At 40.6% G+C, this 231095-nt stretch overlaps 18 protein-coding genes across 34 annotated transcripts; 11 read left to right on the top strand and 7 right to left on the bottom strand.

Moving 5' to 3' along the window:
- Positions 1 to 1258: 1258 nt before the first annotated feature.
- Positions 1259 to 30188, bottom strand: msi1 (musashi RNA binding protein 1). 3 transcript variants are annotated; one of them, XM_023343689.1, is made up of 15 exons: positions 29554 to 30188; positions 29185 to 29225; positions 27954 to 28035; positions 27732 to 27816; positions 18994 to 19035; positions 16728 to 16820; positions 13820 to 13868; positions 13238 to 13320; positions 13028 to 13145; positions 11198 to 11278; positions 8094 to 8150; positions 7698 to 7757; positions 5968 to 6122; positions 3848 to 3893; positions 1259 to 3740 (listed from the first exon to the last, which is right to left on the bottom strand). In XM_023343689.1, the coding sequence occupies exons 1-14, from the start codon at positions 29829 to 29831 to the stop codon at positions 3852 to 3854; spliced, it is 1266 nt and encodes a 421-aa protein (XP_023199457.1). In that variant the 5' UTR covers positions 29832 to 30188; the 3' UTR covers positions 1259 to 3740; positions 3848 to 3851. The 3 variants fall into 3 exon arrangements, with proteins under 3 accessions (XP_023199457.1, XP_023199456.1, XP_023199458.1); XM_023343688.1 differs by having other exon boundaries at positions 1259 to 3745; XM_023343690.1 differs by lacking the exon at positions 8094 to 8150 and having other exon boundaries at positions 1259 to 3745.
- A 92-nt stretch (positions 30189 to 30280) lies between these two features.
- Positions 30281 to 42250, top strand: hnf1a (HNF1 homeobox A). 2 transcript variants are annotated; one of them, XM_005815757.3, is made up of 10 exons: positions 30281 to 34938; positions 37671 to 37870; positions 37987 to 38167; positions 39138 to 39340; positions 39572 to 39714; positions 39794 to 39935; positions 40026 to 40214; positions 40289 to 40404; positions 40485 to 40569; positions 41589 to 42250. In XM_005815757.3, exons 1-10 carry the CDS (start codon positions 34652 to 34654, stop codon positions 41717 to 41719), a joined length of 1677 nt encoding a protein of 558 aa, XP_005815814.1. In that variant the 5' UTR covers positions 30281 to 34651; the 3' UTR covers positions 41720 to 42250. The 2 variants fall into 2 exon arrangements, with proteins under 2 accessions (XP_005815814.1, XP_023199702.1); XM_023343934.1 differs by having other exon boundaries at positions 30409 to 34938; positions 39788 to 39935.
- c12h12orf43 (chromosome 12 C12orf43 homolog) lies at positions 41932 to 43883 on the bottom strand. Of its 2 annotated transcripts, none has more exons than XM_005815760.3 (6): positions 43756 to 43883; positions 43517 to 43550; positions 42989 to 43087; positions 42838 to 42908; positions 42656 to 42743; positions 41932 to 42558 (listed from the first exon to the last, which is right to left on the bottom strand). In XM_005815760.3, exons 1-6 carry the CDS (start codon positions 43865 to 43867, stop codon positions 42237 to 42239), a joined length of 726 nt encoding a protein of 241 aa, XP_005815817.1. In that variant the 5' UTR covers positions 43868 to 43883; the 3' UTR covers positions 41932 to 42236. The 2 variants fall into 2 exon arrangements, with proteins under 2 accessions (XP_005815817.1, XP_023199703.1); XM_023343935.1 differs by having other exon boundaries at positions 42989 to 43398; positions 43756 to 43814.
- A 680-nt stretch (positions 43884 to 44563) lies between these two features.
- Positions 44564 to 49909, bottom strand: unc119b (unc-119 lipid binding chaperone B). Its single transcript, XM_014475207.2, has 5 exons — positions 49416 to 49909; positions 47964 to 48077; positions 47066 to 47174; positions 46807 to 46979; positions 44564 to 46709 (listed from the first exon to the last, which is right to left on the bottom strand). Exons 1-5 carry the CDS (start codon positions 49648 to 49650, stop codon positions 46597 to 46599), a joined length of 744 nt encoding a protein of 247 aa, XP_014330693.1. The 5' UTR covers positions 49651 to 49909; the 3' UTR covers positions 44564 to 46596.
- An 86-nt stretch (positions 49910 to 49995) lies between these two features.
- pop5 (POP5 homolog, ribonuclease P/MRP subunit) lies at positions 49996 to 52294 on the top strand. Its single transcript, XM_005815758.3, has 5 exons — positions 49996 to 50107; positions 50180 to 50322; positions 51564 to 51713; positions 51796 to 51879; positions 51957 to 52294. Exons 1-5 carry the CDS (start codon positions 50013 to 50015, stop codon positions 52061 to 52063), a joined length of 579 nt encoding a protein of 192 aa, XP_005815815.2. The 5' UTR covers positions 49996 to 50012; the 3' UTR covers positions 52064 to 52294.
- Positions 52295 to 53622: 1328 nt separating this feature from the next.
- On the top strand, positions 53623 to 65239 carry rnf10 (ring finger protein 10). Its single transcript, XM_023343731.1, has 17 exons — positions 53623 to 54185; positions 55743 to 55927; positions 56031 to 56236; positions 56386 to 56476; positions 56588 to 56772; positions 59488 to 59624; positions 60361 to 60515; positions 60677 to 60802; positions 61685 to 61913; positions 62092 to 62225; positions 62376 to 62493; positions 62604 to 62705; positions 62779 to 62916; positions 62997 to 63082; positions 63157 to 63214; positions 64006 to 64170; positions 64256 to 65239. The coding sequence occupies exons 1-17, from the start codon at positions 54023 to 54025 to the stop codon at positions 64327 to 64329; spliced, it is 2352 nt and encodes a 783-aa protein (XP_023199499.1). The 5' UTR covers positions 53623 to 54022; the 3' UTR covers positions 64330 to 65239.
- A 1538-nt stretch (positions 65240 to 66777) lies between these two features.
- Positions 66778 to 100789, top strand: LOC102218735 (titin homolog). 2 transcript variants are annotated; one of them, XM_023343130.1, is made up of 13 exons: positions 66778 to 67005; positions 70192 to 70285; positions 72078 to 73283; positions 73420 to 73492; positions 74404 to 77370; positions 80393 to 80518; positions 94104 to 94204; positions 96887 to 97049; positions 97186 to 97348; positions 97896 to 98029; positions 99023 to 99165; positions 99272 to 99359; positions 99453 to 100789. In XM_023343130.1, exons 3-12 carry the CDS (start codon positions 72079 to 72081, stop codon positions 99345 to 99347), a joined length of 5151 nt encoding a protein of 1716 aa, XP_023198898.1. In that variant the 5' UTR covers positions 66778 to 67005; positions 70192 to 70285; position 72078; the 3' UTR covers positions 99348 to 99359; positions 99453 to 100789. The 2 variants fall into 2 exon arrangements, with proteins under 2 accessions (XP_023198898.1, XP_014328838.1); XM_014473352.2 differs by lacking the exons at positions 66778 to 67005; positions 70192 to 70285 and adding an exon at positions 70582 to 70656.
- A 1291-nt stretch (positions 100790 to 102080) lies between these two features.
- Positions 102081 to 105724, top strand: LOC102216437 (beta-crystallin B3). 2 transcript variants are annotated; one of them, XM_023343131.1, is made up of 6 exons: positions 102081 to 102171; positions 102983 to 103080; positions 103652 to 103770; positions 103880 to 104012; positions 104125 to 104267; positions 105230 to 105724. In XM_023343131.1, the coding sequence occupies exons 2-6, from the start codon at positions 103006 to 103008 to the stop codon at positions 105495 to 105497; spliced, it is 738 nt and encodes a 245-aa protein (XP_023198899.1). In that variant the 5' UTR covers positions 102081 to 102171; positions 102983 to 103005; the 3' UTR covers positions 105498 to 105724. The 2 variants fall into 2 exon arrangements, with proteins under 2 accessions (XP_023198899.1, XP_005811190.1); XM_005811133.3 differs by lacking the exon at positions 102081 to 102171 and having other exon boundaries at positions 102978 to 103080.
- Positions 105725 to 108737: 3013 nt separating this feature from the next.
- Positions 108738 to 110457, top strand: LOC102237981 (beta-crystallin B2). The gene is made up of 6 exons (XM_005811131.3): positions 108738 to 108831; positions 109053 to 109140; positions 109378 to 109496; positions 109597 to 109729; positions 109857 to 109999; positions 110120 to 110457. The coding sequence occupies exons 2-6, from the start codon at positions 109078 to 109080 to the stop codon at positions 110286 to 110288; spliced, it is 627 nt and encodes a 208-aa protein (XP_005811188.1). The 5' UTR covers positions 108738 to 108831; positions 109053 to 109077; the 3' UTR covers positions 110289 to 110457.
- A 2204-nt stretch (positions 110458 to 112661) lies between these two features.
- On the top strand, positions 112662 to 115435 carry ctu1 (cytosolic thiouridylase subunit 1). The gene is made up of 3 exons (XM_005811132.2): positions 112662 to 112813; positions 113698 to 114198; positions 114824 to 115435. The coding sequence occupies exons 2-3, from the start codon at positions 113703 to 113705 to the stop codon at positions 115357 to 115359; spliced, it is 1032 nt and encodes a 343-aa protein (XP_005811189.1). The 5' UTR covers positions 112662 to 112813; positions 113698 to 113702; the 3' UTR covers positions 115360 to 115435.
- Positions 115436 to 117966: 2531 nt separating this feature from the next.
- Positions 117967 to 142556, top strand: LOC102237725 (paxillin-like). Of its 3 annotated transcripts, XM_023343685.1 has the most exons (14): positions 117967 to 118105; positions 131080 to 131288; positions 131370 to 131455; positions 131542 to 131681; positions 132212 to 132386; positions 135068 to 135179; positions 135308 to 136579; positions 137604 to 137870; positions 137967 to 138368; positions 138516 to 138677; positions 139355 to 139528; positions 139613 to 139694; positions 139796 to 139944; positions 140041 to 142556. In XM_023343685.1, exons 1-14 carry the CDS (start codon positions 118093 to 118095, stop codon positions 140305 to 140307), a joined length of 3510 nt encoding a protein of 1169 aa, XP_023199453.1. In that variant the 5' UTR covers positions 117967 to 118092; the 3' UTR covers positions 140308 to 142556. The 3 variants fall into 3 exon arrangements, with proteins under 3 accessions (XP_023199453.1, XP_023199454.1, XP_023199455.1); XM_023343686.1 differs by lacking the exon at positions 135308 to 136579; XM_023343687.1 differs by lacking the exons at positions 135308 to 136579; positions 137604 to 137870; positions 137967 to 138368.
- Positions 142557 to 143273: 717 nt separating this feature from the next.
- Positions 143274 to 145422, top strand: rnf181 (ring finger protein 181). 4 transcript variants are annotated; one of them, XM_023343263.1, is made up of 6 exons: positions 143274 to 143351; positions 143817 to 143938; positions 144023 to 144159; positions 144317 to 144432; positions 144544 to 144618; positions 144979 to 145422. In XM_023343263.1, the coding sequence occupies exons 2-6, from the start codon at positions 143853 to 143855 to the stop codon at positions 145036 to 145038; spliced, it is 474 nt and encodes a 157-aa protein (XP_023199031.1). In that variant the 5' UTR covers positions 143274 to 143351; positions 143817 to 143852; the 3' UTR covers positions 145039 to 145422. The 4 variants fall into 4 exon arrangements, with proteins under 4 accessions (XP_023199031.1, XP_014328839.1, XP_023199032.1 ...); XM_014473353.2 differs by having other exon boundaries at positions 143288 to 143351; positions 143833 to 143938; XM_023343264.1 differs by lacking the exon at positions 143274 to 143351 and adding an exon at positions 143363 to 143534.
- Positions 145423 to 145732: 310 nt separating this feature from the next.
- Positions 145733 to 159416, bottom strand: tmem150a (transmembrane protein 150A). Of its 2 annotated transcripts, none has more exons than XM_023343993.1 (8): positions 159346 to 159416; positions 154942 to 155226; positions 154348 to 154395; positions 153216 to 153302; positions 152809 to 152876; positions 150251 to 150378; positions 149883 to 150060; positions 145733 to 149078 (listed from the first exon to the last, which is right to left on the bottom strand). In XM_023343993.1, exons 2-8 carry the CDS (start codon positions 155004 to 155006, stop codon positions 148780 to 148782), a joined length of 873 nt encoding a protein of 290 aa, XP_023199761.1. In that variant the 5' UTR covers positions 155007 to 155226; positions 159346 to 159416; the 3' UTR covers positions 145733 to 148779. The 2 variants fall into 2 exon arrangements, with proteins under 2 accessions (XP_023199761.1, XP_023199762.1); XM_023343994.1 differs by lacking the exon at positions 159346 to 159416 and adding an exon at positions 157923 to 158037.
- Positions 159417 to 163254: 3838 nt separating this feature from the next.
- On the top strand, positions 163255 to 166911 carry LOC102233036 (potassium voltage-gated channel subfamily V member 2-like). The gene is made up of 2 exons (XM_005816320.2): positions 163255 to 164694; positions 165610 to 166911. The coding sequence occupies exons 1-2, from the start codon at positions 163351 to 163353 to the stop codon at positions 165862 to 165864; spliced, it is 1599 nt and encodes a 532-aa protein (XP_005816377.2). The 5' UTR covers positions 163255 to 163350; the 3' UTR covers positions 165865 to 166911.
- A 1546-nt stretch (positions 166912 to 168457) lies between these two features.
- On the top strand, positions 168458 to 173495 carry LOC102232330 (purpurin-like). 2 transcript variants are annotated; one of them, XM_023343245.1, is made up of 8 exons: positions 168458 to 168612; positions 169157 to 169211; positions 169777 to 169875; positions 169967 to 172287; positions 172472 to 172608; positions 172707 to 172819; positions 172899 to 173111; positions 173197 to 173495. In XM_023343245.1, the coding sequence occupies exons 4-8, from the start codon at positions 172174 to 172176 to the stop codon at positions 173205 to 173207; spliced, it is 588 nt and encodes a 195-aa protein (XP_023199013.1). In that variant the 5' UTR covers positions 168458 to 168612; positions 169157 to 169211; positions 169777 to 169875; positions 169967 to 172173; the 3' UTR covers positions 173208 to 173495. The 2 variants fall into 2 exon arrangements, with proteins under 2 accessions (XP_023199013.1, XP_014330916.2); XM_014475430.2 differs by having other exon boundaries at positions 169967 to 172033; positions 172173 to 172287; positions 172899 to 173495.
- On the bottom strand, positions 173472 to 186146 carry idua (iduronidase, alpha-L-). Its single transcript, XM_023343244.1, has 14 exons — positions 185852 to 186146; positions 184647 to 184787; positions 184429 to 184511; positions 184237 to 184344; positions 183762 to 183857; positions 183402 to 183604; positions 182257 to 182436; positions 176111 to 176327; positions 175146 to 175355; positions 174952 to 175073; positions 174702 to 174827; positions 174145 to 174221; positions 173916 to 174016; positions 173472 to 173800 (listed from the first exon to the last, which is right to left on the bottom strand). Exons 1-14 carry the CDS (start codon positions 185980 to 185982, stop codon positions 173700 to 173702), a joined length of 1896 nt encoding a protein of 631 aa, XP_023199012.1. The 5' UTR covers positions 185983 to 186146; the 3' UTR covers positions 173472 to 173699.
- A 233-nt stretch (positions 186147 to 186379) lies between these two features.
- On the bottom strand, positions 186380 to 204342 carry LOC102226607 (tankyrase-1). 2 transcript variants are annotated; one of them, XM_005814362.3, is made up of 28 exons: positions 203827 to 204342; positions 201561 to 201785; positions 201198 to 201293; positions 200115 to 200151; positions 199812 to 199887; positions 198002 to 198022; positions 196022 to 196116; positions 195880 to 195946; positions 195549 to 195735; positions 194643 to 194764; positions 194352 to 194443; positions 194169 to 194247; positions 193913 to 194084; positions 193679 to 193758; positions 192624 to 192769; positions 192364 to 192529; positions 192037 to 192256; positions 191808 to 191917; positions 190627 to 190815; positions 190271 to 190517; positions 189347 to 189429; positions 189130 to 189250; positions 188948 to 189045; positions 188765 to 188839; positions 188559 to 188664; positions 187865 to 188051; positions 187626 to 187782; positions 186380 to 187541 (listed from the first exon to the last, which is right to left on the bottom strand). In XM_005814362.3, the coding sequence occupies exons 1-28, from the start codon at positions 204275 to 204277 to the stop codon at positions 187455 to 187457; spliced, it is 3792 nt and encodes a 1263-aa protein (XP_005814419.1). In that variant the 5' UTR covers positions 204278 to 204342; the 3' UTR covers positions 186380 to 187454. The 2 variants fall into 2 exon arrangements, with proteins under 2 accessions (XP_005814419.1, XP_023199220.1); XM_023343452.1 differs by lacking the exon at positions 198002 to 198022.
- A 3004-nt stretch (positions 204343 to 207346) lies between these two features.
- Positions 207347 to 226220, bottom strand: piwil2 (piwi like RNA-mediated gene silencing 2). Of its 3 annotated transcripts, XM_023343296.1 has the most exons (26): positions 226168 to 226220; positions 225303 to 225356; positions 222800 to 222854; positions 221122 to 221532; positions 220948 to 221041; positions 220505 to 220616; positions 219768 to 219931; positions 219551 to 219641; positions 219091 to 219201; positions 218800 to 218917; positions 218118 to 218242; positions 217822 to 217902; positions 217630 to 217743; positions 215984 to 216172; positions 215740 to 215824; positions 215200 to 215292; positions 214310 to 214450; positions 212982 to 213095; positions 212701 to 212889; positions 211816 to 211917; positions 211561 to 211677; positions 210371 to 210459; positions 210091 to 210196; positions 208516 to 208769; positions 208330 to 208437; positions 207347 to 207768 (listed from the first exon to the last, which is right to left on the bottom strand). In XM_023343296.1, the coding sequence occupies exons 4-26, from the start codon at positions 221530 to 221532 to the stop codon at positions 207612 to 207614; spliced, it is 3165 nt and encodes a 1054-aa protein (XP_023199064.1). In that variant the 5' UTR covers positions 222800 to 222854; positions 225303 to 225356; positions 226168 to 226220; the 3' UTR covers positions 207347 to 207611. The 3 variants fall into 3 exon arrangements, with proteins under 3 accessions (XP_023199064.1, XP_023199065.1, XP_014330151.1); XM_023343297.1 differs by lacking the exon at positions 222800 to 222854; XM_014474665.2 differs by lacking the exons at positions 222800 to 222854; positions 225303 to 225356; positions 226168 to 226220 and adding an exon at positions 224431 to 224515.
- Positions 226221 to 231095: the final 4875 nt, after the last annotated feature.

The following is a 231095-nucleotide window of genomic DNA, read 5'->3' on the forward strand; positions in this document are numbered from 1 at the left end:
ATGTGTAAATGGAACAGAACCTGTTTCACCGCTTCATGATGCGATGTGAAAATTGCTTCACTATTACTGTATCAGTGGTCTGTGACACTTACAGTTTAAATGAAAGTTATAATTAGGAAAATGGCGAAGAAACAAAGACGATGGTCAGAAAAGCACAAAGCAGCTGAGAGATGAAGAACAAAAGTGGATAAATAAAGTTAATGTTCTACAATGGAAGGCCTTGCAAAAGTATTATTTTAACTCTGTATTTTTTCACTCTTTATTTTGGCTACCATTACAAACATGAATATGTTTTATTGGGACTTAATGTGATAGATGAAGTTGTGTGCATGGAGGAAGATGAAAACAAAAACTGAAAAGTGTGAACGTCTGCTGCTTCATCTGGACCAGAAAAACTTCTTCCACGTTTACTGCGTCCCGCTTGGCTGCCGTCTTTCCATAAAAGCCAGTTTTGTGCACAGCTAACAATTGTCACATTCACCTGAGCTGAGGATATATTCCACTGTGAAATAACATTTAACAAATCATACTCTGAAATACACTGCCTATAAAAATTGTGCACCCCCTCGGCCCGTTTTCACCTTTGTATTGCTCTTACATCTATGTAGTCACAATATGTTAACTACTTTTGTCTTTGTGTAGTTTTCACTTTGACATTAAGTTTATTTTTTGTCAAAAAGCCAAATTTTGTTAATAACTAATTTTTAAAAGTAATAAAACAGCAAAATGTCAAGAGTAATTTGTTTATATAGGTATTGGAAAGTAGAATGAGCCAGAAATAACTTCAGTCCCTCTGATTTTTTGTCTTACTCAAAAAGAAAATAATCAATCTAAAAATGTTCGAATGGAGCTTTTTTTCATAAATCAGCAACCCAAATCGGCCAATGAATATCAGTGATGAGCTTCAGCCCAGTGACTTTCTGAGATTCTGAATTCTGCGTTTTAGCCACATTCATCAAGTACATAAGAAATAAATGAATGTACATACATGGAAAGGATGTAGAAAGAAAAGATAAAGAGTAAACTAGACACCAAGGTGGAATGTTTTAAAATAATTTATTAGGAATATTAAAAAGTTCTTTTCCCCCCCCCCAAAAGGAATAAAATGACAGGGGGAAAAAAAATCAGAAAGTTACAGTGTTGACAAGAAAGTTTTTTTTTTTTTTTTCAATGGAACATTTAAAATTTCCGCAGCAGGTACAGCGAGCGTATCGAAATGTAAAACCTGGTTATTTTGTAGATCAAGAGTGCTCTTTTTTTTTTTTCTTCAGCTAACATTTAAAGGAAAACGTAAGTTTATGGTGAACGGCCAGTGCAGCGTCCTAGTAGCTCTCGTTTTGGTCTACAGACAAAAAAGAAAAAGAAAAGAAGAAAAGATGTCACGTTGCTACGGACTGAGACCTCCAGTGGATATGCAGTGCTGGAAGGTGCGGACGGCGCGGTTTACTATCCGCACCCTGATATAGATGTTAATGTACTACTAATAATAAAAAAACAACAAACAAAACAGAAAATCAGATTAATATTTCACATTTTGCAAATGCCCCCCAAGAAATACAGCACATGGCACACTGGAGACCAATGTGTATCAAACCACATGACACATTCACATGAAAATCACGGAGCGGTCCCCGACTCACGACAGCTCCTGCATGCAAAGTCCTTAATTTTCCTTCACAAAACAAATTATTGGATATTAAAAATCAGGTAAAACATGATAACATAAGAAAACGGCACGTTTCCTGACAGAGGAGTGTTTTCACACCCTCACCTCCCAAAAGCGGAAGGTGTTGTTCCAGACTCAGGCTCTTTTCCTGCTGAACTCAAAGTAAAAGCGTCTCATCTCCAAGGAAGTTGTCGTCGACCTGACACACAATTTTTACAAATGTCTGGAGAGAAACGCCGTGCAGTGGCTGGTCTCACGTTGACAGACGAACTGAAATGTTCTTGACCTCCAGGCGGGCATAAAACACGTAACAGGTAAGATTCCCCCCCACACACACACTTTCTCCAAAAGCCTCCAACCTCCCGGACACTAAAGTCGGCAGAGCCCTGCTACCTGGAAATTAGTCGTATTTACAATATTTTACAAAATATTACAGTTCCTGAAGGCTAAAGAGAGTACAGATGTAGCCATGTTTTTGGCAACCCAGGTAAAAAATATGTAGAAATCCTTAAAATAAATTCATCTGTTGTGGCAGAAAAATATTCTCACGCTGAAGAACAGAGAAAAATCCAAAAACAAAGAATGTTTTGAATGAAACTGACGGAAACATACGTAATTACTTCTAAATCTGAAAATGCCATTTAATAAATGTATCAGAAACATTTTGAATGAATATTAATTAAAAAAAAAAAAAAAGAAAAGTTGATCAGTGCTTTTTTTTGTTTTTGTAAATATTTTGTGACAGAGTTTTGTTCCTCTATGCCACTCTTCAAAATGGGAAAGACAAAAGATAAAGTACACTCGGAGTAGGGCGGATGTGTGGCGACACGAGTCAGGAAAAAGAGATAAGAAAATGTTTAAACAGGAATTGTTGTTTAAGACTAAAATTCAGAGCATCTTGGCATCACCAAGTCTCCATAGCAACCACTAGACCAGGGGTCGGCGACCTTTAAAATCAACCTAAGAGCCATTTCTGCCCTCAGTCCAGCTGAATACATCGGGTTTAGATATTACCTGACCTTATTTAATAAACACATTTGGCAGCTTATGATAAATATCTACTAAAGAAAATTTGTAGTAATTCCTAAAGAGAAACCATTTAATTCCTGTTTTTTAGTTTTAATATAAAGAAAAACATCAAACTTTGTCAAAAAGAGAATGGCTACATTTTCTTACATGGAATGTTGATATTTTGCAGTTTCCAGCTCAACAATACGAAAAATGAATCTAAATGAAAATAAGTACGAACTTCAGTCATTCTGTTGAGGGAATCAAATGTAATTATTCCATGAAAAGAAAATGAAAACTCGCTAAAACCTGCATTTGTTTACATATATTTTTTAAAACTTCAGTTGTTTCTTTACCCTGAACTAGACGCTGTCGACATGCGTCCTGCTTGTTTGGTCGATGCCCTTTTTATTCCCCACCCAACAAATAGACGTACTCAAATTACAAGTTGGATTTTTCTACATTCTTCAGTGTGAGATGATACCACCGCAATAAAAGATGACTATAATTTAAAGCTTTTTAAATACTTTCACTGGGGCCCAATAAGTCTGTCGGCGCTGTTCGACGGTAATTAGTGTAACAACTCATGGTTAAAACCTACCAAGATATACAATTCCTGGCGTTATTTCAAAAATTAGTATTACGTGTTGACATTCAGTGTAAAATAGAGAAATGTAAAATCATTTTACAGCTTCAAAACAAGCAGGTTGGAGACCTAACTAGCCTTCTCTCAGAGAGATCACTGTTTGGAGAGGACAAATAGCTAAATAAAATACAGCTAAAACATAAAAACAGCATGACAAAAACAACAACAAAAATACAGCATTCGAATGTGTTGCTATAATATGTAGTGATAAGTTTCTTTTTTTTCTTTAGTTTGCTTCATTTGCAAAAAAGGTGGAGTTTAGTGAGGTGTCAGTAAGGTGGGCAGGATGCGGCTGACACCAGGCGAGGCGGGGCGAATGTCCGGCCGCCCGAACGCAGCAGAGGAGACGCGGACTGGACAGAGACGGACCAGATCAGCTCCGACGTAGCTTCAACTCCGTCCAGCTGTCAGTCTACGGCTCTGCACTGACACACAAAGCAGCCGGATTACTCACAGGTCGGCCGAACCGCAGCCGTGTAATGTGCTGCGCCTCGAGAGGCGGAAGCCAGCGCGGCGGACCGACTCACACTCTCAGTGATAGCCGTTCGTGAAGGCGGTGGCAATCAGAGGGCCCTGTGGGAGCAAGCAGGCCAGGTTAGAGTTTGCTGTTAGACAAAATGCGCACTTTGATTTTAATCTCTTCTAATGTGTCAGATTATTAAAACAGCTGCTGCACCGGAACAAAAGACAACCCGCGCTCTTTGGTTGAAGAGGTGGTGGTGTTAAACAGAAAACCAGGGGTGCACCGATTGCAGCTGTCAGGCCGATCACCAATCTCTAAAAAGCCTCACCTGCCGATTGAGATTCTGGCAAATTTATTTGTCTGAAATATTGTAGATATAGCAACAAAGTTGGTAAATTGGCAACTGTAGGGTGACAGTTGTTAACCATGCATATAGTAGAGCTGGACGATGTGACTGAGAAACATATCACGATGTAAGGGTTTCATATCAGTCAATATCGATGATTATTGGTTAATATTTGTTTTAAATATCTAAAAGGCTGCCAGACCATTATTTATTTTTAGGTAATTTTGAGGGGCAGTAACAAAATCTTAAACTGCTGCTGCGCAAGTTACTCTACAAGCTGTTGCTAGGTAACCAAAGAGTGACTTAGCCGATACCACCAAGCTTGCTTAGTTAGCCACGAGAGGTTGAGCGGCTAAAGTTTTTCCCCCCGGCCAGCACATTAGTCAACAGCTATGCTAAGAGAAAAGTTCTGGAGTAGTTTAAAACGGGTTAGGTTATCAAACAATATCCTAAGCCAGTGGTTCCCAAAGAGTGGGGGGTGCCCCCTGGGGGGGCGCAGTGCCATTGCAGGGGTGGGGGGAGTGGGGACCAGTATGGATGAATGAAAAAAAAACAACAAAAAAAAACAGATACACAAAACTGTTTCACTGTAAAGATGGTTTGTAGTTTTGTTGCAACCTGAAGTGTGAAATAAACCTCAATGGAGTTTGACAACAAAATATGTGTTTAGGTTAATGTCTGGTTGATTTTGTTTTCTTTTTGGGGGGGTAGGGGGTATTGTAATCCATACGGGGGCCCAGAAAATCTTTGGGAACCATTGTTCTAAGCTAACTCGCAGAGCAAAATGAAAAAGGTTTGGCACAACTGCAAGCCTGCCAAGATATGGACATCCATCCAAGAACTGCATCAATCAGAGAAGCGGCTAAAAGGCCCACGGTGATCCTGGAACAGCTGGAGAGGTCCATGTGGAATGGTCCACTCCAAGTCCAGACTCTGGGTTACCACAGTTTTCTGATACTCTAAATTCAACCCGATTTGAGTTTGAGCTATTTTTGCAATGAAGAATTGGCAAAAAGTTTGGGTATGCAAAGCTGGTCAAGACATACCCTGAAAGACTGGCAGAGAAAGGTGGAGAGGAGACGCATGTTTTCACTTTTGTTTCTTTTTGAATTGAAAACCGTATGCTACTTCCTTCCACTTCGCCTTCACACACCACTTTCCATTGGTCTGTCAAGTAAGATCCCAATAAAATACACTGATGTTGGAGATTTTGCTGTAATAAAAAATACAAAACATTTCACAGGACATGAATGCGCTGCAGGGGCTTCTATTTCTGTCGAGCCTTTTCCAAAACGCACCTATCTATTTTTATGGCAGAACTTAGCAACCAGTGCTTCTGTAATTTCAGTCCATTCGCCAGCAAACAATTTGCTCGGCAGCAGTCGACCCGTTTGGTCTGTCGAGCGAAGCAGCACCCTGCAGGGCTGAAAAGTGATGCAACCTCAGAGCCAAGGACTATGGCTTCTCAAAAAAAGGCCACTTGAATCTGTCTCACCACACCCTTCCAACAATAGCAGTGGACAAGTCCGACCGATTACACGTTTGAACTCATAATAGGCAATTAAAAAAAAAAAATTAAATGTCCACAAGTCATGCATTTGGATAGATATTTTTTAACTTTTTAGCATAACTGTGTCCAATTATTGTGGCTTTAGTTTGGTATTTAATGGTTTTGGGTTGGACGTGTTAAACAGGTCACAACAATGATGTCGCACCGTGAAACAAAGAAACTGTAAACGGTGTGGATTTTCGGAAGTTTACCAAGTTATGTTTGGTACCTCTGAGCCACTTTCACAGCATGCTGAGCAGAAATTGACCAGTGAGTCGTGGTAACTCACCCCCAAACTGTGGCTGAAGCCGGTGCTCGGGGCCGGGCTCGCAGCGCTGAGGTAGCTGCTGACAGCCGACTCCTGGCTGGCCGTCCCGTAGAGGTCGGCCATCGGACCCGGGCTGCTCGTTCCTAAAAATCCTGCGGTGCGAGAAGGGGTGGAACCTGGAAGGGAAAGAAAGCAGCTTCACTGACGGACGATCCGCTGATCACTGCAATCGTCGTTCAATGTTAAAAAAACGGAAAGAGTGAAATAAATGCTCTGCCGTCTTAACCAGAGCTGAGCGAGAGTTCTGACGAGAGACGGTTGTTCAGATGAGGAGAATTTATAACTCAGTGCCTTGAAAATGTTATTACAGCCCTTGAACCTACTTCACATAAATTCGTATTCAGCCTCTCTAGCAGGAAATCCAGTTTAGCTATTTGACTCCACCCTATTATTTTGCTCTTTGTTCTTTACAGATAAGGTCAAGCTCAATCAGACAGGACGGAGAGCATCTGAGAACATCAATTTTTATGCATTTTGTATTGGGTGGAAGTCTGGACTTTGACTAGGCCATTGTCACCGTTTTTAAGTCTTTTGCAGCATCTGCCAGGTTTTCTTTCATGACTGTAATGCATTTAGCGCCACCTATCTTCCCATCAACACTGATCAGTTTTACTTTTCCTGCTGTAGAAAAGCATCACCACAGCATGACGCTGGCATCACCGTGTTTAGCTGAGGGGTTGCTTGTTCAGGTGGATGTAAAGTGCTGGCTTTCTGCCACTGAAAGGTTAGAAGTTAAATTTTGGTCTCATCCTACCTGAGCACCTTCTCCCACATGTTTCACACACAGGTGGAGTGTGTTTAGCAATTTATTAATTAAAGTTAATCAATAACTTGCATATGCACGATTGCTTTTCTAATATCTCTCTACAAAAGACTGAACGACTAACGTTTTCTGTGTGGGGTTTTGTTCTCAATTGGCCACTTTTTCGAAGAGCAATTTTGTTCAGAAACCTCAGTACCCATTTTATTTGGTGTTTTGTTTATTTATTTTATCCCTCCATCTATTTTCTAACACCCTTGTCCCTAGTGGGGTCGGGAGGTGCTGGTGCCTCTCCAGCTAACGTTCCGGGCGAGAGGCGGGTTCACCCTGGACAGGTCGCCAGTCTGTCGCAGGGCAGGATAAACCACCATACACACACTCACACCTAGGGAGAATTTAGAGAGACCAATTAACCTGACAGTCATGGTTTTGGACTGTGGGCGGAAGCCGGAGTTTATTTATTTTAGATATTTAAAATGTCTCCCAGTTTCAATGTCAAATATTCAATAGAAATTAAAGTTTATTGGTCTTTAAGAGGGTGCACTTGCATTGTTATGCCATAACTATTATATTATTTGAAAATAGTCTCAAAACAGTAACATTATCATTACCTCTGGTACAATTTATCATCCACAAAATGTGTCATCCTGACAGGCCATTGCAGTGGTTTGTGCTTAGGGGGCCACTGGGTACAAATGAACACTACGCCTTGAAAGTTTCTACTTGCACAAACTTTTGAAAACCTTGAATCTTTTTTTCCCACTTCATAATTAAGCACAACTTAGCATTGGTCTATCGCATAAAACCTCCATAAAACACGCTGAAGTTTATTGCTGTAACATGAAAGAATGTGAAAAATTTCAATGGGTGTAAAGTCTTTTACAAGGCACTTTATTTGGACTTCTGTGTTCTAGGAAATACAATGTTGTACCTCTAACGACTGCCGCTGCCGCCGCCGCCGCCATTGGTCCGTACGCTGTGAGAGGAATGGCTGAAAAGGCAGAGGTGGGAAAAAAAAAAAAACAACAACAAGAAAATCAAGGTTATACATCCCTGGTTCTGAAGAACCTGACGTGCAACTGCAGCATTGCCCACGGATCTCACTCCAGTGACCACAACATGTCATTTAGTCACACAATACATCATTTTAGCAGAGAACAATGGAGGCCATCTCGGTAACTGTCACCAATCCTGCCTTCAGATGGAAACCGAGGAGGATCGACAAACACAAACATGCAAACCAGAAGTGATGAGGTGATGTGCCGACATGTGGAGTAGCAGACTGAGAAGATGCTGCTTGTAAAGTCCAGAGGAGGGACTGACTGACCTGTGAGCTCAGGGGGGTGGGGTGAAGTCAGAAGGGGAGTCCTCTCTAAGTGGAACTCTAAAACAGAAACATCAGAGTGCTGTTGAGACACACACCGTCAACAACACGCCAGCAAGGACAACACACACACACACGTACGCACGTTAAAGGCGAGGGAGAAGCCTCGGAGGTGAGGAGCTGAATAAACAGGACGTCAGGAACAAACGCACAAAGCAACTGAAGGACAGAACTGAACCCCCCCCCAAAAATGAAAATAAAATTTCTCCCAGTAATTATTCTGAAACGGCAGGTAATAAAATAAGTGTCACAAACGCCGTCACCCAAACTAGCGACTCCAATCGGAGTGAGTGATTTCATATTTAAAAAGCAAGAGTTCTAATTTTCTTTGGTGGAAATCTAATTTTTAGGGTTATTTCCCAGATGATCAGCACACATTCTACTGTAACACAAAGCCACGCCGTCTTGAACACACACACACACACACACACACACACACACACACACACACACACACACACACACACACACACACGCCCACACACACACACACACACTCACGCACACACAGATCCACAGAGCTAAGCAACGCCACTCCCTGATATTTACAAGCAGCCATTTACACTCACAGTGTTTCATCTGTGGAGACATGTTTGTATTTGTGACAGTGCGTCTGCTGCCGGTTGCGATATGAAGAATTTAAAATGTGATCACGCAGCGCTAACACCTGGGATGAGGTGTGAAAAAACATTCAACTTGCTCTTACTGAATCACATGCAGAAGGTATAGCAATTATTAGGAGTGCACCGATTGCAGTTTTCCAGCCGATCAATCACCAATCTTCTAAAAGCCTGGAACGCCGATTCCGAATTTGATCGATTACATTTTTCCTGAAAAGTTGCTAAATGTAGCAACAGTGGGATGACTATTGTTAACCGCGTAGAAGTGACCCAGTGGTAAACCCTTTCTCACAGCAGAGCACAATGGGGCTGATTTTACAATCTTTGCGTAGATGGATAGGAGTCAGATGTCAGCCGATCTCTCAAAATGAAGGAAATCGCGACCGATTTCTCAACCGGCCGACTTATCGGAGCACCCCTAGAAAGTATTTTCCGAAAAGCTGATTTTTTTTTCTTAGCATCTGGTATTAAGGACTAAGAATTCCCTCATGTATGATTTTAAAAGCTAATCACACTGTGTGTGTAAATAAAACATGATCCTATAGCAGGGCTCTGCAGCCTGCAGCTCCAGAGCCAAGAGTCTCTTTGGACCTCCTTCAATCGCTCTTTAAAAGTTAAAAATGATAAATATCTAGCTAATGTTTTGGTTTTTGATGTAGATACTAGCAAGTGCTGGTTTTAGTAGTTTTTCAACTTTTTTAATGAAATAAGTGCATTACACTACAACAGAATGACACTCAAGGCATCGAGTGTCATTCAAAATAAAGATATTTTTTATATCTATTTTTCTTATCACGAGGTTGATAAGACCTCTTATATACTTTTATTTTTACATAGTTATATCAACATCAAATGCATCCATCCTCTTTTTGCAAAGAGTTTCACATTTTAATTTGTTTTAAAATCCAAAAATAGGAAACTAAATTGTGGCGCTTTAAGAATAACAACAAATTTCCTGCAGCAGTGAATGTTTATCACAAATGAAAGCTGTCTTTTTGCGACTAAAGACGAGTTTTATTTAGTTGGAATGAGGGCAAAAAAAATTGCCCTTTTGATTGTTAAGATTGCAGACTCCTGTCCTAAAGTCATGTTGTAGTAATAATGCAGGATATATAAATATACAGACACTCTGGGAGCAATGTTAGCAAAACAAAATGTGTTTGTGTTGTCTTACACTTATAAATCAGGACTATAGTTGCTCTACTGCTGGAAATAAGCTACACCTTAGTGATGCACTGAGAAATCAGCTGGTGGCTGGGATCGGGTGATTTTCCGCTAGATTGATCCTGAGCAGATGTTTTTCTGATCAGTGAACGCCCCGGGCTAACAGGTCAACAACGTTATTCATGCTACTGAGAGAAGAAGAGTCAAATTATCCAAATGCACAAAGATATATGAACAAAAACCATATTTTTCCATGACCTATTTGCGGTTTATTCTGGCTGTGACAGAGTGAGTTTACGATTTAAGGCAGATAACAGGAAGGCTGAACATATTACAACCAGTTTGCTGTTCATCCTTTGAGCTGTGTGGTCGCTGATCACGTCAAAAATATCGGAAGCCTTTTTGAAATTAAGTAACAATCTGCAGCCTTTACAACACACACAGCTATTAACATAAGATGCTAATTCCAGTTTAACGTGTCAGATCTGTAATCATTTGGTTTGTATTTTAATAAAACAGATTTACAGCAACTGCTCTGTGACACACACACACCCACACACACACACAGCTTTACTAACATGAATAATTAATGACTGCCAACAGCAGCAAGGCCACAAGAACTGTTTTAAATGCAGTTCTTGTATGTTATAGTTTTTAAAGAGGTCAAATAATTAAAAAACGTGAAAATCACCACTAATCTGATCAGTGCCTCTCTATACATTTGTCTGTTTTAAACAACTGCTGAAACAGACAAAATATGACAATTTTCACTGGATTCTTTTAAATGACAACAATTTTTACTGATTACCTAGGAAACATAATGAAGCCACAGCCTGGTGTCTGGTAGCATTAACTAAATGATGTCTCTCACGTTCACATATTCAGTAAAGTGAATCTAGTTGCTTGACATTTCTTCCCTTCTTTCACTTTTGTCCAAATGACTGCACATCTCCTTTGTAGTGGTAAACACTGGGAAATGTTACGCCTTTGTTCTGCACCAGGTGTTTATATTGTCATTATATATACAATGAATCACAATAATCTGAGTTTTTGAGCAGCAAATTACATAATAATTTACATATACACAGCAACGTAGCAGCTATCTTACTGTTATTTCTCTTTTAGATTTTACATAAACCAATTTTCTGAGTACTGTTTTTTTTTTTGGCTTGGATTCTCCAAACTATGCACCGCTGTTTCTTTGATTTATTTTATTTCTGAGTTATTACGAGATGGAAACGTGTGTGAGCGTGCTGTGATTACCAGGGAACTGATAGGTGTATCCAGGAGTGATGCCCGCGTAGCTCCGGCTGGTGTAAGTGGCAGTCTGGAAGCCGGGATAACCTGCAGGGCGCAGAAAAACCAGCGTAAATATCCGGATCCCTCCACAAAACAATGAAACGCACCGGAAACATTAGCACTGGCGTTAAAGACTCAGAGGACGCATTGACTCAACGCTGACGCCTTCATGAGTCTGTGGATGTAATTCCACTCTTGTGCTCCGGATTTCTTTACAAGAACTGGAACGGCGAGCTCACCGGTTTAGGCTTCGGTTTCACTCTCAGCTGAACTCACAAAGCGGAGATTTTCACTGGAGGCAACCTGAACTCAACGCCTTGGCTACAAGAAACACCAGTAGGCACAAGAAGGTGTTATTTATTTTTCTCCAAACTGTGACTAAGCGTAACTTCTTTTAATGTTCACTTGCTAATTAATGAATGAGCTGAAAGACAGAAAGCACTTCTTAGTCTGAACAGCAGGTGGTGGCATTGGCATGGTAACTTAAGTTTCTGGTGCTGTACTATAAAAGAGGAAAATTCTAAGATTAGAAAAGAATATTTGAATGAAGACGTGACAAAAAGTCTTAAAGAGCATCAGCAACAATAGAGAGGTTTTAGGGAAAATTCCTTCAGTCTGACGCTTAAGTTGAACTAAAAGTCAATCGGAGCTCTTAATAAGTGGCATTTCAACATGAAAAAAGTGAAAAGCAGGTGACATGACAGCAACATATACAAGTGGAGGGGAAAAAAATATAGCTTTTGACATTTATTTTTAGAAAAGTACTGCAAGCACATGTAGATACTTTCCTGGTGTTTAGTTGCCCCGTTTCTAATTTTCTTAAGCTTCTGACAAGTTTTATTTCAGGATCGTCCTGTATTTACCACCATTTAGCTTCCTCTTCCACTCTGACTAGCTGCCATCGCCCTACTGAAGAAAAAAATCCCCACAGCATCATGCTGCCACTACCGTGTTGTACTGCAGCGACAGTGTGTTCAAAGCGATAAGCAGTTAGTTTCCTGCCACTGTAACAATTCCCACATGTTTTGTTGAAACACATTTTGAAAATCATTAGATCACCTTCGTGCTAGCTTGGGACTTTCCACAATGGCTCTTTGGCTAAAAACGATACTAACTAACGTTTTTAAATACAGATATATTAGTATATGCAAGTTTAAGTAGATTTTTTTCCATTTAGCAGACTCCTACAATTGGAGTGACACTAAAATTCCCAGTTATATCCTTTATATGTTTTTTTCTTGTCATTTGGTTGGAAACTATGTGCTTTTTAAAACGATTTTTTACATAGATTTATCAATATCCAATAGAAGAAACTGTGTCCATCCTCTTTTTGAAAAGATTTTCAAGTTTTAGTTTCTCTTCAAATTTAAAAACAGAAACAAAATTGTTGTTCTTTAAAAATGACAGCAAATATTTATAAAAAATAAAAGTGGAGGGTTTTTCTAAACTTCATTTTAACATTTGTAGCTCTAAGCTAGTTTTATTTAGCAGGACTCCGGATTGTTACGTTTCTATTCCATAGAAGTTCAAACAAATTACCCTGGAGATGATTGCTGCTGTGGCTAATTTCAAGGAAAGTGAATACTTATACAGCAAGGTTGTGTTACTTTTATTTCTTTTCCACTGGTGGGCACAATTAAATGTAGTGCACACAGCTACAAGCTGCTGAAGGCAGCGGCGGACATCATCGCTCAGCTCCCGCAGAGACGTCATGTGACCTTTAAGGCCGCGGAAACGGTCAGCCTCACGTGAGCCGCCACCACGTCTTTCCTGTCCCGATCGATAGCAACTCACCCAGCATACCGATTCCTAGCATGAAGGCGTCCATCCCGTAGGGCATCACCCGAGAGCGCCCCCTGGCCGAGCCGGTGGGAGACATCACCTCCTTGGGCTGAGCTTTCTTACACTCCACCTGTTTTGTTGGGGATGGATGGGGGCAGAGGGGGGCGCAGGATTTAATCGGCGCCGCTCGTTTCTCTGACCGCCGCGGGGCGAGCCGCTCACCATTTTGTTGTTGATCTCGTGGAAGTGGATCTCGCAGACCTTCTCGACCACATCCTCGTTCTCGAATGTCACGAATCCGAACCCTGACGAGAGGAGGAACAAGAACTTGTAAAAACACACTCTCACAGACACACTAGGCCTCGCTAGTACAGTAGCGAGGCCTCCTGTACAGTAGGAGAGCTAATAGCTTGCAGTAATTAGCGCTGTAATAGCCGCTTAACACATTGGCCCCCCTCCCCCACTTTCAATGCTGCTATTTTGCACTCATCCTTGACCCCCATCTCCCCCCCTTCCTGAGCCAGAAGGACTGGGCAAAGCTGGTAGGTTGTCATAATCGATCAATCCCAGGGTGGGGAGGAGGTGCTTAAGGAGGCTTTATCCTGATCCCGATTAACAGACTGGCTAATTAGACTAGCCCCGTTTGTCTCCTCCAGCTCAGCCCACAGGAAGGAGACACTTGTGGGGGGAGGGAGGGGGATCAATAGCCACCCAGGAAGGGCTTGGAGGAAGAGCGGTAAATATGGAGAGCAAGAAAGGAGCACAGGAGAAACGAGCGAGCGGATAAGGTCGGCCTCGTCTCACCTCTGTGCCTGTTTGTGGTCTTGTCGAACATGAGCATGGCGTCGTCGACCTGGGTGGGAGACAAACAACACAGGGTTTTTTTAGCGAGGCTCTCCGTCCTGCCACGCGGCATATTGCCTGACCTCAGCCCTTCTCAAGTTCTGCAGGGAGGCTCAGCAACAGATGGACAGAGAGGAGGAAGACGGGTGGGGGGAGGAGGAGAAGAAACAGGTTACAAAGTGGTGGTCCGGGGTGGGAGGGAAAAGACGGGAAAATATGTTCCCAACAGTTCCCAAAACGTATGGTTAAAAAGTTGGAAGTGGCGTCGTGAAGGCCCCCCCCACAAGTGCCTCTCTTCTCCCTGCTAAAGTTTTAGATCTCCATAGAAACTGTAACAACAAGGTCCTGTAGAGAAGAACTGAATAAAAACAAAATCCCCTTCAACCAACATCAAATATGCTTTTATGAATGTCGGGAGAGAGCCAGAGAGACGATGAGGGCCGCAGAGAGAGAGAGAGAGAATCGATGCAAACAAGTAGCCAGTCACAGACAGAAAGGTGAATCCGGCAGGTGGAGACTCGATGAGAGCAGAGAGAGCTGATAGCAAGAGGAATGGCAACAGGTGGAGATACGGTGAAAGAGAGTACAGAGAGTCCTGTAAGAGGGAGAAAGATTGGGTCAAAGAGGGAAAAAAAGAGTGAAGAGACAAAGGCAGAGGGAGAACAAAGAGGCCTGCAGGCTTTGTTTGTTGGCACAGTCAGCCAAAAGTCCTCCTCCTCTTCTCCCTTTGACCTCTCCCTTCGGCCCGGCCTCCCTTTATGGAGCAAAGACACAGGTGTCTATTCAATACACACACACCCCTGCACACACACAGAATCTTATGTCAGAGTTGACCCAATCTTTCTGCTGACAGGTCTATGCTTCATGCTGGACGCAGAGGTACTTGTAAACATTTGGTAAATTCATTTGCGCTCCTGCTCTATATTAAGTTTACTGGATAAGTTCCCCCAGAATAATCTGTCACAGTCACATAAGAGTGTTAGTGATAGGACACTGTGTATGTGTGCGCGAACCCCTGAGGACATTTTGCCCACAGAAAGGTCAGAGGTGAGTGAAGAGTGTGGTTGTGAAAGGGGACCTTTCAAGCAGCCTCTCAAGTCAGTGTTTGCCTCCATCCTGATGGTTGCTCATTACATCCAGGTCCTCCTGTTTCGTCTGGTTTTGATTCAGCGGGGAGAAAAATCATCAGAATTTGGAGCAATCAAAACTGGCCCAGAGAGTGCTGACTAATGCACACTTGCTGCTTAATAGGGAGAGATAACGTAGCTAGAATAAATCCAAGCCTAACAAGGTTTCTCCTGTCTCCTGTGAAGTAAGAACTTGAGCTGAGGCCTCACACAAATCCCCCTGAAGGACGTAAACAACAACATTAAAAAGCCGCAAATAGAGTCGATTCCACCTCCCCGGCTATACTTTTTATTCTTCAAATGGCGTACGGCCAAACAATATTCCCTCTCATCCCCTTTTCTTTTTTCCCTCCCCACCTCTCATCTTCCCTGCCCATCCCTCTCCGCGCTCCTTTGTCCTCACCAGGACGGGACACAAAAGGTCCAGTGAGGCAGTCTAATCAGGAACTTCCATGGATGGCTGCAGCCCACATTTCACCGGCCATCCCTCGATATCCCTCTCGGCGAAAATTCATCTCGATGTTATGATTGAGGAGGGAGCGGCGAGGAGCTTGAGGCCGTATAGCTTCTGGCAGGGAAAATAAGGTGGCGCAACAAGCCGTGCTGCCTAAAAGCGGCCCCTGCGTCTAGGCGTTTAAAAAGTTTGGATGACTTTTTCAGTCAGGTTTAGTAGCGTATCATCAGCGTGGAAGAGTATCCCATCACCATCGACTAATCTGTTGATGGTCATGCTCGATGTAGGAGGGAGAACGATTAGGAAAGTGGCGTCCCGTACGCAGATAACTTCTGAACAAACTAGCAAAATACTTGCATTGCTTTGTTTAGAGGTATAATAGCCCTAGCTGCACCCCCCACCCCCGAACCCCACCAACACACAGTCGCCCCATCTTTGCCCCAGTTCCCTCTCCTACGCCTCTCCAAAGTAAGGCCCTCCCTCCCCGGAGCCTTTGTGAGTCCATCATCCATTCTCTGCCTTGCACAGTTGAACTGAATTTCGATGTGAAGTTCAGAAAAAGTTCAACTAAAACCCAGATTTCCAAAAGCATAAATTTGGAATCTTAAGAGAAGTTTGTTGAGGTCAATTCAACTTGGTTTTTTTTTGTTTTTTATATATATATACATATAAATATAAATATGTTAAAAGCCCACCCCTAACTCAGCCAGCGGACTGATCCTAACACCCACCTCATCCCTTCTCCTTCAGAACAAAAAGCCCCTTACCCACAGAATTACTTGGGGACAATGGGCGAGCCAGGTCACCACGGTAACGGGCCAGAAGGGGGTTGTGGGTAGTAGCAGCTGTTACATCAGATTAATTCAGATTCTGATAATCCCCCCACTTCTTCTTCACCATCACCACACGCTCTGTACAAAACTTTCCAAGCCCCCCCGTCCCCGTCCAACTCCCTCTGCTGTTGCCTCTTTCAGCCCCCTAACCCCCCGCCTACCCCTACATTTGCCCGTCGCCTCATTATTTCTTCCTTTCCCCATCCTTTCGCGCCCTCCTCGTACTCGCAGTAACTCTTTCCTCTCCAGGCACCTGCTTGATTCGAAGTGAAGTTTTTCTCAGAGCAAACTGCCAAATTGCTGTGATGTGCTTCGACTTTCTAAGCTGTTGATTTGTTTCTGTGCTGATGCCACAGAGAAACACTTGGAAAATGTTTGGGGGTTTTTTTTCCTGGTATTTGAAACAACTATGGCTTTCAAGACCTAAAAAGAAAAATTAAATAAATGTCCTTCACCTTGCCAAACTGATCAAAGTATTGCTTCACGTCTTCGATGGTTGTGTTCACTGACAGGCCGCCCACAAAGATCTTCTTGGTTCGAGTCACCAGCTGAAGAGAAAAAGAACAACAAATCACAAGTTAGGATTGTTAAGAGTACATGGATTTCTACATAAATTTACATATTTCATTTTGAGATTGCATATTCTTCCATACATCTGGTAGTTCCTCTAACATTAAAGCTGCAGGATGGAACTTTTGCAAAAATATGTTTTGTCCCATATTTCTAAAAATTGTCACCATGTCAAGACAGAATGATACGAGACATTTGAGTAGAAACTTGACAAGACTTTCACAGCTGTCAGCTTTTTTAATAGAGTTATTCTGCGTCTTCAAACCAAGTCCTAATTAAGACTCAACACCAGCTCTTGAAAGTATATTTTTTAATCTTTAATAATAAAAACAGTAGCAGTTGTAAAATTTTGGTTGCTGGCATTTAAACTAGACCTAGTTTTAAAAACTAATGGTGCTGTTGCTGTCTCAAGAACCCCAGTTTTTTTGCACTTTTTTGATTTGAGTGTGCACATAGCCTGTTGCATATTATCACAAAATATCAATGGTTAATATATTAAACTCAAATTGTGATAAAAATCTAAAAAAGTGAACTCATTGATGTAAAATTGTTCTACAATCGATGCGCAGTGTTTTTAGAAGAAAAAAATATATGTTTTATAAATAGAATAGAATAGGAAAACTCAAAACTTTTTCCACATTTGGGTTTAAAACATTTTTATGAAGACTTCCAAAATTATAAACTTTTCCAGACAGCATAGGAACGCTTTATAAGAATGTTTTATTGGACTCTGCTGGACTTGGATATTTTGGTAGTCTGTAAAACATGTGGCGTTCCTTCTATGTCCACGGATCTTCAAAACAGACTAAAACAAAAGAGAAAGTTTGTTTATCCAATTTAAACTTATGGGTAGACCAAAGAGTTCTATATTCTTTTATAAAAGACTGACTAAACAAGCCAACAATTCAGAATATGTAATAGAGAAATTTTTATTTGATAGAAAAAACAACAACATTTTAACAAGACAGAGACCAAAGATGTGACAAACACTGCAGCAATAACTTTGAAAGTGTCATTCTTCTTTTTTGAGTTGTTTTACGTGTAATGCACCAACCTACACTCCCATGTTGGACTGGACATTAGCAGGTCCGTTTTTGGCTGATTTTTTAATCTGGAATGTTTTGATTTAAAGCCCAAAAATTGTTGCACATTTGATGAGTAAAATCCGGGTGACATAAAGTGGAAACGCGCTCGTTGAGCTGGGTCAGTGGGTCTGTTAGCTATAGAGACAGAGCAGTCTGCCACTCAGTGGCACCTTCTGTTGGATAGTTTAATGAAAGATGAGTTTTATGTACACAAAACAACTTTTGGATGATTGTTGCAGGAATACTAACCGAACAGAGCACTCTATATACCCGACACTCTACAGAGGACGAAAAAGGAGTTTCTCCTTCAGCAGAAACAGGAAGGCTAACTGCAGTACAGGAAGTTACATTATATTTAACTTTCAACCTCCATCTGTCAATCCGTGTATAGGATCTGGAAATGTTGGCAGCCTGTTGAAACACTCACGCAAAGTAGAAATAATTATATGCTAGAAAATACTCTGTTGCGTTTAGCAATGCTAATTGTGCTAACAGGGCTAGTTGCTGACCAACATTGTAATAGTTTTAAAAAATGTTCACCTCAAATGTTCTTGACTTGATAACAATGTTACTGAACATTTTTATTGCTGGATGTAGTGACTTTCCACCATTGTATACATTAATAAAACCACAGAGTGGACAACAAAAATGTTTAATTTTAACTGTTGTTTTGAAAAATTCCAGTTTACTTTATAGTTCACTTATAACTAAAGTTGAGCTGTTATTCCATTTCTGTTTCCATCATTGTAAACCCCAAAAACAGTCAAAGAATAACCAAAAAGATTACGCCTGACACAGTTTCGGCTCGACTACGAGTTACAAAATTATGAGTTACGATTAAGAAAAAAATTGTTGCCGTGAACAGAACACAGCTGACAAAAGATTACAGACGAGCATTTAAAACAGGAGTTGAGAAGGTTTTTGTTCAGATAAACTGTTGTGCGAAGGCAGCGGTGCTCATGTTGGTCAGATTATGCCGCATTAGCTCTGGTAAGACACTTGAAGTACTCAACACACGCTAACCTGCTGGAAACTATTCGCAACAGGAGGAGACATTTCAACTCACCTTGGGCTGAGCTCTCCGAGGGAACGCCACCTTTGGATCGATCTATCGGAGAAGATACAGAAAAACAGGGAATTGCTTAACCATGGCCCACAATACAGAATCCTCTGGCATCAGAACGCCGCATTCCCGTCTTTATAAACAATTCTACATAAAATTGTAATCCATCTTATCCCTTTTGCTTTAATTTCTGATTTGTCTTTGGTCAAAAGCACCTGATTTTTTGGACTCATCATGCGCTCCATTAAAAATTACGCCATGAGTGGATCTTGATTTACAGCATTTAAGATCATTTTAACAAATTAAGTTGTTGGGAATATTATTTGAAATATGTCTGTGACACACTGCCTGGTTAATTCTGAGTTCTTAGCTCAAGAACAAAGCAAACGATTGAAGCAAGAAGCATTTTCTCGACATATTAAAGAGAGTAACTCCTCCTGTCAAAGTAATACTTTCTGACACATGAATAAAAACAATTAAGAAACGTGTGTGTGGTTAATGCCCCTTTGAAACACATTATTAATGATTGAAAACATGTAAATAGTGCAAATCTCTTCTTAATTTGAAGTGATTACAGATCTGTAGTAATTTGTGATTTTTTTTTTGTCTTTAATCTTTTCTCCCTCTATCATCAGAAAATGCACCATAACATCAAAAAATTAGCCCAGAGTTTATTTTAGGGCTTATGAAAGACTTTTTTTAATGCAAGCTTGGAAGCAGCTCAATTCAAACTTGACTGCTTAAATTATTGTGAAAATTATAAAATGCTTGAAATAAAGTTTTTCTTGATAAATTCCTGGAGTGTGTTTCTATTATTTTTATTTATTTGATAAATAAATCAAATCGGACGGTGAAACCTATCTGAGATTGTTTGCTTCATTAAGCCTACACATGTTAATTTCCCCTTTAAATATTCATAATTTTGGAGAATTTGTGCACACATGTGGGCGCTCAGGTGGATTGCTGGGAATGTCGGCCTCTCTCATCGCCACCGTGTGACATGTGATCTCATGGAATCTCACACGGGCGCCACAAACACAAACGCGCCTCACCTCCTCGGCGAGGAGGGCCCAAAGCGTGTCAGAGGGAGGGGGCTGGGAGGAGAAGACGGGAGCTGCCAATCACGCCACGCTGACAGTAGAGCAACGAAGTTTTGGGGTTTGTTCGATTTTTCGCAACAACAACATTATTATTGATTATTCTGCTCATTTTCAGGTGATCCAGATCCTCCTCTGTCTTGTAGTTCCTACTCATTACTCCCAGAACAGTGGACAATTAAAGCTGCAGTATGTAACTTTTATAAAAATGCATATTTTTTTACATATTTGTTCAAATTGTCAACATGTCGTGAGAGTATAGTATGGGATAGGTAATCGGTGAAAGAACCGAGCTCCTCTGGCTTCTCCCAATCCTAAATACAGAAATACACAGCTCAGACAGAAACAACCAATCACAGCCAGAAGGAGGGTCTTAACGCTGTCAATCATGCTTAGCCCTTGCAGCCTGCTACGCTACAATTTCTCCCCGTCAGCAGAGCCTGTCGTGAATGCTAAGACCAGTTAGCATGGCCACCAATGATGGCAGATAAAACAGTTTTCCTGTAACAGTGAGTTAGTTGTTTATCCTCCTTTAACAGAGAGCGTACACGAGTTTGATTGACAGCGCTAAGATCTTCCTCCTGGCTTTGATTGGTTGTTTCTGACCAAGAGCGGCACATTTCTTCAGACGGCATTAGTAGAACTGGGAAGAGATTATCTGTCTCATATTATACTATCACAACAAAGGGACATTTTTAGCATATATATAAATATACAGTACAGACCAAAAGTTTGGACACACTTTCTCATTGAATTCAATGAGAAGGTGGCTTCTCATTGAATTCTCCCCTGTGGCTTCTCATTGAATTCTCATTGAATTCAATGAGAAGGTGTGTCCAAACTTTTGGTCTGTACTGTATATATATAGATATAAAATAAAAGTTGCATAATTTTTATGTCACTTATCTAAACATTTCAATCTTAAAGTCACAACAAGCAGCAGAGAGGCCCACTGATTGGAGAGAAAACCACACCATGCCTTGAAGATGCAATCACAGACAGTCTGTAAAACTGAAATTTGAGACCTCTATATTAGTCTATGCTGGTCTAATAGAGCTAGAGAACAACTAGACTACGCCACACTGTACTGCTGTTACACTAACAGACGGTACAGTACAGTGCTATGATTAGTCCTTAACCATGAAGAGGGTAGAGTTGAACTACAACAGACTGCTAGAGCCTCTATGGTAAACCGCATGCGTTTACCAGAGTGAGGGGCATCGGTGATGCTTCTAACCAGAGCTGACGACACCGCGAGTTGTCAAACAAACAAAACAAAAGATTTTCTCTTTTCTTACTTTTGTTCTAGACAGCAGAGTGAAAACCACTAGATGCTAATTACTTTAGGATCAGATGCAGAGTCTACTGTTTAGTCTCTATTGGTGTCTAAACTAGTCTGATAGTCACCTCCGGTCACCAACCCTTCCCGATGTCCAACACTCCTGTGCGCACACACACACACACACACACACAAACAGAAGTCAAACAGGTGGCAGCGCACAACACATCCGAGGGCTGGGGATAATGGTGGACATGAAACAGATACAATAAACTCCTGAAGGATATCGGTTTGTTGTGTAGAGAAAAAAAAAAGACATGATTGTCTGCATATCTGTCTTCTTAGAGCCGCATTTAACCCTTATCATCGTCTGCATTTGTACTTACCAACAATGTTTACATGCAAACAATTAACATCAACTTGCTTTAGTTGTTTGTGAAAATATGTTTTCATGTATTTGTTAAAGCTGCCACTATGTCCTGATGGTATTATATGAAAATTACTGAGGTAACCTTGTTTCCTCCCTGTTTTCCTACTGCCATCTGCAGAAATACACCACTCGGTCAGAAACAACCAATCAGAGCCAGGAGGAGGCTATTAGCATTGTCAATCAGTTCGTAAATGTGCTGCTCACACCCTCGCCCTTGCTCTTTGCTATGCTAGAGCTCCTTCCCTACACCAGAGCCCAGTGTGAATGCTAAGGCTGGTTAGCATGGCCACGAATGACGGCGGATAAACAGCTCCAATGAACTGGCAATTGTGAGCAGCACGTACATGAGCGTGATTGACAGCACAAAGATTTGTCCTTAGTGCTCTGAGTGGTTCTTTCTGACTGGGTGTGGTGTATTTATGCAGATTGCAGAGGGACCACAGAGCGGAGGAGCTTGAATTTTTTCATTAATCCTCTGTATCGTGTGACACTATCACAACATTCACTGTTTTAACAAATATGTAAAAAACATTTTTACAAAAGATAGCTGCTGCAGCTTTAAGAAAAATAAACAAAATATATTCAACTTCTTGAATACTTGAATGTTCCCACAATTTATCATCTGTCGCCAAACGTTTGTGCATTTTATTGGGATTATATATGACACATAAATAATCACTGAATAAAATAAAAACATGTTGAATGCATTGATATTCTTTTATGCCGATTCAACTACAAAAAAAATTAATTGCCTTCAGAAGTCACATAATTATGAAGCAGAATCCATCAGTGAGTGAGTTAATCTGAGTAATAATATTAAATATGGCTTTTCTGTGAAGCCCTTCAAGGCTTGTTGGAGAACATTAGAGAACAAAAAAGCATCAAGAAGACCAAGGAACCCAGCAGAAGGTTATGGATGAGCTTAAAGCAAGATTTTGGTCAAAGACCAAAACAGAATTTTCTTTGGGCCCAAAAGCAAAATGTTAGGTTTGGCAAAAAAAAAACCCAACAAGAAACACACTATTCCCACAGTGAAAATGTGGTGGTAGCATTATGCAAGCATGCAAAGGGACGCTAATCAGAGTTGATGGAGCTAAATGCAGGTTAATCCTGGAAGAAAACCTGTTAGAGACTGCTAAAGACTTTCAGACTCACCAGCTACAATGAACCTAAACCTTCAACAAAGCCTATAGCGGAAAGATTTAGATCAGTGGTGTCCAAACTTTTTTCCCCTGTGGCCAAAACTGGTTAAATCAAACCACAAAATTCAGTAAATTTAAAGTTTATGACGTAGTGATATTTCTTTCTTTTTTTATTTACTTGCACAATAATACAATTTTCATGAAATCTATTACTGCTGCTCCCAATGATTAGTTTAGTGATGAATTATTCTATCAGTTATTCTCATAATCAAATAATTGAAAAAAAAAATTGACAGATTTTTCATTTAATCTGAAATAAAAAATTCTGATTTTTCACTTAATAATAATAATAGTTAAGCTTATTTTATTAACTATAAAAAACAAATAAAATGACATTAAAACAAATAATTAAATGTCATTAAAAAAACATTGTATTACCTAAAATGTAATAACGGTATGCATTGAGTGAACTCCTGACCATTTGAAGCAAAGGAGATATATTTACATATAGATTTTTCATCTGAAATGAAAACTGTATATTTTTGTACAGTTTTGGTTTAATTACGACTCTGAGTCTGTTGCTTTAGGAAATGTCCTGTGTCAGTTCACTTCAGTTAATGATTCATCGATTATGACATTATTTCAATAATCAATTAATCACAATTAATCTGATTAATCGTCTCAGTCCTAAAATCCATTAATCCTTGAAGATCCAAAACATAAAAAAAGCCTTGCAAAAACAAAAAAAATTATTAAAAATTCACATTTTGGTGGTCATCAGTTGTTTTTCATTTCGTTGACAAAATTGTTGCTGTTGTTGATTTGTGGTGAAGGGGAAGAGTTGGGTGGGGAGCGATCATCAAAATCATTTCAAGGGGCCACAAATGGCCCCCTGGCCATTAGATAAAAGGGTTGTAATGGCCTAGTCAAAGTCCAAACCTAAAATCTATTCAGAGTTTGTGTTTAGAGACGATAATTTTACAAATGAGAATGGGCACAAAAACAAAAGAAAGAAAGTTTTTTTCCAGATACGCAGAACAAATCAGTTGCAGTACACTTGCTAAAAGAAAATTGGGGGGTTGGAAGCAGCATAATATCCCCTCCACTTTGTCAGTAGTGCTTTGTTCCTGAAGTAAACAGAAGTTTTACTGAAAACTAAATGTTCACAGCATAACGTCATGAAGACCTTACTGCGTTTAAACCTGTGTGCCAAGTTAGCAGAGAAGGAGCTGAAGCTAAGTCCAAGAGAGGTTTATGAAATCAGGGCAATCCCCTCTGACAGGCTACATCCCGGCTATATGCAACAGTTGGCCCGCGGTGTCGCCTGCCACGGCCCGGGCTGGGAACGCACTCCGCGCAACCTGCCGATTGGGCAGCAGCACTCAACATCTCCGAGGAACAACTCGAGCTTGATGACTCCAATCCTATTAGTGAGGAGAGCTATAGTAATCACAGATGGGGTCATCCCACTCATCCACCCCCACTAGCAGCACTTTTTTTTTTTTCTCCTGCTCAGCTCGGTATGGGAACAGACTGGGGGGTTGGTTGTTACAGAGACACTGATGTGTCTTTGTGCTAAACTCTTAACTGCGCAGGAAACTTTGTCCTACAAAGATTTAACTCTGCAACGGTCGTCTCTGACTTTACAAACAGCGGGAAGCTGCAAGGACGCCCCCCCCCCCAACCTCCCAAAAGGGCAACAAGTTAGTTGCATAAATCACAGCAGACCCGGCCCGCCGTATAGCACACTGGTCAGAACCGGTCCGCATCTGTCCTCCAACACAATAAGCCCCAATAAATTCCTGTGCAGCACTGTACTTGCTCTTTAGCCTCGCGGCTGTGCAAAGCTCTTTTAATTCCAGCGCCGGAGTGGTTCACTCGGTCACAGCGTGGCACATTCTTTCTGTTGCCACTGGAGAACTTTTCTCTCTCTCCTCCCTAACAGGATAACCTGCCTGCATTGGGAGTGTGGGGCGGGGGGGCAGCGCAGGGTGAGCGGTCTAAAAAGACCTACTCTACTCACCATCCAACCCCTGTGATTGATCACTGAGCCTTCTCCTCGCCCAGCTAACGGAGGCCACTGCAGACCTCCCGGCACACTTGAAACACAAAGCGGTCAAACTTCTTTTCCCCCCACATTTTGTCAGGTTATAACCACAAACTTTGACGAACTTTGTTGGAATTGTGTGCAACTGACTAACACACGCGGTAAATTTATGCATTTCTTTACAAGCAAAGACTAAATAGAGACGCTTTCGCTCGAATACATCCAAACAAAACGAGTTGTCTGGATGAAAAAGATTGTCCTGCTCAGATGGAACTAACACTTTTTTACATGTATCGAAAATTACAATGGATTTTACCGCCATCTCGCCATCCTCACTAGGAGCTGGACTGGGCAATTATCGTATCGTTTATCATTTATCGTGATAAATTTCTTGCTGTGATAAGATTTTTTATCGTTTTATCGATAAGATTTATCGTTGTCACGATAAATTCGGCTAATGTCAAAAAAACAGACTAAGATGTTATTGTTAGCATTTTCTCCACTACTTTTTCCACCAGAGGATCAATAAATATTGATTTATTGATAAATTCAAAAATATGACTAAATGAAGTCTCTATAAGCAGTTTAGTGACATAAACCACACTTCTTTAAGTATGTGGTGTCCTATTTTAAATAGGAATGTTTTTCACAAAACAAAATGAAATAACATGCATTATTTTTCTTTAATTACACATTTATGCACTAGTTTGTGTTGGGATAAAACAGTGGTGTCCAAACCTTCTGGTACATGACCTAAAATTGAAACTACTTGTGGGCCGGCATTTGTGTTTAATTAATTTTGTTGTATTTTCACCTGCACAACAATAAACTAAACATGAAATATGTTAATGTAAGGAACCACAGATCCATTTTTTATGGAAAAGGAGCAATAAATCATTATTGATCCAAAACTTTAACAATGTCTTGAATACAAGTTCCCAAATTATTTGGGTGGACTATTTTCTTTTTTGTAGAAAATCTTTGGTTTATTTTCAGCAACAACAACTGAGTATGGAATCACTTTTTCTCTAAAAAAAAAAAGAAAAAAAAGAAAAGAAAAGCTGTGCCTTTAACTCCTTTTCAGTAAAAGTTGCTGACAGTTTATGGTCATACTTATTACGAACTTAGAATAAGAGCAAAAAGCATGTTCAATAAAAGATAAACACTAACATTTTTCATTAAAAAAAGCAATTGAGATGACGGTAATATCCCGAACCCCCCCCCCCAAAAAAAACAGTAAAACTTGCCCATTTACATGAATTACTAACTTAGCAGACGCACGTTTGGGTCACACTTTGACGTACACTGAAGTTTGTGATTGTCATGCAGCAAAATGTGGAAAAGTGCAAAAAGAATGAAATATACAACACACTACAGGTGGGAGACGTCCTGGCACAGAGATGGAAGTTTTTGTTGCATCTCTGTGATTTAACTCAACATGGCGAGAGGATAAACTTTCAGCAGCGTGGCCTCCAGTGTTTAGGGACTCAGTTCCTAGTTCCCAAGAAATGACTGTAAATCATGCGTATTGGTATCTTTTGTCTTTGGTGACAGAGCTGTTCTTCAACTGGAAGTGGGAGCGAGAGGAGGGGGTGGGGGCATCACTATGGTAATGAGCCCCATGGTGAGTTAGTGGCGTCCAAACATGATGGCGCTACTTGTCAGAGCTGTCGCGCCTAAAGTAATACTTAGCAGCTAGAATCAGTCAGAGCTCTCAATCAAACTGCTTCTGCTCCCCTCACTTTTAAACCCGACAGACGCAATCGCTCGTCTTTTGTTAAGTTTGCCACTGTCGCCTTCTTTTGTGGCTCGCACTTATCTCCCAAAGACTCATGAAGGTGAGTCGCCCAAAGCACAAAAGGGCAAAGCAGAAACTAGCCTGCGCTCATTTCAATACAGTGACCAACCCGCGACCAATCACCACTCCCAACTCAGGCAGGGAGGCGGGGGCTGTGGTCCCTATGGTGACCAACAGGCCACATTGTTCCCAGGCCAGCCCACATTCATTACTGACAAAAAAGACACACACACACACACACACACACACTCACAATCAGTCTGCAACACAGTCCATTAATACATTTTAAGTTGCAGTTTGTGCGGGTTGAAAAGAGCCCTGAATGAGCGGCGGTGACTTTTTTTTCCCCCCTCCATCGCTAAACTCGCAGCTTTACTCCGGCTGAGACCAATGGGAAGCTCGCAGGAGTTTTGATTGTCGCTGCTTTCACACCTTGATGGTTTCAGGTTGCATTCACTTGTTCCATTGAGAAACTTTTTGTTAGGTCAATTCCACCCCTTGGGGACAGGAAAAGGGAAAAAAAAATACAAGTCTTGGTTTAGTGTTCTGAGAGGCTCAAAATCAAAGAGTGGCAGAGAATGCAACCCTGTCCCGGTTCCCTTGTTTCTATGGAAATTGACACTGGGTGACATTTTCTTGCCTTGTTTGGCAGAAGAGAGACGAGAGAGCACTTTCTCCCATGTGTCGGCTAATGACTTTATCATGTAAAGTGCTCCCATCTGAGGTGCGGCAGCAGATGCAAGCATGGGACCCGGACTGTGTATTAATGGCACAGGAGGAGGAGAAGAAAAAAAATAAACCTCATCAGAACACTGGAATCCCACAGTGAACACACCAATATTGTAGGAAAAGTTGCACCTTTCAGGAAGATTACTGGAAAAATCCACTAATCAAACATTGAGCCATGGGATTAGCCAGTGCTGGGAAGGAAACACACAGAGAACTCACTGTTTTGGAGTCCAGTTCATGTCTGCTTTGGGCCAAAACTTTGTCCACGCCGGCCTGATCGACGAAGGTGACAAATCCGAAACCCCTGCAGAGATCACGGAGGGAAGAAAGCCGTTACTGACGCAGGGACCCGATGTGGCTGTCTGATGGTGCTTTTATGAGCAGAGAGGAATCAGATAAACTTTCAGCTCTTTCGGCGGGTTGAAGCCGGGGCTCCCTCACCTCGAGCGCTTAGTAACCGGATCTCGCATCACCATACACTCTTTCACCTCGCCGTACTTGCAGAAGTACTCCTTCAGGCCCTCTGAGACAGAAACAGAAACAGGACGAGTTTGGGAAGGAGCAGACATGCTGCGAATGAGGTCAACAAGTAGGAGGAGAAGTTTGGGAAATTCAGAAGAGCGAGTCGTACGTCTCTCGAGCCCTCGCATGCTTCCTGATCGGATTGCTCTCGAGCTGCAGATGCGATAATCTCCGGTATCCGGCTGATACGCATTTTTTATTTGTTTTCTTTTCTTTCAAGTCTGACCTGCCAAGTCTCTTATTTTCTTAAAAGCAAAAACACGTAAATATGTGTGACCTGAGAGATGTGGCAGTTTCGAATCCTTTGGAAAATGAAAGAAGTTACTAGATTCTCTTAAGTTGTGAATCAAAGCATATTTCCTCAACAGGAGGTGCACCGATCACAGTTTTCTAGGCCAATAACAACTGTTGATTTTCCCCCCCATCCCCAGATCTGACCTGCCAAATTCATGAGTGATTACTTACATTTATTTTTTATTTTACACATATAAGAGAGAAAGTGTTTCAATGGAAAATGACAGCATTTTGAAAGTTATTTCCATTCGTAAATCAAGGCATCCATCCTTAACTCTCATCTGATTTTTAATTCAACTCAAAAATGTGACTATAGTTTATAGGCCAAAAAAAGTAGAAGTTTTTAACTTTGACGCACTAAATGAATGGCACAAACATTTTAAATCACCAATAATAAAACCACATTTTAGTAAATCAATGCTTTTGGTTAAGGCATTTATAGACTGAATATAGCGGGAGAGCTTAGTTTTTGTGCATTCATTAAAAAGGGAAAGAAATTATATTTTTTAGAATTTGATGTGATAATTACCAGTCAGAGCTGATCAAGGAAACAATGGCTGATTCCAGTTTCCAGCTGAGTAATCGGTGCATCTCTGCTTTAAATAAAACTTTCTAATGACCTTTATGAATCATGCAGCCTTTGCTAACTCTGAACGGGAGTATTCATTCAAGAGAAAATATGAAATGTAAAATTCATTGTAAACACAACTATAAGCACATCCCGCTTTCGAAAACAAAAATACACTGCATTGACTTAATCAAACCTGCGCAGTAACTTAAACAAAAAAAAAAAAAAAAAAAAAAAACAGAAAACACAGTGACTTTTGAGCAGACGTGGAGGCAGAAAAAGATTTACCTTGTGTAGTTTGCCAGCTGAGTCCACCTATAAACATTTTGCTGTGGAAAAAGTGAGAAAATATGCAGATTAACAGGGTCAACAAAGCAGCATTCAGAGATCTCAGGGCGCCGCTGCTGCTTTCACAGCACCGACAAAGTTGTTGCTGGGCTTTTCAGAGGGATCCCGGAGCTGCAGATGGATTTTCAGAGAGAAACATCTCATTTAGCACGGATCCTCTCTGCGTGGAGGTGTGCGAGTCTAACTCCGCACCTCGGAGCTCTCACGGAAAGCCGCGCTTGTTTTCACAAAGTTTGAAAAACAAAGTTGTCGGGTTTTGTTTTTTGTGTTTTGTTTGTTTTTTGATTTTTTCTTTTTTTTCTCCGTTACCAGGGGTCGTGAGGGGAGTCCGCGGCGGACAGGCTGCTCTGGCTCCCTTCCGTGTCCATTCCGAGTCCTCTCGGTGTGTGTGAGCCTGCCGGTGTGGGTGGATGGGTGGGTGGGTGGGTGTGTGTGACCGGGCCGAGCCGTGCGGGAGGACAGGCGGAGAGCGAGTGAGAGGAGCTGGGCGGGTTTGGCCCGGGGTGACAGAGAGGGGAGCGGGCCAGATGCAGGCTGGGACAGACTCCACCTCCTTCCCTCAGTCCCCGCTGCGGTCCCTCTCTCATCCCACCACCGCTGCCGTCGAGGCACGCGGCTCCGGCGTCAAGTTAGAGGGAACTAACCCCGTCACTTCCGGCGACGCTTTTCAAAGTTAAAGCAAAGTTGCAAAAGTCTTACCACTTACAATGTATTTGTTCTGCTCAGATGCTTTATTTTATGGAGATTGATGCCATTTTACAGCTTAAGAGGAAAAGATTAGTCACTCCTCACAAAAACCTGCTTGTCGATAATATCTCCAGTTGGGTATTAACTAGTTACATTTATCCAGTTAAAATTACTTGAACTTTTTGGAAAATAAATACTTTTAGGTTTATACACCGTACTTTTTACTTGCATCATTTTATTATGAAGTATTTTTACTTGCATCATTTTATTATGAAGTATTTTTACTTGCATCATTTTATTATGAAGTATCGCTCTTATTTGAGTAAAATGTCTGGATGGTCGACCCACTGCGAGTAACTTCACTGAATTAAAAAACGAGCTCATTTTAAACCAAAATTCACCTGATACAGACATACACCTGAAGTTTTTGTCAAAGTTGCAAAAGTTTTATAATGAAAGAAATTGATTTGGAAATATATATATAAATTCCATGCTTTTGTTATATTATATGAATAATTTAATTTTTTATCCTTAAGCTACCAAAGCTTAACATAACTTTGTATGTTGTTCCGTCTGGGGAAGTCATTTTTAAATATTAAATGATTGATGTTTTGATCAGTTACGTGCGTGAGTATACCTTTTTACCAAATACTCTTCTTACTCAAGTCATTTTTGGATGGCTAGGTTTTACTTGAGTAAAATGTGTTAAAGTAGTGCTACTCTTACTTCAGTACAATTTTGGGGTATTCTACCCACCTCTGGTATCCAATGTTATGAGACAAGGGGCGCTGCACTAGAGAGGGCGCCATATTGATGGTGAAAAAGATGTTGACCGCATTTTACATCTGTTTGTGTGCGCCCATACTGTGTACACCTCACTTGTGCCCTGTCTGCACATATGGCAACGAAATGAATGGCCAGCATCACGTTTTCGTCAAATGTTGTCAGAGGAGATGCAAAATTTAAACAAACATGTACATGACCTAGTTGCATTTATACAAAAACTTAAAAGCCACACTTGTTCCTGTTCCTGCTGAAATAATAGAAATTTCTTTAATGTGCCACAGAGAGAAAAAGTAGGTGCAACAACAACCAAGTGAAAGGCGATCACAGTACGTTCACACCAACATAAAAAGTATAAAAAGAATAGAATGCAGTATAGTAAGAGCAAAATTTTAATATAAATATACTCTGCAGTATTTTTATTGCTTTGTATACTCCGGTCCAAAGAAATGTGCAATTGGATAGGTTAACTAAAAATCAATATACAAAATTTGCATGTGGATAATAAAAGAAAGGAAGGAATCTATCTGTAAACATAGCATTGATGTTATGTTTTACAGGAAGCCTTCTAAGTCAAGGAAGTTGGGCCATTAATTTGAAGAGACGGTTTCCTAGCTTCCTGTCACTATCTTGCTAATGCTGACCACTTTGCCCAAAACCCACTTCAGTTAAGATAAAGAGTTATCAGAAATGATTTGAAGATAAAGTAACTGATTTATGATAGAGTCTTCACTTGGTCTTTAATGTTGCAGAAACAGGAAGGGAAACGGCTCACAGTTTAGAGGAAAAACCTCAGGACTGCATGAACACGTAGTTTAAAACACACCTGAAAAGCTTGAAATACACCTCACAGCTCACTATGTACTTATTCAATGATATCCTTGATTTTTACTTGTGTAATAGCTGGTGTTTAAGCTCTACATGCCGTCTAACTGCATCAGTTTAGCGCTCTGTGAAGGGTAGACGTGTTTCAGAGTCCATTATTGCGCTGTCTGCCTCCACATTGCAAACCGGTTTACGCAGTGTGGGACAACAGAAGGTTTGTGTGCTGCGTGCTCATTCATTGCTGAGGTTTAAGCATTTAATTAGTAGCTACTAAAGCCAGCTCCCGCTAATCTTCTCAACACTGACTCAACATGTGACCTGGTAACTAATGTTAAGGCCGATCAATAGCCCGTCCAACTCAAACAAAGGGAATGACAGCTTTGACTTAAGGTGGGTGTAAAACTCATTGCTGCCTTACAAGAGGCTTGGAGTTCGAAGAAAGTTTGGAGGTGCTTTTTTAAAAAAAAAAAAAGAGTATGTTACCGCTGCCATTTATTACAGAGGGGAACAATACAGGGACAGATTGTGCCCCCACAATGGTAACTTACAGTGTGCTCCATCCTCATTGAGCGACGCAGTCAGTGTCCTGACTGCAAGCAGGTCTACTGACTGATGATGGAGCTCTGGAAGTGGGACAGGGGGCCATTTGGACGGGAATTGAGGGGTGTGTTAAGTTTCTGCATGCATGATCAATGGGATTGAATAGGTTGGGATGGGGTAGAGTGAGGAGGGCAAAAAAAAAAGGCAGGCCAGACCAAAGCGGCGATGGAGTGAGAGAGGTGTTTGCAATGGAAACACACACACACACACACACACACACAGAGGTGGTGAGCAATGGTTTGTTAATGAGATGGGCAGTGCGGATTGTGTCTCATTACCAATCAGCACAGCTTTGAGTTCTCTTCGGAGAGGACCAAAAACATGCACGCTCCAGTGTGTGCCGCATGTGTTTCTTTTCGATAAAACCTGGCTGTGTGGCGCGGCATTAGTCACAGCGGTATCTGAGCTGTTGGAAGTCCACACACACTGCCTTCTGTCCGTTTGCGTGAGGAGTTTCCTCTCGGTAGTACAATGAGTCTTAATTACAGGTCAGTGGCATGTCTTAGGGAGATAGAGGGAGCTCTGTTACCCTTCCAAATACTGTATAATGCCATCATCCCAAGGGTGGGGTGGGGTAACAAGAGCTGGACACAAAAAGGTGCTGATAGGCTGAACATGAGAACGGTATAATGCGATCGGGGTGGAGAAAATGAGCGTTTTACACTGAAAAGAGAGTGGAGGGGGGGAGCTAAGATGGCACATTACCTCTCAAAGGATTTTGCCCATTTCGTTTGCTTTACAGTTACCCCACAACTAATTCCAGCCAACTTTCTTTGACAAAAAAAAACAAGAGATGGATTAAGGACAAAGACAAGCTGGATTGGGGTGAAACAAATCTGCAAAGGGAAAATCTGTGGTTACAGTTACAGCGACGCATTTTCTACCACCTGTTGATGCTGCAAGTTCAAACCTGCTCACTGTGCCTGATGAATACCTAAATAAGTCTTACACGTCTCTACTCTGAGATACCGTGATGTACGTAGTTTGTGAAGCAGATCTTTTTTATGCTATTTTATTTCAAATAGAAGCTAAATGCATGCATCCAAGACCAATGCTTATAGGTCTTCTGAAAGAAAGAAATTGTATCACCCTATCTGAAAAGTGCGGCCTTTTTAATCTCATCTTACTCTGACACCACTAATTAAAATTTCACACAACCGTGCCTTCACAGGTCACCTGTATATAATTTAATCTCAGCCAAAGGTGAAGGGTTAGGTAGTTTTTTTAACATCGCACCTCACCATGAACTCATCACCCCAATGGTGAAACACGGTGGTGGAAGCATCATGGTGTGGCAATGTTTTTCCCAAGCAGGAGCAGGGAAGCTAAACAGAGCTAAATATTGGAGAATCCAGGAAGGAAACCTGCTGGAGGTTGCAAAAGAAGCTTAATATCCCAGCAGGATTACCTTTAACATACAACCAGAAAAACATTATGTTGCAGTGGTCCAGTCAAAGTCTAGAAATCTAACAGAAAATCTGCAGCAAGGCTTGGAAATTGATGTTTTACACTCTCCACTAAATGTCACTGAGCTTGAGCTGTTTTGAAAAGAATTGGAAAAGACTTCAGTCCCTGGAAGTGAAAAGTTTGTTTTCGAGTGCCTCTTTCAACAATACAAGTTTAGACATTTTATAGTAAATAAATCCAAAATAATTAATTCAAAAATAACAGATATATATATATATATATATATATATATATATCCACCTCACCTCATATATACCTCACCTTTTTGTTGTTGTTGTTGTTTTGGTTTTGAAGAGACCCGAGTCACTGAAATACATTTCTACAGAACTGGGTCAATTCAAAGCATAGATGGCACAACAGCGCCCTCTACTGGCACAGGTTACTCATCAAGCTGTGCTTGACCTACAGTAACTTATAGCGCTTTGAATCACTAGAAGCTCACTAAATAATCAAGAGTCTGGTATGCAGGCATTCTGAAATAAAAAGAAGAAAATCTCTACTGTGAAAAAAAACCCTGATTTAAAAATAGATTATCTGTCCTTAAAGTGAGTTTTACATTAAAAATAAGAAATGCATGTGATCTGCAATCACATCTTCTCATTTATTGGCTCGTTCCCTGACTTGGCAGACAGCTTTTGTCAGAAGTCTCAGCAAATGCAACTTTGCTCATGTTTGGTTATTGTTCTTAAATTGTACTTTGGTCACTGTTGGGGACTGAGGGAGAGGGGACAAAGTTCACAGGGCGCTCGTAAGGAGGAGGGGGTGAAAAGGAGGAAGGTTAAAAAAAAGAAAAAAGAAAAATTGACCTTTGAAAGGAAAACAGCAGGTGGAGTGCAAAAACCAGGCAGCTGAGGACGCATCGGGAGGAAAATCAGTGGAGGAAAATTAAAGCGCTCTGGTTTTTCATTTAAAGAAGAGCAGCTCGTATGAAAAAAAAAGAATGAGGCCCAACGCAGGCCGTCCGGCTGCTATTTGAATGCGACAGGAAGAGCACATGCGAGCAGTGTTTGTTTGTGAGGCAGCAGCACGATAAGACACCAGACCAATGGAGGGAGAGGAGAGGGCAGCCATGGCGAGGCCAAGTCGTCTGACCGCCCTTCAGGAGCAGCTCATCTGGGCCCTGCTGGAATCCGGACTGTCCCGGGATGTCCTAGTCCAAGCCGTGGGCGAGCTGGAGCGCAGCAGGGCCGGAGCAGAGAGGGGAGACAAGGGCGATGGAGAGAGCTCCGAGGAGGGAGAAATGGATTTCCCTCCGCCTATATTCCGAGAGCTGGAGAAGCTTCCTCCGGAAGACGCGTCCAAGCTGAGGGCCGAGGTCGACCGGCTGCTGCAGTGAGTACATCCCAAGGTTTTCTGGAGATTCCATGGCAATGGCAAACTCATCTTGATGTCTCGTTGAAGTCGTTATTCCAGCAAATTTTTCTACCCTAAAGGAAGTAGGTTAATTTTTTGTAAATTTAGAACCTCCTCATCAAATGAGTCTGTTCCTCCGTGTTCTGGCCAAATCTATTTTTCTGTCTAAAACATTATTCCTCACTTCGGTTCTCCTCTCTTTCCTAAATCCTCCCTCCTTCACATGCTTCTCTGTTTCTCTCTCTGCAATCTGGCTTCTGAGGCAAATTTAAAGAGGGTTCCTCCTTTGCTAGTTACTAATTACCCACCCCCATCATTATTCCCTTGCCATTTCTTAATAAATAAGCTCCATGCATACAGGTAGGTGAAGATTAATGGAGTGGGGCTGGTAACAGGAGACCGTGTTTGCATAACGCTTAAGCAATATTTCGGAGCGCGCCTTTAAGAGCAGATTTAGAGAATTTAAAAGACAAGCATTCCCTACAGACACACTTGATACATAAAAACGTGATAAAGCATCCGTCATTAAAAAGGTTTTCATTTAGTGCTTCATTTAATTGAACTTATATTTGAATATTTGCTGCTCCAAATGGAGTCTTTTAAGGTATCGTGTATTTTCAAGCTTTCACACAGAGTCCAAACGTTAAATCAGGCCTCATAAACCTTTTACACGTTTCTTCCCCTCCAGTGATCCGAAAGGGCTGGACTTTGCTCCCGTGTGCTTTCTCTTATCTCTCTCTGTCAATAGGCCTCTATGCGACTTCCCGGTGTGTGGAAACACATTAAGTCCAATGTTTTCACTGCCTGTACCTGCTTGACACTTCTATAGAAACTATAGTAGCTGTCGCAATTCTCACATTCTATGGAGAAAAAGAAAAAATGAGTAAATGAAAACTATTTGGACGTGGCTAACAAATTTTCAGCAAATTAAGAAAAGGGAAAATGATGGAAACAATATGCGTTTGGTATTGATGGTCACGTGTGCAGGTCATCAAACCCGTTTTGATTACCTGTATATTTGTACAGAAATTTGCATTTATGGAGGTAAAAGTTACAAACGTGAACGATAACATGGAGTGAAGAGTGCCAAATTACAATAAATAACTTATAAAATATTTTTTTAATGTGTAATGAATTTAATAAAACTGGAACTACAGAGAATTTATTCAATATAGAAATAACTATAGTCAATAAAATCATTTAAATGTAATGATTTTTATTGTAAAAACATAGTTATTTCATGATTTAATAAATAATTTCATGCTCCAAACTGTCAACTTCACCCATCAAACTCAGTGGGTGGGGTTAGAGGAGATTCTGAAAGTCTGATTGGCCGGTGCAAACTGCAAGTTAAGACAACTTCTTCTAACTCTGAAATGACACTCGGACAATATTTTAACTAGAACTGTGAAAATATTTTGGAGGCACATATAATTAATTTTATATTTTATCAAAAATATCGGACAGGGATAGGAAAACACTGCAATAAAGGTTCCATTGATGAGATGAAATGTTTTATCATGAAATGGTAATGTTGAAATGAATAAAAATGCGAGCGGATTAGCTTGTGTATGTTAGCTACTTAAACATTAGTCTCTGTAACTAAATTTTTACTTTCATGAAATATTTATATCTTTGTACTCCATTAGATACAACTGATATTTTTAACAACCATGTGTTCAAGCCTCAAATGCAACTTTGCAAAATATCGCCTCCGTCATCCCTCTGTCTTGTTACAATTTGACTGAAATTTTAATCCAAGTCTTTCTTTTCTAATCAGAAAAATCAGCCAAAACTCTCCCCAAAATCAGACTCCCAAATCAATCTCAGACCTGAATCATACAAAGACAAAAAGTGAGGGCCCAGCCAACAAAGGCTGGATGATCTAGCAGGGGTGTCAAACTCCAGTCCTCAAGGGCTGCTGTCCTGCAGTTTTTAGATGTGCCACTGGAATGAAATGAATTAATTACCTCCTCCTTGTGTAGATCAGTTCTCCAGAGCCTTGCTAATGACCTAATTATTCTATTCAGGTGTGGTGCAGCAGAGGCACATCTAAAGGTTGCAGGGCAGCGGCCCTTGAGGACTGGAGTTTGACACTTGTGATCTAGAGAGATAAGCAAAGAGGAACATTTAAATGTCCTCTCTTATGTTCTCTAACTTTTTAATACACTAGGAATGCCAAAAATATAGTGGTAAACGTTAGTTCTCATAATAAATGTCATTTTGTGGGAGCTCTTCCCACTTCATAAACAGCTTTTGGAAAAAATAAATAAATAAAATGGTTGAAGTTAGATTTCATGCATGTCATGTTCTGTGACCAGACCAATTACTATTAGCAATACTGTCAGATAGCAGTTTTTATATGTGTAACCAATAAATTCACATGTTAAGCAACAGATTTCTCTTAACTATGTGACTAATTTTACAAGACACAATTCAATAAACGTGTAAACAAACACAAGTTTTAGTAGCTCTACAGCTATATTGGATTGCTCACAGGAGTCGAACTCATACAAGACATGATTCTGACTTCAGCTGACATTCCAGTAGATTTTTCCTGGAACCCAAAAGTCATGACTTCTGAATACAAATGGTATTTACAAAGAAAATCCCAAGACTTTTACTGCAATCAAAGTGCTTTATAAACTAAGTAGCTGTGTGGTGTTAAGCCTGTGTAACCAGTTAAGTGTTTTGCCCTCTCTGCTGAACAGGGAGGACCCCTGGCAGGTTGCAAAAATGGTGAAAAGCTACATGCAGCAGCACAACCTACCTCAGAGAGAGGTGGTAGAGTCCACAGGCCTCAACCAGTCCCATCTCTCCCAGCACCTCAACAAAGGCACACCCATGAAGAACCAAAAGAGAGCCGCTCTCTACAGCTGGTATGTCAAGAAGCAGTGCGAGATCAGTCAGCGTGAGTACAAAACCTGCACAGAAGCACCAACCTCTGCTTGATTTAAACCCAAAGCTAGCAGCAGTCCTAGGAGATGGAGACACATTGGTAATAGAAACTATGTTTTTTTCATCTAGAATTTACCAATGCCAAACATGGCCTTGCACCGGTGGAGGAACAAGGAGAAGACACCAAAAAAGGACGGAGGAACAGGTTCAAGTGGGGCCCAGCATCCCTACAGATTCTCTTCAATGCCTATGAACGTCAGAAGAACCCCAGCAAGGAGGAAAGAGAGGGATTGGTAGAGGAATGCAACAGGTGTGGCAAGATTTTAGATGATCCATTTTTTATTTTGCAGATATGCAACGATAGGGCAAAACGTGATCGTCACAGACAGATGACGTGAATAACACTGCTTCCCTCCTTTTCATGGCACCTTTTCATGGATGGAGTACGTTAGGAAGAAAACTGAACATTTTATCATCAAAGTTGAAATGTTAACAGCACAAAAATGGGAACGAATAAAAACTTGAGGAAATCTAACAAGGGTTGAATTGTCAAGGATAGAAGATTGGGCCAGAGTATCTCCAGAAATATGGGTTGGTGTCTATCAAAGATGGTCAAGTAAGTGAACTAGCAGTAGCTATATTGGATTGCTCACCAGACTCATAGGCAACAAAGGCTCATAAATGCATGTGGGCAGCAAAGGCTGGTTCCTTTCATCGGATTCAACAGCTGAGCCACTCTTACTCATATAGCAAAAGAACTTAACGGTCTTTCTGATGGGGAAAAAAAATTACACGCACTGCCTGTAGATTAGTCTGAATTGGAACAGTATTGCCTGATGGCTGTATACTCTTTCAACAGAACAAGTCATGCTGCCACAAAGCAAAATTCCTTCAGGAATGGTTAGAGAAGCTTTGTGTTAGCTTCAAAAATGTTCATCTCTCAATCCAGTCAAGCATCAGTAGGGTGTACTGGACAAACAAGTCCAATCCATGTAGTTTTGCAACTTACAGGACTTAAGATGGCCTGTCACGATCTTGGTATTTAGTACGTAAGCAAACCGTCAAGGGTTTACTGGAGGTCATTACTTCAACAAGTCAGAGCTGCTTTGGGAACCAACAAACATGATGTTATGCCACATGCTATGAGAATCTCATGATATCCTATTGGGAAATGAAGCACCACTAATTTTATTATTGCATTTGCTTCTTATTTAGTCAATGACTTCAGTTCATATCTTTCATTTGTTAACTCATCTGTAAGTGTATTTCTTATTTTTCAGAGCCGAGTGCCTCCAGAGAGGGGTGTCCCCTTCCCAGCTTGCTGGTCTGGGTTCAAACCTAGTTACTGAAGTCAGGGTGTACAACTGGTTTGCCAACCGGCGAAAAGAGGAGGCTTTTCGTCACAAGTTGGCCCTTGACACATCTTTCAACAGCCAGTCAGCTTCCTCCTCTAATGCCACCCTTCCAACAAGTCCTGAGCATGGTAATGCGCCACAACTGGTTAAGCAAACCTACAGTTTCTATTCTTTGTAGATAAAGTTAAAAACAGGACATTTCTTGTAAACTGAGATTAGGGATTAAGCTGTTACGACTAAGGTGGTCTTGCAAGTACCACAGATTTTGGTAGACATGACTGTGCAGGTTCGGAGACTGATGTGTGTAAACTAATCACCCTGGATATTGTCCTGAAACCTGATTCACACTGCTTTCCTAGGTGTGAAGTACAGCCAGCAAATCTCCTGTGACACAGGGAGCACAGCAAGAAGCAGCATAGGGGACCGTGTGGGACGTCTCGTGGTCAGCCCTATGCAACTAGAACCCAGCCATACACTCCTTGAGTCTCATAACCCCAAGCTGGTGAGTGTTTGTCCTGGTGTTTCACTAGTCCACTCTGAGAATTCCTACCATTGTGACTATACTTTCCCCCTAGCTGCAGGTGTCTGGCAGTGGACCACTGCCCCCAGTAAGCACGCTGACATCCCTGCACAGTCTTTCAGCGTCTCCAGCCTCCTCACAGAGCCTCATCATGGCCTCGGTGCCCAGCGTCATGAGTTTGGGCGAGTCCTCGCTTCTAATAGGTACCCCAGTCTCTCGATTTACTCTCCATACTCTTGAATGGAAAATATAAAAATACAAAGCGTGAGGTCTATCCCTGATGTTTTTTACAGGTTTGGCCCCTACGCAATCACAGACCGTCCCCGTCATTAACAACATGGGGGCTGGTTTCACCACTCTCCAGCCAATTTCATTCCAGCAGCAGCTTCACACACCCCACCAGCAGGCAATACAACAGCAGCTTCAGGGTCACATGGCTGCCAGTCCGTTCATGGCAACCATGACACAGCTGCCATGTCACAGTAAGGCTACAACAGCATATAAGTTTAACATCACACAGAAGGCAAACACTCATTCATCTCTTCCCCCATGACAGTGTACAACAAGTCAGAGTCGCCTCAGTACCATTCGTCCAGTTTGCTGTCTCAAGCCATGGTCATCACTGACAGCAGCAGTCTGGGGACCCTGACCAGCCTCGCTGCGGTCCGACAGGTATGCCTCTGATGACTTTATTGGGCTGGTAGATCTTCAGTAAGATTTTAAACCTCAACCTTAAACTTTGTTTCGAGTAGATCCTCACAGCAGATCCTGAGGAAGAGACGGAGTCCCCTTTGCAGGAAGATTCTTTACACCTGCAGCCACACACACCTGTCCCAGGTAGAGTACCAGAGCAAGCAAAGCCTCACCACTCATTGTCCAAATATATTTGAGAATCTCCATGAATAGTGATTTTGAAAATACAAAAGCTGAATTGTTACAAGCATGACTAAGATTAGGCCTAAAATGATATTCGATTAGATGATGTAAACACAAATTCTGCCAAGCTTTAGTTGTCAGACAGATGGCTTGATTTGGCACTAGAAAGCTCTGATCTTAAAAGTGCATGTTGGACTAATGTTCAGTGGCTGCAATACAAGTCTAAACCATCACTCTGCCACCAACGTGTTTGGAAATCAGCTTGGGGTGAGGCTCTCTTAAATGTCTTTGTAGTTTTGGTCTCGTCATAACCACGGTTTTTTTTTTATATAAAATGGGAACGGTTTGCTGAAGAACGTTTTCCATTGGCCATGCTAAATTCCTATCCATCCAGGAGGTGGTTTCACTTGACAACCAACAATTTAAAGTTTACTCTGTGACAATTGATTACAGTACCTAACTATAGAAATAAATGAAGACACACACAGGTATGAATTGGAAGGGTTCAAAACTGTTTGGAAACTATCCCATAATTCTCTTCAGACTTATTGGCAGAGGCGATTCTTAGCCAATCTGTTGTTGATCTCTATCCTTCTGGGCAGTGTTAGGATTGTCCTTCATGCTCCAGACCAATAAACTGCCTAAACTCCTGCTCATACACACTGAGTCAGATTTACTCATGATCAGCTAATCAAGTCCATTTAAATCTCATAGAGCATTTCTCTTGCTTCCGTTTTTCACTCACCATCATAAAGATGCAATAAGCCATTATAAAATGGGTTTTATTTCTGTACTGCCAATATTTTTCACATTAATTACTGAGTATGCATAAATGCTGTTTTAAAAAAAAAAGTATAAATAAAAACAAATTGCATTTTCTAATGTGATGCTCGTGTGGGTGGGTGGTTGAGTAGAAGAAACTAATTTTGCCAGAAACTTCTAAGCTGAGTCTAAACTGATTTTATCACTCTTCTGAACAGCGTCTTCTGAGAGCCTGGAGCTGTATCCTTCCTCCCAGACGACAGAACGCCATCAGTCTCACCTCCTCTCCCCTTCACCCACAGACATCGGCTCCTATATGCCTACACAAATGGTGTCCACAGCCCAGTAACACCTCCCTGGCTATGTAGCGGCTCCGGCCTGTCAGCTGGACTAAGGAGGTGTGGGGATGGACAGCTAACACTGGGAGGAGAACCAGGAGACCGGAACCAGTGATGTCTGAGAGTAAAAACTGACTCAGCACAGCTTTTACAGCTTTTACCTAGAACTAATATTAGAGGGGGAAAAAAATCACAACTTAAATAGCAGAAATATCTCTCAAGATCAACACCAAAAATATTTTTATTAAAATATTTAGTTTTTCTTGGAAATTGTAACTTCAGATGAAACTTGGCAAACCAATGTTACCTGCACTGTTTTTAATTTGCTTTCCTTAAATGCTTTTTTTCCCTTTTGATGAGAAGTTTTTAAAAAAAAATATGTATAACCATCAACAACGGATGTAAAGTTATTTTATAAACAAACTAGATGCCTTGTCTTATCGGAGAAATAATTGAGTGCTCCACACCACTTGATCAGTTCAACACAAAACACAGACAGCCCGAATGAGTAAACACTAGATTAAAAACTCAGTTCAAAGCTTCTTCTTCTGCATTTCTTTTACGCTTCTTTTTCTTTTTTTGTTTTATGTTGACTACAGAGTGTTCCTGCTCACCATTGCCTTGGTGATGAGCAGAGGATACAGAGTCCTGCTTGTTCTCTTCTTTTTTCCGTTTCGTCTTTTTCTTGACGACACAATGCTCTTCTTCCTCTTCCACCTTCTTCTTTTTTGCTCCAACTTCTGAGCCGAGAGGCTCTCCTGAGGAAGATGAGCGCATGGCTAAAGGTAACAGGTCACTGATGGACACCGCTGCCTCCTTCAGTCTGGTTTCCATCTCGCTGTCGCTGTCACTGCAAGCAGCACAGAAAGGTAGAATGTTCTGTGGAAGGTGAAAAACTGCCAATCAAGTGTTTGAAATGAAAGGGAAGGAGAAAAAAAAGAGAAAACCTTGAGCTGGGAGGAGGCCGACGCCTGGGTGCTGACGAAGGCTTGGCATCTTCCTGTCCTGGGACGGATGTAGAAAACAAACGAAATCCTGCAAAAATAAAAAATAAAAAATTATAACATTAAAAGAGGTCAAGTCAGTTCCTCTAATAGCGAATCTGCTTAAAGAAAGAGCAGACATTTACCCTCATCTTGACCGTCATCACATTTTGATTCCAGACATTTTGAGGCTATGTGCTGCGTTTCTGAAATGCAACTGAAGAACAAAATGCTGCTTAAAAATTGGAGCCCAGAAGAAATAATGAGACTCTTCTGTAAATGACAACTTTTCCCTACCTGTCCAGAAGATTCTCCAGCTTTCTAGCGACATGTTTCCGAAATCCTTGGGTGACCTGGAGCTCATTTCCGTCATGCTCATGGTCAGCGACCACAACGCTGTTGCACAACAGAATGTATACACTTTGCCCCTCAGTTTTAATTAAGTGTCTGCAAGATGCATAAATTTTCATTTTCTCCACAGCATAACGATTATAGTATAAAAACCATTAATCTACATCTAAAATTAGTTATTTAGAAATTGACCAGTTTAAAGTGTTGGGCTGTTTTGGAGTAAAAAATCTTGTTTTGCAATAAACATTTTTATCATAAAGATGGTTGGTCAGAGCTTTACAGCATTCAGAGATCAACCACAACGTCTCTGATTGGTGCGTGATGCATCCCAGATTCAGACTTCCTCCCTTATGGCTCTGTAAAATTAAAAAATAAACGTCCACACTTTCTTTAATTTAATGTGGAAGACTTCAGCTCTGCACAAAGTCCATTGAGTTTAACTGCTGTGAAATTGGTAAATGTGACAACACTTACCGCTTAGACTCCTGTTTAACACTGCCATCCCCATCTGAAATAAGAAACAGAAGTGTCAGCCTCCTGATGTGCACGGCGACCGTCAAACTCACGAAAATCTAGGGAACTAAAAATTATTAGTCGTCCAACGTATTTCACATGAACACACAAGTCCTAGCTCTGTCGGTATGTGTATTCAGGATTAATTACTAAAACGGTTGCAAATGTAAAAATGGCGCATAAATACTAGCATCCTTTACCTTTTGCGTTAAATGTTTGGCTTTCCCAAACGGCCTCCCGGCACTTTTTAAGCTCTTCGTCGTCACTGCTGCTGGAGTCCTTAGAAACTCTCCTTCCAGCGCGGGACGCCATCTTAACACCACGTGCTGCTTGAGTTTCTCTGTTTTCAACTGAGAATGCTGGGTAATGTAGTCCCTTGTTTCATTGCACACAAAAAAGAAATGACTGCCACTTTTATTATTTCGGTAGGCGAGAAATATATAAGCCTAACAAAAAAAATACTATTTATCTAATAGTAGAGTAATTAAACACCATATTGCTATTTCTTTAAATTGTAATAAATTGTAATAATTGACACTGCACGATTAGTTGATGGCGTTTAAACCTGAATTTCAGTTTCACTCTTAAATTGATTGATTTTTTTTTTTTTGTTGCTTTTAATTGTATTAACAGAACCGTCACTCTGAAGTCTGGATAAAAATGGCAGAGCTGAAGGTTTCATACCAGCCCAGATTTTTAAAAGCCGGCATGGGAAACTTGATCTGAAACATGTTGATACCAGAAGTGCTCTTCAGATGATGTGAATCTTATCAACCATTCACAAAATGCAGAAAAACGCATTTTAATTAGCTTGAATTGCTAAAAGTGGTTAGCCGGCTGAATTTGCAAAGATCCAAGTTTGTAAATTCAACTGGTTTTCCAATGTGGAACTGGTACACGGTTAAGTTGAGTTTTGTGCCATTCTAACTCTTAGGTCAATGATAAAAATAAGTAGTAGTAGATGTCACGCTCCTTTTAATGTAGTCATATGTACAAAACGAGCCAGACGAAGTGCTGAGCGCAGGTACTGTTTAATACATGACAATATGTTTTGGAAGATGGAGATTTCTGTACTGAAAATGCTATTTTTTAATTGTATGAATTTTTCAATTTGTTGAAAAACTCAGATATGGCGTTTGGCTGTAATATATTCCTCAAAATTAACTGTAGCACATGCTTAAAATATATATTTCTATTTGGGTAATGAATCCAAATAGGTTTCACTTTCTGAATTAAATTAACATTTTGCTAATATTCTAAATATGCAGACGCACCTTATTAATTGATTCAAAATGTCTTCTAAACAGAAGAAATTTTGGCTATGGTTTAAGAATGATAAAATTAGACAACAATGAGAAACAAGATGCCGATGAGAAAGCATCTTGCAGTCTGTCTTTCTTTTATTTATTACAATATTAATCTAATTTAAAAAGTGGATATTATGCAACAGTGTAAAGAGATACAATCAAAACTGAGAGTGCTCCTGCACTTCTCAATGCATTTGAGCAAAACAACAACTCCCATACTGGATGACAAAGAAAGCAGGACAGGTCTCCGCGGCAACCACAGTAGTGCTGCTCCTGTGTGTAGAAACCTTAAATGCATCGAACACCAAAGGCCAGACACAAAGGGTCAGAATGAGACGGTGCTAAAGGCATCGCATGGACAAAACTATTAACGGCTTTCTTCATAATCCCCTAATAGCTTCTAAAAATGAACGACTGCATGAACTGTAACACGCTAGAAAACAAGACGGCAGTAGAAAAGGTTTTTGTGGAGAATAATAAAAAGACAGTAGAGCAAAATTAACTTCCATTATTCTTGCTGAATTGTTCAAATCTTTCTTATACAAGTTTTTTTTTTTTTTCCACTGACACCAGATTCTAAGGCACTTTCCTGCTCTACAGGTGGGAGTTTAGTTTGTCACAACCTAATAATTTATAGGCACCCTAAATTTTTAAAAGGCCACCAATAGTTTCACAATAAGCACAATCAAACAAATGTTTCTCTTTTAAGGTACAAACCGAGGAGAAATGACATGGCTGTTGAGTAAAAACGTAAGGGATGTCCAAGCATTTCTACACCGAGTTGTACATGGAGGGGTTCTTGCTTTGTTCCCTTTAAGTTTTTAATGGAAATTAATTAAATTAATCCTCCTTGTTGAACCAGAAGGATGGATTTCAAGGAACTAAACAGGTAGAACCACATCAGAGTGAATTTAAACGTGCAACTAAGCGGTAATTGATGTATTATGTGCGAGTGACCGGAAATGTAGTCTATCACCATCTCACCTTCTTCGATTCTGCCAGTTTTCATAGAACAAAAGGAAACTTGGTGACACAGTTTCACAGGACGTAATCATGAGAAGTTCATGTTTTTCCTCAAATGGAGTGAAAGTTGACCAAAAAAACAAACAAAAAAAACACTAATCTACTCTGAATCAGGAAGAAATGATCCCTAAACAGACACAAACAGTTCAAATAACTCAGAACATTTCAAGCCACAAGTCGATAACAAAAATCAACACAATTCATGCTATCTCTTCAACAAACGGCAGGTTAAAAACGCTTGAGAAATATTAAGCTTGCTTTTCCCACTCGGGAAATCCAACTGTCAGTAGAAACGTGTCATTTAAATAAACATGAGTGTTTAAGTGAATTACATTGCTAACAATCTGCTACACAAAGCGTCCCCTTCCAGCAGAGACAGCGTGAACTCTTATGGTTGAAGGGTTCAAGCAGAAACGTGACACCTGGCTGACAAACCAAAACACAGAACAGAACAAACACTTCAGTCAGATATACAGAATTCATGAGCAAAGTTATTGTGAGTCCACGAAGCTGAGCTTCCCCGAGGTACTTCCGTATGGATCCGTGTTTTTCTAGTAAGGCAGAGTTGGTCCAGTTTCTAACAATTTCAACAACAACAACGACGACAACAAAAAACCACTTCTGCACCCTGTTTTGGAAGGAGTTTTAGAAATGTATAATCTAGGAAATTTTTCAGCTAAGAGATCCTAGACCCATTTCTTCTGTCAGGTTTTAAAGCCCACCGTTGTAGGCATAGTCTGCCTTGTTGTGCATGATCAGTTTGTTGTCCACAAAATAGAAACTGTCTGATTTGGTCTCATATGGGTGCTCCACCATTTGGCGAACTGAAACAGGAGAAAAGAGACACAAAGAGAGTCAACGTGGTGATAAGTGTAGGAAGGGCTGTGATCTGCTATTTCTGAAGATGGGACGTAAACTCACTCAGGTCTTCGGGAAGCTGTGGGAACTCGTAAATGTGTTCGCACGTGTTGCGGCTGTTGGGTATACAGAAGCCAAAGTCGAAGTCGAAGTTCTTGAGGAGCCGTCCCTGGAAGTAATGCCTCTCGATCATACGGAAGCTGTTGATGGGTCGGTCCCCCACTGTAAACTCAACGCTGCAGTTGGACAAAGAGACAGCAGAGATCCGTTTTTAAGCGGTGAGGAATGATGACTGTTTTAGGCCGAGAGTCCAGGCACTTACGTCGCCCCAACAGTGCGCAGTTTTAGGAAGGCTGGTGTGAACTGGTATCTGACGAAACGCCCCGCGCTGGAGTCTGCATCCCCGCTCTCTTCGTCTTTCTCCACATTACCTAAAGCAGAGAATGAATTCACTGGAGGCCATGCAAACATCATTCACATCGCAGAGTGGAACTGGTCAGATATACGGGGGAAAAGGACGGAGTTAAATGCAGGGCAACCCTGGGGGAGAACCTGAAAGAGGTCACTTTCAAGTAGCACAACAACCCTGCACACTCAGCCAGAGCTTAATTACATTAAAACATATGAATTTATTAAAATAGGCTGTCGTATAAAAATTGGGCACCTCCAGATGTCCAACTCTGGCAGGTATTAAAAATCTGGTGTTATTGCAGCAAAAGGTGGTTCAACAAAGTATACACACAAATAAATGCCGTCTTTTTGTTATTTGAGGGAATAATAATCTGAAATTATTCCATAACCGATTCACAATTGTGAACTAATCTGTGTCAGCCTGTCACGTAAAATTTAAGGGACAATTCTGGAAAGTGTACACTCGTTCTGTTCTAAGGTTCTACATTTCACCATATAATGGACCAAAAAATAAGAAAATATCAAACCTTATGTGCAAAAACTAAGTACATCCCCGAAAAGAAACAAAAAAACAATAGGTGTCTGTAGTTCGTTGATGGAAAAAAACAAACACTGAAAAACTTTTATGCAACATTTAACAGGGAACACTGCTGTTTTCATGTTTGTTGACCTCATAGAGACACATGTAGATGCAGCTCGCTCTGTAGGAAAGCCCCTCAAAACGACTCCATAACCTTTGGTTGTAACTTGCACCTAGCATTTAGGAGTAACAAGCTGTCCATGGTGGGTAAACTGAATGCACCACTTACCACTGTTTGGAGGTTTGGCTATCTCAAAAAGAACCGTTCCGGTTTCGAGGTCTCTGATTTTGAACCGTGTGAAGTCAACGCTGTAGATGTTATCCTCAGGTCTGCACAGGTAGTCTGAAACACAGGAGAAAAGCTGAATCAGAACCACAGTTGGGAAATCCCATTTTGTCCTTAGGAATTAGCTTTATTTTTTTTCCTTTCTTGAGAAACCCACAAACAAAATGTTCAATCATGTTTTTACTTTGAATATTGAGATAGTGGTTAAAGACCTCTGCACCTGCTCCCGCAGGGCAGAGAGACTATGCAACACCTCCAAAGTGCAGAAAGAGAGGAGGAAAGCAACTCGTTGTGTGGTCCGGGAAAAGCCCCCAGATAACAAGAAATGCCGGATTAAAATCCAGTCCAATGAGCACCTGATGACTAATGGAAGGATTTACCGTAACTTGGAGGGTTCTTGCAAAGACTCATGATGTGACAGGGTGGTCGCTGCTTGAGGAGGAGATTGGAATAAATCCAAGCAAATCTTTCCCATTTTTGTAGTTCATTTTAACCATGTTTTAAAAGATTTGAAGCAGATGGGCTGTAATTCATATGAGATGCTAAATAGAATTATGCAGGAAAGACAACGTAGAGCACAATAACTAACTAAATAAATAAAGGCGTTTTATGGGGTCCCTGGTGAGGATGAGTTAAAAAAAAACATTAAAATAAACTTTGTTTTAGAAAACTAAAGATTTCTGTCTCCTGAGGAACCACTTCTTCTGGTCACTGAACTGTAAATTGGACAAGGACCCATAATTATCTGGCTTGTCAAAAATAAACTGTAAAATAAACCTAAAGCTAATGTTAGAAAAAGCCATACTTGGGTCAGCAAGTCTTCATAACAACCACCAGACATCAAATGACTGCATATGATGCAGGAAACCCCCCCCCCCCCCAAAAAAAACAAACTTTTTCTGTCTTCATGTCAAATACTCTGACCACAAAGACGTTCAGTCTGATGCTGCGGAGACTATTGGAATATATATCTGCTGCGGAGAATATTAACCTTAATATTGGTTAATATTAATCAATATTAATAGTTTCAGCAAAACAAAAAAACTCTTCAAGTGGGTTTGCCGTGAAAGATAAGCACTTCATACACAGTGTTCAGCATGGTGGAGGATCTATGAGGCTGTGGGACTGTTTTGCCAGAGGCTCAGATGGGAAAAAAAAAAAAAAGTCCAAACCCCATACTAGCAGTAGTTATAAAACTCCTAATTACTACATTACCTTCTGGCAATTTTAAGCGAATAACAAGATTGTGCCCAATACAAATTGTTAATATGTCTACGCTTTCAGAGACGACCAGAGGTTCACTTAACATTAGCAAGTAACAATTAGCACATTTTTTTTATAAGCCTACTATTATCAAACTTTATAAAAACCACGTTTATTGGGCTCATAGGATACCTTCCGTGACAACCCGCAGACCCAGGACATGGTCCGGGGAGATATCTGTTCCTAAAGCCCGGAGCTCATCCTCTGTGACCGAAGGCCACTTATCCGTGTGGCTGCGCCTCGACTTCAGCTTCCTCAGCATTCCTCCGCCGGCCTTTCTGTCCCGGTTGCTGCTCTCCACCGCTTTGCCTCCGTCCTTCTGCCCCTTCCCGGCTGCCTGTGACGGTTTGTTTCGAGAACTGCTCATATCGCCCACGGAGGCGACAAAAGGAGCAGTTTTGTTGTATTTCAGGCACTTTACAAACCGAAGCCGTAATTTCAAGATGGCGTAAAGCGTGAGGGAGATGGAAAAGTCGAGGCTGGGATTGGCTGGAAGCGATTGAGGCTGCCATGGTTACCAAAAGGGGTGTGAATGGTTTTAATGTTCAGATCGCCCCGCTTGTATTTTGACTCTGTATACTGAGAGTTGAGATAACTAATCATATTCTACATGTTTTGACACAAGTTTAGCGTTCGCTTCTCGTCTGAATATGAGCTCAGACGGTTTTTAGACTCCTGGCCGCCTATGAATGGTCTCAAAGGCATCCGACATTTCCCAATGATGTCCACATGGTGGCGCTCGCGCGACGGCTTGACGCAAACGTTTTGTTGACGGAAGTTCCTGCGGAAAAAATAGAAGCAACGATGGTGCGGGTGAAGTCGAGGTAAAACACGTGCTTTTGGTTGCCTTTGTGTGTTTGAGATACGTCTCTGATGTTCTCTGTTTATACCGGCAGGCATTTGTTGTGTGAGATAAATGTATCTGACAGGCGCGACCTGCTGAAGCTGGACGATCGAGCTGTAAAGGGGACCGTGAAGGCAGCGGTGGCCCGCACTCATGGTGACTATGGGGCAGCTCTTTGCAGCATCCGATTCTGCGGTAAGCTGTCAGTGCATGGAGGGGTCGGACTATTTCCTTGATTTAGACCGCGTACTGCAGTAAAATAGCACTTAACAGTGACCGTTCATTGTAAATGTGAAATCCTCGTCAGTAGGGATTGGTAGGTCAGTGCGACGGGATAAAATTGACACAATTGAAATCAGGATTCGTATCTTGCTCTTAACAGGAGCTGTTCAGCTTAAGAGCATCAAAATGAGCAGAGACAAAATAGAGCTCAGGGGCTCTGACCAGCATGTGGTTTTTACTGTGCAACTAAAATCCACGAACTGTTTGAGATCATCTGTTTCTTCGCCAGAATCAAAAGTGAAAACAGAATTAATGAAAGTACCTAAACCAATTGAAACGGTTAGACAAGGATACTTGGAAGGCAATGTTTGGTCAGATTACTGAAAGGATGAACAGATCAAAATGGAGCTCACCACAGCATTTATATGCCATCAAATTTAACACTGCAACATGTAGCATTGTATTCTTTAAAGCATTGAACAAACAAGACATTACAAAAGGTCAAAAAGTTCAAATCAGCAATAAAAGAAGTCCAACCAATAAACCATTCCATATGGAGGTATAGACAAGAATTGGACTTGTTAAGTATTAAAGAAAACATTAAACTTTGTGTCTGATGAGTTGGGGCACTGTGCACAGCGATCACAGCAAAAGTAAAACCGGTTGACTGGTGAAAAGGGCCAGCATCTGGTGGGTAATATTTTTCCAGTATCAGAATGAACTAAATTGTCTTTCAAATTGTGATTTAATGTCATTAAAGGGGATATACAGATGATATAACTGAAGAATGGCTTTCTTTTAAGGGTGCTAGTGTTTTTTAGCACTAGCACGAATTTTCTGCAATTCTGAAAATGTACAAAAACATCTGCAGATGATTTTAAGTTTCCTTGAGATTTTTTTTAAAGACTTTGCAAAACACTTTGACAGTGTGCTTTGCATAATGAATTTGAACTACACACATCTCTCTCTGCTGTCAGACAAGAGTGAACAAAAGAGGAACAGCTTGTTCATCCAGAAGAGTTGGAACATTTGCTTGCCTTAATGCTTTTTTCGCCTTTGATATATGAAGGCACTCCTGAACTCGAAACATTGCGTGTGTATTGTCACCGGTCTAAATTTGAGATGGTAGTTTAATTTCCTGGTGCTGGAATTTGATTCACTGACACTTTAATCATTTCTCTCTGTCTTTTGTTTGTTTGTTTTTTTTTCTTCAGTGAAATATCTGAATGCCCACACTGGAATTGTATTTCTCCGTTTCCCGAAAGACTGTTACAAACTCCTCTGGTCTGCTCTGCCATTCATTACAAGTATTGAATGTCGTGGACGAATAATCCCATGTTTCTTCAATTGTTTGCACGTTGGAGGTGAGGTGTAAAAAAACAACACAAAATAGCACTGAAATACATTAAAATCTCCATCGACTTTAGAGTGGTTACTTTTCTACAGGGACAATCAGAACATGTCAGAAGTTTTTGATCCGATACAACACCCGGCAGCTCCATCGAATGCTCCCTAAATGTAAAAATGAAGGTAATGAATTAATGAAATTGATCAATTTTTTCTGGAAAATGTTGGTTTGATCCGATGTCTTTCTTTTTTTTTTTCAGAGGAAAAAAGACAGATTCAAAAAGCAATTCTAAGCTGCTCTCTAACAGGTAGAGGCGACGAAGCGTTGGAGGATGAGCTTGAGAGTGAAGAGGAGGATGGAGAATAAGAAACCAAGAATCTCTCTTTTATTTCGTTTTGTAGGATTTCTCAGTGGCTATGTAAACATCGAACTTTGAATAATTATGGAGACCTAACAGCAGCACGGCTAATATTCTACAATTTCTCTTGAAAGTATGTCAGCATAAAAATATCAGTTTTGTGGCATGTTAAAAATAATATTGTAATCTAATTTGAAGATTGACATTTTTAAGTAATAAAGGTATTTATGTTTTGTCTATGACATTTTTTTTTTCTTTAAAGAAGAGGCTTGTCATAGTATGTAATTATTTATTTTTTACATTATTTTTTGCACAAACTCACAAAAAACAGCTGTAGATTCAGTGGTGTTTACTGGTAAATACATCAGTAAAAGCAAACGGCTAGATTTTGTTATACCAATAGAAAACAACATAATATTTATTATTACTGGCTTTTGTTCAGAAGGACAGTACACTTCAGATTTTGGCATTCCTGGACAAAAATTACAAAAGTCTTAACGCGGATTTTACATAGATTTATTATGCCTTTGTACACATTCAGATCTGGGACATGGCCGGTTTCTTTCTAGAACAGCATAATGGCTGGAGATTCCCACTGTGTTTGCATTTACAGTCATTTAAAATAATTGATTTTAATTGTAGATAGATGAAAGAAAAAACAAATCAAATCAGTGTGAGGACGTGTATTTACTGAGGAGAAACTACCATGACTTCTTTTTAAAATTCTATTTATTTATTTTTTACACAAAATCCCACATACTGCTGTAATTATTAACGCTACATCTGGTAGTAGAAGTAGTTTGTAGCAGTTCAAGTTGTTTGAACTTTTTTTGTTATTACACAGTAGATTCTGGCTTGTCTGAATGAGCTATTTTCCAGTGGAGATTTCCTGATAGGTTAATCAACATCTGCCCTAAAAAGCATATTCTCTTATCCTTAAAATTTTGCATAGGGGTAATTAAGAAACCTGACCTTCGTCATGCTAAATTTGTTAAAGCAACAGGAAGACATGCATTAGTGAAACTAGGTCTCCAGATGGTAATCACCTTAAAAAAGTAACACTGAAATTTACGAGACTATTCATTTTACAGGAATATTTATGGTTGCCATTAACATAGTGACAACTGTGGTTGTGCTAAAAACTATTCATTGATGTTTTATGTATTTATTTTTTTTACCTGTACTGAGTAAACGGACCCTGAATTAGGAGTTTTTAGGGGTTTGATTTAAATTTCCAGGCTAAAACTGTTCATACATATTTAACCAGTTATAACGGTGGAGGCGGTGTGTACAAATATTAACCAATCAAATCAAATTGTATTTGTATAGCACATTTCAGCAGCAAGACGTTTCAAAGTGCTTTACATCATATCAAACACAGAAAATGACAGAGAATTACAGTTCCTATGGGGGTCCGGAAGGTTAGGAAGTTTCTAAGCCTAACAGGTTTGTCATTTCTAAATTTTCTCAAAGACTGGGGGGCTTTCAGATCGTTAGTGGAGTTCTACTACATTTCCCAGAGTTGCTCGCTCTTATCTTTGCTAACTAGGCTGGCAGCGTTACAAGAAACATCCGGGTCTCTCAGGTTCCTGTCTGGCGACCCGTCGCCATTAGTGCACGCTCTTTACTACGGACCTCGTTTTTAGGCTAAAATTCCCAAATTGGGTTGTTTTCCAGCTTCTGGAAGACATTTAGCGCCTTGTTAGGGGCACGTTGTTTTCCTTAACGAGCAAAAACCCGACAGTCAGAGGGGGTTTTGGCCCCGTTTGGCGAGCTTTCGTCCTCTCCTCTGCCAGGCTTCACGACTTGAGACGCCATAACCGTGTCTCTTTATTTTTTCTCTGGTTTGTTTTATGGTCAAGATGTCGCCGTGATGGGGTCTCCGCGTTTGACAGAAATGAATCAGGGCCTTCGCCGCCTGACCCGCACTCACTGCAACCCGTTATTGTCCCCCGTTTCCCCGTTTAATGCTAGAGAGCTCGGCGGCTCTCTGCCAGAAGCTCGGCCCGAACAGCGCTCACTGCACGGAGACAAACATGGAGAAAAACCCCAGCAGCAGCACCAGCAACAAGGTTCCGCCCCGTTCCAGCTCCACAGGCCCGCCGCCTGGAGAATCTAAGCCCAAAACAGGTACAAATACACTCAAAAATTCGTCCTTGTGTTTGTAAAGCAGTTGGATGTTTTGCAGCTAAACCCCATCGCTCCCCGCGGCCTGTTGGGGCCTAGCAGCAGCAGCAGCAGCAGCAGCAGCAGCAGCGCTGCACAGCTTGTTTATCCGGAGCGACTGACGTCGCCATCAAAACATTTGAGCCAACAGCAGCAGTCAGAGCTGCAGCTGACACAAGCAGACAGCTTTTCTACATGTAATATCATATACCCCGGATTAATATACCACAACTCTCCCACACGTGACGGCTAAAACTCACCAGTTCAACTTATTAATCACTGAAAGTTCATTTTATTTTGAATGGAAGCCAGTATAAATTAACCTTTATTCACGGTGCACTTTACACACCCAAGTGACCTGAAGGGCTGTACAGGTCCATAAAATAAAACATAACCAATAAAACACAAACACCTAGAATAAAACAGACAAAAAAAGAGAGAAAAAAATTTTTTTTTACCTTATATATTAATATTTATTTATTTTAGTTGAACATTTTTTAGCCAATCTTTGCTTCATTAAATGATTAGCGGCTTACAGTTACCTGGAAAAAAAAATCCAAAGTACTGTAGGTCAGCAGCTTCCTTAATTAGCTACATTAAAAATAAATACATTTGAGCAACAATGACACGACTTAATTTATTTTAGAACAGTGACAGCAAATTGCATGTTGCTCGTGCTAAAATATTGATTATTACAGTTAACTTTTTTAAAATGGTGTTTGTTATCCCAGCATTATTGTATTCAATATTGATATGTATTAAGCTACTGCAGCTTAGTTGTAGTAGCTTTTTTCAGTAAAGCCTCTTTGTTGACACAAAAATAATGATTTTATTTTTAATTTTTCATTTTTATTTACTCACTATTTTGGATCTGTTATTTTAAAGGAACCCAAAACAGAAAGATATTAACTCAGTTCTGTTAAGTGTTTGTCTCAAATCACATTGTCACGACAATGCTCAGCCACATTTTTGTATTTTGGACATTTTGCTGATTTTGTGAAGTGGTTATAAATTTTTTTGTAATTTTCTAGATTGGTAATTTGTTTGCCATTCAGCTCTTTAGAGAGAAACAAGTGTAACTACCTTGTAATAGCTGTAAAATGATCTGCTTTTGTTGGTTGAGTGGTAGGGCTATCTGCTCCTGCAGTCGGAAAATGTTTAAAAAAAGAGATTAACTTAATAAGACTGATTGGTGGTGCTCTTTTAATTTCAATGCTAAAACTTGACATTTTTAGCATTGAAAAATTCTTATCGTACATTAAGGAACCAGCTGAGCAGTGTGCAGCAAGAGGTGGGGAAGGAGCAGGTTGACGAGAGCGTCTCAATTTTTTATTTTATTTAGTTTTCTTTCGTTTCTGCAGACATTGAGGTCCTCTAAATTGATGATGCCACCAGGAGTCCAAGCAAAAAGCAAAAAGGGAGCTTGAGACATTAAGTCGCCCCAGGGTCAAAATGTACTGCGGCTATGAAAATAACTCTTTACATTGCCTCATCTAACCTATTTTATTATTTCTGTCTCAGAAGGTAAAAATAATGGGGGCTCTAAGCGCTACAACCGGAAGCGAGAGCCCTCCTTTCCCAAAGCTGAAAATTTCCCCGGCCCTCGCCGCACCAATTCACAGAAAAGCAAGAATTTCGACAAGAGACCTCCTCAGAGAGGCGGAGGACGACAGTATGGAGTCATGGGCGGAGGACGACGTGAGGAGGTTCGTGTTCTCCATCCTCATCTTCTCTTTGTTGGGGAGAAAACCCCCCCCCCAAAAAAACGCAGATTCTTTGAGCCTAACTTTCTCATTTGCGCGTCTGCAGGTAGCAGAGACCCGCCGGGCCGAGTTTAGCCCGGCTCAATTTGCTGGACCCAAAAAAATCAGCCTGAATCACCTGCTAAATTTCACCTTCGAGCCTCGCGGAGGCAACGACGGCGTCGGAGACGGCGGCCACTCCTACTGGGGCCGCAGGAACAAGTGGGGCCACAAGAACAAGCCCTTCAACAAGGAGCTTTTCCTCCAGGCCAAGTAAGCAGACCTTGAAGTAGTCAAGTAGAGTTGAAAATTATTTTAGTTATCGATTAATCACAATTAATCAGATTAAACGTTTCAGCCCTGCAGTCAAGAGGTTAGAACTAGAAAACTAATGTTGAACTTGTGATGTATTTGTGTTTCAGCTGCCAGTTTGTGGTGACTGATGACCAGGACTACAAGGCTCACTTCACTGACCCAGACACTCTGGTCAACTGGGACTGTGTACAGCAAGTGGTAAGTATGGATCCATCCAAGCGTTTTGTTTACATCAAACTCATAATGTCGGCCGCTTATGTCCACAAGAGGTAAAGTGCGTAACGGCGGATATTTTCTGTGCGTCGGCAGCGCATCTACAGCCATGAGATGCCGTCTTGCCCCATCTGCCTCTACCCTCCTGTGGCAGCTCGCATCACACGGTGCGGACACATCTTCTGCTGGCCGTGCATGCTCCACTACTTGTCTCTTAGCGACAAGAGCTGGTCCAAGTGCCCCATCTGCTACGAGGCCGTGCACACCGCTGACCTGAAGAGGTAAACGAGGAGAGAGAAGCTGCAGAAGGGATGCAGTTAATGTTACTTTTGAAACAATTAAGTAGTTGTTAAATCACAGAAGTAGCTTAGCGTGTTCAGACAGTGTCGATATGTAAGCTGTTTTTGGGGCCTGCCATGCAAAGCAATGGCAGGAACCTATTGCTATTCTCCCAAGAAAAGTTTCTTTATTATTATTATTCTTTATTTTTCATCCGTAACCGTTAATGCGGCTCATACCGCTGCGTGCACACCTACAAAAGAGGTATCAAAACGTGCAGAAAATTCACGCCATTCCAGCTATTACTTTTGGTGGGATTCGGGATTAACATGGCGACATAATTCGCAAAAAACTACGAAAAAAACCCCATTATAACTCAATGGGAAAAATCCTAGAAATACCCTATTTTTGAGGATTTGCTGTGTCGTCACAAATTCACCTAGAAATGCCATTCAAATTTCATTTTGTAGATACGTCTGTGATCTCTTCGAAAGTGAAGACGGCTCGTCGATACCAGTTATGGTTTGTCCACAATTTGCCTCTAAGCGACCCAAAGTTTCTCATTTTTGCTCATATTAGAGTGACAGCCGACCTCGGTTCATATCTGGGCACAACATTTCTTTCTCTCATCACTGTAAATGCTCTGAGTGAGGTACAGATATGAATCTCGGGACTATCGCAGAAGACACATTGAACTGTCATACGCTTAAAACGCTTTTCGAATATGTATTACGGTTCCCGAACAAGAAGGATTTGTTTCCAATGCTTTTTTTCAGTAAAGTGTGTTTGCTCAAACACACTTGTGTGTTTGAGAGCTCACAGCTCAGAGCTCACACCTGCTGAGACCATTATTTGCCATAGCAACGGAACTCAAGAGGCTATTGGCTGCTGGTTAGGACTACGAATACGCATCGTTGTAGTTCTATCTATCCTCAGTTGAAACAGATCAGGACTGAGAACTGGCCTTTACAACTACTTGCTGCTTTGGGCTGTATATAACTGATTTAACTCAGTAACTGTTACACATGGGATTAGTTTTACACTTTAAAATTAAGCATATTGAAAATTTCACAATAAAAGCCCTGAATATTTTTACATGACGTAATTGCTCTTTTTTGGCTTTATTTGACTTTTTCATCCAAAGCACTGTTACACATGGTATTAGTTTGGCCCTTTAAAATGAAGCTTAACAAAAATTTCAAAATAAAAGCCTTGAATATTTTTACATCAGCTACTTGTGTTTTGAGCATTATATAACTATTTTAACCGAAGGACTATTACGCATGGGATTAGTTTGGCCCTTTGAAATGAAGCATCCTGCAAATTTCAAAATAAAAGCCTTGAATATTTTTACATGACGTAATTGCTCTTTTTGGCTTTATTTGACTTTTTCATCCAAAGCACTGTTACACATGGTATTAGTTTGGCCCTTTGAAATGAATATTAACAAAAATTTCAAAATTAAAGCCTTGAATATTTTTACATCATGTAATTGCTCTTTTTGGCTTTATTTGACTTTTTCATCCAAAGCACTGTTACACGTGGTATTAGTTTGGCCCTTTGAAATGAAGCTTAACAAAAGTTTCAAAATAAAAGCCTTGAATATTTTTACATGACGTAATTGCTCTTTTTGGCTTTATTTGACTTTTTCATCCAAAGCACTCTTACACGTGGTATTAGTTCAGAACTTTAAAATGAAGCATACTGAAAATTTCAAAATAAAAGCCTTGAATATTTTACATGAAGTAATTGCTCTTTTTGGCCGTATATGACTTTTTCATCCAAAGCAATGTTACACATGGGATTAGTTCGGAACTTTAAAATGGAGCATAATAATAATTTCAAAATAAAAGCCTTGAATATTTTTACATCAGGTAATTGCTGTTTTTGGCTTTATTTGACGTTTTCATCCAAAGCACTGTTACACATGGGATTACTTTGGAACTTTAAAATGGAGAATAATAATAATTTCAAAATAAAAGCCTTGAATATTTTTACATCAGGTAATTGCTGTTTTTGGCTTTATATGACTTTTCATCCAAAGCACTGTTACACATGGGATTAGTTTGGAACTTTAAAATGGAGCATAATAATAATTTCAAAATAAAAGCCTTGAATATTTTTACATCAGGTAATTGCTCTTTTTGGCTTTATTTGACTTTTTCATCCAAAGCACTGTTACACGTGGTATTAGTTTGGCCCTTTGAAATGAAGCATTCTGAAAATTTCAAAATAAAAGCCTTGAATAATTTTACATGACGTAATTGCTCTTTTTGGCTTTATTTGACTTTTTCATCCAAAGCACTGTTACACGTGGTATTAGTTTGGCCCTTTGAAATGAAGCATACTGAAAATTTCAAAATAAAAGCCTTGAATATTTTTACATCAGCTACTTGTGTTTTGAGCATTATATAACTATTTTAACCCAAGGACTATTACGCATGGGATTAGTTTGGCCCTTTGAAATGAAGGTTAACAAAACTTCCAAAATAAAAGCCTCGACAACATTTTAAATCGTACTGAATGGTGCACGTCCGCCTCGCTTAACGTTCTTGCGGTTCTCCGCGTGCCACTGATCACGTCGCGGCGTCCTTTGGCGTCGACGCCGATTTGTGGCGCGACGACGCCGGGCCCATGCCCGACGGGCGCGCCTTGGCAGGCCCCGGCTAAATTTCTTCCGAAATTTTCTAGTTTTTTGTTGTTGTTGTTTGTTGCAGTGTGGTTGCCATGGAAACCAAGCAGTATGTGGTTGGGGACGAAATCACCATGCGTCTGATGCGGAGAGAAAAGGGGGCTCTGGTGGCTATGCCAAGCTCCCAGTGGGTGAAGGTGGAGGAGCCTGTCCGCTTTGGAGGCAAGTGGCTTTTCTTAGGGTGTTTTCACTCTTGATAGTCCCGTAGACTCGGTCCAGTTGGGGATCAAAGTTGCAACATTTGTTGCATTTTCAGCTGGTGGGATCTGCTTTCACTCTGCTCTGTGTCAAACAAACCAAAACCCTTTGAAAAACTTGTTCATCTCCTCACCTGTGGTGGCGCTGCACCGAGAGCTACTGAAGGAAACGACATAAAAACCTTGTTAGAAAATATAAGTGCAACTTCCTTCATCATTAAATGTAAACAAAACTGGAGTAGCATCAGATTTTAGCAGTTGTAGGATTTCTCTTTTGTCTTTGTTAAAAGATCTCAAGACATTTCTCCCGCTCATGCTAGAGCATGGGTTTGTTTTGGCAGCATTTACCCAGAATGCTCTGCGCTGTAGTCCGCCTCCTGCTTTTGGAGCGGCCTCCGGTCCTCCTGGCGATCACATATGCATTTTAACCGCGCTGGAGTTCACTTCAACCAAACCGAGACCAAGGTTTTTATGTTCGCTGTTCTGACCCGCGTCAGAGCACGATTACACATCCACTCCTTCCCAGACGAATCGGACTTAATAAATAGTTTAAATTTCATTCTTAGTGCAGTCTGGACTGAGAGAAACTCTTCTATTGTCACTAACTTCATAGCAACACTTGTGATGATTGAACAGGTTGGAATGTTTCTTATTTGTCATCAGAGAATGATGGTAACGTCTTTTTATCTTTTTCTTTGTAGATGCTTCTTTGAGTCAGTATTCCAAGCTGCTGCTGACGTCCCCGTCGCAGGTCCTGAATTTGGTAACCGAGGAGAAGGGAATCCTCCAGGCTCAGCTCAGCCTGGAGGAGGAACCTGAGGGCTGCTTCATCCAGAGCGCCCTCTGCCTTTTGCAGGTAGAACCGTTTTCCTGCCCGTACCGCCAAGGACTTTGTAAAAAGCTGTATTAGGGATTGCATGAAACAAACAGATGATGCGTTTCAAGGAGCAGCAACTAAAGGATATAAAATTCTAAAAGCACACACGCACATAATTGTTTGAATGTTCTTGATGATAGGAACAAGAGGAAACTCTGCTGAAGCATCAAGTGGCTAATGCAGAAACCCCTGACCTGTCCTCACTGATTCTGAACGATCCTCCTTCCCCTCTGGAGGAGGTGGTGACCACTACCATCAGCGCCAAGGTAGCTCTAGAAACGCCTGTCTTGTGATAGATCAGAATATGTGCCTTACATTTTAACTTTCTTTTATCTACAGTTCTTAGTCGGGTTGCAAGTTATCGATAAATGAGTTAATCTAAAGTCGGTCTTATCGATCGACTAATGATGAAATGAAACCTGAGTTTTGTCCTGCATCAACAGAAGGGTTACATTTTTCTTAATATGCGTAATTTAAAACAATAATAATTAAATGTTATTTTGTATCAGCTGTATTAAATACTAAAACAATTTTATATTTTCTCACATTATTAAGCTTTTACATTTATAAAATGTAACAAAAAAGGAACTTATTTGGGTGCTGAATAGAAAAATAAAAGATGAAAAGAATAAAAGGTGAAACACTTAATTCCCCAACAAGCGAGAGATGTTCATAGAGAAGTACTGTCTGTGGTTCTTCCAGGAATGTTAAAACTTCGCTCCATGAAAAGTTTTAATGGACTAATTCACGACAGTCCTCAGAATCACCTGTGCTCATTGCCGCAATGGGTTTTTTTCCCCAGCAATTTTTCATGCAGAAGTTGAGCTGCTCTGGCTTGCAGCTTGCCTGAATAAAGCGTTATTCAAGAGAAACTTCAAAAGCTTATCAAGTTTTTATTTGGACTCTGTTTGTACCGTTTCTCTTTCCCGTTCTGATACGGTTTGCCATCTTTAATCCTGTGTCAACGGCTCCGCTTAAAGATGACCAGCATTGCCCTCTGCTGGATGTCAGCCAGAGGACGTTATTAGTTATTTGATTGGAACTAATTTTAATCTAATAAACCCTTAACTGACAATTAATCACAAGTTGATTAATTGTTTGCGTCTGTAAATTCTACATTAAGACTCCATCCCTCATTTCTCTTGCAGCCTGTGCTGCAGTACTCCTCAGCGTTTGACGAAGAGGTGGCAGAGTTCCCAGAGGACACAGCTGCAGAGCTGCCAGGCTGTCCCGACGCCATCCAGGAGAGCGTCCTGGAGGAGCCCGCCGAGGCTGAGCCGGAGCCCCAGCTGGAGGAAGAGAGCCCAGCCAATCAGGCGGAGTCCGGTCGCCCCTCTGCTGCTGTGGTGCACGGACCGTACTACTATTTCTACCAAGGTGTGCAATTCCCTCTCCTGTCCAACAGCATATGTGTAGAGATTATCGTCATCATTTGTTATCATTGTTTTTCAAAATTTTGTAAAAAAAAAAAATCACAGGAAATTAGATTGTGTGTTTTAAAGTTTGGTTTTAACTAATTGCGTTTTTTTTGTGTGTTTTTTTCTGCCTCTTCCAGCTGACGACTGCCAGCAGATGTTCCTGCATCCCATCAACGTGCGCTGCCTTCTGCGTGAGTACGGCAGCTTGGAGGCTTGTCCCGACTCCATCACCGCCACAGTGGTGGAGATAGTAGGACACACAGTCAATGAGGTCAGCAAAAAAAAAAAAATTAAGAAATACTTGTGGAAAATAAGTTGATTTAAAGCTCTTCTTTTCTATTTTCCGAAAAAGTGCATTTACTTTATGTCAACATGTTCCCTTTAGGTCTACAAATAAAACCGTTTCGTTGGTTTATTTCAGGAGATCCGTCGTCGGCATCGCTATCTGGCTCACCTGCCGCTCACCTGCGAATTCAGCATCTGCGAGTTGGCCCTGCAGCCGCCGATCCTGTCCAAAGAAACTCTGGACACGTTTGCTGGTTTGAACACTTCTTTTTTAAATTATTATTATTATTTACTGTTTTAACAGTCTTCACCCTCGGCTCTTTTTTTTTTTTTTTTACACCAAAGTTATCTGTCAAACTTTTAGATGACTTGGAGAAGAGAAGGCGCCTGAGGCAGAAGAAGGCGAGGGATGAAAAACGCAGGGAGAAGCGCATTGAAATGGAGGAGAACAAGAAGCAGGGGAAATGTAAGAGAAGCCACTTTAAGCCCGTAGAACTCGCTGCGTGATTCCGGGTTGATGTTTCTTTTTGTTCCTTCAGATCCCGAGGTACATATTGGACTGGAGAACCTTCATCATTTCCCGGCATTTGGCTCCCCCCCCCACTACAGCAGCCCACCAATCCAACCTGATTTTACTTTAGCTCCTTCATCCCCCCTCAGCACCAGCCCTTCCTCTGGTAAGATTCCCGTTTAGGTTTTATCCTTGTTATAAACGTTATAAAATTTCCTCTAAATTCCCCCTCCTCCTTCGTTTCAGATGGGACTAGATTCCCGAGTCTGAGTGTGTCTTCGCCCACTGTGGGTAGCGTGGAGGACGATTCCCACTGCATGTCCTTTGCACAGGTGTGTGTTCAGCGAACATTTGTAGATCAACCAATGACGATGAAGTACTTAACTCATGTGTTAATTCTGTGTAGATGCTGAAAGATGGGAAAGCCAGAGCTGATGCTGGGCTCAGGGTCACTCCAAAGAAAGGTGACACAAACCAAAGAATCATTTGTTAACCAATTATTGATGTTTTAAAAAAATAGTCATTTTAGCCCTTCAATTTTCCCAGTCAGCCATTTTGATTCAGGTGTGTTGGAGCAGAAGTGTATGAAAAGTTGCAGGAGTGGAGCTACAGACCCTCCCTGTGTTTACATTAATATAACCCAGTGCATAACTGTGAAGGTTTTGAACAAACTTTGCAGAACCAAGCAAACACTCCAACTCCAGTTGCAGTTAAAATTTTATTAAATAAAATTTAAGGCATATCTGTGTCAGTTTTTAGGTTTTCTTTTGTTTCTTTTTTAGAAAAATGTTATCGTTTTTCTAAAAAAAAATAATTAAAAAAAGATAATTATAAAATGATAAAATGTGATAATTTTTCTTCCAATTTGAAATGTTGCACTGCTTTTGATAGTTACTGTATCACATTCAATCCTAATGGAAATACATTGAAGTTTGCGGTTGGAAAAGGCAAAACATGAATCGGTCAAGGAGCTGAATTCATGTTTCGACTCATAGGATTGTTTCCAGCCAACGTTTTGTAATAATTTCACTAATATCTACGAATGGTAGGTCTGGATTTTTGTTGGTATAACTTATTTTAAATGCATCAAAAGTGGTTTTTCTTCAAGCCAAAACTTTTATACTTTAATTTTCTATAATAGATGGTTTGATGAGTTTGAGTTGAAGCACATCGGTGAAAGCAAAACGTCATGAGCTTTATATATGTTGTTTGTACATATCCTTTTAAGAGAATTTTTGCGTTTTCTCCCATGCAGACAAGCTGCTTGCCCCCCCAGCGGCAGACAGCGACGGTGAGAGCGACGGCTCGGATCGCGTTCCCGTGCCCAGCTTCCAGAATTCCTTCAGTCAGGCTTTCGAGAAGGCCCTTCTGCAGCTGGACAGCGGTCCCCCTGCCCCGCCACAGCCTGTGGTAGAACCAGGTCAGCAACCGTGCCATCGCCCGACGATCCGATTGGCTGTCGGTTGACGCGCATTCCCTCACTCTCTCGTAATCTTGTGTTTCAGATGAAAAGGGAGGGAAGAAGAAAAAGAGGAAACAGAAACTTCTCTTCAGCACATCCATGGTTCACACAAAGTAGAAAAAAAAAAAAAGTTAATTTGATGATTTTGTTTCTTCGGATCTTCCCGCTGCTTGTGTTTTATTTTCCTCCCCAGACATGTTGGAAATCTAAGCTATGAAAGTAGGATTTACCGAGTAGCCAAAGCTCACATTACTTCAGATCCCGTTTCTGCTGCTTTAGTTGTCTTCCCATCAGTTTCATTTGCAGTTTGTCTTTTTTTGTCCAACCGGACCCATCACACTGAAAGCTTTCCGGGTAACCCTGCAGTTCCGATGCAAAGTAAACAAATCTAACAAGTTGCTGTCTTCTAATATTTGTTCGAGCTTTCAGGCTTTTCATATCTTCCAAGTACATAGTTTGACACAGCTTCCAGAGTATTGCACCTAGGGCGTATTACTAATAATAATATAGGCCAGGTCATGCGGAGGTGCTTCATACTAGAGTAGCAGTCAGCCAGCTGCAGGTATGTTGCACCTACACCACATCATCCTGGACGCCTGCCTTCCAAACAGTTTTGGGAAAGATGGAGCTGTTGTATTTTCTAGCTCTATCATAAGGACATGTTGTAGTACAAGAAAGAAAACAGTATTGTTAATTAAAATAATATAAGTTCTGTTCACTCTATAAAGCGTCTCTGCTTGTAGAAGGCTGAAACACGCACTTTGTTTTTCCTTCAGTTTGTCCTGCTTCATTTTCTGATTGGGAATGTTTACCCCAACTTTATCATTATCCCCAGTTGAAATTAGTTTGTGTGTGTCGGAGGTTGTGCGGAGCTGGAGGATTGCTGAGATTTGAACTCGTGCTAAAGGTGAAATGGATTTTGTTTTCTTTGAGGGTTCTTCAATTCACCTATATTTTTGAGCAGGTTTATGGGGTAGACAGCATAATTAGTATGTTGTAATAAATAAAGATTTATGCACAATCATAACCGTGTGCTGTAATTTCTGAAATCATATTGATGCAGTACTGCTCTTGTTCCACACGAGGGCAGTGCTGATAACGCCCGCCGTGTAGCAGGCAAAGTTGTCACTGGCCGTTCACCGGTGAGTGGTAAACTGCTGCAAAGTAGTAAATTAACATCCAAGTTATTCTTTGAGACTTAATTTTTTGCGTACCATTGATGATGATGATTTTTTTTTACCATAGTAGATTGTTGATTTGTATCAAGTTTATTATCCAAATGTATGTAAAGTTATTTATTTTCCGTTCGTTGGAAACCGGAAGTTAGAAGCTAACACGTCACATTATTGGATGCGTTTTATTCACCTTTCTTTTAAATTGGGTTCTCGGGCATTCTTACTGTTTTTAATTTTGCATCACTTCCAGTAATGTGTTGAAGTTCGCCATTTTGTGGGGAATTCTAAAATTTTCAGTCTTTTGTATGCCTTTGAAAGAGAGAGGTATCTGTGTCACTTAAGATTTTTTTTTTTTTGCCATTAATTAGCCTATTATTCAAAATACATTTTCTTTTAGAAATACGTTATCACAAATGATTTGTTTTTTAAATCTGCTCCCTCATGATACTATTAATGTTTCATCGTTTTCCAATTGGTTCAAGATGTTTTCCTCTGTTCTGTAAATGTATCAATTTGAATTTATGTGAAGGTTTTTTTTTGTTTGTTTGTTTTTAAAAAAAAATAAAAATCCTTTAACACACACCGACCAAAAACACAACAACCCTGAAATTAATCACAGTCTCTGCTCTCAGCTTTAGGCTCACATAAAGTACGATTCCAGTATGTGTACATTAGGTGGGTAGTGTTATCTTGGATATTTAATGACTAAAATTGTAATCTTTCTGAAATATAATCTTTCAAGTATAATTTTTGTGTTTCCAAAAGTTAAGGTCAGTGGTGCACTGAATAAAACATTACATTTGCTAACCATACCTTTCTGGAAAAACAGCACAACTCACAGCTATAGCTTGTCAGCTGTAGAACATTATAGTGTTTTAGGTTTGTTTTTAATTTTGCTACAAGTTAAGATGAATTATAGCCCTCAAAATAAGCCTCTTCACTCACCTGGTTCTATGCTGACATCATAAAAGGCTTATGTGAACAGAACTTTTTCCAGTACTTCTGTACATTTCTTGTTTGTCCATAGCTTTGCATATTTTTACTCAACTTCCACCTTCACATGTGGTTATTTGAATTCTGCACTCCTGCAGCAAAACCTTTTCAGGAAAATGAAGCAATAAAGAGCAGACATGAAAACTGCTCGTCACCCAGGACAGACAGGAATGTATAGATTTCCCTACCAGAAATGTTCAGACTTCATTTACAGTCAAGTTATTTTAAAAATCATATGGATTTGATGAAGACGGGTTTTGACATCACAATAACCTTTCTTTTTTTTGCAGAAATGCTCTACTTTCATGGTCCTTTATTTTGAAAGTATTGACCGGAAAGGCGGTAGCCCGTTTGACCAAATTGATGGATCTTTGTAGCTAACCAGTCAGACTGCTTGTTGGCTTCTCGGCGCTGTCTGGTCGGTCCTGTCAACAACACTGCAACCTGAGACGGGATAGCCAGTCATTTGGCTAGCTGAGTAAACCAGCTAAGTTAGCCACACTGCTAGCCTCTGTATTAACTAACCACCGCAGCTCCGGGACTACCGTGCAAAGTTGGCTGAATATAACCCAGTTTGGAGTTGATTCGACGGTGGCAGAGGGGGAAAAACCAATTTCTCCGCTTGGTAAGTTGTCTCCAGAATGGATAAACCAGGCAGAGAAAAAAAAGACAGGTTCAGTCAGTGTTTCCATTTTGAAAGTTCAGCTTCTTGAGTTGTTAGCCTTTCGGCTGCTAGCGAGCGATCTGCTGATGCGGTTTATAGGTCCTCCTGTTTTAAGTCTCCATGGTTGCTCATGAGTCCGAGCTCTTACTACATGTGAACAAGTTGTTGTTGTTTTTCAGTGAAACTCTGTCCTGTTCGGTGCACGGCCAAAATGTGTGTTTCGGTCAATTCGACCGGATACGGTCCCTGCTGATCCAGATGGTTGGGATGAGCTGGGAGGAAACAAGGAAGAGATAACACTTGTTGAAATGTTTGGACTAAAACAGCTTTGGCTGACTTGTGCGCCGGTATTGACCAAAATATGACTTAGTAGGAAAGGTTTCTGAACGCGTGTCTCATAAAATCTGCATTCACTGGCTTTTTACTTGGAGCTGCACCAATCGGACTTTTCCCGACCGATACCAATTTCCTTTTTCTTTCTCTTCCTATTTCCTCCTCCCCGGTGTTTTGAGTTTGACATGGGCAGATTTTTTTTGTGCTCCATTTCTGGAATTAATCACATTAAATTGGAAAAAAAAAATACAAATAAATCCACGTCTCTTGATTGATTTGTTTGTTTGATTGATTTAACTAGAATTAATTTGATTTATTGTCCAAAACTTATGTTCTTAAACCTCTCTGAAATTTAAGAATTGTCTATTTAAATGTCTGACAGATTGATTAATGCAATTAAATCAACCCGCAACTTGCTTTCTCTTGCTGTTACCATTATGAACAGGTTGTACGCCTGTATTTGTATGTGAACAAGCATCTTAACGCATAAAATTAGCCTCTGACTATTTATGACTATGACTTGTTTACAGGTACATTTATTTATGTTGAAACTTGACAAATTTTTCCTAAGTTGACTCTTTCTTTGATCAACAAGACCAAAAATGTAAAAATCATATTATTTACATTTATTTACAAAAAATGTAAATAAATTGATTTTATTTATTTATTTATTTTTTAACTTAGAATATACCAAATATTAACTCATTTGTGGAAATTTTGTGAAAATTTATTTTGGAAACGTTTAAAGTTCAAATGTACACCAATCAATAATTATCTGGAGATTGAAATTGGCCGGTTATTTCTTGATTGGCCTGGGATTGGTAATCAGTTGGACAAATACCAAAAAGTCTTTGCTGTTAATGTTTTCTTGTTCACCAAATGCATCAGAATAAACTACAACCGCCATTTTGGCTCTACAGACAACTTTAAAAAAAACAACAAAAACCAGATAAAAGTTATAAAAATATGCTGTGCACTGGTCAGACTTCTTGTCAATGCCGATTACTCAATGCAGTACAAGTTCTTTGGTAGAGTTAGTAGTTTTTATTTCAACAACAAATGGAAAATAAAAAAATTCCCCATTTGAGCTGCTGATCCCAAATGAGAGAAATTTGGTAAATTTAGCTGCAATCATTTGTGTGAAGTTGCATCTTCAATGACTCTTCAATGACACTGCACACCTACATCAGAGAAATTACGACCGTGCTGCACCGCTCAATCTGTCATTTACCAATTTTTTCTCAGTCCGTCTTGATCGGGGATTAGCAGCTGCAATACTGAGAAATCTGTGGGATAAATTCTTATGTCAGCAAACGTCGCAAGTCACATAAACCAGAGAGCGATGAAACAACTTGACTTTAACTTATTAGTTTAGTTCAAACGTAAAGACAGCTGTGTTTGACTTTTGTATTGTTTAGATTAAATATCAAGTAGTTTTTGGCTAAAACACATTTACAGAGAAAGGTTTTGTAATCGTCAGTGTAGAAGGCATATTGCTTTTTTTGTACAGTTTTAGCTCGTTTATTGCTCTGAAAAGGTTTTTCTTTTCGTCAAATGGCCCGTATTGAGTTTGCAAACTCCTAGTAGCAATTCATCGATTACTCAGTCAATTGAAAACTATTTAAATAATCAATGAATCACAATTAACCCAATGAATCACGATTGAACGGATTAATAATTTCAGCCTTAATGATACTCACCACCATAAGTGCATGTTTTCCTCATATTGTGCAGGTCTAATCTAATCGCCTGTACCCTAATCTGTACAGACAAATGGCAGCCGCCATCTTTATTAGTCCTTATGGATGTTTCGTTATTAAACCTGATGCCTGGTCAGCTTCTGAAACTCTTTCAACATAAACGTCTGAGGGAAATTCCTTTGTGTAACCTTTGAATAAACCGGCTGAGCCACGTTACTGACTTGACATCCTTTGGTGTCAAAACAAAACAGACTCCCTGCAGGTTTACCCTGTGGCCCACTGGCCCACAGGAACTGCCTGCTAAATACCAAAATGCATTTGTGATCTCCCTCAAACTTAATGCCAAATGTCTAGATGAAGCTAGCTTTTATTTAAAAACAAAAAAACCCAAGTTTGTTACTTTCATTTTGTCGTCTGCATGTTTCAGTCATGGCTTGTGTGCAGAATAGTTGTCTCAGCCTATGTAAGACAGAGACTGGTCTAATCCCTGCTGGGCTGCCCGACCCCACCATCAGAGTAAATGTTTAGCATTCCATCCTGGCAGAGGCGTTTCCTGTCAACATGAAAAGGTCACTTTTTAAACAAAAAATAAAACTAAATAAACAACAACTGTGTAACGTCTTTTTTCCACGGTGCTTTCTCAGCATTGCTCTCTTTTCCTCCTTCCTCGTGTCATTACTGACTCAGCAGAAAAAAGGGAGTGTTAATTCCACTTCTGATACCCGCAGATTGATTTTGCATAGACGTACACGGGGTTAAAAAAAAAAAGCGTGGGGTATTAGGAGTAGCGATCCAGGCGTCGATGCAAATATTCGTACTACCGAGAGTCAACGGAGAGCCGTGCGGAGTTCCTGAATTTCCTGGAGCACTCTTTTTTTTTTTTTACATCCCAACACAGTTTGCCACAGTCGACTCAAATGCAGAGGCGTGACTGTGTTTACTCAAGTCTCTGTGAGTGTGCATTTTATTATCTATTTGCTTCAGTAAGGAAGGCGTGAGAACACCACAGTGACGCCACAGTTGGACTAATCCTTCTGTGGCTCTGCAGTGATTTTGTTTTTTGTTCCTACTTTGCTGTCTTTAACTAATGAAAAACCTGTGTATTTCTCTTAAGCATCTTCAACCCGGTCCCCCTTGTGTGCTATGACATCGTGGCTTGGCTACAACAAAGACCCAAGCTCTTCCGCAGACGGTTAACATCTGCCAAGGTAGGAGCCCGTGGTGGGATTATTTGTTGCAACTCAAAGAATCTACCAAGTCTGTGCTACAAAGTCAACGAGCGCAGGAACATGTGGAACGCGTTATCAGATGTCAGAGCCTCTTAAAGGGCCGGGAAACGACAGTCTTCATTTCAGTTTTGGCTCAAGTTGTCACTCTGGCGATGGTAGATGAATTATATTTAATCATTAATTTCAGTTGTCTAATTGCTTCATTATCCTCAAATAAGGGTCAAAGGTCTAAAATGACCGTGGACGTTAATAAATGGCAGAGCAGGATTGTTCCCAGCAGCTTGCTAAAAGTTTTCCACGGAGTCCCTCATTCGACGTAGACGGCTCGACACGCCTGAGTTACAAGGAAGGTAAACGGTGACATTGTACCGCTGTCCAACCCCCGCCTGTCCCGGGATTCACCTCGGACACGTGCGGTCGTTACTCGTGATCGTTGCTACACCAGTAATTCCAGCTTTGTGCTGCGGGTTTTTTATTTTTAATTTTGCCTTTCTAGTCAAACAACAATAAGAATATGTTTGAAAAAGCAAACAGAGGGACTTACTTTCTGGAGGTGTATCTGTACATGTATCGGTACCAAAGTAGTGCAGATCCCATGTTGGGGTGTGCAGTCAGGCAAGAAAATAAATAACTAAAAATGCACAAGTTACAAGTAATTGTTATTAGCCTTTGACTGTTTTCTGGTCTCTGGTTTTTTAAAAAAGTGGGAACATTTTCTGTCATACCATTTGTAAGATTTGTAACCTTTTTTTAATAAAATGCCTGAGAGAATTTTGCCACACTAGCGACACTCGTCTATTCATCTTTCACTTGCAAGAAAAGTCGTTGTCTAAAAGCCAGAAGGAGTGTCCTTCTGCTTTCATTAACCTAATGGGTTTTATTTGACTACAGTCGGCAAGACAAGCAGGAGACGCCAGAGTAGCCAACCACGTCAATAATCCAGTTCATGGAATGTAATAATTGTTGACTTTGTTTTGGAAAAAGAAAAGAAAAAGCTATTGTTTGAATGTTGCTGTAGGGTTTAGTGTCTCTTAGTGTGTCATTATCTAAGACATTGCGTACATGTGGAGTTATTTAAATGAGTGTTTGATAAATTCACTTATTTAATATTTTTTGTTTAATCTAAAGTCTACTGCTTAATCAAATATAAGCTGAATGTTTTCCCACTTCATAAATTAGCTCTCCTGGCTATAAAAATAGTAAATAAAACACCTTCCACTTTACTGCTGATGAAGATGTGTAAAACAACAACAACAAAACTTTTAAAATTACTACTTGTCATGAAAACATGACGACTAGCATGTCACTGTTTGCTTTAGTACTGATCAGTGAAATTAGGATAAGTTTTCATAATATTCCCTTTTTTCATCTGCCAAGATCAAGATCTTCAAAACTATAAGATATAATTGTAAATATAATAATAATTTTCCTAACTTCTGCGTTATTTAAAAACCTTTCTATATTTCTTCATCAAGCGTGTTCCTGAACAGACAATTCTCCAAAGAATAAACAGAGCACCTTTCAATTGCACTCCTTTTTAGTAATTTTACATTCTTTACTGACCCTAAAAATAGCTGTTTTCCAGTCAGTTGCGACATTCACACCAAATGATTTAGCAGCTAGAGTAGCATTTACTGGTAGGTAGTAGACTATTGGCAACTCTGAGGAAACATAATAGCATTTGATAGCATTTAAAAATTGATTATTGTGCGATTTAGAGATATTAAGAAGTTAAAAAAAGTCCTTTTCTTTTTGTGTATTTGTTGTAAAGCATGGCTGCTCAGGTGGAGGTTCAGCCCGGTGAGGTCGGGGGGACCGGGGCAGGAGGACGACTCCACCTCAGTCCCTTGACTGACCCCAGCAATAAGAACGTCATTGAAATGCCGTCTATCGAGTTGGAATCCAACAAACCTGCCCCAAACCCTAAGCCTCGGCTGACGCCCAAGCCATTCGTTGTGGAGAAAAACCCCACCATTAAGCCCATACTCGCCCCCAAACCCCGCCCGGAGCCCACTCGCATTTCTGGGTCCAAACCGGATCTGCCAAACACACCGAAACCAACAGCGAGGCTAGTGTCCACCAACCCCAACCGTCCTGCTGCTACTTCCTTCAGAACACCGAATTCATTGAAAACTGGCCAGACAACCAAGCCTGTGATCCAACCTTTTAAACCGGTCCCTCCTCTTGATCCCGTGGAGCCCAATAAATCAAGCCGCCCCATCCCGACCGGGAGGCAAAAACCTGCTGCGTCGAACTTGGCCTATTCCAAGAGTCTTAAAACATATTCGGCAGCTGAGTGGTCTGGAACCACTTCAGTCAAAAATGAGAGCGGTGAGAGCAAGGAAGGATCTATGACCAGAGCTAAATCGATGGAGTTCCTTGCTGCAAGAGGGCAAGACGAAGAAGCAAAAACCAAATCTCCTCCTGAAGCAGCCGTGCAACTGAGAACGCAGCCCAGGAAACCCAGACCCTTTTCGGCTATTTTTCCTGCTGCACCGGCTAAAACTGAGACACCCGTCCCTGCTCCTCGCTGGGTAGCGAGGCGACCCCTCTCAGCCGATCTCACGTCTAAGTTTGAGTCTATCGGTCTGTCTCTGCACCAGAAAAGCCCCAAAGCGAACACTCCACCGGATCAGGACCAAGAACAAGAGAAAACTCCTCCCAGCGCAACATCAGACAGTGCTGACGGCGTTGCTGATCAAACTCACTCCAAGCAAAAAGCGGAAGAAACTGCTGCGAAGGACGGTGAGGACGTTAAGCCGGTGGCGAGCATCAAGTCTCGGATAAGTCTCCTCCTCGATGCATCGTCCTCTCCAGGCGCGGCGGCCGATCCGGTGCAGCCGGTTCCGGAGGCGGAATCGTCCGTGGGCGTGAAGCAGCTCATCAAGCAACTGACCGTGGATACCACGCCGAGTCCGATCCCCGCTGTGAAGCCGGTGTTGAAGCCCCGCCCGTTGCCTCTGGATCGCACCAAAAAGTAAGAGCTCTGCCTATTCTCTTTCATCTGCTTGTTTCTGTTCAGTGTTTTTTTTTTTTTGTTCTTTTTTTTGTGTGTGGGTGCATGAGTTCCATTGTCATGCATGCTTTTGTCTCGTATGATGTATGTTCATCAGGTTTTCATCCGAGCGCTCACCAGACCCTGAGGGAACAGATCGACATGACATCAGCAAAGAGTCTCAGAGAGGGGTAAGAGAGGGGCCGAGCTTTGCCGCATCGGGGTTCTCGTTTTGTCCGATTTATTTTTAGCAGACCAGTGAGAGGTGTTTTTACAGCTCAGTTTTAGGAAACGCTTTTAGAGCCTATTGTGTGAAGAATGTAAAGGAATGGAGAAATGGCAGGATAAAGGGTTTACCATTTGAAATCTGGACATACAGTTGAGGTCAGGAGCTTTTATACACTCGCAATGATACAAATTACATAATATTTTGATTGCTCTTTGCCCCAGGGTAAATGATCATACAATATGTGGTGCACAAGTTAGAATTTATTGTAGGTGTTCATGACCACGCCCATTGCATTAGCCCATATTCAGAACATTTGGAAAGTCCAAGGAACTCCTTTGAGACCTGAATAAACCCCACAGCTGATATTGATTTGCACATAGGATCAGGAATGATTAATAAGAACTGACAGATTTCAACTGTTTCCTTGTCTTTCTATGTGCATTCTTTCCTTCATGTGTTCAATAGATTCCCCATAACTTTACTTTTATACTAGTAACAATGTTCATATCTGATAATAGGTATTGCAACAGAAAATGTAGGTCATAAATCAATGGAAAAAAAAGGTTAAACCTAAGACATCTAAATTTAATTCTTCCCTTTAAAAGTTAGTGGTGGAAGGCCATTTTAATAAGGCTTGGTTGCAGTTTCAGCAACTCATCCACTGTTAAGTTTACATACGTACATACATAGGAGGTCAAGTTAAACACTTGACCTCCTATGTTGCATCTTGTTCTGTTTGTCGTGTTCATTTCCTGGTTTAACTCTTGTTATAGCTCCATTGCAGAGTTGTGTTTAAACCGTCTCCTCTTCTTTTCTAAAGACTTTTGCAATACGGTTAATCTAACTTGTGTTTATCTTCTCTCGTCTTCCCAGGCCGAGGAATCAACAACCACTCCCAACGACCACAAGACGTTCCTGGATTTCAAGGATTCCCCTTTAGAGTCCAGAAAGGGTCTCGCACCTGAAGGGTCGGAAGCAGGACTGCCGTGGGCTCATCCTAAGGAAAGCAGTTCTGGTGCCGAGTTGCACACAGTGCGAGCTTCCTTGTTTGAGAACATTGTGGAGAGGCAGAGTGTGTTCCTGATGGACCAGGATGAATCACCCAAGGATGGTGGTGTGTTCTTCGCGAGAGGAAATGAAGAGGAGGAGGATGATGGATCCCTCGTTACGGCCACCTACAGGGAACTCGTGTCCCCCTCGGATTCGTTCCGGGTCTCACACGCCTTCGACACGATCCAGGCGGCTGAAGAGAACCGAGCAGTGAGTGAGAGCGTCCCGGCGGCCCAGTGGGAAGACAAGGCCATGACGCTCCGCACCAGGCGCTCAGAACGAGCCAGGCCGGCCGTACAGATGGCCGACACGTCGCCCCGGTACCTCAGAGTGGGGGCTTTGCACAAGTGGACCACTACCAGTTTCGATCAGGGGGAAGGTTCGCATAAAGGGATCCCGCAGGAATTGGAAAGCGAGGGGCGAGCAGGTTTGGAGAAAGACCAGGATGTAGCCGCCCCTAAACGTTTAAAAATACTGCAGGGAGAAGAGCCGCAGAAACCCAAGGCCACCTACTTCGCTTTGACTGGACAGATGCAAGATACAGCATCTCCCGGAGAGGTGGGATCAAGCCTCGCTGGTGCCAATCTGCACTTCAATGATCTACCTGTGAGGTCAGCTATGGGGGGCTCACAGGGACAAATCTATTCAGCCAGGAGGAACCCTTCTCTAGAAGAAGCGTTTGGGCAAATCTCCCCCACTCAAGAGAAGTTTGACGAATTAATGCAGAGGAACACCATCCCGTCCATGGAGATCAGCTCCCAGATGGAGGAACAAACCAAAGCAGATGTAATGGAATTAAAAAAGACAAAAGAGCAACAGGAGAGAGAAAGACACCTGGCTAAAATGAATGAGCACGAGGAGCAAACACAAGTAGACTTTGAAAGAATGAAGGAGTTGGAGAGACAGCGAGAGTTCGAACGACAAAGGCAAAAAGTGTTTGAAAGGGAGAAGAGAGAACTTGAGGAGGAGCGGCATAGACAAAAACTCGAGATGGAGAAACAGAAACGGCAAGAACTGGAGAGGGAGCGACAGCGTCAACTCCAAAAAGAACAAGAGAGGCAAAAAGAGATGGAGAGGGAGCGTGAAAAGGAGAAGCAGAAAGAAATGGAGATGCAGAGTCTTAGAGAAAAGGCTGAGAAGGAGGCCGAAAAATCGAGACAGATGGCGTTAGAGCAGGAAATGCTGAAGATGATAGAGCTTGAGAAAAGAGCTAAACAAAAGGAGAGGGAGATGGAGATGGAAAGGAAGAGAGAGCTGGAAAAACAGAGACAAAGGGAGATGGAAAAGGAGAAGAGACAGCAAGACTTGGAGAGACAGCAGTTGGAGAAAGAGAGACTGAGAAAAGAACAGGAGAACGAAAGGAAGAGGAAAGAGGAGTTAGAAAAACTCAAAGAGATGGAGAGACAGCAGCTAGTTGAGCTAGAGAAGCAGAGATCAAGAGAGAGGGCAGAAAAAGAGGCAGAGAGATTAAGACAGATGGCTCTGGAGCAGGAAAGTCTGAGAATAAGGGAGCTTGAAAAAGAGAAAGAAAGACAGCGTGAGTTGGAGATTCAGATGGAAAAGGAGAGGGAGTTGGAGAAACAGAGGCAGAAACAGCTGGACATGGAGAGAGAGAGGTTGGAGAATGAGAGGCTGAAACGAGAACAGGAGCAGGAAAGGAAGAGGAGGGAGGAGTACGAAAGGCTCAAAGAGATGCAGAAGCAGCAGCTAGTTGAGCTGGAAAAGCAGAGACTGAGAGAAAAGGAAGAGAAAGAGGCCGAAAAATTAAGACAGATGGCTTTGGAGCAGGAAGTGTTGAAGATAAAAGAGCTTGAGAAGGAGCGAGCGAAACTGAGGGAGTTGGAGATCGAGCGTCAGATGGAGATTGAGACGAGAGAGAGGGAGAAACGGAGGCAGAGGGAGGTGGAAAAGGAGAAGCAGAGGCAGCTGGACCTCGAGAGGCAGCAGTTCGAGCAGGAGCGGCTGAGACGAGAACAGGAGAAGGACCGGCAGAGGAAGGAGCTGGAGATAGAGAAACATAAAGCAAAGGAAAAGCTGGAAAAGGCAGAGGCAGAGAAAATTAGGCACATAGCCAAGCAACAAGAATTGGAGAGGCAGCGACTGAAGGAGAAGCAGAAGAAGGAGGAGCAGGAGAGGCTGTGGTTGGAGTCGTCCTCTCTGAGACCCAAAGTTCTGGACCTGGACTCTGTCCTCAGAAGTGACCTGCTGTCTCCGGCGTCTCCCCAGCACGGTGACGCCTCACCACGATGGAGGGAGCCATATAAACCTGTGATTCTTGACATCGACTCCTTCACGTCTCACGCTCAAGGCTCACCGAGCAAAGACTCGCTTCCTGCTTCTGGTATTACGGGACTAGATGCTGAGTTTGGGGTTTGGTTGCAACCCACGCCCGAAAGAGACGTCAGCTGGAAAGTTCCGGCGCAGACTTCAGCAGGTTTCTCGAGTCCGGTGTGGACAATGTCCCCTCAGGATCCGTGGGAGCTGCGGCCCGTTGAGATGTCGGTGGACAAACCAGTGATGGAACCCAAGAGAGCGTCCAGCAAGCTCAACCCAGAACAACTTCTCCTCAAACCTGAGGAGAGGCATCCCAGCCCACAACAGCACAGGCCCGCTTCCCTGGATGAGCCTCCCTTCTTGTCTCCTCTTTCAGGGAAAGAGCAACAATCGAGGAACTCTCTTTATGAACTTTCCCACAGTAGCCTCGGAGAGCAGATCTGGATCCCAAGAGAGCCCCAGCCTCCAAAAGAAAGGAGAGACGCCCACGGCCACAGGAGATCCCACGGATCCCAGGTGAGAGAGACTAATCTGATCAGGCAGTGGCTGCAGATGCAAGGTTTCTCCCAGAAAACTCACTAAGCCCGGTGGTTGGGCGCTAGGACAGTCATTCATCCAGCAGCACGTTGTATTTTTGAGCTAACAAAATGTTTAAAGTTGACAGGAAATTTGAAAATATCACTTGATAATCATGTGTTATTGAAAGATTGGAAGATTCACACCCGAACACCGACTATAAAGTCTTAAAAAATGCACACATTTTAAAAAGATTTAAATAAATAAGCAATGCTTAGCCTGGTGGGGCACAAGTAAAGCCTGGTGGCCCGCCAGGCTTATAATACACTGAGATGGACACTTTGTGAGTCATTTTTGGGGTGAAACTCACTCAAATTTAAGTCGATGTCAAGTTGATCTGTATCGTACATTTGATCACCAAGGTAGTTCAAAATGTTTTACGCTCTAAAGACATAGTACAGTAACCAAATGTGAAAGAGGCAATATTTTGTCAAATGCCATCGTCATTTACTGGCAATTTGGAAACTTCTTTAAAAGAAGATTATCTAGAACACATCTTATTCATCATCATCTTCCTCTTTTTTTTGCTTTCCTCTTAATTGTGTAGAAATTGGACAACAAACATCCTGCAAATTTTCTTTAAAAGCAGATTTAGGTGCACCTGTTTGTTAAACTTGATTAAACGGGAAGAGTAAAGAGTGATCCATCTTGTTGCTGAGCGTAAACTTACAAAAAAAATAAAACTAACCATAACAATCTACTAAAACAAAAGATTTAGGACGGTGTATCCCTTTCTTTCAACAAGGTAAGACAGGTACTTGAAGCGTTTTATCTTTTGGATCTTCACGGCTTTATGAATTCCTTATCTACAAAAAGCAGAAAACTTTATTCATTTCCTTGAAGTATTGCATATTTGGTTTGCTGTTGAACAGGTAAAAAAAATAGGGTTGGGACTTTATCACATTAATTTTGATTAATTAATTACTTACATTTTAATGTGTCAAACATTTAAACGCAATTAATCACTTTTTTTTTTTTTTTACATACAAAGTTATGTACACGGTAAAATTTTACATACAAAGGATCCTTTGTATTTGTGCATTTCCAGTAAACCCGTAAATCTGACGCACAAGCGATCATGACGCTGCCTCTCTTGTCCCATTTGGGTTCATTTTCGCTTGGAAAAAAACTATCTGATGCGATTCTGGAAAAGATTATTGTTGTGTTCAAGTTGTGCTAAAAGGAGTTAGCCTATCACTGAAACTATTCAAGCCTAAAATACTGTAGCTTCTCAATGCAAAACGGTCTGCAGCAGCACAGACGTCCTCAATGCTAAAATCAGCGTCGATAGTCCACATTTCTAAAGAAGTTACGCGAATGACTAAGGGTTCCTAAAGCACTTGAAAGCTGAATAGGTACAGTATAATAGGACTTTGCACCAATCTGATGGTTGAATAAAATATTAAAAACAATAAAGATATTTGTTGTTGAGCTCGTATGTCTATTTATTCAATAATTTAGCAGCAACAAAAGAGGGTTTTGATTTGAAAATGTTTAACTCTTTTGCTACTGGACCTTTCTCTAGCACTTTTTCCTTCCACTCAACTTTCCATTAATGTGCTTCTATACTCTGGTCAGCTTCTTTGGCAATGCCCCCGTGTAGCTGAATCTCCTGGTGGAGAGGGCTAGTTACCGTTGGCTTGACAACTGTTATGTCAGCAGTCCTGCAGGCCATTAGAGCTGAAATGATTAATTATGATGAATCAATTAATGAAATAGTGGGCAACTAATTTAGTAATCAAATAATTAACTGCCGTTTACAGACCCTGAAAAAAGGCCATTTGCTGAAAGAACGACATATTTTCAGCAGTAATGAAGCCAAAACTCTACAAAACAATGTATATTTTTTATTGAAGATATAAAAAAATCAATAATCACCAGATTAGCCCCTACTGCTAAATTGATGTTAAATCAAGCAGAAAGGGACGAGCTTTGCAAATGCAGATGCGACCTTTGCTACAAATCATCAAGTGCTCACTAAAGGAATGCTTTGTTATTGCATTTTAGGCAATAAAATGTTTGTTTTCTTAAAGGAATTAAATTATTTATTTCCACATTTGAGTGCATTTCTAATAGTATAGTGTCATTTAAGTGCTTAAGTGAAAAATCTGAAATATGTGCCAATTTTTTTTTTCTTCAATTAATCGTCAGAATAACTGATAAACAATTGCTAAAATAATCGTTGGCTGCAACCCAATAGATCAGGGGTGTCAAACTCCAGTCCTCAAGGGCCGCAGTCCTGCAACTTTTAGATGTGCCTCTGCTGCACCACCTGAATAGAATAATTAGGTCATTAAGGCTCTGGAGAACTGATCTACACAAGGAGGAGGTAATTAAGCCATTTCATTCCAGTGTTTTGTACCTGTGGCACATCTAAAAACTGTAGGACTGCGGCCCTCGAGGACTGGAGTTTGACACCCCTGCAATAGATCATAACGTAACATCCCTGTTCTTATGTTATTTCCCAAGACTCTTAAATTTGGGTTTTTATTAGCTATGACCTTCAATATTAACAGGAATAAGTCCTTGAAGTATATCACTTTGTGTGTGTAGTCATTCAGATTTATTAAATTAAAACATTTTTGAATTACTGCAATAAACCAGCTTTTTAATAAAACTCTATCATTTGATATAGAAAATATGACCACATGTTCATTTTAGACTTAGACTTAGACTGACTTTATTATCATTTTGCATGCACAGGGTTTATACAGAACGAAATTTTGTTGCATACGGCTCAGAACAATGTTTTGAGGTTACAATGATATGAGGTTACTCTGGAATATAAATCTAAATATAAAATATAAAGTGCAGGAATGACAGTAAAATATAAGTTATTTTAACTTCTGGGTTTAATTGAGAAGGGTTCTTCCACCAGCTGCTGGTTTGTCTTTATAGCTTCATACTTTGGAGCATCAAAGATGATTTCAGGCCTTTACTGTAGTCCTTGTTTGGCTGCCAGGAGCTGAATCGGATGCGCTCCCGGAGCATGTCGAGGAGATCGGCTCCTTCCAGCAGCGCCGTGGAGGGAAGTCTCCTCAGGATGAGGAGTCGCAGCGCCCACCGAGAGCTGGACCATCACAGTTCGGTGAGTACGCCTGAATTTAAAGACGAACGTATTTGGATGTGAGCACCGTCTCAAAGATCACTATTTTTAGCTCACCAGATGTGAGCAATGCTTTTGTGTTTGTTTAGTACCGTGTACCTTTGTGTTGTCTGAACACTAAAGACAATAGTCAACGGAGGTTAATTGCAGCTGAAATTTGCCGAATCAATGACTAACGTCGCAGGCATCGCCCGCGCCTGTGAGACATTATGGTCTTTGCAAAAGTGGGTCAGGCGCACGTAGCAGCCTGTTCCTCCAGACTGAAACAGACATATGATTATTAGCCGTATGTTATCAGCTCTAATTTATCAGGAAGCTGTCTGCAAACCTTTGAAGAGAAACGGCCAGTCACGATCATGTGTCCTAAACACTTTGGTGCGATTGTGTTCCTCTTCTGGTTCCACCTGTTTGACATCAAACCCTGTAGCTGCTGCTTTTTTTCTTTCCTCATTTAGGTCTCGGATGAGTAAACAATAGCTGCTCAGTTGGAGCTGTTCTCATTACCTCCACACACGTATCAGTTGATTGAAGCCTGCAGAGTGGTAACCGCCCGTAGATGGGTGGGTTTAGTTTTGCTCTTTGTTATCGACACTGTAATTGTATTCTCAGAGTGAAGGCCTCTAATGTACTGAGTGGCACAATGACACAGAGCTGCGACCCAGACCTCTGATCAAGTCAACAGCACCACCTAGTGGTTGTGGGTGGGAAAACGCGTTTATTGTAGTAGAGTTACAGGAATTTAGTTAAACAGAGTGTGTTGCTTGAATATTACTAATTGTTAAACAAATAAATTGTTAAACAAATAAATATATTTGTTTTTTATCTGCATTAAAGGGATTTCTGGAGATGCCCCTGTCAGTCAGACCAAAATCTGAATTTTCTCTTGAGCTGCTGGCAGATTGGCAGATTAAGTTTTGAAAATAGATATGATCAGATATGATTTCTAAAAACCAAAGAATGAGATCAGATTAAAGTGCAGATAAAGGCAAAGGACAAATGCTTTGATCCGTCTAATAACTTTATTTCCTTTGTGTTTTGCTGGTTTTAACACTACCGTCTCTGCTGAAGAACCTGCAATTTTACTCTTTTGTTTTCTTTCTGTTTTTGTTTTCAAATCAATACGTGACGTCGGTATTTATCACAGAGTACTACAAAAAAAAATTTTAATTACAAGAATAAAGTCTTAATACTACGAGAATAAAGTTGTACGACAGGAAATTTAAATAACATGAGAATAAACTCGTATTAAGTAATATGAGAAAAAAGCTTATTGCAATACAAGAATAAAATTATGGTATTACCAGAATAAAGTCATAATAATACAAGACTACAGAACTACAACAGAGTCATAATATTGAGAAAAAAGTCTTTACAATACAAAAAAAATGTCATAATACGAGTAAAAGTTGTAATAATACAACAAAAAGTCATTATACTATAAGCAGTAATGATACAAGAATAAACTCATAATATTATTCAAGTAAGTCGTAAAATATTTTAGTAGAATGAAGTTCTACTAATATATTGAATGAAGTATTTTTTAAAAAACACCTTCACAAAAAACGATAAATGAATCGATGTTGATTGTCTTGTGAAGTTATACTTAAGTGTTGGTTTTACAGATGGGACATATTCAATCTGTTAACACTTCAGCATCAAATTATTATCAGGACTTTGAAATGATTGTGCAAACTACTGAGTTTATTTTGAAGAAAACTAAACAAGCTAGTTACATCAGAACTTGATAACTATATCCAAGCTTTGCTCTTACTAAAACACAACTTTTTTCTAGTCATTTTAACAAGTTTTTTCTGTCTTTATTCCAAAAATATTACACCTTGATTGTCATATTATGACTTTATTCTCGTAGTTTCAACAAAACGAACAAAGACTAAATCTGTCCCTAACCCTCCATCGTAAATATCAGCCAGGAAAGACTGATCAGTGGCTCTTCTTTTTTTTAAGACAAGCTCTTATTGACTTTTTCCAAACCCCACATTTAGCATATTTATTAGCTCCTGTTATATATTATTAATCTTATTTTTACTAGCATTACTAGTAATATTATCACCCATCAGGTCAGATGATTTAAAAAAATAAAAATGTAGTCAGATGGGTTGCATGGTGACATCAGCTCTTTAAGTGTGGGTGCCTGAAGCTGGGGGTGCGGCAGAGCAGAGATGGACTCCGTGCTGAGAGCCCTCCTGTACGTGTGGTCATGCTGTCAGACTCCGTGGTCCCTCTGGGTAAGTCGCTGATCACTTCTCTTCTCAAAGGGGCTTCACTGAACACATTTACACACTGGAAACTACCCTAAATATGTGATGGCCGCATCATATTGCTGGTGCCGTTGTTGGCTTGAGTTTGTGGCTGAGATTGTGCTGAGTGTTGAGGTCAGAAGACTGAAAGCAGCGAGAGCAGCTGTGAGTCAGCGCCAAGTGGATGATGTCATCAGGAGAACGAGAAACACTGAAACTGAAAGTTGGCTGTGGTTGGATGTTACACCCGAAGAAGTTTCATATTTAAACTAGAAATCTTTGCTCATCTCATTTAATTGTAACACATGGATCGGAGATGCTCTGATCACAATGTTGTGGCTGACTTTTTTTTCTTTCTTTTTTTTTCTGTTAAGCTTTATGTTGCTTATGATAACTGCTGGATTCCCGTGCAGTCTTGAAAGCTATAGAGGTATTTTTGTTGTTGTTGTTTTTCCTACTTTGGATATGTGTGGAAAAAGAAAAAGAAAATCTAAATTGAAAATATTAGATTTTCCAGACTTTTTTCTTATTCTTTTGTCTCATAGAAACATACCAGAAGTATGGCCTCAAAAAAAAAGAAATTACATTTATATATTGAAACTTAATTTCTTTGTCCGACATGTTAACCAGAAATGAATGCACACTCATTTAGCAATGAATGTTATTTTACTGTTTTTCTGGGCTTAGCAAAAATAGTTAGAGTTGACATTTTAAATCGTCTTTTAACACGTCAAAGACAATTTAAACGATGGTTAACATGTTAACAACCGCCACCGCACACATAGCACTGCTAATTAGAGGAGGCCGTCTTTGTGTGTATATCCTAGAGAATATCTCTGATTTCCAAGTTCAAAAGGACGTAGCAGAAGAATTTTGCTGCGATGCATTCAGCCTTCCTGTTACCTGATTTGTCTTGATTTCTCTCACCCTGAAGAAACCATGAACATGTTATAAGATAGTATTTTCTTTTCCTTTTTTCCATTTTCATTTCCTTTTTCCGTTTGGACCTTTTCCCTTTTTTTAAAGCTAACTTTTAGCTGTAGCTATTTTGTCTTCTTCACTTGGTCAACAGCTTGGTCACTTGGTCTCTTCTTCACTTGGTCAACAGCATCCACACTGAAGAGTGTTGTTGTTTGCAGGACATGATGATCTCTTACATATGGTGTGTTCACTGATAAGGGAAAAAACGTTTTAGTTCGATTTTTTAGTTTCTTGCTCGCCGATCCCCTGATATGACTGATCCAGTTGGAAATCAACTAGTTCTGGTCACCAGTTAATTTGTTAGCGCCTCTTTAATATGAGATGAAGTGACAGAAAAAATCTCCTTGTCATGTATTTTTAGGTGTTTCTAAAAATTTTGTTTAAATTTAAAATTTTCAAGCAACCCCTGTTCGTTCTTTATAAGCGAAGTTCACGGGTTAACGATTAAACCATTCAACTTTTTTTTTAAATATTAAAAAAGAACAAGTGAAACACAAAATAGGAAATATTTGTATTATTTTGACTTTATATTTATTGGTAGTGTTTTGCTTCACAGTTGTGACAATAAAAAAAGCCAGCGAAAAATCTGATTATCAAAGCAGCTATGCAGCTATTGGAGCTGTTAGTTTATGTTTTTGTAAACTGAGAACCATCGCAGGTCTCTTTCTTGAAGCAAAGCACTTCAGAGAAATCTGATTTCCTGTAGAGGGCATATGTCGAGCTTTTAGAAGCCCTGCTGCTCCCGTTTGTTCAGAGGTTAACTCTGTTAGGTGGACTCGCCCTCTCTGGTTTTATGCACCGCAGCAGCCAGCTGCTCATTGGCAGATGCTCCTTGTCGGTTGTTTGCATGAGTTTTGACTCCGACTCGCGAGTTAAACAAACATTACTTGCCCTTGGCGATCTTGCCTTTTGTCTGTGTTGTGCTGTCAAACTGGTTGAGCAAAACGACAAAGAAAAAAAAATCAAATCTCCTTTTCATTCTTCACTTTTCAATCTCTTGACTTCACTCTTCATATTTTCTTTTAGTGATCAGGTTTTACCGCCATTCCTTTTCTTTAATGTATTTTTTCCTCTGCTTTCTAATGTTGCTATAATGAAGTCACATGTAGATCATTATCTGTTTCGTCCTATGTCTGGCTGTTTCCCTTCATTTGACTTCTGCTGAACCCAAGTGGAGTGGCTGAGCACCGCAGAACATATATCACCTCCTCCTCCCCCTCCTGCTCTGAATCAAGGACCTCCCATTCTCTCCCTCTCTCGCTCTCTCTGAATCCGATCCACACTCCCTCTCTCCACCCAGTTTCTCCTTGACAGTGAGTCCTGCAACAATCGGCACAGTGAGCAGGAAACATTGATGTGTTTTTCGTCTTACCTGCCTGTACCTGCCTGCAGAGTAAGTCAAGAGGGGAGCTAAAAGAAAAGGCCTTTCTTTTTTTTTCGATCGGACTTCAACTCCGTTTGCACTCTTTCCTGCTTTACCCGCAGTGGATGCCCTCTGGTTTTCTCCCTGTGGAATACGAATGACTACAGCAGCTTTTCCTTTCGCCACCAGCTGTCTTGCTCAGTTTTCTACGCAGCTTACATTAGCACTTTGAGGATGTAGCCTTGCCAATTGGACAGATTTTTCAACTGTGACTTTTTGGGGGGGATAAATAGATCAATATAACCTCTGGGCAATCATTCGATCAGTCGAAATTAAGAGCAGTCGCAGCGGCAGGATCATTACGGTTGTTACAGGGAGTTCAGTCAAAAAAAAGAATCTATCTGACAATGCCTTGGTAGTTTACTTTGCGTATTGAAACCGTGTCTTAGAAACCTGTTGGGGGACATTGAAGCAGTTGTTCCAGGGCGATCCCACAGTGCGGTGCCCTTCATAACCACTTCAAAGTTCTGGCCCTGTCTAACCTCTACATGCTCATCTGGGTGCTGTGCCAAGCACATCATACCGAGCATCGAAATAGAGGTTAGAGAACTCTGCAAATTCACTCGGGGCAGACGGCGTGGAGCCTGGACAGCGATGAGTTGAAACTGGAGTCCTGATTGCTCTGGTGGGACTAGACTGTGAAGAGGCCTCATAGAAGTCAAACAGGGGAGTGTCTTAACCCTGCAACAGTCACGGACCGACTCGCTCTATCTCTGCTGCATCCCCACTCGCCAGACGAGCCCTCTTGTCGTTCCGTCACCTTCCTCGCTGCTGCAGTGTCAACCCTGCAACATGCGTCAGTGAGTGTCGAGGACACCGTCCGTTGGACTGCCGTCTCCTCAGCGCGTCTCGGACTCTGATGACTCACAGCTGCTGCGGCGGCAAGAGGCACGGTTCAGCTCACGGGTTCGGCTCGGACGCCGCGGGCCGTGATGGAGTATCTCGGGGACAAGCTGTCGGTGGCTCACTCTCAGGTGTCGGGATGGATGGGGAACGTGCGCCGCTCCTTTCACGGAGCGCTCAGCTTCCTCTCCGGCTCGGCGGAGAGGGGAGGCGGAGGTGAGGACTTAGCCGGGGGGTTCAAGAGGACCAACTCCCTGCGCTCCCTGGCCTCGCGTAGCAGAGAGTCCATCCGCAGGTTCTCGCTGCGCAGCCAACAGCGTCTGTCCCTGCGCAGACGCACAGCGCCCAACACCCCAATCGCCGTAAGACCCCCAATCTCACACACACACTCAGTTATAACACAGAGAAGTTAACTTTTGGTTCCTGGTTACAGTAAATGCCATGTAGGACGTCAATATGACTTAGAGCTATTTAAATTAACGACATTTTGTCTATGTGACAGCAGTTGCACCGTCACAAGCTTTTTGATCTTTCACTGAGCATGCCAAGAACTTTTACATCTGCTGTCATCTGCTCCACCCTTCTGCTTGTCATCACATATTTCCTTTGCATCTGCTGCTTTCACTGCCTCTGGCTCTAACGAAACTTCATCTCTTTCTTACTACTTGGATTGTTGTCATACTTGCAGGTAGGAATGCACCGATTGCAGGTTTCCTGTCATTTGCCGATCATTGATTTTTTTAAAAAACCAACCTGCCGATTGCGATTTTGGCCAATCCCAATGTTTTTGTCCTAAATGTTGCTAAATGTAGCAAGAAAGTCACTGAGTTGGCAGCAGTGGTGTGACTGTTGTTAACTGCGAATGTGCAGACATGACCCGGTGGGCCGGTCTATCAATCAAACCTCTCAGCCGATCACCGATCTGTCAAAATTAAGGAAATCAGGGCTGATTTATCTGCTGGCTTATTTATTGGTGCACCTCTACATACAAATGCATCGATCAGAGCTTTGTGGCCGATTTCAGATCTCTGATTTTTGTAAAGGTCTGAACTGCCGATACCAAATGTAGTCAGTGGTGATTTTTGTTTAAAATTAGAATTATAGTCATTCTGCCCGTAGGAGTTAAAGGTTTTAACGCCATCTTTAGCATCTTATGTAAGCATTTAGCATAATTAAGCTACCACTGAGTTTTCTAAAAGACTGCTTTGGCCAGGTTGAAAGCAATTTTGATGATGTTTACACCTTCCTGTTATTTGCAGAAGCGTAGAGTTAATTTGCTCCTTCGCCACTGAAACATCCCAATGGCAGCCACAAATTGATGTCTCCTTTGGCAGAAAACCGCTTTTTATAACAAACAAGCTGGTTCCATAACAAGGAATGAACATGAAGTCTAGCTCTCTTGTTTTAAAAAGTCTTTCACAGCTTCTGTGTGTCTTTAGACTTCATTTTTAAGTACTTTGCTGATACATTACATTGAGTCCTCCTTCTTTAGTAACAGTTTCTTCACAGAACAGTGGTAGTGTTTATATATGGGATGTTTATTGATTGATTTTTTTTTTTTAGTTTATAACCAAATGGTCACCTGTTAGAGCTGGTCAAGCTAAAATATCATCCAATTTCGTTCACCAGATCATTTCTAGGTGCATCTACCGGCCCTCCAGGTCATTTTATTATTAGAAATTGCTTATTGATAGAAAAAAAAGAATTACTAATGACAGTTTTGCTTTTAAAGTTCCCAGAAATATAAAATTTTGTATTTCGGGCTTTCCTTCCCTGGGTTTCATTTCAACTATTCCCTTTGACAGGTCTATTTGGTGGTATATTTAAGTGAAACTACTGCTCTGTATGAGCTGGCACCTATTTATTCAACTGGTGCGCAAACCCAGTATGACTCACAGTTCCTAAAGATAAATGGTGTTTCCGTGGCTTAGTTGGTTTTAGTCATGAACAGCTGTTATTGTTATCTCTGGCCAAAACAGAGCTCCCCATCAGTAAGTGGATAATTTGACAGGGCCAGAGATTCAAACAAAGAAAAATAATTGCTTACTATTTGGAATGGATCCAATTGTGAGACTTTGAAGTCTTTTTCTTGTCCCATTTTCAGAGAAGTGTTTTATCCTGACATTTTGTTTGGTATTAATTCAGAAAAAGGCCCTTTGGGTTGTTGTAGTTACACTAACATACCCCCAGGATTTTGATATATGATTGATGTGACTTCTGTCTTGTTATCACACTATAAATTATCAAGTATTTATGTCAGCCAAACACTTTGACATGAGATAACCAGCTTGGCATGTTGTGCTGTAGGATGCACGTCTGTACAAGCGGTAGCTGGTGGAAAACTCTAATTAAAGTCACGGAGCAGAGGAAATGTAGCTGTAGCTGGGTGTAAAGAGTACAAACAGTGTTTAACCTCAAAGTGCAACTGGAAATTTGCAACAACTAATTATAGTTGGATTTAAAGGCTGTGACTGCATGTAAGGGAATGATGTACTGTTCAGGCTAATCCTGACTATGTCACTTGTTCAGTTTTGGAGCAGTATCAGGACTTTCAGGATTGTCTGAAAGTCCAGAAAGTCCTGATCCGCAATCCTTAAAAAGTCTTAAATTCATGTATAAAAAAAATTATGGTCTTAAAATGTCTCAATTTCCTTTTTTAAAGTAAATTGGTTTTAACTATATTAATCACAGGACTTAAATTTTGTCTCAGCAGGACTATATAAATACTCTGTTGTTTTTTCTCACAGGGCTTTTCTATCAGGCTAAAGGTTAAGTCACCCTCAGACATCTTAATTGTGTTCTGTAACTTTAACATATGCCAACGTACCTTTGCTAGCGAAATGGCTTTTTTATGTCTTTCTATGTCATTGGTAAGTGCAAATTTATTTCCAGTTGGTTGGATGACATTTGTACGTTTCTTTGGCGTTATAGGTTTTAAATTTGAGTTGGTGAAATCTGCAGAAACCCTGATGTAATGTACTGTATACTAATTAGTGAGGACACATAGATACATTGGCCGCAGTATCCTTAATTTTGGGATTTTGGTAATCGGTCAATATTGAAATGAGAAACCAGTCTAATCGACTGACATTATCGACCTCAACAGTCACTCCACTTTTGCCAACTTTGTGACTATTTAGCAACTTTTAAGACCAAAAAATTGGTATCTGCAGGTCAGGCAATTTGTGCATGCCAACAAACTAAAGTTTATTAGGTACCTCATCTGTTAGCATAGCTATCTCACCATCGGTCTTGCAGTTGTATTTGTATTTCTTGAACTTGCTCACATTTAGTCACATTAATTCACTGACCTTAAAGTAGCACATAATTGAGAAGTGAAAGAAAAATAAAACCTTGCTTTCCAAATATTCCAAATAATCTGAAAAGTGTGGCTTCCATTTATATACATCATCCCTTTACTTTGATACTTTGATCAATAAAACCTAGTGCTTTAAGTATCTCACAGTTAAATGATCTGAGAACAGAAAGAGTTTGGTAAATCTGCAAACCGGCAAAGATATGATTGTCTATCTAAGCTGACAAGGCGAGCATGCTTTACTTGTAATATATTGTAAAAAAATAAATTAATTAAAGGCCATTTCTTTGTCTATCACTACACAATAATTCACTACCTCCTGTAGGTCTACCACGTAAAGTCCCAATAAAATATTAAGTTTGGCAATGTGACAAATTTTAAGAAAAAAAAAAAGCAGTTCAAGGGCTACCAGTCCTTCTCGCAGGGCGCTCTGCCTGCGCCTGTTCTGTCCTAACATAATCAATAAAATCAGCTGCTGACTTCAGAACCTCCAAGTGACAAATATCTGATCTCAAACAACAGCTTTATTGGCAAAAACATGACGAACAAATCTCAGCCTGAAGCTAATCCGGTAGTTCAGGTCACCAAAAACAAAAAGCTTAAGCCCAGTCAGGTTCTTACATTCTTGCCTTCTGTTCTTCCTAGATACTTTGCTCAACCCTCAGTCTTTGCCTGCACTCGCCACTTGTGCTGTTCTTTCCTTATATAACGCAGTTCAGTGTCTTAATGTAACCTCTCCCGTCATGCAGCTAGAATGTCCATTTGTTGACGTGAGATTAGCTTTAGAGGGAGCGGTTGCTTAAAAATGTGGATATTGATTACTGCACTGAGCATATTTTCCAGATTTAGAGGAAGAGGGAATGGGGTGGTGGCTCACTGCAAATACAGCAATGTGGCTAAACGGCCTTTCACTACCAATAATAGGCTTGCAGTATATGAGGGCCCAATAGTCTATAATCTGGAGAAACTCGCTTGATGGCTCATTTAAAGTAGCTTTGGCTGCTTCACGGAAGCGTATAAACATCTTAGCAGATGTTGACAGTTTGTGTTACAAGCTCAGATTAAAAGACAGCACTCTTACCTAAAGCTAACAGCTCTAACAGGTGCACACACATTCCTCGACAGCGTCATAAACTGGGCCAGGCGCTTGTATCGCCGGTGCCGTTTTCGTGTTAACACATGCATCTTCCTGCTGTTCTCCGCTCACAGATTTAAAATCACCGGTCGGGCGCTCGGCGGCAGCGCCCTTCCTTTTTAGATCAGCAGCTGCGTGTTTTCTCACTTTCTCATCGGCTGGCCTTGCAGTCGTTGGATTATCAAACAGAAGTTTCCAAGACCTTGTTCCTGCCCTTTCCTCTGCAGATTGTCAGTCGGACCTTACCCAGTGATCGGCCCTTTCTCTCCTCCATCCTTCCATTCATCCACTCTTTGTCGAGCCGTTTTCCTTGACACACCCTTCCTGTTCAGGGGAAGCTGAACATTGCTAATGTTATTAAGGAAAAGCCTTCCTACTGATAGCTGTAAGTCATTGCTGCTGGCTACGTCAGTTCATTGGCCTCCCAAAGTGTTTGCGGATTGTTAAATGCAATAAAAATCTTGTTTTTGGGGGAGTTTGGCTGAGCTGTGGGCATGTAGATTAACATTGACTGCACAGAAACGGCGTCTAGTTAAAGTTCATCACTAAGGCTATTGTAAGCCCCTTTTGAGAATGACTGACAAAAAGTGAAAGATTACAAATAAGCTGCTATATAATGGAGCTTCTCTCCAACATGTTCCTGCAGAGGCAGAGCCCCAATGCTAAGCTGAGCAGGTATGGGTGTGCTGGGAGTGTCCAGGTTGAGTAACACAAACACACAGCAGTGGAATTTTTCTATCACTACATTTTTACGAGCTCTCATTTAAAGTTTATTTTCCACCACTGATGGCAGAATAGAATCATCGAAAATATGCTCTAAAAACGAGCCAATCACACCCAGAAGCGCAGCTCTGCCGGTTTCAGAGGCGTAAATGTGAAACATCGAGTGCAAAGAAGTATTTCTGGGCTTCGTGGCGTAAAGTAATTTCACTTTGTCAGGTGTGTGTACGCCGGTGTAAATCTGTGAAGAGGAGTTCCTAACACATTTGTTAACACCTCTGGTAAAAAGTGTATAAAAAATTAATAAAAATGTTTTGTTTTATTCTAGTTTCAAAATGTCTAAACAAAAAATTAGGACATGTTTTCTCAGAGTGGGAGGAGTCGGTTGTTTATTGCCACTCTGTTATGCAGTTTTATCGTTTCCTGCCAGGAAAGGTTTCACTGATTTAATAGCATCCTGCACCGCTGCTCTTTTTCTCACTATCTTTGAGCTGCTCATGCAACCTAAATTAACATTTCTCACAGTTGCACTTTGCCTCACACATTCCTTCTGCTTTTTACCATCTCCCTCACTCTTGTTTTGCAGTTTTCCTGTGTCTGTTCGCACGCTGGCAGAGAAAACAGGGCATGTATTCATGCAGCTCTCAGAAGGAGCTCCCTGATCTGCAATCGGCAGCCATTTGCCCCTCCTGGTCAAGGAGGCCATGTGCGGCTGCAGATCCAGGTGTATCACCTTTCTCTGCCCAACCCTCCGGCTACATCTGAGAGCAGAGGGATTAGCTTTTGTTTCTTGCTTTCCTCTGTCTTTACTTGAGCCGGGGTTATCGGTTCAAGTATGGGCGTGTTTTGGGTTTGAGACAGTATGTCCTCTGTACCAGCTTCATTAAAAGAGGCACGGTTCAGTAGGCAGCAAACACTCACCCTCCCATCTGTCTTTTTGTCCCTTCTCTGGCCTGTCTCTATTAACTCGCCCCTCTATCTATCGTTGTCTGCGTTTCCTCCGCAAACTCTGCGTTAGCAACATCAAGTTTACACTGGCCACCTGAAGAGCGCCACCTTTAAACACCCTAACACTTCATTATTCAGAACTTTGTTGTTGCTTCCTTTTTTGATAGACAAACAGGAGTTTGACCTTGGTTTAGCACCAAAAATGTAAATGCCGCACAAAAGCTAGATTATTAACTGTGAAACTGGAATTTGGAGTTGTGTTTCTACAGATGGTAAGTATTGGTTCAGGTTCGTCTCGCGTACCACAGCGTGAAAGATTCTTCATAATGAGTGAAATAAAAGAACATTTCTAAGCTAAGGTTTTAAAAAGTTAATGTTTCAAAGTCTTGAATATTTTCGTGGTGTTCTTATAGTTTCAAGCCGATACCGTGGCTTTGAGTATCGGCAGATACCGACACTGACCCGATGCAATATCAGCAGGAATCATACATACTTTTATTACCTATTTGTAGTATGGGATGCTAGAAAAGGCCTGATGAAGTGGTATTACACAAACAGAGAACAATAGTGCTGGATACAAGCACTGCTGGATAGAAATGCTGTAGCTGTATTCTTCTGTTGGAGATTTTAGATGTAGGCCGATGTTCATTTTGTGGCTCGTATCGAATTCATTTCCAGTATCAACATCGGATCGCATATCGGGTAATGCAGTGTTGCGCCTCTCCACTTATTATTGCTCATTAGGAACCTAAAAGAAAACTTCTAAGCATCTTATTTGCTTGCAATATAGACAAACTTGGCTAAACATAGGGGGCAGTGTAGCTCAAAGCTGAAACCTATGTCCTTCAAAACAACCACAACTTCCTGTCAGGAATTAAGCATGGTGCTAGCAGGTTCATTTGTGTGAACAGATACATAGGTTGAACTACATTTAAATAGCATATCATTATATAAAGTAAGACGGTGTCATTTAGAAATGATGTCAAAGTGAGTATGCTGCCATATTTGCGCATTACTGTAATTCAGAGACCCCAAATCTCCATCTTCCCAGGCACACATGCAAACACTAACATGACTTTTTCTCAGATCGCCACTTTAGTTGGAGTTTTCACAATAGTTTAGTGTTTAGTTTAGTTTTCATGTTGATGAAAGACCAAAACACATAAAATGTCTTTGTTTTCTCAGATATTCAAGTGTGGACTAGACCTAATGTGACAGCAGTGAGATGACTGAATGTCTTATTGATTTTAAAAGTTTTACTTTTTAAAAATCCTGGTATATTTTTGTACTGATAAGGAAGCTATTCCTTTAAGTAACCAAATAATATCAGTTTGTTGTACTTGTGCTACTCCATAAAAAGCAGAATGGTATGAATGTGTAACAATCTGGAAATTAGCGGCGAAAAACACCTGCTGTATTTAGTTGGTCTGTCAATCTCTATCATGAGACAATAAAACAGAGCTATTTTTAGTCAAGGTTATTGTGTTGTGAGAATCTCAGGCTATGCCTTATGTAGTCCTGCAAATATAACAACCACGTGGCTTAAAAATACTCTAGTTGTTTATTAGGAAAGGCTGATGACGGCTACATTAGTCGCTGTTGGGCACATTTAAAGAGACGCAGCAGGAGCTAAAACTGTCAGTCACATTTAGTTTTGCCAAGCTGCAATCCAGATCTTTGTCCGCTGTAAGTATAACTTTTTCCCACCACAGAGCAAAGCTACGTTAGCCAACAACAGCACCCGCGCCACCAGCAGTAACCAAGACAACCAACCCGTTCCGATTATTCTTGGTTCTGTTCCCAAGTCGCAGCGACATGCCATGATGTGCGTTTCTAGAAGTCCACCGCAGAATCACAGGCAGTGCCTCGGATCAGAACATCCGGCTCTGGCTCTCGTCATCCTCCTATCGTCTCATTCTTCTGTCTCTCGCTCTCGGCTCCAGGTGCAGCAGAAGCAGAGCAGCGAAGCAGACTCAGGAACTCCGGTTCGCGACACAGACAGTCAGTATGGGACCTGGGAAACAGAACTGCGCACTGACGACAGGTAACACACACTGTTTATTTGGATTCAGCAATACAAGTCATGGAGTAATTACTAAGCCTGTCACCATAAGCAATTAATCACATGAGAAATGAAAATTAGCTCTATTATTTCCATTCTGATGATTTAATATTTTTTTGAAGGATTTTTTTTTAACAGAGAGTTCTTAATCCATTTTATTTATGTTTTTGTTGTAAGTAGTTTTTATTCTGTTTTGTTGTTGTGTTTTATTTTGGCTATTTAAAATATCTTCCTGTTCCAGTGTTAAGGATTCTTTGCAAAATTAAAAGTGTATTGGTCTTTCAGAGGGCAAACTGGAATTATTATGACGTTATCAATATATTACTTGAAAATGGTCTCAAAACAAAAAATATTGTTTATTGCAATAACTTCTGGGACGATTTATTATCAAACTGTTATCCTGAGAGGAGTAGCAATTACTTTTAAATCCTTTAAGGACAGAAGTAGAACAGCAGTGAAAGATCGGAGGGTAAAGGGGTTTTGTTAATATTTTTAAGCAAAGATAAAATTATTATGGACTGTTATGTTATTATGTGACATTTTCAAATCCAGCATGTTCCATGATAGACAGAGAAAGTATTACTCAAAGTAGTAATACTTTGAGTAATACTTTCAACTCAAAGTTATACCTATTTTATACTTTTGCAGACTAACTGAACCACAAAAATGTCTCAATATGTTGTAGAAAATATTGTTATGGTTGCCTTTTGTAGATTTTGAAGCATCATCAGGTACCTAAAATATATCAGATTTTGACTAGTTTGGGATGTAAATTCAGGCTCCTCCTTTTATACTCAATACTGACACGCTTGTTTGTTTTAATGAATAAAATGGTTTATTTAGGAGTACTTGTATGGTGGGTTTTGTTTGGCTTATATAATTTTCCCTGTTTTTCTTTGTTGAAGCACTTTGTTTTAGATAGATAGGACCGAAAGACATCTATATTTCTTTATATTTCCTACTTAATGTAATGAAACGCCTCCAATAAATCCTGTTGTTCTGTCCAACTTTAAAAAACTTCCAGGCGTTTCTGTGAATGATGTTCGTACTGTACTGAATAATTTAGAGCAGCCTAATTATGCCATTAAACTGAAAACTGAAACTTGCACACAGAATGTTAAGTTGTAGCAAAAAGCCCAAAACCTCAGTTCAGACAAAATGATTGAAGTGATGCGATACAGAAAACATAAAAATCTGCTGCATGTTTTTTTTCCAGCCCATTTCTGTTGCAAAACCAGAACCCAAGTTCTCTTTAGACCTGTTACCTTTTAATCTGTTTGCATGCTTATTAGCACGCTTGTAATTATTTTCTGTGTCATGACAACAGAAAGGATAACAGTTTAAGATGATAGTTTTCACCTGTTTAACTATTTACCCTCAGTGAAAATGTGTCTGCAGTGTGTTTGGATGCATAGCTGTTCAGGAGAAGGATAAGAAATATTAACAGTTTCTGTTGGTAAACATCAGGATAATTAGTAAGTGCCTTATGTGTGGCAGAAGCCTGCCACCATGTGGATCAGTGTTGTCATGTTCAGGGGAACAATTTATGTCAGTTTATACATTTCAATGACAGAAAATAAAACTTTACTTTAATTAACTATCACATTCAACAATAGCAGTGTTATATTTTTATGATAAATCTCTGACCTCGTCAGAACCCAGCAGAGTTACTTGATCAGCTCTTCTGAAACAGAACCGTTACTCACATTTGACAAGTGAACCCAAACCTAATGAATTATTAATACCCACTGAAGGTTTACACATTTTACACATTGCAACCATAAGCCTTAATGTATTTTGTTGTGATTTATTTAATTTTTTGTGGTCAAAATCTTTAGGAATAAAAACCTGAAAAGTTTGGTGAACATTTTTATCCAGTCCTCCAGACACAATGCTGGGTAGAATCAAACCCATGTAAAATTTTCCTAACATGGGTTTGAACATCTAGAGAATGACGGTCAGATTGGCTCAATCGTCAGTTCTGGACTTTGGCTTGGACATTCTAACACATGGACATGCTTTCGTCTCATTTCATTGTAGCTCTGGCTGTATCTTGATGAAATGGGAACCTTTGTAATCTCTAAGCGTGCATTCACACTACGCCTGCACAATATTACTGCAGTGGCAAAATCAGGAGCCTCATATTCCTCTTTTCTAATAAATCGATTTCCTTAATTTTTGGAGATCGGCCAGTACTTGGCAACTTTGTTGCTATGTTTGGTAACTTTTCAGACAAAAAGAAAATTGGTATTGGCCAAAATCTGATCAGGTAGTTTAAAGTTCGGTGATCGGCCAGAAAACTGCAATCGGTGCAACCCCGACTATTTTCTGCTTTTCTGTCTTTCTCACCTCTTCATATACTCTGCCCACAAATTCATTTTTGCTCGATTCGAGCATCTGCTGCTGTGAAATATTACATTAGCATATAAAATTACTTTTTACATGCTAAAGTGTATTTTTTTTATCATGTAGTTGCAGCTTGAAACAGTGTCTATTGTCATAGGAACATGCTGTCAAGCAGAGTTTCAATCTTAGCCTCTAAAAGGTTCCATCTCTCCTATCCTGTGAAATTCTTTTTGCGGTAAATTGAAAAACACAGCTATTTCCAGTAGTTTTTAATAACATAAAGCTTTTTTTTCTGCTTTTTTTTGTATTCTGTGGTAGCCTCACACCTGCCACTCCAAGTTCAGAAAGCAATCTCAGCCCCTCACCGAGGAAGCCCACTCCTCTGCCCTCACCAGGCGGTCAGACCTCGCAGTCAGAGACCAGCACGACGGACGGCCCGTCTCCTTCCTCCTCTGAAAGCCAGCCACTTGATTTCCCCAATGTGAGTGTGAACGATCGTTTCATAGCAAGATTCGCGTCACAGCTGTCTGTCTGATGTTTTTCATGACTGCAAAAGCACATTTATTCTCAGCTCTTTTTTTTTTTTTCCATCCTCTCCTTACGACCCTGATAATCAGGCTCCAACAACGCTGCTGGATAACAGCGCTCTGCGCTCTCGAGTCCAGCTGGGGAAGAAACGAGCCCAGCGCGTTCGGCCGTCCAAGGCGGCCCGGCCGAGCGCGGCGTCGGCTCAAGGAGATGGTGGAGACGCAGACAGCTGGCTTTACAGAGACTCAACAGGTTAGAAAACAAATAAAAGCAAATTATGCTGCGTGTTTGTTGTTTGTTTTCTCAACTGTGGGGGGAAAAAAAAAAAAAAATCAACTGGAGCGTCCTCCGTAGTGGGATTTTCCACTGGGAAGATTAATACAATATTGTCCCAACATGGTGACAGTTTCAACAAACATGTAAAAAATAAAGGTTTTTTTAATAGAAGTTACATATTACAGCTTTTAAGATCAGTGATCAGTCAGGAAACTGCAGTCAGGGCTCACAGCTTTCACTAGTTTATTGCTACCAATATTATTTATTTTATTTGTTGTAAAACTAACATAAAATGACATGCGTTATAAAATTTACTTGGGAATAAAAAAGAAAAGAAAAACAAAGTTTGCAACCACAGTAATAAAAATACATATTGGAGAATATACAGTTAGCACACTAACAATGGGGCGACGCAGGTTCTGATTTAGTGGGGAGGGATTTTTTTTTTTTTTTTTGGCCCGTTCCAGTGGCCGAGCCTTTTTAGTGGATGACCATCTGCTGATTGGTGCTTTGGTTCCGACAGAGGCGAAGGCGGAGAGTAAAAACGACGACTCCGAGTCCGAGGAGCCGGCCAAGCGAGCTGAGGCGGGACCCGCCGGTCCCCCTCAGCCACAGAGGGTCGCTCTGTTCCCAGGAGTCGACCCTTCTGCTTTAAAGGTGAGCCAGCAGATCAGTGCACTTTGTGACGCATCTATCATGCGTGGATCTATACTGCCTCACTGTTCTTGGGTCTGTAAAAAGTATTCAAACCACATGCTCTCTTTCATATGTTGTCATGTCACACCTACAAACACCAGTTAATGTTTTCAGTCGTAGACAAACACAAAGTTGTCAGACTGAAGAGAGCCTGTGAATGTTTTAAGTTTTAACCAGTAAATATTTTTTTATCTAAACAATCCTTCTCTATAGCTTTATTGCAAAAATACACAATCTTACCAAGTATTTTTGCTCTAGTTTCTAGTGTAAATATCTTGGTACACTTGAATCGTTATTTCACTTATTATAAGATATTTTCCCCTTGTTATAAGTGAAATAATCTGCCAGTGGAATTATTACTTTTTCATCAATGTTAAGGAATTATTGACTTAAAACAAGGTTCTAAATCTTGCTGAAAAGTTACATTTAAGTTAATTTTGTCTCATTTCAAGTGAATTCATATATTTGCACTAGAAAGCAGACAAAAAAAATACTTGGTGAGACTTTGTATGTTTGCGATTGTAGTTGCGCTGGAAGGGAAACCTTTGACACGGCGCGGTTAGAGAGTTTTTTCCTCCACACAATGTTTTGCATGCAGGCCAAAAAGTAAAATGTTGCTCTCATCTTTTCCATAGCAGCTACTTCTTCATGTGCGATCTGTCCGCTGTGTGGCTTGTGACAAACTGCAAACAGGACTGTTCAATGGCTTTCTTCTTTTGAGATGTTGAAATTAAACGGGGGTTTAATGCAAATACATGTCACACTTTATCTTTATTTTTAAATGTTGTAAAAAGTCTGTGTCTTTTTCCTTCCTCCTCACATTTATTCAGTGCATATAATCCCCCATGATATAAATTGAAGATTGCGGTTGTGCATATGGATACTTTTGATGTGGCGTCACGTTTTTTTCTCTCTTTTTGCCATAATGTCTGAATATTTTCCCCCTGTCTTCAGGCCCAGCTTAAGAAGAGGGCCGACTCTGACAATCAAACCGACGGTCCACTTCCCTCTCCCTCCCAGCAGTCTCGCTCACCCAAGTCTCCATTCCTCCCCCGCGCGGCGCGTGTGCTGCCCCCACCTGGTGGGAAAGAAAACGGGTAAGAAACGCCAGCTGTATCTCTCTCTCTGTTGCCGTCTCTTGTTCCCCTCCACGGCTTTTCTCTCCTGATTGTTTATGGTGATTTATTGTTGCGCCTCCTGCAGCCAGGAGGACTCCCCGCAGTGGCTGAAGGAGCTCAAATCCAAGAAGCGCTTGAGTCACTATGAGAATGAAAGCTAAGTAAACAAAGAGGTAAATCATTTGTTGATTGTTTTCTATTATTTTGAGTTCATATGAAATATTGGTGTATCTTTTTAATCTGTATTTTCTTATTCTTTGTGAAAGGTTGCCTTAACAGATGAATCTGTAAGAAAAAAAAGCCTTAACATTGGATCCAGAGAGGAGAAGTGGATCTACAGCTGCTGATATACTTTTTTTTTTTCACGAATTACTTATTTTTCTCCCTTCCTGGTTTGCTAAATGTGCATGGTGCCTTTTTTCTTTTTTTCTTTTTAAATTGCAAATCTATTACGGTAAAAAGGAAAACAAGCAAGGACGACTTCACACTCGAACCCATGGAGGTCCTGCTGACGAACTCTCTCCTTGGGAGAAACGAGGACGACGGAGAATAAAAGACGCCGCATTTCACTGAAACTCGAGGGACTGCGATGCGGTGCCATCGCCCGCGAGAGCGTTCACGACAGTCACACAATCATTGCCATAAGAAAACATTTCAGACAACTAATGAGGTTTTGAACATGGAGAACAAATCGTCGCCGGCTGACTTGTCAGCGGGAACGTGTCAATAGAAGATGTTATATTTGTATCCGAGAGCTAGTTTTCGAGGAACGTAAATGGTAAGATGCGTCACTACATTAGAGGCTCCTCAGATTTTTACTCTGACACACTCCACAGCCTCAAGAGTCGCTGCATATTGTATATAGTGTTTGTTTTTTTTGTTGTTGTTGTTGTTGATGAGGGATTGGGGGCTTTTGGACAAGCGGCCTTCTATCTGTCAATCATGCACAAAACAAATCAGCACAAATGCGTTATGAGTCGACCCGTTTCTCCTCCTCTAACGGCCTGAAGCGTAACGGCTACAAGCGTCCGATATAAGCCATACCGTCGCCTGGTTTCTCTCGCATCAATCATGCGTTTCCAACAGATGTGCAATCGTCCCACTGTTTGGTCCCCATTCGGTTCGCATGCACAATCTTTCCTGTCTCATCAGGGCGTTGGCTCAAACCTCTCGCTACGCTACCTTCTGTGATTTGTTTTTTTCTTCTTTTGCTCCAATCAAATGTGAACGTTTTTTTAAGCGGCCTCCCCCCTTATTACTCTCCCACAAAGCACTTTTGTCACTTGATGCACTACAGCACTCGACGTCTGCCTACCTTGACCCCCTGACCCCTCTTCTCGTCGGCCATGTCCTCTGTTTTTGTTCGGCTCGCTCGTGTAAATGCAAGTGGATATGTCGATGGAGGCTTTCTGAGTGATTGAACCTGGTTTTGGATATATGTAAAATTATTTTGTTATGGATTTTGAGGGGTTTATTTTTTATGCTTTTCCTTTCTTTTTTTTTCTTCTTTTTTTTATTTGAAAGTATGTTTATTACACTCCGAGTTGTACTGGCCAGTGTCCTAAAGCAAATAAATTCTTAATAAAACATTTACTTGACTTGATTTCGAGCCCCAGCACGACTTTATTATGTCTGTGGACGTTTGTATTCCCAAGATCTCCAACAGATTTTGTTTTTACCCCCAAAAAAGTGCGGAAATACTTTTGACAAGTGAAAGTATGTTGATTATATATAAAAAGTAGGGATGTACTGGAAATTTTGGCAGATACAGATAACCGATATTATTTCTATTATGGTCGATAACCGATATTCACCAGTATTATACAAACATTAAAATTGGGCCAGTTTCACTTATCAGACTGATACGATATGTTAAATAGCTAACATTGGCCGATACCGATGTTGGTGCCGATATATCGTGCATCCCTAATAAAAACCGATAAATGCATTACGCAATGTGAATGCATTGTGTTTTGTTTTGCATAGTTTGAGTAACTTCACTGTCAATGTATGAAGGCATTGACACTCTTCTAATCTCTTCACATTACAATTGTGCCAGAACACACACTCAAAGATCAATAAACTTTCAATTCTAATGAACATTTAACATTTGAACAGGAAGACGTTTTAAACAGCCAAAAATAAATAAATAAAATGAATTATGACGTCACCATAAACAAACAGGACTAGTTGAGACCAAAGCAAAAGACTGAAGACTTGTGTCATCCAGTCTTTTGCAGAAAGAGTAAAGAGAAAAACAAAAAATCATGCGATGCACTAATTTGTTGTCTATTGAGTCATGCCGACATGCAACTCCTCCTCCTAAAGGCCAGATTAGTTTGACAAATCAGTCGACCTTTCAAAGACAGAATTACACAAGGATTGGCTTTCTTACTACATAGTTGACTTCTAAAGGAAAGCAGTTGCTGGATTTTATTTAGGGGCATCGAAACTGGCATTTAATTAAGATTCTTATTTGTAAAAAAAAAAAAAAAGAAAAGTGAAATCTATGTATTTCCTCTTTTTTTGCAGCTATTAACTCCTTTGTTTTGGTCGAGCTTAAATATGCTGAAATGTCTGTTTGTAACGTGGTAAAATATGAAAAGTGGGGTTGGTAAAATTGGGGTGCGGGAAAGCCTGCGTGTGTGTTTGTGCTGAGCAGGCCTGTTTGCTGAATCCTCTTGGCTCTCTCCGTGTGTGCCCACACACAGAGCTCGCTGGCAGCCCAGGCGGCCGGCTGGCAGGGCGGGCGGACGGGCAGGGCAGCCCGTGCCAACACAGCTGCCTATTGAGAGGCAGTGTTACGGACACAATGTGAGCGACAGACTTGCTGTATCAACAGCTCCCCCTTTTCTGCTGTTGTGGCCAGAAATAAGCCATAAATACCCCCCCTCTTCGTCTCTGGCCTCTAATGGCTCGACCCCTCCAAACACCGAGTGGCACAAAAGCAGAGGGACGCTACCACTTCCTTTCAGGCATACCAAGGTAACAAAATTAATAAATAAATAAAAATCGTTCTTCTGGCCGACGGGGATCAATAATATTGGCTTATTATCTGCCGGGCATTGGAATTAGACGGTGTTACAACAACAACAATCCAGCTTTGGATTTATTTATGGATAGTGACTATCCATGGTGTCTAGTTACATTTACTCAAGTTACTTTTTGGAAAAAAATATACCTTTTACTACGCTGTACTTTTTTACTTTTACTTGAGGATTTTTATCATGAAGCATCGCTACTCTTGAGTAAAATTTCTGGATTCTCTGCCCAGTGTGAGTAACTTCGCTGAATGGAGAACAAGCCGGTTTTAACCAAGTTTAATTCACCAGACGCACACACCTGCAGTTTCTGTTAAAAACTTTTTACCCTTAATGAAACTGACTTGGAAAATGTATCGTTTGCCTGATTTTGTTGTTTTGTAATTATGTCATTTATATGGACTATTTTCTTCTTTACATGTAAGATACCAAAATTTCCAAACAAATGCACATTTTCCGGCTGCCTGGTTATGTAATTTCAGTACTTGAGTGCCAAATACTTTTTTACTCTTCAGTAATTTCTTGGATGGCTACATTTTACTTTTACTTGAGTAAAAAATATGTTGAAGTCGGGCTACTCTTACCTGAGAACAATTTTTGAGTTCTCTACCCACCTCTGCTCATAAAGGACAATCAGCTAGAGGAGAAAAACAGTTCCTGACAAAAAAAACTTCTCTCCTGATGCGTCCATATCTGTTGCTGTGTGACTGCTTTATGGGTGTTGCTTTGTCCGTGTGTGTGCGGCTCCCAAACAGTGGAGGAGCAGTGGATCAGGAGGATGTCGGAGCACCAGAGCGCCCCGGAGCAGCTTGCTGCTGGGAAGAGCCAGGGTGGAGCTGGAGCCGCGTATAAGGTACCGCAGCAGCTTTCTGCACACAGATTAAACCTTGTTTGTCCAAAATATAACTACTGTTATCTCCAGTTGTGTTTTGACATCTATGAATGAAAATAAAGCACTCTGCAATAACACAAAGTTCTTACCAAATATTTTTTGGTCTAGTTTCTAGTACAAATATCTTGGTACACTTGAAATGAGGCAAAACTAACTTAGTAGTAACTTTTTAAACAAGATATCAGAGCTTCTTTTAAGTCAATAATACCTTAATATTGATGAAAAAGTTCTTGTTCCATTGGCAGATTATTTCTTGTTAAAAGTGAAATAATTTGCCAGTGGAACTAGTAGTTTTTTTTAATCAATATTAAGAAATTATTGACTTAAAACAAGCTGTACATCGCTGAAAAGTTACTCGCAGGTTATTTTTGTCTAACTTCAAGTGTGCTAGAATATTTATACTAGAAACTGGACCAAAAATATTTGGTAATAACTTTGTGTTTGTTCAGTGTAGCTTTAAAAAAAAAAAGTCACAGAGATGGAGAGAACGCAGTGGATTTGACACAATGAGAAAGACCTCATTTCTGTCCAGGTGGTGGTGTTTGAGTTTGAAAATTTCCAGGGCTGTAAGGCGGAGTTTTCCTCAGAGTGCAAAGATGTGACGGAGAAGGGACTGGAGAAGGTCGGCTCTTTGATCGTGGACTCCGGGCCGTGAGTAATGCTCCATCCAGTCCCCTTGAAAAACCTCTGCTGTATTACGCGGTCCAGCTGAAGAAGTTAAACCCCACCTTCCCACCCTCCACCTGTTTCTGTTGCTCAGCTGGGTGGGGTATGACCGACATGGGTTCACAGGAGAGCAGTTTGTTCTGGAAAAAGGCGAGTATCCACGCTGGGACACCTGGACCAACAGTCAGCGCAGCTTCTCCCTCCTGTCGCTAAGGCCGCTTAAAGTGGTGAGTGACGCATTTCAGGTTTGCTGCGTAATTCTTCCTGCCATAGCCGTGCTGCTTTGTTGTTGTTTTGATTAGGTAACAATGACTGCAGACATTTGTTCCTGCTGTTTAGGATAGCGCTGAACACAAGCTCCACCTCTACGAAAGCCCTGGCTTCACCGGCAGGAAGATGGAGATTGTTGATGATGATGTGCCCAGCTTGTGGGGCCACGGTTTTCAAGATCGGGTAGCGAGTGTCAAGGCTCTCAAAGGAACGTGAGTTCTTTCAGAATGTCTTATAATAATAGCTTTACTTTTGTTATAGGTTTTTTTTTTCTTTCTCACTGATTTTAACTATTTTGTTGCTATAATTTGTAACTTAGTGCCTCATCGGAGGGTGAGGATGTTTTTTTCTCAGTATTCCTTGTTAAAAATGTTACAGTCTCAGAAGCAGCCTTACTGTTTTTCACTACACCATTTAAAACAGGGGTGCCACATGGACCAAAATCGTCAGTTCAAGTCTTTATATATATATATGTATATTTAAAAAGTGTTCAAATAATTTTTCCTCCAGTTTGCTTTTTATTCTGAGTTCGATTGAGAAAAAATGAACAAATATTTAGTTTGTTTTCTGCTGAAATAAAAAAAAAACACTTGCTGTATTTAGCATTTGTTTTAATAAAACAGATTTGAGTCCACCAAGGTGTACTTTAGAGTATACGTCAATGAGTAAATGAGGCATATGTTAACTGCTTATGAGCCATTTGCTAGCTGCTTATGAGCCATTTGCTAGCTGCTAATGAGCCATTTGCTAGCTGCTAATGAGCCATATGCTAGCTGCCATTGGCTTATTTGCTTATTATGTTGCTAGCAAGCGAACTAGCTAGCAAGTATTAGCAGCTTGTTACCAATAGCTTTAATAGCTTGAGTTGCAGAGCGCAGTGAATGAAGATGTTTGCGCCCTATCAGGTCAACTTTTGCCTGATAGAAAGTAGAATATGTGAGATTATATAGTCCTGCCATTACCAAATTTATGACCTATGATTAACGTATTTGAGGCCAACTTACACCATCTTTAAAGAATTTAAGACATGTTAAGTCCCTGGTTTTAGATAAATAAATTTACGAGTGTTTAAGAATTTTAAGGATGCCTCCCTGCCAAAGAGCCCAAGGAGCAGCTCCTGTCTGAGGTGTTTCCAGGAACGAACCCCTGCGTGACTCCTTCTGTGTTTGTCCAGGTGGGTGGGCTACATGTACCCAGGCTACAGGGGCCGCCAATACATCTTCGAACGAGGAGACTTCAAGCACTGGAACAACTGGGAGGCCCCCTCTCCCCTGATCCAATCTGTCCGACGTGTGCGGGACATGCAGTGGCACAAGAGAGGATGTTTCATCATTCCTGACCCCGACCCCGCTCCCGCCCCTGCTCCCGGCCCAGACCCTGATCCGGCTCCTGCTCCGTCTCCGGCTCCTCCTGCCCCTCCCGCGACAGCCGGGGCCAGCTGAGCGGGATCCTCACCTGCCCTCTCAAACTCCAGCTCTGCCCCAAAGTGCCGGCCCTCTGCCCTCACCTAACCATGGCAAACTCTACTTGTAGCCAGTCACGAGTGCCATGTGTGTTTCACTGGCAAATAAAGGTTGTTTGACCTGAAATCTGTTGGTGATGTTATAATTGTGTTGCAAGTTGGACATTTTCTTACCTAAGATCTGCAAAAAAAAAAGAAAAGAATCCAGAACATAAATGTAAAATTGGCCTCTATTGAAAAGTAATTTATACTGTAAATTTTGAGATTTTTTTTGTTTTTCCATGAAATAAACCACAGTTATGTTTCAACTATATTTGCTTTTTAGCCCCATGTGCTACTTTTGGTGACTGTTTTCCTATTTTAGTCTGCTGCATCAGATCTCATCCAGTCTTAGAAGCACATGACTGATTCAGTGAATATGCGGATATGCAGCAACGGAAATGATGTCTCGCTGTATGTATGCTTGCTATTAAAATAGAGTGCACCAATTTCCCTGCCGTAGGCATCATTGTTCATTTTAAAGTAAATGACTCTCAGCAGAAACTAGATATTTACATAAAACATGTGACAATGTGAAAGGACACGACCGTTTTATTCCTCGCTGTCGACAATTAATCGGACTAACCCTTTCTTGCTTTAAGCTAGGATTACCAAACTTACTTATATTTGATAAAAGCCAGAATGATTAGCATTTCTAATATGTTTATTCTTACATTTATATAAACTAGAATTACTACACCTTTTGGGAAAACCCAAATCTTGACGTCAATATTTTGTAAGTGTCTGATTAATTAGAGATTCATAAAAAAAGAAGGCTTGTATGCAGAAGTTTGGATTTCTTGTGGTTTTTGCATAATATGCATATGGGTCATAATTATACATATGGGCACAAATATAAACATCCACCTCCATCTCTATTCAGCATTTTTCAGCTTTTGCTTTATTGTCACACTTAAATGTTTCAGGTCATCAAACTATTTTTCAATTAAGCATAGATGAGTAAATATAGTAGATGATGATTTCATTTATTGATGGGGAATAAGGCTAATTAAACCAGTCTGGTCTTTTGTGGAACATGAACTAACCCCCCCTTTAAAATCACGAGTTAACTGGAATCAAAAAGCGGTGGATTTTTTAAAATCTGAGTTTATTCACTCGTCACACTTGGACTAAATTACTACCAGATCTTGACTCCTAACAACATGAAGAAAGCCGAAACATCTCAAAAAGCATCCCATAGTGCTCCAGTCTAAATTCAAGAATGGATAGAAAACTGAATCATTGCACATTGTTGTCATCGACTGTCCAGGCCAGTTTGTGATTTGTTCCAGCAACCTCGGGTTTCGCTACGGGACAATGATACTAACAAGTCTACATTTCCATGTCCCAAAAATGAAAATATGAATATTTTGAAGTGGCCAAGTCATAGCCTGGACTTAAGTCTGATGTGAATTCTGCAAGGAAGAATGTGTAGAGTAAAGTGATATAAAAAAACTCGTTGCCATTTATCTGAAAAGCTTGGAGGAAGTTGTTGCCACCAATGATGGCACAATCGTTAGTCAGGGGCCGTTACTTATTTTATTTTTTACATAGTTGGTTTGTATAGTTTTTTTTTCTCTCATAACATTTAAATGCAACAAAGAAGCAAAAACAGAAGTAACCTGGCTGTGTGTCAACAGTCTGCAGTTCATGACAGGATTATGACTCTGTGGTTTTAGCTCAACATCCCAACAAATTTTCTTTCACCTGAAGGTAACGCTTGTGACAGATGGTTGAAAACTGGTAAAAGCTGAGTGCTCTGTGTTTGGACAATAGTTCTTAACACTCCTGAAGAATTGGCATTAGGATAGTCACATCAGGCTCCACAGCGCCCTGACCTTCATCTCATTGGAAACAGATGGATATGCTGCACCTAAAACCCAGGTCTGTCTTACAAAACCAGCTTAAATGAACTCTAAAAATTCTGCCTTGATGAACGGCAACGTTTGAAGAGACATTAACAAAATACAGATGATGCTGTCGGTATATGCATGAAGAGATCCGGGGCAATTCATCAGCTCTTTTGAGTATGATCATTTTTAATTTTCTTGTTTATATACTCTTTTTTTCTATTTGTAGTCAAATTTCTCTTTAAAACATGTTCCCTTTCATTCTGTAAAGTTTTTACTGTAGTCTAAATTCAGATGTCACTGTAGTGGCAAATCACATAACTACTTGAGGTCGTACAAACAAAATATACTTGTAATAATTTTATGATTGTCAAAAAAAAAAAAAAATCAGCCAGAAATAAAAATTGTGACTGCTAAAATTCTGAAGATTTATTTTGGTTTGCTTCAGCTTCATCATCCGCAACGATCTTTGTCACGACTTTGTGGTCACCACAATCAAACATGCTGTAATCTTTTCCAACCTAAATGCAAACGAAGTGTTTAAAGAGACTGTACCAAAATCTGTCAAATGTCCTCATGCTAGCTGATTAGCTTGACTCTTGTACCTCTTGTGATGTCATTGATCACACTAAACACACAGCAGAATGCCCAGTGTTTCCTTTGTAGCAGCTTTTAAAAACGTTACGTTTTGTGAAGTCTTGGAGTGGAAATCTGTGCTACCGTACCTACCTGTGTTTTTGTTTCTGTATTAGATTGTTGGTGAAATAAAAATGCATAAAGTAGATTATAACAAAAAATAAGGTAAAGGCGTCTCGAGTGTTGTGACAGACACTCAGATGACGTGTTTTTTGTTTTGTAGTTAAAATTAAACAACGAAGGAATCCGAGAGAACATTCATCGTCTTGCTCACCTATTTTCCAAAAAGATTCAAATTTGACATCCGTTTTCTTTTTTCTTTTCAGTTTTTTTTTTTTTTTTTTACCCTGGATAATGAATCCTAAGAGTCGCACAATTTCAGATATCTATTTCCACTGCGCTCCCCCTGAGCTTGAACCTCCACAGCGCAGTAAAACCCGTCTTTTCCTATCTTTCTCCCGCTCATTGTGGCTGTGGGACTCTTGGCACTGTTTGTGCTGAATCATGTGGATATCAAACAATGACTGGCTGGACAAAACTGACAAGTAATGAAATAACTTTGTGGGAGGATGACCCTCCGGGGTTGGGTGGGGTGGGTTGGAGCTGCAGTGTGAGGGTGGGGGGTGGTATACAGTGACCCCCTGGTTTTAGTCTGGTTGGCCTATGGCAGGCCGATCTGCTGGCTGGCACGGCCGCTTTGGGTTCTGTTGGCAGAGTTTCCCCCCTGGGCGTTCAGTATATATTGAGCTCCCCGTGCCGACACAAACACACTGGCACCAACAGGTACTGGTAAGGGGTTTGTTCTTATCATGCTCATTTTTATTTCTCATAGCTATTTACAAGTGATTGCTTGCGTACTGTCTATAGCTATATATCCAGTGTTTTTTTCTTTTTACATATTTTATACAAAATATGCCTAAAAAGATTTGTTGTTTTTTTTAAATGTGAAAAAAAAAATCAATATGGACTAGAATCGGTTGCATTATAACACTGTTAGTGTTTCCTTTCAGGTTTATCCTTGCCAATCTGTTCACTATGGCCACAGATCACCAGATCCCTGCATCCAAGCAGCAGCAGCCAGGAAGCAGTGCGTTCAAGGTGAGAGGAACGCATGTACAACCAGCACTGCAAAAAAAACAAAAAAAAACACAACGTCTTACCAAGTATTTTTGATCTAGTTTCTGGTGAAAGTATCTTAGTGCACTTGAAATGTGACAAAACTAACTTACAAGTAACTTTTCAGCACAATATAGGAGCTTGTTTTAAGTCAATAATTCCTTAATATTGATGAAAAAGTACAAGCTCCACTTTTATTTTGCTGCATTCGATGCACAGCTCGTCATCTATGAGCAGGAAAACTTCCAGGGCCACTGCCATGAGCTGACTGGGCCCTGTAACGACCTCCAGGAAGCAGGCGTGGAGAAAGTGGGCTCCATACTGGTGCTGTGTGGACCGTGAGTGTGTTTCAGAGGCCTGCAGAAAAAAAGAATTAGAGCGCAACAGACAAAGCGGAGGACTGATGTGTGGCTGCGTCTCTTTCCTCCGTCCTGTCAGATGGGTGGGATACGAACAGGCCAGCTGTAAGGGGGAGCAGTATGTGTTTGAGAAGGGGGAGTATCCTCGCTGGGATTCCTGGACCAACAGCAGGCGAAGCGACACCATTGTTGCATTCCGCCCAATTAAAGTGGTGAGAGAACACAGAATGCGTTTTTAGTCCACCTCATCATCATCATCACCATCATCAGCCAGCTGCCTAATATGATGCTAGACTGTATTGGCTGACTTCTTGCTTTCTCGCTCTCTCTCCCTCCCAGGACAGCCAGGAGCACAAGATTGTCCTTTACGAAAACCCAAGCTTTGCAGGGAAGAAGATAGAAATCATAGATGACGATGTTCCCAGCTTCCACGCTCATGGCTACCAGGAGAAGGTGTCCTCTGTCCGGGTCCAGAGCGGCACGTAAGTTTCTATTCCAGACAGATGACGATGATGATGATGATGAGTGATTTGGCAAAGAAGAAAAAAAAGAAAAAGTGAATAGTTTCACCTCTGACATGCAATTTCCTCCTCATGCCCCAGCTGGGTTGGCTATCAGTATCCAGGTTACAGAGGCTTTCAGTACCTGTTTGAAAAGAGGGAGTATAAAGACAGCGGCGAGTTCGGAGCTCAGATTCCCCAGATCCAGTCAGTTCGGCGCATCAGAGACATGCAGTGGCATCAGAGGGGCGCTTTTCACCCCGTCAACTAAGCTTGTGACTCTTCCCTGTTGTGATTTCTGTCTCTGAAAGCCTTGACCCCCATCTAGCCGCAGCATCTTTGAATTTCAGCTACACCTTTCAGCATTTATTATCCACTGCAGCTGTTGTAGCAGTGGCATTCTTTGGAGCAAACTAATAAAACCTCATTGCTTAACATTTCCCCCTGGTGGTGTGTTTTACTCCCATTCTGTAACATATGAGTTAGTTTCATCTGGGAATTCGAAGAGAAACATCTCACGTATGCACAACGCCTTGCAAACGTATTCAGGCCTTTTGAGCTTGTTGACGTTGTGTCTCTTTACAACCACAAACTTCAGTCTAGTTTGTTGAGATTTTATGTGAAAGACCAATATAAAGGAGAAACATCAATCTGAAAAGTGCCTTCATTTGATGAGACCTTATACAACAATCAGTGTCTTCAGTCAGAGGCTTCGATAGAAACACTGTAATAGAGACTGCTACAGGAGATCCTTCCTGCCCACAGCCATTACCATCTACAACTCTTTGAAGATAACATGAATTATAACATTGAATTTCCATTTGTAATTGATAGTTTTGGTTTTTTTAACTGACGCTATGAATTTACATACACTGTAGGAAAAAGAGGCATAATAATGTTTTCTCACTTTCTCTTACAAGCCATGGTAATCTCATTGTATATAAACCTCTGGCTTTTGGTAAAAGAAAAATCTAAATAAAAGCACTTAGAAATACTTGTAGTAATCCTAACTGAGCTAAGACAGCAATTTTAGGCATTTATTGTCAGACAGTCAGAAAGTTGTCCCCTTTTCAGCAGTTCACATATGCTTCCGGTTTCAACTCGAGGTATGATTGTAAATAACCCCAACTTATTTGTTGTATTCCCTTTTTGCACTTATTGCGTCTGCTTCGTTTTATTGTATATAATATATGACGGACTTCCTGTTTTTGATTTTGAACGGAAGATAAGTTGCAACAAGGTTGTGAAATTGATCTTGTTATTAGCGGCCCCCTTGATAGAGGTGCAAGGAATGTTTATTTTGTAAATAAGAACATTTCTTTTATTGATCCGTCGGAACTGTAAATTTGTGTCATTGTATACAAACTCTAGTTCATAGTTTCGAATTAGAGTTGATATTTTTTTGTAGTGAACGTTATTCTTAGTTGATACGTAGCTTACACTGTCTTTTTTTGTGTGTGTTTGTGCATACAGCTCTTACGGTGAAACTCGGGGTTTGCTCCCGATAAACCTCACTGTTCATCCGTAAATCCAAAATCCTTCACTTGAGGGATTGTCTGCTACAATGGTTTTGAATTAATGCTAAAGTCTGCAGCCAGATTTCTGTCCATAAGAGAAGTTACCCACTGATGTGCAATGATTGCTTCCAAAATGTCAAATGACAATATAGAATAGCATTTATAATTACGGATTTAGATATTGTGAGAAATAAAAGAATAACAGATAAGTTGACAGTGTATGCAGGTGAATTAATGGCTATTTTAATGGCTTTAGAATGGATTGAGGAAACAAGAAAGAGGGAGGTTACAATTTATTCAGATTCAAGTAGTGCATTAATAAGTATTTTAGAACTAAATTCAGAATCAAGGCAAGATATTAAATTGGATATTAATCATTCTATGTTTAGGATTAAAAATTATGGGTCTCGGGTTAAATTAGTTTGGATTCCTGCCCACATTGGAGTAATAGGAAGTGAGCTGGCAGATAATTTTGCTAAGAATGCAGCAAAAAAAAGTGTATTGTTGATTTAAATATTAAAATAAGCAAAAATGAGGTTAAAAATAGTAGTAAAAATGTATATTAAGGAAAAATGGCAGGAACAGTGAGATAGAGGAAGCAATGCAAGATTTTATTATAGCATCCAAAAAAAAAAAAAGTTGGAGAATTTAGGAAATGTAGCAGGAATAAAAAAGAAGAGGATGCTATATCTAGATTAAGGTTTGGACATACAGGTTTAAACAGGACTCTTAAAGTAATTAATAAACATAGTACAGGTTTTAGTAGTTACTGTGGAAAATTAGAAACAATACAACATATTTTTTTTTAGAATGTAGTAAGTATGTTCAGGAAAGGGAGGTGTTAATTAGAGATTTAAGTAGGAATAAAAATAAATTAGATATTAGGATTTTGCTTCAAAGATCGTCTGGGGATGTAGTTTTTAATAGTATTTTTAGTTTTCTAAGGAGAACGGGTATTATGGGAAGATTATAGTGGATTAACATCTGATCCATACTCCAGTCTGGAAGGTGGCGGTAATGCACCTAAAAGTTGTTTGCAACCGCCATAAAAAAAAAAAAAACAAGAAGAAGAAGATGTGTAATGATAACCTCCGACCAATAGGACGCGCTGCAGAGCTTTTCGCGTAAGGAGAAACATGGTGTAGCTGCATTGCAACATGCGGCTCTTTTCGTTGGACACAAAGTGTTTCTGATAAGATAAACGAAGGTTTCAAGACGTTTTTCTGGTGTTCTTGGTTTCCACGTCTCTTGTTCAAATCTCGTCTTACAGGAAACGTCGGTATGCAAAAGTTACATCTTTAAATGCGTTTTATCTTTGCTAGCTAGTGGTGGGTTTGTGAAATGTCTGTCTGGCGTTCACGTTGGTCGTTTTCTTGCGTTTTGGTTTTAGATTGGGCTTTAAAATACACAGAACCATTATTTTTAGCGCCGCTCTGAACACGTTTCTTCCTCCCGTCTTTATTACTGTAACTGCCATTCATTACACATCAAAAACTTCAAGCTGCTGGGCGAGTTTGTCCATTTTTACATCTTGATACATTTGACAATCCAATCCTGAAACGCAATATTATGAGATGAGATGCGCTGCTTTCTGCCACCGATAATGTCCTACAGTAAAGAAAACGTATTTAATTTCAGAATGTAGGTTCTTTACGAACTACGTGAATCCAGTGTTGCATATTTTTGTCAGATGTTTCTGTAATATTCCGAAAAATTAATATTAATTTGTTACAAGTTTCAGAGAAACAAGTTAATGTGATGTTTTAAGGAGTCTTCTCACTGTGTTTGCCTGCCTGCTGCTCTTCCTGAGCTCTGCACTGGTGGCTGCCCAATCACTTAGTCCAATCCTCCTCTTTCTCGAAAAAATGCTTCACAACAACTTCCTTCCTCGAAGTTCTTGAAAATGTTAATATAGAATTGATTTGTGATCTTAGTGGCAGCTATATTCTTTCTTTAAAAGCAAAGCAAAAATAACAATATATGTTTTTTTGGAGATTGCCATGGTTGAAAGGAGGAGGATTTTTAGCTTTGCTCCCTTTTTAAATCAACTATTCTGCTCTTCCAGTTTAAATAAATGGAAGAGGGAAACCACTTCCTGTGTCCTCGTAAGTTAAGTTTCTTCCTTTCTCATCTCTTAAACAAAATTTGTCAATCTTTCCGCAGCCAAGATGCCTGTCCTGTGCAGCAGCTGCTCCGAGAAGCGCGCTGTGCTGAAACGTCCAAAAACCGGCCACTCTCTGTGTAAGGCGTGCTTCTTCTGGGCATTTGAGGAGGAGGTGCATCGGACCATTGTGGCGGCAAAGCTCTTCAGACCCGGGGAGACCGTTGGCGTCGCCGCCTCGGGCGGAAAGGACTCCACGGTGCTCGCACACGTCATGAAGCTTCTGAACGAGAGGCACAGCTACGGACTCGAACTCATGCTCATATCCGTGGACGAGGGAATCACCGGTTACCGGGACGACTCCTTGGAGACGGTGAAGAGAAACCAACAACAGTACGAACTGCCGCTGAAGATCGTCTCGTACGAGGAGCTGTACGGCTGGACGATGGACGCCATAGTGAAGCAGGTGGGACTGAAAAACAACTGCACCTTCTGCGGGGTGTTCAGGAGACAGGCGCTGGACCGAGGAGCCGTCATGCTGAAAGTGGACAAGATTTGTACAGGTAATCTGGATCAGTGGGGCTATTTACTATGAGTAGCTCTCACTACACAATCTTAAATCAGGATGTCTGCGCTCGATCCTTTAAAAAAAGTAATGTATCTAAAATTTAGGCATTAAAATGTCTTAAATTCATTTTAAAAAAGTAAATGCATTAATCACAGCTCTTAAATTTTGTTGTGGCAGGACTATATAATCTCATATGAGGTTTTTTGGGGTTTTTTGCAGGACCATTAGACAAAAGTACATTCTAATATAACTTTGCTTGTTAGCTTTTTTTGCATAGGTATTTGCAATTTTATTACCTTTGTGGCTAGGCGCATTCTGTGCAATAAAAAAACAACAACAAAAGCTTTTAAGCTTGAAATTTCTGTTTTTGCTATTCTTGATTGTAGTACAACAGGACAGCCCGTCCATCCCCTATTTTTATAGTGGTTCATTTATTTGTATGCATATATTTGTAGGTATTTAATTCAAGGTGGCATTAAAAAGGTCTTAAATGTATCTTGGTGAAACTTGATACCTTGTAAATAATCATAAATTGCCTGAATTTCTAAAGAGGACAGTAAGCAGTGAACACTACCTAGCGTGTCTTTAAATAACGCTATGCACTTTCTTTTTCTTCTCAGGTCACAATGCCGATGACGTGGCGGAAACGGTTTTAATGAACATCTTGCGTGGGGACATAGCTCGTCTACGTCGCTGCACCGCCATTTCCACAGCCAGCGAGGGCGACGGGGTCGTGCCTCGCTGCAAGCCCCTTAAGTACGCCTACGAGAAAGAGATCGTCCTGTACGCCTACTTTAAGAAGCTGGACTACTTTTCGACAGAGTGCATATACTCCCCTAACGCCTATCGAGGCTACGCAAGGACCTTCCTCAAGGACCTGGAGAGTATACGGCCCAGCTCAATAATGGACATCATCCACTCCGGTGAGAACCTGTCTTTTCGCGAGGGGGTGAAGATGCCCGTCCAGGGGACCTGCAGCCGCTGCGGCTACATCTCCAGCCAGGCGCTCTGCAAGTCATGCGTGCTGCTGGAGGGCCTGAATCGCGGTCTGCCTAAGCTGGGCATAGGGAAGCACCACCGCCTGCACGAGAAGATTCTCTCCCAGCAGCCTCTCACAGAGCGCGAGGAGAGAAAGCTCAAATCAGTAGACTTTTGATGGTATCTATGTATTTATCTAAAGATTTAAGATGAATTTTTTTAAGCATAATTTCAGCATAAATGGCTTTCAACTGGAGTGTTGAATGTACTTTTTACTAGAGTTATAAAATTATATTTAAATAATTTTTCATTGCAGAAATGAGGGATTATTTGGATTTTTTTAAGAGTCGGTATATTTTCCCCAAATTTCCAGAAATTGGATTAATTTTCAAGTCTGTGTGAGCTTTACAACTTTTAAAAGTTTTTTCATTATAATTTCACTTTATCAAAATGCTTTAGTTTTTATTTTTTTTACATTCTATATATTTTTGATGACGCATCATCTTACAGGGTACTTCAAGTGGACCGGAACTATTTTGCACTATTTGCTGGTTTGTGTTCGGCTTTTTGGAGGTCTCAACCCCTGAATATTTTCCACCGACCATGCATCATTTCATACTCGCTCTGACAACTGGCAGTTTAAATAATTTGTGACATTTGAGCCTTCTGACTCTCGTGAGAAATCATGAAAAGCTTAACCATGAAGAAAAATAACATGATTGGTTTAAGAAAATGGAAGAATGGGACAAAAGTGATCCAGAGATGTTTTATGAACTATAATAAATGATTTTCTTGATCCACACGATTTATTCTGCTTGCGTGATACTGGCATAAATTCAGGATTTATAAAATCTATATTTTATGTTCCATGAAAACCAAAAATAGAATGAACGCAATGCACGTAAACATTGCACTTCACATCTACACAAATGATTACATTTAAAGTTCCTCAGTAAGCTAAAAAAGATGGAAAAACTTAATTTGTTCTGCACTTATCTATCTTGGAAGCATCCCACAGAGCCAATGTGGGATGATCAGAAATGTCAGAGAGATTAAAGGTCTGTAGAGACTGCATCTGGAATCAGAAACCAGCTCTGGAAGTTCTGTAATGTTACTAAACTTTCTGAACATCTACTCCCCTTTTCCTCTCACTACATAAAAGTCAGACGATGGTCCTCTGTGCTCTCATCTTGAATCTTCCTTCAGCCTAATGTCTACAGAAGCAGCATTACATGCCATTTGAGTCTCTGTGTCTTGCCCAAGAACACATTGAGGTAAAAAACACAGAAGCTATTACTAATGGGAAGTTTCTGGATCAGGCCACAAACTGATGGATTTGTGAATGTCCAAGGTCACGTTGGGGAAACCAAAGCTGCTGTATTCCTCACGTCTTCATCCTGTCGTCCTTGGAAGATTCCAATTCATTCCCAATGTCTCTATCGCTATAGTTTTTATTTTGTCACCATAAACGCTGTCGGACTCGCTACGGATTTTAAATGTGTCATGAGTTCTTTTCACTCTGGAGAATCAAATTTATCTTGCACAGCATTGTCTCAGTCTTTAATTTGTCCTCAGCAACATCGTCTCACTCCTCAGAAATTCTCATTTTACCACGATTTCTTGTTGATTTACAAGTGCCACAACACTCACTTTTTACATTTTGGAACATAGTAAAAAGTAGATGTTCAAAATCTTTAGATTTAAAACCTAAAATCCAGCAGCGGTGCAACAAAAATTCCTGGAGCAAGGCACTACCAAGGGCATCACCAGTCCTGCCAAACGTTTTAGCATCTAAAAAACAAAATCCAGCAGTGGTGCAAAGAACAGCCCTGGCGCAAGAAGCTACCGAGAGCATCATCAGTCCTGCTAGACTCCTTAACATCTAAAATACAAAAGCCAACAAGGCTGTAAAGAAAAGCTACAGTGCAAGATGCTACTGAGGGCATCACTACTCTTGCTAGAAAGTCATGAGCTTTAAGAAAAAGTCAATAAAGCAATGATCTCCATATGTCTCAGTTTCTTTGTGGGAAATTAGTCCTTCACCCTTCAGAGATCACAACTAATCAGTCACTCAAAGTGTAATGAGGTCTGAACCAGGAACTCTCCACCTCCCTCCACCTCTCAGGCCACCTGGGTCAAGGCCAGATGTTGATGGCATTGGTTCCTCAAAGTCCTCTTCTGTGTGCGCTGGTCTTGAGAAGTTAATTTCATGGACTGAGGGAAGAAACCATTCAGGGGACTGTTCATTTCCAAGGACCTTCTTGCACCGCATCATCTTGGCAGGTTGCTCATCCTCAACACCTCCCTTCCTTGTTCTCCTTCTTGGGACGCAGGGAGAAGACGTTGGGGAAGCCGACTCCTCAGCAAAGCTTCCCTGGTGACACGGGGAGTCTTCTGGTCGCAAAATAGCCTCTTATTGCAGGTCTAGGCCACATGAGAAGCTGAAGGTGGTAGGACGCATCTAAATACTTTATTGAAGTCTTGTCATTTCTCAGAGAAAAACTGAAACTGAAGCCTCTTAGCGTAAACATACAAACGGAAGGCTAACAAAAGTGTCATGTATGTCTCGCTTTTTGACTTGACTTGAACTATTGAACTTTTCAAGGACATTCTTTTATTTTTGAGACATACAGTAGCGTGTAACTGTAACTTGGCATTTCTCCCGTTTGGCTTTAAGCATGTAGTTGTGGCTGTTGGGCGCCAGATGTCGCTGTTTACCGCGCTGCAGCCGCAGCATGCAGGCGCTCTGGGTAAAGCTGCGCGTGAACACGCCGCTGCGCGTTCACGAGCCCCTGTCCCGACTGAACTTGTGGAGCAGTGGAGAAGTTTGAAGAGCCAGATTCAGACTTCGTAAACCGTCGACAAGGTCGCTAGGAAGGAAACTCAGGCCGGACACAACCAGGCAGTCGCCATGGACGATCTGGGTAAGTTGCTTTTGGAAAGCGGAGTGTTTTTTTTGTTGTTGTTTTTTTTTTCTATGAAGAGAAACGGGCAGCAGGGTGGAGGAGTCAGTTACGTTTCGTCGAGATTTTGTGTCTAAAATAGTATTTCGGGTTAACTGCGGGTTGTTCTTTCTCTCTGGAAAAGCGAGTTAAAAGTAGACAGAAATGTTACCACGGCCTGCGGGAAAAAGGAGTAAGTCGTTTCGACACATTTTATAATTCGCTCCTATTTGTTTCTTAAAAGCATCGCAGTAAGTTAGCGACTGGACACCGCTAGCCTCTTACTGCCGCCTCTGTTTGAACTCTCCCTCATGTTGTGTCTCTCATAATGACACGCCGCTCCTGCTCCAGGTATATGAGCCACTTTTGATCCACTATGTCGCTCCAAAGGGAGGAGATGCTCGGTTGTCGTGTTGTTATCGAGCTTTAACGTGAACTCCTCCGCTCTCGCCCCAGGCTGCTCATTCCAACTTTGAAGTGGTGGAGTCAACAGGCCTCCGTATTTAGACTGCAGCACAATGCGGGTTCAGCCCTTCACTCTGGCTGTTTAAAACCACTGGGATGGAGCAGATATTACTGAAAAACAACAACGAAAACACACACATAACCACTGACCCACGAAAATACTCGATTTTTAAAATTAGAAATATGGACGCTGTGGTTGTGGGGGAAACCAAACAATCGTCTGTTTATTGGTTTTGTTCTCCAGTTTGTCTGATTACTTCGGTGTTGAAAACACCCGCGATTTTAGTTTTCTGTGACGTGACACTTTCCCTGTCACTGCGTGCATTACACAGGCTGGAAAATACATTTCATTGAGCTCTTTGGTGTTGGGAATATTTCTACATTTTGACATTCCAGCCAACATTTTCTAACTCGTGCTTTGACAATTGACAAAAGACATGCTAGGTACACCACAAACTCTCTTATGTCCTTCCACTTACAGTTTCATATATGTCAGCTATATCTGTTCAGTATATTCACTTCATGCTATGTATTTCATGCTAAACCTCTGCATCTGTGAAGTTTTTGTTCTTCCTTTTCTGACCTCTCAAAGAGGGAGCCTTAGTTAAATGGATTTGGTAATTGTTTAAGTGGAGAGATGATGGCTCACATTTTAGCATTTGGCCTGCTGTGAGAATACCTCCAGGCCACATTAGATGCTCTTGCTGCTGTGGTCTGCTGAAAGGACGTATTGTTGACTGAGTGGGAGCTTGCAGCCTCTCCGAATAGCTTGCTGAAGACAGAGGGACGGGGGGCGAGGCTGCTGAGGAATTTCGAGCATCATACTCTTTCGGGGTCCAAGGCCAAATACTCGCGGGGTCATGACTTACCTCTCGCCGCACCTCTCCTGCTCCGGCGGCGACGCAGTTGGCCTCCGTCTGCCCACCTAAAATCTTCCCACCCTTTGTTAAAAACATTGAGCTTTGGCATTCGGTAGAGCAAAAGTCAAAAAGTGTAGATTAAATTACTCCTAAGTGCCTCACAGTGGTAGTCTTAAGTTTCTTAATCCCTCCTTGAGTATGCAAGAACAACACACTTCATTACTGACCTTTTAACCAAAAACGCTAGAGGATTGGTTGATAAAAACCTTTGTGAATCAAGAAAGAAACTTGATCATGTTTTAACCCCTTTTTTTGTTGTTTTTCTTGTGCGATTTATGTGATCGTCACTGCTGGAAGGAGCAGGGTGAGCCCTCTCTTGCTGACTCTGAGTCAGAAATTTCCAGTGAAATTTTCCAATCAACCTTCTTACAAGCTTAGACCAAGTGGCAGCCAGGCCTAGCTTCATTTTCAAGGCGCATGTGGCCCTATGGGACGAGGCCTCGCCCAGATGTGGACCTTAGAGCAACATGTGTCAAGAGTGCTCTGTCTGTTTTCTGTTTTAAATGAATCAGTTTGGGTTCTATTTCTTTTTTCTTTTCTAATACTGTGAACTGCTGAACATTTACGCACGCTTATCAGAAAGTAGAAGTAGGCCTGTCGCAATAAGCAATAAATCAATTAATCGCATGATGAATTGAAACAAACTCAATCATTTCCATTTGCATGATTTATCGTTTTTCTCTCTCTTTCTAACAAAAACTGGATGACAAAAGTCTCCAGTCTGGTGCTTTGGTCTTAACCAGCCCTTTTTCTGGAGGACAGTTTTGTTTACAGAGACTTCATAATTCATTTTATTTACTGTTTCTGTAGCTTTGCTCGTTTATTTCGGATATTTAAAATGGCTTCCAGTTCCAGTATTAAATGTTCATTAGAGTTTATTGATCTTTGAAAATGTATTTTTGCATTATTATGCCATTACCATTGAGTTACTTTAAAATGATCTCAAAACAACAATATTATGATTTATCGCAATAACTTCTGGGACAATTTATTGTTCAGCAAAATTTGTTATTGTGACCTTAATACAAGCATTGATTGAAATGACTGGGAGAGTTCAGTCTCCCTACATTAGTGCATCTTTCCAGGTCTGGCTTAGCGTCGACGTTCTAGAGAATGTGCTGGAAATTTGGTCCAGACTTCACAGTGGGGGGTTTTATTTTATTTTTTCTGCTGGAGGTTTGTTGCCTCAGCGTGAAGCACAGGTCGGTGTGAAAGGGAGCCAGGACAGGGTGTGGAAAAACCACAAAAAATGGTGGATGAAGTTTTCAGGTTTTTGTCAATAACATGGACAAGGGGACAATTTAACACAAAGAAAGGGCCAGCTGTTGCATTAAGGGAAGTTTGTTTGGAGGAGAAAAGGTTGTGCGGTGCCAACTCTGATTATAAACAAAGCAAATGTTTCTTCTCACTTAAGCTAACAGGTAGCACTAAACTTCTCCATGCATGACTTGGGTACAAAGCGGTAGTCATTCCTACTGTTTTACTCCTTTGTTTCCGTCTTAATTTTTAGCTGAGGAGCCGACGCCGTGTTTAGGAACAGTTTTCCTCTAATCCGATTCGGGAGATTTTCTGGGAACACAGCAGGTAGCAAATGCCCTTTATAGTTAGAAACAGAGGGAATTCCTCAGGCACCTTTTCCAGACCTATTGAAGCACGAATAGATCTGTGTGTAAACCGAAGCACATAGCAACACCTTAATGCATCTGTAAACACATGGCAGGCCTGTAACCTTAGCTGTTGGAGGTCCTGTTGATCGCTTGGCAGACAGGGAGTCTTTTTAAAAATGTATTACAAAACCCTAGGAAGACTTGGTTTGGTGTAGAAATCATGACGCTGCATATTTAAACCATTTGCACTACATGCTGATAATCCTTAAAGGTGTTTTAGCGGTTCACTGTGAGACAGCAGTGCAGAGTTGGTGTTAGCAAACTAGCCATCATCACCCTGTGAAAAGCTGGAGGGTTAGAGCATGCCATGCTTAACCAGTGGGCTCGCCTGCAAAGCTGGAAAGAAGCCCCCCGACTGTAAATCAGGCTCGTCCCTGATCCACACCCATCCTGGTGTAGGTCTGGGGAAGAGAGAGCGGCGTGACTGACCTCATCGCTTAGGCAACCGAGCCTGTCTCACATCCTCAGGAAACGGTGAAGGAAAACAATGAGCGGACTCAGTGCTGGAGGCCGTCGAACGCTGTTGGAGGGGGCAGCAGCGGGCCTGCAGTCTGTGAGCCGGGTGCCAGAACAGCCTTTCCTCTGTTAATTGCTGTTGTACCATACTCTTGTTCCAGTTGTAGCTCCTTTCAGTCGCTTCCTGTTTCTTTCTCCCAGTTAACATGACCTCAGATCTTGGCTCGAGACAGGCATTGACTGATATCAGGTTAATAAGGCTGATGTAAAGCTTGATGCTTTTAGTGCTTTTATTTTTTCATGCGTATGTGTTCACAAAAGAAATCAGTACGTCACTCTGAAGCCTTAAAAACTTGAAGATCTCTGAATTTCTACAAATTATCAATACATGCCACATTAAGCTTGGATTTGCTTGTGAAAAGATATCTCCACTTAATAAACAGAGGTTTTGTAATTTTTTTCATGAGTGGAAAGTTTTCATGTTATTGAATTTTGATCATTCTTGTTATGCAAATTATCCTTATTTTATTAAATTTTAGTGCAGTTTTTAAAATCAGTTTAAATTAGAGATTCAAGTGATTCACTGGTAGATAAAGATAATGTATTTTTATGTTATTTTTTTAATTAAAATAATGTTTTTTGTTTTGTTTACAGTTAGCTCTATGGCCTTCCATGAAGTATGCAGCTGGGAGCTGTATAAAGGAAAGGAAAAGAAAACACAAACTTTTTCATTTTACAACTTAAAAAGGTGTAAAAGGATTCGGTTTTCATTTGTTTCGTTTCTTTTAAAATGTTAATCCCGGGAGCCTTGACTGGCCTATTGACCTGTCGGAGAAGAAACCTGATCCCCAACCTGGGCTTCTCCAGCAACGATGATGGACTTCCTATCTGCACTCGGGACCAAGCCTGCTCACCAAATTTCAGATCTGCTTCTTTCCCCATCCAGTTCATCAAACACTTAGAGTCCACATGCTCCACTTCCCCAGAAGGATCATCTGCTTACGGTTTCTAGTCCAAACTTTCCTCCCTCACTGTTGAGACGCTGTTCTGATTAGGGTCTTAAGCTGATCCATTCTCCTGAAAGGACGAAGGGTCGGCAGGCAGAACCTGCAGAGAACTTGTCAGCTGGTTATGTGTCCCTGTTAGATTAATTGGTTATTCTATATAGAGTGAATGGATGAATATTTATCAGTGCCTCCGGGATTTCACCATTGTTTTTATGATCATTTATTTTTTGCTTTCAAAATCACAAGTTTTGCGGTGCTACTTTGGAAATATTTGCAAGGGATTTTGTTAAAAAATTGACATATAGAGGAAAACAATAAGGAAAAAATAACAGACAGACACAAATATTTTTTTAAATTTATTTAAAGAATTTAAATAGCTACTCGCCATCACGGACTATAGCTCATCAGTCACTCAAACCCAATGTTTTTGACAATTTTTGCGAAACGTTTGGAATAAAGTCACAATTACCCAGCATTAGTAGAAAAAACCAAACTTTTTTGTGTGACTTTTACCGTGAAATTGCGAGAAACTGGAGGGCCTGATTTATTTATTTACTTATTTGAACTAATTGAACAAATTTTAGCTAAATAAATGACTTTCACATGGAGGTTGGTGTGAACATTTGTAATACGCTAAATATCCCACGTCTAACAGTTGTCAACGCAATCATAGATAAAAAAATTTTTTTAAATGCCTGGAACAAATATTATTGAAAGCACGAATGTGCTTTTAACAAGCACTCGCATGCCGTAAATGACGAGATGGCCGTTGTCTGACAGTTTGCAGACAGCCCAGATGGCTCCTCGTTGACATACGGTTCTCATCCGCGCCTTGGCTCTGACTGTCCTCAGTGACCGAGTGCTGCATCAGTCGTTAGACTTTCCCTTGTGATCTGATTTACTGTTCTGTGGGGAAGCACTTTTATTTTGGTCCAGCAATCTTTCAAAGGGAGTGTCATCTTTCTTACATGGCTCTGCTTGGCAGGGTATTTTTAGCTAGCAATCGCTAAATGACGCCTCTGTCCCACTGATTGTATGCCATTACTAACTTCAACCATTGTCTGTTTGGGATTTTCTTTCTTAAACTGCATGGTAAAAAAAAATAGTTAGCCATCTTTAGTCTTTAAAGTTAGATTCTCTGTCGATTCCGTCACCTTTTGGATGTCATTTCTCTCTTTACCGCCGCCTCACTCCGGCCCCTGCTTTTCTTGTTTGTTATAAATATATCACGTTCGGTTGGCTTGATAGGATAGGATAGGGTTTCCGTTCGGGACCGGAGCCAGTTCTGCTCTTTTTTGCTCCCTGGGTATAAACAGGTGAGCTGTGGACCCTGATGACCTTTCACCGTTGCCCACATGTTCATGAAAAAGATCGAAGTGCTCTGGTTTCGTCTGTGCCTGTAGTGTACTCCCCACTGTGTGGTGAAGGGCAGTAAAAACACAGGCATCTCCCTTATTGTGGAATTCAAAGCATGCTGTGGATAGCATGGAGTATTGAGTGTCTTCTTCTTGACTCCAGGTGTGTTGGGGGAGAGAAAGGCGGGACTTTAATGACCGTTTTCGCTAGATTAAGTTTGTGTGTTCGCGTTTAGAGCTGTTTTCCACATGCCCCTACCTGAGAGGTTTCTTTCTCAGGGTGGACGGAGGAATGTGTGGAATTCCCCATGTGCCTTCATCCCATCTGATAAACATCGCAGGACTGTGGAAGAGCCATGAGTGGGTGGACAGTGGGTGCACAAAGTCAAGACTATACATGTGCCCACTCCCCCAAGAATGTGTATAATGTCAACACAATACGGTACCGCAGTTATGTCCACTGACAGCGCCAATGTAAGTCTGTGTATTGTTTGACTCAAGTCAGATGAAGTCGTTTGAAATAATTTGGTCCAGTCGTTTCATTTTTGATGACAGTTTTATTCCTTTAGACCGCTGCACAATCAGCCATTGAGTCAGGATGCTGTTAGCAGAATTGGACTTTGTCCATTGTGGCTGCTACACACCGCCCACCCCCAGTCTGGAATGGAAAAGATTAGACCGATACTTAGCCCAACTGCTGGTTGGATTGTTGATGCTTTTAGGTTTCTGTAAGTTTGAGACTTTTCTGTATATTTCATAAAACAAAACAAATTGACAACATTTCAGGTCTACACGCATACTCAAACCTCTTCAAAGTGCAGTCTAGTTTTTAAATATATAATGTCATCAAAATTTGAAACCCATTCCTCAAGTTGACTTAAATAGGCTGAGCTATTGTTACCTCATAAATTGTTAACATACATTGGCTGTCCACGTTTTAACTGTGGTATAGCGGTCCTAATGAGGAGAAGTAACTTTTTAAAGTGTGCAATTATTATCCATCCATTGTCTAGACCCACTTGGCCTCGCAGAGTTTTTTAAAAAGAGTTTGGAAATATCAAGCAACTTATGATGACGCAGCGAATGTTCTGGAACTGCAGTCGGGTCTTCTAGCAAGATCTGAGTTCACAATCAAAAATCTAAAACAACAAAAACCTAATTGGTCTGTCTCAAATGATCATCCTGTAAGTTATTTAAACTTCTTCTGAAACACAAGACAAACAACATGAAGCAACTAGACCTGCACATTGCATCAAATCATTACATTGTACTATCAGTGTGTGCAATATTGTAATTGCAAAGGATTGCTTGGTTGCAATAACATATTTTGCCAGTCGCATGTTACTTTCTCTAATGGCTGAGAAGCTAATGCTCATGAATAGTGGTTGAGTCAATATGAAATGTAAAAAAAAGAAAGAAAAATGAAACATAACTGAGTTACCTTATAATTTTCAGCAATAGCATCGTGATTAAATATTCTTCTGAAATCATACATACAACTGCATGTAAAATTTTCTGATACTTTAAATGGAAACGTCCTTTCCGATCTGATCTGAACGGAACAAGTGAGAGGAATGTCTCAGCTGTGATTGGTGGACAGAAGAGCACAATGTCGCCATGGATCCTTATGACGACGCAGCAAATGTTCTGGAACTGCAGTCGGGTCTTCTAGCAGTTCAGAGTTCACTACAGAGAATCAACTCAGGCCTTCGACACACTTCCCTCTGCGCTGGGAAAGCAAGCATTTCTGGTTAGAGTGTTGGAAAAATGCAAACATGGAGAACCTATGGAGTCGTGAGCATACCGTTAACCTCTTTGAAATGTATGAGAAGGAGCTGAACATTCTTTTTGGTGAAAACGAAGAACTCCACCATCAAAATGCAGAAATAAGAGTCCACTTCAGGAAGAAGCTTGAAGCAGAGAGGAAGAAGAACATGGCTCTGAGTCAAGAAATTGACAAACTTAAAGAGCTTCAGGCTGCAGATCCCAACAAAGCCATTGGTCGTAAGTTGGTTTCATACTGTCAGCTGTAAACACATTTGTTTATGGTGTAGAAGATAACCAGTCTGCTGCTTGTACCTTACCTTAAAAGTAGAAGAAGTTTTCACTCATGTGTTTCTAGAATTGAATCGCCAACTCCGGGTAGAAACTAATCTGCGGATGAATGTGGAGGCCAAAGCCGAGCGGGCTGTTCAAATCGCAGACCATTTCTTGCAGAAACTGGAAGAAATCCATAATGTCTGTCAAAAATGTCTAGCGCCAATCCAGATTCCCGATGCAAATCTCAAAAGAGGAGTGGATGACCTCAGTGGAGAACTGCTGGAGCTGAAACTGATGCTTCGAAAAGAAAAAGAATCGAGAGCTCACAAAGGCACCCACGGGCCTGAGGTCTTTACGCAAGCGCACATAGAGGTTTCATCCGAGGTCCTGGACCATATCGGTGAAGAAAAGTCCAACAGCTACATGGAGCTGAGGAAAGAAAGGGACGAACTCCTGCAGGAGATCCTGGCGCTGCATCAACGGGAATCCAGACTGAGGGATGAGATTGAGTGGAACGGTCTGAGAGAATTCGAGATTCTGGAAATGCTCTGTCGGGAAATATCAGGGTTGGAAACGTTGGAGAAGCAGCATCTTTGCCAGGACATGTCCTTCGAGGAGGAGAGGGACGAGAGGGCGAGGGCAAAGGCGATTAAGGTTGCCGTGGCCTTGTGAATGCAATGTGTGCTCAGAGCAGTAAACTGTTGTGTAAGTGAACAATCAACACACTTTCATAATGAATTAATTTATAGTTTTGTGTTCACACATCCAAAATGAACTAGCTGACTATCTTTTATCTACTTTCCATCAGCTGCCAGCCTGGAGCAAACAGAAGAGCAAACTACTGATTCATGAAGAAGCTGAGATTTCTGAACTCAAACGGACAACCTGACCTTCCATTGTCTGCCTTTACTCAATATTTATCTGATCATAAAAGAAAACTCTTCATATCAATCTGTGTTGTGAAGAAGATTTCTTTCTTTCCTCACTGATTCATTATTTAAAATAGAGTCATCATTTGTATTTAGCATAATTTAAATGAGACAAATGGATAAGGAGAGTTGGACAAGTATCGGTTCAGATGTTTATGTCTAAACTTTTTTTATTCTTTAAAGGGAGAGTACTTTTTTCCATAAACTGGGATCGTGCTCATAAGGTCTGCAATATTTACTTCCAACAAAAAACATTGATTCCATACCGGAGAATTTGTTTATTTATCATTTATTTATTTTTGCACAAAACGGCATAAATACTTGCCACATACAGTTAAGAGAGACAGAAAAATTTTAAATAAGCCATCCATCCATCCATCCATCCATCCATTTATTCTTCCGCTTATCCGGGGTCGGGTCGCGGGGGTAGCGGCTTCAGAAGGGAGGCCCAGACTTCCCTCTCCCCAGTCACTTGTTCCAGCCCTTCTGGGGGAATCCCGAGGCGTTCCCAGGCCAGCCGAGAGACATAGCCCCTCCCGGTTGGACATTCCCGGAACACCTCACCAGGGAGGCGTCCAGGAGGCATCCTGACCAGATGCCCGAGCCACCTCACCTGGCTCCTCTCGATGTGAAGGAGCAGCAGCTCTACTCTGAGTCCCTCCCGGATGACTGAGCTTCTCACCCTATCTCTAAGGGAGAGCCCAGACACCCTGCGGAGAAAACCCATTTTGGCCGCTTGTATCCGCGATCTCGTTCTTTCGGTCACGACCCAAAGCTCATGACCATAGATGAGGGTGGGAACGTAGATCGACCGGTAAATCGAGAGCTTCGCTTTTTAGCTCAGCTCTCTCTTCACCACGACGGACCGGTACAGCGCCCGCTTGACGGCAGACGCTGCGCCAATCCGTCGATCTCCAGCTCCCTTCTTCCGTCATTCGTGAACAAGATCCCGAGATACTTGAACTCCTCCACTTGGGGCAGGACACCCCCCCCTGACCCGGAGAAGGCACTCTACCCTTTTCCGGCTCAAGACCATGGGTGTGAAATAAGCCTGTATATTCAAATCCTTGATATACAAAGTTATTTGTAGCTCATTATATAAAAAGGTATATTTCTCTTAACTCCATATATTCCTTTTTATAAATGCACAGGAAACAAAGCCCCACCCAGCTCTAGGTAATAATGGAACTAAACAATGATGTGTTACATCAACAATAATAGAAATGTCAAACCAACAACAAAACTAATTCACTTTCATATAGGCATGTACAATTTCTGGAGTGTAAAGCTTGTGTTTTATGTGGTTGTTGCTTTTAATATAAGCACCAACTATAGTGTCTAAGCTAAACAAAAATAGTTGTCAGTAAATAATCTATTAAAGTTTCTATTTAAATATTCATTTCAAGCTAGAACACACAGGACTGCTTGGATGTAATGTTTGTTAGGCTGTAGTGCATTAAACTCTGCTTTACAGTAACATATTCAGCCATTTTCTCATCCTTCATGTTCTTATCTGATGGGCAGTAGATCTAAGCGACCCCAAGGAGAAAGGTCAGACACTGTGATGATGGAAAAGAAGGAGAACGTAGAGGAAAATGGGGGTTATTGTTATGTCGCAATATTCCATGGTAATATTGCATTGTGATGTTTTCCTGATACTGTGGAGTCCTGTTAATCTTTTTCTAAAGACTGTTTTTTAAAATATGTTCAAAAACATGGCAGATGGATATTTGGATCATTTTCTTTAGGAATCATTATCATGGAGTAATTCTCACATACATAGAATGAATGTTCAATGTGTAAAATAATTTATTCAAAAATACTTTATGTACCCCAAAGGGAAATTATCTGTGTTGTGTGTTTCTTCAAAGGGTTGTTGGTTTCTGAGTTAGAATTTGCATAAATGACATAGTGAGTGATCTGCATGGGACATACTCTTGATTAATTTATAATATGTAATTTAATAAAATAATAAAGTACATGTTCATTGAGGATAAGGTGTATTTTTATCCCAGAAATCTCCTTGAAAACCTTTTCTGATGGCACCGGATTCTTATAAAGACCACATAAAACTGATGATAAAAGTAAGAAGTTAACTTTTCATATTTCCAAAAGATTCATCACAGTTTTCTTTAAGAAGAACTTTGAATATTTCCAGATATTTACGGTCACTGCTGTGTCATATCAGCAGTCGATGGTGAGTTTGGAGAACTTTGCTTTGTCTGCAAGTGCCTCTGCAGTCCTTGGGCAGGATTTCCGTCCTTTCTGCCAAGGCCAACAGGAACTTTCTAGGAATTCAGTAATACAAGTATAGCAAGTCCAAAAGCATGTTTAATTTGAAAACCTTGGTAAGAGAAATATGATACCACAGCTACATTTAGATCGGCGCATTTTACGGCTCACCTTTGTCCTAAAACCACTTGTGGCATTTTTCTATCTGCGGGCTTTGTTTTATGAGTGACAGTCAATTTAAGTCGGGCCTTGTTTAGCATGTCAGCACCAGGTGCAGATTATTTCGAGCTGGTCTGGATATTTCAGCACATTTGCAGAGACATGGTTACACACTGAGCTTACCGCTTTAAATAGGCCTGAGCTCCCACATGGTTTACGTCAAAGTGCAGGTCGGAGGACGTTTGGCTTCTGGGCAGGATTCCCCTTTGGACCACAGGTGGTGATGATGAAGAGTCAGGATTAAATATGGAAGTTCTTGTCTGGAAAAGTGTGAAATATTCTCTATGCTAATCTTTGAATCACTTTCTACATCAACGGGAAATAAAGCTTTGCAGTCATAAAGAAGCTCTAAATCGAAACAAGTTTGTATGTTCTCGGATTGAAACGACGCTGCTTTTTTAAGCCAGTGTGAGCTTTGGATCATCTAAAGCAGATGATGGCATGTCAAAAGCATTGTAGCATAACGACATGCAGCTGGTGACGGCGGTCTATTCTGGTCAGGCGGAGGCTGGCTGGATGGACGGACGGATGGTGTGATGTAAGGGTCTATTTTATTCTGGAGTTGCACCAAATTCTCAGGAGGATAACTTTGTACCCTCTCAACCCTGGACGCCATTCAGAAATGCTTTCTGCCTGTCTGCCTCTCTGTTATCAGTCTGTCTTGTTAAATTTGTATTCAGTCTTGTAAAGCTAAATGGAAATCCACAATAGAATAAATGTACAAATAAAGTTGGAGAAAGTAGCAGTGGTTGTGGTTTTGACAAATCAAGAAGGTAGACTGGGGATTTTGTTGTAAATATTGGTCCAGAGGTACTAGTGTCACATCAATGGACTGGCCGTGAAAATTATAAGACTAAAGAAACTGATTTGTTTATTTTTGTTTAGTTAATTCAGTAGTGGTGTGGTGCGTTCACTAACTGGAAAACACATCAGACTTTTAGGTTTTTTGACAGGCTAATGAGGCTAATGGTCATGCCTGATGAGGCTGACAAATGGATTATTGTGGTCACTAAGCAATATCTCGGGGGTGGCGTAGGGGTTAGCGTGACCCATATTTGGAGGCCTTCAGTCCTCGACGCGGCCGTCGCGGGTTCGACTCCCGGACCCGGCGACATTTGCCGCATGTCTTCCCTCCTCTCCTTCCCTATTCCTGTCAGCCTACTTTCGTAAAAGGGACACTAGAGCCCACAAAAGACCCCCTGGAGGGGTAAAAAAAAAAAAAGAAGTCAAACGAAGCAATATCTCTACATTAGATATATTTCTTTATCTTCATATGATTATGTGCTTCTTCTGGTTTTCTTCAAATGGATCCTTCAGAAAAAAACCCCACAAGTGTCTCGATGCAACTTTTTCACTTCCGAAACTGTATTGATATTACAGCTTTGAGTATTGGCTTATACTGATATTGACCTGATATAATTTCAACATCATAACTTATTGTATGGTGTGGAATGTTAGAAAAGGTTTGATCAAGTGATATTAATAATATTAGGTATGAGAACAACTGACCCATTTATTATTATTCAATGGCTTTGTTCGAGCGCTTCTGGGCTTCTGTTGGAGAGTTTGTATGCAGGCTGATATAATCTGATACTTTGTTGTTTGATACTGATATCCCAAATTGATCTATGGTTGGGAACCTAAAAAAAGTATTTCACCTTTTCAGATGCGCTGCTTGCAGACCTAGAATCTACTACATCCCACATCTCGAAGCGACCGGTCTTTCTGCCCGATGAGACCCCCTACTCCATCCCGACGGGCGGACTCCCCTACCAAGACGCGTCCGTACCGCCTCCGGTTCCACCTCCGCCTTCAGCTGACGCTCTGAACGGCTCCCTGACAGATCAACCAGACTCTCACCACTCCTCCCAACAGGTAGGTCTCTACTTTATGAGAGCATGAGGCGCTCTCTGGCTTTAAACCTAAAATGTTAATGACTTTACTCATCTGCTCCAGTCTTTAGGTTCGGCCCATAAGAGCTCGTGGTCCAGAGACAGCAGCAGTTCTCCGCTGTCACACATCGAAGAGGACCATGTTTACAGGTGTTGCTCCCGCTCTCTGAATGTCCTCTGAGTCAAGCAGACTACATTTCCGTTTACCTTTAAGTTACACTTTGTGTGTTTTTCAGTTTTCCTAACAAACACAAGACGTCAGACTCATCTCCAGCAGCCATCACCTCTGCCCTGGGCAGTAACCTCTCTGAACTGGACCGGCTTCTGTTGGAGCTTAACGCCGTGCAGCAGAGCTCCCCTTCCTTCCCCACTACAGGTAGAGAAAACTGTTATTATAATAAATAAATTGCACCTCTGCGTTCTTCTTCCTTTTGTGTCTAATCTGAAAACACTGACAGACATTTAAATTCCTAAAACGAATACAGAGCAGCTAGAAGAGTAGAGACATGCTGGAGAAAATACGTCATAGCTACAATTTTAACACATTTAAATGGGATTTTAGTATTAAATAACAGCATTGTCACAAATATTTTGCGTTTATATGATAAAAATGACGATGCGGGGCAGGGTGCCGAACAGACATGGTGATGCAACTGTATCAAATGTCATAATTCTTTGACATCTATTCAAGTAACACGCCTCAAGTTTTAATAAAAGCATCTGGCCTGAGCTTTCCTTGTGTCTTTCCTCCCCGTAATCTGCTTGTATTTGTGGTGGGTCGACTAAGACATGAGGACTGAAATCCACTTTGTAGAAAATGGGGAAACAGGGCAAGGGGGAAGTTTGACACTTTCTCACTTCTGTCTGTGTTGAGCAGCGTTTACTCATCCTGTCACGTTTCCTTAGAGGAGGCAGCTCCACCCTTACCGTCTTGCAGTATCACCCACTATGAGAACGGAGGCACTCCTGACATCCTCGTAAGCCCCCCACCTCAGGAAAAACCAAAACGAAATGGGATGAGGCCGGAGGAAGCTCGACCCCCAGTGGAGGGTCTGCTGGAGGGTTCAGGTCCTTCACCCAGGTACCGCCTCTGTTTTTACTCACTCTGATTAATGCAGTTAAAAGAAAAGCTAACAATAAGCTACTCAGAAGGAAGATCAATAGTCAGGTTCTGTCAGAGGGAACAGTAGGGAGGTTCTCAATAAATGTATTGTGATCTTTCTAAGTAGGAGTGTGTGATATTAGGGAAAACATGTGGTATAATATTTGTTTATGTTGTGATTACAATATTGTTGTGACAAATAAACCAAAAATTTAAACATTTTACTATCCTGTGTTCCGGATTCATAGCAAACATAGACTGCAGATAACTAGTCCAGCTACTAAAAATACAAACAAAAGCAACATTTCCATCTCAAACACTTGGTCTTGTGTGTTTGAGATCAGTTGACAAAAGTAATGCTTTGTCAACGAAAAGATCCAAGGATTTTTCATTGTCGTGCCATTTTTGCTTGTTTGTGGTACGAAATTCAGCCTGAGGTCCCAGATTAAGAAACTTAATACACAAATAAAATAAATAAATAATAAAGTAATTTATTATAAAGTTTAGCTCTAGTTTTTTATTGCCTTCATCATCTTTTTAAAACTTTTTATGCTTCATTAAACAATAGATGTAATTAAATATCATCAAATATATCAGAGCTGCAGAGAGCATGAATGCATGGTGCTTAAATAATTAGTGAACACTTCTTGCACTCCAGGCGGTTCTTCACATTTATGCAAATTGCAAACAGTTATTCTGAGAAAACCATACATTTGCGGCATATCATGCAGCCCAACTTTCAAGTGTAATTGAATTTCAGCAAGGTTTATTTTGCATAGCACTTTCAGAATTGTGAAATCCACAAAACCTTGTGAAAATATTGAAATGTTTCATTTAGTCATGGTGCAGCCGTATGTATTCAACGTATTTAATTGGTTTTCTATCTGCCTGGCCAACACAAAGTAACAGTGTCACAGTGGGAATGATGTTTTCAGAGTGATGCAATCTGCTTGTTTTCCTACACGCATAGTGTTCTGTATGCAGCCCACAAAGGTTTCATTTGGTCTCATCTGACCAGGCCCGGCGGAAGAATCAGCCGTGACCCCCTGGACTGGAAGCTGTTTGTTGTTAATTAACCTTAAAGTGGCCAACTCTCTGTTATTCCTATATCGATTTGATACAGTCGGGGCTTCCGCACTTCCCACATCGGTGCCTTCTGTCACTTTTTTCAGCAGTTAAAAATGTGTAATCCGTTGTTAACACATCGTAACCTGCTCTTCCGAGCCGCCTTTAAATGCAACATTAGAGCTACAACGCGCGCTGGGTTTACACCTGTGCAGCAGCGAAGGAGACCTGCTGCTGCTGTGCAGAGCTGCTCAGGTGTGTTAGAATCATGGCAGCAAAACGTGAAGAACTTTGGACAGTTTTTCCCCCAAACTAACCGACTGAGTTGAGTAAAGCTGCTGGGTTCAGGTAATGTTAGCTGATAACAATACAGCACCTTAAGCTTGTTAACTAGTAGCCTGTAGACTACTGATGTTGTTTATGTTCAAAAGTGAGTAGTACTTGTTACATTGAGTAACTTTTCTGGAGAAAAGGTACTTGTATGAGTAGTTTTACTGCACTGTACCTTTTTTTTTTTACTTGAGTAATATTGTTATTGCTACGTGTTCATTTTGCCTCCCCAAAATAAGCCGATGCCTCCCGTTAAACTCGTCTGGAGCTTCATCTGACCATCTTTCACATATTTGCTTTTTCTCTTTTATGGCTTTCTTATTACTGCTCTTCCAAAAAGAGTATATGACAACTAATTGTTGTGGCAACAGATTTTTGAACCGCATACTTCAATCTCTGCAGCTCCTCTGGGAGTTACCAGGTGGTTACACTGGATTTTATTTTTGGACATTAGAGTACAAAGATAAATTCATATACAATAAATACGCTTTAGATTTATTTGCCAAGACTTAGGGGTTAGAAATTGTGCAATTATTCACTATTTTGCTTTGGTCTGTCAAATAAAATCTCAATGAAACATAAAGTTTGTGAATACTTTAGCAAGGTGCTCTATATTGCTTTGTTTATCAAAACCTTCAACGTTTTATGTGCTTGTAAGCCTATAAATATATACGTGTTTGACAGATTTAAAAAAGAAAATTGTATTTTTCTTGTTGTTTTAAATGCTTCATTAGGATAATGTAAGTGTATATTAAACTGCTTAGACTTATTTACAAGACATGGTGAAGAAATGTTAGTAATGGTATTTATACTTGGATACATTTTACTGTTCTGTGTAAAAACACAGAATAAAACTGGGGTTTTAATTAGGGTGCACTGATTGATTTGACTGATTTTCTGGCTCATCACCAATCCCTAAAAAGTCTTATCTGTCAGTTCCAATTTTGGCCGATGCCAATTTTTTTCATTTGAAAAGTCGTCGAACATCATGACAAAGTCGCTAATTTGGCAACATTGGGGCAACTACTGTTAATTGCATACATACAGACTTGACCTGGTGGCTGGGTCTGTCAGCCAGCCCTCTCTCACCGTACAGGGAAAGAGTACAGTGGCTGATTTTCAGACCTTTGCAGATGTGAGATCTCTAATCTCCCAAAATTAAGAAAATCTGGGCCAATTTATTGGTGCATCCCTACTTTTAATCCCATTTACATTTGGATTCAAGTTTCATTGTTGTGAAAAAGAATCACCTTCATGCTTTCCAGCTCTTCCACACGTCATAGTGATTTGGATGCATCTCAACAGCAAACAAGAATGTCGGCTTCCTGTGCCACCAGAGAGTTGGATGAACTGATGGCCTCTTTATCTGACTTCAAGGTACAAGTCAGCATGAGTATGTGTTGTGGAGGCTACTTTACATCCTCTGTTCACAAACCTCTCCTAAAGAAGTTTTTATAACCTCTGTCCTCTTCCTCTTATTTTGTTGTACTTCTTCTGTTCTCTAGCCCAGCTCTTTGGGCTCTCTGCCAGACCAAGCAGGGACACCAACTACCTCTCACCGTTCTCCAGCGTCTTCCTCCTTCACCCCAGTGGCTCCTTCTTCTCTTAGTCTTCCCCACCCATCTGCCTCTTCTTTCCTCCCTTTATCTGCTGCCCTAGAGTTGCACATAGATGAGGAAGGAAAGGATAGTGGCTCTGCGATGCCTCATCCGAACCTTCTCGTACCGCACAGTCCTACTTCGTCTCTTTCTGCTGCCAGTGACATCGACTTGGACTCTGTCATAGATGTCTCTGCCACCTTGCTGTCCTCCCAAACAAAGTCCCTGCTCGTCCTCTGTCAGTCTGTTCCGTCTAGTTCCAGCTTGTTAGGAAATAGCCCGAGCCTTTCCAATGCCACTACCCCCTCTCTTACCTCTGTTAACACCGTCCTGGAGCGCAAGACCTCCAAAACCCCCAGTCCGTCTGCAGAGCGGCTTTCACCATCAGTTAGTAAAATGTTCTGTGCTCCTGAATCTATCAGCCCGCGGCCTGCTTGTTTTCTTGACCAGGACTTAGATTTTACCTCCCCGCCTCTTTCAAAAAGCCGCACTCCCCCTCTGTCGACTCCTTCGCCTCTGCCTGCTGCTGCGTCTCAATCTCTTCCGCACCTCCTATCAGCACCGTATTCGCCGCCCTCTGCAGTCTCTCCGCTGATGATCCCCTCTCCTCTGATCTTCACCAGTACCAGCAGACAGCTGTCAGAGGTGTCTCCTGTAGCCCAGAGGGACACTTCCCTTGCTTTACAGCAACCGTCTGCAGAGGAGCCCTCTCTTGACGAGGCCCTAGATAAGCTTCTAGCGATGAGTTTTGCTCAAAGTCATACATCACACACAGAGGAACCACTAGAGACGGTGGAGGCTCACTCTCTCGGGAAAGGACTGCAGGAGGTGCAAGAGGACCTGATCCTGCCCATGGACAGAAGCTGTGTGCAACCCGACACGTTCGCCAGCACCACCAACACCATCACAGACGACTCCATAGACATGGGAACCGACGGAAACGGAGACCTGGACTGGGCTGACGAGGAGCTGTCAATGTCCCTACATGATGGACTAGACGGCACCATGACACCGTTCACTGAGAGGCTGTACACAGATGGCAGCATGACTCCATTGACTGAAGCCAGCTGGATGGATGAGTCCATGACCCCCTCCTCGTGCCCTGGGACCCCTGAGGTTGCCTTGGACATGCCCCTGCTCCAAGCTCCCAGTATAGACAGAGTCTCTGCGACGGGACATGTATGCATATACACGGCAGGCTTGTTTTGGTTCTGGCTGCTGACACTGATGCATGCTAGCATTTGCTTCAGCTGTGTTGTTAACATCTTCAAAAATGGCTGAAGTTAAAAACTGGTACATATTTATCAACCACGCTGGTCACAAGCCGTATTCTATGCTATGAAGTGTTTTTAAAATTTAGTAAGCTACTGTTTGGTCTATATATGTATCAACTAGGGGTGTACTGATAATTTGGTGCCAGTGTTCTTAATTTTGGGAGATGTGCAATTGGCCAATATTTACATGTGAAACTGATCAGTGCTTTGCTATAAGAGAGGGCTGACTGACAGATCTGCTGTACTTACCGACTTTCCAGACAAAAAGAAATCTGTATCAGCCAAAATAAGCTTTTTATAGATTGAATATTTCTTGATTCAATTACAAAGAAATACAGTTTGTGTTTAAAATAGCTGGTTAAAAATTATGCCAGAGGAAGCACATAGAGGTAGACACTCTACTAATACTAAAAACTCACTACAATATCCACCTTGAAGAGAGTTGATACAAGTTAGCAGTTTAGTATCTTGTGTTCCCTAATTGGAGAAAGTTTTTTTTTTTTAGTTTCCAACCAGCCATCTGGTAATTCTAGTTCCTGGTGGATATCTATTCCTACTTACAGTGTCTTTGTTACCATAATAAATAAATTAATTAATTAATACAACATTTTTGGTTATCAAGCACAAGAAAAGAAGTTTTTGGATTGTGATTGCACCATGGCTAACTCAATGCTTTTGCTGCTATAACCATGAAAATAATTTCTTACATTTGGACTTGTGTAAAAGAAGCTAACGCATCTGACTTAGTGAGTATTTTGCTTGCTTGAGTCATGTTGAAGAGGAATTGGAGGGTTTCAGCTTATTGTCGTCTTATGACCAAGCATGCTTAAAGAACATGATGCACGACCCCCAAAGCCCATTGGCATGTTGCGTGAACTGGTTTATGTTGAATCTGGGTGTAAGATGAGGTTTCCACCATTCCCTCCTAGATAAAATCGGTGATTAGGCGCACTAAAGAGACTCCCAACGTGCATCCTATGTATCGCGACGGTCACCTGCGCAGGAAGATGGGCCCCGTCATTGTAAACAAGAACTCGTCTCAGGACCGCCTCATAGAGGAGCTTCAGGGTAAGCTCGGGATCTGCCGCTCAGAGCGGCGCCGCAAACAGTCGGATGAGTGGCTGACCGAGGGGGTCGTCGTCACGTCCAAACCCCAGCGTTTCCGTCCCGACGGATGGGGCGGTGAGGTCGACAAGGTTGGCTGCTGTGTGCTCAGGCGTTTAACCAAAGTATCTTTCAACTAATTCACCTTCTTTCGCTTTTCCTTCACACTCCTCTCTGTCTCCCTTCAGATCATAATTCCTCCCGAGTCACCAGTCCCTGTCAGGAAGGTCCTCCCACCCCTCTCTCCCCCTAACCCTCTTCGCCCCGCTGTTATAGAAGAACCTAAGAGACCACTCCCAGTACAGCAGCCCCCCGTCCCAACACCACCACCTCTTCCTCCACCTACCTCCTTTAATTCACAAGCCATCCGTGCTCAGGAGCCACCTCCTCCTTCTCGGCAAATTACAAAAGCCATACCCCCACCGGCGCCTGTTCAGGACCTTCCCATCCCTAAGCCAGAACCCCCTCCTCCTGTTGTCCGTATCCCAAACCATCCACCACCGGTGGAGCCAGTACAACCAGCAGCACCAAAACTCCTGGTGTCTGTAGGCTGCCAAACAGAGTATGACCCATTCTTCCCTCCAATGCAGGCACGAATTCCCGTCTCTTCCCCCCTTTTTGTTGTTCACCCGACCTTAGAGATGTCTGTTTTTGAACTTTGGTAGCCTTCAAGTGACTAATTGTTTCATTTGCATCTCTGTGGAGCAGAAAGACATAACTGTTTGCAACCGTTTTAGATCATGGCCCAGGGGAAGGCCGGAGTTCCAGGTGGGCCACCCACACAGGTCAACAAGCTGGACAACATGCTTGGTAGCCTGCAGTCTGACCTCAACAAACTGGGGGTGCAGACAGTTGCTAAAGGAGTCTGTGGCGCCTGCTGTAAGCCCATTGTGGGACAGGTGAGATGATACAATCAACTTTCCATACACTGGGCCTTACAAAAACTCGTATACCCTCTGGATAACCCTTAATCTATTCTATTGGAATTTTATTTGATAGATTTACCCAAAATAGTGCATAATTGCGAAGTAGAAGAAAAATAATAAATTTTCAGACGTTTGGGTGTGACATAACTTTGTGTTCACCCTCATTTTCCCTGAAGTACAACAAATTGCCTTTCTAAAGTCACCAAACCAGTGAATACAATACAGCTGTGTGTCATTTAATCATAGAAATACAGCTAGAAAACAAGAAATATTGTGGAAACCAAAGAAACAAAGGATACAGATCAAAGTGGGATTAGGTTACAAAAACAATCCCCCAAGCTGAAATAGTCTGCCAGTGTAACGAGACATTTTATCGTATAATATCGGAAAAATGTCTGGCAGATTGTTTGACTTATAATTAGTACTTTTTCATCAATATTAAGGGACATTTGACTTAAAACAAACTCCTGTAATTTGCTGAAGTTACATGTCAGTACGTTTTGCTTTATTTCAAGTATGCCAAGTTATTTTCTCCAGGACCTGCACCAAAATTACTTCGGGAGATTGTGTTTTTTGCAGTGTTTGTAAAGCTCCCTAAATAATTGGTCCAAACATGTTTCAATCCTCCATCTGTTCTCCTGTTCACTCAGGTGGTGACTGCCATGGGCCGTACCTGGCACCCTGAGCACTTTGTGTGTACACACTGTCAGGAGGAGATCGGCTCCAGGAACTTCTTCGAGCGGGAAGGACAGCCGTACTGCGAGAAAGATTACCACAATCTGTTCTCTCCGCGATGCTACTACTGCAACGGGCCCATACTGGATGTGCGTCATCGCTCTGTAAAAACGTGAACGTCTCTAGCAGAAGTGTTGGCGTGTAGTAAGCTTTGTTGTCGTTCTTTCGTTCAGAAAGTCGTGACGGCGTTAGACCGGACATGGCATCCTGAACACTTCTTCTGTGCTCAGTGTGGATCCTTCTTCGGCCCAGAGGGTACAGGCTTTTAGTTGTTTACGTTCTGAATTGGGAATAGGTTTGCTTTCGCTTTACGGGCCATGTAAAACCCGTTTTCTTCTCCTGCGTTTCCTGCAAAGGGTTCCACGAAAAGGACGGAAAGGCGTACTGCAGGAAGGATTACTTCGACATGTTTGCGCCGAAATGTGGCGGCTGCGCCAGAGCCATCCTGGAGAACTACATCTCCGCTCTCAACTGCCTCTGGCATCCCGAGTGTTTCGTTTGCAGGGTTTGTGATCCAGAATTTCTCCCTCCTCGCTGATTTTTGTCGCCTTCAGAACGAGAAGAGGAGGCAAAATTACGGCTCGTTTTCGTGTGTCCGCAGGTGTGCTTCACCCCCTTTGTGAACGGAAGCTTCTTCGAGCATGACGGCCGGCCGTACTGCGAGGTGCACTACCACGAGTGCCGCGGCTCTCTCTGCTCCGGCTGTCAGAAGCCCATCACGGGCCGCTGCATCACAGCCATGTCCAAGAAGTTCCACCCGGAGCACTTCGTCTGCGCCTTCTGCTTGAAACAGCTCAACAAAGGCACGTTCAAAGAGCAGAACGACAAACCCTACTGCCAGGGCTGCTTCATCAAACTGTTCAACTAGAGAACCACATTTAGAGCAGGCTAGAACTGTGAGCAGGGTCCGATTATAATGCAGCGCGATGCAAAAACATTTATTACCCTCTGGACTTTTTCCCACCTTTGACAGCCTTTATGGATTTTATGCAAGATGTCAACACAAACTACAGTAGTTTAAAATTGTAAAGTTTAAGGAAAATGGCACATGCTTTTCAAAGTGAACCATGATCTTCCATCTTCTTATTAACATTGATTAACTTTCCTGTACCAGAGTATGATGCTGCCACCGCCAATTAGTATTGTCCCATGAATGGCTTTTTAGCAAACAGCTAAAAAGTCCAAAACTTCAAATTTGATCTTTCGCATAGAATTTGAGCATATGCATTGCAGGTTGCGGTTGTGACAAAACTCAAAAAGTTCAAGAGGTGTGAATGTTTTTGGGAGGCGCTCTGCCAGTGAAAAGAAGAGTTTTCCTCTGGTGATGATGGAAGTATGTTTTAGACTGATTGTGTGCATGTTGTTGAAGCAGGATACTGTTTTCATGCCAAGTTTGGAAAAAACAACATTTCTGCTGACTAACATTTTTGAAGTGGCTTTTTATTTGGTAAGCAAATCTAATGAAGACATGTTCGGCATGTAAATGGTGTCGTAACCCTTTACAAATACCAGAAGTGTGCCATTCTTCCCCACAAATCATGGAGGCAGCAAACTTTACTTTTTTTCCCCGTTTCTATATGTTTGTAAGATGTCAGCCGTTCCTTTAGGTTAGCCTAAAATCGGTGTTATTCTGCTTTTACAGTTTCTATCATTTTACAGTGTAGTGAATTCAGACTGGATGAGATACATAAATCATTAATGTGTGTGTGCGTGTGTGTGTGTGTGTGTGTGTGTGTGTGTGTGTGTGTGTGTGTGTGTGTGTGTGTGTGTGTGTGTGTGTGTGTGTGTGTGTGTGTGTGTGTGACAATTTTGCTCACTGGCTGAGTGTGTCATTTTAGCAGGGAACAGATTACCTATTGTTTTTTTTTTGTTTGTTTTTGTTAGCTTTGGAAATGGGCGGTCAGCTTTTTATTTTTTACCACATATGATGTCAGAAAGACTTTTAAACACTTGTTATGTAGAAGAAAATGGGGTATGGATAAATCCACATTGCTATGAAACATCATGACTTTGGAAATGTAACTCAGCTTGTGGTTATTTAGAGAATGGGAAATGTGAAGTCACTCTAGAGTCGCGTTTAGAGTCATTGATCAAAATCACTTGCGTATGAAGATTTAAGAAGTGTGGAGATCATGTTACACAGCTACTTTTTCTTTGAAGGAGAAGCCAATCTTTAATCACTTTCAGTGTCCACAGTTATCTTTACACTGTCTGTATCCTCGTCTGTAAAACCAAACGTGTATCAAATCCTAATTTGTCACTTAGAGTGTCCACAAATGGCTGTTCCGACATTCTGCGCTGTCCGATCATTCCTCGTCTTTTCACTGGGCAAAAATTAAGCTCGTCTCGCACAGGTGGAGCCACATTGTTTGTATCTCTTTCACTATCGTTACTGTTTCAGACTAACTCCTGGGAGGGTTTCTGTAAATATTCAATGCAGCTTACATTGTCTGGAATGTGCTTGGCGTATGCGTTTCCTAACCACTTGTCCGGGGATGAAGAGGCAAAGGCGTGGCTCAGATACCCGGATATATTTGCTGTGATTACTGTATTGGGAAACAGATGAATGTTGAGCAGTACACAAGCCGGCGGACAGCACGCCGTTTGCTTGTGACGTTCCTGCAACTATGCAACTGTGGATTACCAGCGTGCGTTAACAGACTCTCTTTGCTTTTGTGCCTGTGGTTTGACACGCAGGCCAATCACAGTAGGAATCTAGTCTGTCTGTCATGTTGTCTGTGAGTCCACTAAAATGTGTTGGCTGTTACACGAGAACGCGGTGGTCTGCCAGAGCGATTGGCGGGACTAATTCAAATCATTTCCCACAGCATGAGTGGCATCTACTGTGTGACCACTAGGTTGGGTCTGTTCATTACAATTTGCCCTTTTGTCTTGTTCAGGGAATTCTAGAGCCTTATTTCTTTTCTTTATTTAAGATATCATGTTACAGGAGCCTTTCAAATCAGTGTAGTGGCATGTTATTTAACCAAAGCCATACCTTCTATAAATTCTTTTGTCTTTCTTTCCTTTTCACTCAGAATGTCAGTCTATATGAATAGTGAGATTAAGCATTGTTAGTTTGATTATGCAAATAAATTCTGTTTTGCTATCAATTTGTCCGAGCGTGTTTTTTGTGTTTTTTTTTTATATATATTTGGTCTTAAAGTAACAATTGTTGTTTTACTAGCAACATTTATTGCTACATTTTGTTTTGTTTATCTTTGTGTATCTCAACACAGAGAATAAAAACTATAATATATCTGAAATAACTTGCATTTAAATTTCCGTTAAATAATTTATTGTATTTTGTTTGGGTGGGGGAATTATACAAAATAATCCCTAAGAATTGTTGTTTTTGTTAGTTTTGATCAGAGAAGCTCTTAAGAAGAGATATTTCCAAAAAATTATGATAGTCTGTAAAACAAAAAATGCTCCACAACACGAGGAAAAGCTACGTGGAAAGTGACGAGGTCACATGCAGGTGGGGTTGTGTTGGCTGGAGAAACACCTCCATCTGCTGGATGAATGCTAGAATTGCAAGCACAAAATCCAGCGAAAGTTTATATTATAGAGAACATTAAATGCATTTAGTCATTTGTCCAAAACATATGTAATAAATTCTGTTTTATTTCTTTATTTTGCAAGCTTCACACATTTCAAATACAGTACTGGAAATAGTTTTCTTTTATAGAAAACAGACGTGTAGAAAACTGGACGTCACACACTGAAATGAGTGATTTCTCCTTGCCACTGACGTATCTCGATAGCACCGCTTGGTGGCAGCACTGAAACAGCGCTTTACCCAAGCAGACGAAGAAAATCCATTCTCTACTGTGATTGGACCAAATCGTGACGTATCCAACTGACGTAGCACCCGGAAGAATGACAAATGTTTATCGCTGAGGTTTCGGGGTAAGTCTTGATATTTTACTGAGTCTTCTTCAGGAATTGGAAAAGCTAACTTTATTCACCGCTGTCTTGTGGTCATTATTGCTGTCTGAGAAAACAGACCAAACTCTGTTCCTGTTAACAAACTCTGAAAGTTAGCCGAACTTGTTTGTTTTAATTTTAGTCGTTAGTCCTGTTTTTGTTCGTGTGAGTGACTCCTCAGTTTACATTTATGGTTGCTGTTCTACAACATATTATGTTCATATATAAATCAGAAGTACATAAATTCAGCTTCCGTTCATAGTCTTTATAAATAGAAAAGAAAGGTTACAAAAGAGGTTAATTTTTAATTGTTTTTATTTTTAAAAGTGCCATTTCTGCTCACGCGCTCTAAAATAAAAGAACCCGAATGGTTAATAATTATATTCAGTATTTACATTAGTTAATTTACTACTTCATAATGTAATATAACTCTGTTTACATTTGTAGTTTCCTTAATGCACAGATCACACACCACACATCGAAATGGCGTCATACTTTGATGAACATGACTGTGAGCCCACCAACCCTGAGGAGCAATATCGTCAGAACGCCCTGCTGGAGCTGGCCAGGTGAGATCCAACCTACCTGACTCACATCTTATACTGTAACTGTGACCTGCAGATTCTAGCTCTGGGATTGGTGTTTGTCTTCAGGTCCTTAATGCAGGGTTTGGACCTGATTGACTCCGGGGCATTCGACCTGTCAGACTGGGACCAGCGGCTTCCTCCCCCTGCTGCCAAAACTGCTGTTCAGACCCTCACTGTGGTTGTCATTTCCGCAGAACAAGCAGGTGACAGACATGTTGAAAAACGAGTTGAACGCATACGTTAAATGTGTGTTGGGACTCTGTAGAGAGAAAGTTTGAGGGATCATGGTGTTGAAAGCTGTTGGCTAGATGTTCTCTTGCGTATTTGAGGAGATTTAATTTGACTCTGTGTTCATGGCAGACAAAGGTTTGAAGTGTCCTGTGTGTTTGCTGGAGTTCGAGGAACAAGAGACGGTTCGAGAAATGCCTTGCAAACACCTCTTCCACTCAGGATGTATACTACCCTGGTTGGGCAAGGTAAAGCTCACAAATGTGCAATTTATTAATTTTTTTTTTTTTTACACATTTGAACAGCAGTTTGCATGAAATCCCTTTAAAGCTTTCACATTTTCCACTTTTAAATCCTAGACTAACTCCTGTCCGCTTTGCCGACTTGAGTTACCGACTGACAATCCAGAGTATGAGGAGTTTAAAAAGGACAAGGTGAGCTGCTTGCTGAACTGTTTCGCTTTTTGTCACATTACAACCGTAATGTATTCCACTGGGGTTTTATGTCCTAAATATGAACATACATGACTTTAGAAATCCTTTTTGCAGTGGCTGTTATGCATTGATCCAGGACTAATAAACCCACACAATAAAATAAAAAGAACAGTCCAGGCAAAGTCCAGACATAAATTCACCAGAGAATCTTAGAGAATTCTTAAAAATGAAAGTTCAACATTTCTGTGCTACACCGGGTTGGATTTTGCGTCTTTTGCGGCACGCTGGATCCGTCAGGTGGAACAGTTGTTACTTCTGTTTTCAGTAGGACCTGAGGCGACTGTGGTTTTTGTCTTTCAGGAGAGAAGAAAACAGAGGGAGCACCGACTTGAGGACCTGCATGGAGCCATGTACACCTGATGAAAGTGCTGAATGCTTCAAGAACAACAAGCTGCATTCAGCCCAACTCCATAAAGATAGAACCCTGTTTGATGTACTTAGACCATTTTGCTACCTACAAGAAAGAAAGAAAGAAAAAAAAAACTCAAACAAATCCAAAACTTTTCCACAGAACCTCTTCAACAGCCACTGACATCACTGGATGCTCCATTGTGTTAAAATGAGAGTTTTTATTAAATGGCACCGGCTTTGGGAACATAATAATGGAACATTTCAAATTTGCTTTTTTTTTATGCGATGTTTCCAAATGGAGCTGATAGCAGCTCTGACTTTAAATTCCTTTTTTATTTAAATTTATTAACTTCTAATGTGCATAAAAGCTGTACTTATCAAGTAAATGGAAATGTTTAGGAAGAGGAAATGATCAGTGACTATTTGTTATATATAAAACAAAAAATGTTTTAACTTGGAAAGCTTTTTATTTTTCCATGTGTATTTGTTTTGGCTATTAAAGCTATGCCTAAAAAGTCAAATTAAGTGAGGCATGTATATATATGTATACATAATTTTTATAAATTTATGAGGTGAAATGAAATCATTTACCAAAGAAACTTGAGTCCCTTTTCTCATCACAAATGTATCATCAAATTTAGCGCACTAAGCTAAATTTAGTTGATGGGGGGGGGGAAAAAATTCAACAAAAACAGTTTGATAATAACTTCTCATTTTTTATTTCATATTTGAATATAAATCTCTGTCAAAATAAAAGGCCTAAATGATAGACAAAAATCAGACATATTTACAGAATTTATAAAAGGAAACAATTTCTGTTGACTTTTTTAAAATTTTATACAGGGGGTTTCTCTGATGCCTTCGTTAATATTCTATATCTTTTTTTTTTTTTTTCAAATTTACAGGACGTAGGAAGAGAGTACATTTTATAGACATTTGGATCTGTGTTGCGAGTGTTGACGTAAAAGTCAGGCGGCCTTCTAAAACATAAGGCTCCACACAAAACCTTAGTGCACACAATGATCTAAAAACAAAACAAAAAAAAAACAAGAAAAAGAAAAAATCTCCACCTTTCATTGGATTATTTGGCATGTTGAATGGTTTTAATGGTACAGAAGCTGTTTCGGCCCTGGTGTTTGGGCTCACAAGCTGCCGTTTAAAGTCGCACGTTGAATTGGTTACAGTATGGCAAAAAAGGCTACAGCTAAACAAAAGTCAAATATAATAATAAAAAGAAAGTTTCTTAGGCAGAGTACATGGGATAAGGCTGAAAACAGTGCACTTCATACTAGCTCATACCGTCACATCTGACACACACACTCATATAAACAGAAAGAAAACTGTATACTCCAGTCTTTTTTTGGCATGGTTTTCTGCAGTCCAACAAAAATGTCAAGTTCAAACTTTTTGCACAGTAAGCGATGAAAGCGCAGTGTGCTCATTCAGCTTATGTAACAGCATAACCCCAGCTCTGTCACATTCTGACACTTGTGGACACAGCTGGAAAATACTGAACCTTCGACCACAGAATAAGAAAAAAAATAAAAAAAAATAACAAAACAAAAGAAAAATACTTCCAACAAGTTGGAAAGCTGGATCTCCCATCTTTCACATCAGACCCACAAAAGAGGTAGGAGACGTGACCGTTTGAAAATGCATATTGCTGGCATCCTGTGAGTTTGACGAAATGAAACGCATCAAGCGGTAGACCAAAAAAAAAAAAAAACAGAACAGAGATTATAGATGTGTGCTTTATGAAACCTAGCAGTGAAAACTTTCATCTGAGCAAAACCTGTACAGGTTGTGACTCGGAGCGTTGCGGCAGTTTTCTTCTCGATAAACAAATCGGCTGCAGGAACCGATAAAAAAAGAAGGGTGGGGCGGGATACAACGTAGGTACAGCATGGTTTGAAGTCAGTCAACAACCTGTATGGCAGTGTCTCATTGTAACACTGTTGTGACAGCACCAATTATAAAAACATTTAAATAAAAATAAATTGGAAAAGGTTTCACACCCTAGAACTAGTTCACCTATAATCAACCAGGACTTTAAATGTATTTTATTGGGACTTTTTGTGATAAAGCAACACAAAGTAAAAGTTATCCCCCGCAGCCTCCCGTAAAAAGATCCACCTGTATTTAATTGCATTTCTGCATAAATGTCGATATTCCACTGCAGAAGTGACTTTTTTTCTTTTTTACAAAAAAACAAATTTTTATAAAAAATGTAAAAAAAAAAAAAAATTGCCAAAAATTGTAAAGCTAAAACTAAATATGATTGTGACTTTTTTTTTTGGTTGTTGTTTTTACATGCTCAACATTAATATCCTAAACATAGGCAAAGGAATAGATTTCTCCAGAAAATAGATTTGGAATTAATGTTAGATCTGGAAACCAAATAAATAAATAAAAAAAGTGTCAGTTTCAGAAATTTTACAGTCAGTTGTCATAGGCAACATCACGGCCTGTCCTGGTCAAATTTGTACCGTTCTCTGTTTACAGCCAGGCGGCCGCACAAAATCATCAAGAGCTGAAAATAATGTTTATTTTTAAACTGCTTTGTGTCAATCTATCCCATAAAATCCCAATAAATCCCATTGAATTTGGTAAACGTCTGAGGGGAGTGACTACTTTTGCAAATGTTGTGAAGAAAATCTTTTGAAAGGCTTCACATGAGCACATAAAAAAAAAAAAGACATTTCTTAAACTCGTATAAGGCTTCCAGGGATCCAGCCTGGAACGCAGCCAGTGTAAAGTGTCGGGACGAGAACCCTACAGCAAATACTGAAGTCAGATTGTAGTTTTGCCGTCACTCATTTCTAGCATCACATGTAGGCCACTGGAAACGTCGGTCTCACCTGGCAGCTCAAACACTCCGAGAAAGGCATTGCTCACCCCAGAGGAGTGGAAATTATCGGATGATTGTTGCTTTTGACATTTCATGTAACTTTGGATTGAAAAAAAAAATCACTTTTCAGCTTAAAGCGAGTCATTACAACAGAAAAGACCATCCAGTTTTGCACCGACATGAATAATGATTGAGACAAATCTAGACGTGTATATTTAAATATGTATAGAAAAAAAGAGACATTAAATTATAAGTGCAATCAAATCAAAGCAGATGAATTTAATGGTTATATGCCTTTCAAATTATTAATGCATGATTGATCAAATTAGACCGTAAAGCTTACAGTCTGTAAAATATACTATAGCTATTCACTTCGCAACATTCATTATTTTCTCTTTTTGTTTTACGATGCAAAAAAAAAACCAAACAAATAAACTCGTTTTGTTCCGTTCAGGAGCAGTGCCGTGCAGAGATAAGCAAAAGGCCAAAAGAGGAGGACCGCGCAAAGCGTTGGACTGGAGAGTCAGAGGAGAGGAGAGGGGGGAACAAAAATGACTTTTGAGGGTGGTAGGAACTTTTGTCTTTTGAAACCAAGAACCCAGGGGGACCGATTTTTAGAGACGAACACCATGCAGAGTCGTCAACTTTAACCGCCGTCTTGGAAAACATTCACGGTTCCAGTTTTCGAGCTGGCTCCAAACATTCAACGTAATCTGCTATGAGAACTGAGAAGGGAGGAGAAAAACCAAAACAAAACAAAGGCCGTAGAGCATTATGGGTAGAAATACCTGGTGTCGCTGAGGTTACAGTTATACAAATTTGCTCTCTTGCTTCACATGCTGCCAGTGGAGCACCTCTGCAGTGACTTTTTTTTTCTGTTTTGTTTTTTTTTCCAGACGGAGCTACAACATAGCTATGCTCTCTGGGGTGCAGTTGAGGTGTGTGGACGTGCTGCTGCCGCCGGGGGACTTCAGGCCCTTGGTGGCCCCGCCCAGCGTCGACGCCCTGGACATGGGGTCCATGATGACCCCCGAGCCGTGCTGGCTCTGCTGCAGGCCGGCCATCATGGTCTCGGTGGTGACGGTGCCGAACTCGTAGGTGAAGGTGCCGTAGAAGACCAGGATGTCCACGGTGAAGACCCACTCGCAGATGGCGGCGGCGTGCTGCAGGACGAAGCTTTCGTGGATGAAGAAGATGCCGCCTGGAGGGAGGACGGGTTAAGGAGGACAGACGCTTTCCTGCAGGGACTCGGCAGGAAGATGAGGCCATTATCCCCTCTACAGCGTGGTGGACAGCCTGAGACAGACAGCCTCTAGAGACGTACGTTTTAAATGTTGAATATGTATTTGGTAATGTACTGAGTAACATGTGTAGGACTATCCCTGCTCATTGTTAGTTATTATTGCTGTTTGTTTATTCTTACTACTTTATTTATTTTAGTTTTTATTGTGTACCATGCTGGGACCAACAAAAATCCCCCCCCCCCCCCATTAAGGGATCAATAAAGTATTATCTTGTTTTCTTATCTTATTTCTTGGTCTTATTCTGCTGGTTTGAAACTCGGCAGACGTCGAATGAACTTGCTGCTTCCGGCAGTTTTAGAACGGCCTCTTCCTGGAAACTAACGCAGAGCTGGAAAAACATCGTAGAGATGGACAGAGGGTTGCTAATCGCTAATGCTAACTCAGCAGATGGACTGACGGAGTGACACACAGAACCGTCAACGAACTTCTGAGCACGTTGAGAAAAGTTATGCTATTCCTAAATTAAGCCGTTGGTTCAACTACAGAATTTATGCCGACAGACAACTGAGGTGGTCACAATAGTGACAGCTAGCATGAAGAATAATGAACTACCAAGGCCGCAAACATCCCTGATGAATAAATCAAACGCACCCTTGCACACAACATGTGAAACTTGCATTAAGGGTCAACTCCTGAGTCTTTAAAGGTCAAATCCCAATGGTTTCTGTCAGCCCAACCGATGGCAGGTTTACAGAGGATACTGAGGACCAGGGAGACCATGGCTCCCAGCGCCAGAGCCACCCGGAAGTGAGCCATCCAGTAGTCCAGGGTGGTCATGGCCACTCGGTAGGTGAGGACGCACTGCAAGCACACAAACAGCAGTCCTGCAGGAAACGCCACACCAGCACCCACATAATGGAGAGATTTGGCGTGATCAACCTGTCGGACAGAAAAACAAACGTTTCATACCAACTACAGGATCTCAGTCGGTTAAGTCAAGTGTCCTGCATGTTTTTAATGTGTTCTTAGGTCAGGACACCTTCCTGCATCATGTGCAACCTCTGAGGACTAGAGTCAGACTTCCCTGGTTTAAAGTGTACATAAAAATGTACGTGTTGCTCAGGATTACCTGGAAGTTTCCAACCATGACCAGACCGACGGCGTTGGTGCAGCCAGACACCAGTGCGCTGGTGTTGACCCAACACTGGTGGCTGTGTTCGATCACCTGAGCATAGCGCAGGAAGCACACCATCACCACTGCGGGGAGGAAAAGAGAAATGTTCGTTAAAAACAAACTCGAAACCTTTTAATAAGATTGTATTAATCCTTGGTTTCACACTTGATAGTATGGTAGACTTGGTTCGATCGGAGAACAAAACTGCGACATTTGTTACGTTTTTAGCTGGTACTGTTTGCTTTCTCACTGCTCTGTGTGAAACCAAACAAACAAGTTTGAAAGACCTGTTCACCTCCTCGCCTGTGGTGGCGCTGCATCAAGAACTACTGAAGGAAACGACACAAAAACCTCTGAAGAAGACATTGAGCTCAACTTCCTTCTTCTTGAAACGGAACTGGAGTAGCGTCAGATGTTAGCGGTCGTAGGATTTCGTTTTTGTTTTGAAAAGACCACGAGCCATTTGTCCCGCTAGCGCTAGACACACGTGTTGGTTTAGGTTGTATTTACCCAGAATGCCCTGTGCTGTAGTCCACTTCCTGCTTTTGGCATTCACATATGCAGAGTTTGTTTTTTAGGTTCGAGTTCGATTAGGCAATCATGTAGTAATCATTTCATTGTTTTGGGGGTGGAGGGGTAACATAACACCAAGTTATTAAAGGAATAAAAATGAATGAATGGCTGCCAGGTAGTAGCTTCCATCCTTCTGCTGATGCAAGACTATCTGATACGTTTCTCCAAAGCAGGCAATGGCTGTGTTCTCCCAGCCATTGATCCATCTAAAGGCAGAACGGAGCAGCTTTCTTGGCAGCTGTGCCATCTGTGTTTGAAAACAATAACCTTCCTGAATCACACCGACAAGAGAACCAGAAGCTTGACCCAAAAGACGCTGAAATTTGGAGCAGCGAGAGAAAGGACCCGTGAAGAGAAATGCTAATTAAAGGACAGCAGACTACAAGGAGGGCGGATAAACAGAAAACCAGCTGGGAAGGAGAGGTGACTGGAATGATCAAAACAGCTGGAGTGAGGCAATCAGGACCAGCGAGGGGGAAAAGTGGGCCAGAAGTGACTGGTGTTTAAGACAAGACAAGAGGGAGAGGAGGAGTAATGGATGAAGGCCCCGAAAGGTGCAGGCAGGGGAAGAAAAAAAATAGAAAATAGACATGGGGAAGTGGAAGGAAAGCTGCATTCATTATTGATTAGACAGCAGCCATATCTGGAAGTCCCATGTCTATTGGCTGAAGTCTGGAGGTACCAGGCAGAATGACTGCAACCAGAGGAGACATTCAGTACTTTGCATCTCAAAATATATTGCCCTATTTCAGATTAGCAATGAGCAAACAGTTCTGTTTTTACATAACAGTGATTGTGATTCCCCAAGAGGACGCAGCTTAGAGGATGGAGGCAACTGGGACAGTTTCACATTTGCACACCGGCGCCTCTAAAATCACACATTTTTTGATTGATTTAAAATTGGTTTAGATCAAAAATTATTGTGCGGGTGAAAAATTGAAACAAGGCGGCTGCGCTCAGAAATGATTAACCCCACCGCTTCTGTAAAACCACATAATTATTGATCAGTTAGCTGCCGCCGCCAAGGAAAACACCTGACGAAGCATTAACATCCATTTGCAGTTATGCTAAGCTAACTGCCTGTCACGTAAATCCGTAAACAATCTTTAGGACGCCAGTCCAACCCACTTGGTCTCTTGGTTAATGCGCCGCTATCCAACCCCGTCCTCAAACTCGGTAAACCAGAGCAATCAGAGTCAGTCGAAGCGCGTCGGTCTTAATGAATTATTCCAGGCGCTCTTCCCCGACCACGTTCCATTTTCCCAACACGTTTAGCTTAAAACTGAATTTGTGCGTCTGTGATCAATAAGGCCTTTTACAGCCTGGGCAGCAGCTCCTTTCACCAGGCTGAATGAATGGAGACGAGGCAGCCGCATCAGCAGAAATGTGATCAGGAACACAAACACAAGGACAGAACATGTAGAGAAGGGCGTCCAAAGCGCGGCCCCCCGGGGCCCAATTGCGGCCCCTTTACTGATTCTCTGTGGCCCAGAACAGGTGGTTGACGCAGACTTTTTTTCTTAAAAAATGGGGCAAAATTATTACAGAAATTAACATTTTCTATCAGGGGAAAATCTTAAGTACAATGCAAAGTATTTGTCTTTTAACAATCATGTTTTGTGTTTTTTCTTTAATTTCATAATAAATAGAAGCACATTTATCAACTGTGCTTCTATTAAAGCACAGTTGGTGCTTTAATAATGTTTGTGATGCTACGACCACTGCAACACAGTCACAGCCACACAGTTACCTAAAGAAGCAGTAGCAAGTGGTTCTTATTGTCACTTTTACTGTTATCATAACAGTACCGCAAAATATCACGATAAAACTTCAAGTTCACATCAAGTTAAATCTCTTATCTATATTCCCATTTTTTGTCTCAAAAAAAAAAAAACAGCCATTACTTGCATCCATGCAGTGAAGATTAGTTGAGGACGTACCCATAAAGGCTCCAACGTTGCCAATCAGGCTGAACAGGCAGCTTTCAGGAGGGAATGAGCCACATTTACTGCAGGACAAACAAAAAAAAGACAGTCCAGATTTTAAAACCGAAGAAATGCATACACACACCTACACGTATCCCGCTGAACAGATCTTAAGTGATCAAAAACGGGTTAGCTAGAAAATATCTTGTTCTGATTTCATTTGGATATGAATTTTAACGAACGCTTGTGAATCAATATTTTTTTTTTATATAAAAGTAAAACAACAGACAAAGTGTGGGTTAATGACTGACACAGAACAGCAGCACAACCAGATGCTAATTCACGCCCAAGGCCCTTTCCGACACAAGCTGCGGTTTGTGTTCTGAGACCAAGAGGAGAACTGCAGCGGCAGAGGAGCCGACCTGATGAGGGGGATGTCCTGGATGGTGCAGCAGGTCTTGGGGAAGCCCGGTCGGGGCGACTCCTCTGTGCATGTGACGTTGTAAGACCTGCAGCGGCGACACAATGGGGTCAGTTCACTCTCCGGAGGTATCAGCTCCTCGCAAATTTGATCACATCCTGTAACTTTTTCCAAGTTGCACCAACTTCAGGGTGTTATTCTGTGATTTTGTGCGGGATTAAGGAGTGTTTGATTCTCAATATAACGTATTTATAAAAAATAAAAATGCGAAACATGTGCCGTGAATTTGTATTCCTCTGAAGTTCCAAAGTGAAAGCCAGAGATGAGGTGTGCATTTCAAAACACTGCGTTTTTAAAAAGGAGCAACAAGGAGAAAGCCACAAGAATTACATTTTGAAGTTTGTCGCAAGGAATGCAGAGGACACAGCCAGGGATGCAACTAACAATTATTTTAGTAATAGACTATTATACTGATTAATGTTCCGATGATTAATCGGATAAAAAATTGGCACATTCTGCAGATGTTTTATTTATTTAACCACTTCAGCCTTTTTTATACAATATTAAAAATACATTAAAAATTGCAAATAAATAACATTTATTTTTTAGTTTTATTTCCTAAGATGCAATAACATAACATTGTTACAGATTATAAACTGGATAGTATATGTTGAGACATTTTTTCTTTTTTGTCAGAATTTGATACATACGAAGCTAAAACTATTTGACGACGTGTGGGTGCATTATTTTCATAGACAAATGATTCTTTTAATCTTTATTACAAAAAAAAAAATATATATATATATATATATATATATATGTACAGTTTTAGTTTAATTACTGCTGTGAATATGTTGTCATTTCAGCTAATGGTCTTTTTTTTTTTTCCGTCTGTAAACTCCAGTTAACGATTAATCACTCACTAAATTAGTTGATTATTTCAATAACAGATCGATTAATCGATTGGGCGGCAATCGTTTTAGCCCTAAACACAGCAAACTTGTAAGAAGGTCCTCTGGTCAGAGGTGATGAAAACTGAACAAATAATGAATTAATTTTTGTAGGGCTCTTGAATACATCAAAATGTTAAACAGGAGGATATTTAAAAAAAAAAAAAAAAAAAAAACACCCACCAGTTCTCTACAGGACAAACATGGTGATTCATTACAGCCATCGCATACCTGCAGGAAACAAAAGGTCAGAAGTGTTAAAGGGAGAAACACATCCTGGCAGACCCAATAAAACTCAAAGTATAAAAAACAAGTTTACACTTTTAAAAAACATAAAATCTTACCAAGTATTTTTTTTAGAGTTTCTAATCCAAATATCTTAGTACACTTAAAATAAGACAAAACTAACTTACACGCAACTATTCAGCACGAAATAGCAGCTTGTTTTGAATCAATAATTCCTTAATATTGATGAAGCAGCACTAGTTCAACTGGAAGATTACTTCACTTATAACACGGGACAAATTTATTGTTACAACTAAATAATCTACCAGTGGAATTAGTGCTGTTTTCATTAACCTTATTAACAAGGTCCTATATCTCGCTGAAGAGCCACTTGTGAGCTAGTTTTGTCTCATTTCAAGAGTACCAAGATATTTTCACAAGAAACTAAACTAAAAATACTTCAGACTGTGTGTTTTTGCAGTGTTCTTTCCCGGACAAACGGTTCACATGAGTTGAAGCACAGACAACAGGCACTCCTCAGCCGTGACTCACACTATCCATATTCCTGTGATGGAGAAGGCAGCCAAGCTGACAGGCAGGACGATCCAGGCAGTCATTGGGCTGGCAGTGAGCTGGCTTTGTCCCAAGCATGGGGTGAGAAGGGGGCTCAGGACTTGGGCGGCAACACGACGGGATGGGTCAGGTAGGGGCTGGATGGGGGCGTGGGGTCACTGATAGACTGGGAGACGCACACGGGGGGTGGAGGGGCATGAGAGGACGAACGGGGGGGTATGGCACAGCTCCTCTGCTCCACGGCACCCAGCAACCAGCAACAACCTTAAAAACAAGAATGATTGGAAACTTTTCGTTAGGCAGCTTTATTCAGGTGTACTTCTGATTTTTTTTTTTTTTTTTTTTACTTTTTATTGTGCTGTAATTTGCGTGTTCTTCCTTTCTGGGGAAAAACTACAAAGTGGAGAAAGAGAAACTAATCGGACATCGCAAAAAAACCCTTTGAAAAACATTTCTCTTCCAAGTTTCTCTGGTTGGCATTTAAAGCCTCTGACTTCTCCTATCGGCGCTGAACATCGGCACAAAGCCGGCGTACAGAGAAACGACCTTTGTTGCTTACTGTAAATTAAAACATCCTGCAAGACAACTCCACTGCGTTGGAGTGGAACTGCGTCTCCGCTGCAAACCCAAACACAACCCTGGCATTGTTGACAAGCACAGAACCAGCAAAATCACTAGAAAACACATTTAAAGAGACAGTAAAGTGCAAATAACCTACAAGTTGCTTTCAGAGGACAGCCTACAACAACTGTGGGGAATGGGTGTTTCGTCAAGGACAGTCAGTTTAGTGTTGACAGTGGGAGCAAAACAGCACAGCAGAGGTTGCATCACTCTACAGGGTGTACAGTTACAAACGTGTCCTCGGCTCAGAGGGAGTATAGAGTGAATAAAGATTAACTTGCAGGCTTTACAGAGGGGAATCATTTTCTAAAAGTGTGCCCAAATCAAACTGAAGCTGTTAAAAAAAGAGAAATGTTTTACTTCTGCAAAGCCAGACATGGTTAATATGTTCTCGGTGTCAGTCACTTGTTACAAAACAAGTGAGTTTGCCAACTTAAAGTTTGAAATTTTGCTGTAATTTGAGAAATTTTTTCAGGGATGCACGCCGACTGCAGTTTCCTGAACGATTTTTAAGAAGCCTTACCTGCCGATTCCTTTGTTGTCTGATACAGATTTTTTTTTAATAAGCGACACGGTCAGGTGTTATCAGGTCATTCCGTGTTTCAATCTTATATTAACCGAGGCATTTAAAACACACAGTGAAGATGAGCCAACACCTCCTAATGCAAAGATCCTCAATCAAAGAGGGAGTTTATTGGTCATTTTGAAACCATGTGTGCTAAATCATTTTGGAAATTAATCATAAACGTCTTTATTTTGATTTTTTTTGATGAAGTGTTCTTAGAACGTCATAGATGATTTTTGCTGGGACTAAATGCCAGTAGATTAAAGTGGCTGCAGAGTTATTGATGAGTCAGTATGTGGACCAGAAAATCCTGAGGAAATATAGAAAGATTTTTTCTCTTATCACCTTGAATTTACAAAACTATTTTTGTCTAATCTCCTGTTATTTTTCTGGTAGGGACATTTTTAAACACTTTACTTTTTAGACACATTGCGTTCTGCTGCACTGCACCATCCCTTCAGTCCAACTGTAGAAATGCACAGGCCTGTCACGATAACAAATTTAGCTGGACGATAAATTGTCCCAGAAGTTATTGCGATAAATCATAATGTTGTTCTGACCATTTTCCAGTAATATAATGGTAACGGCATGATGATGCAAGAACGCATCCTCAAAGATCAGTAATCTTTAAATGCTAGCATTTAAAGGACATTTAAAGGAACTGGAACTGGAAGATGTTTTAAATATTCAAAATACATAAAACAGCAGAAACAACAAATAAAATGAATATAGAAGTTTCTGTGAACAAAACTGTCCTTCAAAATAAAGTCTAGTTGAGACCAAATCACCAGACTGAACATTTTTGTCAGCTAATTTTTGGTGAACGAGAGAGAAGAGAGAAAAACAATAAAACATGCAAACTAAAATGATTGCAGTTTTTTTTTATGTATCATGAGATTAATTGAAATCCTGCTTATTGCACATGTAAATTGTTTTAGTAGGGGGAAAATACATTCAATAATGTTCTGTAATGCAACAAGTACTCAGAGATCAGATTTATTTTGATGGATACCAAAAATCACTTCGTTTTTTTTTTTTTTTTGTCCTGTTTCTTCAATAATCACGCAGCCCTGGTTAAAAGGTAAGAGGTTAATTGCTCCCTGACATGATGCCCAATAGCAGAAGAGGACAAAGAGTGAGTTGTCCCAACCTCCCAGCCCATCTGCCACATGAGCTCCTCCATCTGCAAGGACACAAACAGTCCTTGAGTTACCGACTCCAGAAGCCGCATCAGACAGCAGCTGAGAAGAGTTTCCTAATCTGTTTGGAAGATGATGCCTTCATAAAACATGATCAGTCATTATTTGACCTAGTTTGTTTCTGAACAAGTGTGCCGTGGTTCTTCTAAGTTGTTTCCATAACTCAGAAGACTGTAGCAGTTGGTAGGTATTCAGCGTTATTTGGCTGTTTAGTTGTTACATCACCGCTGAGGCAACTCAAAACATGTGACAGATTTAATCTTGCTTCCCCACATACCCACCGGATTTCGCATTGAGAATCTGTTAAAAATCCCAATCGCATCTTTTGTGCTCCAGTCAGAGCAGTTCCTTGCTGTACGTGCAGGTTGTTTGTGCTGGTGAAGGTTTCCTCGGAGCCACCAAAACGATCTTTAAAGCGCACGGCTGCGAGGAAAAGCCTGAACGCGCGCAGCAAATTCCAGATGATTCACGACACGACGGCCAGACTGTGAACCCCGCAAAGCACAGCTGGGGGAATACATAAAGCATACAATAAAAACATGCAATCTGCGAGAAGCAGCTCTGTTCCTGCTTACCCAGAGCAGGCGAGGAAGACCGAGTCAAACATTGTGAATGCATTTTAATTCCACTGGCGACAACACCCCGGCAGGGCGGCAACAAGGATTTTTACAGCCTTGAAAGTGAGAAATGTGGCCCTGATTGAGGAGAGAAAGGTGCATTTTACAACCCGAAAAAACAAACCAAAATCATCCGTTTCTGTTTAAGAGCTGCAATTAACAGCACTGAAACATGATTTTAGTATTATTCTAGTAGAGACAGAAAATGATTACTATGAAAAATCATTTCATCAAATCACTGCTGCTGAAAACATCTAACTTTGAGACGTGTCCTCTTAGTAACAACGTCCACGCCCTGCAGTGTTGCTACCCCCCAACCTGTCAGCACTTACATGTGCAACATTCACTGATTGACTGATCAAGATAAGGTCTGATTTCTGTAGCCGGGACTATTGCTGCATAGCTAATAATTTCTCCTTGAACCACACGCATTTGTTTATTGTTCTGACTAAGAAAAGGGAGAACATATACATATTTCGCAGTAACATATTTTTATTTTCCATTTGAGAATTTTCCCGATGATTTTAAAATCAGACAAAAATAAGTTTTTAAATGACAAAACATTTTAAAGTTTGTTATAAGCAACTAATAGGTTTCACATTGAGGATAAGTGTTTAATATTTTCAAATTAAAGGTACTATGTAAAGTAAATGCAATTGTTTACATCAGGTGTACTGAACAGACATGAAGCACAGTGGAACCTGAGGACCAGGGTTAAAAAAAAATAAAAAATCACTCCAATGATGTACTTTTCATATTAAATCTAAAAACAGATTAAATATGTCTGCGCATTTTCTGACCCCCTCATAAAATGTAGCAACATTAATCTCTAAACTGAATCATTTTAAGGTTTAGTTCAAGCTGTTTGCATGACTTCTTTTAACACAACTCTCCTAATAATTAAGCTAACATACCGAGTCGAAGCAGCCAAAACTTTGGGACTTACAATGAAAGTACTGAAGTGTTTAGTAAATGCAAAGGGGGCACAGTTAGACCATCAGCCCCAGCGCTGTACTCAACAATTATACGCCACTGTATCTTAATAAAAAAAAAAAAAGCATCGAAACAACAGTCACAATATAGTTCAAGTACTTCAATCCGTTTGTTCACTTATTTACTTGTATCAAATGAAACAAAGCAAAGTGTTTGGCGTCTCTCGGCTCTGCCGCCGGTTATGAACAGTTAACGGTCCCCGCTAGCCCTGCTAGCTCACACCTAGCTCGCCAGTTAGCTTCCACTTCCCCAGTTGTCTTGACTTGACACTTGGCCGCATCTTGATTCCCGCTAACCTAAAAGATAAGCCGCTAAGCGGGATTCGTTCAGAGGATAACACCACTAACAATACTTGGACGGCTTGTCCGGAAAATGAGTGTGCGCCTACCTTCCACCTGCTGTGCCCACAACAGACCTCATCAATCTTGGTTTCCCTTTAAAAACATCGTTTTCTTAGCAAATGACGCTAGCAGTGGAGCTAGCTTCCTGTTACGCCTGTCAAAATTAAGCGTGAACGCAGGGTTTCTTTTGCGAAACACTATTTGGATATTTTTTAAAACGTTATTAATTTTGCTTTATTACGTTTGTGTACACGTAAATTGGTTTGCTCTGTGATGTTTTCACCGGGGTAACAAAGTGTTTAATCGCTTACATCAGGAGGCAGGATCCCTCTCACCTTTACACAAGAAAATTAAATTAAAAAATAAAAAAATTAAACCGAACGTTTTTAAGTGTATGTTTTTACGTATAGTTTTGCTTTTTTTCTCGGTCAAAATGTCAATTCTTAATGCTCTTGGTTTCAGTAGCCTGACATATGTGACGCTTTTATTTTAGCACAATCCCATAAATTGATGCAAGTAGGTAACTTTACAAAGATCTACCTGCTTCCAGGCCCTGCTCTGCATCTTTGCCATCAAAGTCTTATTAGAAAATGAAAGGAACGACTTTGCACCTTTAAAAAAAAAACAACAACAAAAAAAAAACAAATCTCATTGAAACATTTTAACCCTCCTGTTATGTTCCGTTTTAAAGTTATTTTTTTTTCTTTTTTTTTAATAGTTGAAAGTATTTTTTTTGCATGAAACTTTTTCTATTTGTCCTAAAAGGTGCACTCTACATATAAATTGCAAATTAATTCATTTTACACACCAACCCCTAGGTCTACTCTTTACATAGATACTGTTCGGGTCAATTTGACCCGGCAGTCAGGTTAAAGTGCAAAAAAAAGTCTCTCTGCATGACTCATTTATCTTGATTTTAATCAGCGGGTCAATTTGACCCTGAACAGTTTGTGTGTCTCAAGTTCAATTATAAAGGTCACCCATTGAAAAAAAAAAATAATAATAATATAAAAAAATTGACCAAAGATCAATTTCAAGGAAATTATAGTTTTTTATGTCTAGGTTTTTTTCAGTGGACATTAAAAATGTAAATTCCATTTTTTATGTCCCAAATGAGTAAATGAGTAGGTTGTCGTCATTGATCCTTAATTTCTGAGAAATAAAAAAACATCATTGCACAAATATTGATTGAAATGGTTAGTATTGGAGTTAATAATCAGATACAAAAATGTTTTGGAGAGGTTTTTTGGTTTCTGACACTATGGCATGATTAAACACTCCCCGGGTCAAATTGACCCACGAACATTTTTGCTGTGCCCTAGAAACGAACATAACAGGAGGGTTAAATAAACAGTTACTGTTTATTCACGTTTGCAACATGCAGAGCAGCAGCTGCCCAAAGAAAGCTCCAGCTAGGGGTTGAGTTAGGGTTAGGATTTTTTTAATGATCATTTTTTAAAATCAGGTTACACCCTTTTTCCTAAAACAGTTTCTCTGCACTCATTTACCTGTAACCCTCTTTAAAACTTGCCTGTTGAAATGTTTTTCTTGTCCAGCAGCAAAAATATTCAAACAGAACTGAATCTGTCCATCCATTTATGCCCACTTGTCTCCAGCAGTCATTGTGTGAGAGGCAGGGTATGTCTTGGATAGTTTAGTCCAACACAAAGGCTCACAGGGCAACTAACCACACACACACACACACACACACACACACACACACACACACACACACACACACACACACACACACACACACACACACACACACACACACACACACACACACACACACACTCATTAATAAAAAGAGCCATTTTTTTTTAGAGTAATTACACTTTTTAATACAATGAACACTGTCTAAAATAAATTGCGAAATATAAGAAGTAGCTGGTTGAAGAATGAACTCAAATGAAGTCGGTGAGTACGTGTTTTTATCATTACTAAGATGGCCTCATTGCTATTTGTTTGAAAAACTAAAGGCATTATGATTGAAATAATTTTTGTTTCATAACGGGGAAACCATCAACACAGCTGTGGACAATCATTTACAGCTATTATTATTTACTGTAAACACTAGAGAGTCTGCAGGGGTTTGTTTTCTTTAAAAGAGCTGTGAGGCCACCATCTGCTGGAGGATGAAGACATTACATTGTGCATGTTAAATACGCCTTAATGTTTCCTTCTACATTATGTTTCAGGTTTTAAATAAGCAAGGAGAAAAATATTTAAAATGACCTAGCAGATTAATAGACATGTCAGACCAATATTTTCTTGGGACAGCAATACAATAGTATTATTTTCTGTTTTGGGCTTCTTTAGATCTACTATAATCCAAAGCGTTTTTGCAGGAACGTCAGGTTCATTTCACCATCCAAGAACAAGCCTGCTAGGTTATGTTGTCAATCAAATAATGCGTTAGGGCTGCATTTACTTTACATAGTATCTTTAATTTGAAAAAACATGAGACATTTTTGGTCTCATGTGTCTGTTTTAGGGCTGGGCAATAAATCAATAACAATATACATGTGATCAGTATTAATAGATAATACATCTGATATATATAGAATATTCACAGAACTCTGATCCAGAACCACACAGCATTCTGGGAGATGTAGACAGAGGAAAGGCTTTAGCTGCTCAACCTGTGGATAAAACAGGAAAGGCCATAAAACCAGTTTGGAAGTATTTCAGATTTTTAAAACAAAAATCTAACCAATAATTATCAACATCAACAATTATTGATAGACTGATATGAGACGCTTATATCCATCTTATGTTTTCAGCCATATTTTCCATGCCTAGTTTGTATGTTGCCTTTTGATGCACTACTGACCAACCCACATTTGACAGTTCTAACATAAGAAATGAATCACGTTGATCTTGCTCACCATGCTGGGCCAATTTTAGAACCAAACCCTGTTGCAAAGTAAACACAGTTCTGGATCAGTCTATAACTGACCCAGCAGTTATTCTGGTTTCATTTATGTGCCCTGATCAGCCCCATCTCTTTCCACACTACTGTATAAATACTATCTAATGGGACTCTTGGCGATACTAACACTTAATGGCCTGACAAGATGGCAGCCAAGTACCCCAAAAGCCTTAAATTATTCTGTATCTGCTTTTACCTATTATTGGGAGCTGGAAGAATGATGACAAATGAAAGCTAAGTGAAAACCACATTATGGTTGATGTCAGCCTTGTTGGGTGCCACCTCTGGTCACCTTAGGCTGGTGATAGGTGTGTGAGGCAATAATCTGATAGCCAATGAGAGGATTAATGGGGCAGTAGAGTTATGTTACACAAAGGACCTTTCCAGGCTAACCCTTCCTGAATTAATTATTCTTACCACATAGTAAATGTCATAAATAGAGGAATAACTTCTGCCAATAAAACATCAGATTTTATATCCAAAGTACCACACCTCCTCCATGGAAAGTAGGCTAATGCTTGGGGTTTTCCATGAATTTAACAGATTCCTTAATTTCCCTTCACCTAAGAAACACCAGACAAGCTCAGAAAAAGTGAGAAAACCATACAAAGAATTTTCTGTCTTATTCTTTAAAAAAGGGACATAAAATCAATCTATTTTAATTTTCAAGTAATTATTAAATTCTTATTTTTGCTGTGATTTTCTCAAGCAAGCATGACATTAATAGACATGAAACCAGTTCAATTTCATCAGTGTAATCCACGGGGATCATAAAAGATCAAAATCCCTGCACAGCTTTGACTGTTTATGTTTGACAATTACCAAAATTGTTTGACACTCTCTAAAGTGAGGTAATGAAATACTTCGGACAAGTTGGAATCTTCCTAAACTTGCCTTGCTGGGATATGCAGAACAACCACCGTCATGTCAGCAGGGCAGCTCAGCAGAGGATAATGGTATTTAGATGCCCTGTAAGTATGCGGATTCTCTCAGTCAGCAACATTAATGGGGACATGAGGCATCCTGCTCATGTCCTGCATGCTTAGGTAAAGGGGGTATTAGCAGTAATGCTGGTTAGTCAGTCAATGTCCTCTCTTTGCCGTGTGGTACACTGGTGATGATCACCATGGGGAGCACCAAGAAGGCAGGAAACTTGTGGACCAGGAGGCAGAGTCTCTTCCCCAACTACAAAGTCACAGACTCGGATGCTGCTCGAAGACCTTCTGAGGTCGTTTACCCACTAGCCAAGGAGAGTTGTGTGAAGACATGGAACTCTATGCAAGAACTGAGTAGGGACATCTATGATATTTACGCCGAGTATGAGGAAGAAGAAGAGGAGGGTGGCCCATTCAGCTTCTCCAGGCAGATATCACCCTCCAAGAAGAACTACGTGATCAACATCAACGTCGGGGGAAAGCCTTATCAAATAGCTTACAAAATGGCAGCAAAGTACCCCAAGACCAGGATAGGACGACTGGCCACGTACACGGATCACAACATGAAGTTGGACTTGTGCGATGACTACATAGTGACTAGCAATGAGTACTTCTTTGACAGGGATCCTGAGGTCTTCCACAGCATCTTCAACTTCTACAGGACGGGTGTGTTGTGGATCAAAGATGAGCTTTGTCCCCGCAACTTCCTGGAGGAAATCAACTACTGGGGAGTGAGGATCAAAAACACCAACCGCTGCTGCCGCATCTCCTTCGAGGAGAGGCAGGACGAGCTGAACGACCAGCTAAAGATCCAGAGGGAACTGGAGGCTGAGGTGGAGATCGAGGAGAATGAGGAGCTGTTCCACGACATGTTCATGGGTCAGACACGTCGAGCGATATGGAACTTGATGGAGAAGCCTTTTTCTTCTGTCCAGGCGAAGATGATGGCCGTGGCCTCCAGTCTTTTTGTCCTGATCTCCCTGGTGGCCATGACCCTCAACACGGTGGAGGAGATGCAGTACAAAACCCACGCCGGTCACTTAAGTGGCAAGACTTATTGTGAATATGTAGAGTCCATATGCATTGCTTTCTTCACCATGGAGTATGTGCTGCGTCTGATATCCACACCTGATCTCAGATCCTTCAGCAGGAGTGTCCTCAACACAGTGGACCTCATCGCCATCCTGCCGCAGTACCTGCAGGGCATCCTGGAGTACTTTGACAGTGAAGAAAACTACATGAAGCACGAGGCTGACATAAAGGCGGTGGGGCAGGTGGGCAAGCTGGGGCAAGTGTTGAGGATCATGAGACTGATGCGAATCTTTCGAATCCTGAAGCTAGCTCGCCACTCCACCGGTCTGAGGGCGTTTGGCTTCACCCTGCGCCAGTGCTACCAACAAGTGGGCTGCCTCTTCCTGTTTATCGCTATGGGCATCTTCAGCTTTTCTGCCATGGTTTTCACTGTGGAGCATGACATGCCGCAGACTAACTTCACCAGCATTCCTCATGCATGGTGGTGGGCAGCTGTAAGTATATCTTTGTGCAAATTAATTAGACCAGCTATTACACCAGTGCACAGGAGTAGAATCGTTTGTCATAAATGGGGCAGAAAAATCAGGTTATGAGTCGTTTTATTTGCAGAAATATGGTTTTGGTTTAAGCAATGACCTCAGACTGTTTACACACAACTCTGGTGACAGAGCCTGCCCATCTGCCACAATTAAACCCATTAACAGATCAATGCACCGACTCTCTGAGCAGGTGGTGGAATCTTGCTTGTAATCCGGTAGAAGGAAATGGTAATCCTCAGATGCTAATGGATACGATGAAGAGACAAGTGTGCAGAGCTCGCTGCTGCAGACTCCTGTTTTTTTGTTGTTTTTTTCAACAAAAATGAGTCACTAACCACTTCTGAGTCACCTTTGCTGCAGTTTGTTTACAGTGTCTCATTCAAGTATGACTGGATGTTGTGAAAAGGTAGTTTGGATTAAAAATATTCTAACTAACATGGAGTTGTCACAACAGACCAGTTCTTACTGTGAGAGTGATACGGCGCAGAAGCAGAAAACGATATTTACTGTTGAAACGGAACAAATTTATTATACAATCTAATTTGTGTTGTGTTAAAAAAGGATAGGTTATTTACCAACGACTGACATGAACAAATGCAGCAGGAGGTCGCGGTTTTTCCAGAAGCTCAGTGTTAGCCTGCTTCGTCCATTTCACCAGCAGTTGTGATATTGATTGGGATAACTGCCCTAATTAACCAACTGTATCCATGTTTCCATCATTTGACCCAAGCTGTCTCCATCAAATGAAAAGAAACAAATCAGCAGTACTCAAAGCCAGTCATGGTATATCAATTAACAATGTAATCTCAGTGTCTCTTATGAATGACTCCCTTCCTCTCTCTTTCTCTCTGTGTGTGTGTCTTCCTTTAGGTGAGCATCTCCACTGTGGGCTATGGAGACGTGTACCCGGAGACCGTGCTGGGTCGTGTCTTCGCCTTCATTTGTATCGCGTTTGGCATTATCCTCAACGGCCTGCCCATTTCCATCCTCTTCAACAAGTTCTCTGACTATTACTCCAAACTTAAATCCAACCAGTACACAGCCTGCCTGAAGAAACGTGGGAAGGTGAGATTTGCCAAGAGGACAATTAATTCGCTCAGCAGCTGCTTTGGAAGTCAACACTGATTCAGTTTTGAAGAAGGATTTTTGGGAAAACTGCGTGAAATATGTTTGAAAAACAACTGGCAATCTACTCCAGTGAGATGACAACATTTGTGTGGGAACACACTCTGCAGTCTCTCTAGGGCCACCTAGTGGCAGAAAGAAGTATTTGAAGTGGGAAGGTCGGCAGATATTTCTTGAAAAAACAAGAAAATTTGGAAATCATTTTAAATTAATTGTCAAGTATAAGAAGCATAAAATATTCACCATATTCTTACGGTATTGCACTGTATTCAAGAAGGTTTTTTAACCTTCTTCATGCCCTGAAACTTCTGGGCATGACAGGTTTTTAAAAATAAAATCTGTGTTTAGTCAATTTAAGTCAGTACTTTGTAGCACCAACTTTAGCTGGAACATCATGGGGGTTTGAATAAATTTGCAAAACACTGTAGATCTGCCCGTTTTCTTAAAATCAAAGTCTGGAATGAAAGAGTTTATGACTGATCTTTCTGTAATGCATTACATTCTGTAATGTATTCTGTAAACCTACCGAATATGTGGTATACAGTATATTTGACCTCATATGCTTAGCAGTGTCAAGAAACTTCACTGAAACCTTACAAGAAGTATCTTGGAGATTATTATTTCTGTGAGATGTGGCTTCAGTGAAGCTCAGGTGAGGATATAGAGGGAAATGTTTACAAGGGATACTGTAATAAAGCAAGGCCAAGATATGAAATGTAAGTAACAACTCTTTTCTACATTACAATGTTGTTGTTTATGTTGTTGAAAATGGAGAATGTTTCTGGTTCTGTACAAGCACCAGGAAATGAATGAGGAAACCATTTTTTTGGGTTTGGTTTTGTAAGAGCAGCTGATGTGCTTTCATTTTGTGCTCCTTCTCTGGATCTCAGAGATTGTTAAATGCTTGCCTGTAAAAGGTGTTGCCGCTTTTCAAAACGGTGCAATATCCAGAGATTTCGCCAATGATGCTGGTGTGATAAAAAACCTGCAATGCATGGAACAAAATCAGACTGCTGTCTTTTTGAATAAACTCTGCTCTTGCTTTAACTACGGTGTCTTTAATGACTGTAAAAAATATATATATTTTTGGAGAGAACACATTTCTTCTGACCTCAACGGGATTTCTTTCAGTTATTGCGATGAAACAAGACATGTTCCTACTGAGATCTCCAACTTTCTACAAGCTAGAAGAAAGGGGCTCTCTCTGGTATTAACTAAGCCCTAAGTGCATGGATGCTGTTATCCTTTAAATCTAAAAAAGATTAAGATGAATTAGAATTAGTAATCTGTGAACCTTGTTCAAGAACTTTTTGAATAATACTGAAAGCATGAAACTGCTGCATTAAAGATTAAACATTTTATATTACTGAACCCATGTGTTTTCTTTATTTATTTCGTTTGTATCTCTTTTATAATCTTTTACAGATCTCAGAAAAATGCTATCGTTTCGTTGTATGCCACTAGTCATATGCTGAAATAATTGTGTCATGACTCAGCATATAAAAACACAGAGGACAAATTAGCATAGATGAAAGAAAAATATATACATTTCTAATTATTTTGAACAGAAACATTGTGCTGCCAAAACATTAAGTGAAAATATTTTTACGCTGGAAGAATTAAGATTGCATGGAAACAGCAGAATCAAGAATCAACAACCTGAACATGCCATGCCCATATAAAACATGATCTTGGCAGTATCAAGCTGTGGGGATGCTTTTTTTTTCTTAGTGGTGACAAAGAAGCTGGTCATGGCTGATGGGAAGATGGACAAATGTGTGGAGACAAAACTCAGAAGATGTGGCTGTGATCACAGTGAAAGGTGGTCCTACAAACAAGCAGTCAGGCTCTATAAAACATGCTAAATGAAGCAACAGTCCCTTGAAGGAATAAAAGGGAATGAGTTGGCTGACAAATATGAAAAACAAGCTACAAAAAGTAGTAATATTGATATATTAGTACCATTCAGTAAAGAAGAAATCAAATCTATTATTAAACAAAAGGTTAAGGAAAGATGGCAGAAACAGTGGGAAGGTAGAACTGGTAGGTGGCTTTACAGTATTCAAAGAAAAGTTGGTGTAATGAGGAGAACAGGACGAAATAGAAAAGAGGAAACCATTATAGCTAGATTGCGTTTTGGTCATACAAGGTTAAATAGTACATTATTTAAAATGGGAAAACATCCAACAGGAAATTGTGATTTTTGTTTTCAAAGAAGAGACAGTAAAACATGTTTTGTTGTTCTGTTCTAAATATTCTGTTGAGAGAAGGGAAATAGTTTGTCGGTTACAAGAAAATAAATTACAGTTAAATATACAAGATATTTTGGACAAAATTTCTACTTCTGAATATTTTTTGTTATTTAATAAATTACCTTAAGAAAACGAAACTGATAGAAAGGATATAAGTTTTATTGATTTATTTTATTTATTTATTTATTGGGGGGGGGGGACTATATATGCAGCATCCCAATCCACACTCCATTCCAGTTGATGGCGGTAATGCACATTAATAAGTTGCTTGCCAAACGCCATAAAAAAAGAAGAAGAAGAAGCACAGTCCCTTGCATAGCTATTTGTGTCCGGAAGATGGCAGCAGTTCAATTGTGACAGATTAAGCGGTAAGCAAGACTTTCCCCGAAGAAGAAGACGGCTCTCCTCTCGACGGTGGTAAAGTGACCTCTGTTGCTAACCGCTGGCCTGCAGTTGAACCATGGCTCCTCCTGTTGCAGTGTCGCCTTTAATAAAGGTTTGTGCTGTTAAATATGTTACCGAAACGCTCATTAAGTAATTTAGTGTAAAACTGCTAGAATAATTTTCCACACTTAGTGGGCAACTCGTCCGGAGTCACCAACATGCTAACTATAATCAGGATATATTAGCTCGAAGAGAATGGGTAAATGGAAACATAGTACAAGCTTTCATTCAGTCTAGATTAGCAAAGAAGTGCATGTTGCAGTCCGTTTAAATAACACCCTGATTAACGCAAGAGTGAAGGTTTGTGTCATAGTTTACGTTGCTAAAGCTAACACTTTTTAGCTACCTGCAATGAAACGATAGTTAATTGTTACTAATTGAAAAACGAACCACGTGTTCCGTTTTTCCACTTTCAAACTGTAAAGGTTTTATCGTTTATATTTAATACATGTGATATCATGTATTACTCACGTTATTTAGCTTAAGTTGAACATGTTTTACAATTCATTTAACGCCTGTCTCCCCCTAGTGTTCATAGTGTGTATGACAAGGAAACTAGAAATTGTCACTAGTGAACGGTTTTGTTTCTGTTGCAGACTGCCAGGTATTCAGCTTTAATTGCTGGCATTATCTACGGTAAACGGCGATATGGTAAGTTATTAAATAAGTCATCATACAGTTATTTTTAACTTGTTTATAGAAGTAGCAATGCATGCTGCATATCACATATGAGAGAGTAGTTGCTAATAAACATGGTTTTGATAATATTTTAAGACCAGACATGATCGTACAACTTCTGATGGCATGGTTAGATTAGGTAAACTAGCATTCTCTGTATTTTAAATGGAATGTAAATTATAATAGCAAAATTTTTTATAATGTAACAAGTATGTAGAATAGTCACCTGATAGTTTGAATATGTAAATCAGCCTTTATATAGGAGCGGTAACTTACCACACAAATAATTAATTTAAATGTTTAAATCCTGAACTTTTCTCCTGTTGAATTCCCAGTGTGTCTACAATATGGGACTATGAAATTAACTGAAATAAACATAGTTTTAATATGTGGGGGTATTATCTTTTTAATTATGTCCACCTTCAACAATTTATATCTTGTACATGGATGGTTTTCAACTAATCCTCTCCAAACTGAGCAAGTTAGAAAGGAAATTCTGACTGGACTTAGTTTGCAACTCTGACTTCACCCTCCTCAGATTATCTGAAGCCTATTGCAGCCGAGGAAAGGAGGATTGAGGAGGAGGAGAAGAAAGCTCGAGAGGAGCAGGAGAAGATTGCCAAGCAGTTAGCAGAAGGTAACATCTTCACTCTTATTCATATACAAATCAAGTCCATAATCCAAATATTGTTGCATGATTCTTTACATTCTTACCCTCCACCTCACAGCTAATGAAGACACCATCCTGAAGTAAAGCTCTGGACTGTCCTTTGGAGACATCCTTGTGCACTTTCCAACCTTTTCCTGGAGTAACGGTGGCAAAGTCAGGCCACGCTGGTTCACTGTCGCAATGAAAACAACTCCCCTCCTCCAGTTTCCCAGAAACTGTAATTTAGTTACATGAGAAGAAATAACTTCAAATGCAGCTACACTCAGAAATTTATGTTGACATTTGAATTGAAGAAATTTCATAAATACAGGACATAAAATATAAAATGTATATTTTTTTCCTCCCTCATAACTGTTCAGTTTATTGTTGGTACATTTACTTAAACACCTTTTAGATCTCTGGCTCTGTACAGCATCATAAATAATTTTGTTCTTTAAATGTATTAAAAAAATAAATACATGGCTTTGCTCCTTGTTGTTTTTTCAGAGGAAAAGATGATCAGTAATTAATGTATTAAAGGTGGTTGATTATTATGGTTTTTAATATTATGCACATTTAATAAAACCCCATAGGTTTTATTTTATTAACTAAGCAAAATGCTTGCTGATTAACTTTTTCCTAAACAATTTCTAACAGCTAAAGGTGTTCGAATCATCTCTGCAGAATGAAACATTCTGCCTTGTATTTTTATCATTTCACAGTTACATATTCAGATGTTTGCCTGATTTTATATATTTTATACCTCCAAGGTGATTGGTTAAAATATGTTGATTTCTTTAAAAGAGCTTATCTTTATGTTCTCTAAAAGCCTGAGGAAACTCTGAATCCTCACACGAAGAACCAAAAACATTGAGAAACTGTAAGTTTAGTCTTGAAAACCACCAATTTAAATGATTTAATATGTCACTGTTTTAAATCAGAATTTCTAATTTAGAAACTAAAAGCCTGTAATAAGGTCACCAAGTCCTCGGTTTTATCATAGATGGCGTCAATCTTCATCTGCCATGGAGGTGTGAGGAGTTCATTTAAATGCGTAACGTGTATTTTTACATCTTGTTGTTGCACAACTTTGTCCTGCACCCACACACCAGACGTGACCCCATAAACAGTTTAACCTGCCGTCACCTGTGGCTAAGGAAAGCCGCCTCTTCAAGAGATTGTTGATAAATCTACAGTTTTCAGATTAGTTAACTGAGCCAAGCAGCTGCTGTGGTTTCATATTTAGTTGGATTTAAATTTAGTGCAGCTACTCAAAGCGCAGATGTTTTGACTTGACAGGTGAAACAAACTAATACCAAGATATTCTGCTCACAGTTTGTGGTTCTATACAAATCAGAAAACCCAAGATTTTTTAAAAAGAAAATACTTTCATGTCTGCAGCTTAATTTACAGCAACATCTTTGAATTCACAGATCCTTTGCTTATGTATAGGCATTATCCTTATTAAATGCATTTTGGCAGTTCTGTGCAGCAGACGTTCAGCCTAGGATTAGACCTGGCAGCATTTACAGACAAGCTGACGGGAGACGAAAACACCTGAACCTCTACTGACATAACACATTACTCATAGCTGGTTTCCACGGTGGCCATCTCATTCTCACCCTTTATGGCTAAAGAAATACAAAAACATACATTTGCAAGCCTAATTTTAAAGTTGCTGGACGTAGCAACTTGTAAATATAAAACGTGAAAATAATTTCCTGAAAAATATATATGTATTTTAAGGACATTACAAAATGTCCAACATTGCAAAAGCATCTTTAATTTCACTATATTGCACATAAAATACCACAGAGCCTTTGCAGCGTGACTCAGGGTTCAAACAAGTTTAATCTTCCTTTGCATCCGCCATAATCAACTGCAGCCTGGCAAAAAAAAAAAAAAAAATTACATAAAGCCTGCATGCTCCTGAACGTGAAGGCTCATCAGCTTACAGGCAGGGATTTCTATAACTGGATTAATGCTAGATTTAAAATCTACATTTAGGCTGAAGAAGTGAGAATACTCAGACAGCCCGTCTGTGGCTCCGGTATAAAAGGCTCGCTCACAGGCTTCTCGGCACAGCTAAAACACGGCAACACATCTCTGAACTGCAATCTTCCTGTGGATTTGCTCTGCACCTCAGGTAAGGAAATGATGCCTTCAGGGACCAATAAGAGGTTTATAGAAACCTATCGGTTTCTATAAATTTGTCCTACCTTTAAGCCATATGCGGAGACTTCAAAAGCGAAAGGCAACTAGGTTTCTTTCTTGGCTTGACTTAGAATGGACTTCCAGCTCTTGGGGTTGGTGATGCTTTTCCTGGCCTGTGTGGAGCAGAGCCTGGCCTCTTGTGTGGTGGACAGATTCACAGTTAAACAAGACTTTGATCCCCAAAGGGTGAGTACATAACTTCTATTTCCACTTCCAGAATAGCATTCTCCTTATAACGAACAATATCATCAGCATAGAGTGTGACATTTTTTTTTTTGCATTTTGCTAATTCAGCTGTACACTCTGTGTAAAGCCACACTAATTGATGAAATATCTGTTAATGCATCTGTTTATCTTTTTTCCTTGGCAGTATGCAGGTAAATGGTACGCCCTGCAGAAGAAAGACCCTGAGGGTTTGTTCCTGCAGGACAACATCTCTGCTGAGTACACTGTTGCGGACGACGGTGCCATGGTGGCCTCCTCCAGAGGCAGAGTCACTCTCTTTGGGTTGGTTTTTCTTTTTTTAAACTTACTAGACTGAAATCTGTACAATACACAGCTCCCAGCATTTCAGCTGAAATGTTCTTACTCTATCCCATCTTCAGGTTCTGGGTTGTCTGTGCAGACATGGCTGCTCAGTACTCAGTACCTGACCCCAACACACCAGGCAAGATGTTCATGAACTACCAAGGGTTGGCCAGCTACCTGTCCAGCGGCGGTAAGCCTACGAGAGCTGCATGTTTCATCCTCCTCTATCTCAGTGTAGTCAATACAAACATGTCTCTCTGCTTCGCTAGGTGACAACTACTGGATCATCGACACAGACTACGACAACTACGCCATCACATATGCCTGCCGCACCCTTAAGGAGGACGGAAGCTGCGAGGACGGCTACGCGCTGGTCTTCTCCCGCAACCCTCGCGGCCTTCCCCCAGCCATCCAGAGAGTCGTCCGGCAGAAGCAGGAGGAAATCTGCATGGCCGGACAGTTCCAGCCCGTGCTGCAGTCGGGTACGCAACAAGCACGCATTTGACTTGCAATATAAAGGCTATAGAGAGCATTTAAACTTAAAAGGCATTTGTCTCTCTTCAACAGGGGCGTGTTAAACAGCTTCCAGGCTGACGGTGGACGAGCGATTGCACTTTGTCAATCTGGACCGACTAAAATGCCCAGGATGAAGACGCAACTCTTCACAGGGGAATCGTGCAATACTACACTCTCATCTTAGTTGTCTGATGAATCCCGCACTCCATGAAACGCTACAACACACTTCTAAGATAGTTCAAAGCAAAATCCAATAAATAGCACGATTTTCTCAAAGAATGTTATTGTAACTCGCTGACGGGTAACATCTGATGTGAATTGTTCTGTGCTGCTGACAATAAATTTTATTTAAAAAAAAAAAGTAGTTTGTCTTTTGTTTTTGTAAAAATCTTCATGTGAACAAGTTTATATAAAATAGCAATAATTCAATACGTGAGTTTTTTTACGTTTGTAAAGGAGTCGGATGCGTCTGTAACGTCGTCTGAGGTGTGATTTCACTCAACAAGCCACACATGGGAATCAGCAAACTAAATGTCTCTAAAATGTGCTACTGTTTACTCCCCGTCTGAAAACCTCTCCGGCAGAGAGTAGGGCCCGGCCCGGCCCCAGTAGTCCACAGCTCGAACTCGGTACAGACCCCCAACCTTCTGGTCCACTGCAACACAAACATGATGGATAGATTATAATTACCAGCTCTGAGGCTGCAGTGAAGATCAGAATTTACATCCCCAAAAAGAACAGAAAAAAAGGAGAGGGGAAAACATGTCTACCTGGTGAGTAGACGTAAGAAGTAAAAATGGTGTCCTGAGCATTAACCCGACTGAATTCCTTCTGGTCCGTAGAAAATTCTACTTCAAACGTCTTGATGCATCTACAAAACATGGAGTCAGAAGTGAAGGCTATCACCTAACCTTTGAAAGGACACTACAGTGACTCGTTTAATCCATTTTCCTTGAATAAAATAGTCAAACTCAAAGAAATATTAGCCATTGCTCTTACTTTGAACCAACACAGTGATCTGACCAGATAACGAGGACTTGGCCTTTGGTGATCCTGATGAAGCGTAAACCATTGACCTGACAACGACAAAACACAGCTTGTGGTAGAAAACAGTGCTAACTAAAACTTATTTGGCTGCAACGCCATAAAATATTCATATTAATAACACATTTTGTCATGGTACAAACACAGACTCCGTGCTGATGGTCTCCATTTCTAATCAACTCACTTCTGAAGGCAAGTGGTTGAACTAGATTTTGTTTAGAGCTGTTACAATAACGGGGTATGAATACAAATTTATGTCAAACTATTCAGATTTGTTTTCGGAAAAAAAAGTTAGAAACCTTCTCGATCAAGGTCTTAATTAAGGACTACTTTGTTTTGATTTATCACACAAAATCCTGACTGATTAGATTGTTTTCAGTAAATGTAACACAATGTAAAGAAAAAAAAAAGTTCAAAGGATATGACTCCAAGGCCCTGAAAGCACATAAGAATGAACAAGTGTGTGTAATTACTGCAGCCTGTTCGTAACAAAGACTGAAACTTTTTCCAACCTGGTCTGGTCCGACCTCAGGCCGGGCACAAACATGGACTAGGAGGACGGAGGGAAGAGACAGTTTGGCTTTTAGAGTCAGAGTGTCGCCAGGAGGAAGTTTCTGAGGTCCGTCAGTCCGGGGGTCCTAACAGTGACACATCATCAGTGGGTCAGAAGCTGCAGATTAAAAATTATGGCCATAATCGGCAGAATTTTTTTCCATCCAGAATTAAAACCTTGTTTAGATGGTTTTATTTAGAAATAATTACCTCCACACTCCTGAGCTGTCTGAACTGTTGTGTGGTGGGGAAGTCAGGGCTGCCCATGCTCTGCCACAGCTGGTGTGGGTTGGTAACGTTATTGTCCATGTAGTAGGTGACGTACACCAGACCTGGACAACAAACAGATACTGAGCTGGACTAAAACATTCTATCTAAGCTGCAGGATTTTGTCAAAAGCTTACCCTTCTGCTCAGCTAGTCCTTTCAGCTCGACTGCAACATCATCGATGCGTTGGGAAGTGCTGTTGTCGTCGCTGTTGTAGACCAGGACCGCCGCCTGCCAGCTGTCGGACCCGCCATGGATCACAGGTCTGTGGGTGCTGGCGAGAACGCCCACGGTGCTGTTTTCTTGACGTCCAGAGTTTAAAACCTGAGCCAGGACTTGTGTTTCTCCTTATAGAGGAATGACGTGCAGGAGTTCAATATTAGCCGCATGCATGACATTAAAAACAAACAACAACAAAAAATCACTGTTGATGAATCACACAGTTTTTCTGAGGCAAAATTTTTAAAGATTCGATGATTTTGGTGTTTCAGCAGGTGTCACCAACTCAAATTTAATACTGTATGAGACCATTTTAAAACTGTTATGAATAAAATTTAAGCTCTGTCACAATCACCACAAAAAAAGTGCTTTTTATTTTTTTTAAGAGTACCAAATTTATGATATGTCTGGGGGCTTTTTGTAACGCTTGGGAGCAGTTTTGAGCTCCTCACACTGTACAGTCTTAACCCATATAGTGTCAAGCTTTTTTGAACAAAATGCACGTGGTATGGGTCGGCGACAGAAGCGAGTCAGTGGAGAACTGCCAGTAAATTTACAACTACCCATGATGACACAAAAACAGCTAGGTAGCAAGTACTAGCAGTTCGCTACCAACCGCCTCAAGACACTGGATGCAGTGTGAGAAGATGTCTGTGTGCGACTCAAACGTTTGCCTATAGAAAAGTCCTGTAATAAAAAACCTATATAGAGTATAAAAGATTAAATAGTCCCATCACAACAAAATTTAAGACCTGTGATTACTGTATTTAAGGCCAACTTACATTTTCTTTAATGAATTTAAAACATTTTAAGGTCTTAATTTTAGATACACAAATCTAAGTCTTAAATGATGTACAGACACCCTGACTTTTGAGAACGTCACCTAGCAGAGCCAGCAGGCCCATGACGGTGAGGACGGGCTTCCGGATGAGCTGGACATGAGGCGGCCGGGTGTTGTTGACCTGGAAACAAGCGGTCAGCGTGCGCTGAGTGAACGGGTGCGGGTGGTAACTCAGAAAGGCGTTGTCGTTGCTCAGAAGGGTGTAGTTGATGGTGTTATTGGGGTTAGCCAGAAGCAGATCCTGGTGCTGCTTTATTATCTGATTGGAGAAGAAGAAGAAGAAGAAGAAGATTTTTAACAATACATTTATTGTACAATAATTCAACAATAAAAACATTACATAAATCAGGTCAAAGATACTAAAACAAATAAATATTTACATTAACACTTTGTTATATTTTAGTTCTCCCTGATCAGAAATGATGCACAATATATTATTAAAAGCCCACAGTTCTAAAAACCCCGTCAAATTTTCGGTGACTCTGTAGAAACAAAACTCTAACCTCAACCTAGCCCTGATGTTCACCTTCCACAGACTCACCGCGTCGAGTTGAGGTCCAGCCTGCATTTTGTCCCGTCGAGTTATATAAATAGCCATCTTGGCCTCGGCTAATTAATAATTTAAAATCCGGGATTTAAAACTAGTGGATCGACTATAATGTACACCATTTATAAAAACAGAATTGGTAAAAACCACGCCAAAGAGGCTAAAAATGCTCGCTAAAAAATGTAAAAAACTAGTTAAACGTACGCAATCTATAAAAACATGAAAAACACTCTCGGACAAACTGCAAAAAGGACACTCGTTTAAAACCCCAGGACTGATGACCGATAAAAACGAGTTCGTGGCGATGGCACCGTGCAGGATCCGCCACTGCAGATCACCAGTCCTTTTCTTTATCGGAGGTTTGTATAAAGTCCTCCACTGAGGCTTTTGCCCTCCCAGTTTGTCAGTCCATACACTGACGGATCTTTTACAAAGAGTTCTCTTGTTCAGGATCTTTACGCAGTATTTATATAGTATTTTTGGCCCCGTTTTGCAGAGCTCCATCCCTAATCCTGGGCTTTGCAGCAGGGGGCCACTTTCCTCCCCAAAATTGGGATCCAGGGACACGTCAGGGAACGGGTCATTCGGATCAGGCAGGCACTCTTTTGTGGCGTGTAGTTGTAGCAGCCGCCTCTCCCCAGCCGTCATTCGCTCCTTCACCCTCTCCAGGAAGCGCTGTGTCAGCCTGGCGGACCGGATCTTCAACAGTGTGCTGACCTCCTGGACGTTGGCAAAGTCCGGTCCAGCCACCACTATCAGCCGCCGCAGGGTCACCGTCCCGGACCCAGACAGCGCCTCAGAACAGCCCGGCACGGTGCTGTCGCAGACGTCTAATCTCGCTCCACAGATCAACGGTTCTTCTAAAAGCCAATGCAGAGAATTATGCGATTTTGTCCTGTGCAGTTTAAAAAAAGCACAGGATCTTAAAACACTTTGATAAAATTGAGGCAACCCCTTTAACTTTAAAAAACTAAAATCAGTTAAAAACAGAGCAGCATCCAGCCCCAGAAAATTAACACGTCTGAGAATGCAGCTGGCCACGTCCTTCCATACAGGGGAACCTGTCAAATACTTCTGGAGGAACTGTAATCTAAAAGTAGCCGTTCTACTGGCCAGGTGGACGAGGCCCTGACCCCCCTCCTCTCTTGATAAAAACAAGACAGACTGTGGCACCCAGTGTAGACCGTTCCAAAAGAAATTGACCATCTCTGTTTGGATTTTTGCAAGTAGCCCAGATGGCGGGTCTAACACCGCAAGTTTGTGCCACAGCTGTGAAGCGACTAGATTATTTAAAACCAACACTCTACCTCGGTAGGACATTTGTGAATGTAACCATTTCCATTTTGATAACTTGTTTTTCATTTTTTCTTCAATATTTTCCCAGTTCTTTTTTACAACATGTTTATCGCCTAAAAACACACCGAGATATTTAAAACCATCCTTTTTCCATAAAAGACCCTGAGGGAGAACTGGGAGCCCGTTGGACCACTCGCCGACTGCCAGGGCTTCGCTTTTTCCCCAGTTCACCCTCGCAGCGGACAGAATTGAAAACTTTTTCGTGATCTCGGTTAAAACAGTGACATCCCGCTGATCTTTAATAAAAACAACGACATCGTCAGCATAGGCAGATAAAACCATATTGTTTTTAAAACCGGGTAAAACCAGACCGTGAACAGTCGAGCGTATTTTCTGGAGGAGGGGTTCCAGGGAGAGTGCGTAGAGCATCCCCGAGAGCGCGCAGCCCTGTCGAACGCCTCTACACACCCTAAAAGGAGCACACATGCTGCCGTTGATCTTCAGCACACTCTCAATATCACTATACAAAACCTGGATCTTGGCGATAAGACCCTCGCCGAACCCAAACCTCCTCATGGTTTCCCAGAGGAAGCCGTGTTCGACGCGGTCGAATGCCTTTTCTTGATCTAGTGAAATCAAGCCCGTTTGGAAACCCAATGAACCGGAGACCTCCAAAACGTCCCGAATTAGGTAGATGTTATCTACCATGGACCTGCTGGGGACACAATAGGTCTGATCCCGGTGGATGACCTGCTCCATAGCTCTTCCCAGCCTAGTGGCCAGGGCCTTGGAGAGAATTTTGTAGTCGGTGCAGAGGAGGGACACGGGGCGCCAGTTCTTGATGTCCTGCAGGTTTCCCTTTTTGGGCAGCAGGGTGATCACTGCCCTGCGGCAGGACAGGGGGAGTGAACCAGTAAGCAGGCTCTCATTGTATACGTCTAGCAAGTCTTGGGCCAGAAGATCCCAGTAGGCCTTGTAGAACTCCACAGTGAGCCCGTCAACGCCTGGGGACTTCTGGCCCTGCATGCTGAGGAGGGCTGTGTGGAGCTCCTGGAGCCCCAGAGGGCGCTCCAGCTCGGTGTTTGTCTCCTCGGAGACCTGAGGCAGTTCGTCACAGAACTCCTCGAACAGTTCCTCGTTCTCTTTATATTCGCTGTGGAACAAAGAACGGTAAAACTCCACAGCCCTCCTCCTGATCTGCCCTGGTTCACTCAGTTGCTGCCCCGTGTCCGACAGCAAAGAGTGGATCTGCTTCCTCTGCCCGTGCTTCCTCTCCAAGCTAAAGAAGAAGCTAGAGGGAGCATCCATCTCCGTGATGTTCTGGATCCGGGACCTGACCAATGCGCCTTGGACTTTATTCTCCAGCAGGTTTGCTAAAACTAGCCTTTTAGATTTGAGAGCTTCAATGTGCTCTCGATTTCCTGTGGATTCACTAAGTCGTTCTAACTCCACGATGTTCATCTCCAGATCTCTAATAGATCCGGTGATGTCACGGGTGACATTGAGAGTATGCTGCTGACACAGCAGTTTTATTTGCACTTTACCATGGTCCCACCACTGTCTCAGGCTGGTAAAATCAGACTTTCTCTGTCTAAAACCAGTCCAAAAATAACCTAAAATCTCCCTAAAACCCCGATCATAAGTTAAAACAGAGTTAAAATGCCAGTAAGCGCTTCTAGGTAAAATGTTTCTGATAAAAACGCTACCTAAAAGCAACGAGTGATCGGTAAAAGCCACCGGTAAAATCTGGCATGTTTTAAACACGTTAAAATGGTGTTTAAAACAATAAAAACGATCAAGTCGAGCTAAAGAGATTCGGTTTTCCTTAATGTGGGACCATGTGTACTGCCTGGAGCCTGCATGCATCCTCCTCCATACGTCCACCAGGCCGTGAGACGAGACCAGCTGCCGCAGAGCATGTTGGGCCGCTGGATGCGGCTCTGCATGATTACGATCTAAAAACTCGTTTTCCGTACAATTAAAATCCCCACCTATAAAAACATAATCTTCCGACCCACAATCACCCAGCCTTTCCCCAATTTTTTCAAAAAAACGCTTTTTTTCTGCATTGGTGATGGGAGCATAAATATTGATAAAAACCAGGCTAAAATGATCAAATTTTGTTTTGACTAAAAGACACCTCCCTTGAACGACGTGCTCAACTTCTGTGGAGTTTGGGGTGAAAGCTCTGGAGAACAGAAAACCCACCCCTGCACTCTGGGAGGTGCCGTGACTTAAAATGACCTCCCCCCTCCACTCTCTGCCCCAGTCTGTTTCTATTAAGGAATCACTGTGAGTTTCTTGTAAAAAAATGATGTCAATTTTCTTCTGGTTTAATGTTTGGTATATCAATGCACGTTTCTGAGCTACCCTCGCCCCGTTAAGATTTAAAGATGCAATTTTAAAAGAATCCATATTGGGTAAGAAGCTAAAACCAAAACATAAAAACCTTATAAAAAATAATAAAAAACTACTGTACATCATTTTTACTCAAAATTGTTTCCTAGCTTTTGACATTATTTTCTTTAATCTAAAAACTTCTGTATCTGTAAAACCTGATACCTCTTTGTTTCTGATATGATATCTTGCAGAAAAATAAAATAGTCTTAAATTTGGAAAGTAACTTTCTATTTTTACTCCCCTCAATCCCTTGGTTTGTTGCAAAAAGGTTCTGTAAGATTCTACCGGGTACCTAGGTTCTTTACTGCTACTTTGGTTTACGGACACCTCACTGGTGTCAGAGAACCAGTCTTCATTGTCACTGCTATCTGACACCTCCCTCCTGTCTGCAACCAGCTTGCTGGCCTGTTTACTTGCTTGCACAGCAGCCACCACATTTTTCCTTTTGCTGCGCCTTTTTTTGGGGGCAGAAGCCTCTAGCTCCATCCCCTCCTCTGTTTCACCTGTCTCTCCCTCCGCTCCTGCTCCAACAACCGACTCTACACTGTTCCTCCTTTCATTCTGTCCACCCACCTCCTCCTCTACTCTCTCTCCCTGACCTCCACACACTAAATGCTCCTCATCGCCCTTCACCTCCTCCTGCTCTCTCTGCACACCGTCTTTCTCCCCCTCAACACTTCCACCCTCACCACCATTCACCTCATCACCACACACCACCGTGCTCTCATCCATACCCACACACACACTCATTCCCAACGCTCCCTCACTCACGACTGTACCTCTCTCCAGTTCTCTTGCAGCGGGCTCTTCCACCACCACCGCGGGTTCCCCCGCAGCCGCCACGGCCTCCTCCGCAGCAACCGAGGGTCCTCCCGCAGCAGCCGCGGGTCCCTCCACGGCGGAAGCGGGTTTCCCCGCAGCAGCCGCGGATTCCTCCGCAGCGGCAGCGGGTTCTCCCGCAGCGGCAGCGGGCTCCTCCGCTGCCCTACCTTCACTAGGCGGGTTTCCTGTTATCTCACCAGCCGCCTGCTGCTTCGCCGGACCCTGCGGGGCCGGTTCGGCCTTGTCTGGGCACATTTTTATGATGTGGCCTTCTTTGCCACAACCAAAACATTTCATATTTGAGGACGTGGCAAACAAAACATAGTCAAATTAATCAATCCTCACGTGAAATCGTAAATTTAACTCGTCATCTTTTCGATTTAGAATCATAAAGAGTTGCCTCCTATGGGATACAACATGTTTTAGTAAAGGTGATTTGCACCCTGTTGGAACCTTTTTTAGCGGCGACACCACCTTACCGTGCCTCGACAACTCTTTAATCAAGAACTCGTCACTTATAAACGGAGGAACGTTTGACAGCGTTACCTTCGTTGCAGGTAAGGTAAGTGGCGAGACTTGTAAGAACAAATCGCCTACAGAAACGCCCACCTCCACTAGCTGTTGAGCCTGCTCAACTTTTTCCACAAAACACACCACCGCTCCATTCATCCGTGCTGCCGACCTTATGCTCCCGTGCCCAATCACATCACCCACAGCCAGACAAACTTCCTCCACGCTGCACGGAGAACCAGCACCCACCTTGATGCCGTTCTTCCGCGTCAGCGTGGAGAAAGACCCACCACCAGCCACCATGGCGTCCTGAGACGCCGGCCTGACGGCCACACCCAAACCCACAAAATCCCCTTAAAACGTGACAAAACTAACACAAAATCACAATTAAACAAGTAACACAAACACCCAGTGAATAAACAGTAAGAAAAAACCAAAGATAGAAAAATACACAATCGCTCGCTCTTTCACTCTTCTTCCGCTCTCCACTCACCCTCCTCTCACACGAAGAAGAAGAAGAAGAAGAGATGACAGATGGAATCCGAGTAAGTGATGAATTATTACTTATTTTGTCTGCACTTACATTGTTTTTTTGGGGTTATTTTTGCCTTACTTTTACCACCATTGCAGCGTAGGTCACGTCAGCCCTCCAGTCCTGAGGTTTGGACCATCCCACCAGAGGGTCGGCCTCATCGTTGTAGACAGGGACGCTGCGGAAGCTGGGGAAGCGTTTCTGGATTTCCCCTACTGTCTGGAGCTCCTTCTGGAGAATGGGCAAAGAGAAACCCCCTCCCTAGGAGACGGAAACAGAGAGTCAGCTTTTTCTATACCACAGCTTTATCTCAATTCATAAAAATACTATTAACAAATATAATTATTCCACTGATTAAATTCAAAAAGTACTATTTTGCCATAATTACATTGATTTATTACACACAAACTGATCAATTTCAAATGTTTAATTCTTTTCATCTAAATTCTTATGCCTTTTTCCAAATTCAGCTCCTTAGAAAATAAAAATGTCACATAGCACTGATAATAAAACATTTTAAAAAACATAAGTGCTATGTTTTGTTATGGTCTATATAATAACGTGAGAGTGCGAATAATAATGATGATTATAAGAAATATTGTAAATTTGCCAAACACCACACAAGAAAAATACAGCGTGTGTTGAACCCGGCATCCCTGGGAAAGAGAGAACAGTTTTGTGTTCTTAAAGAGAATCATGTTTAGTTTTTTAGCCACAAAACTAGCTGCTCAAACACTGCTGTATCGAAGCACATTGATAGAAAATTGAGTAAAAGAACAAAGTTTGACTGAAAAAGGTGCAGAAGTAACAGGGGCATCTGCAGCCTTGGAAAGATAGTGAAGCAAAGCCCTTTCAAGAGATTGAGGAAGAGTCGGATTGTTGAGTGTGGACAGTTTAGTTTTGTGCTAAGCTTTAAGTCATGATCACTAAAATAAACAGAAACAAACAGCGGAAATAAGCCACTGTGTGTGCAATGAGTCATTTCATGAGTTTTACTTAAAATACTTCAATAAGGTTTTTTCTTTAAATATTTTTTTCAGCACAAGTGGCCTTCATTTGATAGCAATCAGACAGGAAGGGGAGGAAAGACATGCGTCAGAGGAACCAAGGACAGGGGTTCCCACTCTAGCCACTGCGCCACGCGTCGCCCCTTTGATTAACATTTTGATCATATGCTAAACTGTGATCCAACAGCATGCATTCATAAAAGAGACTGTGCGACCCGCCTTCTTGTGCAGGGCTATGTAGTCGATCCTGACGCCCGTCTCTCCGGTGAAGTAATTGGTGCCGTTGTAGCAGTGCTGCAGCATGGCCCAGCAGTACGGAGAGCGGGGGGGAGAATGACAAGAGTCTCCAGGACCGCCGAACCTCAGGAGCGGGCTGGCAGCGCGCAGCCCCTCTGAACACGCATCGTAGTAATTTAGAAACCCTGAAGGTATGTGGATGAAAAACAGAGATCTGGAGTGAGGCCTGATATAAATTCTTCATCAGTAATGTCTGTTGGCGACTGCGTTTCTCCGTTGTGAGCAGTCAAATTCCAGTGCAACACAAATAGCATGGAGTTATGTACGTGTTCTGGGGTTTACCTTGAATGGACATGGTGACATTATCAAAGTCATGATTATTGGGTTCGTTCCACGTTTCAAAGTTCCACTGAGAAACTCTTCCTGCGCCGTATTTGTCTGGAATTTAAAATGAGCAACAATATCTTTTAGATAGAATCAGATTTTATAGAATTTATGATTTTACAAAAAAAAAAAAGACATAATTTTCTATAAACCAGTTGAGATTAATGTTACAGAGTCCCAGAAGAGTTTAGCAACATGTTTATTTTAACCATAATAGGAGATCACTCTCAATCAGCTGGTATGTAAATGGCATCTAACTGTTGCTACGGCGACTTGGAGGTCCTCAATATATTACTCTCAAACAGTGAACCATGGTTACTTTTTTTAAATTTTCCTATACGTTTCAACCTTTATTCTTCCATTTTAATATTTTATTGGACATTTGACTGGTAGCATTGAGGTAAAACAGCTTAATTAGTAAACAAAGACTCACCAATGTATCGCTTGGCTATGAGATAAACCAGATTTCTCCATTCAATCACTTGGGCTTTATCCTCCAGGTCAGTGAAGTAGTTTGAGACGCTGCCCATCAATTCAAAACCTGAAATATGTCAAAACAATTTATCAAAATATCACAATGAAGATGATATTTATCAGCAAAGGCAGTGTGTTTTTAGCACAGTACCTGGTTGGAGCCCATTATCTGACAGCAGTTCTATCAGCTCATCCAGTTTAGTGAAGTTATACTGAGGTTTTCCTCCAGCATGTCTACAAAAATGAATTAAAAAAAATAATCCCACTTGTTTTAATATGGCAGTAGGTATGCTTTCTCTAATATGAATCACAGTGTATAATTAACCACATTTTGTACATCAGCATATTTTTGCTTGCTAGTTGACTTACTGTAAAGTGACCAGCTCCAGCAACCAATGGATCCTAACCTGCTGGATCCCTCCGTGTGGGACCGAGCCCACATAGGCCAAATTCAGCCGCTGGTCAGTGCTCAAGTCAAACTGGTCAGCCTGGGTGTGAGGAAGTGGAGGGCTGCAGGAGAAAAAGTTTTAAAATTATGACATTTATACAGTTCTGTGGTGAAGTCTTGAGTCATTTGTTCATACTTTGCAGACATAACTTCACTTTAGAATATTACACAATATTCTAAATATATTTTGCTTATTGGAAGCAAATTATAAACGTAGAATGCAGGTTGGAACTGAACAATAGCAGATGGGTCTCTTCTAAAGTAGTGAAAAAAAGTTATTTTAGAGTTTTACCAAATTGAATTGTTTTTAATCGCATATTTTATAAGAATCTGTGAGTTTAGATTAAAGTCAAACCATTGCATAGCTTGGACTCACTGTACAAATGCACCATAAATGTTTCCATCATGGTCTTATGTTAAAAGCAAGGTGCATATAGAGTCTTAAGGAATTGGATCAGGAGGTTTTCACCAAGAGAGAACAAATGGGCAGATATCTTATAGATCTGAGCTGTGAAGATTGAATGATTATCTCTATTATTACTCACAGTCAAATGTCCAATAAATTATGTTTGACTTCTCAAACCTGGAGAACCGTCATCCCTCTGGACTCAATCCCATATATATGCAATCTTGAAAGGTTTCTGAATCTCAATCGATCTGCATTCAGTGTGAAATAATTATGTCTGCTTGAGCAGCACAGATGAATCAGCGTTTATATGTTTACCTTCAAAAATTAAGCGTAAAGCTATAATAAACTTTTTTAAATTCAATTTTCAGAAACTGAACAAAGTTGTCACAAAGCTGAAGTTGTGCTTCAACTAGGCCGACACTGATTTAGAATAACTCCGTTCAACTTTGATACGTAGTTTTTACTTACAGGCCCACGTGACATGATTTCAAGCCAAAATGCGTCTTACATTTTGAATTGTTACAAAAACTTGATTAAAGGTTTCATAAATTATGTTTAGTTCAACCCGTTTTCAAGTTGAATCACTGCGTCACGTGTTTATAGTTTACTCTTTTTTGCGCATGCGCATGACAGCGGTTAGCAAAACCAAGGTTGGTGACTTTAGCTTAAGAGGAAAATTCAATAAAAATATCGCTTTGAAAGACATAAGCGACCTACCAGAAGCCAGTGCTTCTCCAGAATGGCCTGAGCTCTCTTTCTGGTCGCTTCGCGTCAACTGTGATGATATAAGCGCCAGAAGTTTCACAGAAGCACCAAAATAAAGCAAGAAAAGGCAAACTCCTCCACATAATGAACTCGTGTTCGTTTACATGTCTCCCGTAAAGTGACAAAACTGTCGGTCTATCCTCTTCTCAGCATGTTTTTTGTAGTACAAGCTCAAACACTGAGCTTTTGCTGGTAAAAAACAAGCTAACATGCAACAAACCAACCAGGAGGCAGATAACCGTGAGCAGGTCACGTGAACACGGTGACGTATATAACGCGACGTAAATGTAGTCTTCAGTGAAGGTGAACCGTTTCAAGTCAGAAGGTGGTCTGGTAAGTTAACGCCAACACTAACGTTTTTGGCTTGAATGCACCCCATCCACAAGTAAAAACAAGCAAAAAGAAAACCTCTTGTTTTCCCGTCTTTTCTGTCCAGGATCAGAGCGTAAAACTTACAAACAGAAAAGCAAGAAGTCATTAATAGGACATTTATTTAAAAAAAAAAAAAAAGAAAAGAAGGGAGAAACAAAAAGGCATGAGAGGACGATTCAGATGTCATTTACATTTAAACTCAAAGAAACTGTTAAACAGCAACAGTTATGCACAACCATTTACACAACTTGTACAAATATCCCCTCCCTCCCCTTGGTAATTTGCAACTTTAATTCAAAATAACTTAAATAGATTTCTAGGTAAAAGTGCAAATCCTTTTGCATGAATGTCCGAGTAAGACCATGGTGACAGAGGATGACTCGATGAGCTCACTAGCTGCAGGGTGTTTCACTTGTAAGGCATCACAAGCACATTACAACATCTACAACTCTAAAGTATGGAGCACAGAAACGCAAAATGTTTTTTTAAATGTACAACAGTTTCACCATGCTTGATTATGATGACTTTCTTTGCATGGCTGAGCTCACACATTCTCTCTCATGCACATCCGTATTGTACTGGCAATATAATAGTCTCAAATCCTGTGATTTGACTGAGCCCTTTCCCTGTTAAGAGTGTGCTGCCCTGAATAAAACCTCCAAAAAATATGTTAGTTTACATTTTAGGGTTCTTGGTAATAAGTAATGTGGTATTGTTATCTCTTCAGTAGTGTTATTGTTTAGCGTTCAAAAACAGTCACCTACAGAAAATAAACCCCCTGTTCGGTGGTGAAGTAGTCCCGTTGTTTCTGGTTGGCATGACGAGGCGGTGTGGGTTTTACAGTCACAATGCGATGGTGACAAAATGTTTATACTTCAAAGTCTTAACAAGCATCCTCCCATCAAGAGTGAAGAGGATCAAACTACTAACCCAGGCACGCTACTCGGCCCTACATGCTTCTGTAATAACATGCAGTTGATGCAAAAACATAACGTCATCACCAAGAATAGTAAAGTATTATACAGCATATCCTTATGAAGCACTGGTCACCATGGTTTCTACAGGGCAGGAGGCTGGAAAGCAAATGTGTTTGGTGGTGAGAAAGGTCTTCATATAATTCCAATACAAACGAGAACGTATCAAGCATCGAGTCCTTGTGTACGGCTGTGCAGTTGTTCTGTAACTAGGACTTCTGCTCTGCTGCCGCTGCAGACTGGGCCGTGCTCTCTGGTTTGAGGATCTGATAGGTGATGAGGTACTCCGGGTAGGCCTGAGCGAAAACATGGCAACATATTAGTAGTAACATAAAAGAGATCCAAAATTATTGGAGAATTTGCAATGATTTCTCCGTTACCTGCTCTCCTCTGTAGATGACGTACTCGGCGTACGCTAAACCGTTAACGCTAGGTCGTCCGATTACCGAGTGGTGTCCTGGAGGGGCGTGGGCCATCTTCATGGCACTGAACTGTAGGAAGGACTTCCCCAAAGTTACCCGACAGAACAGCATTTGTCTAAAAACACGGATGAGAGGAGGGAGGTCAGGCACACTGGTCGAAGAAAAACAGCAAGAGAATCGAATGCGAGGAAAACAACCTGTGGCACAGGTAGCAGGATCTGTCTTTATGCGTCGGGCATCCCGTGCCGCCGCCGATACCGTAGACATACTGATTGCTCTTGGAGGAGTTTTCTGCAAAGTAGATCCCTGCTCCAAACATCCCTCCGATGTAGGCATGGCGCTCATCGAAGCCTTTGTGGATGATGGCGTTAATGAATGGAGAACCTGAAGGAAATGGGACACAATTTATACAGTGCCTCAGAACATTTATTCTCATTATTTGAATATTCCACATATGGTCCAGGGGTGCACCGATTGGAGTTTTACGGCCGCTTAGCGATCTTTTAAAAAAACAAAAACTGAGTTACTGATTTTGGCTGATGCCGATTTTTTTTGTCAAAAAAGTCACTCAGTTGGCAACAGTGGAGTGACTATTGTTAAGTGTGGTTAACCACACTTAATAGTGCAGTTAACCACTCCTCTTTCAAAGCAAAAGACCTTTGCGGAAGTAAATAATATTGCCAAATAAGATTGATTTCTCATTTGAACATCGGCCAATTACCAGTTTCCCAAACTTAAGGAAAGAAAAAAGAATCGGGGCCAATTTATCAGTGCACCCCTAATTTTGTCCCATTACAATTACAAAGCTCAGTGCATCTTATTACCATTTTATGTGACAAACCATAAACAGTGCGCAGTTATGAAGTAGATTCTGATCATAATGCAAGTTACCGTGAAACAACATGCGCTCGTTGTGATGGTTGTGGTTCTCGTCTGCAATCTCCTTCTGCCGGTGGGTGTAACGTTCCCTCAGCTTCTTATTTACCACCTTCTGAATCTGTGCAGCACAGAAGTCACACATTAGTCAGAAGACTGCCTCAACTAGCTAAACACTTAGTTTTCCTTTGGTTAATCGCAGAATTACAAACAAAAAATACCTTGATGATGTTGTATCTGCTGAAGACGCCACCGGCATTGCCTCCGTCCCTGTGCTCCCTGATTGTGCTTTGCATCTGAGACACAAACAGGATTTCAAATTTAAGACAATCAGCTCACAAACAAAATAACAAAATTGTTTTAGCACTATATATTTATATGGTAAGCAAACTTCTAATCAATACCTCTTCTTCTACAGACTGGTACTCTTTGTCATCAGGAGACAGGTCGATCAGGATGGTGCCCTGGTTGGCACAGTGGAATGTCAGGTACGGGTTGCCACCTGTAAAGTGAAAACAACCAATAAGGTTTTATTTGTTTTCTAAAATGTCTGGTGCAGGCAGTTCAGTCTCCCATGATGCTCCACCTTGTTGCCCCCCCAGCAGCCTCTCAACACCCTTGATAAGCTTGTGTCGATGGCCGTAAGCATTGATGCCGATCTCCTTCAGCTCCTCGTGGCCCATGTCGGCCAACACATCCAGCGTGATCTGGAGGCGAACATTGCAAAAAAAAAATGGGTGAGTAACCAGTTTTATCTACGAGTTACACAGATTGTTTCTGTTTTTAATTAAGCTTTTACTGACCTGCTCCCTCTCAAAGATGTCCCTTAGGTGCTCCAAGCCAAGGCTCTTCAGAAACTGACTAATGTTCATGTCCAACATTGCCACTATGTTGCAAGGAAACAAACAGAAAAACGTTAGACAGGACATTAAAAAGTATTTGATTCTTTGACTTTTACCTGGCTTTCTACTGTGAAAAATACATAATCCCTTAAATTATTATTATTTTTCTGTTTTGTGTGAAAAAATAGTGTGAAAAAAAGGTTTCACACTATTTTTAATGTCAGACAAATGTAACCTATGAATACACAGAAAGCACACTTCAAATTATTTCACTTATTGAGGGGGAAAAAAAGCTAACCACACAGACTTGGCCGTATGTGAAAATATTCTTTTGGAGTTATTTACACATGCGTAGCTTAGAGTACAATTATACTTGAATGCACCCCGGAGTTGAGCCTTAATACAGCTTTATAGGGGCCCTGGAGTTTACTAGAAATGGGCCCCACCTATTTTAAACATCTTCAGCATTTCTTCCTGACAGACCTGTAATACCAAAAACCTGTGTGACAATCTAAAGCATGCTGAAAGAGCTAGAAAGGAAATCACCCTGAAATCTAAAACAAAATCTAGAACAGATGAGAAACTCATCGACATTAATTAGAGCTGAATCCAGTGTAGATGCTGCGGTATAACTCTAAATTAAATAATTTAGAAAAAGACTAACAGTTATTGCAAATACTTGATTGCAATTTTTGCCGCAAAGGTTGGCAGAACCAGTTATTAGGATTAGAAGACGACAGGAAAAATTGTATACTGATTGGAAGTGTGAAAAAAAATCCAAAAATAGAAGAAATCTGTAAGGGGACATATATTTTTTTTTTTGTTAAAACATTGTACATTTATTAAACTGCCTGGTGTTTCCTGTGACCATCACAGTAAACCTACTTTCTCCTTCCTTGCGGTCAGTTCCTGAGGCTCCGTCTGCCACCCCAGAAGCCCCGGCGGCGGCGGCAGCGGCCAGCTCAGTCAGGGGCCCAGCGAGGTTGTCTATGCTGCTGGCTGCTGACAGACAGGACGGCGTGGATGCTGGCGAGATGACTGAAGCACTGACCACTGTGGCCTGAGGCTTGAAGCAGCTCGGCAACGCGTCCGGAGGCATGGCGTCCATCAGGAGTGCTCTGATGTCGTCAGCCTGGAGAAACACAAGACACAACCCAGAAAAACATTTCTGTCATTTCAACAAAGTAATAAGCTCCACCCGTCCCACACATAACCTCTCTTTCTCCTACAGAGAGACATACCGTGGCCAGGTCCAGAGCCGTCTGGCCCTCTTGGTTCTTCATGGTGGGGTCAGCTCCATGGGCCAGCAGGAGAGCGCAGAGCTGCGTGCGGCCTTTCTGGGCCGCCTCGTGGAGAGGTGTGAAGGCCCATTTGTCTGTGGCGTTTACACACGTGTTGTATTTGATCAGCAGGGCTGCAATGTCCACATGCTGTTACAAAGAAAAAGAAGACGAACATGATGAGGAAGTTGCTCAGGTTCATTAACTCCTAAAGCAAAATATAAATCACAACAGCCCTGAAACGGTATTAGTAAAACAAACTGGTATTTTGCACAACAGGAACGTAGCAACAGATTGATTTCAACTGTTAAAAGTGAGACAGGCATCAATTTTCAAATTAAAGTGTTTGGGTTTTTTAATAATTTAATAGAAAAATATGAAATAAGTAAATATGGACCCAGAACCAAAAAATATTAATATACACAGCCATGGCTGTAAAAAAAAAACAAAAAAAACCCACGATAGATCAGCCCCTTCAAGAAGTCTACTTAGTTGTAAATTTTGCGAGTACTTTTACTTTTCACTAAATCTGACCAATCACCTGAATGTTTTCTGTATTTCTTTCTTTCCTGACCAATCACTGCAACTCGGCTGAATTTTGACCAATGCTCTCAACCTCCTAATTTAACTTCCTGTTCCACGGCGTCTCGTGAAAGCTGAACCTTTCAGATGAAAATGTGGCGCTAAACGATTACATTTGCCTTTTTTTAAATTCCAAAAACAACTAAGACGTTCTGCAGGATTTGCTTATACTGTGTAAATAGTTCAACATGTTATTTGCACTTTAGACACTAACTCCGTTAAAATCATGTTGTTTTTTTCGGGGAAGGTCATGTGCAGCAATTTAAACGTTTTTGTAAAACCGTGGTGTGGCAAAAATAAAAGCTTTTTTAAGCTGCACATTTTTTAATGTGCAACTTTGTAATGTTTTGAAAAAGGCGCTGCAAATTATTTTTTTGCATTTTAGGTTGCAACAATCTAAAAAAACAAAACATGGCAACACCCTGGAGGGACTGATTGATTTATTATCATTATTAATCAGAAAAGTCATGTAATGATGAAAAATAAAAAAGTCAAAATCTAACCTCAGGATTGGAACAAAAGTCATGTTTATAAATCATCAACACCCCCATGAGACTGACCCCATATGAAGCAGCATTATGAAGAGGGATCAATCCTCCTTTGTCTTGGGCGTTGACGTCGGCCCCGTGCTCTAGGAGATACTCTGCCACCTCAAGGTTGTTATAACCGGCTGAGGAGGAAAAAAAGAAATATTAAAATGAGAAAAAAATGCTAGTCTAGGAAATGTTTTAGCAGTAATACTTGGAGTAGTGTAACATTAAACCTAAATCAGCTTTGTGGCGTCTGTACCTGCTAGATGGAGAGGCGTGGAGTTGCGCCCCTGGGCATCTCTACAGTTGATATTCTCAGGAGAGCAAAGTTTCTGCACCCTGGCGAGGCAGCCCTTCTTAGCAGCGTCCAGCAGGGCGGCGTCCCCACGCAGCAGGTCCTGGATGTCCGTGTCCCCGTCCTTCACCATGTCCAGAGGGATGTTGCCGTCACGGTTCTTCTTGGTGGGGTCCGCGCCATGCTGAAAAACACGTCACAGAATATTTAGTTTGCAGAGGGCTTCATTCCAACCATCCACCACCAGATTCATCCTTGGAAAACTCTACAGGAAGCATAATGGACCCTCACTTTGAGGAGAAGCTTGCAGATCTCATATTTTCCTTTGGCTGCAGCCTCATGAAGCGGCGTGAACTTCCAAAGGTCGGCCACATTGACGGAGGCTCCGTGTCTGACCAGCAGCTCGGCCACTTCGTAGTGACCGTAGGAGCAGGCGTTGTGGAGGGGAACCAGGCCGCTAAAAATAAAAAAAATTAAAATATTTATGTCTAGAATCAAGGTAATAAAACTGATGTGTTGCTAGTAAAAGATAGAAGTTTAAAAACACTAACCCTTTGTCTTTGGCATGGACATCAGCTCCATGGTGAAGCAGGTACTCCACGACGGCCACCCGATTGTAACCGGCTGCAAAGTGAAGGGGGGTGGAGTGGCGACCCTCAAGGTCCCGGCAGTTTACGTTCTGAGGGGAGCAAAGTTGCTGCCAAACGGCAAAGATACATTAGGAATTTAAGCAACATGTCGAAGTGTGACCTAAAGTTTTAACCCTGTAAGACCCGGTGTTGTAATACTGCAGCATCTCTGTTTCAAACAAGGGAGCAAAAAAAGACAAACGTTGACTTCTCTTATAGCATTTCAAGACACTATTAGTTAAGTCCTTGAAGGCTATTAGATAGGAAATCTGCATACTGTTCCCCCCCACAGGTCACAAAATACCACACCCTGAAAAACTTCAGCTGAGAAAGATGCCTGGGATTCACTGCAACAGATAATTAAAAAAAGTAAGTAAAATGTCTTTATCATAATTACTATGTCTAGAGCATATATACATATGTAATTTTTGTGCAACAAAATGCAAAACAATTTTATATAATTACAAAACCATACAAAATCAATAAAGAATAAACAATGTAAAAACATGTTTTCATCTCCAAAGTACTCCAAAAGGTCAAACTTTTATTTTTTTCATGTTTTTCTATTTCTGGGTTTTCCAGGGTTAAGAGACAAAAATAAGTTTTTATGGAAACATAAGATGACTATTTTATTAAAAATGTCTTGAGGAGTGCAAAAACAAACAAAAATATAATAATAAAGAGGTACTGGGGTGATTTTTTTTGTGGACATTTTTGGATAAATAACTCCATCTTACAACTTGCATAATTCTGCTGCATTTTTGAATCTGTAGATAGCTCTTCAATAGTGGATATTTTTCAAATTCAAATTTAAAAATACTTTATTGATCTCAAAAAGAAATTAAATGTCGTAACTGATGTTAATTCAAATTCTTCAGGTTACAACATATAAAAAAAATCTGTACTCAACTACAAAATTCTTCGATCTAGTGAAAATAACTAATTTATAGCATGTTCTGTTGAGTCAGGGAACTTACCTGCACTGTGTCCAGGTCTCCTGCTTTGGCAGCTTCCAGGAACCTGTAGTCCACGTCAGAATTCCTGGTGGGAACATTTTCTGGGAAAAACAATTAAAGAATGATCAAAAAATAAGACAGTTAGCCATAACCAAGCAATAAAATCCAGATCTTAACACCACAAAATCTGTCCAACACTGACATAAAAGTCTAAACACCTGAAAAATCCCCTAAAATAACTGGGATACTGATTACCATTCAGAATTTGCTGCACAGCTTCGTTTCCCATCTGGGCTGCGGTGAAGCCCTGTAGAGACACGATGGACGGGTCGGCTCCGTAGCTGAGCAGCAGCTTGCAGGTCTGGATGTGACCGGCCAGCGCCGCCCTGTGGAGAGCCGTCTGTCCCAGAGTGTCCGCTGCATTCACCTGAAGTTACAGGAGCAGCAACACAAACTAGTAACTCATCATATTCCGACTTTTCTACCAGAGCGGGATAGAAACGTGACAGACCTTCGCTCCGTGTTTCTGCAGAACCTCCAGGATGTCGTTGTGAGCTCTCTCGGCAGCAACATGCAGGGGAGTCATGAAGCTGAAGCACATTAAAGAGTGGAGCTTCAGTATTTTGTTTGCTGGTGTTTTCATTACGTCCTCATTTTACAAGTTATTCCACACAGAGTAAGATTGCCGTCTTACTCTTTGTTCTTCTCGTTGATGTTGGCGCCTTTACGAAGCAACAGCTCCGTCACCTGTTTTCTCTTCGGATGAGGGGACGCCACCGCGCAGTGCTGGAACACACACCTTTAGCATCAGTCCACTAAAACCTCAAAGTGTTACTAAAATCTGTTGCTAAAACTGCATTTCATCATATCTAACAGAACAATGCTGGTAAAAAAACAAAACAAAACAAAAACAAAGGACTTTTGGGCATATGTTGAACTGTGAAAAGATTCTGAAAATGCAGTGGAAAGCTCTTCTGTTTCTTACCAGAGCTGTCTCGTTGCTTTGAGGATGCTTGAAGCCGATGATCTCCAAAGCCAGAGTCTTCTTCACTTTGGCCATATCGGCTTCACGGGCTGCCTGCAGTAGCGAGTGACCTTTGAACTCGTCTATGTTGAAAAAGAGAGGCAAATGGGAAAATGATGCTGGTTTGAAAACCTGCAGCCTTTAGGAGCTCGACACATAACAATGATGGATGTTTTCCTGGCTTACATTTCTACTAATTCCAGACTCTTATTCAAGTTTTAAACACAAAAGTTGACCGTTTCTACAGCAGTCAGGATTAAAATATGGAAACTATTAAAGCATCAAAATGAAAATTTGGGGTAATAACAGTATTACTTATATTTTCCCTACCTTTTCGACATTGAAAAAATGACCACACATAAACATTGCTGCTTAGTTTCAGTAAAACACCCACAATCTTGCGTCGCTATCACATGACCACCCTGCTCAATTCTCAAAATACAAACAGCAAGAAGACAGAAATAAACACCGGGTTCTTTATGAGCCAAGTTCTACTTATCGGACCAATATGTTATAAATGTGTAAGAACAGCCGTTACTGACGTTGATGAAGATACATCAAACATCTTTAACGGTGACTAGGAATGCACCAACATGAAAATTTGGGCCGATATCGACCCAAAGCGCATATACAAACGGCAATAAGATGGTAATAAATATCAGAAATTGATATTGACTCAGTTTTACTTATATTAAAAAATGACTAACATCAAATCGACAAATAGATTAATGGTGCATTGGAGGGACAATGACAGCTTAATCAATGGATGATGAATAAGATGGATAAATAAAACAACATATAAAAGTTTGAGATTCATTCTACTCGACCCTAAATCTAAAGGTCGACTCCAACTGAGAAGAAACTCACAGGTCAGCCTGTCTTTGAGCTCTGGGGTCGGGGCCATGTCCACGGCACTCTTGCTGTGACAGTTTAACAGCGTGGGATCGGCGCCGTGGCTCAGCAGCAGGGAACACACCTCCACCCTGTTTTTAGACGCAGCCTCGTGCAGAGGGGTGAACTGCCACAGGTCCATGGCATTCACACAGGCTCCATGCTGTGGGAGGAAAAGCCTGTCAGAGCATTTCACAAACATTTCGAGTTTCAAACAATTATTTCCAAACAAAGTGTGTCTTGGCTAATCTCATGATTCCTAGACATTGCTCTCAATCCTGTTTCTATGCAACAAAGTTCAACTTACTTTAAGCAGAAGTTCAGTGACTTCGTAGTGACCATACGAGCAGGCGTTATGAAGAGGCACCAGGCCGCTGCAGGACAAGACACACATGACAACAGGAAACTGGGCACTCTGGTTTTGTCTACTTCCTTTGAGAGCCACTCACCCTTTGTCCTTGGCGTGAACATCGGCGCCGTGCTGAAGGAGGAGCTGAACAATGCGGACCCGGTTGTAGCCTGCAGCCAGGTGGAGGGGCGTGGACTGCAAGAGAGGACTGCCTGTTAGCCCATACACACGCAGGCATTCTCTCTCACACACTCACAGATCAGGCAGGCTTAGTGTCTACTGTCTCCAATGGCAACAAGTGGCTGATTAGAGCCAGAAGCAAAATTGCTACTGCAGGCTGTGCCGGGTGAGTTGCAGATGAATGGCTGATTTGATGATGCAAGTTCAGCAGAGTTTGAGGGCAAGCCCAGCACAAATAAATAAGACTTATTCCGTTGCTCAGGATATTATGCCATTCAAATCGGCAATAAAAAGAATCATCCTGACTGCTCACCTTAAATATCTTTCAATTAAATAAATAAATAAATAATAAAAAAAACAACTTTCGGTCGGAGAGATTAACAAGTGTGTTTTATGCAGTGAGTAGAGCAAAAAGAGTAGTTACTTATTATGAAAATATGGTTGGGATGCATTACAGTTGGGATGCAACAGTGGCCTAATTTATATTCATTCAGCTCCATTTATGTCAAATGTTAAAATGATTATATATATATATATATATATACAGTATATATATATAATGATTTGACATGTTCAATTGAATCTAACTGAATGTTTAGGGTCCTCCTCTTCTGGAAGGTAAAAATCGGCCTAAATCTAACATTTTTGCAGCCAATAGCAGGAATATGGCTCAGAATTACCCTTAGTTAAGATTCCATCCCTCTTACATCAACTCTGTCTCTGCTATAGAAACACACCGCTCAGCGCATGATGCTGCTTCTGCCGTGTTTAATGGAGAAGATGGCGAACCTCCTAAGCCTACATGAAACAAGTGGTTGTTTTTTTGTTTTTTTAGACCACACACCAGTTGAATGTTTGCTAACTAGATGATTTCTGAAGCCAACAGTGTACATTTAATTCTATGTAGAGGTACCAGGACACTACGTCTCGTTCATGTTTTCTAATCCCATCAAATCCCAACTGTAACTGGACGCGGAAAAGCTGGAGTAAAAAGCAAGCCGAGATTGAAAAAAGAAAGCCTGCTGCAAGGGTAGAAGAAAACAAATCATATGGATTCATTTAGATCAAGAAAAATCAACATTAGTAAATGCAAAGCTGTGGTTCCAATTCTTCCAAAATCAGGCTTTTAAACTAAAAAAAACAAAAGGGGCATCATTTCAAGTTTCATGCAGTGATGTTAATGTCAAACCCAAACGAGGCCAAAGTGTAACATCTCAAACCAGAGTGGTGGAGTCAAACTGATGAGGCATTTTGCATTGTGGATCATTCAGCATGGCATGGAACAAGCAATTATAAGCTTTTACAATAAAAGGGCAGCACAGCTCCTGAATGATGTTGAGTGAAATGAAGTTAATTTACTGCATAAACTGATTGGACAGGGGATGTGAGGAAGGAGGCACAAATTTCACAATGACAACTCCATGATTTGCTTGACAAGATGCAGAGAGGCGGGCCCTGAGGCATGCATGAGAAGTTGTCAAAAAAATAAATTAGAAACCCAACCAGATACAGGCTGACCGAGTGATTCACAGAAGTGTGGGTGAGTGTGCAGAGAATAGAGGACAGACGCCAAAAGACAAGCAGGCAGTGGACATTTTGAACTCCTCTCCAGCTTTGAAGAGACGCGTCGTCACCATGACAACATCTCAGCTCATTCAAACAGCACGTCGCTCTCGCTCACACAGCCACTTCCGCGCGCACACACACACCAGAGGAGCGTCAGGGTAGGATACATGAGTGACCCGCGTACCCAGGTCCATGATGTGCAATTAACAAGTGACAGGCAGCTTATTGGTCAAATTAAAACAAAACAAAAAATGATGGATTAAAAAGAAATAAAAACAAAAATAAAGATCACAACAGTGCATCAATCAAGTGGCCATTATCAAGGTCAACTTACCAGCATTTTTTGTGAGGTTGACTGATCGACAAATGTTGCCAGAGTCACACGGAAAACAAAACGAAACACAAATTACAAAATGACAGCATCTTGTCACAGAAATTTCCCTCTCTCAATCTAAGTCAATGAAAAACAAATATTTATTTTTATTAAAAGAAAAAATAATAACACTCATCTGTAAAAATGTGACAGAATAAATGCAGGACATCGCCAGAAAGAGCTGGGAGATGCTGCTAATCTGAAATGTGCCCAAAGACCCAAAAATAAACCAAACAGCATAGAGAAGAAGAAGAAGAAAAAAAATCTACATATGACTGAAGATCACGACCCTACTGGGTCGACCACATTTATTGGTACTACAGTAAAGACCTCTAAAAAAAATTAAATAAATAAAAGCCAGCAAATAATTAAGTTAATAAATCCATCTTTTATTCCAGAAGTGTAAGCACACAATCAAAGTTTGAATAATCCAACCTCTAATTTGAGCACACGTGTTAAGGACGGGAAGAAAAGCCAATGGTAAGTAATAATAAAACTAATTGTTAAACAAAAACAATAAAGGTCTCCTTAAGAGCTCCCATCTTACAACTCTTTGAATTCACCTTTGTTCCAGGAAACCTCAATCAAATGGCTGATACGTTCTAAATTAAGAGATGAGAGAATTTAGTGCGTCAACTTGAGACGCTTTACCCAAATTTAGTTAAAAATTGTTATTTCTTAATTCAAACATTTTTCCCCATCACTGAATAAATATACTGAAATTAAAAGGTATGTTTTTGCCTCTATTTTCTATGTTATATTATGCCACTGCAATAAAAGATGAATTTATTTTAAGGCTTTTCAAATCTGTGCCATTCAATAAATGTGGCCGGCGCAGCACGATGCGATAGAGTTGGGATTTCAGTGAGAAAGAAGTTGCTGATTGACACCTTATGAGTTATTCATAAAAAAGGCCCGAGCATATGTAGAGAAATTATATTCATATCTTCAAAGATTAATGCCTGGAAGTATAAGAAAGACGGCAACAACAACAAAAAAGAAATCCACCCATGTTAAAAAAAAAAGTGCACCTTATATTATTTTTGTCCACAAGTGTTTCAGTGTGTACATCTTCCACCATGATTATTAATGGAAAGGAAACGGTATTTTCCAACAATGTGGATAGATTTAGGGAAGAACAAGGAACTTTGTGGAATATAATGGACTAAAACGTTTCTTGTTGCGACCCAACATTTGTGCCCTCCGACTCAAAGCGACCTCTAGAAGAGGAGACAACGCTACCAACAAAACCACACCAGGATCCAAACGTGATGGAAGACATTTCAGCTGGAACTAAAATGGGAATTTGTGCCAACACTATTTTTTGGTGAACAAACAGAATCATCATGGAGCTATCTCATCTTGTCTAATGGTTTGGACTTTGAAATAAAAGAGCAGAAATTAAAATTTTTAGTATGTGCACCTTCAAGGAATAAAATCAGAAGATCAAGACGGTTGAAGGGACGGGCACAGGTGGCCTTCCAGAATGTTCTGGCAAGCATTCATAATTACAAAGGGCGTTTAAATTATATAAAAGTTTTTTTTTTGTGAGAGTTGATACTCTTACTCTCAAAAATTCATACCCTACATCCTCTTTACAAACTAACCCAGCGATTATCAGACTGCAGTAGTGAACGGTTCAGCTAGCGCTCCTGCTGCTTCCTCTATTCAGAGACAAAACATCCATTTGGAAACTCAAAACAGCACTTTGAGTTGACAGGACAGTGTAAAAGGAGTCGTTAATAAGGTGCAGCACAGCTGGCTAATTTACCTTGCGGCCATCACTGGCATGACAGTTGACATTTAATGGAGTCAGCAGTGCCATCAGCTTTTCTTCATTCCCACTCCTGAAAACACACCAACCATCAACCCGACAATAGACATCTGACATCACGGTTCTTTTGGGCTTCGGGGAGGGAAAACGTACGTTTGCCGTGCAGCTATTTATTTTGCATTTTCAATAGCAACATGCAGCTAGAAAAGTACTCGCCCAGCAGTTTAATTTCTACCTGAAACAAATTTGTCATTTCACATTTCTGCCTCCAGCTGCGTATACTGCTGGAAACAAACTCACCTCGCTGCTTCCAGAAGTTCATCCTTCTTGTATTCACCTAAAAGAACAAAAAAAAAAACAACACTGTTAAAGTGAGGCATTTTAAACACTGTGGGTTGACATTTCTTTATGGTGGAGATAGATTTAGAATCAATTATGGATGCTGCATCCATGTTGGGGTGGGAGGAACCAGTTGGGACTCAGACATGCTGAGTTTTGCTCATACTACACTTTGGTTCAAATGTGCCGACAATTTCCGTGCATTGCCATTAAATAAGTTATGAAAATTGTTTTTGTTTGAATCATTGCTAAGGAGCTGCAATTCTTTTACAGAATCAGAACATTTACGATGCTCCATTACGTTTAAAGGGGGGAATAGTATTTTCCAGGCACACATCCATGCTAATTTATAGCACCTCCTGTAAGCTACTTTTGTTTTACTTAATGGTAGACTGACCCAAGGTCATATGTAGCTCATGCACTCTACTGCGAAAAAAAAGTTTTTGCCTGCAAAGAAACAAAGGAATCCAGTCAGAGTTTCTTCAAAATATTGCACCCCAGTACATATAAGTGCAGAGACTATGAATTTGCCTCTAGATTGGACACGGCATTGCTTTAAAGAACTTGTTGCATTGCGTCTGCGGACACAATGACTACATGTCTGTCGCTTCCTTCAGCTTTAGCCATTAGACCTCCTTCAATATTTTTCAAAAATGTTCACTTTTCTCTAAGTTACCAGAAAATCCTGAGCAAAATAAATAAATAAATAAAACCCCTTTATGAACTCACAAAATATTTGCTTCAAGCAGCAAGTATGTCAGATCATCCCTCAATCAATGATATATAATCTTGTAAAAAAGACTGATTTGTCTAGTCCTAAGATACAGAAAATATGCAAGATGGTCAGTATATAGAAAACAAGAAGAAAAATATGGCAAAAAAACATGCCTTTGCTCAAAAAAAATAAATTAAAAAAGTAGTTTTTACGAATGAGTACATAAACAGTAGTGCTTGTAGTCAAATTGCAGCATTTAAAGGGACACTAAAATAAAAGGCGTAGGCATAATCAGGAAGTGTGCTGCTGACGAGCTACAAGGTACTGACCTGTAAGAACAGCCTTAGCTGATGGGTCAGCAAGATCAAGAGCTGATTTTCCATCGGTGTTGCGGATGTTTGGATCAGCTCCATGCTGGAGTAATACTATGTTAAAAGAGGGTGAGATCAATACAACTTCAATAATTTAACTACTGCATATTTCATTCATGAGGCATTCAGCCAACCAAGTGCTGTATTTAAGGGAAACAGAGCAAATTATTTAGTGTCAAAACTCTTAATTTAAATTCTGCACCATCACATTTCTACTTTAAAACATGAAGGTAAGATTTTCTGCTCAGACATTCTCAAAGATGTTCTTTCATATTTCCAAAAATCGCAAATGCTCAAATAAAAAGCGGCAGGGCCTCTTACCGATGCACACATCTATCTTCCCCTTGATGGCAGCCTCATGCAGTGGGGTGTAGTTCCAGTTGTCTCGGGCATTGGGATCTGCACCTTGACACAAGAGGAGGCTGACCACCTCTGCGTGCCCGAAGGAGCAGGCATTGTGTAGCGGGATGAGACCACCGTCATCCCTGGCATGAACATTGGCACCTGTCTGTAGAAGATGCTCCACCACATCTTTTCTACCAAAACCTAAAATAATTTTTTTTAAAAGTCAGCAGAAATCACAAATGGAAAACAGGAAGGATGTTAAAATATCTGGGAGGCTGCGACTACATTCAATGACAGTGACTAATAATTCTACCTACAATATTTGTACTCTACAAATGAAAAAGAGGATATTTTTTACCTTTTCAACGACAATATCTGAAGCTCTATGTTTGTCCATGAGTAGCCAATATTGAAAATGTTTTTTTTTTTCACTAAACCTGTGCCTGCATATTAGGGGTGTAGCAATACCATAATCTCACGATACTCTGATCACAATACAATATACATCACAGTATTTGGCAAACAATACAATTTGATACGATTCGATGCACTTTTACGATTTTCTGAAAGACTTTAGAGGGACAGAGTGATTTTAGTGACATTTTGTGTTCCATAGACTTGGATTTACTTAACTGAAAACTGATTAAAAGCACCAACTACACAATATCTGACTCTGATTGGACAGAGACTAAGAGTCAACAGCTGGACAAAATGAATCAAAGATGCAGTGATAAAATTAGTTTCTGTCACTTAATTCATGTGGATTTGACATAAAACTCAAAGTTTCAACAGGGATCCAGGAGCTGAGTGAGGAGATTATCAGCCTCTGTAGACTCTCAATATGCAAATGATTGTACTTATGTTTTTCTTTTGGACATACTGTGGCTGCATTTTGGACCTTGAGTTACAGAAAAACAAAATCTGATTTGGAAAAATGTTAATTTTTTTCACTGTGAAACGTTCAAGTATTCATAACGAATGGTTTCTATAATTTAGAATGACAACATATATTAACGTAATTTAAAAACTGGTGTGTAATTTATAATGTGCACTTTAATTACAAGTTGGAAGTGAGATTGGGGGAGGCGAAGTCTTGTTGTTACGCCGTCACAAACCAGACATGTTAAAAAGACTGTATAAGCCTATGGACCCCTATGGTTTAACGTATGGATAGTCACAGATGAAAAATCCATACCTTCCAGGAGTTGGGGGAATCAAAAAATATCGTAGAATCGATATAATTATACAGCTGTACTGCATATGTTAACACAGATTTTGTAGAGCCTACCATTTCAATTTATTTCAGATCATGTTAATCACATTTGATCTTGTAAATGTCAGTATATAAAGACGTATGTATATAAATTTAAACCATACTTGAAAATATGATAGTTAAAGTAACATAACGTTACTTTTCATTATTGCTTTTTAAGTAAAGGGGTTTCGTAGTCACACTCATGACTGAAATAAGCCATATTTTTAATTTTAATATAGTTTATCCTCTTTATATTATGCATCTACTTAAAATACCCAGAATATTTCATGTTACATGTGCAAGTAATGAAGACAAATTTACTTTTTTCATGCTGAAGTTGACTATGTAATCTGGACTCTGAGTCTGTAATAAAATCTATCTATCTATCTATCTATCTATTTGACTGGTTTAATGTGTCTTTAAGTATGTAATGAGTGCCACATTCGGCTTTGGAAGAAACTAATTCACAAAACTGTTTTTGATCCTGGAAGAAAATCTGTCATTGAGATTAAGCAAAGCAAAAAGTCCAAGAATAAAGACAAATGTTAGGCGAAGCTGTACTAATTTTCCAACAAGTAAAAATTCAACCAAAAAAAACTACGTCACAAAAAACACCCCTTGAAGTAGTTTGGCCACAGGAAAGTAATTAAATAAACTTGCTCAAAAACTACTGTAGATGCATAAACAACTTGCTAACACGAGCTAAATTTTGGTTACATTTTGTCCTGTTCAGATGTTTGAGTTTACTGACTACTGAATGTCTGATAAACAAAACGAGGAGAGCGTCACAACAAGCTAGTCAACACTAAGACGGGTAAAAAAAAAAGAAAAGAAAAGGTGGACATAAAGCGTGTTAAAATGTTATATTTGGGCCCCGAGGACAAACAGGCAAACCGTAATCACATTGCAATAAACGTAACGTTGCTAACTGCCTGCAGTACCCCATCTTGGCGACTACCCTGTCTGATTAGCTTAGCTCATCCTTACCCGCAGCGAAATGCAGCGGAGTTGATTTTCGACCAGCCATGTCCTTTGCGTTTACATTCACCGAATCCACAAGTCTCTTAACGCGGGACACATCTCCGTTTCGACAGGCCTCGAACAGCTCCCTGAAGGCCCCGACGACTCCGCTGCTACCGTCGATGGGGCTGGTGGCTCCGGAGCCGGGGCTTGATACGCCGCTGCTACCTCCGCCTGATGTAGTCGAGGTAGAGCTCGCACTGCTCACCAAGACCGGGACTGGTAGGTCCGGGGAGGCCAGAGCCACATCTACCCCTCCGCTGCACTCCCTCTCGCTCTCCGAGGAACCGACGGCCGGGGATAGCAGAGCCATGGGCGGCGAGGCCGGGGAAGCCCCCGAAAGGGAGCCGTTTCTCGGTGGAGATTGAAACGTAGTCTGTTGTTGTTGCTGCTGCGAAGAGCGACGAGACACCGCCATTACAGCAGCTCGGAGGCGACAATAAAAACTGCTCCTCCTTTCCGGTGAAAGTGCTTCAGTTTCCTGTCAGCTGTTTACTTCCAGCCAGGGCACAGAAGGAAGAAATGTTCCGACAAAAAAATAAAAAAAACAACTAGGAAATTCAGCCAGAAAAAATAGTTTAAATAAAATTTAAGTGAGCCACTTACTTTCACTTCAGTGCAAGCATCGAATAAGATGGAAACAAAATGTATTTATATGAAACGTGTTTTAAATTTCTAACAACGCCACAAACTATTGGATTATGTACCGTGCACTGAAATTAAAACGTGTTAAAATGTTAACACATTTTAATATCATTAAAAATATACATATATTTTCATGTTCTCTTGAATTTTCATTGTTTTGAAGACCTAAAAGTGTGAAACCAATAATACAATATAGGCTTGCCCAAAGCAATACTAAACATATTCAACTGTTTCTCATCTTCCTCATTCACACAATGATCATTTGACAAACGTTTTATATTAAACACTTGAATACCTGATAAAGCCACAATATGTCAGCAGTGCGCGTGACTGTCATCGTTGCTTTCACCTGTTTGAAATTTTTATTTTTTTTACTTCAGTCAGTTTTCATTTGGAAAGACGTTTAAGACATGACGTTTTTTTTCTTTAAAACAGATCAAGACGCAGTGGATTTTTTGCTATTTTTTTTAAAAGACTGGGTGTTTTATATGGATTCCACCCAAGTCAGAGTAAGTTAACTGTATGTCATTGATTGGTGTCGTTTATTCAGCAGCTTTTGTAGTCAGTTTAAGACTTATCTTATTTGTATGGAGATATACTAAATAAAAATCAGAAAGTATTTGATGTATTTGTGCAAGAGCTTGTCAGCCTAATTCAAAACATTTAGTCTGAAATTGCCATTTCCTACATTTTATGGTTTGTTTGGACAGATCCATGACTGGCCAAGACTGGGTGGTGAGAATAAAAGCCAAAGGATACAAGCTCCAGTTTACTATAACATCATCTCGGTTCAGGGGGATTTTGATTTTCCAGGCGAGTCAACTCCTATTTTGAACAAACATCTAAGAATTTACAAGTTGAAAATGTTTACACATGCTGCCCTCTCAAAGTCTGTCCACCAACTCAACTGGTTCACTTACACATATAGTGTATGTGGAAGAGACAAGTCCTTCCACATACACTACATTGCCAAAAGTGTTTGCTCACCCATCCAAATAATTGGAATTAGGTGTTCAATCACTTCCATGGCTACAGCTGTATCAAATGAAGCACCTAGACATGCCAATTGTTTTTACAAACATTTGTAAAAGAATGGGTTGCTCTCAGGAGTTCAGTGAGTTCCAGCATGGTACTGTGATATGATGCCACCTGTGCAACAAATCCAGTCATGAAATTTCCTTGCTCCTAAATAATCCAAAGTCAGCTGTATTATAAGAAAATGGGAGTGTTTGGGGATCACAACAATTCAACCATAAAGTGGTAGACCACAGAAACTGATTGAGCGGGGTCAGTGGATGGCGAAGCAAAGAGGTCGCCAACTTTCTGCAGAGTCAATCACTACAGTCCTCCAAACTTCACGTGGCCTTCAGATTAGCTCAAGAATAGTGCGCAGAGAGCTTCAAGGAATGGATTTCCATGGTGGAGCAGCTGCATCCAAGCCATACTTCACCAAGTGCAATGCAAAGCGTTGAATGTCGTGGTGAAAGCACGCCACCACCGGACTCTAGAGCAGTGAAGGCACGTTCTTTGGAGTGATGAATCGTGCTTCTCCATCTGGCAAGCTGATGGAGGTCGGGTTGTATTTCAGGAGCTGGACTTGGCTCTTTAGTTCCAGTGAAAGGAACGCTGAATGCTTCACCATACCAAGACATTTTGGACAATTCCCTGGTCCCAACTTTGTGGGAACACTTTGGAGCTGGCCCCTTCCCCCTCCAACATGACTGTGCACCAGAGCACAAATCAAGGTTCATAAAGACATGGATGGCAGAGTCTAGTGTGGGTGAACTTGACTGGCCTGCCTAGAGTCCTGACCTCAACCCGACAGAACACCTTTGGGATGAATTAGAGCAGAAACTGACAACCAGGCCTTCTTGTCCTACATCACTATGTTACCTCAAATGCGTTTCTGGAAGAATGGTCAAAAATTCCCATAATCACACTCCTAAATGGACAGCCTTCCCAGAAGAGTTGAAGCTGTTCTAGCTGTGGATTAGAAATGGGATGTCACTTACGCTCAAATGTGAGTCAAGGCAGGAGAGCAAATACTTTTGGCAATATGGTGTACCAATATATCCCCACACACAATAAGTTATTGTGTTTTGCTTTTCAGGGTATTGTGTATGCTTCTTCAGAGTGTATGCTTCAAAGTGCTTTTTTTGGCCTACCTCTAAACCTTTGGGTGTTTGTAAAGTGTACAGATGTGATTGCTCCTCTCAGGAGGCACATCCTCTGCATTGCCACCTATGTCGACGGCTGGCTTCTGGAGACAAGCTCAAGAAACGACGATTTCCATATTTAATTCTTAATGGATACATCTGAAGTATGTCAATCTGGCTATGCACAAGAAAACTGAAGTCTAATTTGGTATATTTGTGGGATCTTTTTCAAACAGATTATTGAGAAAAATATGATCCATGAAAATTTAAGGTATTGATAAAAAAAAAAGAGAAACATCAAGCCTCAATTTAGGTTTGGACCTAATAATTTTGAATATTTTAATTATGGTTTACATTTGCACATTTATTATGGTGGGTTGACATTTCATCACCTCTACTGGTGTTAATTACCAGGACCTTCTGCTGTGAACACTCCCTACTCAGGTCACTTGTAGGTAGAATTGAACATGTTGACTGCCAGGTTAGGGAGGAGAGCAACAGTTTTCCTTAATACTATTTTATAAATCCAAGGTTTAAAAATATGTACATGTATGCTTATGGAGATGTAAAATGCAGTAGTTTCTCTGTCCAGCACTGTGGTTGAAATTAAATGTAGATGCTTAGCCAAAACACAATAATGTATTAATCTTACACTTAAATAAATAAAATGTAAATGTTTCGTTTTATTGGACGCTTTACAACACAAAATTAACACACTACAGATTTTTTTTGATACAGCAACATAAATGTGGAACAAAATAAAAAGGCTTGTTGAAATCGTTTGGGGGGGAAAAAAGGATAAAACTGAAAACTCTGGAACAAATTTAGAGAACAGTAACAACAAAACAAACCTTCTGCAACACTGAAAACAATGTGTTAAGTCATTTCAATCTGTGAGGCTTCAAGATGTTTTCATCAAAGCTGTTCTATGACTTGTCTATAACTGTCAGCTCAAAGGAAAAAGAGTTTGTCAGATAACTGGATGGCTGGTTCTGAGTGCAGATACTGGCCGGACAGGAAAGCTAGTTTGTGGGCATACTTGCATGGTGCTGGGACACGAATGACCCCTGGCCAGTTCCAGTACAGATGGCACATCTTGAACGTCAGCCTGACATGAGACCAAATTAGTAAGAGTTAACTTAACAGAACTCAAGCTGTTAAGTTCAGGAAAGAAAAAAAAAACAATAAATAACATAAATCAGTAGTTCAAACATTTATAACAAGTGCTACCAAATACAGAGTTTTCCAAGTATCACCTTCTTGACAGATACTTTCCAAATGTACTGGGAACGATCTTGGACATTCAGTATGTTGTTGTATGAAAGCAATACAAAAATAATTTTATTGTTTATGAGGGCTGATGATTGATGAGATTTAAAATTTTTACTCAGAAGTTGAAACGTCAAAGTTTCCAAAATGAAAATATCAGTCAGAGGAGTTGGACTTCTGAGTTGAAGAGTCAGGTTTCTTGCCAATTCCGTCCTCTGATATTGTTGCCGTGCACACAAAACTTTTATATATAAAGTCATGGTAAAAATCTGTTTATTTGTGCTTCTTAAAATGTTTATCTCATTAAATCTTTCAAGCAAAGAACTATACTGCCACCTCGTTATGAGCAAGGTGTCTGTAAATCACATTGTAATCAGAGCGATGTGGGTAGAGCACTTACCTTTGTAAATGATCAGGGCTGAGGTTAGCTGTGTTGTACAGGGCGATGTAGTGTGTAGGAAGTCCACAACCCTGACGAATAGGATGTGCCATCAAATAAAAGTCCACCCTAAACGTCAGGCACAAAACATAAATTAGTTGTTCAGCTGCTTTGCTTAAGTAGCATATCAAGCCTAATCAAACTGACCAGTCCTTCTGAGTGAGGGTGTGATCCAGCACAGTTCCAGGTGAAGGCGTGCCAAAGTTGTTCGAAGTCCAGGAGTACAGATTGGTGCTGATGCGCTTTTGGACCACAATGAAGACCAGCTTGGGCTCGTAGCTGGGGAACGTCTCGAAGCATTTGATCAGCTGTGGTATCTCATATTGCTCGACCATTTTCAGCTGGCCATCAGACACACCGTCCCGATACACCACAATCTTCTCAGGCAGGTTGTGATTTATCTGTACAGAACAAACGGAACAAATTGTCTTTTGGCTAATTATTTTATTGTGATTTATATCTGGACCTAGGCTTGTCGCGATAAACGATAAATCAATTAATCGTACAATAAATTAAAACTATCGACGTCATTTTAATTATTGGCATTATCGTCTCTTCCGGCCTTTTTCTCTTTCTGTTAATGACATTGAATGAAAAAAGGCTCAACTCTGGTGCTCTCCACTGACCCCCCCTTCCTCATTTCCTTAGTGTAAAGGCCAGCGCACACGATCTTAGAGCTGTCGGCCCATTTTCAAAACCTGACAGACCACACATTAGCTGACAGAAATCCTAGGTATAACGGTTCGATCGGGTTCGTTCCTGCCGTATGGTGTCCAACAATGGGCACAAAATAATGGCTACAAGTCCAGTGAACTAATTTTAAAACCAGGAACTAATCAATGCTTTACTACAATCTACCTGCAATGCATGTGGCTGGTGTCAGTCCTGACTGGATGAAAATCATTAGAACCCATTTACGCCACGTTAACGAAGAACAGCTGTTTCGCTCCAACTCCTCCCCTTGTAATTTCTATATTCTTTGCATGTTGAATAAACATTAATGTTGTTTCCACATATCGTCTCCGGGTTGCGCAGGGTCAGCTGTTTGGGATTCCTTGAGGTAATTTCCCCTCAGAAAACACGGAGGAGAATCCGCGCTTTCTGATTGGCTACCTGTCACATTCAACAGGCTGCGTTAAGCTCCAAGTCGGGGAAAACCCCTGATTTGGATCGGAGCGGCAACAAAGATCTACCATAACGCACCAAACACTCTTAGAAAGACCAACGTTCTAAGATTGTCGTAAAAATAGGAGCAAAAAATCATGTAGTGTGAACTATTGCATCAGGTAGTCGATGTGCCCATCTTCTCTATTTAAATCTAATTATTACTGAAGGGCAACATAATATACAGACTTTATAATCTGCACTCTTTTGGTTGAATGCCGTATTTATTTCCACTTTGGCTTTATGTTGTTTAGTTTCTTTTCAAGTACATTTTTTGTTAATGGAGACTGAGAATCCATTTTATTTTTGGTTGTTTTGTTTATCAGTTCCAGTGTTAAGTGTTCTTTTGAAAATAAAGTGCATCTATCTTTGGCAAGAAATCGCATGCATTATTACGTCATTTTCAGTGTAAAAAGGTCTTCAGACAATATTATCGTTTAACGCAATAATTTTTGAGACAATTAATCGTTCAGCAAAATTTGCTATCGTGACAGGCCTATCTGGACCACCGTCTGCCGTTTGGAGATCGAGTTGTAAAGCACACATTCAGATTGTTACCTCGTGGTACTTCTGCAGTGCAGCCAGCAGGCAAACTCTGAAGCCATGAATCAGTTCCTCTGTAGGCGTCTGGAAGGTAACCCTGGAGTACCAACGGGTCAGGGAGCTACTCGAGAGAAAGACGAATCAATTCAGATTCTTTTCAAATTAAGCTACAATGCAGAGTGAAAATTACAATTGTGACTCCAAGGTGCACTTTTCAGAAACTATTACAGAGATCTTACCACAAAACATGGATTGAGTCATTTGGAGGAAAAGTAAATAAAAACATGAAAGATACCTGTTCACGCTGGCAACAAATCCCATGACTGACTGATGTGATTTACTGGTGTCATGGTGAACATCAACTCCAACTACCATCAGGTTTTTCTGTTTGAGTGGGAGAGAATTTGCTGTAAACAGAACATCTGCACCAATGGTTCCCAACCCATTGGGAACATGTTATGGGACCACTGGTTTTAAACCTCTGATTTTAAAACACAATCAGACTCGTCCTTCTTGCACCGACATAAGAGCTGCAAGCATCTACAACTGTACATCCACCACAAATCCTAACTTACTGGTAGATAATTTTGGTATCTGATACAAAGTTATTTTTCCATTTTAGAATTGCACTGCTCAAAATAGCTGCCACTTTAATAAAAAGGGACTCAAAACTTTAATTCCACATTTATTTGTGGACATATCTGATGCTTTTAATTAGGCCTTCACTCTGTTATACATCCAACATTTCCACTGAAAGCTGCTCTACCAGAGAAAATAGAGATTTTTTTAATGCATTAGGCACTAATGCAAAATCAGGGACGTATATGTCTCCAAGCAAGACAACCTGTGGGTAAATCAGTTCATAGACTTGTTTTTCCATGCTCTGATTACAGAGCCTTTGCTCTAAGACAGCCTGTGATGAAGACAACTATAAGAAGCCCTAAAGCAGGGGTGGGCATCTCCAGGCCTCGAGGGCCGGCCTCCTGAAACTTTTAGATCTGTCTCTACTTCAACACACCTGAGTCAAATAATGAGGTCATTAGCAGGACTCTGGAAAACTTGACTGCACTTAGGAGGTGATTCAGCTGTTGGATTCAAGCGTGTTGGACCAGGGAGACATCTAAGAGTTACAGGACACCGGCCCTCGAGGGCCAGGATTGCCCACCCCTGCCCTAAAGGATTGTTTGGAGGTTACAGACTGAGCTGCACTGTGCCAGCCACATAGAGGACATCGATACCATGACTAAATGTGAGACTGACTGAACTTCATCCCCACAAGAACAGTGAGATTCTTCCCCAATAGCATTTAATGACTTAAAGAGCCATTGCTAAATAAAGAAAAAAATAGTCTTCAGGGAGGGAGACAAGTAATTATTGAGAATACAAAAGCAACTTAAAGTCAAGATTAGAGGAATATCAGTGACTGTGAGCATCATGTTCTTTGATTTCTGTGGCTGTTCTGCTATTGTACGACTTGATACCTACCAGAGGGATGTTGACGGTCCAAAGTTCTCCTCCTAACTTGCTGTTCACCTGCAACAGAATCTTCTGAGCCACACTCTTCAGCTTCATCTGCTGAGATATTGTCCGGATATTGATGGCCTAGAAATAAGTTTACTTTTCAGTGTCTGGATTGCAATATATACATATTTTTAAATATGTCAACCCCTCCAGGTTTAAAGACAAGATTGTTGTTGATGAATCACAAGAAAACAAATCAAAAACAGAAACAATACTGACCTGAGAAGGAATCGGGCTTTTAACACAGCACAACTTCTTGATGGCGATATAGAGGTCATCTCTATTGCCGACCATGATGCACACAACCAGCTGCAAATTAGGCTACACACAGGCGTGAAACTAAAACTTAGTGTTGGCTTCACTGCATTTAAAGGATTGAATAAGATTTGAACAAAGGTCTTCATAAAATTAAAGAAAAAAAAAACAACTTATTTTGCTCAATGGAAACAGTTTATTACATATTTTGTGTCTGCCGTTAGCAAATTTTAAGCAAATTAAATTTTACCTGCAGTCCAGTGCAAAGGCATGGAAAAACTTTGAAACTATTCTTGAAACAGTTGAAAACTGTGTGAAATACAGCTGAGCTGGTATTACTTTCAGTCTGAAAGCCCTACTATTCATCAATGTCACAGGTCTTCAGGCTATACATGCAAATGATGCATTTATAAAACGCGATCAATAAAAAGTGCTGGCAGAGAAGTTGAGATTTGCAGAAGCCTTTGTTTGATTCTATGGAAATTTTGTGTTAGGGTTTCACACTCATTTACATCACAAAGCACACATACATTACCGGAAAAGAGGAAAACACTGAGTTCAAACTTAACATTAAATAAACAAGGTTTTACACACCACAAAGCTAAACTAAAACATAAAATTTTTATTTCTTGTTTAAATCATTAATTTAACAGATGGGAAACCTGGGAAAATATAAATCAGGACCATTGCTAGGGAGCCTGGGTTCAACTCGCATATGTTTTTATCTTAGCTGCAACTATAAACAAGTATACATCGACAAAACTAGAATTTAAATTACACAGTTCTAACTACAACATCATAGGATAAATTTGAAATACGTTTAATATAAAGTGGGAGGGAATCCCTTACCTCACTGGTGAGATGAGAGTGGATACTTTTGACGTACGTCTCAGTTCGTTCATCCCGCAGCTCCACTCTAATGGGGCGAGCCATTCGTAGCCCAATGGGCCCGGCTACCTTCTTAAAAGTGGAAACAAGTTCTTCAGCTTGGTCTGCACAACGAGACGGATAGAAGATGGCCCAGATGTTCAAAGGGACCTGGGAAGAATATGGATCAGTTAATTACTTCACAAACAACCTCAAAAGCCAAACAAGCAATTGCATTATAAAAACTATCATTTATCACTTACAGAGTTGATTGAAGCATCTCTCACAACCTCTCTGGACCAGGAAACATCAGTTCCGGTTGCGAAGCAAGACGTCTGGAGACAGATGGTTTCAAGCGGCAAAGTTCTTCCTTGAACCTGCAGCAAAAGGGGAAAAATAAGCTTGAGATACTTTGACCATTTAATGGGTTATCATTCAGATGTACCAGTCAAAATCAGAATATGTCCTAAAACCAGCACAGATATATTAACTGAATAACATAAAGATAATATTTTAAATATACTAAGACTCATAATCACAGGTTGGCATATTTGAATGACAAAGGATTGAAATTGAAGAGCAGCAAAATGTTGTTTTTGACTGTTCTACACTGAATCCTGAAGACTATGTGCTGTGCTGAATGCATGGCAAATTAATTTGACCCGGAGTTAAATCATTCAAATAAAATCACAAGAGCTTTCAAAACCTGCTGCCACATTTTCTTTCCATCCCTCTGAGGAACTTTCTACTTTGTGAGTTTAGTAATAAAAAATCTTCAGAGATTTAGAGTAATATTTGTAATAAACAAGAAAGACGCCAAGAGTTTGGAGTGGCAAAAAATTCCGACATCAGGTTAAATAACAGCCAAAGTAGAAACGCAATGAAAACTAATCAACCATGAAAACATATTTTGGCCAACTTCTGCATAGAGCTACAACATGTTTCTTTAGAATCAGTTGTCCAAGTGGGGCACATATAGGTCTCTGAATAAAAAACACCTGCAGCACTTTGTCTTTAGATGAGTAAATAAGGGCAAGCCCACTTAGATGACATTTAGGTCAGATGACAAATATAAAAAATAAAACCACCACTGTCACCATATTTTGTCTTCTAACCCAGTGGTCTCCAACTATGGTCCTCAGGGATCACTGTCCTATATGTTTCAGACAACCGCCTGCTTCAATGCACCTGTTTCAATTGAATGCATCGTTTACCAGCTGGTGCAACACCTGAGTGAATTTGACTTCTCACATTCTTCAAATCAACAAAAATGGTGTCAGTGGTTTTGCTGAATACGTTTTAGTTTGTACCACCAAAATATCAAAGATTCAGGATCAGTTTTTCTCTAAACTTTAAGGACTGAAGAACTTTGGCTTTGATGATTATTTCACTTGAAGAATCAAATGTTCAATGCTTAAAACAAGAACCTAAAAGGTTTACTGTTGTCTGATTTGCATCAGACACTGAGCAAGACTTCTCTTGTTAGACCCGGTAATGCAACATGACAAAATGTGTCCGAGGAACTTTGCATTACCGTCTTCCCCAAACGCAAAGTAATTAAAAACTTTTCTCTGTAGTGACAGGTTCCTACTATGAGGATCTCTGAGCCGATCTCCAGTCCCCATCGGCTGAGCTCCTTCACACTTTCAGGACTGGAGCTGATGTTCTTCAGAAGCTGCTTTATGGAGTTGGTGTGCTGCTCACTGCTCACGTTGATGTGACTGGTCAGCTCCTGTAAAAACATTAAGACACTCATTAACATTTACCGCAAGTGTTTTTTTTTGCCATCATTGCTATCCAAAAGCACTTTAATTCCTTTACTAATTGTCTTCAACTCTTTATATAACAGATGTATTTAGCACACTATAATAAAATATGGTAAAATATGCAAGAACAGAAATCATATCATCTTTAACACCACTGGTAAAATGTGTAAGACAAATCTCATGATGTTAAATGAATAATCACATTAGCAATATCATCATCATCAACTTTTTTAATAAAGCACTTCAACACCAGCCACAGCTGAAACAAAGTGCTGAACATCATTAAAATAAATAAGATGAAAGAAAGCATAGAAATATGTCCTCCCACTTCCTCATGAAAAAAAGAAAAAAATGTCTTTGGTGAGGAAAAAAACGTTGTAGCATTCTGTCAACAATATATCATTTAGAAAGTTCAGACATGTGCTTAAGTTCCTGCACAGCCTGAAGAACACTTAAGGTTTATTTATCGTGTTGCTACTGTGGAAGTAGCAACATGCCATGCTTACTATATGAACATAGTGAGGTAGCATTTCACTTACTTTAATCACCCCAAAAAATAGAGCCTGACATACAGAATTAAAGAAACTTAAAAATAATGAATTAAGGAACACAACAAAGATTAGATTACATTTTAAATTCTATCTCACCTACGTAGTGAGGTCAAAGTTTTGGTAGACTAAATGCTGACAAGGTTATGGCCCAGCAATATACTTACCTTCATAGCTCTCATGTCTTTCCTCATTTTCTCTGGGATTCCTGTCAAGAAGGAGAGCTCTGGCACCAAAAGGATCTCACCGGTGATAATTTGCTGCAAGAAAGGAACAGATGTGAAACAAAACTGAAAGAGTAAGAAGATAAACCCCTGAGCATCTTACTTTGAAGTTTTATTTTCTTATTCAGGATAAAAGTTTTAATCATTCTTGGGTAGCTGACCACTGATGTCGAATTTATTGTGCGGATTTGACTCTTTGATTTGCAAACAGTGACATCTGTTCTTTCCAAAACATTAGGGAGAAAAAAACCCATTAATTTCAAAATCTACCATGTTTATGACACCTAAAATCCATAAACCTTAAACTTGGTGGTGCTGAGCAAGACTTTCTGCCACCACTAGGTGGTGGTAGTATACTCTGACAAGAGTAATGGATGTCAACTGAGCAGTCCACATGAAAGACAGTGACTGTTTTACTATGAATGTGTCGTTTTAAACTTTTAAATTCATGGTGACCTCATTGATGGTGAATGGAGATTTTACCTTCCCTCCAGGTTTGGACCTTTCCTTCGGTCGATGCAGGAGTAAAGGTTGGTTCATCTCTTTGATTGTGATTCCATAGTTCTTACTGTAACAAAATCAAAAGCCATGCATCTAAAATCCGTGAAGTTAGGGCAGGACATTTAAACTTGAACAGAATTTCTGATTTAGCTCAAAATATTTAAAGGACTTGGACGTTTTCCTGTTGAGATTTGATTAGTTCAAAGACAGTGCAGAAGACTCTCACCTGTAATATTCCAAGAAGGTGGTTTTAGTGCCATTCATCAAAGTGAAGCTGTCGTTAGGAGACTTATTCCACTCAATGGAATCAATGCGGTACGTGCGATTGTTGTAGCGTGTGATAACTATGGCTCCCACCAGTTCTTTGGTGCACACATCTTGGAAGTTCTCTTTGCTCTGTTTGTACAGCATGTTCCTACAAGACATCAGGACACCAACTGAGCCTTTCCCTTTTTTAAAAAAAATTTCATTCAAGTAGCTCCATACCTTGGTTTGTGGTACTTTTTCTCAAAAGTTTGATGCTGGGACAAGATTATGAAATTATAAATGGACAAATTCAGATGTCATTAGCCAACTATCTTTTCAACAAATCACCTCAGTTATATCTGGAAATACTTATTTGGACAGAAGGTATTCACCGTTCCCTCCCAGAAGACAGATAAGAATATTACAGTGTTAAACTCATCAAGTTATGCAAAGAGCCCAAAATAGACAGTGACATTTGTGTAATGTTCCTCTTTCTTACAGACAGCGTGTGGAAAAATGAAATAAACACAAATGAAAGAAGGTAAAAAAACTAACTACATTCTGGAAAAGAGTCAGAGCCATGAAGGATATTTTAGATAGTGTGCTGTGAAGAACATATGGAGCTCACAATTTGCCTTGTCATAAAAAAAGACAATAGATATATATATATCCATCTACTGTACATCCAACATAGAATGTTATCAAAAGTTATTTACGAAAAGATTCATTACACTAAGAATTATATATTAAAAACATTTTCTGACTGGATTCTGGCTCACAGCTAATGCAGACCCAAGATTCAGTTTCTCAGAATACTGAAATATCCTTTAATACTAATTAAAAATTGAACAAGAGTCTGACGTGTCTCAGGTTAAGGTGTTGGATGAAACGGCTGTGTTCAGTGGTCTTATGTTCTCTTGAAAACAAGATTCAATTTGTTTGAGGTTTGGTGTGAAATGTCCATAGTGGGTGATCTGAGGAGACAAATCATGTCGTCTACCAGGGAATGTTGAGAGCACTTCATGCTTTAACGGCCATGGTATCACTGTGCTTAATTGGCCAACAAACTGGGCAGATCTAAAGCCCATAAAGAGTCTACAGAGTACTGCCAAGAGGAAGATGAGGAACCCTGGACTTTAGGTTCTCATAACACTTTGGCAGAGCCACAGGCTGATCGCCTCAATGCTACATGCAAAATTCATTCAAAACAAGCCTTGTATAGTACATGAACATACCTTCAAGTAGGCTGACATTTCTATATTAAAAATGATTTTATAACGGTGTAATCTAATATACTCTGTTTGAAAGAAAAAGACTTTTGCCCTTGAATTAGCTGCAACTCTTGATCTGAAAACTTAGACAAATGTAACAGACATTTGTCTGATAATGTAATAAACATATATGTAATAATGTTGTAATTTGAATTACTGAACTAGATCAACCTTTTATATTACAATTCTTTAGAAACCATCTGTTCATGTTCAATGTATAAATTGGTTGACATTTCTGAAAGACTTTAGCACTGTTAGCAAAATTCAACAAGACGAAACAAAAATTGCTAAAACATTCAGACCTGGATTCTCCTGCTAAGGCTAAACGGCTCTTTATTTTGAAGTGTAAACTCACATCAAGTCCAGCACAGAGTCGTTCTGCAAAACTTTGTGAGTCACTTCCACAGACAGGTACAGACCGCCATCTGTGTGCTTAATAGCGGTTGCATAACCTGGCCACACTTGAAGCCTACGAAGCCAAACAGAAAAATGCTCAATATGTTAGTGAGTCAAATTTTCTGAGGGTGAAAGTAAACTTGATACTTACCGTTGTTTTTCAAGAACAACAGCGCTTTCTGGATCATAATGGTTTCGGGCCACCTGCTTCAGCCCAATGATTTTCATCACCCTTGAAAGAGAAAAACTATGGTCATATCCTGTTATCTGTGCAGCTACATGTTATTCTACAGCATTGTGGAAAAATGTATATCGCAGAAAGAAGGCCTTGAAGGGATATAAAAGAAACCAGTGATTTTCTTAAAATAGTCTGGATTGTTTTCAGACAAATGTATGTATGAGATTTTATTAGGTTACATTTAGTGTCAAAACAAACTTGTGAAATACCTTCTGAAAACCACATTGTAGAACGGGATGCAAAGGTCACAGTTTGGGGGCAAAATCTTTGTCATCTTTATTTTGATTTCTATTTCTTGGTTATCAGTCCGTCTTGAGCTCTTTAAAAGGACCTCCTGCATCTCAACAAAAGGTTAAAGGGAAACAAGAAAACTGTCAGTTTGGGTATATTTTTCACTTATCTGCAAGGTAAAAAAAAAAGCTATTAATTAGTAAAATTAATCCGCAGAGCATTCCAATCTGCTAAGGAATTGATTCCAGAAATACTCAGGGTTTTCCCCAATGTATTTTAAGCCTGACGGGCCACCAGGCTAAGCATTGCTTTTTATAAGTCCTTGTAAAATGTTTGCATTTTTTAAGACTTTATAGTTAGTGTTCAGGTATTAATCTCCCAATCTTTCAATAACACATGATTATCAAGTGATATTTTAAAATTTCCTGTCAACTTTAAAAAATCTTTTACTTCAAAAAATGACAGGCTGCTGGGTGAATGACTGCCCTAGCGTCCAACCACAGGGCTTAGCAACTTTTCTGGGGAAACCTTCAATAGCTGATGCAGTAACAAATCAAACCAACTAAGTAGACTGAAAAAAAGAGATTTAAAGAAAACTTGAGTTGTCTTGAGAGGTCTCCTCTCAATTAGAATGAGTAACACAATCCCTATCAAACTTACATCTTTCAGTTTAACTGGCAGGTAAAGGATGGAGCCATCAAAAGCCACCACTTCTCCTGTGGTTGAGCGATGATCTTTCATCATGCCAAAACGCATCGTCATGGATTCAACATTCGGACTGATGGAAAATTCAAGGCATTTCAAAATGCAGATAAAAACTTCCTGTTTGCAGCTTCTAACAAAATATATTAATTCTTGTAGTGCAAAACATTCCCTGAAATCAAACTTTGGTTTTCGTCATGTTTCATTGGATGGAGAAGAAAGGGCGATGCCATGAAATCAGGTACTTACGTGAAGGTGACATGGTACTGATACACAGCTTCATTCTTGCATGAAACTACGATGTGGTTTGACCCAATAGTTATGGGAGTTCCTTTTGTTCCAGCTTTATTAATTGGAGAACTAAGCAGACAATAAAATATAAATGAACTAAAGGGAAAGGACAGATATGCTTTGTATTTGTAAAATACTTTAGCAAAAATGTAAAACTAAATAAACTATTTCCAGCTGGATGAGGTGATAACACTTACTTTGGTTGAAATGGCCATCCTTACTTTCTGATACAGAACATGTATCAGAAAGAACATGTATCAAACTATTTTGCAACACCAGACACTAAAACACTGAATGATGAAAGAATGAAGGAACCACCTCCAAATAAGATAAAACCAGGAGAAAATGTTGTGGGTGACTAAGAGCTGATATTGTCTAATGACTGTGATATAAAAGCACACAACAGAAGCATACTTACCATACTGACTCCATTGTCATCTCCTTCTTTGGTAGTGCACTACTTAGAGGCACAGGCAAGTCCTGAGTCATTGGAACAACTTTCAAACCTCCTTTGGATTATTTATATAACAAGACAAACAACTTAATACATTTTAAAACGCCTTCAGAAAAATTAAAGTGTAAAGAGGTTTAGAAAATGCATTAACAGACGGTCAGTTATCTGAAGCTTTCAATACCTTCAGGATGAGGCGGAGACAGCGGGGTTCTTTGGGGATCAGATGTTGGACAAACTGGCTTAATCTGACCTGAAGGCAAAGAAGAAAGCAAAGCCTGTCCTCTTCCCATTCCAAGTTGCGGCAGAGCTGCTCTTCCAAGTCCCACAATCATCTGAGCGGACAAACTTCAGCAGTGGAGAAAGCATAATACTCATCAATTACCCATCAATTACCATGGCAGCCAGGACTGCTAATGTGTTTCATGTTGGCAAAAGTAAAGCAGATTTTAGCTCTTACTGACAAATATATTCTTTATATTCATGTAGCATCAATGGAACCCATTTTTGGATTGCATAATCAAAACTTACACCTGACCAACAATAGTTATACGATAACAAAAACATATTTGAAATGTCCATATCGGCAGATGTCTTTCAGATTTTCTGAAACAAATGGCTGCAGATTACACCGCAAATCACTGTATTTTATTCACTATTGAGGTTATTTGTTTATTTTTAAGTTGGTTAATAATATCAATGTTCATATAACTGAGTACAATTACAATCAACCAAGAAGACTAAATAGCAAAATAAATATATCCAAATAATCCATAAGATAGTTTCAGGGTCCAGGTCAAATTTAACCATCATGCTAACTACACTTGGTAGTGTGGCAGTAACAATGCATACTGCCATTATTGGATGTTAACCATTTTTGCAATCAACATCTGAGGTACCATATAAAATCAAGAAAACTACCTGCTTCCCCTGCCCATTGAGTCTCCACGGTGACCAGCACCCTGCATGGCGGTGGCGAGTCCTACCGGGAAATCTTGAACTTTCACCTCTCCATCATGTCCAGATTCTCTTCCTGCAGAAGCATCAATTCTTAAGGTTTTATACAACAACTAGATCACGAGTTTGAAGGAGTGCAGAAGCCTTTTAATTGCATAATGCACTTTTATTTTTATGGCAAATTTCCTAAACTCGCCAGTTCAGATGGACATTCATATTTCTTAGCGATTTCAGTCAACATTGCAGGCCTCTTAGCAGGATCAATCTCAGCAAGGTATGGGAGTCAAATATTAAGATATCTTAAATGCAGCTGGCAATAAAAATGCTAAATGTGCAACATAAGGAAATACACTAGTTCAGGGTTTTTGTACTAATGTATCCTTTTTTCAAAGTCTTGTAGTACTGACCCACTGCTGGAGTTCCTCTTCCCCAGGAAGTCACACCCATTCCTCTAAACATGGACACCAGCGTTGACCCTTGACCACAGGGCGGCGCACTAACCTATAAGGGAACAGAAACCTAAGTTACCATTGAAGCAAATCTGATTTTACGAAAAACACTTAATTGAGAAATTTCCCAACCTCTTCTCCTCGTGGAGCAGCCGTGTCTCCTGCTGAGCCTGGTGGCATTTCTAACATGTGCTTCTGTTCATATTGTTGTCCCAGTCTAGGCAGGACTGCTCCTCGGCTCACCCCGACTTTGGGTTCAGCTGATGGGAGCAGAAGGCCTCTGGCTCGGCCGACTCCCACCTCGTCAGGATGCACCAGCAGCCCTCTGCCTGGCGCAGTGGAGGGCGGCAGCACTCCTCGTCCTGGAGGGATATCGCCAGGGGGCAGGAAACCCCTGGCTCGTCCTAATCCCAGCCCTTCTGTAGAAAGCAGCAGCCCTCTACTACGTCCTACAGTCATTTCAACAGGCTGCAGTCCTCGTCCACGTCCCAACATTTGGAAGCCTGCTTTGTCACTGAGGTCAGGGCGTTTTCTTGGATCCATCTATTTAACGGGAAAGATTTTGTGGTCAAGAATGGTGAGAAATTAATTCAAACTAAATATATCCCTTAGAAAAAAAAGAATTTGTTTAATTATATATTAGGGCTGTTGTAAACGAATATTTTAGTAATCGAGTAATGTACCGATTATTCTTACAATTAATCGGATAAATTTGTTTTATAAAATATTGGTAAATCTGGAATAACACCAGTGTTACTATTGGATATCAACATCGGTCCAGTTATACATTTTTGAGGATCCCTAACAGTTTTTTGCAGTTTGGAAAACTAACCTGTAACAATAATAGCTCACTTTCTAAGTAAACCTGAAGAAATGTTATACAAAGATCTGAAATTATATTCAATTTAATAATAAAGGGGCAGGCACTTATAAAAAATGTCTACGATCCAGCTTTTAGTTTATGTATTCGTCTTCAGTCAGTTTAATAGATGAATTCTCACCTTGCCCCATACCTGTCAAGCTTTGGGTTTGAGAATACTGGAAATGTCGCCTGGAGTTGGGGGCTTAGGGTGGTGGGGGTGGGAGGGGCAGGCGAACGAACAAACGTAAGATGGGGGTAGAGAGGAGGAAATAGACCAGGGGACAGATGAACCTAAGTCCAGGGACCGGTAGAGCAGGGGACAAAAGTAAGAAGAGCAATACGGGATATTTACGGCACCATTGTTCGTCACACTCAGAAACTCATCTACCAGCCATGTACCGCCATGATGATTTCTGCCACCCGTTTGTTCAGACCGGGATGATATGAAATTTATTGTGCGGTTCGTCCGTAAAGCTACACTTACACTGTAACCATCAACTACTCAGCCACTCGTGTTCTGTCAGATTGTTATACGCTTAGCACGAACTGACGGCTACATCTATCCGACAAGTATACACGGTCATTACTATATGATTTTATTTAATCAGCAACATAAAATCATGACGTAGATCGTCATACTCTTTGTTCTTAACAGCTGTATGACATCCTGACTCAGCGGTTAACTAGTCAGACCATCATCAAGCAACAAGGAGGCGAGTTTTACACGGGTGTGTGTTGTAAGTTTTAGTTAGTCCCTGCTTTACATACACTTTTAAACCACGACAATGCATGTATATCTATCTAGTTATCACTGAAAACAGTTTATTATTTTCGTCGTGAAGGTCGGACTTCTTAATGCGCAGCCATGCGTACTCACTGCATGTATGCTCTTCTGACAGCGTACAATGAGCTGATAGTAAACCCGCCGTGTTCAGTCTATCCGCTCACCTGTATAAATACTCCCGCAGCGCTCTTCCCACCGTTCACTCTGAACCAGCAGCACCTGGAGGAGAAAGGCTGCTGTACTCCAGTCATTTTAAGGATGCTTATTGGTCCCCCCAAAACGATGAAAACCAGGGCATTATCAATCAATAAAATCCCCACGGGCCAAACTTGAAAATTGGACGTTATGCCGCCAACACTTAGTTTTTGTTAACAACTCAGAGGGGGAAGTCAGTTTCAGTTTCCTTTATTTTCTAATTTCCCCCAACATTCTGTATGAATTCAATATTTACAGTCACTTTTTTCATCATATGTTAATTTTCTCTACTTCCCTCTGTATTTTATTCTTTTCTGTTTTCTCTGTTGTCCTTTAATTTACAGTTTTCTTCTTTGTTCCTCATGTTCCCTTTTGGTATTCCTTCTGGCTCTTTCTTTGAGATAAAGTGACAAAAGGGTAAGGGTATTGGATGGGAGCCTAGTAGGCTGACATTCAGAGTCGGCTTCTCTCCTACTGGTAATAATCAAGATCTACGCCGTAAGTTAGGAAAGTTCTCATTTTGTATTTCTTGGATGCAAATTTCCTCATTAATTACTTTATCAAGCCATTTATTAACTTCTATTTTTATTACCAATTTTGGCAGGATCAGTCTTCCTCAGGAATGTAGCAACTTCTAAAAGCTGGCAAAAATTATTACAGAAACAGAGATGAAGATGACAGCAGGGAAAGTGAAGAAACGGAGGCAAATGGGGGCATTTGATGCCTCTTTCCCCTCAAAGATTGGGGTCACGTGAGCAATTAAACTTTTTGTTTGACAGTCGAGCTCATAAGTTATAACCCCACATCCCACGAGTGGAAATCCCCTCCATTGTAAACCAGGCGAGGAGGGGAAACGGGGAAATATTATGAGGTCGCAAGTGGTACATGAATTACCGTTTGTTTACAGCAAAATTAATGCAACAACTTGCCAAACAGTAATGAACGCAAAACTCTTATTTATTTCATTAGATTTTAACGCTCACGTTCCTTCCTTGTCGCGCGAGCTTCCTGAGCCGATGGACACTTCCTTGTCGCGCGAGCTTCCTGAGCCCTTGGGCAACGATAAACTCAGGAACGGGAGAGAAGTCTAAACGGGACTACGGACCAATTTGTTTTTCCTCATTTAAATTATAATATTTAATAATTTAGCTATAATACCTTTGTGTTGCGAAACAGGAAAAATTAGATAGAGCTTAACTCTTATTGGCCTGGTTTTTAAAAAAAAGCCATTTTAGCTACAATCTCTGTTCTTCTACCCTTAATATTAATTAGCCAGACAGGAAGGCGCCGAAGTGCTGAACTATTAAAAACACGTACATTCAGAGTTCACACTTTATGGTCTTATTATCTAGTGAATGACACAAATGTCGTGTGGAACAAACTAGTTTTTTAAATCAGCAAAGTAAAATAAAATCCCAAAGTCTGAGAATTTTCCACTTCGGCAAAGAGAAAATGTACCTCCGCTAGCTAACCTATCCACGTGTTAAAGAACTAGTCTAAACACGCTCTTAACCGCTTCAAATTACATGTAGACGAGATTCGGGCTACACTTTAAGCATTTAAACACATCTAGATATTACAATTACTTTCAAAAACTTACAGTAATATGGGAAATCCGTGTACGTCTATTTTCCGCTCCGTCTCATCAGGTGTTCAATTAGACGCTGTTCAATCTGACAGACTCGTTAGTCTCACGTTCTGTTGGACCCGCCCACCTGATATCCTATTGGTTCACCCAAACATTCTGCAGTAAGGCATTGGTTTACGCCATCTGTCAATCAAATTTTTTGAAAAAAGTGCTGTTGCCCCCTAGTGGACAACACCGGCGCAACCTGGATAGAATTTGGTTTTGTGGATTTGAGTACATGCAAAATATAGCTTCCCATCTACTGTATATTACATCTATATTGCAGTTGGTGTACAAAGTGCGGCCCGGAGGTCATTATTGGCCATTTGAGTGATTTTGTGTGGCCCACCAACTGCAATTCAAAAGTGATACAAATCTGGCCTGTCCAAACTATTTATTTTTAAATCAGGGTAAAAGTTTTTACCAACATAATTATCTTACAAATTTTTTTTAAAAAGTGTAACACAAAGTATTTGTCTTTTTATAACCAAGCTTTCATAATAAGTAGAACCACATGTATTTAGAGACTTTAACTGAAAAGCTGCCTTTGCTACACCCCAATCAGCTTTTAATTAATTCATTAAACTTGGCAGAATATAACAAGTGTTTTTAAAGAAAGTGACTCAAATCAACAGAATAAATATGAACAGTCAAAAACTGAAGACTTGTTGCCTTCATTTTAATACACCAAATGTGCAAAACCATTTACATTTTTGGATCTACAATGAATAACATTTGTTTAACAGCAAACAACAAAATCAGACAAGTTTAATTGCTTGATTTTATCATTCCCCTATTTTTATTTTCATTCCGCAAGCAGTTTTGACCTGTCAATTTTGACCCACCTGAGAAAAACATTTTGTGGACCTCCCCTGATTTACAATGCTCTCCAGCTGGTCCTACAAATAGAAAGATGTTAGTAATTCTACTTTTAGATTGTTTCATATATGTGCGTAACTTGAAAATTGTAAACCTCTGGAATAGCTCCCCAATTGTAACTGCATTGAATAGAGTAAATAGTGAAACAGTCAGTCACATTATAGTTTTCCAAATCAAATGTTATTTTTGAAAAATTCCAAAAGTCTTCAGCTGCTTGTAAGGAAAGGTGTTTCGCTTTAGTTGCTGAATTCTGGCCCCGTTTCTGGGCCTTTAAAAGATACTAAATTCACACACTGCTAGTGACAATTCACACAGTTCTACACTCTTACTATAATTATGGCAGCATTTTCATGTGAAAGAAGTTGTTTGATAAACATACATGCATACTTTTATTATTCATTTATTTCTGTACTGTTCACAAATATACAAACCACAGTTAGGAGATAATCTTCATCTCTGCCACCTAGATTAAATAGATCCATTCAAACTCTGATTGAAAAATGTCTTGACAGCCACTAAAATATACACCATGATACTATTTTACCAACAATATATGAATATTGTTGGTAAACAATAGCTGTTGTAGTTAAACTGATTTTTAACATGGTATTGACTTTGACATGTTTTTTGTGACCAGTTCAGATAAGAACAGGTGCTGGAAATCTCTTTTTGTTTCATTTACTTTGACACTGATACAGTTTTCAAGGATTACTCAGAATTTCAACAAGTTCACTCTTATTTTTCCCTTTTGTGTATACACTCAAACTCCTTAGTGAGATCCTGTCAGTTTCTCTGCAAACAATTTGTGTTACGTTAATTTTCAAGCATTACCTCTTCAGGAGCTGCTTTGATGTAGAGCAGCGCTTCTCAATTCCAGTCCTCAGGCCCCTCTGCTCTGCATGTTTTAGATGTGCCTTTATTCCAGAACCGCTGATTCAAATGATTGCATGACCATCAGGTGCTGCAGATGGCTGTTAATCACTCACAGATTCAATCCAGAAGGGAAACACCTAAAACATGCAGGGCAGGGGGGTCTGAGGACCTGAACTGAGAAGCGCTGACATAGAGACAAGCAGGGTTTGGGCTGCACAGTGGTGCAGTTGGTGGTACTGTTGCCTTGCAGTAAAAAAAAAATCTTGGTTTCATATCCTGGCTTGTGGTTTTCCTGCGTGGAGGTTGCATGTTCTCCCTGTACATGTACAGGAAGGTTAATTGATGGCCAAATGACGCCTCGTGAAGCAATGAAGCTTCCCAGCCCATTGCTTTACCCAAAGGTTCATTACTCGGTGGTTCATTCATTTCTCACTAGTGACATCTGCTGTTGAAACTGTGGCAGAACTTGTCACTCAGATAGACATACATAACAAAATTAATAAATGCAATATTGTCACAAAGTGTTCGTCAAACTCATGTTTAGTAACAGGAGAGTCAATTAAATCTTATTTAACTAAGCTTTTTTGTTATTAAAATTATTTGTAGCCAATCATGGTATATGTTGACTGTCAGTGGCTGTTTTCTTTTGTCATTGACTGATTTGACAATAGACATTTGTCTTAGTGTATTCGGAGTGCGGTGCTTGTTGGGGCAGACAGTATTGTTTGAGATTTGATTTGCCTCCTGAAAAACTAAAATTCTTCAAAAATTCTCTTTTTCTTGGATTCCTATTGGCTCTCTGATCTGATCCCTTATATTTTTACTCATGAGGCCAGAATTTTACTCTCCCAACAGCTTTAAGTCTGTTTCTGCTGTGCAAGACTGATATATCTTTGCAGAACAAAGAAATAGTGGAAATTTCAAGAAGGTGAGAATTGTGGAGGTGAAGGTGTTCATTACTTTTATTTAAGAATCTTGTGCGTGATCATCTCTATGGAAGCCCGTTTCTGCCACTCTGTTAAAAGAAAAACAACTCAAAAAAATGAGATAGATATAATACTAACTCATTATTTTGAGATATCTCATTATTTTGAGATACTATCTCATTATAATGAGATTATTTATTTACTTTTTTAACAGAGTGGCAGAAACGGGCTTCCATATATCTCAAGTATTCCCAGATGTCAGATTGTTTCTTCTTGCTGGCTCCATTTCAATCAAGTTTATTTGTGTAGCACATTTCAGCAACAATACGGTTTCAAAGTGCTTTACATAATAAAAAACACACAAATATAAAGTCACAAGATATACCATAATCAACAACTGAGAAAACCGGTAACAAGCATTACATTTTGATGAGTGCCATCATCAAAATCGTTAATACACATGAACCATAAAAGGCTCCTTTTATTTCGGCCCCTGCTGAAGACAAATACTCCTCTGATGCGCGATCAAATACAATAACCCATGACGCGGCACGGCTCATCGTGCTTTTATTTTGAAAACTGACATGCAAATTTACTCCGTACACACCTCTAATCCACCTTTTGGCTTCAGATGGCCCATCACCAGTTAATTGGTCTCTCTATAAAGTTGTAGTTGTGAGTGTGTGTGTGTGAGCCTGGTGGTTCATCCTGTCTGTCTCTGTACCCCGCCTCTCGTCCAATGACTGCTGGAGGTAGACACCAGGCCCCCTCGCGATCCTGCCAGGTTAACCGTGTTCGATAACGGATGGATGGATACGCAGGTTTAAAAAGACAGAGAATGAGACGACTCCTATGGTCGCCTACGTACAACACTTGAAAGAAAAACAATTTATAAGCAGAAGAGGACTCTCTTTCTGTTGCTAGCCACTTCTAAAACAAATGTGTTTTTCTCTTCTGCTCCTCACTTACATTTTGTTGTCATGATGAAATTACCTGGTTGTGCCCTAGCTTGTGGCCTGGTGCTTGAATGTGTCATTTCATTAAGGTCATGTTCGGAAAACCGCAATTTGCTGCCAAGAAAACAAGATAACTCATGTCTGTCTCACTCCTGGCCTATGAAGAGAGGCGATCTTCACCTGTCTGCCTTTAGCCATAACCCACATTAACAGACGGTGAACTGCAACTCACTGACTGCTCACATTATGCTCGTCTGTGTCAGATTCCTATGTCTAATGCCGCGTGTTTGAGTAATTATATTTATTTTTTTTAAAATATTCTCTCCCTATATTAGCCCTCATTTATCTTATTGAGAGAACATAATTTTCTAGTGTTTTGATTTCATCAACGTTCTTATAACCCCTTAAGAAAGAATCTGGAAAAGTCACATAGACCCACATGGAACATTATGACGGTACTGGTGACCGTACTGGTTGACCCAAAAACACATCTGGGGAATTTTCAAAGGTATGGGGACAAAAACAGGCTCTGTAATTTGATGCCAAGAAAGACAGCTGCCTTACTCATGCTCACATTTGGAAGGAGGTGACTCAACCAGGCAACAAGGCCGTGCAGAGACCTTTGGAGGGGTAGGTGCTCAAAGTTAAAGACGGGGACATGGAACAAGATTTTCACACACTTAGCATAATTAAACCAGATGGAGTAACAATAACCCACAGTCATCAAGAATCTAATATGGAATCACACCATAGTATATCTTTGTCAAGTCAGGATAATGCAAAGCAAACGCAGTCATTGTTTTACCTGATGGGGTACGATGTTGCTGCTGAGGGGCTGATGATGATGATGATGATGGTGATGGAGAGCAGGACTGTGTTGATACAGACCATAGACATTAAAAAGACCATTGGAGAGATTGTAGCTGATTAAATAAGCGTTATAAAATAGAAAAAAAAAGACGAATGGGGAAGGTTCTCAGAACTCCCACGCTCCCAAATGCCAATTTTGTCCTGGGCTAATTATTCCAGGCTTGGATTGATTTATCATAACAGGGTTGGATTATGGGTTCGATCCAGCATACTTGCTTGAAGTTTCAACCCAAAAATGGAGTAAAGTGACTGTCTTGCGGTAAGACTACAGAGAATGTGTCATGATCTGCTTATGTTGAGGAAGACGCAAAGTGCCACAAAATGGATAACTGAGACAAGAAAGGACAGAGCAGAGGTTGACATAAATATCCAGCAGCCAACAATGACACAGGTGAGAAAATATATGCACAGTTGTTCCTCATAGGATGAGGAACAACAGAGTAATTACAGAGGAAGGAGGCGATACATGATATAAGGAAATCATCAAATAATCAAAATATGAACACATATGGAACCTTCACAACTGAGACAAAATACTTTGAAAAGAAGATGTTATTATCTTTATTAATGAGCAAGTAATAGTTGGGTTAAAATGATTGATCAATCCTTATGTTTTTCTTTAACTGTTTTATCTTCTCAGGGTTACAGAGGGAAGTACACATTTCCAGGATATTTTGACTCCGTCGTCGACTGCCTCAGTGTCCAATTTTACTTTCTTTATAAAAACATTTAAAATTATACAAATTAGACAAAATTCCTGTAAAAACGTGGGTGGAGCAACGACACTGCACCCACTTCCTGTCAATTATTACTGAGTACTAAAATCCAAGTTGTGAAAACGCCTCGTACAAGATTTTGTATAGATATAGATTCTCGTATAGATTTTGATTCCAACAAATTATTGGTGAAGGAGCACAGTTTGAAGATTGTATGTTATAAAGTGAGTCTAAAATAAAACACATCTTCTTCTTCAGATAATTTACAAATTAATTTGTAAATCTGATTAGCGGCCATCTAATGACAGCCAGAAAGTTTGGTGGAGTTCAGATCTGATGTTGGTATGACAGCAATTTCTCGTTTTGTGACAAGAAGTCAGATTTTGAGGCTTTTGTCAAATTTTAATCGACAACATCAGCGTTTGGGTGAAACTTATCCAGCTTTTTGTACCAAAAAGGATGAAGAGACAACCCAGCAGTTCAGCAACTCAAAAGAAGGACTGTCGTCCAAAGTTTAGCAGGGTGAGAAGGAGAAGCAAGATGTATATCGGTTTCATTTAATGCTTTCTCCATATCTCTAATTATCGCGTGCACGTTTAATCTCTTTTGGTATGAGTCCTGCAGCGGTCCCTGAGAGAGTCACTGACACAGTGACAGGTTGTTTAACATAAGCGCTGGGAGCTCGCCTCGGAGGCTTCAGGAGAGTCTTGACCTATCTCTGCTGACATCTAGATTTTGCTGCTGTGCTTAGCTTGAACGGGATGGATTTCCCTACCAGCACCAGGCCTAGCTGAAACTGCCAGTGGTCAACAGAGCTAATTTGATGTGACAATCATCACTGAACTGTCAGTCACAGAGGGTAATGGTGAGTAAGAGGCATGTAGGCTGCAGTGTTTGGGATCTGGGGATGGACAACCATGACAGGGAAAAAGGGAAATTTGGGGGATACAGCACAGGCCACTCTAGTCGGGAAGAGAAGGGGGAAAAAAAACTCCACTGCTTCTGGTGCTTAGACTGTGATATGAGCCGCCAAGGTGCTTAGGATATTTATCCCATGTTCTGAGTGTTTCCCACCGTTTAGATCTGGGTTTTCTCGTTTGATTTGCTGTGAGTGCTTGAAATCGAGGAGGCAACCATGAAAAGCAAATGCACGCAAAGTTGAAGAACCACTGAACTCCTGAGGGAAATATGCTTTCTGCTTAACTTTGTATTATTTATTTATAAACAAGGGCTTTATGCTGTTTTTAGTTTTTGCCAAAATATCAAGAGCATAATTCACTTTTCTCTCCTCCAACAAACAAAATGTACGAGGGAAAAGCTGGATTGTTTTACGAAACACTTTCATGTACATTATTCCTACACAATGTACAAAGAAAGCTCTGTTAAGCCCTGGAGTTTGCTTAGCATAACCTTGAGAA

The sequence above is a fragment of the Xiphophorus maculatus genome, chromosome 12 (genome assembly GCF_002775205.1).
Source record: "Xiphophorus maculatus strain JP 163 A chromosome 12, X_maculatus-5.0-male, whole genome shotgun sequence".
Classification (NCBI taxonomy): Eukaryota; Metazoa; Chordata; class Actinopteri; order Cyprinodontiformes; family Poeciliidae; genus Xiphophorus; species Xiphophorus maculatus.

Bases quoted from the DNA above. Each gene is read 5' to 3' on its own strand.
- msi1 (XM_023343689.1), bottom strand. From the start codon at position 29,831: ATGAGAGAGGGACCGCAGCGGGGACTGAGGGAAGGAGGTGGAGTCTGT. The intron at 29,226-29,553 runs GTAACGGAGAAA...CTTTTTCCACAG, and splicing joins GACTCCCCTCACGACCCCTG to CAAAATGTTTATAGGTGGAC. The intron at 13,869-16,727 runs GTGAAGGACATT...TCTCCCACCCAG, and splicing joins ACTTTGATCAGTTTGGCAAG to GTCGACGACGCCATGCTCAT.
- hnf1a (XM_023343934.1), top strand. From the start codon at position 34,652: ATGGAGGGAGAGGAGAGGGCAGCCATGGCGAGGCCAAGTCGTCTGACC. The intron at 34,939-37,670 runs GTGAGTACATCC...TCTGCTGAACAG, and splicing joins GAGGTCGACCGGCTGCTGCA to GGAGGACCCCTGGCAGGTTG. The intron at 37,871-37,986 runs GTGAGTACAAAA...TTTTTCATCTAG, and splicing joins GCAGTGCGAGATCAGTCAGC to AATTTACCAATGCCAAACAT.
- c12h12orf43 (XM_005815760.3), bottom strand. From the start codon at position 43,867: ATGGCGTCCCGCGCTGGAAGGAGAGTTTCTAAGGACTCCAGCAGCAGT. The intron at 42,909-42,988 runs GTAGGGAAAAGT...TTTGTTCTTCAG, and splicing joins CTGGAGAATCTTCTGGACAG to TTGCATTTCAGAAACGCAGC. The intron at 42,559-42,655 runs GTTTTCTCTTTT...TGCTGCTTGCAG, and splicing joins CGGCCTCCTCCCAGCTCAAG to TGACAGCGACAGCGAGATGG.
- unc119b (XM_014475207.2), bottom strand. From the start codon at position 49,650: ATGAGCAGTTCTCGAAACAAACCGTCACAGGCAGCCGGGAAGGGGCAG. The intron at 48,078-49,415 runs GTATCCTATGAG...CCTGTGTTTCAG, and splicing joins TCTGCGGGTTGTCACGGAAG to ACTACCTGTGCAGACCTGAG. The intron at 46,980-47,065 runs GTAAGTGCCTGG...GTCCAACTGCAG, and splicing joins CTGCGCACTGTTGGGGCGAC to CGTTGAGTTTACAGTGGGGG.
- pop5 (XM_005815758.3), top strand. From the start codon at position 50,013: ATGGTGGCGCTCGCGCGACGGCTTGACGCAAACGTTTTGTTGACGGAA. The intron at 50,323-51,563 runs GTAAGCTGTCAG...TTTTTTCTTCAG, and splicing joins TTGCAGCATCCGATTCTGCG to TGAAATATCTGAATGCCCAC. The intron at 51,880-51,956 runs GTAATGAATTAA...TTTTTTTTTCAG, and splicing joins CCCTAAATGTAAAAATGAAG to AGGAAAAAAGACAGATTCAA.
- rnf10 (XM_023343731.1), top strand. From the start codon at position 54,023: ATGCTAGAGAGCTCGGCGGCTCTCTGCCAGAAGCTCGGCCCGAACAGC. The intron at 61,914-62,091 runs GTGTGCAATTCC...TGCCTCTTCCAG, and splicing joins GTACTACTATTTCTACCAAG to CTGACGACTGCCAGCAGATG. The intron at 63,083-63,156 runs GTGTGTGTTCAG...AATTCTGTGTAG, and splicing joins ACTGCATGTCCTTTGCACAG to ATGCTGAAAGATGGGAAAGC.
- LOC102218735 (XM_023343130.1), top strand. From the start codon at position 72,079: ATGGCTGCTCAGGTGGAGGTTCAGCCCGGTGAGGTCGGGGGGACCGGG. The intron at 73,493-74,403 runs GTAAGAGAGGGG...TCGTCTTCCCAG, and splicing joins GCAAAGAGTCTCAGAGAGGG to GCCGAGGAATCAACAACCAC. The intron at 99,166-99,271 runs GTAAGAAACGCC...CGCCTCCTGCAG, and splicing joins CCTGGTGGGAAAGAAAACGG to CCAGGAGGACTCCCCGCAGT.
- LOC102216437 (XM_023343131.1), top strand. From the start codon at position 103,006: ATGTCGGAGCACCAGAGCGCCCCGGAGCAGCTTGCTGCTGGGAAGAGC. The intron at 103,081-103,651 runs GTACCGCAGCAG...ATTTCTGTCCAG, and splicing joins GAGCTGGAGCCGCGTATAAG to GTGGTGGTGTTTGAGTTTGA. The intron at 104,268-105,229 runs GTGAGTTCTTTC...GTGTTTGTCCAG, and splicing joins GTCAAGGCTCTCAAAGGAAC to GTGGGTGGGCTACATGTACC.
- LOC102237981 (XM_005811131.3), top strand. From the start codon at position 109,078: ATGGCCACAGATCACCAGATCCCTGCATCCAAGCAGCAGCAGCCAGGA. The intron at 109,141-109,377 runs GTGAGAGGAACG...TTCGATGCACAG, and splicing joins CAGGAAGCAGTGCGTTCAAG to CTCGTCATCTATGAGCAGGA. The intron at 109,497-109,596 runs GTGAGTGTGTTT...CCGTCCTGTCAG, and splicing joins ATACTGGTGCTGTGTGGACC to ATGGGTGGGATACGAACAGG.
- ctu1 (XM_005811132.2), top strand. From the start codon at position 113,703: ATGCCTGTCCTGTGCAGCAGCTGCTCCGAGAAGCGCGCTGTGCTGAAA. The intron at 114,199-114,823 runs GTAATCTGGATC...TTTTCTTCTCAG, and splicing joins AGTGGACAAGATTTGTACAG to GTCACAATGCCGATGACGTG.
- LOC102237725 (XM_023343685.1), top strand. The intron at 131,456-131,541 runs GTGTTGCTCCCG...TGTGTTTTTCAG, and splicing joins GAAGAGGACCATGTTTACAG to TTTTCCTAACAAACACAAGA. The intron at 138,678-139,354 runs GTGAGATGATAC...CTGTTCACTCAG, and splicing joins GTAAGCCCATTGTGGGACAG to GTGGTGACTGCCATGGGCCG.
- rnf181 (XM_023343263.1), top strand. From the start codon at position 143,853: ATGGCGTCATACTTTGATGAACATGACTGTGAGCCCACCAACCCTGAG. The intron at 143,939-144,022 runs GTGAGATCCAAC...GTTTGTCTTCAG, and splicing joins GCCCTGCTGGAGCTGGCCAG to GTCCTTAATGCAGGGTTTGG. The intron at 144,433-144,543 runs GTAAAGCTCACA...TTTAAATCCTAG, and splicing joins TACTACCCTGGTTGGGCAAG to ACTAACTCCTGTCCGCTTTG.
- tmem150a (XM_023343993.1), bottom strand. From the start codon at position 155,006: ATGACTGCCTGGATCGTCCTGCCTGTCAGCTTGGCTGCCTTCTCCATC. The intron at 152,877-153,215 runs GTCGGCTCCTCT...TTTGTCCTGCAG, and splicing joins CAGGACATCCCCCTCATCAG to TAAATGTGGCTCATTCCCTC. The intron at 149,079-149,882 runs GTATCCTCTGTA...TCCTCCCTCCAG, and splicing joins CATGGTCTCCCTGGTCCTCA to GCGGCATCTTCTTCATCCAC.
- LOC102233036 (XM_005816320.2), top strand. From the start codon at position 163,351: ATGATCACCATGGGGAGCACCAAGAAGGCAGGAAACTTGTGGACCAGG. The intron at 164,695-165,609 runs GTAAGTATATCT...GTCTTCCTTTAG, and splicing joins ATGCATGGTGGTGGGCAGCT to GTGAGCATCTCCACTGTGGG.
- LOC102232330 (XM_014475430.2), top strand. From the start codon at position 172,174: ATGGACTTCCAGCTCTTGGGGTTGGTGATGCTTTTCCTGGCCTGTGTG. The intron at 172,288-172,471 runs GTGAGTACATAA...TTTCCTTGGCAG, and splicing joins AAGACTTTGATCCCCAAAGG to TATGCAGGTAAATGGTACGC. The intron at 172,820-172,898 runs GTAAGCCTACGA...CTGCTTCGCTAG, and splicing joins CAGCTACCTGTCCAGCGGCG to GTGACAACTACTGGATCATC.
- idua (XM_023343244.1), bottom strand. From the start codon at position 185,982: ATGTGGAGGAGTTTGCCTTTTCTTGCTTTATTTTGGTGCTTCTGTGAA. The intron at 182,437-183,401 runs GCGGGTCGCACA...TCCGTCTCCTAG, and splicing joins ACATAGCCCTGCACAAGAAG to GGAGGGGGTTTCTCTTTGCC. The intron at 176,328-182,256 runs GTAAGGCAAAAA...TTCTCCAATCAG, and splicing joins ACGCTGCAATGGTGGTAAAA to ATAATAAAGCAGCACCAGGA.
- LOC102226607 (XM_005814362.3), bottom strand. From the start codon at position 204,277: ATGGCGGTGTCTCGTCGCTCTTCGCAGCAGCAACAACAACAGACTACG. The intron at 189,046-189,129 runs GTGGAGCATCAT...TTCACTTTACAG, and splicing joins GCTGCTGGGGGGGCAACAAG to GTGGCAACCCGTACCTGACA. The intron at 188,840-188,947 runs GTATTGATTAGA...TTTGTGTCTCAG, and splicing joins ACCAGTCTGTAGAAGAAGAG to ATGCAAAGCACAATCAGGGA.
- piwil2 (XM_023343297.1), bottom strand. From the start codon at position 221,532: ATGGATCCAAGAAAACGCCCTGACCTCAGTGACAAAGCAGGCTTCCAA. The intron at 216,173-217,629 runs GTGAGTTTACAC...GATGTCTTGTAG, and splicing joins GACTCTGTGCTGGACTTGAT to GAACATGCTGTACAAACAGA. The intron at 210,460-211,560 runs GTAGGTATCAAG...CCACTCAAACAG, and splicing joins GGACCGTCAACATCCCTCTG to AAAAACCTGATGGTAGTTGG.